Source organism: Callorhinchus milii, unplaced genomic scaffold (assembly GCF_018977255.1).
Source record: "Callorhinchus milii isolate IMCB2004 unplaced genomic scaffold, IMCB_Cmil_1.0 Scaffold17, whole genome shotgun sequence".
Classification (NCBI taxonomy): domain Eukaryota; kingdom Metazoa; phylum Chordata; class Chondrichthyes; order Chimaeriformes; family Callorhinchidae; genus Callorhinchus; species Callorhinchus milii.
In genome coordinates, this window is record NW_024704758.1 from 14576952 (window position 1) to 14780815 (window position 203864).

The 203864-nt window shown below is 40.8% G+C and overlaps 2 protein-coding genes across 2 annotated transcripts; both read left to right on the plus strand.

Moving 5' to 3' along the window:
- Positions 1-1172: 1172 nt before the first annotated feature.
- LOC103175106 (doublecortin domain-containing protein 1) lies at positions 1173-84351 on the plus strand. Its single transcript, XM_042341586.1, has 16 exons — positions 1173-1196; positions 13076-13267; positions 19155-19448; positions 20567-20696; positions 22503-22665; positions 29361-29566; positions 31451-31544; positions 35937-36103; positions 70289-70381; positions 72569-72739; positions 78080-78181; positions 79120-79286; positions 82316-82432; positions 83120-83231; positions 84287-84301; positions 84334-84351. The coding sequence occupies exons 2-16, from the start codon at positions 13083-13085 to the stop codon at positions 84349-84351; spliced, it is 2034 nt and encodes a 677-aa protein (XP_042197520.1). The 5' UTR covers positions 1173-1196; positions 13076-13082.
- A 46-nt stretch (positions 84352-84397) lies between these two features.
- LOC103175107 (doublecortin domain-containing protein 1) lies at positions 84398-141377 on the plus strand. Its single transcript, XM_007887870.2, has 26 exons — positions 84398-84427; positions 85329-85450; positions 85747-85810; positions 86243-86365; positions 90125-90282; positions 114531-114654; positions 117545-117723; positions 122029-122148; positions 123009-123225; positions 123574-123709; positions 124275-124455; positions 124771-124926; positions 125069-125269; positions 126145-126259; positions 126588-126758; positions 127086-127271; positions 129119-129328; positions 129514-129706; positions 129907-130068; positions 131598-131699; positions 131966-132102; positions 132403-132579; positions 132968-133118; positions 138246-138355; positions 139108-139169; positions 140370-141377. The coding sequence occupies exons 1-25, from the start codon at positions 84410-84412 to the stop codon at positions 139162-139164; spliced, it is 3570 nt and encodes a 1189-aa protein (XP_007886061.2). The 5' UTR covers positions 84398-84409; the 3' UTR covers positions 139165-139169; positions 140370-141377.
- The last annotated feature ends 62487 nt before the right edge of the window (positions 141378-203864 follow it).

Here is a 203864-nt window from a genome sequence, read left to right on the forward strand (position 1 = left end):
GCGCGCGACTCCCTCGCCCCGTCTCTCCCTCTCTCTCTCTCTCTCTGTCTGGGAGTGGAGCGGGCAGCCGTTGCCCTGGCAACGCTCCTCGGCTCCGGGAGCCGAAGCCCCCACAGCAGCCAAAGGCAGGATTCCGGTTCACAGTGACAACACCCACCCGCAGAGTCACGCTCAGCACCCCCGCCCCCTCCCCCTCCCCCCCCCCCCCCCCGCCCTCCCCGCTGGGGGACGGGTCTCCCAGGGCCCCCCCTCCGGGGCGGTCAAGGGTTGGCCCGAAAGGCGAGGTCGAGCAAACGGGGTCTTGAGACGGGGCCTTGAAAGGGGGCGGAGGGAGGGGCTGCGGGAGGGAGTTCCAGAGGGGTGGGGGTGCGGGGAGGCTGGGTCCCCAGCCCTCGAGAGTGGGGCGGCCAAGTTGGGGGGGACCGCGGAGCAGGCCGGAGCCCGCTGAGCGGAGGGAAGGCGGACGGGTTGATAGGGGGGGCGGTCAGCGGGTGGCCGAGGTAGGGAGGGGCGGGGGGGTGGCCGAGGCCGTGGAGGGGTCTGAAGGCGAGGATTTTGAACACTGTACCCCCTCCCCTCCCCCGGGGGGACGGGGAGCCAGCGGAGCCGGGCGGGCGGGCGAGGCTGGGGCTGATGGGGCCGCGGAGCCGGGCGCGGGAGAGGACGCGGAGCGGCAGAGTTCTGGATGATCTGCAGCTGCGGAGGGAGGGAGGGAGTGAGGAGTTGGGGAGAGGCCGACGAGGAAGGAGTTGGCGTAGTTGAGCCTCGAGGTGATGGAGGCGTGTAGGAGGGTTTTGGTGTGAGACAGCGGCGGAGCTGGGAGTTGTTACGGAGGTGGGGGAAGGCAGAGCGGGTCATGGCACGGATGTAATGATAATAATCCTTGCATTTGATATAGCGTTTTTCGTGTCTTCCGGGCGTCTCAAAGCGCTTCACAGACTATGCTCTAAAGTGAATTAACCGTATATTTGTGAGTGAATCGCGGCAGCCAATTGCGCACAGCAGTGTCCCACAAACAGTCGTGGATTGAAGTGACCAATTTATTATTGTTTTTTCTCTTGAGGGATTATTATTAGCCGTGTGGAGGAAACTTGGCCAAGGTTTCGCCCTGCCAGGAATTGAACCCAGGTCTCTTGCTTGAGAGGCGAGTGCTCTAACCACTGAGCTCAGGACTCCACGTGGGGTAGAAAGGACAGGTGAGGGTCAAACCAAGGTTCTGGACTGGCTCGGTGAGGTGGAATGTGCATCCTTGGATGGTGAGCCAAGCTGGTTTACAAGAACACATTATCCTGTTACAAGAACACAATGCACCCTGAATTAATCTTTGCCCACCTGCCCCATGTCACACGTGATAATAGTAATAATAACCCCCGGTTTTGATACAGTGCCTTATCACTCCTTCGAGACGTCTCAAAGTACTTCACAGGATATACTGTAAAGTGTAGTGACTGTATTTTGTGGATGAAACACGGCAGCCAATTGCGAATAACAGTGTTCCACAAACAGTCGTAGATTGAGGGACCAGTGACCATTGCAATAATATGCATCATTTTGTTTGGGGTATCTTGTTTTATAAGTGCACCTGGTTATGTATCTCAAGTCTTTCATGAGTATCTTCCCACTAGTAAGGGCTTTCTTACAAAAGAGGCAACAGGTTAAAAGTCCAGTCCCATGAGTTGCTCAACAAAGTTAGAGGAAAATGACATATAAATGACACAACTCTCACTCCCACTTGTTGCCTTGTTTTCTGTTATTTGTGATTTCCAGTGATGGCATGAGCAAACACAGTGGATTATAGGTGGTGCTCCTCATTCATTATGTCACCAGAGCTGAACCTTGTGATGTCACTTTAGCAAGAGGTTACTCAAAAAATATTTGTTATTGAGTTGCTACCAGCTGGCATAGTTCATCAATAAAACAGCTGTTAGTGAGGGGGACAAATACTCCGGTAAGTATATAAATATCTCCCTTTTGTCTCCCATTATGATATTGAGGATTATGGGAGTTCCATACAGTTTCCACTTAAAGATATGCTGAAATGTTTTAAAAGACCTTCCCATGAAAAACTGAAAGCCATCACAAGAACAACTGCCAAGGGGCAACCAGTTGTGAGAGGAGCAATCCATCTGTTCTAAGGGAGAGGGGGGGGGGGGATTCAAGAGGAATCAAAAAAAATAAAGGCCTATTGAAGGATAAAAAACAAATGGGGTATTAGAAAGAAACCTTATCATTGTCGATTCCCTGCTCTAACACCCCAGCAATGACTCCCCATTTCTGGTTCAGCCATCAGTAAGTGGTAAAGTGATAGTTTTCCATTGCCTGATGCCAGAGAGTAAACATTTGATGAGGAGAGAATTTTGCTGTGCTGTGCTAGATACTATGGTTGAATAGCCTGCCAACACTCACTGTTGGAGGCCCTCCATGAAGAATGCCTATTTGGGCAAGATAGAGATTACTGGGCAAACAAAGAGTGTAACCAAAAATGTGTTCCCGCCTTCAGATTAGTATGATCAGAAAATATATGTACGCTGTATGAATATCCAATGGTTACATCCATTTGAGTAAGCTATTGCTAATCCAAAGCTCTACATAATATTTGTTAAAAAATGCAGCAGGTTTTACAGAAATGCTGATTTTCCCAGTTTAATACATGCACTGTGTTCTTCTCTAACCAAAATAACCCAATTCTTATTCCTGGACAAGTTTCACTTGTTTTATAATGTCCTGCTTTTACTTGTGGTTCACAGTAAACTTCAATTCTCTTGTTATTATCTGACCACTGCAGAGAACTTTGCAGGAATGCAGTGGTAAAATATATATTCAAACCCACTAAGACCTTTGGTTTGCAGAGGGTTAAGCTTTTAAACAGAAGGATTGAGAAAAGTAATAGGAGACATCGCAAATAAAAGAAAACTGAGAGGTTTCACAATTGGTACATTTTGTAGAAATCAGGAGATAAATTTGCAGGAACTTTCACTAGCAATAGGCTCCTTAGGTAAGAGTAGGAGGGGACATGCTCCTGTTGCTGGGTTCAATGAGTTATTACAGCTCTCAAGAGTAATCAGTGGGTCCAAGTGCATTAGTCACATGTTTTTTGTGTCTAGCAACTGTTGCTAGAGATTCCATATTTGGGACAGACCAGAGTTAGTTCCTGCCACTTCTTCAGTGGAAAAGTTTATCATTGGAAATCCTTGGTTGACATTTGCAGTCCTTTGAAAGAAAACATCAGAGAAATGAAAGAACAACTCGAATGCAGGTAAATTGCTGTGTTTTCATGGTTGTGTTAATTACAAAAGCTTCTTCTTTGTATTGCTTTTTAAGTACTGTATTGCACAACAGAGTCATCCAAAAGATTAAAGTCAGGAGAAGAATCGCTTAAGAAATGAAACGTAAATTTATTTTCTACCATTCAGATTTAACTGGGGGAATATCCCTTGTAACAGAGCAAGATTGAAATGGATTTTTCTGCAAGGAAGTGAACTGTAGTTTCATAGGCCATGAATTGACTCTTGTTATCAGTCCCGCAGAAAACGTATTTTTGCAACTAACTGCTCCTGACTCCTTCAATTCAAATTAAATCCAACCCACCAGTGCTAATGTGTACAATACCAAATACAAGGAAAGGATTATTATATAACAAAATGTACCATTTGCCATTTGACCAATGATAGGGTTAGACTGCAGTATAGCAGCCTGATCCAATACAAGCAATTTGAATATACATTATGGGATGAGTTGTTCTAGTTGTACTATATTGTCCGCACTCAATAGGGCAGTTGTACCCCAGATATAGTGTATAAACCTTTGAATATGAACAAGCATATAATCAGTTTGACCAGAGATCTGTCACTGTTTTTTACACAGAGAGCTGTTATGGTCTGGAACTCTCTGACTGAAACGGTAGTGGAAACAGATTTGATAGTAGCTTTCCAAAAGGAATTGGATAGGTACTTAAAAAGGAAAAAATTGCAGGGCTATGGAGTAAGAAGGGGGAGTGGAACTTGTCGGTAGCTCTTTCAAAGAGCTGGCACAGGCATGATGGGCTGAATGGCCTCCTGTGTGGTAAGATTCTAGGATAATACTGGATTGAGATAAACAAGTATAAATTGGGGAGTTTAGCAGAAGAACTTAAGTGGTGAGTGACGTGGTTGATTTGGCCTGGACATTCCCATTAGATCAAGTCTACATCTCCCTAATATAACTAGTTTAACCAGCCTTAATGCAGGACTTGTTTACATCTGCACCAATTCATCTGCCACTCAGCTCATCACTGCATTTGTTAAGCTCAAAATACCAACAAATCAGTTTTTCAGCTGGGGAACTAACCATTTCTGTACCTTTCAGTGGGGATAAAAATAGGAGTTTAATCAGTAAAATGGTAATCCAATAATGTTTCAAAAAATACCATGCTCCTGCACATGTAGGATCAAGTTCCCAACATTTGCTGACATTTGAACCCACTAATCACTCGGTACAAGTGATTTTTTTCAGCTCTCAGGGGCCCCCTGGTTTGAACATTTCTAAAGACGTTTGTTAAGTGTAGATTCAGTGTACATATGTCACACGACCCCACTAAAAAATTGCCAAAGAATTTTGTAATCAGGACCCATCTGGTCACTTATTCAAATGGTTTATCAGGAGATTTATATTTCATCTGTATCACCCCAGGTAACCTGAGGCAGGTGAAAGGGTGTGTGTAGATAAATGGTTATGAAAGGAAGAACACAGAGTAAAGCAAGGTAGCTTAGTGCTAGTCAATTTCTATTAATCCCATTTGCACTGCTAGACTCTGTTTCTCTGTCTCTTGCTACCTCAAACTCATTATTTCTATATCCTTGTAATTCCGTAGGACTAGTTCTTTATTCTCATTTACTTTGCAATCTGACTTCAGTCGTGTCTTTTTCCTGTTGTGGAAGAAAATATCTGTCTCACAGACGACTAAAACAAATGCATTCAGGGTAACTCAATTCCTGCAATGCTTTTCTTAAATGAATTAAAAGTCAACTTTTCTGTTTTAAGGATATTGGAAACAATTGAGCACTGACAAAATGATTTGGTTTTAACTTGCACGACATACATGTTTTTGAATGAAAATCTTGACGATCAAAAAAAGTCTAACACTATAACAGATGAGTGAACAAGCACCATAGTTGTGCTTTCATTCAAACCTTTAGACTCAACAACAACAACTTGCATTTAAATAGCACCCTTGAAGTGGAGTAGCGTTCTGGAGTGCTTCAATTATTCTCAACGTCCTGCTTGCCAGACTCCTCAGCTCCTCCCTAACAAGAAGGCAAATTTAATTCTTATTATTATTACCTTGTATTCATAGTAATAACTGATGTTCAAAGATTTTTTTCTTTAAAACTCTGTTCTCTCCAAGAACAGTGATCCCATAATATCAGCCAACTTTGCTAACACAATACGTAACAAATTGTGGTTTGAGTTTAGAAAATACTGGACAAGAGAGTCAATTTGAGCATTCAAAAAACTTTGAATAAGCTGACGATTCCTCTGAATAAGATATTGAAACATTTACGGATCCACTGTGGTCAATATTTTCAATTATAAAAGGATATTGTCACTTTGTTTAATTTCTCCAAGATTCCAAATTTGTTTCAATAGCCTTCTGGGTTTTGTGTTTCCAAAGCTTCTTGTAGATAGCTGGCACAGTGGTAGCACTCTCGCCTCTGAGTCAGAAGGTTGTGGGTTCAGTGGAGCTAGCAGGTGAGGGCAACGGAGCCAGCAAGTGTCACTCTCCATTGACTATTTCATGTTACTCTATGGAGGTGATTTTTGATGAGACTCGAGTGTTGAAACAACATAAACTGTCATTAATAATTGCAGAGTAAATTCCTAAATGTCATTGGCTGGAAACCAGTCACACATTGTCTGTCTTCTAATTTGCTTCTGGAAGCAATAGTTTTCTGTCAGTGACATCCACAAGGAAGAGAACAAAAATCTATTGCCCCCAGACATAACCACAGCAGCGACCATTGTCAGCTCACATCACACAGTGGAGACGATATCCGATTAAGCACTCACCAAAATGAATGAAAGCTTCCCTCTGTTTTTATTTAATTTAGCCCAAAGATATAATAATATGTATTGACTCTGATTTCGGGGCTGTAATTCCTAAACGGTTATCCCTGAAGTTAGAGAAGTGACCTTGAGTATACAATAATGCCTCAAGCTTATGCTGTTTGGTCACTTCTGTGTTCCTTAAGGCTATCTTTCAACTTGATGTGTTTTATTTATACACAGTGTCCTGACTACATGATCTGCTTTGGAGATTATATGCGCATGTTGTTTACAGGGAAATGATTACAGCTGAGCATAGGCGAGGAAGATATTTAATGATGACATAAGTTGCAAGAAATTGAATCAAGAATAAAGCTCCTTACCCACTACGTTTAAGACAATACTTGACTTTTTTTATCTTTATTATATAAATGGCCAAGTGGATAATACACTGTTGTCTATAGAGAGTGTTCAGGTTTTTTTATTCAGAATAACAGGTATGCAAGAAAAGACTTACAACAAAAGCAGTTAATGCTGTGTGGATTAATTCCTCCAAAAAATAACTTAAGCATCTGCCCGAGAAGAGTATCAAAGAATATCAAGGTTGGTGCAGTGAGAATAACAAGTACTCCAGGGGGTTTGTGGAATATTACTTCTAAAGCAGGGTGGGAAAGCAGTGGATATGTCAAGACAGATGGATAATTTGGGGATTTTTCTTCTTGGTTGCCTTTCGGGTTCGGAGAGTATTTGCACAGCAGTGGGTGGAGTGAAGTCCATGATTAGGTAGATTTTGCACGGATGAGAGGATGGGCAGTTGACCACTGTCAACCTTGCACCTTCGCTGGCTGCTAAGGGGTGTGCAAAATCAATATGAGTGACTCGCATTGGATCTTCCTTCCCTGCGCACCTCGCTGCAGCCCCTGGATGTAGAGTTGCTGATGTCCGCAGGATGGAAAATTCCACGTTGGAGTCCAGGTCCTGACGTTCCATGGCGCTGTATATCAGAGCCCCTAGCGCCCCACACCAACAGGATCAGTTTGCGACTAACATCTGAGCCCAGACATTTAGCTACAGCTTTTATTTAACCCGTTCACGGGTCTGTTATTTCATAGGCTGTTACGGTTGTGTTTGTGATGCTATGCTATACTTGTTGTATGTACCGGCTGAGCTAAGAGTGCAGTGTTGAAAAGGGACAATGTAGATAGGACCCGGAGTTATGACTGCAGTGATGTTGACACAGAATCTAAAAATATACAGTATCATTTGCCAAATCCTATAATATTACAGTGAAACCTGTCAAGAGGAACCACGCTTGGTTCCCACCAAAAGTAGTATTTCTTCACAGTTTGGTCCCTCCGCACAGAAGTAATTCAAAATCACATCCAAGTTTTCCTCGTAGTATTCTTAAAGCTTTTTTTTTTATCGCCACCATATTATCAACATGGTAAGAAATGTATTTCCTCTATTTCCACCTCTATTTATTCTAGCTTCCATTATCAGCGATGGGTTTTGATCCTTATCTTATTTGAAGGCAACGTTATTGTGGGGCAGTGCAATACATGGTTACGTGTTCTCACGTGTCCCTTTGGTGTGGAGGTAACTAATAAATGACTCACTTATTCTGCCTCAGTCGCCTGCTGTCGGTATTTTGTCTTTTTTTCTTTTAAATAGAACCACAATAAGAAAACTCTATGGGGTCATATTCGAAATAAAGCAAATATTCTTTAGATGTTTGGGGAAAGGAGTAGGGGCAAGAAAACAGAATGCTGATCACACTGCACTGACTATTCTCCTCAGACAGGTTCTATAACATATTAAATTGGTAGATGGGGAAGCACATTGTGGACATTCACAGTTCACAGGTTTTGTTTTGGCCCAAATGTACGATCAATTCACTTTGCAGTCTATTCTGTGAAGCGCTTTGAGACGTCGAGAAGACGTGAAAAGTGCTGTATCAAATGCAAGGATTATTATTATTATTATTCATTGTTTCTCGCTCTGAAGTACCAGTTGTGCATCTTTCATGTGAGCGAGGGAACTGTCACCAGGGACCCAGCCTGAAAAATTTCCAGGTTCACCACTGCCTTGGAAATTGAAAAATTATTAGAAATGTGTGACTCGTGATTTGTTTCTGTTAATTGTCTGATTTTCAATCTGTTTTACTGGAGGTGTTTATCCATAAATGCTTGTGCTATCTGTTGATTTTAAGGGCCATTTTGAAACATTCGCTGCTGTTTGAGGGCCCTGCTTCACAGCAGTTTAGGTGAGCAGCAAATCACCTTCTGAAGTATTTTATCAACTTTGTTTTGTTTGAGACAGATGAGAAGCAATATGAAAACGCAGTGCATCATCCTCAACTGATGCTATTTGATCCCCGCACACTGACAATTTACTGAGAACAACACTTTATACAACACTTTTTTGCCCACAAAATATACAGCCAACTTACTTTGCAGTATATTCTGTGAAGCGCTTTGAGACGTCTTGAAGACGTGATAAGGTGCTATATCAAATGCAAGAATTATTATATTTATATTTCTTTAGCCATTACTTACTTCTACATTATTTTGAGCTTCAAAAGCTCGCAATCTGTTATCCAGAGTGATGTGTGGGTACCCTCAGAAGACTTAGGCCAAATAATCAAGAAGAAAATGTGTTGACTGAAAGCATATATTTAAAATGATAAGTGATTTGGTGATTTACGTTACTAGATGTAGGATGAATGTGCTAGAAACAATTCTGCAATGGCAAAATTAAGTATTATCTATAGGCAGTAATGGAATTGGATTAGCTGAGTTTTGGAGTCATTTTCTCACAAAAACTTTATTTTGCTTACAAGTATGGCTAGTATAATCGTTTCTAAAATGTCCCGTCAAGCTTTCCTCAAGATGTTCAATAAAAACCATAGAATTATGAACAATTAATCATATTTCTAAGATGCATTTTTTGTGACTTAACCTTTAATGTTAATTGGGATGGAAATTCTTTCAAAATGTTCTCACTGTTTTCAATACTATTTTAGAGTATGGAGGCACTTTCAGTGCTGTCTTTTGTAGCTCATTAGCAATTTTTTTAATGAGCTTTTTTCTCCCTATGATAGATAGTTAATGCAACAGACAAGTGACAGATTGTTTGCCATTAATTATTTCCATGTTTCAAACCCATTACAAAGCAATTAGAAAACTGACAGCAGATTCACTCTGCATTACTGATAATCTAAAGCGATGAGAAGTGAGAGATGATGAATTTTAATTATCTCTTTTCATACAATTATCATATATTATTATCTTGTTTCTCAAGCTGCAAAAAGTAAGTGTATGTAGGAAAACATTGCCACATGCAAATGGTGTTTGTAGTATTGTTATTGTCATGATAACACACTGTCCCAAAAAACCAGAATGTGCCACTGGAATGTTTTGACATAAAATTATTATCAGAGTAGGACTGTAACAATTGAAAATTGCAAAGTTTTCTGCAAGGAATAAATTTATTGCAATTATTTAAAGCCCTGTGCCTTCTTTCAAATCATTCTGCAACAAAAAACTCATATAGATCAGAACAGTTTCAGCATTGCACTTTATCCCAAGTTAAGTGAACTAACCGAGGCTGTAGATAAGTGTAGAAATTGGCCTTTGGATAGCTGGGGTGGGAGGAAGGGGAATCAGTTAGGAGTCTTGCTCCTGATTGTTATTGAGTGCCTCTTGGTGGAAAGTGGAGTCCTGTAGCTCAGTGGTTAGAGCACTCGCTCTGCAAGCGAGAGACCTGAGTTCAATTCCAGGCAGAGGGCGAAACCTTGGGCAAGTTTCCTTACTCCACACAGAGCCTAATAATAATCCCTCCAAAACCAAAAACAATAATAAATTGGTCATTTTCAATCCATCACTGTTTGTGGGGACATTGCTGTGCGCAATTGGCTGCCGCGTTTCGCCCACGGTCAATTCACTTTACAGTCTATGCTGTGAAGCACTTTGAGACGTCAAGAAGACATGAAATGCGCTGTAACAAATACAAGGATTATTATTTTTATAAGTGCACTGATGTGGACATCGGATGAGGACAGGATTGGGCTTGGCTGAGTTGGCGGACGTTTTCTAATAACATGTCAACATTCACAACAACATCAACAACAACTTGCATTTACGCGGGGTATCTTCCCAGAGCGCTTAACTATCTGGAATCAGGCATAAAGAATAGCCATTTGGGTACGGTAATGCTTGTTATGGATACACAATCCAATGAAATGATAAGAGACGGCAATGCACCGAAATTTCTCCAGACAAATTGAGCTCTCAGCTGTTGTCGGTATCGAGCAGTGTACACAGTGTCTATGTGTTGGCAGGTTTCAGCAGTTTTTGATTGGGTAGCAGGTTTACTCAGTACTGCAAATAATACTGACTGGAATAGAAAGATTCCATGGCCCGTAAATGGGGGAGAGGGGAGATTTGGGGTTAATGATGGATAAAATCTGAGATCCAAATAACAGGCTTGTTTTATGTCACTTCAATTACTTGTGTGGGGGGTAAAATGCTCTTAGTAAGGATTTCAAGACAAACAGAGCCATCAGAGAATTGAGTGCTCTATATTGCAAATTTGACTGATCCACAGTTTGCGTTGGCAACATGTGTATGCAAAATATAATTGTCTGGAGTTTAAGGCTTAATTTCATCGAGAGCCAGAAATATTTGTCTATTGTTATATTGGTTGTCAGCTCGAGTAATGTATTGCTCCTGGCTTGAGGCATACATAATTGCACAAAAACGAAGAATTATATCATATGAATTGTACAATTTCACATTGCAGTTACATTCCTCTAGGTGATCATATAAACAATGCTGGTTTCAACCTTTTTGCTTCATTTAACAATCAATAATCAAGGAAATATATTAACATGATTGTTATTGAACGTTTGCTGGACTTGGCTGGAGCAATTGATAATAACATAATAATAATCCTCGCAATTGCTTGAGCACCTTATCACACCTTGGAGACGTCTTAAAGCGCTTCAATAGATACTCTTAAAACTGGATCTATGTTGCATGTCTTGGCACGATAGCGAATAGACATATAAAGATATGTGACCAACATTGCACTGAATCAATTTCAGTGCAGTATAAATGGGAGCAAGGAATAAATATTCACATATTTCATAGTTGGAAAAGGGCCTCTACCTGGCACTTGAACCTAACCCCTAAACTGAAGATTACTGTACATTGGTGGGGAGAGAGGGGGTAATCTAATATTTTGTGAACAGTGAGATTTATCTGGAAAAAATGGGATAGATTTGCATACAATGATCTTATTGCTGTGGTCTGTTTGATATATTTCTACATATAATAAAAGGTGCCTTGTATTTTAAAGAGGCAGCATAGCCTGTTGTAAATACGCAAACAAGATGATATAAAAAGACATGTTGTGTGGGATATTATGCATCTGAAAGTTCCTTGAAAAGGATATATGCAAATTAATAATTAAATGACTGCTAATCACTAATTAACAGCTTAAAGGAGTAGAATTGTGTTAATTCTAATTAGGTAGGCACTGAAAGTTTAAAAATATCACTTGGAATATTTCGACATCTGAGTAATAGGGTCAGTATTACTTAAACCAGCGTGTCTGTCTGCAATCGTTTGGCTTTTTTTTTAAACATTAGATAATTGGTTGCATCGCTTTTTGCCTTTACCCTGTGTATAGAAACACCAAGAGTTCCAAATGTATAACTTCATACAAGTGCACATGGCACACAGGTAACATTCTTCAATAAATTGGTAGACCATCTCACTGTTCAATTTTTTATCAATATAGATTAGCAAGTTACGCATACAGTAGCTAAACTCACTGAAACATAAATTGAACTTCTTGTTTTGTGATCTTTAATACTTGTATGGTCTATAATGCTGTTATATATTACATTAATTGGAACATATATTGGTTAACTACTGTACCTGTGTCAAGCTAGTACCTATCAGTGACAGCCAGATGCTCTTATAACCCTGCTTTATTTAATGTATCCATAAACGGGTGCATAAACACAGCACAGCCTACAGATGACTAATGACAACAATATTCTAGGCAAGACATTTTAAATGCTTATTAATATGTTAGCAAATGCCCTGGTAATAGAACTGAGCCAAGTTCATCTTTCATTAACTCCAATTCTGACTTAAGGTTATGTAACCGTGATTGGTTTTGCACTTAATAGCCGTGTCTCTCTGTCTCGGTAATGGGATGAGAATATTGAAGTGATTTGATAAGGACTGAAAATGTTGAGTCAGTTGGGTGAGCTATTTTAAAGATATGAAATTACATTTTTGAGAATTGTGATCAAGTGAAAGTCTAATTATGTCGCCTTTGTCTACTGCGTGGTGTTGATTTCACCTGTGTGCGTATTAGCTTGCGGCTACGTTGATTTTGATATTAGTGGAGACATTGATATGAAAGGGTACCCTTTATAGATGCTTTCTTTCTGCTCAATCAGTTCACACCGTTTATAGAAGGTGTAACGCTAAAGAACATCATTCACGCTTCCATTTCAAGTTATAACATTATTCATTAACTGAATGAAACCTAGAATTTAGAAAAGTGTGCATCCGTGCATTTTGTAGTACATTTTGTGTTTTGTAATCTCAGCATTTCAGAGGTCTTAAGTGAACGATCTTTAGCAATTTATGTTTTGCAGGATTCAAGCTAAGTAAGTGATATTTGCTCTATTGAAATAATTCAGAACATTTGTGATTCACTATAAACAAATTATAAAACTATAGGAGTTGGCAGCTTGTGCTGCTGGTTTACATACATGAGATATGTTTCTTGAGATTTTTGTGATTTTCGTGATTGTTTTTTTTAAATCATTTTGGCTCAAAGTTAAATCATTCTTCATTATTAAGATTATTATTAATTATTATTTTGATTATTTTTAAGATTTCTTAACTCGTACTGGAATGCATAGAAACTTAGATTTGGATGGAAACAGTTGGTCAGTATTTTCATTGTTCGTTGCATGCATCTCATCACTGCCAGAAATGCCTTTAGAATAAAACTTTTTTTTTCCTTCTAGACAAAAGATGAATAATAAGAGGCCGTGCAGTTCAAGCACATCTAGCAGCAAGACATCTGGGACCACAGCCAGTAGCAATGCATCATTTTCTACTTCCAGCGGGTCAAAATACAATAGCCTAGAAGATATTTTAGTGCAAAAATATATTGACCAAATTGGTAAATCCTCTTCCCTCTCAGCCCGATTACAAAGGTAATGGTTTAGTGCACTCAACTAATGTTTACTGAATGAGAATATTGAAAGCCATATTAAAAGTGAAATATTACAACAGCAGGGAAAAGCAACAAGGCATGCATGTGTAGGTATAATGTGCTAACATTTAGGGTAGTTCAGCAAGTTGAGCACTGGATTAGGGGCCAGGAAATTCTGGGTTTGGATTCAAGGTGGACCATGCTGCCTTTGAGGTAGGAAAGAAGTACCGTGTCTAAAAATATCCTGGGAGAGAGAATAAATTTAAAATTTAAACGTATATTTCATATTAAAAGGATATTTAAACCACCGTTGCTGGTCAGACATCTGGTTTGGCACATCACTGAGACATGGACACAGGCGAAGAGGTGAAATTTGTGCCATATCATAACACATTTCTTGGGATAATTGTCTTTATAAAAGAATAATATAATTTCTGGGGAATCCTGACTTTATAATATTGCTCTGGGCATCACAGATTACCTAAATCTGCATTAATAATAATAATCCTTGCATTTGATATAGCGCCTAATCACGTCTTCGAGACGTCTCAAAGCCCTTCACAGAATACACTGTAAAGTGTAGTGACTATGTATTTTGTGAGCGAAACGCAACAGCCAATTGCACACAGCATTGCATATCAATTGGTGTGTATCCCTTTTTTGGCTGGTGTAAAAATTTTTTCATACAAACAAGAAGAGCAGAGTTTTGTATATGCGTGCAGTCTTTTTTAGACCGTAGAGTAGATCTGGCAACCTGGTACCTGGGCCAATACAACTGTGACCTGACTGATCCAATTGGACATCGCTGAGTGGCAGATGCCAGACAGGCCACCTGCAGGGAACCAAGCGAAGCACTAACACTGAGGGAAGGCTGCGGTCAGCTTCAGTGCTACTGGCAACGCTCTGCGCTTATTTCATGCATTCTGCAAACTCCACATGAAATTCGTGTCAAAGCTTAATCAATGTTTGATTCACTAGCCTATGGCACCTCTTTGTGGGTTATTAAGGACTCGGAAATTCAATTGTGGTTGAGAGATTCTTGCCCTTGCAACGGGACCTCTTGCTACCTGCTCCTCATTCTGCTCCGCTTATCCTTTTCCAGGGGAAGGGAAACAACCATTTTACCCGCTGCAACCAAACTTTAAGTAGAGGATCGTACTAACTTTAGACCTAGTTTCAGGCTAGGCTTAACTTTGTTTGCAATTTGTCCTTAATTAGGCGCTGGACGTACCTCAGGGGCATGCACTTCTGCGTCACATTATTTTGGAGTGCAAAGTCAAAGTGTTTGCTGTGCATTTGCCTTGGGCATGTTTTGACTCGAAACACTGTGCTTGCTCATTGCTCAGGGCCTGTGTACGTAGGCATGTCCGTGTTGAAAAGTATTTGTGCTTAGGGAGAGAGGGACTCTTAAATGTATGTACTGATGGTTACAATTTATCCTCTGTATCAGCTTTCCTGTTAATGGATATATATATAAATCAATACACCGATAAAATGTGATTTATTTTTGTTGACCAACACTCTGATCCTCTGCCACTTGGTAACGAACTCCAGAAGGTGTGTTTTTTCTATTGGACACCAGTCAAAGCTGGTCTGAATTGCATCATTTAGATCGAGCCTACATTGCCATATTTGTGCCGGAATGATTTGTAAAGTGTTTTGTTCAAAGTAAAAACCCTCATAGTAATACGAAAATTCCTCTGTCTGATTATGGGTTTGTGTGATACTGGTGTGTGGCAGTGTAAGTGCTGGCTTGCTCTGTCTCTGAAGGGAGCCTTTGCTGTCCCTCACATGTCTCCAGGCAAAACAAAGGATAGCAGCATGGTCACTTTAACTCATTAGACTCCCGTCCCTTGTCCTCAGCTAGTAATTGGATTTGGATTAAAAAGATTTTGAGGTTTAAAGCATTGCAAAAGCTATAACAACATTTTAAACTAGTATCTGGAAAGAGCATTCAAGACTAACGCCAGAAACTGTTTCATACGTTCAGATGTTGATCTTGTTTCTGTTCAGTTTCTTAATTTGGGGCTACTTCTTAAATTAAAATGCAGTTGATCAAAGAGAATGTTTTAAATGCCACAAAGTGGTCTGGGACGTTATCCCGCATGAAGGGTACTATACAAATGCAAGTTGTTGTTGCAGTGTGAAGTCAAGCAATAAACTCGGTTTTGATGCTTGTTTAAATTGAATTGATTTTATTTCCCCTCCCCCCCTCCTCTTGCTTTGTTCCATTAAACACATCTCCATAATCTAATCTTGTTGTTAACTGCGTGCCTGTACATTATACTTAATGTATCGGACGTGGTTATCTGAATGTGGACATACGAAACGTACACATCACACAATACAGGGTAAGTTAAGGGCATTGTGCAAATGTGACAATTCTACACTGCAGATTAAGAAAAGAAGTCAAGGTAAAACTAGAAGTTAAATGGGATTTAACTGAAGTACACAACAGCATTGTGTCAGTCAGAGAGGGAAGAATAGTAGCACATGGTAATGGATTAGAAGGTTTTTGTCCACATTTAGTGAATTGTATATATAAGTAATGCCTGCCCAGTCGAATTCTCACAAATAGCTGTAGTGCTGAAGAGAAAAAGGCTATTTGACATGCATGTAATACTTTGGCACCAAGCCTCAGCAAGTCCTAAACCCTGCCAACTGTCATTATCCTACTGGTAAATTCAGTTCTTATAAACTGTGTGATAGCACAGAACTGCATAGTTCTCATTGAAGCAGGGCCTGTCTGAGTAGCGACATTTTCCAGCGTTGAATGGGACTGTTGGCCTCATGGGGATTCATGTCTTACAATGTGGTAAGTGATTAGATTGGGCCAGGTTTGAAAATGCTCCACTGTTCTGCCACTGCTGAAAGACATTTCCTACTCTTCCTAGCCAGCTTTGTCAAAGCAGTGGATTATCTCTGTGGTTTTCTTTGTGATGTGTATGCTAACCTAATACCGGCATACTAAGGGTCTGTAATGTATAAGAAAAGTTTCCTCTCTCTTGTCTCTCTCACACACACACACACCCACACAAGAGAGGAATAAAAGTTATAACACCGCTTTGTTTGACATGCTAATATCATTTTAATAGTTTGTCCCTTTTCACCAATTCAGTTTTTAAAAAAAATCTAAATGTCATGTTTTATTTAGTCTGGTTTTTAGTCAGATTGTGATTGTGTGTTTAAAGATGTAGATATATAAGTATTAAATAATAGTCAGTTAACATTGTGAATTATAAGCCTCAGTTTATCCACACATGTTGAAGAATTGAATTTAACCCTGTGCTAGCTGAAATTTTTCATTTTTGCATCATTAGCAAATTGTGTTTTTTCACTGAAACTTGTCGGAACTCAATTTACAGATTAATCTCTAAATCACTGCTTATAATAATGATTGATCATATCTGGAGTATCCATTGTAATGCTAGATGTCAGGATGATGTCTAAGTTAAGAGTTCAAACATTGTTTACTATACTTTTTCTTCCCACTTCCTCCCACTTGCCATCAGGCACACTTGTCAATCAGGAAACATAATGGTCCAGACTAGGCTTTCTCCTTGATCAAACCAGATAAATCCTTTTTCTCTGCTGCCTACTCCCAGGGAATGAATGTTCTACTATCTACAGACTGTTCCTTTCAATGAAGAAGCAACAAACCTTCTTTACTGAAAGGAAGAGTGATTCCCCCAAGCAGAACTTTATTTTATATTCATAATCTGGCCCTTGACAGAATAACAAAACTATTTTTTGCATTGTTTTCTTAGGGATCTTGTTAGAACATAGCGTCTATATCATGTAATACTTTTTTTTGTTAAATGGGAACAGTTTTGAGAAACTGAATGAAGATTAAACTGTGCCTGACTGAATGGGTTGTGGTTAGGGGAGTTAGGCCAGAATCAGGGGAGTGAGGGGGCTGGAGATGGGGTGTAGGAGGTATGCCGTAGGATGCCGCAGGGATCTGTACTGGAACCCCTCCTGTTCCTTGAATACATTAATGACCTGGAATCGCAGACTTAGTGTCAAGTAGATGAGGAGGGGGTGGAGTGTGGAATTAGAGGAGGCAGCAAAGATCTTACCAAGGGAGCTTGTTAGGGTGTACAAATGGCTGATGTCTAGCAAATGAATTTCAATCAATGATAAATGCAAGGAACTGCACTAAGGAAGTAGGTCTAAGTAAGGGGCACATGTTAAAAGAAACATAGGGGAGGTGAGGAGAAATGTTCTCACACAGTGAGTTGTTGGGATCTGGAATGCGTTGCCTGAAAGGCTGGTGGAAGCCAATTGGATAACAACTTTTAAGAGAGAAGTAGATAATTATTTGGGGAGGACAAGTTTGCAGGACTACGGGGAGAGAGTGGGGGAGTGGGGTTGATTTGGAAAAGCTCCTTTCAAAGAGCCCACAAAGACACGATGGGCTGAATGACCTCCTTCCGTGCTGTATAATTCTGTGTACTCTATAGACTGGATAGAACTTGTCATGGGGGCAGCAATAACAACAACAAAATTACTTTTAGTGCGCGCCTTTCACATCGGAAGGATGTCCCAAGGCGCTGGACAGTCAGGGGTCAGGACCTGAGCATGGGAGAGGGGTGGGGTGGGCGGGGGAAGGCAGAGAAGTTGGAGGGCGACCAATGGCATGATCGAAGAGGAGGGTCTTGAAACCGGCCTTGAAGGTGGCAAGGGAGGAAGCGAGGCAAAGGGTTGGATTTCCAGAGTGGGGGCAGAGAGGCTGAAAGCCCGGCCACCGATAGTAGGACGGGTCGGGCGGGAGACATGGAGCAGACTGGAGCCTGCTGAATGGAGGGAGCGGGCAGGTTGGTAGGGAGTCAGTGGGTCAGAGAGGTAGGAGGGGGCGAGGCCATGGATGGCCTTGAAAGTGAGGATGAGGATCTTGAACTCGATCCTCTGGGGGATGGGGAGCCAGTGGATCGGGCGAGGGTGGGAGTGATGGGGTCATGGAGCCTGGTGTGTGAGAGTACACGAGCTGCAGAGTTTTGGATGATCTGCAGCTTGTGGAGGGAAGAGTGGGAAGGCCGATGAGGAGGGAGTTCCCATTATCGAGCCTTGATGTGATGAATGCGTGGGTGAGGGTTTGGGCAGCCTGAGGGGTGAGGCAGTGGCGGAGTCTGGCAATGTTGCGGAGGTGGTGGTAGGCAGTGCCGGTCATGGCGCGGATGTGGGGGAGAAAGGACAGTTCAGGGTCAAACAAGCCCCCCAGGTTCCTGATTGGCTTAGTGAGGTTGAGTGTGCAGCCGTGGAGGCTAATGCTGCCAGTGCCAGAGGTGTGGAGGCATTGGCGCGAGCCAATCAGGAGGGCCTCGTTCTTGCTGCAGTTGAGTTGGAGAAAGTTGTCCCTCGTCCAGGACTTGATGTCGGACAGGCAGTCGGTCAGGACACCAGTAGTCCTGGAGTTCAGGGTGGAGGTAGAGAGATAGAGTTGGGTGTCATCTGCATACATGTGGAAATAAACAAGGAAAATAGGATGTTGGACTACGTTGTTATGTCAGTGGAGTTCAGAGCCCCAGAAGTTGTACTGAAGCTGTATAATAATAAACCTAAGGTGGCTGCCCAGGACCTAGAATAAAAAGGCTTTGTAGTATTTAATATATCAAACCAATCAAATGTTATTTTTTATTATTATCAAATGGTGGTTGTCAATATATACGGATATTAAATGTTTTCAATTCCACTGTTGTGTATGAATAAAATGTGATTTTTTTTATATACAGGGTGACGAAAAGTCATATTATTATCTAAAAAAATCAGTTCTTTAAGAGTTACTAGACATCGGTAATGGTATCACGACTTTTCGGTCACCCTGTATATTCGTTCGCCTTTGTACAACAAGGACTTAAAAGAAAGCTTACGTGTCTTTTTATATTCAGAAAATATTCATCCCCTTATGCAAAGAAAATCAGTAAAGATCTATCACTGAAAAAACATCGCTTGGGGTCTGCTGCTGGCCGCCGTGCTCTCTCACATGGATTTCCTGCTCAATCACACACCTCAGCCACATCAAGATCATCACGATCCCTAGATCACACCTCACAACAAAAAGCACCGATTCCAGTCACGGTTTCGGACTGCAACATCAATGCTTCGAAATGTACAGTTCAACACGCTCTGCAGTCTCCGTTAAGGACTAAGAGGCCTTGCAGTGTTCCCAGTGGCCATTTCAGGTAATAGCATCTACAGTTAACTTCCACCAGTCTGCACGCAAAAGTGTGAGGTGAGCACTTTGGCCCCATTGAGCATTTACCACAGCATAAGGGGATTGGCCAGTCCCTGGAGACAGTGCAGCGAAGAGTACCCCAGTTGATTCCCAGTGTTAGAGGAATTGGCGATTAGTCAAGTTAGGATCCTTCAGTTTTGCAAGGAGAAGTCTCACAGGGAACCTTAGAGAAGCATGTGCAATTTTAAATGGGATTGAGAGAGTAAACTCAGCATAATACTGCACCAAGACAGCAGAACAAGAGGACATGGGTTTAGTGTTTCAAAGAATAATTTTGAGGACAGACACCGGGAAGAATTAACAACTGGAACAGGTTACCAGGAAGGGTGATTGAGCCAGAACGCTGGACACGTTTAAAAAAAAACAGCTTGACCCTGTAATAAAATGGTAGGGTGAGTATTCTGGAAGGAATAGATCAAGTGGGCCGAAGAGTTTTCTTCATCCAAAACTATCTTGTGATTTTTTTTTAACAATCATTAATATACTGTAATTTGGACCAAAATACGTAACAATATTGAATCTGCATTTGGAAGGTTCTCCATCATAATTAAAACATTATGTAAGAAAGTGTGGGATAGAAAAGTATTCTTAATATTTTATTGTCACGGTGAATATTTTTATACATGGGTTTTTACTGTTGCATTAGCAATATAATATAAAAGAATATGTTACAAAGTAAAAATTCAGGTGGATTCAGCCACATTGGGTGTGAGTTAGGTATGGAGACAGGTGGATGGCAAAGCTGAAGCAGAGTGGTCTTGGTCAGGGCTCTGATATAAGAAGGGAAAGGAAGCTGAGAGTCGAACACGTGCGAATGGCAAGGTTGTTCACAGAGTTCAGTGAGGTGGAGGGAGCAGTCAGGAAGGAAGATTGAGGTATTCGGTGCTGAAGATAAGGAGGTGATGGCAGGAACCTAGGAGGATAGCTTCAATCCACATGTTCATATTCAACTGAAGGAATGTGAGATATCTGAGAAGCAAGTGGTCAGTGCATCACCTGAGAGCCATTTCCTGTTTGCTCACTAATATCCACCTTCTCTCAGAGTTCCCCTTTTATCTTACACAGGCACTCAACTCCGAGAACTGACACGAAGCTAAAAGTTTTTCTTCGTCGACCACATCTCATAAAGGTGATGGCATTCAAGAATGGAACCAAACATGTCTTTGCCAAAGTGACAGTACCTAACATCGATATGGTAAATGGCTAAACTGATATCTCTTAAGGATTTCTTAGAATATTTATGTTAAAAATTGACGTTTCGGACTCAAATTGTGTCAATCGATAGCTGTTGTTTTAAAATGCATGCACGTGGAATCCTAGAACACTAAAAAAAAACATTTTTCCTAACATTTGAGCTTAAGAAACATGTTTTGGATGTTTGTGTTTTCTTCATTTTCTGTGTATTTGCCTTTTTTCCCACTTACATACTTTTATAATCCTACTTTATACCTTTACAATCTTATTGCTGTGTATCTTTTCATTTTTTATTACTTTTTATTTTATTTTCTGTCTTTTTTATTGCTTTGTTCTTTCTGACGTTTACTTAATTTCCCACTTTGATATTCTCTTTTGTTTGCTCACAAATTGTCTTCTCTGTCCTTGACTCTAGGTTACTGTTAAATTCTAAATAACAATTCGCTGAGTCTATCTCCGCAATCACCAGAAAAAAATCTTTTGGTCTTTAGGATAGGATTTTCTAATCTAAAATCATAAAATGATTGCTGTGGTTGTGCATAGTAATCCTCAAAGTCATTGGTTATTGATGACTAGCACAATAGGTATCAAACGAGAAGGTATCAAACATCCAGAGCAAAGTCATAATCAACATTTCTCTCCCCCACCCAACCCCGCGACTCACATTCCACTTCGGAAAAAAGCAAACTGGTTTCAAGGTATTTATAACGCACATTCAAGCAGTGAAGATTAATCTTTGAAATCAGTCAATTTGACAGATTATCTCCAATTAATAGACTTGTGTGCATGTCTGCAACTAAGCGACTCTGCTTGAAGGATCCGTTCCTTATGGTGCAATATCCCTTACATTGTAGGTAAGAGCAGGACTCACCTTTTCACACATGTTTAATAATAATCCTTGCATTTTACTGAGTAAAATACTCCAAACCACGGAATGGCATTGCGAATGGATTTTGACACAAATGCCAACCTTGAATTGGAAAGTTTTTATTGTTAAAAAATGATGCAAATTAACATTTAACTGTTCTCGATGGAATGCACACTGATTAAATACAAGGTCTTAGCCCATTCCTAATGTGAGAGGTTGATACATCCCAATACTAGCGTATTGCAGTTATAATTAGATGCAGTGAATTTCATTATTACAGGAATATTGTAGAAACTGTGTAGAAAGGTTGCATAATTTAATGATCCGGTTACTCTCTAAATTGAGATTTTTTTGGCAAATATTTGACAGCAGGTTTTCATCAACCTTATCGTATATCAAAAGCTAAATCTGCAAGGAAACAAATTAAGCATAATTACCATATTGTTATCACTCAGCCAGGAATATCTGAGAACATTTCTTTATTAGCAGAAAAGCTAAAAATACATAAACTATAATAATAATCCTCGCATATGATATAACGCCTTATCATGTCTTCCAGATGTCTCAAAGCGCTTCACTGAATATACTGTAAAGTGAATTCACTGTATATTTTGTGGGTGAAACTAATGGTAACATCAGATTTAAGGAAACTATGAAAATACAGAAATGGGAAGGGGAAACCAGCAACTAGCAGACAAAGCAATCAGACATTTAGACATAACTTTATGTAAGACAGAAAGTCAGGCTGTTCAAGTGGAGAAAGGGTTAAGTGCTACAATGAGAGCTGATTACTCTAAAAGGCCTTAAATTACAGATTTGGATAATGATTGCCCTTTTAAAAATGCTTAATTGTATTTGTAATGAAAAACATAAGGGTCATCTCTGATCCTTTTTTGCATTAAAAAGGCAAAGCTGAAACTCAACTCTGTCCATTTTCAGTTGTTAGAAGAAAGCACCATGAAGCTGAACCTGATTTCTGCTGCTCGCCGTGTGTTCCTCCCGTGTGGCAAAGAGGTTTTTCAGGCGCAAGACATCCCTCCTGATACCGACGTTTACATTTCATCCGGCGAGTCATTTGTGGACCCTTTAAAAACAATCAAAGGTACAAAAGGGTGGATTATTGCTCTAGAAAAAACATCTGGGATTGGAAGAGGGCATTTCTCATACGCTGACTTCTCATGGTTTCTCAAAGTCTAATGTTTCATCATTTCTACCACATGTTTTAAGCCGCCTTCAGTCGCCGCTAACATCTGTGGATAATTTATGATGGACCTTCACCAGAGGGAAGAAAAACTGGGATCAAACCTTGCATTTAATATTGAGTTTAATTAACGCTTAGGCTAACGTTGTCAAGCTCATCACTCAAGACAGAGCAATGATGTGAATCATTCACCCTAGCATCCCGTACAACATTAAAATGACCAAAGCAGTTGATATTAATATATTTTAGTCATTGCATCAACATCCTAATCACCAATAGGGAACAATGTTTTTGAATAACTTGGATTTTTCCAGTCTTTGTAAATTGCAAACAGTCGCCTCTATGGTAGCTGAGCAGCATAATATGTAAGTGCTTTGTCACTTGTGTTGTTTACTGATAAACAGTAATTGTGATTCTTAATAAGTTTTATTTACCAAAGCATTGCTCCATTCATTTAAAGGCTACTGATGCTTAGTTTGCTTTGAGCAAATTCAATCAAAATCCCACACTGAGCTTATTATGAGTTCTGTGAAAAACATAATGTTCCTCTTAAAAAAAATTGCCTACTTGCCTTTGTGGTAACTGAAATTGATTTGTGTAATCCTTTTATTTTCAGACAGCTTACACTGTTTGATAATACGTAAATCTACAAGCCCAAGAGTTTAAGCGTTGATTTGTAAACATATCACTCACCTTTGCAAATTCGCACTGCATTTTGTTTTGAATCATACATTATTTTCATTTCAATATTAACCACATTTAAAGGGAACCTTAATTACATCAACGGGCTCGGGGGGAAAACAAGAGTAGTGATATTCTGGCTGTGGTACAATTTGCTACCATAGAGTTTCGAAGATGAACGATGAAGAGGAAGTCGAGGTTGAACAGTCCCTTACAGCAGCAGCTAGTATTCCAGCTGCACTTTCTCTTTTAATAGGCTAAATTGGGAGGACACACTTATATGCTTTGTTTCTGTTTCTCTTGGCTGTATTTCATGGTGACATGCACTGCTGTTCTTTCAGCACCAAAATGTTGGCACGCAATGCTGAGATTTCATACCAGCTCTTGCTGGATCAGCAAGTTTAACCCACAGAAATCTGGTGCTCTGTTATTTCTTTTGACTGATAATCAATCTTAGTGCTGCTCGACAGTTGTCGCTGGGACATAGACTAGAGCAGGTGGCAGATGGGCCTTGTCACCAGAGAACAGGGAGAGTAGGTACACGAAGGGGGAACAACAATCTGTAGTGTCCCCATAACTTTAGGAGGGCCATGTTATGAAGAGTTATAAACGTGATAGAAAGGAGCAATAATATGTCTTGTGCAATTGTGATCATGCTATTGATATTGAGTCTAGATCATCAGGAGAAAAATAATTGAAAAGTGAAACTGCTTAAGTGATGTGTTTACCGGGGAAAGTGAGCATGTCAGAGAACTGGGATATTTACCTTGAGTAATGTAAAGAAAACCACAGATATTCTTTTCGCACCTTTTTTTTTTGGCATATTGAGAATAATTTCTTGACAGGCCTTACGGAACTAATATTCAAATTGTGTAACAAAGCATTTGAAACAGCGCTAGGCAGAATGGACAAATGTACCATTGTGCTAGTTTTAATTTGACTTATTTTTCTGGAAGATCACAGCTGTTGCAGTAACTGGGCCTAGAGCTGTTATGGGTTAAAATATTAACAAGCATCTTGGAGCGGTAAAGGGCAATTGACATTAAGGGCTGTAATACTTTTGAGGAGAACTATACTGCTGGAGATATTTAATAAGAATTTTCATTGAAGGTCAGTTCATTGGTTGATGTAACAACATGTGGTGTCACGGAAGAGCAGGGTAGGGTCACACCCATTATCCCCCATTTAGTGGGTGTTTGTTGGGAATTGGAAATTGTTGGGAAGGTAGCAAGCAATTCTGGACTCTTCCCCTTAAGTGAAAGGAGGAACGGAAATCAGAGGGACATAATCTGGATTGCATATTGGCAGAGATCTAAGAGCAGACACTTTACCCACTCACTCACCATCTTTTCCAGAAAATAATGTATGTATTGTCAGACCTAAATAAAAAAAATTGAAATAAATAATAATAATTTGTACACTCAATCCACGACTGTTTGTTGGACGCTGCTGTGCACAATTGGCTGCCGTGTTTTGCCCACAGAATAAACAATCAATTCACTACAGTATATTCTGTGAAGCGCTTTGAGACGTCTCGAAGACATGATAAGGTTCTATATCAAATGCAAGGATTATATTATTAAACAGAAGGAGAAATTAGGATGTTCCACAGCAAATAATAACAATAATAATAATCCTTGCATTTGATATAGCACTTTTCACGTCTTCTCGACGTCTCAAAGCGCTTCACAGAATAGACTGTAAAGTGAATTGACCGTATATTTTGGGTGAAACGCGGCACCCAATCGCGGACAGCAACGTCCCCACAAACAGTCGTGGATTGAAAATGACCAATTTATTATTGTTTTGTTTTGGAGGGATTATTATTAGGACCTATTATGAAAATAATGAATGTGCATTGCCTGTCAATCTGCCGAGCTTCTGTCTATTGTTGTCTCTTGAAAGACTTGTAAGTGGAAGAGAGAAAACTAACAACTTAGTTAGTTAGTCGATCTGAATCGGGTGGTGGTAAAGACTTTGAGTTGGCCTCAGTACCCAAGGACAGGGATGGGAGAATCAGCCAGGGTTCCTGCTTCTGATCACCATCCAGTGATTCCTGCTGAGTCAGGACAGAAATGAACTTGGCTGCAGTACTTCCGCAGAAGCGTAGCTTGCCCACAATGACAGCGAAGCCTCGCACATCAATAATGGACACTTGGGCAAGGCAGAGGAGAGGGAGTGAGGTGCTCAGGGAGCCAGATTACAGTACAGGATGAACAGGAAAAGGAGAAAGAGAATATTTTGTTCAAAAAATAAGTCCCCCTGGGTTTACAAAAAACTGTTGATTTATAACTATAAACACCACTGATCTCCAATGTGATTTGTTTTCCAAATAAGCAAATGGGGGAAAAATATTGTGTGCGTGTCCCCCACCTATATGTGTGGCCGAGGCCACTTCTTTATCATCAGTCACCTGATTCACACCAAGAAAATGTCTGTCCTTCAGTTGATGACAGCAAGCTCTTCATCTTTTGTTCTCTCTCTAACTGGCCTTAACTCTCTGATGACTTGTCATTTGCCATAACCTTTAAAAAGAGAAGCGGTTGAAGGAAACATTAACACTAAGAAACTTCTTAAACAGTCACTTCACATTGAGCTGATCGGGCATGACAAGCCTGATTGACAGAATATGTGTGAGCCATGTATAATGGAATGTGTATTTCCTGTAGGTGTACGTGTCAGTACAATGATAGCTTCAAATCACCTTAATTACAGTCTAATTTTGTAATACTCGACACCAGACACGATTTCAGGTAGTAAGTTAACACGTCCACCCTTTAGGCATCCAAGAACTTGTACATCCTGTCATATTCGGTATTTCAAAAAGTGCAGAAATCCATCAGTTTAATGAACCTTAACTTCTCAGTAATATCACAAATGTTCTCCAGAATGTTTGCTAATTTCCATGAAGCACGCCTGCCAATACAGGAAATTTCACTAGACAGTGGGATCTTCATTTATGCAATGGGCTGGGATGGCAAGGAACATATTGCATAAAAATGAAGCAACATTTTTTGTGCCACCCATCCCAGCCCTTTGCATCAATGAAGATCCCACTATCTACTGAACCCATTTAAAGTAACATTGACCACCAGTGACTGACTTTTAAGGAAGACAATTGGGAAGAAACGTTTAAGGAAGAAAATCAATGATTACGATTTACATATTTCAAGATGGATCTTGATGCATCAGAGATTTGCTTATATTCAACCCTCTTTACATATGTGAGATTTTCACTTAATTCTAATGGCAATAATCTTTGCATTTGATATAACACCTTATCATGTCGTCGAGACATCGTAAAGCATCTCACAGGATTTATTGTAAAGTGTAATGACTGTGTATCTGTAGGCAAACACGGCAGCCAATTTGTGGCCAGCAATATCCCACAAGCAGCCATGAAATGAATGACCAATTTTATCCAGGAGGATTGTTGGCCAGGACACCAAGAAAAACTCCCTTCTTTTTTAAGTAGCGTCATGCAATATTTAACGTTCAATTGAAAAGGCAGACGGAACCTGTGTTTAGCATCTCATCTGAAGGACAGCATGTCTAACATTACAGCGCTCCCCAACACTGCGTTAGCGTCTCGGCCAAGACTATATGGGGTTTGATGAAGCTAGTATTTAACTCTTCATCCACTCCTGTTTTTTTCCCTCCACGTTAAAAACATGAAAGCCCTGTATTCTTTTGACACAACAATCCTGAAAGAACATATTGAAATGGTAATGTATACAATGCAGCAAAACATTTTGTGAGCTCCAATAAAATTTAATTTTCTATAAGCTTCAAATGGTTTATGTAATTTCCTAATTTATGTAATGCTATGTTATATGGTTAGTCCAATTACTGGTTCATGTCTAGCTTTTTGTGACATTGAAATGACTCAGACAATGATTGGCATAAACAGGTTTCAATCCCAGATTCCTGTCGTTTTTCATTTGAGATTCAAGTCTCATTTTCTTTGTTCAGTGACCTGGGGCGGATCAGAAGTTGTTTTGGGAAATCCCTAGATTTAATGTGGACTTGCTTGCCTCATGTTATTTTTCCATTATTTTGGCCCTACAGTAGAACAATAATTATAATAATAATTCTTGCATTTGATAGAGTGCCTTATCACGTCGCTGAGACCCCTCAAAGCATTTCACAGTTTATATTTTAAAGTGCATTGACTGTGTATTTTGTGTATCCCTCTAGGAAGGTAGAGTTAAGTACAAGTGGAAATGTTTGTTGTTTAACAAGGCCATGAATTACATGTCGTGCAAAAAGGTGAAACATACACAATCACTACTTTCAACCTCAGTGACTCGCAGGTCAGGGACAGACGTGCTTGTTACAGTTTGGACTTTGCGAGGTTGCTGGACGGGTCATCCTCCATTGGACAAATTCTTTCAATTTGTCCCTCTTTTGTCCTGCGATAATTGCTAGCGTTTTGAACTGAGATTTAATGGCATCGACGATTTCAGAATAGTTTGCAACCTGTTTGCTTTGAGGAATAATCTGTCGAGACTTGAGATGAAGGTGACAGGGCAAAAACTCTATGGAAAATGTGTTTATGGGAAGGGTGTGTGTATGTTGGGGTGGAATAAATTATTTTGTAAAAAAAAATTAACAGAAGAGAATCTAAGGTGGAGTTAAAAGGGCGATGATGTGCCCACACCATTCATATATCAGGTTATTGATAATTGCAATTCACCCTCATATTTAAATCGCAAAATACATTAAATGTAGATTTCAAAACATTGAACAATATTATAGTTTTCTTCAAACAATGAAAAACTACAAATGTACAGAGTTTCACATTTCAGCTTGGGAACAAAGAGAGGATTTTGCCTTAAAATGTCAAAGTCAGTTTTGCTGGTGGACAATAGAAAACGTATGTGAACTTCAAAAGGCTGCTGAGGGCTTGAAGGGTTATGTCTGCTTTTCATACAGTACTTTGCTTTGTGCCAGTCAATTATCTTGACATTTGTGTTCGACTTCTGAATCTTTTACCGGCAAAGTTACCTGACTACAATCTTTGCCATGATTGAATTTTTAGTCCCATAGCACTTTGTGACATGATGAGCAGATAATTATACCCAGTGTCCCTGGTGTCGCAGCTAGTGACATGATCTCAGCACTGCACCGCATGAATGAAAAACAACCTTATTAATCTTGGAGGAATATACGCAGTTTATTACATTACACGGTGACCTGATCAGAGAAGGTAGATCACAAAGTAGAGCTCTATTATCTGGGCACACAAGGTCATTGCTATTCACACAGTAACGTGATATCAGTTATACCATTATTATTCTTATTAAACACATTTATAATTGGGGAATATAACTGTAAAAAGGTCATACTTGGCACAAAGTGAGACTATTTTCACTGCTTTGAGATATCGCTGCCTCCAATGAGCTCAATTTAACATGTTTTATGAATGAATACAGGTCTAGGGGACTTGAAATTAGATTAGAATGTACATTAGATTAATTAATTAAGCTTTTTAATATCACATTAGAATAACATTTGGAGGTAAAATACCTCTGTATTCTTGCAGAATATAATGCAATAAAAGTAGTGTAGATCTGCAGCAGAATGATCTGCAGATTAGGGGGATTAGTGGGAGAGGCATGCTAAGGTGAATTTTAATTATGACTAAATTGTGATATTACTCTTTCATACCCTGAACATCTGTTCCCTTCAGGAACAATGATTTATGCCCACTATCAGCATGGCCAGCTTGCTACAGCTTATGTCATGCTTAGTGGGGACTGATCGAGATTTTAAGGTATGTGCACTAGAGTGGAGCAAGGCCAATATGCATTAAAGTGATGGGGGGTGGGTGGGGGGAGTGTGGAGGATGGAGAGAGTAAGAGAGATAATTAACTGTATGGAGCCAAATTTTAACTTTACCTTTTTTTACACAGACCATTTGTCATTGACCAAGGCGGTGAGTTGGACAATGAATGGGATAGTGCTTCCCCTTGACAAGGAGCGCGGGAAGACAAAGCCCATTATCTCCAAGCGGATGAAGAACCTGACTGAGAAGACGACTGCCAGAATTCTGGTGTTTAAGAACGGTACAGGTCAGGACGGTTATGAGATCATTTCACCGCTGGAGGAAAAAGAACAGGTAAAATAAGTCATCTGTAGTTCTTGGTACATATCCTTTTTTGGTTCCCGTACAGAGAGCCAGTTTCCAAGTAAAAGTGTGGCTGAAACTTCTGGAGACTGAGAAAATGAACAGCAACTATTTTTAATGGCTTCATTTATCATTTTTTAAAAAAAGTTTTTATATATATATATAAGAAGCTTCCTTATGCCACATTGCACATGGCTGATCATTATTTTAAGCAGGTGAATTTAATTGGCACAAGAACTGGATTTGTACAATTGCAAATTACAAATATTTAGGTAGTGAGGATAATTTTGTTCTGTTAGATTGCTCTTAAAAAAATCTCCGTGGAACATGACTGGCATCTGGCTCACAATGTTGCTGCAAGATGGTAATGTGCAGATTGTTCTGTGGTGGAATATCTTACAATACAAATGTCAGCAAAGTATTTGTATTCCAAAAAACGATCTGTGTCAATCTGTTTTTGAATATACAGGAACAGACGTACAAAGCTTAACACCATGATACATTAAAAATAACAATAATAATAATCCTTGATTTGATTTAGCGCCTTATCATGATATAGCATCATTGAGCACTTCACAGAGTATAGTGAATGTATGTTTGTTTTGTGCTATTCTTGTGCTATTCTAAATATATGTCACGGTGGGGGGGGAATCAAAAGGAACGTCCAAGCAGGAAAACCGCAGTATAAATGACACCTCAGCCCTCGCTGGCATAAGTGATTTTTACAAATACTCCATCAATAATGAATTAACGTCTCAATTCTGCAGTTATTAATAAGGTTTTTTTAGCTAAATTACAGTGCCACAAATAATTATTTCAAGTGTAAAAGTGTAGGTCAAATTCCCAGGAGGAAAACTGGTAATACATTATCATGCAGTGTGAACGCTATTTTTGTGTTCTTAAGATTAGACGATATATTTGGACAATTCTGTAGAATACTATAAATGGAACACTTCGGTATTAAAGGACAAAGGTGAAAGGTTCAGAAATGGTTTCAGCAATGCTCCAAATCCTTTGCAACCCAATGTTTCTTTTGGGGGGTAAAAAAGCACAATAATGTAATGAAACGGATATAAAATTTAATCTTAGAGCAACATTGCATGTCAGCTCACAGGATCCAAGAGGGAAAGATAGAGACTAATAATAGGAGATAGAAAAATATTTATTGAAGCAAGCAAAGTGATAGAAGCTTCAATATATCAAAGCTAAATCACGCGATAGTTAAAACTCTTCAAATTAACGTAAATACATTTGATTTATTTATTTATTTTTTATAATGTAAATTTAGCAATCTAGATTTATCCTCAGAGTTAAAGTGCCTGAAATTCACAGATCTTTTGAAAACAAGTCATGAATGATTGCTGGATTCCTTAATTGCTTTGTCATTTGTCATGTGCATGTCATTTCAGTGGGCTGATTTGACAAAAAAGTTGATTTTCAACAAGAAAATTAAGTTAAAGCTCTGCCAAGGAAACTTCCACGACGCATCCAGATTGCCACCACCAATCCAGTGTTTCTCAGTCAATTTTCACCATTTACACTGCTTATACCTTAGAGGGAAGTTTTGAATCTTAGCACTGATTAATTAGTGTGTTAAATACATGTGCACCAAAATAAATACGGGGTGAAAAAAAAGTATGAAGTATTTTACATTACAGGTTTAAAACTGGAGCCATTGTTTCATCCACCTTCTGAACTTTGAAATCATTCATTCATTTGGTCTGTACTTCAGAATCTCTTGAGATTCCATTTACAGCTGCCAACTCTGTTGTCCTGTTATTGCAAACAATGCAGAAATTGACTCGGGTACTTTCTCTCCATTGCTTTTACAGTCGATTAACATTCTTTGTTCTTTTGTTTTCCTTGTATTTACAGTTTCTAGACATGTGCACTCAAAGGTTAGACCTTTTGACCCGAGGAAAGTGCCTGTATAATTGGATAGGAAAACGAGTGACTCACCTTAAAACAGGTATGTGGAATAGGAAAGTTGCCATATCTATTATTGTATTGAGTTAATAATAATAATAATAATCCTTGCATTTGATACAACACCTTATCACGTCTTCGAGACGTCTCAAAGCGCTTTACAGGATACGCCGCAAGTGAATTAACTGTATATTTTGTGACGAAACGAGTTATACTCCATTGTTTCATTGAAACTTGATGTGTGTTTGGGGGAGCTGTTTTAAGGCTGTTATTTAAATAGCAGCTGATTCTCTAGCTGATTATTACTCCTTGTTGCTTTCCTGTGTGCTGCGTTCCTTTGTTTAAATTTCATGACTTTGGTTTATGTCCCTCTCTTTTCCACGCGCAGTCTAGCTTGCTGCTGGCGAACCTTACTCTGAATTGACTCTTACTGTGTCCCATAGAGTTCTTTCACTAGCATCATGCTCCTTCCTCTCCTCCACCATCTGTGTTTTCGGGCGGGATTTGCACTCATCAGTCTCATGTCTGGCTGGTACATATCTTCCCCACCTACCCACCCCCCTCCCCACCCCCCCCCCCAATCCCCTTCCAAAACAAAATCTCCAGAGAAATCTCAGGTTCTGTTATCTTGCTTATCACACATATCGTCTTTTCTTTATGGGAGGAGAGAGGGAAGAGAGGAGGCATGGTGTGAAATGAAACCGATCTGAAATTGTCAATCTATCTTTAGAAGCCCGAAGCTAGCAGACTTGTACTGGTTTAACAGTAGTCGTAGCGGGGGAATTTGTCAAATGAGATACATTAGAATACATTAGAATAGACAGCATAGAAACAGGCCATTCGGTCCAACTGGTCTATGCTGATGTTTATGCTCCACATGAGCCTCCTCCTGCCCTTCCTCAACTAAGCCTTCAAGCATAACGTTCTATTCTTTTCTCCCTCACATACGTATCGAGCTTCCCCTTAAATACATCTATGCTATTTGCCTCAACAACTCCTTGTGGTAGCATGTTCCACATTCCCACTATGTGTGAAGACATTTCTTCTAACTTCCCTGTTTGATCTATTGGTGACTATTTTATATTGATGGCTCCTGGTTTTGTTCTCCCCCACAAATGGAAACATCTTCCCTATGTTGGCCCTATCAAAACCTTTCATCATTTTAAAGACCTCTATCAGGTCACCCCTTACCCTCCGCTTTTCAAGAGAAAAGAATCCAAGCATGTTCAGCCTTTCCTCAGGAAGGTCTGCCTCTCACTGAAAACGTACATCAGATAGAACATGGATGAAGCCACGGGAATTAGTAATTTAATAGAAATAAGATTTGGAAGGTGGAATGATGAAGATTTTAAACAGGGACAAGACTAGTTAATGTATTTTCATTGTGGGTCCAATGACTCTGTTCCCTAACTAAGAAATTGAGAATCATGAAGGGATTCCAAATTGGACAAGAAACCCGAAGTGTGACTCAATTGACAAACAACTGAAGGATTTATCATGTGATCCATTGATAGTCTTTCCTGGCATCTGGGGGGCAAGGTTAATTGTTTCTTGTGCAAATCATGATTGAGGAGCAGTGTCCTCTGACCTCTGAGATGAGGCATGTGATGTGCAATGAGTTAGCCACTGATGCAAGCTGGAGGAGACTTTTTTTTAAACAAGATGAAGCCTGAGAGAGAGAGAGAGCATCGTTCAGGAGAAACAGTGGTGGTTGATACGAAGTCTAGTGGGGTGTGAATGAACAAAAAGAAGTGTTTGCGAAGCACCTGACCTTACACTTGGCGCCCCGCGCTAAATGGTGAATTGTACACTCAGAACCAGACCCTGTCACTCTGGCGTGTGGATGTGTGATTTGATGAGCCATACCGCCACATCGATCAAACCATCCCTGTTTTATACCCATTATTCTCACTTCTTTCGTAGATAACTGAAGCGTTCTGAGGCTGAATAGCCTAAATGTCCACAAAATATATGGTCAATTCAGTTTACAGCATATCCTGTGAAGCGCTTTCAGACGCCTCAAAGATGTGATAAGCCGCTTTATCAAATGAAAGGATTATTATTGTGTTAAAATTAACCATGGAACAGTTATTTTGACTTTGAGCTACATCATAAAATAAATAAAATATGCTAGATATATGAGATGATTTCATGTTAGAATTTTAGCTAACTTGATAATACAATAATATATATGGGACTGACGAGGGTTCTGTTAAATCTAATACTGAATATTAGTTGAACTTGTCCGAGGGCCTCTATTCAGAAACTCACTGCAGCATTCAGCACAAGTGTAACATTAGCTCCAACTGCACAGTAATCAGATTCAGGAACAGATTAACCTGCATTTTCTGATTACATTTTGATACACTTCTCTGTGTACAACGACCTGATAAGTTAGGTCAGTTAAGACTGTAAACTGTTCTGCTACACCCCCCAACGGTATTTAAGGGATGCGGAAGCTGGGTGGTAGAAAAAGTAAGAGATATAAAGTGTTTTGGAATAGCCCCAAAGCAGCCCCTATGACTGGGTCCTATTCAGAAGCAGCAAGCGTATGATGAGTGTAGTGCTTTTGAATATCGTCCTTTAGATCTCATGCTGTTTCGAGGCAAGCCTGGAACATGGCAACTCTCTTTTACACACACACCGCACACACAACACACATACACATACACACACACACGCGCAGCCTCTCTTCACTCTCAGTTTAACCCTACATCTGATGAACCCATTACTCGAAACATGATTTCATGGAACATAGAATAACTATCGTTACAAATGATCAATCACAATCGTTGAACTGAAGCGGCAGGCATGAACAATTTACACATTTTGGTTCACTTGCTCAAGCAGAAGATGTGCCAGCATATTTAATGCATAACTGCTTCAACAATTTAAGAAGAAAAAAATGTGCACGGCTCATGCCACGTTCTTTTAAAGTGGAGAAGAATTACTTGATTGCGTGCCTACTGCCCATTTATCGCCAGATTGCACACACCCAGATACACACAGAGCAAAAAAGAACCCAGGTGTTTAACAGGGGTTGCAGTGAGAGGCGTTACGGATTTTCTTTATGGATGTATAAATAAATTAGCCTAAGTAATATATTTTTTCCCCCCCGATAAAGCCATGTTCCATTAGGTGCATTGAGAAAATCAACATCTTGTTCCACAACTGTAATGTTGTAAAGCCTGCAGGCATGGGCTGTCAATTTAATGGGATCACTGGAAAGTAAAACAGCTGTGAAAGATTGCTTTAAGTACGGCAGTCGTGTGCCTGTCATTCTGTTCAGTGGTAAAAAAAAATCCAAATTCAGATAGGCATCAATATTTAAGAAAATGACTGCTTAAGCATTTCTCGTGAGCACTAGGGGACAATAAAATGTGACGGCCAGCATGTAAACAATTTTTCACAGCAGCTGTTGGATTAATTTTGTCTGAACAAGAGTGAGGATATCTGTGTTATACAGCTATTTAAACACCTATTGCATTCGCAAAGCAGAACCGTTATAATTTGATTCTCAAATAACTTGGAAATAAAGGCCGGAGGCACTCAGTTGATTGAAAGTTAAATTAGTTCATTAATAATAATAATATTAACAAAATCAAAATGTCTAAGGAAAAATAAAAACAATTCAAGTTTGGTTATTATAGTCATAATTTAATTTTTTTTTGTATTGCAAGTTGTAAACTCAAGCAGTTTGTTTTCATCCAATTCAGTGTTTTAAAACTACGGTATTTCCTGTTTACAAACAATACCCCTTTTTATAAGTAAAATTGTTTATTTGGTTATTTTTGATGCAGTTCATTAAATAATCGGCAAAGATATTGACTGTGAATGTCAATGTGTATAATCAATTTGGGGATGTAAAAGATCATACAACTCAACACATTTTGCAGTTCATTTGTAGCTTTATAAAGGTCGGTGGCAAACATCAGACATTTTGTTGGATATTTCCACGACAATTGTAATCATTGTACACACATCTTCTCCACCCCCCACCCCAACCCCTGGTGGGAAATCACTTAAAAACACAAGGCTGTAGAAAGTTTCAGAACAACGCAAGTTACTTTTCAGCAAGGTTTGTTTCAACTCATCTGTGACAAATGAGAAGATAAGGCAATCAGTGCACACCATGACATTGTGTACAGTTAGTTAGCCACACTTCAAACCTATTCAGGTGTACTTGGAAAGCTTTGTGATTCCTACAGTTGGGGCTCACTATATATACATATACACTTGATGGTTGCCACTAGTCTGAGAATCTAGCAATTGCTCTTGTTAGAGCTTCCTTGGGTCACATATAAATAATAGATGTTGAGACTTAGGCCGGGTGTGTGAAACAAGTGCAGTTTCCGAGATCCAGTTCAAGCTGATGTCTGCGGCTGGGGGTCAGATTGGATGTAAGGTCCTGTTTCTAATGCTCTTCTTCCCGCAGTTCCTTTGCTCGACAAGTGCCTGCAGAATTCCATCACACCTCTGCGAGGACCTGTCTGGGTCTCCAAGGGGGAAGGGTTCATCCCTTCAGGAGCGAAGATATACCTCCAGGGACTTCTTTGGGCCCTGCACCAAAAGCTGAAACCTGCAAGGGATTACAGTAAGCAGGTGAGACGCAAACACTGTTTAGAAGCTACTGTGCTTTTGCAGTTGTATTTTTGTAGTTATAGACAGTGATTGGCACTATGTCATTAAATAAATGTGACATGTATTACATGTGTTCCAGTACCCAGTAGGGGCCAGAATACTTTCACTGTGATCTCTGAGCCAACAATAATGATGCTAATTGTATCTGTCTTTCAGTGTAAGATGTCATGTGCCTAATCTTTCTGCTACACACTGTGAAACGTTACAGCAATTCACACACTTGGGAATGCTGTGAATGCAAATATTTCATTCTGAAAAAAAATTGACAGATGCCACCCCCCCCCATCCTTTCCCTGTCTCCCTCCCCCGCCCCGCCTGTCTCATAAAAATGCTCTTTAAAACAACTGCAGCAAAAAAATGAAAGTTCACAAAAGATTTTCTATACATTTCTGCGAATCAGTAACTGGTTAATTACTGTTGCGAGTAAAACTGCTTTGAGCTACGTGGGCTAAGTAAGATAAATGGTTAATAGTTGTTGGCTGTGTTGCTGTGAAATGCTTTGAGAAGAAATGTTTTGAAACGGAATAATGAAGCCAGGTCATTTCAAAGGAATTTTGACGGGTGCTTTATGTAAGAATCTGTATGAAGTGGGATCTTTATGGATTTAAAAAGATAATGCTGGGAAACGACAAGGATGTGACATGGTCACCAGTTCCCAGGTAAAACAACAGCCCGGGTTACACTAGTAACTCGACTGAATGATCCACCTGTTTCGTTGTTCACTCGTTTACCTGTAATTAACCCATAAAACAAACTCACTCGTCCTCCTGCTCGTTGTGCGTAAAACAAAGTTTTTAAAAAGAATCGCGTTAACACTTTCAGTCATTTCGGGTTGTATCATCTAATTAGCATTCCCATTACATGGTTGTTTTGGTGGCAGGGGTGTTGCAGCTGGAATGTCATTGTGCTCCATTCCTCTGTTTGGGGACAAACACTGCTGTGGAAGGAACGTGTGAAAAGGCCAGAGCATTGCGACTGAATGAGGGAGGCAGTGTTTTCTGCAGGCCTCAAGCTGGGTAGCTGTCATTCACAGCCTCTGCACAGCCAAACAGCTCAAAAAGAGAAGACAGAACCACTTTTCAGTATCGAGTCTGTTCCTCTCTGGCCTTCGTTTCATTTTTTTTATTTTCCTTTGGCATTTTTTTGCACATTTTCGATTCAACCATCAAATAAAATCAGGCAGAAGTAAAACGCACAGAGTCACTTACAGTCAGACCCCTCGAATCACGTTTGAGTTGGTGTGATTTTAAATTACCAAGTACAGCTTGCAACCTACAAGTGTTACTAATTATTGAATGGACATGCTCTGCCCAGTGATGATGGTGGGAGAGAAATAAAATGACTTGTTCTCTGCAGGAACATAGTTCAACAGGTTTTGAATATTTCACGTTGCTTTCATTCGACAGAGCACAGCTCTAAGGGCTCGTTGTGCAGTTAAAAAGATTGTGGGACAGACCTATTCTCTTGGTAAAATGTTAGTCAGTTTGTGGGTTTGTAATCTTTGAGTATTTGCATTGTGGTTGTCTTGGGCTTCAGTAAATGTTTTTTTTAACTAGAAGGTTCATGTGATTTTTCTTCAAAATATTTAGCTTTTAGTGGTCATGTCCCACATCATATCCATCTTGCTTTTTCCTTCAAAACATGATGCTGTTGAGTTGAACTGATGGTATGTTTGAACTTGCCTTTAGTCCTGAAATACTGTAAATAATTCCAATATTTCTGCAGCATGGATTTTTTTGTTAGTGGTGGGAGGGTATGATTCAGTGCCTTAAATGCCTATGATATAAAACAACATTTTTAAAAAAAAATTCATTTTGCTCACTTGACACGTTTGCTACAACAGCATCTGCTGTTTGTATTCTTCGCTGTATGACTTCTGCTGAGCTCACTGCACCCCCAAATGAAAAATAGCAGCGGGTGCTTATATGTGAAGGAAATGCATTATAAATGGCCTAGATGAACGATAACCGTGTCCCTCAATAGAAAGTACAGCTGGAGTCTAGATTTTGAAGCAAAGGTGTACAGATTAAATCCAAACCTAATATGAAGTACTTTATTAATCTCCAACTTGATGAAGTTTCCGCTGATCAATTGTAAAGGGCAAGTGCAATTTCAGAAAAGAGCTGAATACAGTTCCTGCGTTAATGTTCTGTGGATGATTTTCATTTTGGTGCTGTTTTGAAATGTGACACAACTGATATACTGTACAATGTGATAAACCTTTATTGTGACAGTGAGTTTAGCAACACATTATAATTTAAACACCCTATCCATAAATAAAAGAGATATATATCAAGCACATTAAATACTGTATTTAAATATTTTCTACTCGTAAACCGAATGTGAATATCACACTGTGATGGATTTGAAGCACCAGAACATAATGTGCAGAACGTACTGCTGCTTGGATTATTATTGTTGTGTTTATTATTTAGATGGCTTCTCCCAGTATATTGAGTAAATGTACGTTTGTACAATTAATCCAAGTGCTGTATTTCCAATTTATTTACGAGTCAGAAGGAAGCTTTATTTTTATGCATTTACATCACTGCCATACATCTATGTTGAAAGTATTGCAAATCAGATAAGTATGCTGGACAGGATCTTACATATTTTCAATAATATTAGTCTATTTAGACGTAAAAGTGCACAATGTCATTTTGTACAATGATATTAGTAATTCAATCGGCGGTTGGGAAATTGTTAGAAGGAAGATGCTTAAAGGAATACTGCAGAGTATCATTCATTTAGTGCCACATAATAACACTGTCCAGCACTGCCCAACTAAATACAAATCTTTGCTTTTCATGCAGTGCTCTATCGTTTCAAAATATCTCAAAATCTCACAGAGTGTCCATCATATCTGCACAGTTGTGGCTCTGAAAATAGTAATAGTCTGAGAAACGAAGGAGTTCTGATATGTAACATAGCAGCCCCTGAATCATTAACTCATATATCTAGATAAGTACATTTTAAGTAGTTTTTTTCCTCTTTTAGAATTCTCCAAATACTCAGGCATGTTCCATACATATATCACTTTTCTTGAGACTTCTGTGAGTACTACTTTAATTGTACATTAACGTTTTACAATTGAGCCTAATAAAAACTTTTTAAAGTTAGTTTATTGCGAAAGACACTCTGAGTTAGGTAATGTTTCGGTTTTTTTTACCGCTGATTTATTGCTGCAATGCTCACCTTGAGAAATGGACAGGCAAAAGGTGTGGCAAGTACAGTGTTGTACAAATGCAACAATGTCCAATGTTTGTGAGTTGGAAAAATAATATTTTCGAACCTCAAAGAGGTTTATCTATTGCTCAAATAGAAAGAAAAAAAATGTTTTTTCTACACAATTCAGGAAGGTAATTGCTGCTTAACTGCAAATAACAAAGTAGAAAAGAAGGTCTGATAAGCAAGATTATTACTTTACAGGCCATAAAACATCCTTTGTGTTTCTCTTAGCAATATTTCTTTTGTTCCTAACTGTCATTTTCTTTGTAAGTTCTCCTTATTATTAAAGTGTGTTTACTGGAACATAGCTTCGGATGCAGCACTGGTATTTGGGTGGAACTTTTTAAATGTACTTCGACTCTACAATTCAGCTTTGCATTTCAGCTTCGGTGTCTGTACTATTCATTGAAAATGAAGGTGATTACTTCTGCATATTCCTCTAAGGAGTTCCTCTGAATTTAAATTTGTGCATTTATGGAAAATCGCAGGGTCACAACATTTTACAATATGCATTAATTCAACCCAAAAGAAAGCACTGCTCAAAACAAGCCGGTGGTCTTATTTTTGATGTGTGTGATCGTTGTATGTAAATGTATCAATAATAATAATAATAATAATAATGGAAGATGTTGATAGAATTGGCCAAACAAAAGATATATCTGTTGCAATGACTGCAACCTTAGAAAAACGAGAGAAACTGTCTACCTCAAACAGTTGTGGGTAAAGGAATAATAATTCTCTCAAAGACGTAGCTCAGTTTTTGGGGTGAAAGTGATGGGAACGGGAACAAGCTCTAAAAATGCCTCAATGTGCAAACCTAATAGAACCTGATAACTTTCTGGGTAGCTTGACTTTGGTCATTTTAATCGACGTTTTACTTCTATTTTGTGATTTATTCCCCTGCACTCCACCAGGTAGCTTTTTTTTCAAGGGCAGAACAACCTTTAAAAAATGCCCCTCACCACAACCGAGCGATTCCCTAGATGCGGAAAGAATACAATAAATTGATATAATTAGATTGACAAAGAGCTCGTAGCTCCATTAAGAGAATATCAATCCAATATTCTTGTGAACTTCAAAAATGTGAAATGATCAGTGTAAATAAATAAATGATCAGAGATAACAGAAGCAGAACCAGGAAATTTCATTGCCGAAGTATCATTAACCAGCTACCCCATGTAGACTCATTGATAAAGTTTTGCAAGCCACTTACCAACCAAAAGGCAGTAAAGAAACCATTGTCAGCTGCTAGATCTGAGAAACTGTGCTTAAAAAAAACCTAATCGAGGATACAAGAGCGTGAGAACAAAGATGATTATTCAGAACAGGTGTCTACCTTGTTGCAGTATATATAAAAAAAACAATGGTAAGGCATTGAAAGAATTCCGCCTCCAAATCTTTTTGGCCATAACATGCTTTGTACCAATTAGCATGATCAGCAGAATTCTTGTCAAATATTACGTCGAACCCGTCACGTATATTCAGAATTTTTTTTTGCTGTTTACGTAAAATACTGCATCTAGAATCACGCCACAATTTCACCATTTGTACCTTCAACCAAACACAACGTAACATGGACTTTTACTTATGAACACATCTACAGAATTAATTATGGTTGATTAAACTTTAGTAGCCTTGTATCTCAAGCTGTCGAATGCTTGACACTAAATCAGAAGGTCATGATTTCCAAGTCCTGGGGCTACCTGTCACTTAAACTCGCCTGCCTCAGTTGGTTGAGTTTTGTCAGTTGTGAGTCAGGTTGTGTGGGTGGAGTAGCACAAGGGAGTGAGGACATTCAGTGGGAGAGGCAGTGGGAGCTAGCAATATATCTTTGCTTGTTAAATCCTTCCTCCTGACAGCCAATTAATAGAGTAGCATTGATGAACGATTATGGATTTGTTCACGGGCAGATACCTCAACCGTCCTGCCTACAGAAGCGTCTCTGACACCAAAGAAAACGGTGAGAGAAAGTGATTTACCAAAGAGATTGTAATAATCCTCATGTACTGGAGAAAATCATACTGAAAAAGGCTTAAATAATTCCCATGCAGACATAAGACTAGTAGCAGTAAAAAAATATACAAGGACATGATTTCAATACTCCAGCACTCTACTGGTACTCTCTGTAGCCATTCTGGGCTGATGTATGTCTCAATCTTTTCTATAATTGCACTTCAATGTCCCAGTTATCTCGGTGGGCTGGTGGTATAAGGTAGCTCCAATATTCAGCTCAAAGAATTATTGGTACTTCCTCAGTACAAGGCGTCTGTGGCTCTGTGTGAATGACTGGAAAAAAGTTAACAAAATATTAGATAGTGCAGAAAAAAACATTCAGACAATATCTCTCTGCTGAATAGTGCAATTAATTGATCCAGTTTCTATAACAATTGCATTTTCATGACAAAAGATTGAGGGGCAATGCTTGAAATCACACTCGCACTGTTTTCTTCACGCAGCTGGATACACCCAGGTTACAAGTCTTGATTTCATATAAAATAATCTTCACGATGATATCAAGCTAAGAGCCAAGTTAAATTTTACTTGGGAATGAATAGTATTCAAGAAATTCAAGACCAATTAAGCAGATAATAATAATAATAATCCTTGCATTCGATATAGCGCCTTATCATGTCATTAGATGGACCAAATAGTAAAATGGGTCAAATAAATTTACCTAACAAATGCATTGCATTGACCAGTCCCATCTTTTGGAAGACCAGTTCACTGAAAAGCCACGTTCATTGTAAATCAGAGGAACAGCGTGGGTATTTCAAACACAATTCAATGCGACCTGAAATTTATCATCTGGTTACAGTTGGTTTTAAAGTCATGCAAAATATTCTGTTTGTCCTGTTTTCCTGGTTCTTGGTTGCATGGCCAACCTTTTCAGATTTCTAAGTGTTGCCTCTTTGTTTTCGATTCAGTGACATGAATAAATTTCATTTTGTTTTTTTTTGAAAAAAAACTTCCTATGCATTACCCTGAGGTACATTCCTCCATGCCATGCCACTTTGTCTCGTGCCCTGTTCACATGATAGAAATGCTCAGCCTATAATGCCTCATCGTTTCAGTACGTGGGAAAACAGCCCCTGGACTGAAGTAAGTACTTCTGACTGGCATTGTAATGGTATATATATCCTCCTAGCAATTTCATACACTTTCACAACCCAAGTGATTCTTCAGGCAGAGGGTACTCATTATACAAGTCTTTGACATTTATTTGGTCAAATGGTTTAGGCGTTTCATAGATAGGTGGGAATGCTGTCAGACCAAATATTTGTAGTCCCATATTACTGGGTGCCATCACCAAACTAATTGCTTTCTGTTCCCCCCCTAAGTCTGTTGCTATTTCGTTGTGCCACATGTCGTAGAAGGATTGACAGTAACCTGCATCCTAATTCCTGCTACAGACATTTTGCAACTGGACACTCAGTGCTATTACAGCAGCCAGAGCTAATATAGATATGGTTAATATAGAGAATAAACCTCTAATTCTCCTTATAGGAAAATATCCTGTATTTAGAGTATTTCGAATGCTTTTACCTGAGGGCAGTTATTTATAAGATTCGTACAAGAATCTTCCTGTCATTGTGGTCCTGCATCCTGCCAGCTGTAGCTGCAGGAGTGCGAGACAGAGACAAATATCAAAATGAACAAGGAAGCTTGAATAAACCATGTAGACTTTGAGTAGAAACACCAAGTGGGGAACATGACATCCTTTCCTTGATCCTTACGGGTAAATAACGGGGGGTGGGGGGGTTGTGGGGGCAGGATTTTGTAGATCCAAACACGATTTTGGGGATTGAAGAATGTAAAAGAAACACAGTTAATATGTAGAAGTAAATTAAGGAACCCATTCTCGGGTTTCCAATGGGTGTCATACGGGCAGCAAACATAACATCAGTTAAATGAAGTGAAAATTGTATTCTTGTCTTGATAGAGATGAAAATGGATTTCTGCTCGCGAAATAGATATACTTGTCACTTTTGAAAAGGTGTTAGCAATTTGTTGCACCAAGTAAAGTGCAGATTCCAAACGATAGCAAACTTGTGATCTGAGCAATCAATAAAGGCTTCAATAACTTCTGCTTCATTACTCTTATAATAAAAGGCTATAGATCCACGGAACGTAGACACTGTAAGTACCTGCTGAGATTTTTCCTGGGCAGATTTGGTTCGGTTCTGTCACCCAGTGCAACATTGCCACCTTCAGGTGCAATATATACAACAGTAAAGTCGATTGGGTGTAAAGTCACGGTTATTGTTAGCCGCGTTTAAACGGGCTTTCAAACAGAAGAGGCATTTTGTGATATTTCCCAATGTTCTTTCTTAAAAGGTCATGATGTTAAATGACATTTTCTAATTTGTTGCAGACCTGGTTTGGCACATGTCACTATTAAACAAGGAGCCCTCTGCCTCCACCACCAACCCACCCCCCACCCACCCACAGCCCCACCACCACCTTTAATTTCCACTGAAATGTCAACTCGCTTTCTGTAAAAGAGAAAAAAATACGGTTTCCTTAAAACGACAATAAACAATGACGAGTTTACATTTACATGTAGCATCTTTCACGTCGGAGGACATCTCAACAAAAACAATGCATTTGTTTCTGGAAATGTTTCTCCCCTTGCAACGTGCCAAAGGCAAAGATGCATTCTTGTCTAGTTAGGAGAGTGGGACGGCTTAGGCCTCATTCACCTCTATCTATGACTCCTGTCAATGCCACTCCTATCGGTCATGTCTGTCAGGAAGCGCAACCTGAAACCGATGAATTGGTCAACAAGTTGAGCACCACACTTCTGAGTGACACTCCATCCAGTGACGCAACTGAGAGCTGACACAATTCACCCAACTAAGACAGCCAAGTTTGAGTGGTAGATGGCCCAGAAAGTCAAATGCATGACCTTTACATTGGAATGACAAGCCCTCAACTGCCTGTTCTACCGGACCGCTTCGAACATTAACATCTTTAGCTTGTCAGCGGCGTCCCGTGATGACATCTGTCTCATGTCAATCCAGCTCTGTAACACATTTGCAGTTTGATTGTCCAGTATTTAGCCACATATGTTATGAGCCAAAAGCTGACAAAGGGTAAAGCTGGATGCAAATAGTACCTCAACGATTGTATGCGTGTGAGGCACGCAAATGTTTTATATTCAGAAATCTTTACTTGGACATTCTCTTTGCTTTCCACGCCCTCGATAGATAGCCGTCATTAATCCAGAAAACATGTTTTGTTTACTGGATTTATTGTAGACTCAGAACACTTGTGGACCTCAGATAGATTTTCTTGTAGGCATCCCTGCTATTGAAGTGTTTAAAACGTACCTAGCAATAAATACTTGGGAGTGTTTCATTTTGTGTGTGGGATGGTGGTGGGGAGTTGGGAGAAGAAGTTAATTTTGAGCAAGTAATATCTAGGCCAGTAGTGGACAACTTTTTTGGTCGTCCAACCCAATTTTTCTGGATTGACTATTTCTTGATTTACGGCCACACCATAAATAATGGAAAGTTACTGGAAATGGAATATTGAGTTAACACGGCCTCACGTAGACTAGTGCAAATATTCGGGCCACTTTTGGTCATGGGTTGGCAACCATAGGTTTAATGATATTCTTTGAAAGTTCATGGTATATATGCATTTCCAAGCAGTGGTTCATGTTACTGTTTTTAAAAAGTGATAAACCACTTCTTGAATCATGACTTTTAAGGTAGAAAAAGTAAAATACATTGACATATAATATAGATGCGAGATCGTAAGTGTACAACAACAACAAAATTAAGTTTATAGAGCGCCTTTCACGTCGGGAGGACGTCCCAGTATATAGCAGTTAAAGCAAATATACACTATAAATACGTTGCATGTTTAATTCAAGTTCAAAGCATCCCTTAGCTATTGATAGGACGCTGTTTAAAAGCTTTCTAAACAATGCTTAGAGAGAAAGCCTCACAAAACTGGTTTAAAATAACATCCACCATTATTAATGTTAACATCCTTTTGTTTTGGGTTTGACCATCCCAATCTTATTTTTTTGGGGGGGGTTAACAACAAATGTTGGCTTCAATAGGTTACCGACTTCAAAGGGTTACTGAGCCTGACTGTGTGAGGGAGCTGAATTAACATGACACTAAATGATTCCTGGCTTTTATCGTTGAATCTGTACTAATTATAATTCAGCTTCCTCCACCCCCCCTCACAGTCAGCCTTTGTAACTTGTTCAAACCAGTACTCCGGTGATGTCATCAAGTCTTTTCCCCCAGAACATCAGAAAGACAGGGAAATAGGGATGAATCAGAGGTCATTACCACATGGTTCATATTATTACTCCTTTCTGATCAAAATGAAACTTCAAAATGAATTGCCGCACATTAACACAGTGCATGGGGATAATTCAGCACGTATGTGTGTGTGTATGTATGTGTATGTGTGTGTATTACATACTGAGGATTTGGGAAGAAAGTTATTTTTCTTATGCCAATATATTCAGACATCAGTTCCGATTGGACTGAAATTGTCTACAATCAAACCTCCAAAATGTTGTATTTTCTGACTGATTAACATGCTGTGAGCTTGAGCAGGAGTAAACTCGACTGTTTTCAGCCAAGCAACAACTCAGATACATGCCAGAGAACCTTGGGGAGGACAATATCAAAATGTCCCCATTTATCTGCCAAATCATCTTATTCAACATGACACCCCCTCCCCCTTCCATACCAAGCACTCAAATTATGTATCTATCTGTTATCAGCTGTTACGCCTCCTTCAATTTAAATTAACAAAGAAAAGCAGAAATTACTTGACAATTCTAGGAACAAATAAGTTGACCATTGATTTGCAAAATTTCTTAATCGGATTGTTCAACAAGAAATCCATATCACACAAAATACACAGTGAATTCACTTTACAATAGATTCTGGGAAGTGCTTTGACGTTCAACGTTCAACGACGTGATAAGGCGTTATATCAAAAGCAAGGATAATTATGATTATGTATTAAATCAAGTAAGTGGAAGTACATCAATCTGACCCACGGGGGTCAGATTGATGAAAACCAGAAATTATTTGACAATTCTAGGAACAATTAAGTTGGCCACTAGTTTACGAAATTCCTTTATCAGATTATTTAACAAGAAATCCAAGTCGCACAAAATATACAATGAATTGTATATTTATTCAATGTATGCTTTGCGAAGATTTTCTATCGAGAACTTCCGTGTAACTGGGGCAAAATTTCCACTCTGCCCACTCTTTCCGATTTGATTCCGAACTTGGTTTACGGCAGCGCATCTCAATGTAACCGTGACCTTGTATTCCATTTACACACTCGGTGAGGTTCAGCTCATATTTTTAATGGAGACATTATCTTTCTACAAAAGACGTCACAGGCAGATGCAGAAAACCAGCACTGCACAGCAGTGAACAGTAATTTAAAGTCTTGCTTACATACGAACAGGTTAATGTGATGCTGTGCACGCACTTGTGCCCCAACAAAGAAAAAAATGTCCAAAAAGGCCCCGTTGGCCACAGTGCATTATGCAAGTGTCATTCAATTCAGAAGCACTGGACACTTTACATGACGCACATCAAATTACTTTGCTGCAGAGGTGGATTATTACATTGGGCAACTTTTTTTTTGCCATTTACGGGGCCTCTAATTTGGCACAGCTGCTAATGCGATACAGAAATAAATTAGCAGCTGTAGTGTAAATGGAGACTTAGTGAACCTTGCTGACCTCCAGTAAATAAATGTAAGCATGCGCTACACCAGTAACACTGAAAATTTCAATTTGTTTCCTTATACGCTGATAATATTTAGTGTAAGGAACAGTGCTGCAGTCAACATTCACCGTCCAACCCAAATGATTTGAGATGAGTATTTTATAATAACAGAAATTGCTTCCAGTGTAAGTGGTCTTATCTATGAGATCATGTCTGATCCATCTTAAGGATCAGATGGTTCGAGTAATTCCTGCGCAATCAGACTCGCATAGCAACAGGAAGACACACTCTTAATTAACAATTTCAATTCATAGTTTTTGAAGCAGAAAATCAGCCGGATAAAATGAGCAAAATCTGGTTTTGCTTGAGAGAAATTTATCACTCCGCAGAAATTGAATAATATTTCAGTAAACGGTTCTGGGTTTCCATAGGTATATGAGTGACTGTACGTTGTCAATTAGTGTGAAGGCTTCCTGCAGAGTTTTTCACACTAATGGAAGCGTGGGTTAACACCCACTCCCTGAACAGGTTCAACACCCACAGGTATTCTTTGTGTGATAACAATCGCAAAGAAGAATCCTCTTGTCGATTGGAGAGGCACTTTGGCCATAGTATTCCATCTTCACCTGACATCCTATTCTCTCTCACAGTCTTGTGCTCCCTAATCTTACATCCTAACACCTACAGTTTTTTTTCTCAAAAAAAGTCTTTTAAGAGGGTAATAATGAGCGGACAGGAATATGGATGATTTTTGTGGCTTTTGTAGGAGAATGTAGGTAGTATTGGCATGTTGTATTTCCTTTGCTTCATCAATGGTGTTGTCTTTGACTGAAATACGGATGTTTAAGTGAATCTTTTTTAATCAGCCTTAGCTCCTGTGTGTTTTTTTGTGGGTTGCGTGCTCTTTTTCTCTCATCCTGTCCGTAGCATGTTGGATATACCATAGTAAAATATTTGCCTTTCCCCTCCAAAAATATCACTAGATCTTTAAAACAGATTTCATTCTTTAGATCTCTTGTTTTTGTACCTCTGTCTGTCTATGTGTGCTCGCCCCTTTCTTTCTCTTGTTGAGTATATATTTTTGTAGTGTCTGATCCTGTAGTTTGCAAAATGTCTTTACGATTAGTCGAAATGTCACTGAACAAATAAGTCACAAAATATTTAATCCAACATTACAGATAGCGGTGGAACTTGATGTCAAAAGTAATAAAATTCAACAAAAAACATTCACCCTTAATTTTTTGGAGTATTTTTGTCTAACCTGCTTCAACTTCTGATGAACACAAAGAACAACAGATTTAATTTTACAGAGTACTTTAAACTACCAGCACTTATTTTATTATTTTTTTTCCTATTTCTACATTTTAATTTGATTTCTTTTAATCATTTTACCAGCCCTCGAAATGGAGGATGTTTCGAAGTCTTATTTAATTTTTCCAGGAAGCACTTCTTTAGCTTATGTGAAAAGTGTTCCAAAATCCAAAATATCACCAATTTTAAACAAAATTAATATATTTCCCATTGATGGCTTGACACAGCATATTAACCTTTTAAAGCTTGTGGGAAAATGTACATCTTTTCACCATAAAATAACACAATGTATGAAACAAAAAAACACAAAATAGTGAAACAATGCTCTTAAATATATCAGTTCTGTCCCTATTTTACTGAAGCATTTTGTAGCATAATTTTTATACTAACAATTGTTAATTTGCAGCTGCTCTTTCACACAACTTTCTACTCTTAAGAAGCTGTGGATCTTCAGTATTGACTGGTAAACACTCGTTGCAATTTTATAAACGAAAGTTATCTGTAACGTTTACATTTAAGATGAACGAGTTTTTAAAGGAATTTGGGTTAAAGGAGAAATGACGTGAAATTCGACCTAAACCTTTTGCAAGTGCTTCTGCTTCATGTCACTTCAGATCATTTTGAACTTGTTCATGAATCCTAGAGGGAATCAAAGCTTGTGTGGCTCCCTCCTGAATCTGCATAATTCTGTACGACGGCTCGGTCAAGAGGTGTCTCCCCTTGATATTTAAATCCTCACATAACCAAAACGTATTAACCCTTCGAAGGCATGTGACGAACTTGATGCACCTTGTTAGCGGAGCCTGTTTATCTCCCGCTGTTCAGAATGCTGAACCAGTGCAGGAAGCAGTCGATATTGCATTAAGGGTTTTTCAAAACAAGTCACTTCTCAAAGACGAGTTTAATGTAAACGTGGCAAACCCACGATATTTCTGCAAGCACTACGAGATAAAAGATAATCCGCGGCATCAAGTGCTCACTTTTCATGAGACATTAAAATATAAGCAAAATACTCGATGTGGAATTATCAACCTTTTTGGTGCTTTTAAAAAAAGTGAAGCATACAGTAACCAACTCTAATCGGTCTCGCCAGTTTTCGGTCTGTTTTATTCACGGATTGCATTTGAGTTAAATAAAGCTCCAGAAACATTTTGAGTAGTTTTCATGACAAAAGGCAGTGGAAACCCCCCCCCCCCCTATTGCTGAAAGAAATAGCTCAAGCGTTTTACTAGTTAAACCTTACATTCAACTCAGAACAAAATGTGTGATGAAAGATACAAGCCTGTCTCACAGCAATTGCTTTTATTACCCCAACAGCAAGTTGAACTCTGTGAGGCTTATTTGGTTCTAGTTAAAGAAGAGTATTGCCCATCAAGGAATTCCTTACGTTTCTAAAATAAATTGCATTTAAACTAATGACACCACACAATAAAAAGTAATATCTAACAAAGAACTAAACATTGTAAATTCAAATTCAGTGTGAAAAGTAAAGTAAATCCCAAAGATAGTTTTGACAGTTCCCAGTTTGTGCGTTTGTGTACAAATATTTTTTGAAGTTTACTTAGAGTTGTAATTAAAAGTTGGTGTAGTTACACGTATAATGAAAAACAAGTGTTTTAAAATGTAGATTGATATATATGTCCAGTTTTATTTTAAAAAAAGAAAATACTCAAATGGAAATCTTTTTATGGAACATTTTCTGTGATAGAATACTGAAAAATGAATGGCAATTGAAGATTTTTTTAGGAATAAAACGGGAGTGAAAGCACATGAATAAACAAATGAGATTTCTGAATGTTATCTAAAAATAAGTCACAAGAAAGTGGCATTTCAAATTGTGAAATATTTTATGATGTGAAATATTATGCGAATTATTTTTCATGAAATATGTTTGGTTCAAAATCTAAGGGTTTTATTTTGGTAAGAAATGCGTTTTGTGCAGATGTGTACTATTTCTTCACTACTTATTTGAAACAATAATTTAATTACTTTATTCTACCAAATATTAATATCATCCGTGGGCAGGGAAAGGCTGTTTTTGTTTAAAAAAAAGTGTGAAAAAGTTATAAAATGCAGTGAAATATTTGATGATTTGAAAAACGTGACTGAATTTGGTATATGGAACAGCCCTCCAATGCTCTCATTCACTATTAGTGGAGCTCAGTTAAAAGCAGAAACTGAGAATACGTTTTTGTTCGATATCTGAGCAGTCTTACTTTCAAACTTAGAAATATTGCATTGCTAAAATTTAGAATAAACTCTTCGATGAAGTTCAAGGTTTCCCAAACTTCTGAAAATGCTTTTATTTGATTACATTTTTTTTCTGATCAATGTGTAGCAGCGTTGCTTGTGACTAGGGTGCAATATGAACAAGATTCCCATGCAAATGCACGGTGCTTGTCAAATTTTCTTATCAACATAAAGCATTGTCCAGTCTAAAATCCAATAGCAGTTTCTTAATCAATTAATGGTCCCAAGTTACACCTCATCCACCAAGGAAGTCAGCGATTAAAATTCTGCACATCGAAAATATTTATATTGTAGCACATTATCAACATTATTTTTATCTTTATCCATAGCTCTTTCCTGAAATTGTAACTGCGTCCATTAAAACGTACAATTTGGCAGTTGAAGCAGAAAATTTATATCGGTCGGCCTGCCTTCATTTAACACAGAGTGAAGATGTCATACTTTTTAAGGCAGGTTTCCAAATCCAAGATGTCATGCAACAAATTTGTTTTGAGAGCGCAGTCATATACAGAATAACAAAATAACACGCATACGCCCGACCATGTTTTGTGCAAGTACCATATATACACTATCTCATTTATTGTATATATTGGAGACGAAAACAGAAGTATTTTAAGTATTTCACTTAAAATCCTCAGTTTTTTCAGTTTTTCTTCCCAACCCAACTCCCCCTCTCTCTCCCCACTCCCCCCCCACCACCCAGACACACACACACACTCTCCTCCCCATGCAAATGTGGTTCCCCACCCACCCATCCAGCAATTAGTGCACATACACAGCACACAGCCTTCTGGAGAGTGGCTTTAGCAATATTGTCACAGTTAAGTTTAATGAAGGGTGAACGCTAGTTGGGTACAAGGCTGTGGCAGGCTTTGAGGAAATGACAGGGCATTCAGTCTCCCAAACCATTAGCCTTTGTCGAAAATAAGAAGAGAAAGAGATCCCATCCTCAAAGTAGGGACAAACTGCTCGTACTTTTGAAAAGATTTCGAGATTTCCTTTACCGTTTGATGTGCTTGTTAAAAGGCTTTTGAGCCGTTGCACATCTTTTTTGATCTTTTTTTTAGAAAAAAGAACAAATATTTGGCTGTTTACTAAATATTTGCTTTTTTTTTGGAAGAAAAATCTCAGTCAGAACGAATACTTCTCACCTACCTCTTCGACCCTTGGGTGGTGGTACTTTTTAAGTCAGATCCCCCCCGAGAGACTGTCTCATAAATCTTCATTACAATTGCGTGCTGTGTACACATGCAGAGGGATATTGTAGCATACATACGTTTCCTAGTGGCATTTCCTTGCTTCTTCACTTTACTTCTTCAGTTTTCTTCTTCTTTTTTCTCTCTCTTGATTCCCATTCTCAAAATGATCTCCCTTTGAACATCTTTTCTTATTCCCAACTAGTGAACACTAGAACCTACTTCCTTCTGTTATTATCTCTTCCATCACATTGTATAAAGAGACTACCCACCACAATCTGTGTGAAAATTCTGTCTACTGGCATCCAGTAATTATGTGATAGCATTAAATACAAGGTAGATATTCTGTGATGTGGAAAAAAGCAATATGTTCATGTAGAACATCACTGGATGTGAATTTTTGCAGCTATTTTGTGGACACACTGGATGATGCAAACAAGTAAAACATTTATTTTGATTAAAAAAATTTAACAATATATCATTGAAAACATAAATTTTATCTGTGTGTAATTTATACTGATGATGTTATGTCATCAGGGGTTTAATACAGTTGAACTCTTTTAAAAAAAAGCTTGTCCAGAAATCAATGGTTTAGTTCAAGGTTTTTGTAAATCGCAATATACTAGATTTGCAGAGATTACATTTCAGTGTGACACTGTTGCAGAAGATTAAGGCTATTTAATACTTGTTTTGGGATACTGCACAGAGTATTATGTTTGGATCAGGATATTTTGTACAACAAAGGTGACTTGGAACTTGAAACATCGCTACCCTCTTCTTGGATCTAAGTTTTGCTTTTTGGGGGTAAATATCTAAAATACTTTGAAACTCATTGTCGTTCTTATGAATATCCAGTTCCAGTGACCGAGAATCCTGGAAGAGAGGAGTTTGTTAGCAAGGAGAATAAGGAGAGGCAGCCAGACTTATCTATGCCAGGGAACACAATTACACATCTCTCTCCCACCCAGTAACAAATATACATATTCCTTCAAGTTCCATTGATGAACCAAGCCAGCAGGACTATCATCAGCAAGACCTTACAATAGTGTGGACCTTCCTGGGTCACAACAACAAATGACATTTACACAGGGCTTTTCACGTCGGGAGGACGTCCCATGGTGTTGGACAGTCAGGAATTTGGACCCGAGCAGGGGGTTGGGATCAGGAGGGTGGAGGGCAGGGAGAGTAGGGGTAGGGCGGTGGCCGAAGGCGCTGTCGAAGAGGAGGCTCAGTTATTCAATGTCTGTTAATCCTGCAAGTCAAAGCACTTGTGGGTCGAGTGGTCCTAACCGGACAGATAATAGGAAGCTTGCTAATGTTCACATGGTTTTAGCTGGTTAGACTCCAGCTGCATCCCAATGTACAGTCTGGAGTCTCCAAGCCCTGCTAGGCTGCACCTAGATCATAAGAACATCTTGTCACTTTGCTTCATTTATAAGTTACAGAAAAAGGTGACAGTTTGATGATGCGTCAAGGTGCTATGTCCAAACTGCAAGGAATTTTATAAATCCTACACACTGAGAGTGAAAAGGCCAATTTTTATTTTGTTTATTGAAATGCTATGCTTAGCACAGGCATACTGTTAGAATTATTAACTGTAACTGTGTACATGACTAAAGGAAGGAGATAAATAATGCTGATGAATCTTTTATAGAATTAGCAGCTTTTTTAAAAAGGTGGCAATTGGAGCTGACTCTCAACAAATGAATTGGTGTCACTCTCCTTCCTCTTGTTTGTCGGGTGGTGAGAAATTCACATTTGCATCAGAAGGGAGTGTGGGCAAATTCCGCTACCTTTTTGTGTGCTTTTACAGTAAGATTTTTTTCAAACAATATCTCGCCAGGTTTTCACAACCCATTAATTCCTGGATCAACATCAGAAGGAATGTCAGACAGGACTGAAATTCCTGCAAGACACAGATGTCAGGATCAAAAGTCAGAGACATTCTCAAAGCAGCAGGGAAGCATTCTTGCCTGACCTTAATCGTAACAATTAGTATTTGCCATGTGACAATCCCCAAACCGTCTATATTTCTGTAAGCCCAAGCATGCTGAAAAGCCACAACGTGTGTTTTCTCCAATTGAATGTAAAATTGCATTTGCTGGTGGATTGATGATCACCCTTTGAGATAGACCCCGTGACTTCCACCTTCATGTTAAGACGATATCAAGACTTACATGGTAAAGTGCTTGATTGACTCATAAGCTGCTGCTTGTAGCGTTTGTTGCACTCAACATATATTGATTTCTGTTTCTCACGCTGATGCGCACTGCCAATCGCAGAAATATTTCCCATTGTTGATGCATCGCAGCAGCTTAGTCACATCCTTCAGGGCTTTCTGCCGGCTTTCTCTGCTTCGCCAGCTTTCCAAAGCGATTTCTGTGCCCTCTCTGCAGGACTGTTGTGCCGGAGAGTACCTTAAAAGGGACTAGTGTGATGTACGAAACGTTCAGCAGCTCCTTGTGAAATTATCTATTTTTAAAGTCATTTGTGTAGGCAGATTGTAACCGGTGGGAAATGAAAATGATATTTAGTTAATGGAGAAAGCTACACGTTCTCCGTCTATTTAGGAGGTGAAGGGTTAAAAGAACAGCAACAAAAACATGCTTTGGGGGAGTTTCTGTTCTGTCCATTTCAGTACAGTAATCTAGTAATTATACCTTTATGTCCTGCTGATGGAGAGAATTGTACCATTGATGATACATTACAGGAGTTAAGTCAAGAGTGCAAAAAGCCAACAAGTCACAAGCAGATTAAGCATAAATAATGCCAAGGCCTTTTTTGGAAGTGAAAGTTTCTCCATAATAATAATAATCCTCACAATTAATATGGCATCTTATCAAGTAATCAAACCATCTCAAAGCGCTTCACTGGATTTAAGTGGAATGACTATATTTGTAGGCGAACTCAGCAGTCAATTTGCACACTGGGAAAAACTGGCTTCTCTTATCGAATAGCGCCATGGGATGTTTAACATCCACCTGAACTGACAGCCATCAGTGTGTAACTGAGGTTTCATCCGAAGTTTTGTATTGGAGTGTCAGCCTAGACTATATGACTTCAGAGACCCGATGTGAGACTTGAACCCATGATTTTCTGGCTCGGAGCAGAGAATGCCACTAATACCTGGTACAGCAGTCGTGGTTATGTGGGTGTAGGTTGAAAAAAAACAGAACACAAGAAGGGTTGGTTGAAGAAGGTCCTTTGGGCCACTTGATCTCATCCTTCCAGAGGAAACAACCTCATGCTGCTTAGTGTGGCCAATCTTTGCTGACAGGAATATTCAGCCGGCGCTAGATACAGCACATCATCAAAGTGGCTGCACTTAGCAACCTGAGGAATTTCTTGCAACTGGTCCCAGAGTTAACGCGATACATTTCCAATTGCCCCAGTGTGTGACAACCGTGCTCTTATAACAACCTATTGTTTAATCTTCACAACTATTTTAAACTGCTGTAACTTCAAGCGTTAGCTACAGATATCTGTTGGGGTCTATATGGCATAGATTTAGCTCTCCACGCTCATTATTGTACGAGGGTTGTGTGGAAATTCTACAAGTTTGATGCAGCACTTACATAAAAAAATCTAAGAATTTGATTAAAAAAAGTACAAAGTTAAAATTCTAAACCTTTTCTGTGATTAAAACTGGTGTATGAATCCTACCTGAGTATTTACAGGATCGATCACAAAGCATTTTCTTATTTTGGACAAAAACTTTCAGCATTAAATTAAGAATTGGAAGTACACAACCTTGGCTATCCTCTTTAAGCAGAATATGCCGAGTTTTATCTTTGGAAATATTTTAATGGGAAATTTTGCAACGAAATAAAGCATTTCACATCAGTGAGAAAAGAGTTCCACTGATTGCCACTTTAGTGACTGAGTTGAGTTGAATTGCCTTAATAGCTCTCAAGACTCTTGAATGAAAGAACTTGTGGCACAACAGTTACAGCGACCCTTCAGTTAGGACTAAAGACCGCTTAGCATTTAATAGGTTGATTGATATACTTGAGGTACAATGCGCTTGCCAGAAAAAGCCAGGCAAGATAAATACCACTTTGTATTCTAATCCTTCTTGTGATCTACTCTTTTAATTTCTTCCAACACACAACACTTCACCCATCAAAATGTAGCATGTTGTTCTGCTTTTATATCGTCGCGAAATGAGTGCCTATTTCCCAAATATTTCCATTCAATTTTATTTTGCTTATTTATAATAGGCTCATAATAATCTTTGCATTTGACATAGTGCCTTATCACATTGTCGAGATGTCTCAAAGCGCTTCACAGGATTATACGGTGAAGTACTGATTGAATGTATTTATAGACAAAGCAGCCAATTTGTGCTCAGCAAAGTGCCCACAAGCAGTCATAAAGTGAATGATCGATTTTATTTTTATATGTTTATGTGCCATATAAATGCAAATTCTCCTATTGCCTGAGGAATGTTTCATGCCAACTAAATCATTTCAAAATGGACATCATCTGGATTACATTAAGGTATTTTGAAAGAGAATTTCAGTGAAATCTATCAAAACCTTCAGCCCAGTTAAAGAAAACTGATTGCACAATTAAAAGTTCATTTCAGTCACTGACAGCATCCACACTGGAGAGAGACCCAAATTGAATTGTGACATTATTCTTAAATCTCTTGTTATAACTATCAAACAGCACTTTTTTTTAACCTCACAAATAATTTGACCTTGTCTCTAGCTAGTCCAGTACTATTTATTTATAATATCCCACTCATAATTTATAGTCATACAAGAGGTACTAATTGTATTAATCAAATTACTCTTTTTATTGATACTTCTCTAAATGAGTGAAATGAATGTCGATATATCCACATGTACTGCATAGGTGATGTGTAACATTTCCTTTGTATGTCAATTAATAAAGTAAAGATGGGTGTACATTCCTTCCGTCTCTAGGTTGCAAACACCCGGAAGTGAGGCAGGCAGAATTTAGCTCACATTTAGTTCAAAGGAAAATAACTCTTTCACCAGAATTTAAATTAACCCTCATATTATTTTGAATTGCTATCTACTGGGTTCAACATTTGCCTCTTTTCACACTCAGCACCTGGGAACGGTGACTTTCGTTAATTGAAACGCTCATTTTTTAGGAAGGCTACTTCAGTTCTCAAAGGGTTAAAATGTTAGGCTTTTCTTGTGTGTGATTAATACGTGGTTTTGATGTATAATTATATGACGTATATGCTGTGGTGCAGTCTTGAGAATTAGACAAAAAACTATTCAGCAACATGATGCCTCAAAGAAGCAGGTGCAAGAATGCATTATGCCTTTTTCTTGTTAAACATGCTGATAAGGTGCAAACATTTAGCAGCGAGATTTCACTTAATTCGCACACAGTCCAAGTCAGAACATCAAATTTTTTCAAAATGCTCTCTGCTTTAAGCAAGATAAACAACCTGAGGAAAATGCATCACTTGGCATCTTAAAACTGTGATTTTATGAACGCTAAACAATATTTACTTCCCTGGTAGATTTTTGTATGCCTGAATTAATCTTGTGGCAGTGAGAATTTCTTCACTGAGACCATTTGAATTGCTTCAGTCGCATAAAACATAACAAACAATCTATTGATATAACATAGATCCAGCTTTGTAATTTATTTTGACATTTAATCTATGTCTTTGTAGGTGCGCTGGTAATCTAACAATAACCGTAAGGTTCTCCAGAGGTGTGAGGTTAACTAATGTTACACTTTCACGTGTGACCTACCCTTAGTTTCTCTGTACACAGGGAGATTTGTGATGTATAAACCACTCTGCAATAGTCAGGCTGCTACACATTTACTGCAGATTTTCTTTCATGTGGTACAGTATGCACAGCATGGAGTCAATGGATGTTTGATGTAAAATACAGTGAAGGATGTGGGGGCAAGTATGTTTTGGGGCCAGTATTTTACCTTAGTAACTATGCCACTTATGTATATAAAAGTCCCAATCAACAAGGGACCCCTATAAGCTCCGAGATGCTACCCTGCATGACGGGCGCCATATAATAATAATAATCCTGGCATTTGATACAGCGCCATATCACATCTTCGAGACGTCTCAAAGCGCTTCACTGAATATTCTGTAAATTGACTGTAGTTTGTGGGCGAAATCATATCATATATGAATACAAATCGTTGTTGTTATATCTGGCTGTAATTCTTCCCTTATTATCTGTTAGTTTATGTAACATAGATGAGGCTTACAGAATGAATGTTTTTCCTGGATTCTGTTTACAAAAAGAGGGGTGATAAGACTGACAAAAGTTAACGGTTCAAGTGAGAAGTTCATCAGTCAAAGAGATCAATGGGTCGTGCAATGCGTCCTAAGAAATAGCACAGTGGTATTCGACATCAGAGATGAAATATGATGAGAAATTAATAAATCTAAGAAAATATAATTGGATTTGGATGGTGCAGTGAATTTGCACAATGTACCTTCACCTGTTGGACCTGTAGGAGTTTGATGTGGCGGCTATTGGTGGGATTATCTGAACAAAAAGAGAAAGAGAAAACACATCACGGGCAGTAGCTTTACCACTGAACTACCTGGGAGTTAGAGAGAGGCAGTGTCTGAGATGACTCGGGCCAGGGGAGGCTCTGATTGATGTGTGCTACCTGGTTGACAAGACCTTCAGAGCATGTTGTAGTGACGGCAGTGAATGCCACCAGCGCCCTCGACTTTTATGTCTCTGGAACCATTTCCAGGCACCCGCTGGAGACGTCTCATTTTGCTGTGTACTGTTGCATTAAAGGAGGTCACTGAGGCGGTGTATTGCCAGGCACCCTGGCACGTTCACCCCAGCAGGAGCCAGCAGGAGCCGCAACCGAAAAGGCTGCAACAGTTCTACCAAATTACTGGCTTCCCAAAGGTACAGGACATAATTGAGTTACTCATGTATCCATTTGTGCACCTACCACAAACCTAATGACATACCTGAATCAGAAGGGATACCACCATCCCATCAATGCACAAAGAATATGCAACCAACCATGGAAAATCTTGCACATCAGTGCACAGTTCCCGGGATTCTTTTATTCCGGGGAAATCAGCTGTCACACAGCTCTCTGAAAGAGAAGATGGACTGCTGGTGCCTGGGAGATGTGGCCCTTATGCAGTGCAACCATGGCCCATGACACCACTACACAATCCCCACATCCCAGCAGAGTATCGCTGCAACCAGGCACACACACATACACACACACACACGTACGCACAACCCTCTCTCCTCAACGAGGAGACACTTGGCATATTAAAACAGGGCGTCTTTGGCTCAGACCATTCAGTGATGGCCGCTGACACAGTATGTCACAGATTAGGTGACCGAGTAATTGTTGTATAAATTGCGTCCTGCACATTATAGCCGCGGCCAGTGGAGCAATGACAAGCCACGGAGGATGAGGGAGAGAACAGGGCACAGCAGCACTAGAAGCAACTCAGCCACTGCAAGCAGGCAATCAAATGATAAGAGACTTATTACCTAGTTCTGCAACTGAGCACTATTGTCATAGAACGACTGTGTTGGACCTCTCTGTGGACCTCTTTGCTACATACTGCACAGCTTAGCATTGCATTTCCACGGCTGATCCTCTTTTTTTTAGGCGTGATTAAAAATGCAAGCTCTCTCAAACTAAAAAGTCGTCTTTTAATTTGCTCGGTGGTAGTGGTGCTTGTTTTTAATGAGGTCAGCCTGTGCGCTTGCCCATTTGCATTTTGGAAATATCTCCTTGGTATATTCCACTAAGTTTTCCTTGCTGTGTGCAGATAAAATAATTAACAGTGCAAAAGCATGTGTAGCTAAGTGGAGGTGTGCTCCGTCGCCTTGGCACAACTGGATTCTTGTCACTGAATCTTGTCATTATATCATAAGATCATTTCAGATCTGAAGTCAACTGATTTGCAAGGATTATTATTATTATTATTTTGGCAATATAGTCCAGCGTTGTGTTTGCCTTGGTTTCTTGCTCTCTATGGCAAATATTTATCCTGTCAGTTCGGTTTCCGGCACAGCCCGTTTACAACGTCTTCATTCCCTGAAACGCATTCCCTGTCCTGTGTGGTCTTCCGGTCTTAAGGTCTTTTAAAAAAGAAAACCTACAGATGTTGGAAATCAGAAGTTAAAAACAGAAACGCTGGGAATCTTTGAGAGAGGGGATAAAAAAAGGGGAACTTCTCAGGCGTGATCCTTCATCAGAACTGATTTGATCAGAGCAGTATTAATGCTTTTCCCTTGATGATTTTCTTTACATTCGGCACTCTCTTCCAGACTGTCTGTCTGTCTGTCGCTTAACTGCCCTTCTTCCCGTCTTGTTTGTATGCTGGAGGGCAGCCCTTCCTTGGTGAAAATGTGCTGCTGTCACTCCATAACGGTGTCAAGAAGGCCTAGCAGGGCCCCGTCTGAAAATGTTCCTGTGCCGTAGTTGTTGGCGTGACATTTTCACCTGTACTTTCACACTCCACAGCTGGATTAACAGAGGCTTTTTGCATTTACAAGCCTGAATTGGCACCATTAGTGCAAAATCCATCATCGAAGGTGCCTCATCATCCTCGGCTGTGTTTTGTTAACGCTATGTAGACACGACTACATCAGCATAACTTCTGGAGAGTTTTGTTGAACAGGATTTTTACACAATGTTTGTAATAAACAGTGAGCAAGGTGGAAAAGTTGACTATTTCCCCGCATCTCTCTCTCTCTCTCTCTCTCTTGTCTTTCAAAGCACATCAAAAATTCATTTAATTAGGATTTGGAGGTGAAATTGCTTCTAAAGAATGTTCTCAGTGAAATCACATTACTGTGTTGTCAAAGACACTGTTCTTAGCAGAAAGATGAATCTCTATTGTTTTTCTATGTAACCTATGTGCAAATGAATATCTCTGTGCTTCTAGTCCTGGACACTGTAAAGAGGAATGGGAGAAATAGGAAGATCCCCAGAGAAAGATACTTAATTCAGAGCATTCTTGGGCGATGGTTTTCTTAATGGTGTGATGATAATAATAATGACCATAATTATAATCCTTGCATTTGATATAGCGCCTTATCACGTCGTTGAGACATCTCACAGTCCTTCACAGAATATACTGTAAAGTGAAGTGACTGTGTATTTGGTGGGTGAAACATGGGAACTGCCAACTGAATGAACCAGGCTGACACCAAAAGCTCTATTGAAAGCTTGTTACATTCCTGATGTGGTACAGAAACCTTTGTGTAAATCCCGCAAATTACATTTATCAACTCTTTCAAACTTTATGCAGCCGGCTGGGGTATAAATCCGAATTACTACCCTAGAGTCATAAATTATTTTTTTGCTGTTGATGTGAATTTAATATATTTTTTAAAAAATTGTAATGAAGCCCACTGTCATTAATTGGAATGGAGATATTTCTAATTTGTGCTTTTTCATCCCCCTGGTTATTATTCTGATCATTATCCAAACAAGATCTCTGGAATGTTCCAGTGATGATGATGATGTCAGTGCCAATGATTCCTGCCTCAGTGAACCATTGTGTCTATTGTACTCCAGGATAGTTTAGATAACTATCTAACCTTTTCATTTCACCAGTACATCAGTCGGCATGTACAATCTTTATGATGATGGGAGCGAGAGATCACGTGCAGTAACTCAAGCAGCAGATGTGTGCAGTCTCTGAATTGATAACCCTTTGAACTACTGTGTATCAACAGAGATGGATTTGGGCGCATCTTATCTAGCATTTCTGCCAGTATAAAACTGATTTACTTGTATTTGTTTACCTTGTATTTGTTTACCAAGTGCTCCAGGACGCTACTCTGCATGAAGGGCGCTATTATAAATACAAGTTGTTGTAGTTATTCTTGTGTACTCTGATAGTTAAGTAACTGATAGTTAAGGAACCACACCTTTCGGCAAACTTGACAGTTTCAAATTAATCTAGCAATTTATGCTTTTAAATCCCCACATTGATTCCTGATTTGGAGCAAGGCTCTCTGTGTGGAGCAATCACTGCGAGCAATATTTACGATTCTCCACTTGTGCCTCAGATTATTTTATGAATCTTACCACACGCCATGTTAAATGTACCCTCTTCTGATACTAATGAGCAAAACAGACGAAGGAACGAGCGAGAACATGAGTGCCTGCCCAATGGCTCTCATTTTCTTCCACTTTCCTGCGATGGATATAATCTGTGTCTCTTTAATATTGCACTTGTATTAACATTGGGAGTTGTTTAAACCATGTGCAAACACACATGGAACAAGGGAATTACAGGTACCCTGAGTTATACAATTAACACCCAATGGAAATAATTATATTATCACCTCCAGTTTACAGCACTGGGGAAGCGAATAGATGGTTAATTCAGCAGCTTCACTAAAACTGGGCTGAGGTGATGCAGAGCAAACCTGGTTAATGCAGAATTGCGTATCGTTTGCAAAGATATTTTATGCTTGGGTCAGGAGTTCCTGAAGGGCAGCTTTTTTTAAAAGATGACCAATTTATGATATTGGTACCTCAGCCCATTTAACCATTCAAGCTGGAACAGGAATGTAAATACCGCTTTATTACACAAAACAGCACATCTTATAACAGTTATTAGCATACGAAAGATGACTGGCGCTGAACCAACTTAGTAAGCCAGTGAAAACATGAACAACCAATGCTTGAATTGGCAGAGGACTTTTAAATGCTTTGGTTAAGAATTGTATATTATAGTAGTGATTTTTGGTACAATGTAATTTTGCTTTGTCAGAGGTGCCATCCTTTGGAAAAGGCTTTAAACCGAGGTCTCATTTGTCTGTTCAGGTGGACGTTAAAGATCCCATTCGAAAAAAGAAGGGAGTTTCACCCAGTGTCCTGCCAATAATCCCCCAGATGAAATTAATTGCTTTGATAGTAACTGAAGCATTCTTTCCTGGTTTTATTTTACGCAGACCAAATGTGCACAGCAAAAGCCCAACAGTATAATAATAATTTGGTCACTCAATCCACGACTGCTTGTGGGACACTGCTGTGTGCAGTTGGCTGGCGTGGTTCGCCCACAAAATATACAGTCACTACAATTTACAGTATAATCTGTGAAGAGCTTTGAGACGTCTTGAGGATGTGATAAGGTACTATATGAAATGCAGTGATTATTATTATAACAGTATGTAGGGAGTCAGGAATTCAAATTTAACAAGAACTGCACTACAGTAAAAGAGACTGTTAAGGGGGAATTATGAATTATGTTGATTGATGGATTATGCCAACGCGGACCTTTCCTGTAGAAATTCCCGAGTGGAATTCTATCCGCGATTCTCTTCGTACAGATGTATCCCCGCAACTTGTGACTTTTCCAGCGTGATGTTCGCCGACTCCGCGAATGAAATAATTTTACGTTTCATTTTTTTAAAAAAATCAAAAAAAACGAAATCATTTTTGTTTGGAGACACGACCTCGGGTTCACGTCACACGCAGCAGAGAGGGAAAGTGAATCGCAGCTGTAGAAATATAAAAGAAAAACGGGAGAATGTCTTACGTCCAGGTGACATTGTTTCGGAACGTGAATGTGTTTCATGCTGATGAAAGGCTGGAAACTGACCGAATACACCCGGCAACGCATTCCTTCTTACATATTAGCCCTTTCAAGTTGCCAGAAATGGTTGATTAATTCCAATAGGTTTTCAGAGGTTTGATACGAATCGCCTGGAATACAGTAATACAAATCCAAGCACCTCTGACATGTGCCCAAGGACAAAACACTTGTTTGCCCACTCTATTGAGGCTCTCTCTCCCTCTCTCTCTCTCTCTCTTCCTTGTGTTGTATGGATTCTTATGAAATAAAGCACAAGCAGACAGCAGGGGGATTACACTTCAGTGCAGTCTGTATTCTGCTGGAGAGAAATAAAGTTGTTTAGTGAACACCTGCCATGGTGTCAATAGAGAGGCTGTGAACTGAAATCACACCAAGCATGAGAGGCTGATGAAGGGGTGCAGGTTTTCCTGCTGCTCGCATTCACGATTTAAAGGGAGAACTGCTATTATAAACCAGAGTTCATCGAAATATGCACTGGCAGACTGAAATTACACCTGGTGTTCGTTCTGCTGGAGTCTGGCTTTGTCCCTGACCATTAGTAATTGGTTTTATTCTTCCTCGTGTGCTCTGTGACTTGTTTCTTTTTTATACTTCAAGCTGCTTTGATGCTATATTTCGCCGGTTTGATTTTAAAATTCCCATCCAGAGAGAATCTTTAATGTACAGCCAGCTTTTTGATTTGGTGTGTGTGTGTGTGTTGTGTGGGTGTGTGTGTGTGTGTGTGAGAGAGAGAGAGAGAGTGAGAGAGTTCAGGCAGGTGAACTAACCGAGAAAGTTTCTGGAGGATTCAGATAAAGAAAAGGGGGAAAGGAAAAGGTGACAAGCTTGTCATCTGTAAACAACAGCGACTACTTGGAATGAGGAAATGTTTCACGGATCTGAACATCTCTGAGACTCGCTATAGGGTTCACAAACTCCTGCTACCACCCCCATGGTTTTTTTTTTACAGTGCACTGACCAACAACTGAAACACATGGAAGAAAGATAATTGTATTTAGAAATACTTAATTGTATTCAGTACAAGTGTTCACTGTGTTTAGACATCCAGAGGAAGGGTACGCACGTGTGCGCGCGCGCCTGTGTGTGTATGTGTGTGTGTGCGTGTATGTGTGCGCGTGCGTGTGTGTGTGTGTGTGTGTGCATGCCATCATTTTCATGGCAGATAATGATCCATCGCCATGTTCGGTGTGACATCTTTCGTAACGTGGATGGATGGATGGAATGAGGAGGAAGTTACTGGCGTCAGACATTGTTACACTTGACTCATACGCAACAGAAAATAAAAATTAATTGTAAGAAAAAAAACACACGGGGGAGTAACAGGACTTTGTGAACACCCTATACAATAATTTGGCCACTTAAACCACAACGCTTTGTGGGACATTGCGGCTGCCGCGTTTCGCCCACAAAATATACAGTCATTTTACTTTACAGTGTATTCTTTGAAGCGCTTTGAGAAGTCTTGAAGACGTGATAAGGCACTGTATCAAATGCAAGGATTATTAGATATCCTGGAGCCACTATCGCATGCTTAAAAGAAAGGGATAGAAGCTAAATTAATGCCTTACAAAGTCGCCAACTAAAGATGTGCAAATAGGAGCGGTATATGATCCGAAGTGAAATTACCTGGGGCAAGAGGCTCTTGTCTGTTCACAGAATGCATTCGAGCAGGATTTAAATCTATTTATAAACAAGCATGGGATGGGGGGAGGGGGGTGGTGGTGTATGTGTGGTTTGATTCAGGAGCATAATGGAGAGCAATTCACCCTGGGTGAAGTGTGTTTGTTCACAATTTATTTTGAAGTAATGATCTGAAGCAGCAGCGTTTTTGATGGTATTATTATATATTGATGCCCGAGATGTGGTGCTCGCAATTGGCGACATGGCAAAACAGTGACCTAAATGCAAAGTTAAAGTGTAAGGATCGTTCCTAATGCGTCATCACACATACACACACACACACCCACACACACCCACACACAAATATATAGAAACCCAGGCACAGCATAAGGATCAAGGCCTTTGATGTCTTAGGCCACTGATTGTCCCCATCATTTGAAGAAAGGTTTTAGTCAAAAGAATCAATCCAGTGCTGTCTATCGATTGAAACACATCACAGCTGATTCTAATGAGTGGAGGAGAAAGTCTGGTTTCTATGGGGCCGGAATTACCTTTCGATTGCCAATGCCTGGGTGTTGGGACTCTCATTTGCTGCGCTACCTTTTCTGATCAATACTGAATCAGCCAGTGTATAGTAATTAGCTTTTAGAGAGGCACTCAACAAAGATCTGTGGTGCCTCTGATAGACTTCACCAGAAAAGGTCAGGCAAAATCAGCAGTGAACTAGAAGGTGATGGGTAAAGAAAAAGACCCCTTGCCTGAGAAGTACTTAGCTCTTTTTTAATTACTGTAATTTTCAACAAAAGTAGGAGAGTGAGATGATGAAGTACAGCACTTTCCTCCCCGCTGTTTCTGATGAGGCTTGATAGTCCTCAAAATTACGCATTGACTCTCGTTGATTTCTCCCAGTGTTTAGTGCTAATAACCTGTAGGGTCTTTTTTCTCTTTACCTCTCAGTCCTAGTGTCACTGCAGTAATTACACTGTGTGAAATCTGCACTGCAATCACAGCTGCCAACTCTGAGCTCCGCAAGCTAGGTCAGACCGTGTGTAGTGCACATAAAACCAGCAGCTCAGCTCAGAAGGGATAAAACAGACCAAAAATGAACTGGGTTCATTCCAAAGTATTATTGCTGTGAACTAACTATAATTTGAAGCGAAGCAGGGTTTAATTCTGTTTATAAACCAACACTTTCATATTTTTTTCACAAATACTGCCCTACTAACTAAATATATGGTCAATTCACTTTACGGTGTGCCCTGTGAAGCGGTTTGAGACGTCTCGAAGACATGATAAGGAACTGTATCAATGCAAGAATTATTATTATTATTATTGACTAAAGTGGACAAATGGGTTTTAATTTAGATGACAAAACTATTTTTTTCCAAGGTTTCTTTCACAATGACTTTGTGCTTCACCGCCTCCCCCCCCCCCCCCCATCCCATTGCATTGCAGGACAAATCTGTGTCATAAATGTGGGACGGCCTGAACTACCTATTCATTCTCAATGCCATTTAATTTTTGGGGAGGTGTGAAACTTCACATTCGACTGCTGTGTGGGAATAAAGTGAGTGTGGGATGGATACAATTCAAACTTTTTTGGTAATAGAAGTTAAAAAGTGAGCAGAAAGCACAAGTTTTAACGGGGAGAGCAAATGGACTCCCCAAGCAATGGCAAGATGCAATTTAACCTATTTAGCACTCCCAGTAATAATAATAATAATCCTTGCATTTGATACAGTGCCTTATCACGTCTTCTGGACGTCTGAAAGCCCTTTACAGAATAGACTGTAAAGTGAGTATATTTTGTGGACGAAACGCGGCAGCCAATTGCGCACAGCAGCGTCCCACAAACAGTCGTGGATTGAGTGACTAAAATATATTTTTAAATTTTTTATTCTTTGAAGGGATTATTATCCCGGAAAAGCGATCATCCACTCGACTAACAACCAGGTTCCTACTTACTGACAGGTAAACAGAGGCGTGTGGCATAAGGTTTCACCCAGCCTAGGAATCGAACCCAGATCCTCTCACTTGCAAGGCGAGCACTCTCACCACTGAGCTACAAGACTCCACAGTACCATTGCAGGACCAGGAGGAAATAGTAATGGTACCAATTGTGGCACTTCCCCCTCCCTTCCTTCCTGCAAGTATTTCTTCAGTCAACCTATCACACCCCTCTGGCTGAAACAGTAGGCGTGGTAGCAGGAAGCAGAACAGATCTTACCTCCCCACACGCGCACACAAAAAGAGAAAAGGAATAATTATTCAAATCATTTCAATTAAATTCAGTTCATTAACGATGTAATAATAATCCTTGCATTTGATGTAGGGCCTTATCACGCTTCCGAGACGTCTCAACGCGCTTCACAGAATATACTGTAAAGTGAAATGCGGCAGCCAATTGCGCACAGCAGTGTCCCACAAACAGCCGTGGATTGAGTGACCAAATTATTATTATTATTTTTTTTAGAACTTAGTAAATTGCCTTTATCGCAAAACGATTTGTGGAGCGAGTGTACAGGTCTGTAAGATTGACCGTTGATCATCTCGGTGATGGAAATCGAGTAAAATATAAAGCTTTTTTGATATTGATATTAAAGCGCTTTTATATAACGCCCCTCTGTGCGTGAGGGGCGTTATATAAAAGCATGATGTTGTTGTTATTACAAGCCATCCGAGCCAAACCTCAGCCACTTAGAAACCGCTCTTATAATGTCGAGTTTCCTCTGGATCAATAGCAAGTGCTTTTTTTAAATTAAGTTCTAAGTTCCTTTGCAACGTGCAGGTAGATACATCAGCAAACCCTGAGATGAAAGGCAGAGGGTCTTGTCTGTTTAAGCATCACTGAAAATCACAACACAGAAAATCTGTGGTGATAAGCAAGCCTGCACGTTTCTCCAGTAGAGCCCACACTGTATACACAGAGAGGAGGGAGAGAGTCAGGGGTGGGGGCTAGGGGCTGGGCTGCCAACACTCTTAACAGTGTCATTGTCCATTTACATTTTAAAAGGTAATGAATTCAGTCAGTTAGTATTGAGAACATACTGTGGAACTCCCTCCTATTGCCCTTTCCTATTTTCCCCATTGTGTCCTCTGTAAAAAAAAAAAGTTTTTTTTAAACAAAAACTAGTTAGTGCTGTGTGGTGTGTGTACGAACCACTGTTATTCCAACAGGCAGCCCATAGTATGGTCACAAAAAGGAATCGTTTGAACTTACAAACCGGTCTTGGAGTGTTCTCTCTCTGGCTATTTTTTTTTGAATGCTACGCATTGGTCTGAAACTCAAAAGGCATCGGATCTCTCTGTTAAAAGGCTCCTCGCCAAGCCATGCTAGATTGTAAGTAGGTGGTAGTGACGCACCTAAAATCACTGGTTAACTTTTAAAGCGAAATAGGTTCAACGTAAATAAAGAAAGCTTCAAGTCGCTGGATGGTGGCATAGTTTTTTTTTAGGTGGTTGGGGGGGACTCTAATCAACCACTTCTCTTTCCCATACATAAACGCCAGCCAGCACCCGATAGAAACAAAAGGACCGATCCCAATGTCTGAATACAGTGACATTCATTCTAAGAGGAGTGGGGGCAGCTTTTTGTAAGCACACTGCTTCAGACCAACAATGGCACACAATGGGTTATTGACTTGTTTATATATGGGGCTCTTTTCAGTAACTAACTCTGACTCCCACAGTCTGGGCAAATGATTGATTTCGCTGGTGAAAGAGAAAAGGGCCCTACGCGCTTAACTCTATAGTGTAAACTGTTTCTTCCCCATTTGTACACCCTGAATAGAGCCTTATTAAAATGCACTTTCCAAAAATACCTGCAGCTGGCCATTATGAGCGAGTTCTGTATATATAAATAAGTAATTTGTCCCATTCTTTTGTATGGTAACAGGGCATTGGGAATCTCATGTCGGCAGATATGAATGCTGGTATAATCAGCCTTGCAAGTTAGACTGCGGCGGGTAATGTAAATCTACACATGATATGAAGTTATTTTTTTTCCTTCCCCCAACAACAATTACGTCTGTATTACAAAACAGAAAGAAATTGAATGTTCTCTGCCAAAACAGAGCAGTGCATCTTGAGGCAAATCTACTGAATTTGATGCTCAGAGTAAATGAATGAGTTCAAGCCATCTAAACTGTATCAGATCACCGTCCACTGAGCACAATGTACTATTATGGTTTGCTGTAGCATAAAGGCAGTTTGGCTTCTAACTGAATAAAATTGACTCTGGGTAATTTTCACAGCTGCACAGGCTTACATATTAATAAAAGATGCCCCATTATAGGAACATAAAGTTCACGGTAATAATCCAGCGTGCGAGAGAGAGAGTGAGTGAGTGTGCGTGTGTGATTTTTTTTTTGCTTTAGCCGAAAGCAAAGTTATTTTGCTATGGATTGGGACAATCAAGGAAGTGAGCAAGCTAATTTAAGGGAACTGTTCACATAATCCACATTTCTCATTAGTGTATGATATTAATGTTTCTTGGAATCTACAGGCACGGCTTTGAAGACAGAGACAGAGAGAGAGAGAGAGGGTGGGGATGATTTGATGCCTACAAAATTTCACAGTTGTAGCTTTGCTAACGTCTACCTAGCAATATCTAGTATGAAGATCTAATAAAGATAGTTTTTTTTAAAAAAAATTTAAGATGTGATTTTTGCATGTGTCTGCGTTGCTGTAATTTTTTGGGGGGGCCGGGGGGTTGTAAGTTAAAAAAAATAAAATGAACCTATTGGTTGTCACAGAAACCCTCAAGAAGCAGAACAACTGTTCAACAATTAAACTATTCATGTAGACTGGGCTCCGTACATATAATCGCTTGTGATCTTATTCAGATCAACCTCCATTGATTTTTATCTGAACGTAATTGCTATGAAAAGCAATACTTATTGAAAAGGTACTTTGGAAGTTTTAAAAATAAATGCTCATTGATGATTTTTCCCTCTTCAACCTGATGAGATGAAGCATTATATATATATATATTTATATTTATTATATACAGAGGGTGACCAAAAAGTCGTGATACCTTTTGATAATATTATCTCAAGAAAACAAAAATATCATAATTTCTTTAAGACTTATTAGACATTGTAATGGCATCATGACGTTTTGATCACCCTCTGTATATATATATTATATATATGTATATAAAATCAGAATAAAGGGTATGTATAACCTGCAGAGGAATTACCATGCATTCACCGCACATTTTTCAAACTTGTTTTGCTTTCTCTTTTAGGTGGATTATTCCTTCCATGGTCATCCTGAGAGAGTTACGTACAAAGACATAATGTCCATGACAACAAAAGAGCTGTATAAAAGGAAGGAAGCTGTAAGCGCATTTGTTTCTTATTTTACTTTAAATAGAGAGAGAGAGAGAGAGATAGAGAGAGGACCTCATTCTGAAAACAAAATGTTTGTTGTGAGGATAGTGTGCAACTGTTTGAAAGAGATTTTTTTTNCGAACCGCAGTTTTATCTGGTTCCCCTATTTGCAAGCTTTAGAAGGGAGATCGTAAAAAGTTATTGAGCTAGTTTTGTCTCTAATGAGGATAGTTGCTGGCGGTTAGAGGAAGGTGCTCTGACTGAGGTTAGGGTTTTCATTTGACTGGCCAGCATGTTTCCGCCTGGCTGCCTTTACACACAAACAGATTGAAATATGAACAGGCCTAGTTATGTGGGGTCACGAAAGGGCAAGTTTTGTCTTCTTTTACTCTATTCAGATCGCTTTTAGGTTTTAGGGGAGGGAAAGGAAAGGGGAAAAAAAAGCTTTGGGTAGAAAGAGAATTCTTCTTGATATTGTATTTTACGGCAGCATGTACCTAAAACTGGCAGCTGGCCTTATGGATGGAAATAACTTATTAAAACCACCAGGTGCAATACCCAACAATTATTTCAAGCAAATGTAAAATTTGACAGTTAATATTATGCTTTTATACTGGCGATTGATTATCGTGATCCTGTTCTTTCTTAAAATATATCTCAAATACTCGATTTAGTGGAATTTTTTGTCTTATTCCACGTTCCAGGCATTCTTTAAGAGACAAGGAATTTTTTTGTTTTCTTGTTGGGTTTTGCAAGCGATGTATTGAGCCCAGTGTAAAATAAACTGCACAGCACATGATGTTGAAACAGTTTGCATATATATTACACAATTTGTTTTACAAAATTCAGTATGAAATCCTTTAAATGATGCACTGTATATGAAACGATTAAAAAAATGTTGAAATAATGTCAAAAGGAAACGTAGACCATTGATTTCGGCAATGCTTGTTGCCATTTCTGGGACAAATTCACGGCCTGATACGTCACAAGCTAAAGCTAAAGTAGGAGAGTTTATATATTATATTTCATTTTATTATACATGGAACAATTTGTTTCCTTGGGACATCCTCCAGAGGTGAAAGGCGCTATACAAATGTCATTTGTTGTTGTTGTTGTTGTTGTGCCATTTTGACATAAAGCAGTATATAAATGTTATTTCTTTTCGTTTCTGATAGCTTTTAAATCCAGTGCAAATAAGTCAATAGAAACCAAAACACAAAAGCACGAAGGAGTGTGTTCCTCAGCGATGTACGTGTCAGCCTGGCTCAGTTGGTAGCACTGTCGCTGCTGAGTCTGAAGGTTGTGGGGACTTTGAACTCATATAGTCTTGTGTAGGCTGGGCTGCCATTCCAATGCGGTGCTGGGGGAAGCGCTGTATTGTTAGATGAGACGTTAACCCAAGGTCCCTTCCGCCTGTTCAGGTTGATGTTAAAGATCCCCTAGCAATATTCAAAAAGTAAAGCAAGTTTCCCCTGGTGTCTTGGCCAACAATAAAACTGGTCATCCTCTCCATGGCTGTTTGTTGGACATACATTGCCGTTGTTGTCTGTAAAGCTCTTTGAGACGTGCTCCCGACGTGAAAGATGCTATATCAAATTCTTAACAATAATCGTCCTAGTCTAAAACCGCAATTCCCTACTTTAAAATAAACCCGTTTATATTCAGCTTCATAGCACGCAAGCTTTTGGGCTATTCCTCACTTCAAAAGTATTTTATGTGGAATACTCTTTTATACAATCAAAATTCCACATAGAAACCGCTTGTCCTAGGCTAGGTTTTGCACAAGTCCCCTTGCCCCCTCCCAAACCCCTCCCCCCCAAAATTAAGTACTTCCATCGTTTCTTTCTACTATTTGAGTTATTTCACTAAAATCCAGTTGGACAACTCATTTTGCAGTGAAATATGAAGACTTAGATTGTTTTTGTGACTGATACAGACTCTTATCACTGAGCGATGCAAAGTCAAAAAGGAGTCAATGCAAGGACGACCGTTATGCAATGTACCCTCTAACACATATCGAACCCTTGAGAGGTATGTTTCGGTCAAAAAAGATTGTCCACAGATGAGCCTTGACACTCAGATTCTGGTTGTATCAAACTTTTGTGACAGAAATAGCATTTTTTTTAAAAAGTGTAATAGGTGTGACTTCAATAATTATCCCTGGTTAACAGCTTCTTGTAATTTAACCCCGTTAGGTGGAGAACTTGATTGATGACTTGCGAACTGCTATCACCAAGTACAAGGGTCAGCTCTCCAAACTTGCCCCACAATTACAGACTGAAGAGGAGCAGAGAACGAGCTTTGTTTGCCAGCACATTAAAGAGCTTAAAGCAAACAACACTCTTGCACAGGGCCTGCAGCTAAAAGTGAGTGTCACTTATCTGGTTGTCATGTCTCACTATATATATATTGAAAAGTAACGCTGGTGTTTCTCTTTTATGCCCCGCTAGAGAGATATCTGTCAGTAGCCATTTAATCCATGTTCTGATTGCCTTCACTGTGCACTGTGAGCCCATAAACCTCAGCTGGGTTCACGACTAATGGGGTCGAAAATAACTAACTTGTTTCACAAAAATCATAGGATCGATCAAGAGTGGCCCGTGAAAACCGTCACATTAAAATCTGTTCATCCCTTTATCGCAATTATCTGAATAACTCAAAGCACTAGTACACTACGCTGTGCTAATGGAAGCTCTCTTTGTATTTTATATGAATTGAATATGAATCATTAGCATTCTGGCAAATGTATATTTGTGCAGCAATCCAGACACCCCGGTGTAGCAACTTGCTAAGACTTTTGGAGTCAATCCTGGGGGCATGAACCATCATCTGGAGAAGCCTAGGACTCCAATGTGGAGAGTGAGAAACATCTCCTGGAGTCCTGTAGCTCAGTGGTTAGAACACTCGCCTCACAAGCGAGAGGACCCGGGTTCGATTCCTGGACAGGGCAAGATGTTGGGCAAATTTCCTTACTCCACACACACGCCTCTGTTTACCAAGCAGTAAATAGGAAACCAGTTGTTAGTCGATTGGCGGATTGCTTTTCCGGGGGTAATAATCCCTTAAAAAAAGGGAGAAACAAAAAAAGTAATAATTTGGTCACTCAATCCACGACTGTGTGGGACGCTGCTGTGTACAATTGGCTGCCGTGTTTCGCCCACAAAATATACAGTCAATTCACTTTACTATTCTATTAGTCTATTCTATGAAGCGCTTTGAGATGTCTCGAAGATGTGATAAGGCGCTAAAGGAAATGCAAAGATTATTATTACTATTTTTATTATTAAAAAGAGATAAGAAAGTAAGAAATCCTTTGAAAAGAAAGGAATTTGGTTCAATACAAATGGCTGTTTCAGACCCATTGCTTGGTTTGAAGTTGCTCTATTCAGAAGAAATCCCAGGTTAAAAGATCGACTGATTTTTGTGCTGGTGATATTGGTAGAGTTTGAAAATCTAGTTTCCTATTCAGGATAAACCCATAAAACTAAGGGGTTTGTAGTTTTTCTCTATCTTTTTACCCCACATTTGCTGGCACCCATCACTCACATGACTGCTGATGTGTAGGTGCATATGTACACATGACATAGCTACAGCAAGCCTCATGCATTGTGCACATGTCAGTCAGAGCAGCTCTCTAAGCCTCACGAAAGATGACAAGTCTGTTCGTATGATGAGAGTGAGTTGACTTTTAATGAAATTAGTCTGAACTGGAGACGAAACACGGAGCTATGAGGATAAGGTCCTGAGTTATCGTGGAAGAACACGTTTAACCCGTGAGAGGTTCCAGCAGTAGAACTTCCATTAACAATGCAAATACTACAATTTATATGCAAATAATACGAAAAAAAAATAATTTGGTCGCTCAATCCATGACCGTTTGTGGGGACGCTGCTGTGCGCAATTGGCTGCCACGTTTCGCCCACAACATATACAGTCAATTCACTTTACAGCATATTCTGTGAAGCGCTTTGAGACGTCTCGAAAATGTGAGAAGGCGCTGTATCAAATGCAAGGATTATTATTATTATTATATGGTGCCTTCACACAAGGCAGAGTCTTGGAGCATATAGGATTCCCTTGTTGATTGGGACATATATATATACACACTTATATACCTGGAATAGTTACTAAGGCAAAATACTGGCCACAAAACATACTTGCCCCCACATCCTTGACTGTATTTCACACCCTAAAATAATTAGTTTCCCTGCCTGCGCTACGCATACTATGCATTTTTGTAGAATCAGGTTATTCCTTTCACAATGGCTTTTTTTTAATAGACTGTAGGGTGTCTCCAAGTCCCATTTAGATATGATTTGAGTGACAAATTGCAGGAACGAAGACCAAAATCATGTTACGATTCATTCTGAATTTTAACATGATTGTGATGAGCAGGCTGTCAATTAATATACTGCTGTGTTTGCAGATGTCTGTTTATTTGCTAACTAATCTGTTGCTTCTCTAGTTAGAGCTATGCGTTGTTTATCATCCATTGCAACAGGGTACCGCTAGCTATTGTGTGGCCTCATTAGTGCTTACAAGGAAGAGCAAGTCAAGGCTTAAGTCAACAGTTTTTCCATGTGGTACATTATGAATCAATAAACAATTTCCTTTCAGCTAAGAAGTGCCAACTTTTCAGATAGTCGAGTGTTTTCCAGATAAACTCTGGTGGGCGGGTGGGCGGTGGGGGAAGGAAAGTTTGTTGTTGGTTGGTGCTTCCAAAGCAGATAGATTAAAAAAACACACACAAACAGTGATTAGTGACCGGCGCAGGGCTAAGGTGATGTTTCCCTTGTCTCTCTACATGCTTTCGGAGGGAAATATCACGTTGCTAATCTGATGCAGACAGTTCGGGCCTTGAATTTGTTTCAAATGTCAGCTCCCCCAGCGTGCGTGCTGAAACCAGGCAGGTCCCTTTCCTGTGTGTGACAACCCGAAGCTGCCCTGGGAATTGCCAGCTGAGCGGCCAGCAGGAAGGCAGGCCAAACCGAGCAGCAACACTCACCCAGTGGACAGACACATGGTTTAGATGTAAACCCGCTGCTCAACCTAAAAGACATGGACACATGCACAGGAGTGTGTGTGTGCACCGTACCACTTTATTTGTTTTTGCTCCTCAATTAGTAGCTTGTCATGGGGTGTTTGATTCACTTGTCTTCCTGCTTCACATATGGTGACAGCCTTTGGATGTCTTCAAGGTTTAAAAAAAGATTTCTTCCTTGTGGCTGTTTGGATTTTACAGGGCGATCACAGAATATACTAACTACAGCGCACTTCTTTTTTCTAAATGGCTATTTGTCGATGAACGCAGCACGTCCTGTGCTGCATATCATTTTAATTTTTTTAAAAATTGCCATTTTGCACTCGCACATCGAGAAATTGTTTGACCAGTTTTTAATCTATCAGTGGCTTTGGAGAGTAATAATAAGTGTCAAATTACAAATGGTACAGAAATCCCGAATGAACCAAAGGCTGGAGGGGTGGGTTGGAGGTGCAGGTAGTATAATGTCAGATACTGAATTAGTTTCAAACAGATGATCTCCTTCGCCTCGCCAACCCCAATATGTTGTTGGTTGCTTCTGAAGAATCGATATATTTTAGTGTCGGTTTTACCTGTTTGTTGCTGTAGCCTGAACTTAACACAAATTGTCTACAAAAAAACACATACAAACATCGTTAGCATCAGTTGTTTTAAGTGGTACCACACCCGAGCAACAACCAAAAAGTCAGAAAGTCGGCATCATGACATTTTCAGAAATTGCAAATAAACTTGTAATAATTGCCAGCAGCGAAGAGACAGCAGGAGTATTTTTTTTCCAATTGCGTAGGAAATATAATTGAAACTTTTTCCTCTTGTTGGCATGTGGACAATTGCTTAATTGTGTTTGGGCATAAATTACACACAGGCAGCGGTTTGCTCTCTAATTGGGACATGCAATGGGACTCTAATGCTTTGCAGTTTATTGTCATTTGCGTTCTTATTGGCAGTGCGGAGGCATTAATGCTTTTCATGTTCTTCTGGTCTCTCTCACTGAGATAAAAGCAGAAATACTCTTGGGTTCCCAAAATTGAGAACTAAGCTCTGGCCTTACCCTGGGAAAACCAGACTCGAGTTTCCTCCAAATCCTGGAATTGGAATTGACATCAGATTCAAAATGATCAATGAGCCCAGATTGAAGTGGCTCCGAATCCTCAGCCCAGGACTATCCCATGGATCACAAGCAACTGCATGGATCAGACAAGCCTAGGGAAGCATATATCAGACAAGTCCCCTTGAGAACGTTTTCTAATCAGTTTTCTTTCCTCGCGAGTGGCTGTGCTTCACAGCGCTGTAATATTCTAGCCGTCAAGCACGCCAACAACATCAGTGCAGTAGTGTTTAAAAAGAATTCCTTTGGATATTTCATTAAAGGGAAGCCAGTAGTCAGTCTTCTATTAAGAGCTTTCCAGTGAATCCGAAAAGTGTACCCGAAAGAGTAAAACCAATTTTTTTCCCCCTCACTTTCTGCTGTGTGAAAGCAGTAGAGGCTTTGTTGAGCATCATCACTGTGTCGGTGAGCAGGATAGAATTTGGTTTTGAGAATAATTCATGTAAAAGTTGAAATGTTACAGTCAGGAGCACACCTCTATAATGGCTAGCCAATTTTGATGGTCGGGTGAAGTACACAGCGATGATTCCCAGTGCGTGCTAGAGTTGCAGACCTTGGAGTCCTGTAGCTCAGCGGTTAGCGCACTGGCCTCGCAAGCGAGAGGCCTGGGTTCGATTCCCGGGCAGGGTGAAACCTTGGGCAAGTTTTCTTGCTCCACACACCTCTGTTTACCTAGCAGTAAGTAAGAACGCGGTTGTTAGTCAATTGGCGGATGGCTTTTCCGGGGGTGATAATCCCTCGAAAAATAATAATAATAACATAAATTTGGTCACTCAATCCATGGCTGTTTGTGGGACAGTGCGGTGTGCAAATGGCTGCTGCATTTTGAAGAAATTAAAGGAAATGTTTTTTTTTCTGGGGGTCAGGATCCTTCTATAAGGCGACTCTGTACTACTCAGCAGCAGAAATAGAAAAGTGCTGAGTTTCCTCTTGGGTATCTGTGGTATGACAGCAAGTCCAAACAAATAATGTCACAAGTGATGTCACCTTGTTCCCAGCCTTGGGGAAACAGGCTTCAAGAGTTGATCAGTAACATATCACCTTCATTAACTCAAGGGATGCAATTGCATAAGAGTAAAAGGAAACACTGGGTCTTAGAGAGCAGTGCTGAACTGAATTCAGAACTCACAGTGACATGAATTAGACAAGGGTGGTTGGTTTATTTGTAAATACTATAACTGGATACGGTTCTGAAACTTCACTGGATGCAAATACACTGCCTATTTACAATATCTTTCCAGTGGTATAACATGGGATGGTTGTGATTCTCTCACACTCTGATGGTGGCTCTGTGTTTATTATAACGCAGTTAATGTTGGCAGGATTCTCAAATTAGCATTCAGCCACAGAAACTGATCGATAAGAGGGTAAGTGAGGCAGTGATAAGCCATGTATTGAGTAACATTAGACTGGGCAACATCATGTCGTACCATTCGTGCAGTGTTGTTTCTTGCTAAGTCAACCATTGTTCTTAGATTGCCTTTTCCCTGCTTAAGAAACAGTTGGGTTTTTGTACCTGTGTACGCGGTAACCCCAACTATTTTGGTTGACTGTTAGGTGTATCAGAATGGCGAGGACACAGGGGAGGTGCGTTTCTACACCAACAAGAAGCACATTAAGAGAGGCTGTGGCAATGACGTTACGCTCATGATGAAAAACGTAAGTGTGTTTTATTATTTTAGATAAAAATTAAGCTGGAGATTTCAGGTTGGGGCGAGTGACATCCACCATGTCTCTTCTTAATCGCTGCGATGTAGCCATCAGTTAGGAGGCCCAGAAGAGCAATCGTTGATTGCTGATCAATCACTACGGTAAATAATTCAGGAGCAACATCGCTGTAATCTGACTCTCTTTTACACCGTCTTATATCACTTCGCAGAGTATTCTGTGAAGCGCTTTGAGACGTCTCAACGACGTGATAAGGCGCTACATCAAATGCAAGGATTATTATTATTATTATCTCCGATTAAATTAGAATCAATCTGATCTTGTGTTCAAGAACACAACCCGAGCTTTTGAGAGGAGCTCAATCTGAGTTTATCGGCAGCATTGCAGTTTTGGGGGTGGGTGGGGAGGTTTATAATAATAATAACAATCCTCGCATTTGATACCGTGCCTTATCACGTCGTTGAGACGTCTCAAAGCGCTTCACAGAATACACCGTAAAGTGTCTGCTTTGCGGGTGAATTCACTCGGGGTTACATCACCAGCGCGGCGTTTTCTGCCTGCTGTGGTGAGCGGAGGGGGAAACGAGGGAGATCGCGAACCCGGTCTTAAAAGAAGACTACCAAAGAGAAGTGCCGGCCGGTGATAACTATAGCGTCCGATTCCCCCCAGTCCGCAGCTCGTGTTGAAGCCGAGGTCAGCCAACGGTAATACCACTGCACCCCCTGCTGGTAACAAGGCTGCGTTCACTTTGGCTGCCCTTCAGAAACGAGACAAACAATTCAATCATTTCACACTCCCCGACCACTCTTTTGCATTTAATTAATACGTGTTAAGGGTTACGATTGAACCAGGCGAGAAGGCCCCCGACACACTTTTTTCTGAAGTCGTTCTCTCGTCTTTTTTTTTTAAAAACACACTTTTTCTTGCAGTTGCTTCAGATGATTTACCAAAGGCTGATGTGCTCTCCGCATTTCAAATGTTCAGCTCTCATCCGTATCCCTTCTCGGCTTTTTGATAAAAACGGACAGGAAATCAAGAATCCACTCTCTCTAGAAAATGAGCAGAAGGTCTGGGTGTCTTATAAAGAGGACTTCAGGTAAGAAAATTCATTAGTTTTTTCTCTGATCTCAAGTGACCTTTTTTTGTCCGGTGCCAGAATAGTAGAAAGAGGATGGGATGACCCCCAGGTAATAACTGCTTTTATTACATTCCTGGGATTTTTTTTTGAGGTTGTGTCGTGAGACGTACCAGGGAGGCATGACATCTCTGTCTCTTTAGCTTTATCTGTAATGCCTTGTCATAGTTCCTGATGTCTGCCTGTCAGCACTCCGAGAGGGATTTTTCATGTCTGAATAGTCACCCTAATGATGGCAGATGGAAACACCACAGGGGGTACATCCCATCATCCTGTCGTTGTCGTAGGTTGCCCTGACCCGTTCCGCAGCTTCGTGTTTTGTCCATTTTTAAGGCAAAATGGACAGTAATTGAAAAGTATCTTAAGTGAATTTTATCAAACCCCTGACAACACCATCTCCATTGTTTGCATTGTTACCAATAATGTCTTAACCTTTTATGCAACAGTGGCAGTAAATGGAATGGCAAATATAGGACTTGCATTTTCATTGCTGTATGTTGTAGCAAAGTAATCTACTCACCCAAGTGCACTCGTATAACAGATGCCCCCCCCCCCCCCCCCCCACCCATCCGTTACCATATTCATTTGAGTATTCGCTTAAAAGCAAATGACCACAGATCAACATTAAGAGGGACTAATATTAAAGCTGGAGTTTGATTTTATTTTTGCATAATCCTTGCATTTCATGTAGAGCAGTGTCACATCTTCGAGACGCCTCAAAGCGCTTCAGAGAATATACTGTAAAGTGAATTAACTGTATGTTTCTTTGTGGCAGCCAAATACACACAGCAGTGTCCCACCAGCAGTCTGGATTGAGTGACCAAATTTTTTTTTGAAGGGATATAAAATAAAAAGATATTTGAAAGAAATAAGGATTGGAAGCTTCGTACTGTGTAATCGTTGAAGTTTGTTTTATAGGCTCTATCGGCTTTAATGACTCGTTGCATCTTTTTACAAAAATGCAACCGTTCGACTTGTTAATGCTCAGAAAAATAACTCCAATCAGAAACACTGGGGAAATTATTATGAGGAGTTAATGAAAAGATGGGCCATTTTTAACTAATAATCTTTACATTTGATATAACACCTTTCAGTTCAGGAAGAAGTCTCAAAGTGCATCGCAAATCATGCTGTAAAGTGTAGTAACTGTGTATTTGTTGGCAAATGTGATTTCAGTGATTGGAGTATGACATACTGTAACATAATCCATTGTCCATTAGATCCACAGTTTTATTCACATGGACCATAGGACTAATTAATACCAGGACTAAACTCCTGTATTATGTTTCCAGCAGCAACACACTGATAGCTCAGTGGGTAAGTGCACCTAATGGTACAGCACTCAACCCTACATACAGGAAAACTCCATATTTGATCACTGGTCTACCGAGAAATAAACAATTTTACAGAAAGTGTGGGCAGAGAGCACTGCAATTGGCCTCACCATTACCAGATGCGAGAGAAGAAAATATTAGAAATTAGTGATTAAATATTTACTGAAGACATTTGCATGAAGACAATGGCTTATTAACACTGAACAAGTGTAAACTCATAGAACTGTTCCACACACCAGCCTCAGACACTGTGTGAATGAACAGTCTGTGGTCTGTGGCAATGTAGTGTGTCCGTCCTGTGAAAATGAAGGGTCCTGTGGTCAGGGTGTTTGCACCTGTGAAAGATTAGTGTTGTGGTCAGAGCGCAGGGTTGTGTAGTTTCACAGGAGGATAAGCTTTCTCCTGCCCAAATTGGATATCAAAATATTACAACACCCATATAGCCACAGTACCATTAGAGAGTCCTGTAGCTCAGTGGTTAGAGAGGACCTGGGTTTGATTCCCGGGCAGGGCGAAACCTTGGGCAAGTTTCCTTACTCCGCACACACGCCTCAGTTTACTCAGCAGTAGGTAGGAACTCGGTTGTTAGTCAATTGGCAATTGGCGCATCGTTTTTCCGGGGGTAATAATCCCTTCAAAAAAGAATGATAATAACGTTTTAGTCACTCAATCCACAACATTCAGCTGCCACTTTTCGCCCACAAAATATACAGTCACTTTACAGTATATTCTGTGAAGCGCTTTGAGACGCCTCAAAGGCGTGATAAGGCACTGTATCAAATGCAAGGATTATATTATTGTTATTATTAGAAGTTACTCCACTGTTTTGAATTAATTGTATCTCTCCTATGTGACATTTCCTTAAAACATTTATTGAAAAACATTAGGTTTTGTTATTTTTCTATAGCCTTTAGATGTTTATTACGATGACAATTTCAATTTTTCACCAAAGCAATCGGACAAATGAATACAAAGAAGCAACTGGTGCAGATGTAAAATTTGTGAAGCGTGCTGAACATTTAAAGAATATTTCTCGAGTAATGGTTTGTTGTGTACATGTTAGGATAGGAAGGAATTGGATTGGAATCCAAACTAATTTGTCAGGAGAAGAATGGCATTGTGTTTAATTTTGCAAATTAGAGTATGGTTTAATTTAAAGGCAATAATAGTTTTTTTACTTTTTCACTTATATGTTCTTTTTGTTCCAATTATCAAAGCACGTCAACTGTACTATGCAAAATACAACTGGGGGGGAGTGTAAAATAACCCAGGAAAAGGCAGATAGACAACAAAAATCATTCCCCGGGCAAAGTACTGTAGCAATGTGAAATGTTGAGGCGTCACCAGAATTCTTTTAAGTAATTATTTCAATTATTTTGTCATCTCGTGAATTTTTTCTTACTTTCATTGTTTCAGAGTGCTTAATTATATAGATTGTTTTAGCTGCATAGATAATTGGAAATGAAAGCTTTGGAAGATCACAGCTGAATTGTTTCATGAGATGGGAGTCCCACATGTACATCAGAGTTAATCTGTGAGGATATTTTGGTGTCTATTTTGGTGCCTTGCTGATGTTTTTTTCCTTCCTTTTAAATATTAAAAAAAATGTAAATGACGGTGGCAGGATTGATTTGTTGCTGTCTATTTGTTCCATAGGAGTATCAGCAAGCCATATCTCACTGTGACTTTTGAGAGGGCGATCAGGGTTGAAGAACTGGATAAAATGGTGGTCTACAGAACCCATCTGGACAATCTCCATCCTGGATTGGAAAAGTATGACCCAGTTAGTGTTCCACGCACTCTCAATGCATTCATACATGACATCGCCAGATTGAAATACTGTTCATTAGATGATCTCTCACTGGTGGTGGCAAGTCCTGGCAGAAGCAACACCTGTGAGAGCTGCTGGAGCTTATGATGGTCTTTGGCATGAGTTCTGGACGATCTAGAAAGGGTTTTGCACAACTTCCATGTGTGTGCGAGACCCTTAGCTCATGAATGGATGGTCTCTTCAAGAGCACATAAGGGCACCTGGATTTTATTGGGCAACAAAATAATTTAGGCCTAACAAGCCAGTCTGTTTTTCACTGTTGACCTCACTGCCTTCCTACTTCTCAAATATCCCTTAGGCTCTTCCTTCTCCAGTCAGTATATACAGACCATTGCAATGGACTTCGCAACACTGGAGAACTAGCCGGGGGGGAATGGGGAAAGGGGGCCAAGCAATGGGGAGATAGAGCCAGGAGATGGTGAGAGGATGCTGGTTGTTAGTTGATATACATAAGGTGGCTGCAAAGCTTGAAAAGGCCTGGCTGCAGTCAGGGAAGGTGAAGCTCCCCTCTCACACAGTGTTATAGGTGATTTTCAGGCATATGTAAGATTGCTTTTATTTTCATTGCCTGAACATGAACCTTCACTAGACTGTCATGTATAAATTCAACAGCTTAACCTTTGTTTCAGCTCTGAGGCCTGGAAAGTGTGCACGGAATTCCCAGAAAGTTGCATCCAGGCTGAAATAAATCCAAGCCAACTGGAAGCCCTGGATTCTCTGAGTCATTTCCTCCATTGGACGGTGAGTCATGTCGGAGGGAACCAGTAGTCAATAGCCATTAAAGTTTAAAGTTGTAATATTTTCTACATGATGAGCTCCCTATAATTAATCACAGAAAAAGATGCATTAATGCTGTCAGTCTAGCTTTAGGTCTGACCCAGACAGTCGTTCAAAAGTTGGTAAAGGTGATGACACTGTACTGCCGTTCGGGACAGAGTGTTCAAAGTCCAATGGGGCACTTCTTACATGTGTAAATGTTAGAGCTTTAAGGTATCCTGTGCCACATCTCGCTCTGTTGCATTCAGGTAGATAGAACCCTGTAGCGACTGATTTCCTACTCCAACCGCAATCTCAGGGGGAGTTGTTATCTCCCCGGCTGAGATCACGAGGCTCCTGTGCTGGGAACCTGAGCTTTGCTGTGGTGAACCACAGAATGAGATGATACTGTGGCTCATTTAAACATCATTGAGAATCAGCAAATACCTGTGGATACCTTTATGCTCAGCATTGCCTCATGTCAAGTGAGTTCCACTCTTTTATTTTTGTCCCTATTTAACAACTATTTCAGTGTGTTTTGCTGCAGGACAAACTTGTCCGTCCTGCAGTGCAGCTCCAAGCTACTTGGCCCCTGTGGTTTCCATGATTGTAAGACTATCTGAGCTGCATGGCTCGCCATTCCCACCCGCTGTTTCTTATCTTCTGTGGTGGAGGTAAAAGCTACTGGTTGATCGGCAGCGTAACTTAACAATGTCGCAATTCAAAACGCGAAGTTAGAAAATACTGTAAACCTCTCATGAGTCGTATCAGTTGGGACCATACATTTTACTCTGACTTATGCAAAGTATGAGTTATATCAAACTTGCATAGAATATAAACTCCTGAACAGGACTTGGGCAGATGTACCACTTGGGCGATTATACGATTCATACAGGCCAGGCTTGTGCAAGTTTTACTGTCAGACAAAGTACACGTGAAGACTGAAAATTCTATCAGCGCTCATTGAGATTCGGTGCACTTCAAAAGTAATTTGGTACAAATCATCGAGGCAGCGTCTCTTTCCCTGTTTTCACTAATAGAAAGAACCCGAGCTGGTCGTGAGCCCTTCACTGACTGTGCAAAATAGGAACACGACTTCCATTAACAAGAAGCACGAGGGGCAGAAGACAGAAGCAGCCACATCACCCTGGGCTTTAGCTCATATGTGGGTCATCACAAAGGTAGTGAACTAGTCAAGCACACAATGTTGGGTTAATCAGCGGCAAGTGTAACAGACTGGCATTCATCCCGGGACTAGTGTTCACAGACAAACCTTAGAGAAGAGGACGAGCGATAATCAACAAGTAAATTGTATGAATTTGCAATAAAAAATTGCTTCCACAACATTTCTGGGGGGAAAAAAAATCTTGTTGAAGTCTCATATCCCAGAACATTTTATTTTAGAAATGACTGACATAAAGTAGGATGGTTAGATGCAAATGATTGATATTAGGATTATTTTGGAAGGAGCATTGAGCGGTGAAAAGGTCAATTTTAAGGCAAACATCAGAAAATATTTCACGGCAATCAATTCCTGGAAAGTTTCTGAAACATTGCCAGTGTTTTGTTACATTTAAACATTCAGCTGAAACTGCTTATATGTAAAATACCTTTATTCCCTCCAGGACCATCCTAATATCTCCCCTTCCCGATTGAGAAAGGAACACACTTTTGAATCCACTTCACTGTGCGTAGGAAGTGAACTGGATTTGCCTGTGCAGCCAAAAGTACAGTAATGCCTGCAGTTTAAATGGACCAAATGATGCATAACAGATCTCAGATCAGTCCGAAACACATCAGAGAAAGGAAAAATAAGCGAGAGGGAGAAAAAAAAAGAGATGAATGAAGATAGTGAGGCCAGTTTCCTTTTTTGCACTGAACTGTAAAACACCACTGTGGACGTGTTAGAGATCACTGGTTAAGAACAGTGGCCATTGACTGCTTAGTTGGTTCTGGTATTCCACTTTACTAGGGATGTCCCGACTCGTTCAGACATAATGACCTCACAATTTCTTGATTCATTTTCTTCTTGTTTCTTTTTCCCCCTTGTTCATCCTTTTCCCTTGTGGAATGCCCTGGAAGGCTGGATTGATCCTGAATCGAGCTGTTCCGCAGCTCTGCCTTGCTGCCAGTGATCAGGAAGTCAGACTGCAGATTGAGGGAGAACCGCATTGGGAAGCTTATAAACTAATTTTGCAGAAAAGGTACGAATGTTTATTTTACTCCTGAAGTTATTACTGTCTGAGAGTCAAAACGCATGTGACAGGTGTACGATTCTTATAGGTTAGGCTTACACAAAGCACAGTCACTACACTTGACAGGAAATAACTGAGATGAAGTGAAATGAGGCATGAAACAAGTGTGAGACTGAGAACAAAACAATTCAATTAGCTTATTGACCACAGAGTCTCCTATTTCTCTCTTGTACGTAGTGACTGCAGGATGTTTCTGTAGCTTTTGTATAAGTTCTAACAATCATTTCTCATTCTTCTTTCTACAGAAAGACAGATAATATTCCAAATCAATTGTGGCGCTTTACCAAAGCTGGGCACATTTACTGCAAGGTTTGTATTTAAATCTGTAGAAGGCAGAGAAATAACTAGGTTGAAAAGGTTCATTGAACACTGATATTTGAAGATCTAAGTATTTCCAGTTATTGCATTCAATTGGCTGGCGCATTTCACCCACAAAATATACTTTACAGTATATTCTGTGAAGCGCTTTGTGACGTCTCGAAGATGTGATAAGGTGCTATATCCTTGGGACATCCTCCCAACTTGAAAGGTGCTATGTAAATGTAAATGTAAAAATATATAGTCAATTCACTTTACGGTCATAAAAATGAATTATTATTTGTATTAGTATTGTATCATTAATAAAACGCCTGGAAATGGCATTGAAAGTGTTTCTGGATCAGGTATTCCTGTATTCCCTGGATGACTCAGTTGCTGAGACCTTGCTCTTAACTTCACCTCACCTTCTGTCCTCTCCTCTAGGCGTATCCTGGATTTCCCCTGACGTACCTGAAGGAGCTGGATTTAAAGGAGGAGGTGACCCAGAAAGATTGCCAGGAAAGGGCCTTCAGTAATAGCCGTACAATTAAGAAATTCAAGGAAAAGGTCAGTGTTCACCAGAGAGTGGAGTTTTGAATAAAGCTTATTTTTTTAAAAAAATGACAGCCTAATTGTGCTAAAGAGCCGAAAATCAACATTTCGCACACAAAATACACAATCAATTAATCCACTTTTACAGTATATTCTGTATTGTGAAGCATTTTTGTGAAGCTTCTCGAAGACACGATAAGGCGCTCTATCAAATTCAAGGATTATTATTATTATTTATTATTATTATTTAATATTATTATTGTTTTGGGATGGAGGATGGATGGAGAAGACAGAAGAGGTTGAACAGAACTGGTTAGGCTCTGAGACGTCTTCCTGACATGAAAGGCGCAATGTAAAGATAAAGTTGTGGTGGTTCTTGACTAATTAAGGAACACCCCATGCCAAAAGCTCCAGTTGTATTGCTGACTGCAAGAAGTTTGTGTCGCTGCAACTGCTGAGTAGTTGCAATGTAGGTCTTGAAAACATTGAGAGATGATGCAGACATCATCAACCTATTTCATTTAGACTGCTAAGGAGGCACAAGAAGACATAGGTACCTTTTCCGTGGCTTTATTTCACTCCATGCATTCCTATGTTCTCCGTCTTATAATTCATTAAGACTGAAGGTAACCCCGTTTTTGGTATCTGAGGTGATGTGATGTTTCATCATTGCTACGCTCTCCTGTTCAGTAACCCATCCGGTGATTTTGCTGCTTAGTGTACAAGACGACAGCAGTGTGTGTGCATAAAATGGAATTGAAAGTTTATGAGCCGTTATTTGTGAAATCTGTAGCACAAATAATCATGAGGTTGGTGCCTATAGATGATTTGTGCTCATTAGCCCCTTGAAAAGTGTAATGGCAGGTCTGGCACAAATAATTTATTTTTATTGTTGATTCACGCCCTCGGTACGGTTACTCAAACATCTTTCTGTTACTTCAACCAGAGCGCAGAATCATTCGGCCTCTGTTTGCCTGTCCTGTGCTAGCCATTCCCTCCCACGGCAGCTATCTGCTCCTTTCTTTCTTGTCCACTTCACTTTTATAACTTACAAACTCTTCACGTCTTTATCCCATTCCCTTTTAAATATGTCGCAAGTAAATCGGTTCCAATAGTCACTCATGGCAATGCGTTCTAGGTCTTAATAACCCCCTTATATAATATAATTTCATCTAACCTTCCCCATTATGCCTCCAGTAACAAACTTGAGTTGACGCCTTTCTTGATGCAGTGGGACATATCCCTCTCAAAACCTTTCACCATTTGGAATGCTTCAATTAGATTTCACCTTGACTTTCCCTGCTCCAGTAAAGAATACGGCCCCATGAGTTTTGAGCCTTTCATTAAAACCTCATGCTCTCTTTCCTGGTGTCATCAGAATCAATCTGAGCTGCATCCTCTCAACGGCGAAGATAAAATTCCTGTAATGGGATGCTTCAAACTGCACAGAAATACTCCCAACTGCAGCGTAAGAAGATTCTTGTACAAATGCAATTCATCTCTTATTTCTCATTGCCCTCCTTATACAGTATTTCTCCCTTGAATAGCTTTTTTCATCTGCAATTCCACCGTTAGGCATCTGTGTATTAGCACCCTTCAGCCTCTCTACTTCTTTGAGGCTGCTACCATTATGGATGTATTCCCATTAAAATGTTAATTAAAATGTTCATCTCCAAATCAACCAATAGAAGTTTAACGCGCTTCTAAAATTATTTTTTTTAAAAAGAAAATGAAGATGAGATTATTTTTGATTCCATCTTTCTGCTCGTAACACTTTAAAGACTAGAGCAGTTTCACCGCATCAGAAATAAAACCAAGATTGGGGCCATATAATGTGTTATATTTTGTAACAGTGAAATTGTATTTCACATTTCCTTTTATTTGCAAAGCTGAACACAGAACTGTATTATATGTAGTAACAATAATAATAATCCTTGCATTTGATATAGCGTCTTATCACCCCATTGAGACATCGCAAAACCCTTCACAGAATATACTGCAAAGTGAATTTACTGTATATTTTGTGGGCGAAAATGAGAATTAGGGGAGTGATCAGGTAACTGGAATATTTTCTAATTTCGCAATTTGATGACTTAAAAGATTTTGTATTTTCACATTTTGACGAAAAACACTGTTTGAAAGACACTTGAGGGTTATTCGGTAAATGTTGCATCTTTGTTCACTTATGTTTTGACGAATGCGTCACTGCTCACTGATACAAAATGCGATGAAATTTCATCTTGTAAGCTTTTTAATAAGGGACGGCGTAAAACAAAAACCATTGAACCTAACAAAGGGCGCCAGCGTAACTCATTTTATCCCTTGTTAAAATAAGAGTTATTTTACTTCTCTGTTATTAATTTTTGTATGTTTACGCCAGAATTGATGCTCTGCTGCATGTATTTAGAGAAGGGTGGAAGGGTGACAGGATTAGATTGGTCACCCACTGTGGGAACTGTGTGTCACAGTGTAATGGGAACATACGCCAGCATCCAGATAAGTGCATAAAATTAAATAGCATGAAGTGGCCTTGGGACCTGTTCAGCAGCACCTGCTAAATACCACAGAGCCCAGGGAAAGTTGAAGTCGGACAATAATCCATGGAAACAGCTATTTTACTGGAAATGGCATCGGGTCCTATTCCCAAATCCTTCTCTTTTTTTCGGTGTATCCCCCTCTCCGCAGCCTGCCTTTCGTTTTAGAAGTAAACAGGTGTGTTTTGTTTTCTGGATTCATTCTGCAAATGCCCATTTGTAGAGCAGAGAGCAAAAAAATTACAGAAGACGGCATCTTGTGTATAAATAGATCACCTCGTGCCGGAGACTGGTTGCCATGAATATCCGAGGCCACGGAATTTGTAAAGCACTCAACTCCTGACTCGACCCTTCACGAACCAAAATGGCTTTTGGGTTATGTGGTCACTCATGTGTTAAAGTATTTCTCACAGTCCTTTTTTCCCCCCTCTCCAATTTGCATTTTATTGTAACTCACACCCTGAACGTGCAAATCTGCTGAAAAGGATCTGAAGCGGAACATCCATCCTCATGTGTGTCATTCTTTAGATTAGTTTTGTGTCTATGTGTAAAATATCTTCCGCTGAGAACCTTTATGTTGTAGATGCTATACCCCCCACCCCTCACGCCCATTATTTTAACATGTTGGTTTTTTTTAAAAAACTGAAAGCAAATTGGTTTGGGTTTTGTCGTGTTTATTGCTGGGACTCTCTATCTACCTCAGTTGAATGCACTGCACACCTCCACAGAACCTTTTTGGGTTAAAATGTGAACTATATAATTTTTCTTCAACGTGAAGATTTTAATGACAGTTGCCTGGAATCGTACCGTTGCATTCTGGAATAACACGAAAATCTCGAGCATTTGCGTGAGATACTGTACAAACAACTGCAATAGCAGTTGCCATAACAAGTTTTTTTCCCCCAAAACGCCAATTAGCTGGAAGTCACTTAACATTAGTGAAGTGTGATTTACATTGGGAAGTTTATTAGTGTCTTTTCATAAAATGTTTGAGATTGAAGATTCTTTTAATTACCTTAGAATTGCCCACTCTGCCGTCAGTTACTTTCATCAGCCGAGGGAAATATTGTGAGTAATTGTGCCATTTAGCTGTAAGGATTTTAGAAGCATGAGAGGTAATTACGCTCAGTCCCCTCTTGAGTGCTTTATGGAGACTTAAGTACTGTAATAATATGACAGTTTATTAAACAGAATCATGGATTTATTTAATGAAAAGTTCTAATGATTTGCTCAAACTCAGGCTGTCCAAAGCAGTGCGAGGAAAGGTGATCACAAACAAGAATGGAGTGACTCGAAAACCCAACCGATGCCCAAAGGGGACCCTGAGGGCAGTGCCAGGCTGACGGTGGCCCTGGCAAGAAAACTGAAGGAGAAACATCCTCAGGCAGCGGCTCAAAGGTAAGCCAATGCCAGTGCTGATAGTTATTGCTCAATGACATTAGATGCTTTCTTTCCTGCGGTTCCATGTGAGATTGATGCGCTGGGTATTTTTGAAATACCTCTCAAGCCCTCAGGCCAGGCATCGTTAGCCCACACACAGATGTCGGAACAAACGTGGAAGAAAACGATTGTTAGAAACTTTTGAAGGGGTTGTCTCCCTCTTCTTTTTTTAAAAAAACGCACACACAAAGTAATTTGTTGGTTAGATTTGCTGGTTTGCCCTTTGTTCCTCAGCTTGAATGGGGCCAATCGCCCTCCTCTGTAATGTGATGGCAATAAATATGCAACTGACCAGTGGATCCCAAGACGTTGACACCATGCGTCAAGATTTAATGGTATTGAGTGAGATTACGGTTAGATGTATTAATGTATTACTTTTCCAGCACGAAGAGAGAACTCAAGTCCTTGGGACGTCCTCCCAACGTGAAAGGTGCTCTATAAATGCAATCTTGTTGTTGTTGTTGTTTTTGTCCTCGTTTGCTCCACAGCTGCTCTTAAACTGCTCTCCTCCTGTCGTTCAACACTTTGGTTTGGGGAGTGAACGAAAACACGATGAAGTCACGAGTGGAAAATGGCAAACTTTTGTGACAGACAAAAGTTTCTTATCGAGATCGTAAATTACGTTTTGTTGAACAATGGCTTTTACTGTCGTTTAATCCCTGAAGAATTCTCGAGCTAAGGATTGTGCAGTGAGCTCTCCTGTTTGCCAATAGTAATTTTTTTTGTTTAACAAATCGTAGCAAACCACTATAACGTGGAGTGAATTTTTCATCACTTGTTGATAATGGGGATAATGAGTTAGGTTCAGTCAGTGTGGTGGGGGCAAGTTCCAGGGAAAAGTTCCAATTGTATTCCCAGAGCATGTTCCTGCTATTGCAGTGGAGCAAAAGATTTGGTGGTATATTAGAGAGGGACCAAGACTTGTAGAGATGTTAGAGAAAATCACAGACTGAATCTGTGCATGGCGTTTCAATCAAAATCTGATCGCAGTTGCTCTGATACATTGCTACATTCATGTGATTTGGCGATTTTCATCTCTGTATGCATCAACGGGCAAGTGTAGTTACTTTCATTTGAGCAGTTTACTGACGTTTTCTGAATCACTTTCCTACACCACAGAAGCATATTATATGAATTTTTTATACAAATGGTTCTGTTCTATTTTTGTGATTATCGTGCCCTTAATTGGATCCTAATTTGCCCGAAGCTTCCATGGTTCCTCAGTATATTTCCATCTTCTCCTCTTGTGCTTTTAGTGGTCACCCAATTAACATGAACCAGAGTTGCGGTAGTTCTGCGCTAGGAACCACTAGTTCCTAAGTTGTGCAAGTTAAATGCGCTATGAAGGCTTTGATTAAAGTAAAGTTGGTTTGCTGCCAATGTTCTGCTGCATAATTTGTAGTGAATTGTATTCACTAGGTTCACTCTGTCCATTGTAAATGTCCACCAATTACAACAAGGTGAATAATTACTGTCCATCGGACAGTACAAGATGTAATATAATAATAGTAATAATAATAATAATTAATCCTTGCTTTGATATAGAACCTTTCATCTCGGGAGGACATCTCAATGTGCTTCACAGAATTTACTCCTGTAAAGTGAAAGCGATTGAGGTGTATTTCGCAGGTGAACGCTGCAGCCAACTTGCACACAACGATGTCATCATCAATTTTATCTTCGGGACTGTTGGCCCTAGAGGGCACCAAGAGAAATTACCCTTCTCTTTTCAAATAGCGCCAAAGGATCTTTAAACATCTACTTGAACAAGCAGAGATGGGACCTTGGTTTGAAGTCTTCATCTCAAGGAAGGGGACATAGATTTAAGATAATTGACAAAAGAGCCAGAGGGAGATGAGGAGAACATTTTTTTGCACAAAGAATTGTTACGGTCTGGAACGCACTGCCTGAAAGGGTGGGAACAGATTCGATAACAACTTTCAAAAAGGAATTGGATAGGTACTTGAAAAGGAAAAGCTTGCAAGGATGTGGGGAAAGAGTGGGGGGCGTGGGACTGATTGGGCAGCTCTTCCAAAGAGCAGGCACAGGAACGATGGCCCAAAGGGCCTCCTTCTGCGCTGTAATATTCTAGGATTCTGTGATTCTAGGATCTACTGAGCCTGACTGATAGCTTGAGTTGCTCTCTAACAGAAAGGGGGCAACCTAAAGAGGAGATTCACCACTTAGAATGTGAGGGTAATGAACAAACTAAACCTGGCTAGATGTGAGTATGGACAACATAGTTGGCAGGATCTGTATTGCAAAGAAGTGAAGAATAAAGAGATGAGGAAGACTGGGTAGAATGCCATATTTGAAGCTTTTTGGAAGAACAAATTTGCATACACTTTAAACGTGCATTTACACTGGAGGAGAAAATTATACTTTGGTATTCTCCTGCAGTCAGACACCGTAACGTGAGTTAATGAAGGAGAAAATGAAGTAGCTCTAGTCATGAAGACATCTGTAAAAAGGACCACAGGGTCCTCACCATCCCATAGCTCTCTTAATAGTGGAGACTTTAGCATCGGTGCTGTTGCTGATATAATCTCAGCTGCAGCAAAACAAATAAATCCTTCTCTACGGATGCTGGCCCCCGTTTGGTTTCCCTGAATTGAAGGGAATTCAAGGAGAAGAAATGAAAAGAATTTGCTTCCGAAATTAAGCTGGGCACAGTTTGAGAAAATTCTGCATAATCTCCAATCATTGCCATTTAATTGACGCATTCCTAGTGGGTTATGCATTATTCCCACCTACAATTGAGGAAATATTGTGTTGTAGATGAGTTCAGTTATTGGGTATATAAAAGACACATCACTGCCACTAGGCATCAGCAAATATGATTTTAATTATGGTCACTGGGGATAATGATATAAAGTGTTGATAAAGGGCTAATTTCCTTATTATAACTGTGTTCTCGTTTAACGCTCTCTGGAACATGCAAAGTGTTTCAAAAGGGCGGGATAAACACTTTTACAATAGTGAAGGTAAAAAGAGATTTACGGCAACCTTATAATCATAAATAATATTAATCTTTGCATTTGCAATAGCGCCTTATCGTGTTGTTGAAACACCTCAAAGCACTTCACAGGATTTTTATGGTAAAGTGTAGTGACTGTGTATTTGTAGGCAAATGAGGCAGCCAATTTGCATGTGGCGGTATCCCACAAACAGTCAGGAAGCGAATGACCAAGCTTATCTGAGGGATTATTGGCCAGCACACGGGGAGAAACTGTGAAAAGTTCTTTTTAAACGTTCCCGTAGGTAATGGTGACCTGTACATTACATGAAGTCGCAACTCATTTAGTATTTATCTAATCATTCAGTCCGTAGATTCAGTAAAGTTGCTTAATGCCACTCTTAATAATTACACAGTGTTGTACTGGTTTAGATCATTTGTATGTCTGCTGCCAAAATGCATTTCAGTAGGCAAATAAGATTTGTAAATTGTAATAGAATAGTGATTTATAGTGTCTGGTTGCAGTTTGAATATTGCCAGGAATCTTTGCCATATTTAGACAACATTCTGATTAAGAAGTGCAAGGCTATTCACTTTTGTAAGGTGTTGAGTTTTGCAGATTAGAGGAAATGAGTTGAAATTCATCCGAGGATTTGACACTCAGCAACCTGTGACAAAGAAGGGAGAAGGGAATTGGACAATTGATATTTATAATCCGTTTAAAACAATTCAAAGAACTGTAAACGATCTAACAATTTCTCGATTTAAGAAAAAGTTCACTTTATGAAATCTGACAGATTCTCACCTTTTTGCGTTTTATGTTTTCAGCGACTGTGCTCGCGAGTGTCGGCGTTTAAACCATTTTGCTTTACTTGGGAAAAATAAACTTCAAATGGAATAAAACTTCTGAAACAGAGGAAAGCTGCAAAGCCTTCCAAGCCGGCTGGGTTTGAACAGCGAATCTTTAAGATTCCTCACAGCGGGTATCAGTGATGTACAAAAACATTGTTGTAATTGTTGGACGTGGAGGTGTGAAGAGTTGATTTGTTGATATTAGTTTTCTGAATCAAGTGGCACACCTTTATTTAAATTATCCGGCAAAACCCATACACTCGATGAAGCATGCTGACCCAGCTTGTCAACAAGTGACCTGTGATAAGGAAATAATGAACTGTGAGTTTCTGTCATCGTAACCATTTCTGACAGTTTGGCTACAGGCACATCTGTGTTACTTGCACAGAAAGGCCTTTGTTGTTCCCACTAGTGACTTTACAGAGACCGCTGTGGGGTTTTGCTAGCTATTGCACTCCGACAATGTCCTGCTTTAAGGAGGAGCAGCTGTCAATGACAAATCTGGCATTTGTCCTAATGATGCACTTGGCATTTATTTGTTTCTTAGAAATAAGAAACGCCATGCAATCTGGGCTGGGATATTCCTTCAGATGTACTCTCTCTCCATCCTTAGCGTTTTCTGTGTGTAGCTACCCTCAGCTGAAAATAGAACCAGCGTTACTTAATGCCAGTTCTAAAAGTGCACTCTGACTGATTAAGTATTTATAAGGTTGTCTGACACTTTACTTAAGGACCTCATTTTCGGTATAATGATGCTGACTGAATTATTTAAACAGAGCTGGTAATCTTTTGTGCGTTTTTAATAATTTATTGATGGCTTTTTGAACACTTACTTCCTTCTGAGTCTCTGCGTCACATTAAAAACTATAAGGGAATAAAATGGCCTTCATTCTAATTTGGATCTATAAATATAACACAACCTCATTAGCACAACCTCATTAGGGAAAGTGCTGAAGGTTGTGTTAAGTTTCGGAGAACTAAATGGTTTCCCATTATATCCCGCATCTGCTACATTTTATTTTAAAACACCAGGAACAACGGGATTTATGGGATGTCATAATAATCCTTGCATTCAATATAGCGCCTTGCACGTTGGGAGGATGTCTCAAAGCGTTTCCACGGGATTTACTGTAAAGTTTAGTCACTGCATATCTATAGGTGCAGCCAATTTGGGCACAGCATTGTCCCACCAACAGCCGTGAGGTGAAGTGAATGACCAATTTTACCCTGGGCAGCAAGGAAATTGGCTTTAAAAATGATAATAAGGTGATCAAATTCATATAGTACTAATAATAATAATCTTTACATTTGCCATAACTTGAAGGGAAGCGTGCTAAAGAAACTTGTTTTTTGCAATTTACCATAACTTTCTAATTGTCCTTTATGTGCGCTAACCAAGATTTTTTGCATTTTGCAGCAAACGTTTTTCGATATTTTTTCCACCAAAGTCTGTTTCATGTACAGTTCAGCTCTTCCCAAATAGTATTATATGTCAAATCACCACCATTTGTTGCAGTTAGCTACCAAACAAGCAGGTGATCAACGTAAAACCCTTTGGCCAGATGTACTGTAGTTTAAGTAAAAACCAGCATACAAGTCAGGTTTGTGCTTTTCATTTAATAGTTTTTATCTGGAGTTGAGGTAGTGGTGCAGAACTAATGTAATCCAATCCGAACAATCTTTTCTTTGTACAAACTGTGACCTAGTTTTTCTTTCCTATCAATTTTTTTCCTCTGAATTTTTCCCTGAAATTTTCAAAATTGCCGTCATATTCTCAGTTGTCTTTACCTAATATATTGGACAGAATGATTTAGTTACCAGCTCGCACATTCACGTCAATCCAGCTGATTGGTTGATTCCTTCCCCCAAAGGGACTACTGAATGCAACATTTTGAAGCCTTCACCAGCTAAGGCGTATTTTCACACCAACCCCCCCACCCCTCTCTACTCAGCAAAAAAAGCTGCCATTGTTTTGCTATGCATAATTTCTGCACGTGCCCAGAGCATCGTCTATACCGACATAGTGCATTCTTTTAGAAAATGCTCAACTTTTTCCGCAGAAAGCCTCTTCCCTGACTTACCTACAATGCAAAGCACCACTCCACATCAATTACTGAATCAAGTCAAACTTTCAGTCAAGTGCTCAATGGCTTTTCATGCTTTCAGGTTGGTAAATCTAGTGTCCAATATATTCCATCATCTGTGTGGATGCTGAACTAAATTAAACAGTTCACCAACTGATGCCATGTGAATCCATAATTGGCATTTTTTTGATTATAACCTTTGTATTCGTGCCCGATAGTGTAACGTGATTGCTCTGTCTATTGGATAGAACAGAGGCTGTGAAACAAGTCCCAAGATGCCAATGTCAAGAGAACATTAAGTATGGGAAGCCTTATTGCTGGTCAGTGTGGCTCACATTTGACCATTTTCATCTCCACTGACCCTTTCACAGGACTCCCAGGTCCTCAGGGCTTCTCCCGTTTTAATGGCCATGGAAGTCCTGGAAGCCATAAGCCATGGAACGGACATGAGAAAGAAGCAGAGAGAAACACAAGGAGGAATTCTGCTGGATGTGGAGTGTGCCAGGCAGTCCACATCTAGTGGGTATGGTTTATTTCAAATGGGCTAAATTTTACAGCTGATGATGGGAACTGAACCCACTGATCTGTTCCAGTGAGTTTGACTGACCTGTTTCACAATACAAGAGGAATTCACCAACAAATTATATGTGGGAGATGAGTTTTCTGTGAACTGTGCATGTTATTAAGGTGACTTAGTGAAAATTCACCGCATTCGGTCTTTTCTTTTTAGCTTTGCCCGACTGCACTGTTGCTGGGAAGGTTGTTGTAGTGACAGCAAAGCCATTGCCAGCCAGTTCCCTTGTTTACTTGGCCAGTGGGGAATGTATTGGCATCCTGCAGATGCAGAATTAATTATTGTGCGGCAAAAGTTCCAGTGCAAGGCTGGAAACAAAGCTGCTAAATGTGACGACATATCCAAATCCCAAATGGTGGGTACGTGCCCAAAATGTCTGCAGCTCCGGCAGTCATGGGATTTTCCAAAGTAACGCAGAGAGAGAGAGAGAGTGAGAGAGAGCATCAGTGTTACTGCGTTCTGTTTCAGTAACAGAGCACAGTGAGTTCTCGCCCTGCTCTGCCACCACAGGCAGAAAGTTGGCATCCACAGCAGAAACCGGGATGCGCAAAACCTGGCCGTGGACAGCGGAGGCAGGTAGGAGAATTATTGTTTCCACAGAAAGAGCAAAGCTCTTCTCACTAGATTTAGTCGTCTTAAACTTGGAAGAGAACAGTTGATCTTAGCTGGGCCAAACAGCAACATGACAGTGCCCAACCCAGTTTTGATCAATAGATAGATGGCATACTACTTTCAGCTGAACAATACAATCGTACTCTGACTCCTATCTCCCTTTTAAATAGCTATATCTATAGCTGTAATCTATTTTTGTAATCAGAAGATGACAAACAAAAGCAAAATTGGATACGACTAAGTTTGAGGTGTTGACTCTTGCTTGCGGTTCTGATTCCCATTGGCACTGCCTGCCTCTCCTCCTGTACTCACCCAAGTGGCCATCCTGCATCTGTGAGCCATAACAAGAGCAGGCCATTCAACTGGAGGAGGCCACACAACTAAGCCCATTGCTGTGTCTACAAGTGCGCTTCCCGCAAGAGCCATGGGGCAGTAAACAGGAGCAGAACCCCGTTGCTACTTGTTGACCTCCCAGCCTAGGGACGCTGGGTCCAATTTTATCCTCCGTGCCGTGTGAGCCCAGCTCAGCATAGACCAGCAGGTACCTCAATCTATTGGACCTGCTCACTTCATAAAGGCTCGGCAACAAACTGGCCAGTCAGTTCTTACACTGAGCTATCAGGAGAGTTTCAGCTTGACCACATTAACAAACTGAAACCGTTTAAACTTTCTCTTCTGAAAACTCCAGCCTTGTTCCTTCGCTTGTCGGCACGAGCCCTTGGGTGTTGGACCCCACAAAGAATGGTAATCAACACTCTATCTTGAGTTTATAGAACGGGCTTCAAAAATGACCATCTGGTTGCACTTTCTGAAAATGCCCAAGTTTATTATCTGCAACGACCTTTTTTATTTACAGATTATATTAAAAAAAACTTCCGGTCAGAGAAAAAAAACGATTGTACCGCAGGAATTTATTTCATCAAAAGGCACTTTACACGGTGAACCGTTGAGCGACTTTTCCTGTGGAGCAGCACACATTCTACACCCCAGAGAAAGAGCCCTGTGCTCCCCGACTAACACAGCAGGGAAACGGACTGAGTTGAGTTCTCATGTCAAATTTCAGTCCAGCTGCTCATTTTGTACAAATGCAAATTAGCAGCTGGGGTGCAAATGGGTAAATGTTCAGCAAATTTACATTGCAACACAAGCGAGACGAAGATTACACCAGAGAGACAGATTACAACACAAGAGAGACAGAGATTACAATACAAAAGAGAGAGAGAAATACAACACAAGAGAGACTGAGATTACAATACAAAAAAGAGAGAGGTACAACACAAGAGAGACCGAGATTACAAGGCGAGAGAGATGGAGATCACTCTTGTTACTGTTTGGACCATTTTTAGATCCTAGTGTAAATATCTTCTTGAATAAAGGATTAAAGAATACTCAGATTATGAGGAGATTTCTTGCAAAGCGGAATGTGTTCTCATTTAGTTTGTGTGGACAGGGGACTTGATCCAAGTCATTAAAACAATAAGACATCTGGTAGATATAAGCAGGCTACTTGACTTGGACAGTGAGAATAGAAATGGACACAGATGTGTAGATATGTTTAATAGCCTCCCAGGAAAGCAATCATGCCGAGGCTAATTAATTCCTTCAAAGAGAAAACACAATAAGTATCCATTAGAAATGACAATGTAGATTGTAGGGATAATTATCAATCAAATGCAAGGATTATTATTATATATTACTTATTGCATTGCTTGTGCAAATGATACAGTCTACTTCGCCAAGAAGTCGCAGTGCTTCTTTCAATGATTTGTATTAGGCTAAAGTAACATTGATTAAATCTTCAAAGGTGACGCTGTAAATTATGTTTTTCCCCAGTTAAACATGTGCAAGTGTGATAAGTCGGTTGGATAAATTACTCCATTTGAGCTACTCAGAAGTATTGATGGTGTATTGCCCTGCGAGTTTCTGCTTTATATATGTATCATACGGCAGTACTCAAATTACCTCAGCTTGGCGCATTGTGTACATGAAAGTTGAGGTATGTGACTTGTTATATACTATTCTGTTCTGTAGCTAAAGATGTCAATGCAATAACTAACCTTTATTCTGTTTATTTTTTTTCCCTCAATATTACGACGATTCGCACATTGGTAAAGTCAGTTGAACGATCTTAATGAATGATTTCATGCTAACAGTATAAAATAATGCATCTGCCTCACTATTAGCACCGAAAGAATACAGTACAGCTGAGCCTTGTATAACCAATTTGCAAAGCAATAATAGGAACACTCACATATGAAGCTCACATCAGGATGTTTTAAGCTAAAAATAAGTCAGTCTGTAAATCTCTGTACCATGGCTAATTAAATTATTTATTTGGCTTCTATTTGAAATGAAAACTCAAGCGTGTTTTGCCCACAAAATACACAGTCAATTCACTTTACAGCATATCCTGTGAAGCCCTTTGAGACGTCTCGAAGACGTGACAAGGTGCTATATCCAATGCAAGGATTATTATTATTATTACTAGACTACACTGTGCTTTTCCCCCTCTCTCTTTCTCTCTCTCTCTCTCTCTCTCTCTCTCACTGGATATAAATTGGCAGTTTATTGACTGCTTGTTGTGCTTTGAGAATTAAGACGCAGACAATTGAGAATGATCTTCCGCTTGAATCGGGGGATTCTGTACAAATGGAGTGAATGTGACATGCTTTTGGTGCTTTGGGAATTTGTTTTGCTGGGTTCAGCCCTGTGTCTATTTAGAATTAGCGGCATAAAAAACAATGCTATTTAATTTTGTTTCCAAAAAAATAACAATTTAATATTATTGTTATTATTACTTAATAGTTCGGTAACTGACTTTATTATTAGTTAACAATATCCAAGCTTAGAGCCAAATAAAAATCTGCGACAATAATGCACCTTTTCACACTATAATAAATAATAATCCTTGCATTTGATGTAGCGCCTTATTATGTCTTCGAGACGTCTCAAAGCGCTTTATAGAATATGCTGTAAAGTGAATTGACTGTATATTTTGTGGGCGAAATGCTGCAGCCAATTGCGCACAGCAGTGTCCCACATACAGTCGTGGATTAAGTGGCCAAATTATTATTATTAATTTTTTTTTGGAAGGTATTATTACACAGGGGAAAGCGAATCGTTAATTGACTATACTAAAAAAAAACATATTAGTGATTCGGGACAGGAAACACAGGGTAACCTTACTCACTCCAAATTACTTGTGGGGTAAAGGGGAAGGGGCCACCGAGGAGGGATTTGCATGTGCCGAGGAATTTTTCAGCTCTGTCACAATATTAAAAAGCTGAAAGTCAACCAGACATTGGACCTCCCAAGGATGTTTTCTTCTAAATTTTGAAAGTTAGTTTGATACCAGCTGAGTTGGTACCCGATTTACACTGCAGCCAATAACGCAGATTTCATTCCCAAATCGTCCCTGAAAGACACACACGTGCACTCGTGGCATTTCTTCGATTGTGGTAACGTGTTGAAATGGCACTAACTTTGACAATGAAAATAGTAAAACAAATGCCCTTTTTCAGTCGTATTACAAATGATATTTCCTACAGTATAGAAATGACATCTTAACCTGGTTTGATGATAATAATAATAATAATAATAATAATAATAATAATAATAATGCTTGCATTTGATATAGCGTCTTATCACATCATTGAGATGTCTCAAAGCATTTAACAGAATATACTGTAAAGTGGATTGTAATGTTGTAGGCGAAAAGCAACAGCCAATTGATTATAAATTGATTATAAAGGATTGAAAGTATATTTGTGATTATAAAGGATTATAAGTATATTCATTAGATCTTTATCCTTTAGCTGTTAAGCATGTTTTTCTGATTAACAATCAGGATCATTGCAAAAAAGCTTTTTGGAAAGCAAAATAGAGTTTCTACACAATTGGTTGTCAAACCCATGAAAAATTCATCTTCCACCTAATTTTTATGGCTCGTTTGATTATGAAATTCCCTGTGGCATTATGTGCCGTAATTTGTTTAGGGTCAATAAAGCTCAGGCACAAATTCAGACGTGTAATACGATACTGTTTACTTGCCAGTGTTTCTTGTCATTCAATAAGATTTGACTAATTCCCTTATTTATTACATTAAAAAAATCCACCAAGCCAGTTATAATATATAATAATAATAAATAATCTTTGCGTTTGATATAGATATAAAGCTCTTTTGAGACATCTAGAAGACGTTGAAATAGAATTCAGTTGAAGTAGAATTCTGCGTTGCTAAAGTTGAAGACTTGTCAGAAATACAAATTATTGTTTGTCATGGAGCTGAGTGGATTTCTACTTTACAAAGTCCCAAATGTAAAACTTATTACAGAGAAGAATGAGCTTACGGTTTTACAACTTAGGCGACCTCACTGAGGGTATGAAATAGGGTGGAAAATATAGGTTTTCAGCACCTTGTTGTAATCTAATCGTACTTCAATTAGATTTCAAATGTTTGGCATAAACAAACGAACGGCCAAATAAACTTGTTAAAGGGTTCTGAAGGAACATTATGTTCCTTTGCTCCAGAATTCCAGCATTCCCACTTTTTTTTTAACTCTTTTTCTTTCCACGTGAATGTGAACAATAAGCCTTGGTGCTATAAAGAGGCAGACCAGATGTCATCTGCAAATACATTGAAGTTTACAGGTTATTGCTCAAAAGGTAGCGCTGTAAGATATCCAACAAACACGCATGAATTTTTAAAAAAATATATCAAAATGCGTGCAATCCATTCGGCTTCCAGAAAGTCTCCGCAATACAGATGTATTCTTTAGTGACAGACAATTAAACATTATAAGGAGAAATGAAGTTCACTTCATTTACCACAGAATCCTTAGTGCGTCTTCTTATTTTAAATGATCACTTAGCATAGTTGGAACTCATTTTAAATTGGTGAAAAATACATGATAGATTTACTAATGAGGTGTGCGTAGCTGTATCAACAGCAGACAGACCTTGATAACTCTAATCATGACTAGTTTCTCTGCTTATAAACCATAGCAGGTTATTACAGGGCGTGGGGGTGGGGAGGAGGAGGATGGAAGGGAAGAGTTGAATTTAACTTAAACCTCTGTAATTCTTGGATTCTACCCTTGTTCACGCACGTTCGTCAGTTGTCCTCGCTGTATTGATGGAATTAATTTCTTGCGCCAGGAGTTAAATGTCCTGAAATCCGATGCATTGATCTGCTGGAGCTGGTTTCCGCGTGAGCGGTGGGCTCGCTCAAGCGGAAACGGGTGATTATTGGAGGTCAGGGGATTGGGGAGGGGTTGGGGGATACCGACACGCTCACTCTCACCCTCGCTTTTCCTGTTGGTGCCAAGCCCCAGTGAAGGGCAGTGAAGCAAGCGCAGCATGCTCAGTGGCATTTCAAAATGCAGCTCAGCTGGAAGTCTGCACTTATTGCATGAGTGGGACAAACAGAGGCCCATCGCAAGAGGAAATACAGTACCTAATTTTCATCAAAGCAATAATTGAGTTCCAGCGTTCGCACTCCCGCCCCCCCCCCCCCCCCCCCCCACCCACCCCATCTCCACCACTGCACACTAATAGCTCCTAATAGATTTTCTTTTCTGCATGTCTCAGACGCAGTAGTAAAGCTCTATTCCTGATGGTTAAATGACGGAAAGGTCCAACATCTATTTCTGCCAACTGCACAGTGCCCTTCTCTGCAATAATGTTATTCACGTAATGGTGTTTCCATTACCACGCAGGTAGTAAATGTTGCTTATTGTAGGAAAGTAGTCGATTTGCAGTGAGTGGAAAGTAAACAGCGTTGATAAGTTCCAAGTAAAGATAAAGAGGCTGTAGGATCTGGAGGCCGTCAAAGAGTTCAAAATTCAAAGCAGGGTGCCACTTTTGGGATGCACCGGGTATTATTTTTTTCAAAATTGCTGCCTCTAAAAAGGCAATAGTTGACAATGAAATTAGTAAAAACAATGTTTTCAGTCATATTAAAAATGATATTTCCTACAGGATAGATATGACAGTTGTTGAACCAGCCTCTCCCTCCCTCCCTCCCTCCCTCCCAAATACTACCGTTATTAATGTTTATTATTGTTATTATTATTATATTAGTGAAAAATGGCACCAGAGAATGGACCAGCTGTTCAGACATGGCTCAGAAATTCATAAATCAGAACGATGTTTAGTTTTTAAATGAAAACTAACGATCTTGTGGAACATAATTAATCAATCTGTTTCTTTTGGTTGTTAATTTCATAATTGAGGTAATCTGTGAAATTTTTTCTGTGCCTATGTGTCTACACTTGGTACTTCATACAAATGTGTCTACATGTGATCTACACATGACTCCAGTGTCAGGAGAGGTTAGGGATTATGCACGGCACATATACATGCATTAAAAGGCCTGGCTGTACCTACTCAAATGGTTATTGTACTTGAGGAGATCAGGATGGGTTACTGGCTACAGCAACGAGCTTCAGCACTTTTGTGTTGGGCAGCGGAGAATCATCTGGGTTCTGGTTCTTGATTTTTGTCCATTGATCCTCTGATTGGAAAGCTGCAGGTGTGAACATGAAGTACAGGAATTGGCTTGTCTGAGGTACCCTCTCCCCCATGCCCCATGGTACAGTGGCCGCTAACACTCACTGTGAAGGCTGATACATGAAGAATGGCAGTTTAAGGCAAGAGGCAGAAGTGTGACTAGTGGCCGTGGAACTGTACCAGAATGGAAGAGTAAAAGGAATTGAATGTAAAAGGAATTGAATAATCTCATCTACCAGCGCTTGCTGTCTGTCTATCCCCCCCCCCCCCCCCCCCCGAAACCAGGTTGCCTCCTCTTCATTTCGTTTCACTTCCTCACCACAAACACGAGCCGAGACCCGAATACGCCATTGCTTCACCCACCATTGGGTGTGCTTTACCAATTATCAGGCCATTGTCCATATCAGGCTTTCACACTCCGCTGCCCGGAATCCCGCTGGGCAGTGCATGACATATCATCATTACATTGTTCTAGTTATTTTCTTATCTTTTGTCACACTCTTGGGGAAACAGTACCTAGTCGGGGGTTTGCATTCCACTGAGTCCTGTCGAGATTAATATATCATTTTAAACTCTGCATTACACTCCTGAGCTTCAGTTATGAGACTTCCAATTTAATTGTAATGTAATTCACGTGGTGGGAGGGAGGGAGGGGGGATACATATTAATAACCCTGTGACTTGTAAGCATCTAATGACCCCGTTATGATTGGATATTACTGTTCAATTATTTTCTTTCCTCAAAAGCAGGCTTGTGTTATGTCAACCTGCGGGCTGCAGAATGGCTTGGCAGGCTAGCCTGTAAGTCTTAAAGAGCAGACCTTTTTGCCTGAACGTTAGAATATGTTCATCACTTGTCAAGCAAATCCAACATAATCATTAGGATGCGACCTGACAGAAAATAAAAAGTAAAAATATTCAATATGTCAACCGCAACCACAAATCTCAGGAACATTAGTTCAGAGATAAGAGTGTGGAAAATAATGAAAAATGACTTTGTCACTGACCCAGGGGAAAAACAAGTATTTACGCACTTTGAAATAAACATGCAAGTCACTGTCACTCCAGATGTTTGTTTTCCAGGATGACTTTCACTTTAAGGACGAGATAGGAAGCAGAAAGTGCATAGTTTCGTTCATGTAAATCCTGTCAGAAAGTGATGCCGTGATATGATTTCTGTCAGAAACAATCTGTTTGAAATTTCTGCATCTTACTTATGAACAGAGTCGCTTGTCTGTTTCCTAACCCTAGGTGATACGATCTGCTGCCTTGTCAGATAGCATTTGATTTCAGTGACTACCTGCTTGTTGACTAAATGTAGAATCACAGTGGTGGCAGAAGCCCTTAAGCATTGTGGGATCTGTCTCTTCCTGTAATTAGCAGAAGCCTTGGGTGTTGAAGAAAACACAAAATTTCACCGGGACAATGTAATTCATAGGGACAGACAGGAGCTTTTTTTTTAGTTGAAATGAAATCAGTGAGCCTTGCTGCTTAAATGATTTCAAATCCAGGAAGGCATTTACACTGACGTGGAAATGGCAACATCGGAAAAAAAATGCACCTGGACCTCTTTATAGATTCGCTATTAGAATTTAGCAGCAATCATAAATAAGATAGGGGCTACCTCTGTATCAAATATGGTGGTGAGCTCCACACTCATTAACTGCTGTTGGGTTTCCAAGTCTTAAATCATTGCAGTCGTCAAATAGAAGGTATCGTCTGTACATTACACTGGTTAAACTCTATAGGTCTGCTTCAAAACAAGGCATCATCATAGAGATACTGCTTGATAGCGTGTCTAGGTTATTTAAGTTATTCCCACCCTGTCACCTCTTTTGCTTCCAAGGCAAAAGTCACCCATCTGTGATGAGCGCAATGAATGCTTCCATGTTTACAGCTGTTACCCTGAAAAGTGACATGGTTCGTAACATAACGGTTATGGAGTGAGAAAAGGCTATCAATCCTTCCACAGAGTGTGCAAATCTACACGGACCTCACTCCATCCATGGAGCGGGGGTAGTGAGGGGGGGGATTTCAGTGTAGATTTTTCCCCGATCACCAAAGGTAATCGAGCGAAAACACTAGAAAATTCATCAATTCCTTAAATCAGAACGATTCAATCCTTTCTTCCAGAATTAACACAGCACCAACCTTCTCCCACCTCAACCCCCGACACACACACACACACACACACAACAATAGCACAGGCCCACTTCAGTCCCATGGGGTAATTAATCTTTTCGGTCTACAAAAATCCACAAGGATTGTATATAGACTGTAAAACTTTTATAGTCCAACATGCACAGGCATGCGCTTAATAGTGGAAATACAGTGTGGAGGTAAAGGCATATGCTCTATATTTAAAGCTTTCATACATTATCGCATACTAACATTTACAATTCTAAAATCTTCCTGGTGGATGCTTCAATATGGGAACATTCTTTGGGTTAGATCAATTTCCACCACATTTGATCCATTTTATTATCATTGAGAGTACTCATTTATACATATTATTAGGCATTTTGTGAGTCATTAAGTCCATAGCAGTAAAATATACATAATTCATGAGTAAGATTCTCCTGATAACAGCCTTAAGAGCTTTGGGATGTCAGTTTGTGATCGAAGAGGCTCAGTATCTCACACATTTGTGTTGATATGAGTGACCCCAATAGTTTAGTGCCTAAGATAACAAACCGTGGCTTACAATTCAATCTCCCACTGGATGTGACATTCATTAGTTCAGTTCTTTCCTTTCCCCTATAGTGATGGCAAAGTCTCCTGAAAGCACATCAGTCCCACTGACTGTACATTACAACCCGACAGAGGAACAGACTCTGAGCTTAAGTAAACACATTTTTTTCTGGACTCACAGCAAATATTCTCTTTGATTTCTAGACACATACATACTTCACCAGTGGATGAAGATGAGATACATCCCTCCTATCTCTCTCCCCGCTTCTCCCACACTGTCTCTGTAAAGCACTTTGGGTCATTTTCCTGCTTGAAAAGCGCTATACAATTGCAAGTTCTTGTTATGACATTGTTTGTCAAAGAACCAACATCAAACTCACAACAAATGTAAAGCTTTCCAGTGACATTATCGCTTCATTTGTACTGCCAGAAGTGAAGCACCTTTGCTGCCAGTGCAATAAATAATAATAAATTATCTTTATATTTGTTATAGGGCTTTTAACATCGGGAGGACATCACAAAGAATTTCACAGGTTTACTGTGAAGTATAGTGACCGTGTACATTGTAGGCGAATAAGGCAGCCAATTTGCTCACGGCAACGTCCCACCAATTGTATCTGGGGGCTTGTTGGCCAAGATACGGTTCTTTGAGTAATACCTGCAAAAGTTAAGATTTAGTTATAGTGATTACACCAACCGCTGTGTATGTTTGCCTTACATTTGGATACACACGTAGCACATATAAGTCAAAATATTTTTTTTAGCCCCAAAAACTCACATTGGACTCATTATTCACAATCCATAAAATTGCCTGGGACTCATTGATGAACATCAAAAAAAAATTCTTATCATTGAAAGTAGAGACCAATATTTTCTGTCATTAAAAGCGATAGATACAAGAAGAGAATGTCTTCCATTAGACCGGCTTCTTCCAATTGCTTGGACACTAACCTACTGTATAATGATCCTGTAAATAAGCTTTAAATTCCATTCTGCCCACAGCATTATTATACAGCTCCAATCAACCACTAAAGCCTCACTTGATTCTTGCTAATACATTGCTAAAACGCTGCAGGAAGGCAGGTCACAAACTACACACGTGAATTAACTGTCTGGGTTTCTAAACCCCACCTATGCCAAGACTCGTTCACCTGCCAAATTCCCTTCCCAGCGGAATAACTTGTCAAGTGACCCACCATTGATTTGGATATCTTCAAGCTTTACTTGAATTATTTAATAATAATAATAATTCTTGCATTTGATATAGCACTTTTCATACCTTTTAGACATCTCAAAGCGTTTCACAGAATATACTGTAAAGTGAATTGATTGTATTTTTTTTGTGGGCGAAACACAGCAGCCAATGCGCACAGCAGCGTCCCACAAACAGTCATGGATTGAAATGACCAATTTGGTTATTTTTTTTCTTGAGGGATTATTATCAAGTGTGTGGAGTAAGGAAACTTGCCCAAGGTTTCGTCTTGCTGGGAATCTAACCCAGGTCTCTCTCACTTGCTAGGCAAGTGCTCTAACCACTGAGCTACAGGATTCTAAAGCTTATTTACAGGATCATTACACAGTAGGTTAGTGTCCAAGCAATTGGCTTTTACTGCAGCAAGTCGTATAGTAGAAAACTGTGGCTTACCAATTTCTCCCGAGGCACCCATGACTCCATCTTAACTCAGTGGAACCGAATATCAAGCTCTCTGGTATCACGCTAAAAGCCCATCTGTTATTTGTCGTGCGTTGCAGAATCTTATTTCTTTAGTTAGGCCTATTGAGGTTTTTTGATATGCAGCATAGCCGACTGTGTCTGTCTCTGAGAGATCCCCTGAGTAACTTTTTTTCTCTTTGAAATTCCTTTTGATTTGATTTTGGTCAGCTGGGTGTCTGAACACATACAGAAACCCATCACCGTGCGTAAGAGTATCCAAACGAAACGGAGACTTCCACGCTTCCCACCTACACAGGGAAATTTCACAGATAGATTAATTGATTAATTTCCATTAACAAACATAAAACACACATAAGGGGGCCAACTGGAATTATCTTCTTGCAAGCACGGGGAAGCGAGTGGCAAAGTGATAGAATAATAAGGGATTCATTATTAACACCAACATCATAAAGAACAACTGAAAGATCTTGATCTATCATTCTGTGCTGTGTGTGCGTTATCGTGCTTATATTTCACCCACAAAATACATAGGAATATGCACAGATTATTATTATTATTATAATGTTACATAATGCGGCTCTTGTTACTTCTGATGCTGTTGACTTCCTATCCACCCCATTCCACAGGTATGCAGCAAACAGACCCATATGCTATCATATTTTTCCACCCATTGCCTTTGGAACCATTCACTCTTGAGATGCTGTGTCTCATCACTGTGAGAGCTATTATTGAACTGCTGGCAGTCTGGCACCTCACCAGCACCAGCGTTGTAAGAGAACCCAAATAGGAGGACTGTATGTCATCGTGTGGCATCCTTCTGCACTGTAAATTTCTATGAAACTTTTTTTTCATCACTAGTATTTTCGTAGCTTCCATTTAAGAGCATTAAATGTAAACCTCACAATTTTACATGTTGAGTTAACAGCAACTGGTGCATTTTAATGTATAGAATTTTTCCGCCCAGTATTACAATGACTTTGAAAACATAGATATATACACAGAGCATATATACAATACTTTTTATGTTTGTACGTTCAAAATGTTCCTGCAGAACAGCTGTAGAGTATTGAAGGGCTGACTTTTTCCATTACGTACTGCTCAATTAGTCTTTGTTGATCCGCATGATTCAGGTGAGATAGGAGCAAGATCGGATCCTCTTTTGCATAAAAATTAATCGGGAAAAAATGTAAATTGGTAAAATTTTACCTCTTTTTTTTTCCCCTCGGGATACCGTGACATGCTCGAGGCAGTAATCATCACAGCGTGGGGCCACATTGGATGCAGTACAAATGATCACATTTGTGTTGAATACTCACTCATTTAAATGTCATCCTTGATGGGACTGTACATCAGCAAAGGAAGAAAATAAACATCTAGCAGCTGAAGACAAGCAAATCAGTACACAATCTCTGAAGATGCTGTGATCTAATGCACAGAAATTGCCTTTTAATTACCCACATTTACTTTCACACTAGTAATTGTTTCAGTTTCGCGGAGAAAGTCCTGTAATTTGAAAGCTATTTGCAGATCAAACAAGAAACTGCAGCATTTCATACATCGGCACACTGAAAATATTTTATTGATTAGAGGGCTGGCACTGCTTTAAGACCAATGTTTTGGTCAAAGTAACTTTAATGACATAAAGCAGTGCAATTGATGAGTGCAATTGGATTTTAATAAAGCATTTTGCTTGGGATTCTTTCTATCAGGGTGGATCTTAACGCACAAGATTGCAAACCCAAATCTTTCCTGGCAGCACTGATACCTTTTACAATGTAATCTTCATCTGCCCCTGTTTACTTTAATTGAGGCTGGTACATTAGTTCTTGATAGCTGCCTTCACATTCAACACTTCCAGTGAGTGAGCGACAACGATTAGGACTCACGCGTGTCCTACAAAACGCTCACGTGGCCAATTCTGACAACTGGAGTGCAAGAGATTATATTGGAGGTCAATGGAGATATTTCAGAGGAGGGGGTCAATGTAGATTTGACCGTTTCTGAGGCGCTATTCTGTGTGAAGGGCGTTATGTAAATGCAAGTTGTTGTTGCTGTTGATTTCTTGCTGGGTTAAATTAAATCAGATGTGTGAGTACATGGAGCAAACTGAAAGGCTCTTTATTTACATCAGGCACATTAATTGGGAATGTGCATTGAAACACACATGTCTGTCATATTACTAACTCGGGGGAAAGGGGAAAAAACCACAAATGTATCAGATCGTTAGGCAGTCATATATCATTGCACTAAAAGTATTTTATTGATGGGACTGTACATCAGTCAGCATTGCGATTCTGTGTTTGTGTTTAGAGGATAACAAACTGACAGGGAATTACACCGGTTGCCACCAATGGCATCAGGCAAAATGTTTGTGCTGAACTTGAGGATTGTTAAGATTCACATGGACCAGACTTCAGTACCTGAGCTCCATTAGCACCAATGTGCCTGAAAACCAAGGCTTTGCAGTTCAGCTGCTGTATATGAGGTACAACCTTTCCACTTAACCTTTCCACCTTGGGACGTCCTCCCGATGTGAAAGATGCTATACAAATGTAATCTTGTTGTTGTAAATCCTAGGCGAGTGAAGTCTCTGCTTAAAGAGCAAAGGTCTTAAATATTGATGCAGGGGAAATCTCGCCGTTTCAGCAGCTACTTTTTAACTAAATTACATTTCGTGTTCTGTGAAGCGCTTTGAGACGTCTTGAAAGCGTGATAAGGCGCTATATCAAGTGCAAGGATTATTATTATTATTACTCAGCAGTCATGATGACTCCGAAAGGGAACAGGACAAGTAAGGTTGGAGATTGAAATAATTGTGAAAGAACTGGGGAGGGAACCTCTTCCAAATCGTTGATTGAACGGTGTATTGAAATTGCTTTGTTCCACTCCTGATCTAAGACTCGGTGAGGTGACTGGATGTGAAGTGAAACATCGTCCAATCCCAACCGCCACAATCTTCCTAGTTAAAATCAAAAGTTAAAATAAACTATAGCCCCTTTACAACGTGTAGAGAGAGGTACATCATGAAAACCCAAGGGTGAAGGATTTCTGTCCCATGAATGGTCTGATCTGATAACTCATTAGGGGAAGTGAATTATGGTCAGTATGAGTATGAGCGGGATCTAAATCATATCCCATGGGTTTTTCGCAATGTATTTCTGTTTGCGCCATGCATTAAAAATGAATTAGATAAAGTTAATTAGGTGCAGAGGTAAAGAGGACAAGTTTAATGGCTCGCTCTATTCCTCTGTGGTTTGCTTCCAGTCCAGCTGGAGGCAGTACAAGTGCTCACAGGGCTCTTGTAGGTTCAGAATGTGGGTTCAGAATGATTGTGCTTTGGGCTTTCTCTTTAAATGAGTTTTCAAAGCTAAAAAAAATAACTCCCAGTAAATAGAGCATGATGTGATGTTATCTCCGTGAAATGTGATTTTTTTTAATAGAAATGACATTATCACGTATGATCTTCCAGATATACTGCAGAAAATGCAAAGTGCCATTTCAGTGGATTCCTCACGAAAAGGGAATCAAGATAAACCACCGCCCTTTCTAAATTCATAGTCATGGAACGTGAATCATTACCAGTTAGCCACCCTCTTTATCCAGCCAATAACTAAAATCGATCTCACTGTTTTTACGCACAAGTTTGTGTAGTATTTATCCTTAATGATACCTTTCTAACAGGTGATTAAGCGTGACTGAAAAATATCTATATACATATATCTATATGTATCGCTACGCAGTAGTTATCTAAGGTGCGGACTTCAATGTTTGACTCATCCTCGTGTTCGGCTATTTAATTACATTAGTTGGCAAAAACATTCTAAACTTATTATTGTTATTTCCAGTGATACAGTAAGTCCCATACTAATTTGTGTTGATGGTGATGGTAAGGCTAATTACTAGCCAGCAGCTGCCTGCAAACATGTGTGATATTATCATATAAATTCTTTGACAAATAGAATTGTAACGGCAAGGTAAAGCATTTAGAAATTCAAAGTGAATTTGCTTCATACAATAGATTGCACAGAAGCACACCCTGCAGCTCCAAATATATTACCTAAGTCGTCAGGAGGAACTACAGTAGCATCCTATATCCTATTATAGACAGTCACAGTGCATGTTCAACTTGACACCAATTAGAATGGTTGACTAGATATTAAAGAGGAACTGATTCCTGTTTAAACCATTGGAGTGGGACTGGGTGGCTGTGCTAAAGAGTTAGCACAGTCTGACCTTTCACCTCTGGAATCTGAGTTTAAATAAATAATAATAAGATAATAATCCTTGCATTTGATACAGAGCCTCATCAAGTCTTCTAAATGTCTCAAAGCGCTTCACGGAAAATACTGTAACGTGAATCGACTATATATTTTGTGGGCGAAACAAAACTTGGCAGCCAATTGCGCACAGATCCAGCGTAAACTGATATTGTAAAACATTTTGGGTTTCCATTGTGAAGTGTCTCACTGATGTCAAGATCTCCCACTTCCCAAAGTGCATGTCAAAGCTCCTGCACTGCCACTACTGTGGGAGAAGGCATTTGAAATTGATGGAAAAAAATGAGGGGTCTTGTTTTCAATAGCCTGAACTGACCAACAATGTATATTTTGCAAACAGGAAAATGCTTCATGTGTGATTCGGGCTGACATCTCGGATATTAAAAATCAGTGATTGAAAATTTAGTGTTTGATTCAAGTTGCAAAAAGGCTGTATTTTTTGTGTTGTAAGTCAGAGTGTTTTTCACAGATTTTTAGTCCAATTACCACTGAGTCAGATTTGACCAGTTAAATGTCATCAGTCCATCAAGTCCATTAAAAATGATGCACATTAGCTTTCACATTAATGTAAGCTCGATTCCTTTGCGCACGACCGCACACTGATACTGTATAGTGCTGCAGCTCTTCTTCCCTCTCTGTCTCCTCTTTAGCCATCGTGGAATTCAAACGATAATTTTACAAAGCTTTTTGACGTACAGTAATTATAGCTGCTTTCACGTGTTCCAGCCTTGACTTCTTCACACTTGTTGAGCAACTGTTCATTCTGTTGATTTAAACAGCAATTAGAAAAATGGCATTCTAATGTCCAAAAAATGGGATATTTGGGTAATCTCTGGTTCAATATGTTTGAAGCGTGATGGTCAAAATAAAATAGCAAAGGAGGAGGGGTGTGCTGACAGACGAGCTATTTTTTAAAAGAGCAATACTGGCCCCTTGTGGTCACATATCTCCAGTCATTCATTATAAACTAAGTCTGCACAATTCTTTGGTGGTCAATAAATGTACTGATGAGCTTGTTGGGCACATCCAACATCAGGGTCGTTGGTAAATTTAGTGACCTGAGCTCTGAGCTTAGCGTGGTAAGTTCCCCGTCATAAGCTAAACGCCACCGAAGTTTTAGTAAGTTTCCCGATCTGTGAATAAAAATAGGGACTTCAGCCGCTATGGTTGGTTAAGATACGAATGCTCGGAGATCATTATACACTGAGGAAATAAAAATTGATTGAGATTTCATCATGGGGGGGTCTTGCAGCCATGCTCAAACCTGCCCTCTAGAAACTCTTGACAGTGATAAGTAGCACAAACCCCACTGATTTTTCCTGCCAGTAATTTTTGGCAATCTGTATGGTTTGGACGTTCACTGGCTAAACTCACTGAGCCTGAATTCCAGAGCCCAGAATTCTTCTTGGTTTAATTCAGAGCTCGACCCCATGAGCCACAGGCAGGGCAGTTGTCTAAAGGATAGAGAATTAAGGGATATGGGGATAAGGTGGGCAAATGGAATTAGGTTAGAAGATCAGCCATGATCTTATTAAATGGTGGGGCACAGGCTCAAGGGGCCGAATGGCCTACTCCTGCTCCGACGTCTTATGGTCTTTTGGTCTTATGGTCAATATCCAGGTTGAAGAGTGGTGGAGAAAGGAAGTAAGTTAAGTTAAGAAGAAGCGGTTGGCTAAGAACAAGCTTGGGATTCCACACTCCGAAGCTTGTAAGCTTTCTCAATAACAGATGATACCCTGTGCATTGTTGCCTAAACATCAGTGCTATTAAAAAAACGTTACTAGTTATTACTTGTTCTTTCCTGTCTGTTCCAATGAAGTTGTTTTTAAGATTCCGAGGGCAGGATGGTTCCACGTGACGGTCTTGAAATATAACGCTGATAGATATTTACAGTATTTTTTTCACATTCTCAGATGAAATTTGTTTTTTTGATTTTTTTTGCGCTTGGTTAAAAAAACACATTATTGTTTCATTAGATGGGCCATAAAACACGAAGGAATCACAAAACCTGGACAATGGAAACACTCAGTAGTGGAGAATCCGCTTTGGAACAAGTTAACTTACATGTGGCCTATGTTACCAGATGGCAATTTGAATGAGGTAAGGATATGGGGAAAGAGCGGGGGAGTGGGACTAGTTGGGTCGCTCTTCCAAAGAGCTGGCACAGGCACGATGGGCCGAATGGCCTCCTTCTGTTCTGTAATATTCTCTAATACTATAATAACACTCCTCTGATGAGCACTTAGCATACAGCTTTTCTTGGTGGATTTTTCATTATAATACATAGAAACCCAACAACTGTACTCCTCCAGGCAAGAATGTATTAGTTCAAGCGTCTCAAAAATGTAGGGTAAACAATATCATAAGCCAAAGACTTAGAATAATGCTCGGAATGTCTTTTCAGTACCTGAGCAATAGAGAACTTATGCACTGCACGGATTGCACTATCCTCTTGCACAGTTGTGTTGTTTGGGAGACAGTGCACACACAGACACAAAGCCAATGTTTCCTCGGGCTGGTCCCGCTGTTGCTCTGAATGGTATTTATCTTGATGGGTTGGTTCCCGGCTGGGTACTGGGGACATTCTGGTCCAAGTTGAGTTCCTGCAAGAAAAACCTGCATCGCAACCTCCAGAGCCACCACATTGGACGCTTTAGGAGATGTTTGCTTCAGGGCAACAGATACAACATTTATCTGTTGCAATGTGAATCTCTTTCTTCAATGCAGAGTTCATATGTTTATCAGCCTGGATATTGCTGGAGGTACAAATGCATTAAAGGTCCAGTTTTGGCTGAACAAACAGCAATATGCAGCATAACAATATCTCCAAATGCTGTAGCTTGGACACATTTCTTACATTAAGATGCACTGGCTCTGCACTAATGTTCTCCTTTACAACATAACCTAGAAAATACTGTGTCGACTTTTTATTGAATTAGACAGCTGGGATTCAGTCACCTGAGGGTGGTTGGGGGGAGGGGGGGTGGGGGAGAGAAATTCCACCTGGATCTAGATTTGCTCCGTTAACATAGCATTTCAGAGTGTTCGGCGTTAGGCAAATTATTGAATTTAGTCTTAACCTGGAAGTGGGTTTTCAGAATCAATTAATCTTTTTTTTACACACGCAGTGATCATTGGATTAAGCCGAGTGTCAAACCTGCACCAATGCATCACTGTTATCGCTGTTCTCACAGCATCCATTGAAAGTCACTAGTGCCCAAAGCTATCAGGGTTGAAGAGGAGGTTCTTTCACCGTTGTGAGCCTCGTAACCACAGCACAGAACTATTCAATAAGACTTTCAGGAAGAATGACATCCCCTCCACCCCACCCCCCCGTAGAGTATCAGTACCAGAATACTATCCAAAGACTTCTTGCTTCAACTATAATAAACAATAATAATCCTTCCATTTGATATAGCGCCTTATCACGTCTTCGAGACGTCTCAAAGCGCTACGCAGAATGTAAAGTGTGGTGACTGGGCATTTAGTGGGTGAAACCCGGCAGCCAATTGCGCCACACAACTATAATAACACTGAGCCACTGCATTGGTAAGAATCCTGAGCAGAGAGCTTGTTGTTTGTGGAAGGCTCGGTGTACACAGAGGCCGCTGAACGTGCCAAGATATAACACGACAAGCATTTGCCACTGTACATCACTGATGTTCATGATGCTGGCATCATGTAACACAACAGCAAAATGATTACATGGGTGCATGCTAACAGAATTTCTAGGCAGACAAAGTAGCTCATCATTTTAAAGGACTTGTTCAGAGCTACACGTGTACACTGTCACAAACATGAGCCCTGTGGCTTGAAGCTGCCGTGTAGTTTGGTAAACGAGGTGACAGATGCTAATGGAAGCAGGCAAGCAGAAAATGTGGGTAAAGAACAGTGACACGACTGTTGTGACAAATAGGAGATAATGTGACGAGGAGCGTCTGTGTTTGTGGTAAACATTTGTTATTCTTCTCAACACCGTTCTCATTATGGTGATGGAATCAAATCTCCCTGCTCCGTGATTGAGGCATGTTGTGGGCATCATTACTTCACGTTTGGTAGATAAAGGACTGATTCACGGTGTCAGGAAGGTGCATTGCAGTGAGCTACTGTTTTAGTGACACGTGTAGCCCTGTGTTACATCCTGCTCTGTATTGTAGTCACCCTTTTACTCTAATGCGACTCCTTAATGCATCGTTCCTTTTTACACTGAACTTTTATCACAAATTCCGTGTAACTCTTGCATTGAATTGACACCTAAAAAGTGTCACTGTTCCCCCTGTACCATCCTCCACCTCACAGGTTTAAAAATAACAATAGTAATAATAATAATAATAACAGACCTTTGATTTGCCCTTTTTGCCCACAAAAAATACAGTCAATTCACTCTACAGTCTAGATTGTGAAGCTCTTTGAGATGCCTCGAAGACATGATAAGGCGCTGTATCAAATACAAGGATTATTATTATTTTTATCATTAAGCACCTTGTCATTGAAACATCTCAAAGCCTCTCACAGGGTTTCACTGTATATAAAGTAGTGAAAATGTTTTGAATTTTTGGTGAAACAACAACAAAATCACCTTTGTAAAGTGCCTTTCACATCGGGAGGACATCCCAAGGCGCTGGACAGTCAGTGTTTTGGACCCGAGCTGGGGATCAAGATCGGGGAAGGTGAAGGGCAGGGGGAAAGGAGGGTGATCGTAGGCACGGTCGAAGAGGAGGGTCTTGAGACAGGTCTTGAAGGAGGCGAGGGAGTGGGTGAGGCGGAGGGACTGCAGGATGGAGTTCCAGAGGGTGGGGGCAGAGTGGCTGAAGGCCAGCCCGACAATGCTGGGGCAGGCAAGGCGGGGGACATGAAGCCCGCTGAACGGAGTTGAGTGGGCAGGTTGGTAGGGAGTTGGTAGGGAGAAGGTCTCAGAGGTGGGGTGGGGGGAGCAAGGCCATAAAAACAAAAGTCATGCTAAACTATGGCTCTCATCTTTATCTACTAGAACTTTGAGTGGCCGATTGAAGGCTCCCTCCTCCCCAATGTGCCCTCCCTGAAAATGCCAGCCATGAAGTGGCGGGAAATCGAGAACAAGCCTGTGAGGGTTCTGAGGAACGGACACCAGGACAAGTCCAAGGCAGTAACTGTTACAGGACCGGATATCATAAACATTCTCAAGAAAACGTAAGGCGGCACAATATCACTTTTACTCGTGTCTTGGGTACCGCATAACAGAGTGGAGGGAGCAAGTAGGAGCTTTAAATGACAAACCTTTCTACCTCACCAAGATTTCGCGCTCCCCAATTGTCGCTGTTTGATTCTATTTTCTTAATAAGAAATTTTCAACCGTTTAAGGCCAGATGTTCTAGCATACATAACCGATAAAACAAACTTCTACCCAACTGGGGCATGTCTGCCTTTGTGATGTGCCGTGAAAAAATAAAACGGATTAAAACTTTTTGTTTTTGAAAAGCAAGGCTTTGGCAATCCTTCAACTAACATGAACAGCAAGTCACAAGTAGATGTATCTCTTGTAATAATAACCGTACGATTGGGGACAGAGGTAATCTTTAAACAACTAAGTCTCCCTGTGTCAGATAATGTCTCACATTACTTTGCAAAGACAATGGGAGATGCCAGACAGAGTGGTCAGGAAGGTTTAGTTTGAGAATATTGACAAAAAGCCACAGGTCAGACATGGTTTCAAGAGGTTTTTAAGGCAGGGAAAGAAGAAAAGGTATAGGAGGAGGTTATTTTAGGAAAGATGATAATAATAACAATAATAATAATCATTGCAATTGATATAGCACCTTCTCAAAACGCCTTCACAGAATATAGTGTAAAGTGGAATGACTGTGTACTTTGTGTACGATTGCCAGAGAGTATTATTATTGTTGTTATTGTTAGAGTGGAAGCACATGTTTGACGGCTCAGCCACTGAAGGTGGGATAGAGGGGGTGAGGAACTCACGGTAGCCCAGTGTTGGAGAAGAGACGGAAAGTGAGGGCAGGGGAATGTGGCTGGAGGAAATGACAGAGGAAGGAAGGCTCAGGCAAGGTCATGGCATGACTGAGGATGGAGCTCCCTGCGTCTCGATTGCAGCTTCCGACAGCACTTTCGCTTACTCTCCGATCCTCAGACCATCCCCAGCTTGGCAGCGAACGTGTGCGTGAAAAGTGTCTGAAAGCTGGTGTGAACGTGCAGAGTAGCTGGATTAGGAGACTGTAAGAAACAAGCAGGAGTCGGTGCTGCCGTGCCTGTTGGAAACCCCGTTCAACCCTGACCTGAAAAGCCCACAGCCACATTTTGAGAGTTGTCTGATTTCAATCAATTAGTGTGTTAATTACTGGTTGAGCCCTACTTCTGTTTTTTTTAGTGGCAGCCACGTAACCGACTGTCACTTTCTGTTCCTCGGTCTCAAAAGGCACAAGGAAACGATGAGACAGGAGTTGCAAATTACAGCTGGTATACTGAGTCCATTCACTGTAGACAGTAAACACGACAGTGGCCAAAATTATCAAACACTGTCCCACTGTGACGACTGGCACAGCCCCTGGCAACAGTGGACTAAATCTCCATCCAGCAGGCTGGCTTTGCATGCTTGTTGTTGTTCACAGTTACCCTTATGCACGACATTCTCGTACCTCCGTGGACAGCCTGGGCTGAAATTCCTCCTGTTCCCCCATGGTTAGAGCATTCGCCTCGCAAACCAGAGGACCTGGTTTTGATTCCCGGGCAGGGCGAAACATTGGGCAGGTTTCCTTACTCCACACGCCTCTGTTTCCCTAGCAGTAAGTAGGAACCCGGTTGTTAGTTGATTGGAGGATCGCTTTTCTGGGGGTAATAATTGCTTCAAAAAAAAGTTAATGATAATAATAACTTGGTCACTCAATCCACCACTGTTTGTGGGGACGCTGTTGTGCGCAATTGGCTGCCGTGTTTCGTCCACAAAATATACAGTCAATTCACTTTACAGTATATTCTGTGAAGCGCTTTGAGACGTCTCGAAGATGTGATAAGGCGCTGTATCAAATGCAAGGATTATTATTCTTATATTATATCCACACTCAGACTCCTGCTCCACCAGACCACGAGTGGTTATTTCAGTCACGCAGGCAGATATTTTCATCTTCTTTCAGCCAAGCAGCTATTTCAGAAGTGTTTCCTTTCCAAGCACATCAAAACCAACTTAATTTTTATACAATGGCTTCAAATGTTCACAAGCATATCGCCCTTAATAACAGCTGAACTATGACTGTAAAATTGGCAGAGGATTGAGAGCCCACACTACTTACTAACTAGCAATTCAACTAAGAATTCTAGCAACGTACAACTCTGAAATTAAAAATATTAATACTTCATGTGACCTATGAATCATTTTCAGCTTGATCTCCCGAATGTGCTTTTTTTCTCGCTCCCTTTCCCCCATCTGAAAATTACCAAGCTGAACCAAAGTACATTGTGTTATAATGCAATGAGGTGTTAAAATACATAGATGCCATTCCCTCGAATAGCTGAACGAGCTGATTATTCAGTGAGCAGCTGAGCTATTCAGACCCACCCAAAGAATCACAGGTTTCAATCTCTGGACTTGCGTTGGCTCAGTTGATCTTAGAATGGACACCAGTAAACACTGCGATTGGGTCCAGCGCTGCTGGGTCGATGGTGATCCTTGGGGTGGGCTTTGCATTGCTCTCCGATAACTCGAGTTGAATATCCGTAGGTCAGTTGCTGTCTTGGCTCACAGCATGGATAATGGTCATTTGATCCCTGTTGCAGCCAAGCCCACTGATGTGCTCACCAAACATCCAAACAAGTGCAGTATTTAGGCACAGAATCGTGCATTAACGATTAAGAATTTGCTCATTGCCTCCTCCAAATGACCTGGCTGAGATTGAGAACTCACTGTGAATAAAGCAGGTTCCTATGAATGCAGAGTTCATCAGTTCTCTTTGTGAATGCGTTACATAGCGTAACATGTTACGTTAGTCCTAAATCCTAGTCCTAAGAGAATGTTAATAGCAATAGCAAGATTAAACTTTCAATTCGCACGGTTTAAAATTGAAAGTTTCTCAGCGTTAATGAAAGTGCCTGCATTCTCGGTGGCTGAACAATTGTTCTAAGGTGTCCACATTCTCAAATTAGATTCATCCAGCATCCAGAGGACAGGCTGTTTTGTAAGCAGACTGCAAAAATGCTAATGTCAAAATTACTCCATAAAGTAAAGCCAAGCCTGAAATTGAAATCTCCGATGCATGCATTTAATATATAATGCATTATTAATAGATCCTGGGATGGCTAAAACCTCCAACTATTTTCAATGCACTTTAACACACAACAGATCATTTACATGTCCAGTCAAGTAAACACAACTACTGCACATTTTTATTTTGCTGCCACTGCCTTGGCCAGGATTGATGCCTCAGATATCATGAAGCCATTCCATTATTTTCATTAATTCACACTGTGTCAATCCGATCTTCTAAATGGACTTCATCCTTCCTCTTCTGACTTCAAAGTCCTTTTTCATCACATCATGGTGTGCCAAGGAGGAAACAAAGGCTGCGTTACTATTTTGGTCTTGAGAAAACATCCGAGAGTGCGAACACATTGTTATTCCTTCTTTCTTTTTGTGCTCAGGGGGCGAAGGCTGAAGAAACTGCTGGAAAATAGATTTTGTAGTTAGGAGTTGTTCCAGCAGAGGGCATTTGTCAAGAGTTAGGAGCAAGAGACTGGGAGAGATAACCTTGGTGTATTTATTTCTTTGAACACGATTCGACCACTGTTAGCGCGTATAATAACAGGACATACTCAAGGCTAGAGGATTCAGGTTGCTTCAATGAACGTATATAATCCTTGCATTTGATACGGCGCTTTATCATGTTGTCGAGATGTCTCAAAACTCTTCACAGGATCTTCACTGTGAAGTGTAGAGACTGTATTTGTAGACAGCCGCAGCTTTTAACTTGCATACAGCAACATCCCAAAATAGCAATGAAGCAACTGACCAATTTGGACTGGGGATTGTTGGCCAGGACACTGGGAGAAATTCCCTGTTTTATACAGGTGATGCCCTTTTTACACAGTAATTTTGGAATATGTTGACCAGGAACACAGGCATGTGTACAAAAATGTTATGCAAAGCTTCATCTATGATCAATCTGTGATCCCTTTATTTACCCGGGTCAAGCACGTCTTGTGAAAATTCTCAATATATTTATAAGGTTTACAAGTCCCCATGTGGTTAGAACCCTTACGAAATGAGAGAGGAAATAGATGAAATTTCAGTCATATATTTTTAGGACTTCCCCAAAATGCTGAGCTATCCCTGATCACTGAAGAGAGGAAGAAAGTCCATAATGAAGTAGATTGAGTTTGGTTCCTGGAAAGAGCGGGTGCAACGGGCTGAGTGACTTTCCCCAAATGAATTTTCCCATTTTTTTTTCATGGTTCCACATTTTTGCTGCTGCTCTTTCCGCTTTCCAACAGGAGGATCCCAAGTGCTGGAAAACCACACCACAAACCCTCAGGGAGAGAGAAGAGGAAGGAAATGAGAGAGGACGGTGTAATTAAAGCCCACACCCTCGAGTTTAAGCAGTGTTTAGAGAGGTAATGCTCTTAAAGTGTTCTCCTCGGAGGATTGTGAAGTTAGATCTGATCCAAGCTTTTTTTTAAATTAACCCACAGCGAGCAAACATTTTCACCTGGGGGATAGTTTGTTTGAATGTGAGTTATTTCTGGTGTAGCAATTACAGTGATTGCTCTCCAGATGTTCCAGGCGACACAGCATTTTCTGAAAACGAAGCAACATAAGCAATGCTAACTCTATGTCTGGCTCTGTCTACCATTTATCCTGAGGACCAGGTACTCAAAACCTCGTTGCAATCACGACCTCGAGACAGTGGTGAAGCAGACAAGCCATCTGCTGCTCAGCGAATATCATTTAGAGTTTCAGTGTTCCTTAATATAAGTCCAGCTGCCCCTTTGCTTTAAGTCAAACAGTTTCTTCTGAATGTCCCACCAAAGCCTCCATTAATGTTGTGCGCCCCATCACATCCTCCTTCTCTGCCTTTAAATATTACTGCCCCTCATTACTGAGAGAATGGCACCAGCCCACTCCATTGCCACACACACCAGAATGTGCAGGGCTTGAATTTGCCATTTAGCCGTCTCCACAGTGAATTTATAACGATAATAATCTTGACATTTGGTATAACGCCTTTCACGTCACTCGGAGGAAGGTCTCAAAGCGCTTTGATTGCAAGTGGAGAGGACGCATTTCATGGTGTATTCTCTTCCGACTCACTTCTCTTAGGTTAGGGTTTGGGTTAGGGTTAAGGTTAGGGTTAGGGTTCTCCTATCAAAGTGTTGATTTCTTTCTCCCGGAAGGTTTCGTCCCTTTCTCTCTCAGGGTTTCTGACTGCCAATGTCCTGGTGGTGTACTGACTTGTGCTGACTTCTCGTTGCAGGTGTACCTGGGCGCTGGGACTGCCTTTCGCTGCTCGCAGACTGTTTGATGAGAAGGGAAAGGAAATCACTGTTCTGAAAGATCTACAAAGAGACCAGCTGGCAAGTTTAGGTCTCCCAAGTCACATTGTGTTTATGTGGATAGAGAGCAATACGCTATGTTACCCGTTGACTAGGTTAATTACAGGCAACAGTGCCTCAAGATTTTTAAATGCCGATGTTAAAGGACATAACTGGCTCATAAAGTCCAAAACAAGTCAATGTTTCAGTGTAATATTGGACGATTTCTCATGCAGTTCGTTCCTCACTAAGGAATCAGAGCAGGGGATTGACTGCCTTCGATAACTGGAAATAGGTCACGGCACAAACCATGGGAATTCAGCTTCTAAAGCAGATTCCATCACAGTCAAGTTACCTTCAGTCGGACTTGTTTCAAGTCTATTCGTTAAAATGTTGGCAATGAAACTCATTGGCCCTCTCACAATTTGAGCTGAACGGAAATCACTTTACTTTATCCCGGTGACTTCATCAAGAGTGATTTGACGAGGTTAGCCTGTGTTATTTCAGGTCTACGTGTCCTGCGGAGAGAGATGGACGGATCCTAAGCTGACCTTAGCTGAGCAGAAGAAACGACTTCACCTGAACAGCTTAGCTTCTGACATCGCCCTGATCCGCAGTTACTGCGCCATGCGTCATCCCGAAGGTGTATTAAACCTGTGTCCTCATCAAACAATTACTCCCAGTCACACACTTCAATAATTTCACTGAATCATAGCAATTATTTCAGCACAGTAGAAGGACAATTGGTCCACGGATGATAAAGATAATAATTATAATAATCCTTGCAATTTGATATAACGCTTCATCACATCGCCAAACTGCCTCAAAACGATCTGCAGGAGTTGATTGTTGAAGCCTGTTATTTGAGCCTGTTACTTGCTTGCTAGTTAGTTTGTTAGTTAGTTGGTCAATCATTCAGTCAGTCAGTCAGTCATCTACTGCATTTATGTAGAATTTCAAAATTTAGCAACTTCTTAAATACAGCCTTAAATTTGAAAACACTTTGAGGCCAGTTAAGAGTGAACTCAACAATTTGCCAACAAATTCTGGATGCCGTAAAAAATGCTCATATAAATAGAGTAAATCTGGATCCTGGTGAAATTTCTCCCTGTTGTCTTTGATATAAGAAGAACCGTTCTGACCTTGCAATTGTATTAAAGTATAAACAATGTCTTTGTTTGGTTTAACACATCCTTATTGTCGTGCAGGGTTGGTGCTGGAGGTTGTGGGTGGACTTGTAGCAGGAGCCAAGCTTACTTTGGCAGAATGCGCAGTGGCTATTGATCAAGGGGAAAGCCCTCCTGAAACAGATAAACCAGATCAACCTCACCAAGCGACCGGGGACAAGAAATGTAATGACGGGGATGGAAACATCTTCCACACCTTTCTGTAAGGAATCAAAACCCCTTCTTCCGGCCCTTGGATTGCCAAAAGCTTTTTTTTTAAATAGTTTTAGCTTTATCCATTTGCAAACATTGTCTTCATGGCCCAGTGAAAACATTGCACAAGCTGCTTCTTCTAAGACATAATAATAATAATCCTTTTGTTTGATATATCGTGTCTTTGAGACGTCTCAAAGCGCTTCATGTAAAGTAAATTGATTGGTTTTTTTTGTGGGCGAAACGCAGCAGCCAATCGCGCACAGCAGCGTCCCCACAAACAGTGATAGTGATGCTAAGGAAATGGTGTTTCTCCGTGTTGCAGTGACTCACATGCTCGAGCTCACCTGGCTCTTGAAGTTCAACCGAAAAATCACAGTTATCCCTGGGAGAGAAATTCCAAGCAAATAGACGAAGACGATATTGTGCAGGAGGAAGGTGGCGCTTATTTTACTAACGCTGAGCTCTACAATAAATACAGGTCACACCTCACTGTTTCTCTATAATTGGTTCTTAATGATTTGGTTGTACGTTTGCCTATGTTGCTGTTTTTTTATATATACCCAAAAACTACGAGTTTCACTCTAACTTGTGCAATTTATGTTTCTCCGCGGCCCTCACAGGCCCCAGCCCAAGGCCATCAAACACCAACAAATCCATCGGCAACAATTTGAGTTCAGAGACGGCTACATGGTAAACTGCAGCTGCCCTTGGCTTGTGGTGGGAGTCCCCGATCTGGAGATGCAGCCCAACACGGAGGTGGTGCTGGTGGAAAGGAAAGCTGATGAGGTCCATCATCGCTGGATACTGAGAGAGGAAGACAGGTAGCAACGTCAGAGAATACAAGTCAACATCCTTTGGGATCTGAAAGATGGTAACAAGGCAATCCCTTACATTTCAATTTAAATTCCCCCCAAAACCCCCCACTCAAAGGCTGCTGCGATGCATTGGAACAGACAGATTGTCCCCAGCACATGATTCAGACCGGTGGTATCCTCCTGAATCTCAACCACACCTGCACTCTGCATCTCGAAAGCATCAGAGGTATAAGTGGGATGGACCCGATGCATTCAGGTCAAATGGGGGCCACATTCACTGACTAGTGTTGCTGCTATCAGCTTTGGCACTTTTTACACTGATCCTTCTCTGTACAGAATGGGGTCAGACTGCGGTGAGTGTGACTGCGGGGAGGTGGCGGGAAAGAGGGGGTTATCTGTGGGACACTGTAGATCTTCAGCATCCCAGTCTTTCAAAGGAACGAGCGTTCTTTCATTGCTTTGTTTTCATTGCTTTAGAAAATTAATTATTAATATGAAATTTGTTTGGAGTTAATAAACCGGCGGCAAGATTCCTGCAGCGTCTATTTCCTGGTGCTATCAAAATAGAGCACAACTAACCACATGTTCCTGGTCAGGATTTCGGTTTGAGGGCTATGACTTTTTTTAAAAAAAAGACTTTTATAATAATCATAATTCTTGCATTTATATACATCGTCAAGAAATCTCATCGTGAAAGGTTCTGGGTCAAAATGTAGGGATTATTTTATTCTTACATATTCCCAGCAAGTCAGTCAATAAAATAGATGTTGTTTGTCATAAACTAGTCGTTTCGTCAAAGAGAATAGAAAGAATACATTTTTATCCTCTTTTTGTATGATAGTCAGGTTAATACTTAATGTTTGTGTCTTTTTTGTTAACAGGACCTTCCATTTGATGGGCAGCCCTGAGCTGGTGCTTGCAGTTTCAATGCCCCAAGTCAGAGCAGGTGATACTGAGAGCCCAATGGGAGGTCAACGTTGCTCAATAATTCTTCAGGTCAGCATTTCTCTGCATCAGGTCCACAACTGACTCATCTATGGACCACTATACCCTGAATCTCTGGAGCATTCTTCCTCTATCCCTCCGTCTTGACCCTTCCTTCCCTATCTTCAGGTTGCGCCTGAAGACCTTCCCCTTTGTCCCACAAACAATCGTGGATGGAGTGACCAAATTATTATTATTATTATTATTATTATTTTTCTGCAGGACTAAAAGATTTTACCGGTTCAATGTATTTGTAATGTTTGCGCAGCTGCCAATCATACCCAGTTCTGAGCTAACATTAACTCCGGGTGTAACATTATTGTTGTATACATCGCTGCAGAAGTATAAAGGATACAGCTATGGTGTCGCGAATCAGAAGTGGTGCTGGATTCCTGAGATGAATGTGCTGAATGCTTTCTATACCACCACGCTGGACCAAGAGATCACAGCCGCCAATCAGGCCTCTCTCTGCACCTTCTCCGTCTCCAGCACCGAGGAAATGGAACAGCCCGTGAGTGGCCATTCACTTTCACACACGCGCAGATATTCCCTGGTGTCGAGCAGGAGGACGTGTCCAAGCACTTCACGGGAATTACTGTAAAGCGCGGGGACTGTGTGTTCGGGGACTGTAGGTGAATACAGCTGATTTAGGTGTCCCACAGCCAAGCCCCACAAACAGCCATGACATGAACAAATTTTATTTGGACATGAACCCACAACCTTCTGACACAGATCAACAACACACCAAGGCATAATAGGCACAAAAGATTCACTGATTGAATGATTCGAAACGTGCCAACACAAGCACTTGTCTTACGCTGCTTTATTTCTGTTTTAGGGTTACTATTTCACAGAGTCTGGGAAGAAGCAGTGGATCACAGTCTGCTTGGCTTGTGCCAAGGTCCTGAGGGGAAAGATTGCGATGACAAAATTGCCTGCAGGGATCTCATTCATTTGTGCCACTGGCTGTAAAGCGAGTCCGCTGGAAGAAACAGGACCTTTTAAGTGCCTGAGTGTAGCAAAAGTAAGCTGTTCTTTACTTATGGGCTAATTTGTTTTTCAAACAAAAGCTAGGCCCATTCTTCCAGCTCTCAGCTGAAGGAAGGATGAATGGAGGGGACGGGCAATAGAAGGTGGATTACAGACAGGAAATGGTGGAGTCGCACTTAACTCAGCCATGTTGATCTGCAGTTAGCTCATTAAACCTATGGCTCCCTTTGCGGGAACGCTAAAGAAGGATCAGGTACGAGGGTAATTCACCACATTCCTTTGATAATCAAGCGCCTCACTGAAGAGCTTGTGAAATCGGTTTCACACCACTCCCGATCTTACGCACTGACTTTGTTTTTCGGGAAAGCTTGCGTCATTTGTTTGAGTCTATCCCCTGACATTCACAGCTTGGATGGAATATTCCTACCCTCATGTCACTAACGTTGGTTAGTGCAACCAGTTAAGGGGCATTATGTGCATTGGCATCAAGGGCATTACAACATATTATTGTAAATTCTGCTGTAAATGCAGAGGAGTGTAGTGTACAGTATTGCTCTGCAGACACGGGGTCAGACTGGCTTTTATGGCTAGATTGTAAGCATTGCACAAAGCAGGAAATTGTAACCTCATTGCAAAAGTTAATTTCCATTGCTAAAGGCAAGCTTGGTCATAACATCTGCAATACTATCTCGCCCTCGCCATTGCCTCTAGACAAACTCAGCAAAAATCTATAATGTGAGTATTTGGTTATCTAGGTTATCTAGTATTTGGTTATCTAGGCTTTTGATAGCAATCCTTGCATTTGATACAGCGTCTTATCACATCTTTGAGACGTCTCAAAGCGCTTCACAGGATACACTGTAAAGTGAATTGACTGTATATTTTGTGGGTGAAATATTCAGTCAATTATATAAATTATACAAATTAATCTCATCCTTCCAGAGTATGTGCCCCACTGTCCTCTTATTACAATGTGGTGCTCTTTCTTAAATTATTCCAGTACCCTCGTCAGTACATCAAACATGTCCGGCGCCTGACATATGTGATAACTTGACAGTGAATTAAATCATTTGTTGACAAGGTACAAGCGTAAGGTTTTTATATAACAACAACAACAAAATTACATTTGTATAGCGCCTTTCACATCGGGAGGGCAGGCCGCTGGAGTGCTCCGTGCTGACCTCCATCATGTCAAACTTCCACAATTGAGTTTTCCTTTGGTTGAAATGCTGTTCTTCAATTCTCCCTGGTAGCTTTTTGCCAACTAAATGGGCTGCTCTGAACTTGAACTCTCGCCTGTTAAGTGAAAGCAATAAATGATCTAAAACTGTACTTGGCTTCCAGCGCTGTCAGCTCCATAGGAACGTCACAGGTGAAGTGCCGATAGATAACAACATGAGATTCACACCCTACACTTCTTTGCTGGTTTCTGCCGAGTGCAAAATCTATTTTGAGATTGAGCTTGCATCTTTACTTAAATTGTTGACCAGTTTAATTCCCCCCACCACCCCCACCACCAGAGGCAGATTAGAATAGGGAGAGCCCTTAACTGTACTAACTGGACTTGATCTTTTTGGCTCTAATGAATGTCTTGTGTTGCTTTATGTGCTTAAATAGTGACCAGCGTCATCAATGAGCTCTTTTATTCTTACCAATGTATCATTCCTAATTAAGCGCTCCAAGATGCCATCCGGTGTGAAGGGCGTTGTATAAATGCAAGTTGTTGTTGTTTTTGCCGAGCAAGGAGGCTCCAGACTTCACCAAACTTTCATTCTAAAATTGGATGAAAATTTGATTCAAAAATGTGATGACGTGATCAGGCACTGTATCAAATGCAACGATTATTATTATTATTATCATTATTATTCTCTTGGTTTACAGCTGGACCTCTCCACCTCCGAAGCAGGAAACAGTCTGAGCTGCTGGGAGGAGAAGCTGATTTCTCTGAGGAAGGAGACCTCAGTGCAGACCCTGACACAGGAGATCTCAGCTGCCAGGGCTCAGCGGGCACTCAAACTCCTGGCTTACCGAAATGGGGCAGAATACAAATACAAAGATGGACAATTGATCATTGGGACGACCTTTTCATCGGTAATAGAGCCACAATAAGGAAATAAGATGTCCACAGGATAGTTTGAAGATATGGTGGTGGTGATTGGAGGGGGTGGGGAGGAGTTTGGCTGGTATTGCCGGTCTGTCACTATGGTTGATGGTCAGCGCTATCACATTACTGGTGTCACGTAGCTTAGTCTGATGTCTGATCGCTGTTTTCTCAGTTGCTGTCTACGTGCACCCGAAGGCTGGAGCTCACCCGGCCAGCGAGCAGACTGTACACGCTGGAGGGAACCCAAATCCTCACCATAAGTGAACTCATAGCGTGGGCTGTAAACGATTTGCTACGAGAGAGCGGGCGGGAAGCGAAGCGAGGTGAAAATGCCGGTGTGTCGCTGAATGGGCAGATCGAAGAAGGTAAAGAGCCTTTATAGGACGGGCAGGTGCAAAGTCTCCATAGGAGATGTGAGCGCAAGAACTGTGGGATAAGGCTGCACTGGAGTGAGAGCAAAAGTTAATCTCGGCTCATGAGCCTCAAGTAAACTTTTTCCTGTTATTTTGGTGGGATCTCAGTCCAGTCAATCTCCTGACCTGTGGGCACTTGTCCATCCTCCCAGAATCCGCCAGGTTGCAGAGGCCTGACAGCAGCCAGTTCGACAAGATCTCTGCCGTGATGCCGGAGGACTTGGAGAGCCTGGACCCAACACTCATAACCATTGTTCTCAGGAATCCCATCGAGGTCTGGGTGTCCTGCGGAGAGGCTCATGTGCCATTGAGTGGTAAGAGTTTTAATAATTGTTAAACACATCCTACCATGTCCCATCTGAACCAAAGCTCACACAGCAGTCAACACATAGGGCCCGCTTTTGTACAGGTATAATGTATGCTGCAGCTGTTGGCTCTTTGAAGTCTGAGCCCATCCCTCTCTCTCCCTTCTTGCTCCGTTTCTGTCTCTGTCTCTCTCTTGTGATGGCTAAGAATGCAACACTCAGCGTTCAAATCTTCCTATTCCGTCAAGGAATCTGATTACCTTCAAGCTGTACTGTCAAGGATCAGACTCTGGCTGGATATATTTGTTTTCCCCTCCCTCCCTCCCTCCCTTCTCCCCCCTACTCCAGCTCGAAGTGAGTCTCCGCCACTGTTAAGCGCTCTGAGATGCTACCCTGCATGGAGGGCGCTATATACATGCAAGTTCTTGTTGTTGTTAAAGGGGAAGTCACCACTGAACTGGGATCTCACATTCTGCTGCTGCAGTGCTATCCATTAAATGCCCGCCTACTAAAGGGTATTTATTGGGCAGGTTGCCACCATATACTCCATTTGTTTCAATGGCTGCGCAAATTTAGCTTTCAAAAATAAAAAAAACGTATTTCCATCTATGAAGAGATGGAACAGTCCACAAATGCCAGAGCTGTACTGCAGATAATGTGCTGCTCCACACAAGTCTCATTTATGAGTTGACTTTGTGTCATTGAGGATCGAGACAGGTTTCTCATACCCCCGTGTCGATGCTGTGGCTCATAACAGGAACTGAGTTATCTCGGCTCCACGTTAGGTACAACTTCACACTCCCACTACCATCTGCACCGGGTCCTTCTACAGCCACACGTCGAAATCCCACGTCAGTTCCTGACAGTAATTAAATTTCTCTGTTTAATGAATCCTTTTGATACACTACCGAGAGCACACTGAGAGAGGAGAGTAACCCTGCCGGTTATGGAGATTTACATTAGCCGAAGAGCATTAGGTTTCTGCAGAGAACACCCTGGATTAAATGGGGCTGATCTATACCGTATTATGTCCCACCACTTCAAAGCCTTTTGTGTCTCAGTGTGTTTGTCCGGGCTGACGGAGTATTATGAAATTTGTAGAATAATAACAGGAAGAAATTAAGTTTATAGCACCAAGGATATTAATAACCTGCAGCTCTCTCTTAACAATTAGCAATTTAACTGCTTCAGTGATCTGTGGTGTGAAGATCTCACCTTTACCCATTTGTCCTCAATGAAAGATTTTCCTCTACCACCCACTCCCCCCCCCCACCCCCCCAAGCTTCAGAATTAAGGTTGCATTTAAGAATTTGCCAAAATAATAACAATAATTCTTGGCATTTGAGATGTCTCAAAGCGCTTCACAGGATATGCTGTAAAGTGAATTGACTGTATATTTTGTGGGCTAAACCACAGCAGCCAGTTGCGCACAGTAAGCAAATGGAACCGCCGCTGTAATAAGCAATTCACACAGAGTTGCATCCGTATAAAAATAATGCCATGGTTGATGGACACACTGCTTCTCTGTTTAATTTCAGAACTGAACAGAAGGCAAAGGCTGCAGAGAAAATGCTGGTTGCAGAAAGAAAAGGTTCTTTGTGACCTCAATAAAATGAAACATATAATGCGTCACCTGCAAGGTACATTCCTGATACACAGGTGGCCTGTTTCTGGCCAAACCATATCAAGCGCTCTGGGACGCTACCCTGTGTGAGGTGCACCCTATAAATGCATACGAAGGGGGTCTTTGCACCTGCAGCCAGTATGAAGTTATTGACTAGTTTGACTGTAATTTTCAATGTTGTCAATGTCAATCTGCTGGTCTGAAAGGATTTGTTTGGAACCAGGGCAAACTAGAGTATGTGAGTGAGCAGCAAAGTGTGAAAGAAACTGTGGCTGTTTACAGGGAGGCGAGTGGGAACTATGGAACCAGCGACTATGGTGCCAACAAAAAGTCCAATTCAGCCCGTGGTGGTGGAAGGTGGATGGTCTGAGCCAACGCCAGCAGAGGTCAAGCTAATGGAAGAGGTACAGAACATGGAGGTAGGTATGCTTCACTGCTTCCTTCCATCTACAACTTCTTTTAATGCATAATGTAAATAATGTAAAAAAAACAACTTGTATTTATACAGTACCCCTCACGCAAGGGTAGCGTCTCAAAGCGCTTGAAAAAATAATAATCCTTGCATTTGATTACAGCACTGCTTCACGGAATATACTGTGAAGTGAATTGACTGTATATTTTGTGGGCGAAACGCGGCAGCCAACACAGCAGTGTCCAAAGCAATGGGAATTCACACCTTTTTGATCCTTTTACTAACTTGCTAAAATCATATCCCTCAGATGCACCTGTCCGAGGTCCAAGCGATGCAGGTGAAAAGACAGCCCCACGTTCTCAACAGGATGGTCTTCAGTCAAAGGCCGCTCTACAGCCAGCCAAACGTCAAAAGGGTTCTGGCTTATCTGAATGGTGGCAGTGCAGACCAAGGAGTCTATGCCTGGGGCAAAAGCATTCCAGAGGTAAATACTGCTAATAATAATCCTTGCAATTTGATACAGCGCCATATCATGTCTTCGAGACCTCTCAAAGCGCTTCACAGGATATAATGTAAAGTGAGTTGACTATATTTTGTGATGGGAGGATGGATGGGTGGGTGGTTGGGTGGGAAGGTGGAAGGGGGGAATAACCGGGAAGGATGAGATCAGATGGTTGTGGATTATGACTGCATCGATTCATATTTTCAAGACTGAGGAGGATACATGTTTGTTAGGTGAGGGTATCAAGGGATATCAGGCAAGTGGGAGGGTAATTGGCGTGGAGGTACAGATCAGCCATTATCTTACAGAAGGTGGAACAGGCTCGAGGGGCTGGATGGCCTACTCCTGTTTCTATGTTTCTACGTTTCAGCTGCTGGTGAACTGCACAGAGCGATTGCACGTGAGGCGAGCAGCTCAGCTCCTCTTTACCCCTGATGGAGAGCAGATCAACACGTGGGAAAAGATAGAGAGAGACATGTTAGTGTGCGTCTCAGCAGGGGAGCCTTTCCTGACCAGCGCAGGTTGGTGCTATCCTGTAATCCTGAGCGATTACCAGAAGTCTGATAAAAAATAAAGTGCTGACATACAGAGCGTTCTGCTATTGATGGTAACAGGGAATATTTGCCGCAAGCACAACACACAAAGGAGCTGTGCCTGTTCTATGTTGCTTGGCGCAGTCATTAATTTTCTAGGCGTAGGTTCGATTGTAAGATATTTAACAAAGCCGGTGAGTGACATGCGGAGGCAGAGAATTCCCAGATTATTCTCCTGTGCTACCTTGTCACTATGTGTTTAGAAAGATATCCATGAGGCTCTTTCGTAGCCTTTTGAGTGCAGGTTGGGAACTGAATTGTCGAATCTTCTAATAATTTAGTGGACAATGCAGCAAAGTCGTTCAGCCCATTTGATCTGATCCTTTCGCAGAACCAATCCATCCGTCTTTCCCATTTAATCAGCAATAATGATAATAATAATAATCTTGCATTTGATATAGCGCCTTATCACGTGTTCGAGACGTCTCACAGCGCTTCACAGGATTTACTGTATAGACTGTCAATAAGTCCAATGCATTGCCCTCCATCACCCTTCCTGGTAACCCATTGCAGCTACTGGTTTCTCTTGATGCATCAGCAAATCTTCCTGGTGTCCATCATAAAATGCCTTTCACAGCCTTGAACCCGTTGACCTTTTATCCTGCTCTCTTGGCATATTTGAGAGCATTATCCTGGGGTTTGCTTCCTTTATCCCATTTAGTATCTTACATACTTCTCTAAAGTCCTCGCTGAGACATTTCTTTTGATGGCTGAAGAGGCTTAGCCTATCTAATCAATCCTCAAAGCTCTACCCTGAAACATTGGGGATCAGCCGCACTGCTCTCCTCCTCTTCCTTTGAAAGAAAATAGGGGGGAAATTGCAGTATTCCTAAACGCATTCCATTCCACAATTAACGCTGAAAGATTTATTGACTGGGCGAAATTTGCGATTCAAACCTGTCTTCAACTCCTGGAGTGACATTCCCACCTCCCCCTTCCCCACACAACCCCCTCCCCACCTCCCACCTCCCCTTCCCCACACACCCACCTCCCACCTCTCCCTTCCCCACACACCCACCTCCCACCTCCCCCTTCCTCACACACCCTCCTCCCCACCTCCCACCTCCCCTCTTGCCTGCTTGGTACCTTCTATCTTGGATTCCTGCTTAGGTGGGGTGGTACATAGTGAGTCCTGAATACTGTTTCTATAGTCAAGAGTTTCGGTGCTGCTTCACATAGTTTCCTATTTCTCACTGCCCCCAAAACACTGCTTTCAGGACAATAAACATATCACGGATATATTTCTGTGATCCATTCAGTTATGGCAATTAATCTCGAATGGCTCCAGTTATACCATAACCACATGGTGCTGAATTTTTCTCTCTATAGGTGCCTCTTATGGGGCTGTAAACGCAGCATCAGGAAGGTTTGTACACACCTTAAACATGACACATTTCTTTCAGGGTATCTTTGGGAATTGCTTTAATATCACTCACTAATAGCTTGAAATGAAGCTCAATGGCCAACTAAATGCATTTAGCTTATTGACAGAAACACCATGTATTCCTGGATGGACGGTTGCGGTCAGCTAGTCCTGGGTGGACATGGAGAGGTTTGGCCTTTAGGCCGGTGTGTTGCTGAAAAGTAATCAGAATAAATGAACTGTGCAACTGCAACAGTGTGTTCCCAATATGAAGGAGGTTCTCTACCCTTGTAAAAGCATGTGCTGGACAAGCAAAGCAAAACTATGGGAACTTCGCACATTAAACACAAGACAGTTCTCCCATTCATCTTTCTTTTGTTTCATGTCCTGGCTCCCTGCCCTCTTTTTTTTTTCTGTTGAAAAAGAAATCACAAAGAGCGTAGTTGCAGAAACGTGTACTTATTAAAATCCTGGCACTGGGCTTCCAGCGTTTGATGAATATATTCATGGGGATAAATATTTAGAGAGTATCCCTCCTGCCACCACTCACTACTGTGTGTTAGTTACTTTAATAAATAAGGTTCAAGGAAAATATATGGGGACCTGGTGAAGTATGTGAACTCTGAAAAACTGAGGGATTCACCAAAGCTCCAAATAGGTTAGTTGCTTCTGTGTACAGCTATCTGGTCTGGTTGGTGAGTAGCTTCAACATTTTCCCCACATTGTCAGTACTTTTGGACACTTACAGGAATTATTCCCACGTCTTCGAGGCTCAAATCTGATATACGTTGTCAATGCTTGTTGAAAAGAAGGAGTCTCGCGGTGGGAAAACAGGCACCAGGAAGAGACATCTCGGGACGTGAAAACGGCAACAACAACTTGCATTTATATAACGCCCTTCACGCGGGGGCAACGTCCCGGGGCGCTTGACGGTGACCCCGAAATGAGTCTTCTGCAGATTGTCCGCGTATGTTCCGCCGAGCCCAACCCTCAACAACTCAGCTCCGAGACGATCTCGGGTCAGGTTCCAGTGGGTCCGGCTGCTCTCCTTTCCTTCAGCCCGCTGTGCTATCAACTCTCGGAGGCACTCTCCTGCCACCTCCCAGATCACTGACCCTGCTCGAACAGACGGCATCAGTGAGAGAGAGGCAGCCGGAGGCAAAAGACACTTGAAAAGAAAGAATCCAAAGCTTCCTCAAACTCAGACTCTGAAGTTGCCCGACAGAAACGTCTTTCACCGCCGGCAAAAAAAAAATGGTACCAGCACATCAACAAGCCAGAAAGATTCAAGTTTCCAGAAGAAAGACGTCTATTTTCTGTAACACTTGTTTCCAACTGATTTGTAGAATCTTACAGCACTGAAGGAGGTAATTCATCCCCGAGAGAGTCCCACTCCCCAACCCTTTCCTCACATGGCTTTTAACATGTTTCTTTTTTTAGAATATTTTTCTTAATTTCCATTTTTTTAAACTAACGATAAAGGAGAAGGTTGGGAATATTTATAGTGTTCATTTCGCGGTTCTGTACGTTCTGTGAAGTTACCCAGGAACTCTTGACGAGTCGGTAAGAATTAATAACAACCCTTGCACTTTTGATAGTGTCTGATCACATTGGTGAGATGTCTCAATACACTTCACAGGATTTCGCTGTAAAGTTGAGTGACTGTAATTTGCACAAAACGCGGCAGCCAATTTGCACAGAGCAGTGTCCACTTGAACAGGCAAACAACGACAACTTGCATTTATATAGTGTCCCTTGTGCAGGGTAGAGTCCCAGAGCACATAACAGACAGGACCTCGGTTTAAAAGACAGATGGACAACAACTTGCACTTATACAGGGCCCTTCACTCCGGACGGCGTCTCAGTCAGTACAGAGGAGTGTCAGCCTAGACTGTGAGTTCCAAGCCCGATGTGGAGCTTGAACCCACAACCTCCTGCTGAGTATTTCCACGGGGTCTGTGTATGTGACTGACCTCAAACAATTGCAAGGTCTTGCTCTGGAATTGCTTAAAGACTTGAGTCAATTGGACGCAATCCCAGTCTGGCCCAGATACAATCAGCTGCGTTATTTTAGTTTGGATCTGTAAATAAAAGGGCAAAAAAGTTTTTTAAAACAAGTTTTTGGATCAGGCTGCTTTCCGAAGCCGTTTTCTGTGAAAACCCATTAGTGATGGATAGTGCATAGTACAGAGAGAACGCCAGTCAGTACAGCCTCATTCAAGTTGCTCTTTGAAGAAAATTGAAACTGCCAGTCTTGCATTATTCGATTTGTTGCAAAAACATTACTGGGTTCCTCAAAGAGTTGGCAGTTCCTCGGTGGATTATGTGAATGATGGGTTTCATGTCCGAAAGTGAAGAAGGAAGGGGGGGGGAAAAAAACGCGTCTGGATTCGCAGCAGATTTGCGTGACCGGGTCAGGATATATGGGCTAACTTCATTATTAAAGACACCTTTCAGACACCGTTAACCCGAACTATCCGGGCAAAGTTCAATTCCACGTCGCTGATGGCCAGAAAAACTATCACAGAAAAACCTCTAACCTTCATCTCCAGGACATTACTGATGATTTGAAGAGAAAATGATCAAATCCGTTCACTTTCAAATCCATTTCCTTGTAGGCACTGCGCAACTCGAATGTGCAAAATCTTGTGGCTGTGGGGGGGGAAGTGGGAAAGGGGGGAAATTGACATGTTATAACAGAGAATTATCGCATTGAATCCATCTGGGGGAAGCTTGCACATTTCGCATGTATCTTTGCAGAGCTGTCACAGTAGACAAGTGGGCCTTACTTCAGATTTATTTTATTGAGTCTGTTCTCATCTCTTATACAACAACAAGATTGCATTTATAGAGCGCCTTTCACGTCGGGAGGACGTCCCAAGGCGCTGGACAGTTGGGTTGGGACCCGAGCATTGGGGGGAAATGGTCAGGGTGAGGGAAGGGAGGGAGCGAGGAGGGGAGGGTAGGGAGGGAATGAGGAGGGGGTAGAGAGTCGAGAGGGGAGCTGAAGGCACGGTTGAAGAGAAGATACTGTCTGCTCGGACTCAATTCCCGACCAGTTCCTGGGTTTCGCTATTATCAAAGGCATTTTTTGCTTATTGCTGTGATCTTGTCTCAGAGGGGTTTAGAGAGACAGCGTAAGATCATGAAATCTTCTGTTGGTTGTTACGTCGATTAAAATAACACAGCATCTGGATATTTTTTGTAACAGATCACAAAGAAACTGGCAATCTGGGGCAGATTTGCTGAAATATAAAACATGCCTTTTTAGTTCTTGTAAATATTAATTGTTTTTGTGGTGAACATGGGACCAGCAAAATGACCACTGGACAATCATGGCTAGATAATAATAATAATAATAATAATAATAATAATAATAATAATAATAATAATAATAATAATAGTAATAATCCTTGCATTTTGATACAGCATCTTATCACTTCTTGTCTCAAAGCGATTCACAGAATATACTGTACAGTGAATTGACTGTATATTTTGTTTGGAATTCCACCCCAAGGTGATCGCCTAAAAATACACGGTCACTACACTTTACGGTAAATCCTGTAAAGTGCTTTGAGGCGGCGTTCTGACATGAAAGGCGCCGTATCAAATGCGAGGGTTATTATTAGCAACGCAGCTGTAGGGTTTCCAATGCCCTTTGTCACTTACCCGTCTCTTTGTTTTCCTGACAGCGAGCCGGCAGAGGATAGAAGTCCGGGCCAATTATTCTCGAGTTCGGAAGGAGGGGGGCCCAGATGCCACTAACATCATCATTTTACCCAGAAAACACCCCGAAGCACAGGTATGGATGGGAGTCAGCGAAGCACAAACAGCGATGGGACTGAGAAAACCTTCCACCGTTTCTTGGATATATTTTTTTATTTTACAATTTTCTCCTACCTCATATCTCCTGAATGCAGCAACTGATTGACTGTTATGCACTGGCAGCGGCAGCCGTGCTAACATCACCAGGTGGCTCAGAGCTTGCTATCTGTAGACTATCAGATGACCCACCTCGTCTCCCTTCTCTCCCCCCCCGTCCACACACACGCACATTCCAGTACCCACAACTTGGATGGCGCCTTTCAAGTGAAGGAAACGTCTCGAGCACTTCTGCTCAATCATATTGAATCATAGAATATTAGAATATTACAGCACAGAAGGAGGCCATTCGGCTCATCGTGCCTGTGCCGGCTTGTTGGAAGAGCCACTCAATCAGTCCCACATCCCGCCCCGCTCTCTCCCCAAATCCTTGCAAATTTTTCCTTTTCAAGTACCTATCCAATTCCCTTTCGGAACTTGTTATTGAACCTGTTACTACCGACCCTTTCAGTCAATATATTTATTTTATATATGATTAATACGACTTTTTAAAATCAAAAGATCCTGTTCAAAGGGTGGAGGGGGGTGGGGGAAGGTGGGGGAGCAATAATTTCGAGACGAGGTTTAGCCGGTGTAAATAGGCAGTCGAATATCTCATCGAAACATTATTGACGGCTAGCTGCAGGGCTGTGTTGCTACGGGTTCCTAATCAGTATTGGTTTTCTTTCATAGGCTGAAGGTCCTAGTCCTTTGCTGGCTCTATTGCCAGCTGAAGCTGCGAGAGAATGAACTGGGTACGTAACTCGTGGCAAACTCTGAAGGTGGTTCCAACGGTAATTCATAGGATGCACTTCGACTGATTCCTGAACATCAAGTGACCCTCACAAAGGATAAAATCTCAACCTTTCTCCCCAAATCAAATTTACGTAAGCCCCTATTGGGCGAGGTTTCCCTCTTGACCTTCCTGAACGCACAGATTTTTCTGTAAATGAAAAATAAAGCAGGAGCAGCTGTTGAGGAACACACTATTGCTCCAGCTGCTGTCAGAGTAGTGAGGAGCGTGAAACACAGGAGCAGTGAGTTCCACACGCTCACTACCCTCTACGTGAAGAAGTCACTTCGAGGTACATCAGGTTGAAGAATACAATATTCCCATTACACGTCAGATTTTCACCCGCGTTGTATTTCTAATGCACAGTGACATTGTGGCAGCATCAAAGCGTCACTTCATTAGGTTTCCTCAGAAACAACCACTCAACCATAAAATCATTGCAAATTAAAATCCATTATTTTTTGCATTGGCTCGTTCGGCGACCTTACCCGCACAGAGGTTGAAAACATTCCCACTTGGATAGAAAAGACAAATTCTACACACAAAAGAAAACAATGGAAAAATAAAGCGAGTGTCAGACTGACTCAGCTGGTAGCACTCTCACTTCTAAGTCGTGGGTTCAAGCCCACATAAGGACCTTCAGTTCACAAGCGAGCTGACACTTGCTGGTGTGTGTGAGAGCGTTGGCTTGTCAGTAGTGCTGTCCTTCGGAATGATACATTAAACCAAGCTGCTGTCTGCCCATTCATGTGGACATTAAAAATCCTATGACACTATGCAAAAAGAGAAGGGAGTTTCTCCCGCTGTGTGGGTAACAGTCGCCAGCTAAGATTGGACATTCACTTCGTGGCTGTTTCTGGGCTATATCTGTGTGCAAAATTGGATGCCATGTTTGCTTCCAAACGTAGTAAAGACTCTGTACTGTAAAACCGTGCAAAGTGCTTTGAGACCTGACGTAAAGCCAAATGCAAAGATCATTATAGCTCTGAACTGATCACAATAAGTGCCACCATCAAAGAATAAATGAAGATCTTCTGGAACAAGCTCAGAAGGAAGGTTTAGAAGGAAGTCAGAGAGAATGCAGGAAATAAGATAAAATATGAGTCCAGATCGAGAAAAGGTCATCGACCTGAAACTTTGACTCACTTTCCTCTCTCCATAGATGCTGCCTGACCTGCTGAGCGTTCCCAGCGACTTCTGTTCTTATTTATGAATCCTTAGTGTTTGTTAAATCAAATCACAGGGTTAGGCTTGTAAGAATTAACTATTGAATCATCTTTCACAACATGTAAGTGCAGTTCATTTGTTTTTTAAAAAAGTTAATAATCCATTTTCTAACTAAAAATAGCCCCCAAAAAGCCCTCTACACAATTCCCTGAAGTTGCCCAGAACAGCTTGCAGCCCTGTATAGAATTACATCCACGTAATTGTTAAACCTAGTTGGCCTGCAGACTCAATTTCTACCTCTTCGTGTAGCACAGTTATACCGGAGGTAACAGAACAAAGATTGGGGGGAGTTTTTAACTGGCTTGATGCCGGCAGGAACAGCGTACATCTGGTCTGGTTCTCTGGGAACAAGGCAATGCCACAGCCAGGAAAGAGTTAACTAGCTGTCGGGTTTTAGGTAGTGAACTCTCAGCCCTGGAGTTATCAGTCTGGAAACTTCAAAGCTTAAATAAATATATATGTATATCTATATGCAAGCCTTGTTTATATTTCAATTTATGTTTTAAAAAAATGAGTCTGTCCACTGGATGGATGCAGTGGAAGCCTGTTTGATACTTTAATTAAATTAAACTTTCATACTGGCAAAAGAAATTAAATGCGCTGATTTTAAACAAAGCAATCTGTCCTGAGATGCAAACAGAAAGAACCTTTTTTTTGTGATTTTGTGTATTTTCTTTTTAAAAATCAGACGGGGCTAATCGAGCCAGGTGACGGCTTGTGCTGGCCGACAGAGCAGTGATCAGCTTCGAAAAGCCGTTTCACATTATATCGCCGATCTGTCTCTATATGTAACCCTGGATGTTCAGCGTTCCACACAGCTTCCAAAAATGCACACAGTTTTCTTTACATAGCATGATTTTCCATGTTGAAGTTGCAATGGAAGAAAACTGTCTTAAAGATCCTTGCATTTGATACAGCGCCTTGTCACATCTTCGAGACGTCTCAAGGCTCTTCGCAGGACGCACTGAAAAGTGAATTGACTGCTTTTTTTTGTCTCGCTGTAATTGAATGTGCAATGGCTATTTTGCTGCAGAAAATCTGCCTGTGTGCCCCCAGGGTTAACTGTTGTGCTGTGTGTTGTGATGCCACCTTGATTCAGCCTTACTGATTGAGTGGAATTGGATTATGCAGGATGGTTGCAATGCTGTGGTGTGCAGGACAATATGCCCCTTCCAATTGACTGCCACTGAATATTAAAAGGTATCGGGGTGAGAGGGGGGAAAGGTAAAGTAGATATGAAGGAGATGGGTGATCTGACGATAGGTTATAAATACAGTAGTAATTATTCCTATATTTAGCAGTAATCTCTTGCACCATCTCTACACCAAGTTGGGAGATCAATGAGTGCTTTTCTGTCACGCCTTCTGAACATTTTATTAGAGTACGCTGGCTCCCAATGTTTAAATATTTCCATTTGATTGTAGCTTCTTGCATTCAGCCAACAATCAACCTTGAACTTAAAAGATCTCATTGCAAATGGCCGCGGTGTTCGTCAACAAATACGGCCACTATACTTTACAGTAATTCCAGTGAGACATCTCAAGGATATGTTAAGGTTCTGTACCAAATGCAAGGGTTACTATTATTATTAGTAAAGTACTGTGTAGAGTATGTACAAGCAAATACTGTGCCAAAGGAATTCAATCAAGGAATATTACTGTATTGTAATCAGGGCACAGAATGTAAGGATTTTAATTGTTGTGCAGTGGGAATGTGTACTATTTAGATGCACTATGTAATGAAGTTACAAATCTCTCCTCCACCGAAAAAAATCTGTAATAAATGGATTTCTAGACTTTCTTTCTGGTGCACAGTCATTTGAAGCCCTGGCCTGGATCTGTCAAACACACACACCACACACACACCCACAGCGAGAGGGAGCAGGAAATGATCTGCAAAAAATTAATTATAATTATAAGAATGTGGTCACTCAATCCACGACTGTTTGTGGGACGCCGCTGTGCGCAATTGGTTGCCGCGTTTCTCCCACAAAATATACAGTCTATAACTCACTTTACAGTGTACCCTGTGAAGCACTTTGAGACGTCTCAAAGACGCGATAAGTCGTATCAAATGCAAGGATTGTTAATATTCTTCAGCATGGTTTCTACATATCCCAGACACACGACTGATCAAAAAAGTCCTAAGAAATGAAGTGCATGCAACACAGTACCTAGCAAGTTCATAATTATTAATAACTGTGCTCATTAGTGGCTCTTTATACCAGCTGCAAGATACAATAACCTTTATTTTCAGGCCAAACTAGGCAATATGATCAATGGCCATTTCTTGCTTTCATATTGTCTTAATTATCATTTCTCTCTGAAACGTCTCAAAGCGCTTTGCAGGATATACTGTAAAGGACTGTAATTGGTCAATTTACTGTAATGGGCTTGTCTGTCGCACAATTAGCGAAACAATACACTCAGACACCACAAGCTCAGGGGTGACCTTCCGCATCATTAGACTGCATCTGAGCAAACCATGGCTGACATGGGAAAGTGCAGCTCAGATACCACCTCTCCCGGACCACCCACCACAGCCAGACCCTCCTCTCGGCCCTCGCTGCAGGAGACAGCCAACTGCACTTGTGATTAATGCTGAACTCAACTTGTGTCTTTGAGGTTCCTGAGTGTTTGATTGTTTACACTGATGCCTCATTAGGTCCCTTAACGTCCTACAAAATCACACTGAGCTGCCTGGTCTGCTCCAGTCTGTTCCTCGAACCTTCTCCCTACACCTTCCCCCCCGGCCACCCTTGACATTGCTGTGAATTTTAGGTTGAATTCACTCCAGCTCTGGCCAGGAAGGACGCTTTTAAAAGGCTCACATTCACTGTGTAGAGTTAAATACGGGGCGGGGGGGAACTTCATACATACACCTCCTAATCAACCTTTGTGTCCCATTTAGAGGATCAATCATGAAATGGAACTTCCCTGCACAATCTGGTTTGCAAAGAGGAGGCCAACAGATTCTCCTTGTGACCTTTGGTGGTCCCGACAAGCTACTTCAGCTGTAACTTGGATAGGGGGGGATTCTGTAATCATTGCACAATGAAGCATGTTAATCAATGGTCTTTGCTCATCAATGGGAGGAGGTAACTGAGCTGCAACACTCAGGAAACTTTCACACTTGCAACAGACGCTTGAAGGATTTCTTCAGTTCGATAGAGGTTGCGACAAGCATCAAGGAACAGCATCAGATGCCTTGGATCCAAGCTTGGTAATAGGATTTGGGAGCATTTCATACAATATTACAGCATAGAAGGAGGTCATTCGGCCCATGGTGCCTGTGTGGCCTGGCTCCTTTCACAAGCTTGCGACGTAACCAGACGTAAGAAGCTAAACCAACTGGAATCAGTATTGTTCATTTTTCGACAAAAACAAAGGTGAGGGGACACTCCTGTGCAGGTATGAGTTCAAAGAGCATCAGTAACATGAAATAACTGATTCTTAAGTGTTACTATTTTTCTCCTCTTTCACATAAAAGCTCTTCCACTGTTCCTCTAACTACCCGAATGTCTGTCTATCTACAAACATCTCTATTGATTCCGCCCCTACAGCTTTCTGTGGCAGAGCAATCGCACATGCTTGTAATTCTGCCACAACTATTGAGATGTGAAGATGGGGGAGTAAATTCCACATCCTATGTGTCATCGCCTCGAGGTAAACATAAGCCAGGAAACCCGGGATCAATATTCATTTATTTCAAATCCTTTTTAAAAAAAATACCCTATTAAATAATCTATTAATCATCCCAGTGTGCATCACGGGATATGCTGTAAATGAGGGGAACGCTAAGATGTCCTCATAGTGTGGCACTACTTCAACACAGGGCGGGCCAAAGGCTAGACAGGTGCTAAATAACAGTGCAGCGGGGGATACAGATCACCACAAAGTTCTGGTTGAAGAAAACCACATGGCGAATGCAACAAGAAAGCATCTCTATAAAAATAGCACCTGGTAACATTTGATGCAATTTTCTTCCCATCAGGCGTGTAAAGACCAGACTTTTCTTTATGTGTCCAGTTTTACCCACGACTGTTTGTGGGGACGCTGCTGTGCGCAATTGGCTGCTGCATTTCGCCCACACAATATACAGTGTATTCTGTGAAGCGCTTGGAGACATCTTGAAGGATGCAAGGATCGTTATTATTACTACAAGCATCATAACAGGGGTGACTGGACACTAATCAGGAGAAGGTCAATGTTTCCCCTTTCCTAACCCAGGGCCATTGAAGCCAGTCATACACATGTACAGTTTTCTTAGCCTCAATTACCTAAGAAATCAGGGATCAAACCGAAACAATTATCCATCTCCTGTGCATGGCTCAGTATCGCACCAGGCAGTTTTTTTTATTAACGGAATCATTGGAGAGAGACTTTGGGTTTAATATGCAGTAACATATGTTGGCTATTTTTATTGAATTTCGTTTAAGGCTGCAAAGGCATCTGAGGAAAACTGTGCCGCTCAGTCCAATACGTATTTGGGATTAAATTAATAAAAGGGTTTGGGGAAATCCTAGAGTTCATTTGGAACATAATGTTTCTATTAGACTTTATATCTACCGGCTGTACTAGGAAAATGAATTATTGACTGTTCGTTGAAGGAATGGTTAATCCTTACAATGAAACGTAGCAGGGATTGATGGAAACCACAGCTAATTTATTACCTTGTCGGCAGACGAGTCTACAGCCAGACAAAATATGTGTACGCCAAACAGTCAGGTACAACAGAAAGCCAAATTATTATCTTATAGTTTTCTATTCGTAGGACTGAGCTACGGTGTGTTTGCACACTGTGCTTTAACCTCCTGTATAAGGTTGGTCTGTCTGAATCCACCTCTGTTCCCAGTGGGTTATGAGTGAACAGCAGAAAGCTGACCTCAGAACTCACCACTAATTGGCACTTGCTGATTCTGGCTCAGAGAGGTCATGGCAATGAGAGTTTGGGGAATGACTGGGTAGGAAGGTATTAAAGAGAAGAACACAGCTGCAGAGTTTTGATGACATGTATAAACAGCTCACACTTGTGTTGCCTTGGTTTATGACATCCACGGAGTCTTGTAACCATTTTCCCCGGCCTATACACTGTATTTTATTAGCATTAATTATATATAATACTAATTGTTGTGGAACTCTCAGGCTGGTTTGGATACTCTTAAGCAATGTGATAGGTTTCCACATGTGTCAGACACCCAGCCGTCCAAACAAAAATGATGATAATAATCATAATAGTAATAATCCTTGCTTTTGATAGAGCACCTTTCACATTAGGAGCACGTCTCAAAGTACTTCATGGAATATACTTTAAAGTGGATTGACTTTAGTTTGTGGGCGAAGCATAAATATTACACACATACACATAAACACCTGTGATTTCAGGTAGCAAATAACCTAGTACAGCCAACCGACAGCTTAATGTGAAATAAGAGATGGTTATAAAGGTTGATACAGCGCACCTGGTAATAATGGAAAGAATTTCCATCTAGGTCGTGATTTACTCCTTATTTCCTCCTTCCAGTGCGACTGGAATTTGCCAAACTGTTGAATTCATTATCAACTTTGAAGCCGGTTCCATGTAGTTCTTCTCGACTGTAAAATAATAAATACCTGATCCTCACATTTGATCGATCGCGTCATCGCAACATCTCAAAACGCTTCGGACCCTTACGTGAAAAGCGGAGTGACTGTGTGTTTGTTGGCGAGTTCGGCAGCAGATCATCTCATACACAGCAACGTCACACAAACAGCCACCGAGAGAACCACGTAGAATTGTGGAAAACTCTGGCACGAGTCTTTATTTGGAAGCCGGTTCCTTTCTTTTTTTTTTTAAGAGCTGCGCGGCTTCCACATTAAGTTGCGAAGAATCTTCCGCGATTCCATAAAGCTGCGTGAGCTCAAACGTAAAGACAACAACCATCCCAAAGGCTAAGGTCAGGTGAAATTTCAGGCCCCCAACGCTATTGTAGTATCTCACCCACAAAACACACAGTCACCACCCTTTACGGTGTCTCCTGTGAAGCGCTTTGAGACGGCTCGAAGACCCGATAAGGCGCTGTATCGAATGGAATTATTATTATTATTTAATTTCATTAAAAGCTTAACCCCCCACCCCACTCATTGTACCAGTCGCAGTTCTGTACTCGTACCACCAGGTGTCACAATAGTCACAATGTGCCCACAACTCCTTCGACGAATGTCTAGTTTCGGGGATTAATTATAGGGAACGGTTCTTTGGTAAACAAACGCAATTCCGTAACCTTCCCATTACCAGCCGAGGCCCGTTTGGAATCCCGAACGCTTCCAAAAAAGGTGTGCCGAAGCAGCCAAAGACAAAGCCAGCAGCCGATCTATTGGCAGAAGTAAATATTCTTTTATCAAACAATATCAGGAAAAAAAGTATAAACAGAAAATCTCGGAAATCTGATTTTAAAAAAAATAAAGCAATTTTCTTTCTTCGATGCTTTATGACCAGCGGAACACGCAGCTCTCGATTTGCACACTCGATAAAACACAATATGGTGACTGTCTTTTTTGCCAAGTGTAAAGTATTTTGTTGAGAATTGCTCATTATATTTTGGAGCCGACTCCAATTTTTTTGAAAAAAACTTTTAACAAGAAACTGGTGGTGGGCGGTGGGGAGGAGAGGTCTTACAGTGTGACATTCACCCACAAATACACAGGCGCTCCATTTCACAATAAATCCTGTGAAGCGCATTGAGACGTCTCGAAGATGTGATAAGGTGCTATATCAAATGCAAGGATGATGATGATTATATTATTTATAACCTAAGCTTGGGTGGCAGAACCATGGACAATATAATGGACAGATGGTAGTGTGGATGCTCAGGAAGACAGATCAAATGGGTTTCGTCCAAACCCCTTTTGTGGCAAGAAAGTATCAAATGGGAGGAAAAAATTATGTTTGGCCCATTATTCGTTCCTCACTTTACACAAGAGCCACAAAACCTTACCCCATTCACTGTATTTCTCAGAGGGAAAGAGGAGTGGAGATGCTCTTGCATCATTTGGGGGGTAAATCAAACAAACATTCCAGTATCCCACATCATTATTTAACTCCGTCCCTGCTTTCCCACTTGAACAGTTAGTCCTGTCTCAAACTGCTAGCCAGTCGATCTCAGTCTACAGTTACTCCTATACTCGTGACTCCACAGAGAGCCTAATAATAATCCCTCCAAAACAAAAAACAATAATAAATTGGTCATTTTCAATCTACGACTGTTTGTGGGACATTGCTGTGCGCAATTGGCTGCCGTGTTCGCCCACAAATATACAGTCAATTCACTTTACAGTATATTCTGTGAAGCACTTTGGGACGTCCAGAAGACGTGAAAAGCGCTATATCAAATGCAAGGATTATTATTATTCTCTCCAACATTATTCCCAACCAGATATTGTCCCCATTCTTTTTGCATTTGATGGAGCCAACAGCTTGAACTGCTCTTATTGGGGATCTGTTCCGCAAATCCTGTTCTGTGCTTGGAGGGAAGAAATAATTATAATCTGGTGCTGCGCTATTTAATGGTTTTAAACCCATTCCCTCTCGTTATACTCTTTATTAAAGGGTCTAGGTTAAACAGACTGCTTATATTATATGCTATTTAGCGTGGAGGGTTGCCTTTGGCAAGCCAGGCTTCACAGCAGCCCTGGGAGCTGAGGGAACTTGCACTGATCCTTGTAGAGATGATTATTATCAATGTCTGGACCTGGGTCATTATCCTATCTCTGTAGCCAACAGCATCCTGCACAGCCCGGCTGAATGCTGCCAGCCAGGGTAGCAGCTTCCCCGACAGGCCAGGCCGAGAGATCAGGCAAGGTTTACCACTAGAAATCAAAGGCAAAGGTATCATGATAATTAATGCAAAAAAGCCAAGCTTGCGCAAATTGGACTCCTGCAGCTTGCTGGTTACCGAGCTCGCCTCGCAAGCGAGAGACCTGGGTTTAATTCCCACAGGGCAAAACGTTGGGCAAGTTTCCTTACTCCACACACCACTGTTTACCCAGCAGTAAGGAGGAATCCAGTTGTTAGTTGATTGGTGGATCGCTCTTCAGGGGGTTAATAGTTCCTTCAAAAGAAAAAACAAAAGAATGTGATCACTCAATCCATGACTGTTTGTGGGACGCTGCTGTGCCCAATTGGCTGCCGCGTGTCACCGGCAAAACATACAGTCAATTCACTTTACAGTATATCCTGTGAAGCACTTTGAGACGTCTCAAAGACGTGGCAAGGTGCTGCAGCCAATGCAAGGATGATTGCAGCTAGAGCTGAATTGTGTCTGTGTCAGTGTTAACAGTGCTGGGAGGCCATGCTGGGAAATTCTAGTGCAAATGGGGAAAGGGACAGATGGACTGCGATGTGGATCACCCAAGGCATCTTCAGACTCACTAGGCAACATAAATGAAGATATAAGCTTTCCAGAACGCAAGCTTAATAAACAGAAATCTTATTTCAGGGCTCTTTAACTTCCACTCTATTTCCAAGGCAGCCTTCCAAACCGCAAGAGCTTTGTGCCTATTGATTTCCATGCTGTCGGTGAAGACAAATTGGTGGCCATACAATGGAGATTGCTGCCGTTCACTCCTAGAGCTAGAGAAGTAATCAGTCTGATGGATAAACAAAAGGACCAAGTTAAAACAGATCCATAAACATTTGCTGTTCTGCAGCCACCTGAAAAGCGTTTGTGTACGAAATGAATTATGCTGGTGCTTTCCTGAAGCACCATTTTAAGTATTAGTCGATTCTTTCCGAGCAAAAATGTAGCTGCTGTCTCTCATGTTATATATTTGCTGAAATGCTATACCCGAACATACTCCTTTATAGATCACGTCATGCTTTAGATCAATCGGTCTCGCACCTCGTTTGACTGTTTGCAGGAACTCGCTGGCCTAAAATTGCGGGCAAATTTTACGTACAGAACAGTCTGTGTGCTCGATACTCGTTCCTTTTGCAAAGTGCTTTGACGTGATGAGCTGCTGAAAGTGGGTGTGCTTTCTTGGATTTGTTTTGGAGATCCACCTGTCTGCATTGAATCTACCCATTCAACGGTTGATACACTCTCTTGTGAAGCACTGCCATTTGTTTCAGTGTTATCCCATCCCTCAAGGCCATTCATCATAATAATATAGTAATTATAATACAGTAATGTAACATAATAATTCACAGGACACATTGTAAAGTCCTCCTCTTCGACCGTGCCTTCGGTCACCTCCTTTCTCCCACCCTCCGCCCTCACCGATCTTGACCCCCAGCTTGGCTCCGAAACATTGGTTATCCAGCACCTTGGGACGTCCTCGTGACGTGAAAGGTGCTATACACGTGTAATTTTGTTGTTGTTGTAAAGTGGATTGACTGTATGTTTTATGGGCTCCAGTTCCCATTTACTCAGAAGCAAAATGTCCTGGAATCGTTAACACTTCAGAAAACTGAGTCCACTCCACAAAGTGGGCATAAATTTGCAATTAACCGACAATTTCCTCAGATGGTGTGTGGACCGGGTAAAATGTCAGTCGGTTAGGAAATGGGGATCTTATATTTTAAAAAAAACTGTAAGATCTGGTTTGCAAATTACTTTTCGGGGGACTTTGGGGCAACAAAACAGTTGAACCGCAGCAGCCAATACCAGAAAATGCAGTAACCAGCTCTTGTTCTTACAGCAAACAAGGTTAACAAGCACTTAGTGTCAGGTTAGTACGCATGTTTTGATGTCTTGTATAATGAGTCAATCCCAGACTGTGCACTAGCAACAGGTTCATGACTAGCCTCCCCAATGAGAACCTCACGTTGCTGGTCAGTTGTGATATTATTATTATAATAATAATAATTAATACTAATAATAATAATCCTTGCATTTGATATAACGTCTTTTCATGTCGTTGAGGCATCTCAAAGCGTTTCACAGAATATACTGTAAAGTGAATTGACCCTATATTTTGTGGGTGGAACCAATATAAGCTTTTTGATGCTTTAACACTGGGTGCCATGTGTCTTAGGTCTGTAGTTTACATGTGATTAGGGCTTGTTCGATGGCCTTCAGATGCACAATACACTGTGTGTGCATGTGCGAGTGTGCGTATGTCTGACCGTGCGTATGTGGGAGCGTGTGTGGGTGTGTGCGCACAAGTACATTTTTCACCCACAAAATATACAGTCAATTCACTTTACCGTATGTTCCGTGGAGCGCTTTGAGACGTCTCGAAGACGGGATAATGCAAGGATTGTATATTATTATAAACTTTAAATTTACACATAACAAAAAGCTCAGTGTAAGACAAGTAATGCACCAAAAGTGTTCGGTTATAAAAACAATTTTCAGAATTTGTCCAAAGAGTCAGTAAAATTATATTCTTCCTAACATGCATGGGTTATAATGTGTTGTGTTTTATTAAAAAAAATTCTGTATACAAAACTCAGCTTTGACACTTTCATCATCACGCAGCAAGAGATTCAGGACATTCTCGGCACAATACAAGATTATTCTTTCTTTTTTTTCACATACTATATTTATTATTGTGCAAACCAAACAGCCTCTCTGTAAAGTAACTAAACTAATCTGCAGTGCATTTAGTAAACACAGCTTGACACTTATATGCAAATTTCTTAGCCGTTGAACTTATTGTATACGGACAATATCCAGCATTGTTATCTACAATTCCGTACATATTTCGACGTCTGTTTCCCTTGAGTGTCTGTGATGTTCTGAAGAATTACCTGGGGCCCTGCACTAAGCAGTAGCTAACACACTGTCCAAAGCAATGTCTTCATGGTCACAGGCTGCTCTGGGTTGCCATGCAACCCCTCTGCAGTGCCAGCAATGTAGATAGCCTCATCGCCTGAAATTGTAAATGCTGAAGACATATTTAATGCCGGAGTCCTGAGACTCTCTGTGGTTTCTTGTATTGAACAATAGGAATTATGGATTAAACTGCTACTACCATCGCATCACAAGATGAAGGTCCATTTGATCTCATCTTTCCAGATTACCCTCTGTGAAAAGATAGGATTCCTGGTGTCTCTCCTGAAATCGTCCTTTGGAATCCTGCATCGGTGGCCTCTTGTTCTGCTGCCTTGACACATTGTCCTGGGGTTTTGTTTCATGATCCCATTTCTTGATCCCAAGAGCTCCGAGATGCTTCCCTGTATAAAGGGCACTATATAAATGCAAGTTGTTGTTGCTGCTGCTGTTGTAAAATCTCTCTTTCTAAGGTCCCTCTGATGCACCTCTTTTTCAAGACTGACGAGCCCTATGGCAGAGCACACCGCTGCTCTCCATAGCACTCAGGTAGCTAATTGTTGCTGTCAAGCTCTGAGTACTTTTGGAGGCTATGCTATTCTGTAAACACTTGCTGAAAGTAGTAAGATCGTGGCAGAGAAATGCTGTACACTGTCCAGTGCGTTGGGACGTCCTCCCGGCGTGAAAGATGCTATATAAATATAATCTTCTTGTTGTTGTTCACTTGGGTAGGATGTCCTTTGGCCAGACTTTCTCTCAGAAAGGCCCTCCCTCAGTCTGCGCAGTTTTCCAGGAGTGTCTGCTTGAACATATGGTCCATAGCTTGATAGTTGCCTCTGAACCTTTTAATGGAATTATGCGGAAATGGCTCTTCTGACATGTTTCTACTTTACCAAATGTGGATTCATTTTGATGACATTTCATAATTACGAGATCTGGAATTCGATGATGTTAACACACCGGAATGTCACTCTTAGACAATCTATAACAACAACAACTTGCATTTATATAGCGCCCTTCATGCGGGGTAGTGTCCCAGAGCACTTATCCTGGGAACAAGCTCCCTTGAGTCTGCATGAGATATGTGACATATCTTTAAAAATCATAATAATAATCCTTGCATTTGATATAGCGCCTCATCACATCTTTTGAGGCATCTCAAAGCGCTTCACAGATTATACTGTAAAGTGAATTGACTGTATTTTGTGGGCGAAATATTTTCTTTACCAAAGGAGCCCCCATTCTGATTTCTTAAGAAATCTTCTTACTGAGGAATTGACACCTCGAGATGTTTTTCTGACAGTAAAGATAATGATGCATAATAATCCCATATCTCAGTTTAGATGGACTGAATGTTTGCCTGATTAATGCAACGTATAAAAGGGTAGTGGTCTCTGATCTGTATCTCTGTAACTAACGAGCTGTGCAACAATTGTGGGGAGAAATTCCTCCCTGGATCGACATTTATTCTGTTTATGGAGCTTTTTACAGTGTGCAGAATTTGGCAAATTGTTGAATTCAATCGTGACTTTGAAGTTGGTTGACTGTAATTTCAAAAAAAGGAACTTGCAGGGGGGAAAAAAAAACGACGGCTTTGAAATTCAGGCTATGTTGAAGAATTTGCCAAATCTGAATGCTCTGAAGTGGCTACATAAATAACGTAAATCTATTCCCAGGTGGAATTTCTCACCACAGTCTCAATAACTAGCTCGCTGTTTGGAATCTCAGTAATGAGCTGCCTCTAACATTCGGAATTAACTGTTAGATTATTCAACACTTCACATTATGTTCCAAATACTAAAACATTGCTTCTTGAGTTGAAGGTTCATTTTCCAGTGCATTTTTTTTTTAAGCGAATGGAAGAAACACGCGCATCCGACATGTACGCCTGCATGTGCGCTCTGAAAGCATTTTTTGTTGCATGGTTTCACTATTATTGGAACATTGACACACCGGCTCTACTGTTTGTAGTGTGTAATCCCGGTGCCAAACTTTTTAATAATAATAATAATATTTGCATTTGATGTAGCGTCTTATCACATCTTCGAGCCGTTTCAAAAAGCTTCACAGAACACGCTGTAAACTGAAATCACTGTATATTTTGTAGGGGAGCAACGCGGCAGCCAATTGCGCACATAACACATTTGTACACTGGCTGATATTTCAATCCATCATTTTTATCAACGAAAAGCACAACATTATTCCAGACCCAGAATAATGGTCTGTGCTCTGGTGGCAATAACAATACAAAACAATTTACTCGGCGCCTTTCACGTCAGGAGGATGTCTCAAAGTACTTGACAATGCCGGATCGCCAATAGCAAGACAATGCTGGCAAGTTTTATTCCCTGCGGAAAACCTGTGACCTTTAAAAGCTAACAAATGTATAACATTGTGGACTGTTAAATGGTTCGTGCCCTATTTATATGATGTCCCTGGCTGCTGTGCTCTGCATGCCACAGGTGCTGCTTGGTTATATGTTAGACAAGGCTCCCCTGATCTGAGTCTGAAACCTCACGGCAGCTTTAGTTGCTCCTTATCTGTAATCACACATAACCTTGGCAACAGTTCCTCTTCCTCCTAATAATAATTGTTGAGTAGTACAACTGCTCGGTTGTACTGTATTTTGGATGGTTTCCAAGTGCCTTCTAGCTGTTGTGATGTAACAGTTGGTGAGTCTTTTGTTTAACCCTTAATCTAACTATCTACAGGACCCTCTGTCATGCTGAGTCTAAATTCAGTCCAGAATGATTTAACAAGTCCTAAGAACAACAACTTGTATTTACACAGCGCCCTTCACGAGGGACAATGTCTTGGAGCGCTTACCAGTGGCGGAGCCTGATGCTGAGGGGGAGGGAGGAGGTGACCGTCAGCACGGCCGAAGAGGACGGTCTTCAGTTGTGATCTGCAGGAGGGGGCGAAAAGGGAGGGATTGGGGGAGAGAGAGTTCCAAAGCTTCGGGGCGTACTGGCTGAAACGCTATTAACCTGCATTTGATCATTTCTTTTCACGCTGATTTTTACACCTTAAACTTGAAAAGTATTTTTTTGTGCAGCCTGCGAACAAGTAACTTACAATATGGCATTAATTAAATTCCTGGGTCTGGAGTGCAAGGCTGTATGTGGCAGAACAAAGAAAAGTTATAAGGAAATGTAAATCTCTCACTTTTAAGTGCCAACTGTAAGTAAGGCACTGCTAACAAAAGCATTTGACTGTCACTGGCACATGAGGGAGGAAAAAAGTACAATGTTAATTAACACTGGATGAGTCCTAGCACTCTGTTGCACCCCCCGAACTCTCTGACCTCCTCTCTCCTCAAAACAGAGCCCGTTGCCTCCGTTCCCCCGGGTCTGGCCTCCTCCTCGTCCCCCGAGTCCTCCGCTCCACCCTCGGTGGCCGTGCCTTCAGCCACTTTGCCTCGAGGCTCTGGAACTGCCTTCCTCACTCCCTTCGTCTCGCTCCCTCCCTTCCCATTTTCAGGTCTCTGCTAAAGACCTTTCTTTTTGACCGCACCTTTGGTCACCTTCCCCCCACTCCCCCCCCCCGCCTCGGCCCCGGGATCCATTGCTTTAAAGCGCTTTGAGACGTCATCCGGCATGGAGGGCGCTATATAAATCCAAGTTGTTGTTGTTGTGATGTTTCACAGTGATTGGGATCATTGAGCAGGCGAAGGAGGTTTGTGGCACCTCAGGAATTCCCAATCGCGGCTGTAAGTTTGGACCAAAATTCTGTAGTGTGTGGGTATGTGTGTGTATGTACATAACAGGGAGCTTCATACTGTCAGAGATCTGTGTGAACGACAAACAGAGCAAAACCTGAACCTTAGGATGTGTAAACAGCGAATGGAGAGAAACGCCAGCGTGCACAGAAGCCAAGTAAGTTTAGTTGGGAGCAGTTTACAAGTTAATTAAATTGATCTGAATCTGGATAGGGTTCAGTGGAAACTGTTGGCCCGACTCCAGGCGACATGAACAATGTGTGTTTCTAAAGTTTAGAAAGTAGCACAACTCAAGAATTCTGGTTTGAAGGAGATTCTTTTAATTTATGAGCAACAATAGCACCGCAATATTTTAGCTGGTATAGAACTAGATTCATCCTGTGATGTTTCTGGCAACCATAATGGTGATTGAACAATATTTTGGTTCTTGCATCGTGCTATTCAGGCAAAGTTGCATTCTGTAACAGATTCATTGATAACCATAGTCATACTGTTATTAATTATTGCAATTGCTGAGGGAATTAAAGGATCGGAGGGATTTCAGGTGAATGCCAGCGATATAACTAAAGATACGTATTTATGATTATGTTCTTTAGTTTAAAGATCACGGCTTAAATTAAGTAATCTGTTTATACCATCCATCTCATCAGTTTCAAGACCATGGAGAGGATCTCACGCCTCTGAATCAAGGAGGACAATCATTGCTGAATGTCTCTTTTGAAGCTAGGGCTCTCGAGATTGCATCCAGTGGCAACCAAATCTCGTTCTAGACACGGGTTGAACTCTACAAGCGCGATTTTCTTTACAAAAGAGCCAATACAGCATTGCTGTACTGTACTGTGTACAAGACATCGGTGGTGACTTTGGTAAGATTTACAATAACATGTGATTTTAACACCCACCAATTGCCCACGCTGTCAGGAAAGGCAGTCTCTTGGCTGAGCCTGCAGTTAGCTGGGAATGACTCACAAACTGGAGATACCCCAGTTGGATCCTGTCCAGGTCACAACATCTTATAGGAGCCATTTCCCAGGCTCTCCCACATTTGGGGTCTGTGCCAGTCTCACATTTTCTGGATACCCGTAGACAGCTGGCATCCTGCGCTCAGCCACTGACGTGAAAGGCAATGCTGGAATGCCACGGGTGATGACACAAGGCAGCAGTAAACTTTACCGTTCCTTAGGCCAAGAGAGCAGCCAATTTGCACACAGCAACTTCCCACCAACAGCCAATGGGATGAATGACTTGTAATAAGGATTACTCCACCAGATCAGATCAGCCAGTTTGCTCAGTTTATAAAATGGACATGGTTTAATATTGGAGTCGACCAATAATAATAATAATCCTCGCATTTGACACAGCGCCTTATCGCGTCTTCGAGACGTCTCAAAGCGCTTCTCAGAATATACTCTAAAGTGAATTGACCGTGTATTTTGTGGGTGAAACGCGGCAGTCAATTGTGCACAGCAGCGTCCCACAAGCAGTTGAGTGAAGTGCTTGGAGGAGGGATGAATTTTAAACCTAATTTTCAAGGCCGGCTTATTATCCGTTGCACAAAACAACAATATGCAATACATCTGTGGAATGTTCGAGGAACTCCTGGAAATTCGGTTAATTAACTACATCAGTTTCTTAATGTGATCAATTTTAATTAAACTGGATTTTAATTGCGATCCTACTGGTCTGCGGAGAGCAGTTGCTCATTCTGTAAAGCGTGTGCTATGAGCGCCACTGGTTTTCACTTCAGATTTGCTGGCACCTAATTAATATGGATAATGTCTGAAGCTTTTGTACTCAAGTGGGCTTCATTTCATGACTATTAATGATTTTAATGAACTGAACTAATTCAGCAGTTTCCAGCTCAGTGTGTTAAAGCACTGATCATCGCAACTTTTAGCCCTGTAATGAGTTTCATTTCCTAACGGTGCCAATTGATCAGCTTCAATGATTTGTCTTGCATCACAGCAAACACACTGTTAGGTCAGTGAATGAAAGATGACTTTTTACGACACCACCGAGATGCTGGGTTATTCATTTTACTCGCAGCTGAGATTTATCGTCGATAAAAGGCCAATTTATTACAGGTTTTCTCCGTGAATTTGATTCCTGTTTCGCACGTCACATGGTCCTTTCTCTCCTCCTCACCTTCACTGATGTATTGTTGTTGTTATGTGTTGCATGGGGGGGCACATTGGGCTCCAACCAACACTTGAGGTATGAGCGAAACTAAACGACAACGGCTCCAGACAGCAACACATAAATGGTACGTTTAAAGTGTATGAAGTTGTCCAAGTGCAATCTGATCCAAGCCAAACCAAGACGCTTTGGTCTGAAATTGCATTGCACTCGATGCCTTATAAGGGACATGCAACCTTGTGGGGAGGGGATTTCACGAGTTTGGGGAAGATTGCCTCTTATACCAAAGACTTTATTGCTTCGCCAACTTTCGGGGTTCGAGGAACGAAATCCACAATAAGACGTTGTGGAGGTGTGGTCTTAATGGGCCAAATGATGATAATAATAATGATCATTGCATTTGATATAATGCCTTATCACGACTTCGAGACGTCTCAAAGCCCTTCCCTTGGAGACGAAAATGGAAAGTGTCTTTTCCACTTTTCCGTGCTCTTTCCTTGTTTCAGTGAATCTTATTAAATTAATTGATCCACAAGATTGGAGTGCCTGGTGTCAGAAACCCTCTCGTCTACAAGGTTTGAAGTAACAGAGCTGCCCACGTGAACTTTAACGGAGTGGAGATTAAACCGTTAACAACTCACAGTGAAAGCCCTGCACTAATTACTGCAATTGCATTAACATATTTATAATAATAATAATAACATTTGTATTGCCCGCACCAATATATTACCGAATGCTGGCTTACTGACCAGCACTAGGAACATATTACGCAGAGCCCAGGAACAGATTTCACAGACGTTCTATTGTTTCATAGCGGAATAAGAAGCTTTGTGTTGGGACATTATCTCATAGTCTGACCCTCCAGTGCAGTACTGGGGTGCTGATGTTGTGTTGGCAGAGATGCTGTCAAATCATCCTGCTTCTGGAATAAAAACAAATTCAGCTTTCAGTTCTGTGGTAACAGTGAATTTATTATTCAGCCGCTGCACAAAATTCTGTAAAGGCCCGCGCTCTCTGGGACTCCATCCTGGAGCCCCTTCAACTCCCTCCTTCCCTCCCTCCCGCTCTGCATTGAAAGCCTGCCTCAAAACATAGCTCTTTGACTGTGATTTTGTTTATATTTCTCCCCCCCCGCCACCACCATCACCCTCTTTCGACTGCCCAGGCGGCAGTGTCAAGCTCTTTGAGACGTCCTCCCGACGTGAAAGGCGCTTTGTAAATGTAAAACCCGCATTGTAAATCGTATCATTGTATTAACTGCTGAAAAATAATTCCAACGCCGGGCTACCTAGCGAAACATCTACCCCTTAAAACACTACGAGATGAGTGTCGATGGTTTTAAAAAAAAAATCAATATTGTATCCTATATATAAAGTGGGCAAATGATTACTCTCTTGAAAGGGAACCATCTTAAATGCGATACAAAGGGAATTGCAGTGAAATGTTGTGGGATTATAAAATGCGCTTGGAAAAGTATTCCGTAAAGATCAAGATACAGAATTTTACTTTAATTTCCGCCCTCGGTCACTCTCTTCACTGGTCCCTCTGTACTACTGAAAGTGTCCAACAGAACTTGCATTGATTTCTTTTTCTCTCTAAGGTACTGCGAGACATTACGGCAAATCCTGAAACACAGACCCTTTCTGATCAATACTCTTCATTACGGCAATTTTTCCATTAACCACTATTTTTGCCGTCCCAAATTCACAAACGGTCACACAAAATTTCATTAGCCGACAAGATGTAGCGAATGGCAAACCTGGCTCTTAATAGCCGAGAGAAAGATCCAGCCTAGCATTTGGAGAGCAACAGAGAACAGCCTGGTGCTTGCAAGGATGTGGTTTTTAAGTCAGATCACAATGAGAAACAACCCAAACGATGTATATCTTATTCCTTGTCAAACGTGTTTGGTGATAACTATTCGCCTTTCCAATTTTGCTTAATTGTCCTCAGCAACACTGTACAATGTCTGCTTTGTCTCCTATTGAGATGAAATGTCTGCTGTTAATGCCCTACCCGTCCAGGGGGGGGGTCATTTTCGTTTTGTGTGCGATGCATAAAAGCTGTTCCCCTGGCATTTGCCTCCACACGGACAATGGAAACGCTCGTAGTCACGCACACGACAGCCTGCTTTCTGGCCTTTATCGTCTCCGCGCACATCGGCTCGTTTCACTGCACGATCAAAGTTACAAAGAAGGTGTACGCTCCCTTCACATTTCAGCCTCTCTGCCCCCACTCTTTGAAACTCCATCCCGCAGTCTCTCCGGTTCGCTCGCCTCCTCCTTTGCCTCCTTCAAAGCTCGTCTCAAGACCCTTCCGACCGTGAAAAACGCTGTGTAAATGTAATTTGTCGCTCTTGTTGTATTTAATGTACTTCTCCTTTCTGTGGTGTAGGTATGTGAGCACAAAAACCCTGTCCTTCCACCTGGAGTTATTTGTGTTCTTGAAGTCTGGTGTTTTCGATGAATACATCAGAATATTAAGCCTGCAAATAAAGCCTGTTATTTTCACACACCGGGGTCAATCATGCAATATTTCTTAACCATATTGCTTAATTTAGAAATAATAATATTCTTTGCATTTGATATACCGCCTGATCACATCTTCGAGACGTCTCAAAGGGCTTCACAGGACATACTGTAAAGTGAATTGACTGCATTTTGTGGGCGATACATGGCAGCCAATTGCGCACAGCAGCGTCCCCACAAACAGTCGTGGATTGAGTGACCAAATTATTATTATCATTATAATTATTTTTTGAAGGGATGTCAGAAGATTTCACTACTTATTGTATGTCATGAACAGAGTAACATACATGTGTGAACTGCTTTCACTCTCTCTCTTTCTCTCTAGCCAGCCTGGAGAGCAGATCAGATTTAAAGTAGATGTAAAGTGTCTAAATCATTTGTTTTTACCCCATGCGGTGAGAGAAAATGGTTTCAGAACGATCAACCCTGGATTGAAATTTCCACTTTGCACGGAGTAGAGCAATAGAAAACCGCAGCTCAATTTGCTTATCTCACCAGCAGCGACCAGGGGGGAATTTGAGCCGTAAAATATTCAGGAATAATTGGATGGTTTCTGTGGTAAATAATCTATATTTAAAAAAAACACAGTCGCGAAAAAAAAAGTCACGAGACTAGGCACCAAACAAATGTTTACCCAGGGACACTTGATATAAATTTTTAAAGAATTTATATTGGTACTTCTATAGAGACATAATTGCTCGTGCCTCTCTTTCCTCATTGCTTATGCAGTGAGGCAGCTAAATTGAGCGCAGTTTCTTATTGCAGTGTCAAACAAAGAAGCAAGGCAGCCTTTTGGCTAAATGCCTTGGGATGTTGAGCATTTCCTAAAAATAGCCTCCAGTTAATCCTCCAAATCATATAAAAAAAAATCAGTACAAGTCTTCCCTCTCTCCCCGCCCCCCCCCCCACCTCCCCCACCACCTTCCCTCCCCTTACTGGAAATGCCTTGTAAGTAAATAAAAATCCTAAAACGTGTGAGAGGTTATTGTGACCGAAATGGCACGTGTTCGTGTTACTGAGGACTTTCATCAACTCCAGTGCTGTCAGGCAATACCTTAATAATAATAATAATAATAAGTCTTGTATTTGCTATAGCCCCTTATCATGTCGTTGAGACGTCTCAAAGCGCTTCACAGGATATACGGCAAAGTGTATCGACCGAGTAGTTTGTGGGCGAAACCTTGTTTGCATTGAAAGCCGAGTCACTGAAAAAAGGGATACATAAAATTGTTTATTAATGCAGAATAATCCTTTTTGAAAATATAATTCCACAATCATTTTCAGTGATGCTATATGACTGCTCGCAGCCACCACGGGTTTATTCCCAGTCCTCTAGGATTATGTAGAATAAACATAAATCTTACAGCATGGCGCTGTGTAAACCCTAGAGCTATATTTTCATATACAAAGCATCTCACATCTTTAAGGGCACTCTGTACATACCTGAGAGATCAGGGCATAGTTATAAAGGTTATTTTCCAATCTGTTTCTTTGCACATGAATTACGTGAGCTGGTGGCTTTTTGTACGTTGTGTTGTTATGAGCACCGTCAAAAGCAGCCGTGTGGCTACAGTGCAAAGATATGTGCAAAAAAATAATGACACGGTACCATTCTAGTGAACTTGATTGTCTTCCAGGAATTTCCCTAGCAAATTCTTACGTGTTCTTAATAAAATCCTGACGGCACTCTATGTCTTTAGTCGGCGCACAGTTCTGTGCTGTTGGAGCAAGGACATTGTTCATTAAAACCCAATGCATCATCTGACAATTCAATTCAAAATCCCGGGCAGAATGTTCGCTCCCCTCTTTGAAGCACAATCTTACCGGCGCGAAAATACCGTGCGATTTACATTTTGTATGTAGCGCCTTTCGCGACGGGAGGACGTCTCAAAGCGCTCAGCTCGCTGGGCTTTGTATTTTCCCGAATTAGGAAGCACGGCTGCGTCCCTCGAGCAGAGAGGATGCTGATCCTTTGCAGACGTCGGAAAATTTCCGTGTGGGATAAAAAGATAGGAATACATTGCTTTTCACTTAATTTTCTTTCTCTGCCCAGGGTCGAAAATGTTATAAAAGAAGCATGAAGGGCATTGCTGGGAATTGCATTGATTGCCTGGTTAGAGCAAACCATTGTGATTACCACTGGTTAAATACTGTGTCAAGTTCTGGTGTACATTCAAGTGGAAAAAAACTGATTTGGAAAGCTGTTTCAGGATCTTGAAGACTATAATCCTGATAATAGTGTTTAATACAGCGCCTTATCATGTCTTTGAGACGTCTCAAAGTGCTTCACGGAATATACTGTACAGCGAATTGACTGTATATTTTGTTGGGGCAAAAATATCAATCCTCGAGATTGATCAAACGTTTCACCTCATGGCTATCTTGCTGTGCGGAAAACACCCCCCCCCCCCCCCCCACGTTTGCTTGCAAGGAAAGCCCGTGCGCACAGTTAGACAGTTACTGTGAAGCGCTTTGAGATGTTGCGACACGATCAGGTGCAAGCTCGTGCCTTTGTTCTTCCTTTCTAAACCCTGGGGCCACAGGCAGATTGTTGGCTGAAACTTTATCATTGCGTGTCGATCGTTAGCCAGACGGGGAATTGCATTCCCGCTGCTGGATATTGTTGTCTCCTGATGTGTACCAAAGACATTTGGTTTTAACATTGTACCTATATAATGTGGTGACTTCTTTGACAAATTTCTATGTCAGGTCTTGATACTGAAATATGGGCATATTTGCAAAGACACACATTTAAGAAAATTGATGAAAATATGTTCCCCAAAAATTGCTTTTTTTTGGTGGGGAGGGGAAAAATTATTTATTTGTGGATCATAATGTAGAGTTTGGCAAATGTGAACTAGAGAGAAAGAGAGAAAATCCAAATGATCATAAAGAGAAAAAGTCTGTAGCAATATTCATGTGAATAGTTTAGAAGTGAAATGTTTTGCCCGAAGGCAGATGCAACATATGGACAGTCTAACCCAACCGACTCGAATTAGTTAAAGCCCCATTTAATCTTGGCTTCAGTTTGGAATTACAATTTGGTTAATATATTAACCAAAAACATTGCAGGTCGCAACCAGAAGCAACAAAAACCATAAGGGTTTCTCCGCCACTGGATACGTCCTCCTGTTATTTCCCAGTCGGTGCTTGATCAATTGAAATTCCACAGTTGTCTAGATTTTGTGTGTGAACAACAACTTGCATTTATATAATGCCCTTCACACAGGAGGGCTTACAATGGTCACTTGTATAAAGTGCTGTGAGACCTTTAACAATAATAATCCTTGCATTTGCTATAGAGCCCTTTCATGTCGTTGAGACTTCTCAACGGGCTTAATAGGATTCACTGTAAAGCATAGTGACTGTGTGTTTTGTAGGCTCACGCAATATAAAGCAAATTGACCTGCAAAATAGCAGATGGATTTTTGAAGCGACTGAATGTAAAGCAATCCACAGGAGTGCAGGATAAGTCAATTAGAAAACTGTACGCAGTTTTGGTCACACATGGGGGGATGGGAGGGGGTGAAATCCACCTGGGTTTAGATTGACTCTATTTTTAGGAGCAATTTTAGAGCATCCCGCACCAGGCAAATCATTGATTTCAGCCGTAATTTGAATGTCTGTTTTCTGTGCAAGTTTCTTTTAAGAAACGACTGGAAAAAAGACTTCAAAGCTAAGAGAAAATTCGTCAATCTGTATGATGTTTAAAAAAAAGCCCCGTTAATATGCTACATATATATCGAGTGAATCAAGACCGGGTTGAATTTCACCCCCGCCCATCTTTAAAAGAACACTGATTCTTTGGCTAGGATTCGGAGCCTAGCAGCAATTGGGAGATTTATCATTGTGGACATTTTAACGGAAAGTTATTCAAGTCCCTCAAGACACTAATGAGTTGATAAGGCAAATAATTGTTCATGATCTATGGAAGACACAGCCTTAATGTTTGAAAAGATTAATATCAAAGGATATGGAGAGCAAGTAGGGGAGTTGGGGACAGACGAGATGTGGAGAAAAACACAACAGGGCAGAGTTGAAGTCCTGAATAGAGTGGTTTTGTTTTGTGATTGTAAAAGTCTGGTTCAGTGTTCAGTGGTCCTTTCTAGATCTGTATTTTTATTAAATCACTTCTGGCCTCTTAGTCGTGTAGAACAGAAACACATCTAGGATAGACTGCCCATAAATGTGTGGAGTTTATAAATCTACTCTAATGTACCATGTTCTGTGATGGAGATCATTCATTCGTGGCCATTTGTGAGACATTGCTGTTGAGTTCACCTACAAAAAAAAATACGCACTTATTACACACTTTACGGTATATCCTGTGAAGCGCTTTGAGATATCCTCCCGCCATGAAGGGCACTCCATCAAGTGTAAGCATCATCTAGAAACCCTTTGCCTTTGATGCTTCTATCTGTGCTGCGTGATTCAAAAGAGGCATTCATTCAATGTTTATTTTTCTTGAAAGTATTATTTGTGTAACCTTACTATTGCACTTGGTCACTATTGCTTTCACCGCATAACCTTTGTACCCACCCCCACCCCCAGAATTAAATTGCAGAAGCTGAGATATGACAATTAATGAAAAGTTGGAGCCTTTAAGTGTATATTTTTTGCAACAAAGTCTATCGCAGCGTGTGGATTGCCCCAAATTCAAAGTGTGTGAAAAGCACGTTGATCTTTTATTAATAAATAGGGAATAACAAATAAAATATTCATGAAAATCAATGCAAAATGTGCAAATGGGGAAAATGAAATATATCATAAGGAGAGACTGTATTATCACAGAGAGCCGGCATGCGATGAGTTAATCGGTTGAGAGCAAGATTGTGAAAGATTCCGGTTTGGTAACCCGACTTTATAAACTGTTATGTGATCTTTCTGCCCAGAGCATTCCTTTTAAGATGAAACTCAATGAACAAATGATAAATATTCAGAGCAAATGATGAATCTCTGCTCTTCACTCCCATATTGCCAAATCTGTTGAGTTCATATCCCCAGAAAATCATATTTCAGCTGAACAGTGATCTGAGCCGCCCCCAATGGGAATATTGTATACAGTTCCGCTCACCACAACACAAAGGAGCTACTCACGTTCTAGATGTGGTGAGGATGATCCCCCACGTGTCAGAGGAATGATCTAGGAGCAACGATTAGACAAGCTGAGGCTCTTCAGTCTCGAAAGGAGACATTTTGACAGGGATCTTATAGAGGTGTGTAACATTTCAAATGACATCGAGAAGGTTAACCCAGAACCATACTTCAGGATGCTCCCGAAGACAATAGAACAAGAGGACATAGGTTTTAAAAATACATTAATACATTAATGTAGCATGCAAGGAATTTCATGGCTTTAGTTTCAAAGCGCTTTGAGACGCCCTCCTGACATGAAAGGCACTCTATAAATGTAAATTGCTTTGTATTGTAATAATAATAATCCTTGCATTAGATATGGTGCCTTATCATGTCTTCTAGACATCTCATTCTTCACGGAATATACTGTAAAATGAATTGACTGTATTGTTTGTGGGCGAAACCCGGCAGCCAATTGCGCACAGTATATTCTGGAGTCCTGTAGCTCAGTGGTTAGGGCACTCGCCTCACAAGCCAGAGACCTGGGTTCATTCCCAGTAGGACAGGGCGAAACCTTGGACAAGTTTCCTTACTCCACACATGATAGTAATCTTTCAAGAAAAAAAACAATAATTTGGTCACTGAATCCACGACTGTTTGTGGGACACTGCTGTGCGCAATTGGCTGCCGCGGTTTGCCCACAAAAATCCAGTCGATTCACTTTACAGTCTATTCTGTGAAGCGCTTTGAGACGTCGAGAAGATGTGAAAAACGCTCTATCAAATGCAAGGACTATCATTATTGTTATTATATTGTGAAGTCTCTTGTAGTCGCACTGTGAAAAGATATTTCCCAGAATTCGTCTCAAGGCCGTGTCTACAAAAGAGGCATTTTTACTTTTTAACAATGGACCTTTTATACACCTCAAATCACAGGCTGGTCCCCGTGTAGCCCAGTGCCCACTGGCTTCATTTTCCTCTGTGAACTTGAGAGAGCTCCACAGCAGACCGAGGATGCAGCTCTGCTACAGGCCGACACAGTTCTGTGCCATTCAAAATATGATACACACACACCCCACAGGTTTTGCACAGCAGACATTTCAATCATCGCCACAGAAAAGGCAATGATATGAACCTCTCTGATAAATTGAGCATATTCGCTCTGCGAATATTTGCTGGGAGCCCCATGAATCCAGCCCAGTCAAGTATCTGAGCGCAGCTAAATCTCCAATTAATGTAATGGGGAACTTTAAAAGCTGATAAAATGAACAGTGCAATTTAGTAATGATAACTTGAGCTTGCGATAAGTCTCTGAATAACTTGTGACTGTGTGATTCAACTTAGTACAAGAAATGGATATTTTTTCAAGCTAATTCCAATCGTTATTTGCTAATCAACAGTTTAATAATAAAATGGAGAATATAAAGCTCTGTATTCAAGCAGTTAAGTCAGTTTTCCTTATACATTGCATGTAATTATGTGGTTCTCTCCCTAGACACACTGGTTCCAAAGATTAGTCATTCCAGACTTGCTATTTAAGCACTTCAACATGTTTCAAAAATTCCATCCCTGCTCTGCTCAGGACTCTGCTCAACATTCACTCCAATATCCTTATGTAACGCATGCTTCTGCCCTCAAAGCATCTGCCTTTATATTCTCTGATGACTAGAAAATACATGAAAGATTTGTTCATTATCCCTTACTCTCAAGAATATGCCACGAGTACTGCAGTCCAGTGTCCTCTTAAGCAGGTACGGTGATGAGCATTATTATTCTCTGAGAATCCTCATCCCGTTGCACTATTTACACCTGATTTATTATTTATTAGAAGAATCTGATTATAAAAGGGAGAGCGGAGTGACGGGGCGGGGAGGTGGGGAGGGGAAGGGGGGGGAGAATGCATTCCACTGAGGAGGCGGAAAGGAAGTACCTTAAGTCCATTGTATAGAACTTATACTGATGTTTCCTTTCTGCTGCTCTGGGTTGCTTGCTAAATTCACAAGCAATGGAACAAGGGGGCAGCAGAGCAGTGATCTTCACAGTTTAGCAACTCAGCAGTAGCAAATGAGCCTCTTGATCCCCTATAAGAAAGAAGTTGGTTCCCAGTATGGGTGTGATGCCCACAAAGGCAGCCCAGCGCCTTGGGACGTCCTCCCGACGCGAAAGGCGCTATACACATGTAATGTGTTGCTGTTGTCGTGTTCCTCTTAACCCGACAGAAATTTCTAATTGCGAACATTCCCAAGATTATTTTGTGGCTTTTGTATCTGCTTTGCGGGCGATTCAGATCCTCCGTATGGTACAAATGTTCGAAAGGGCAGCCGTGTACCGTATGTGCATGTCCTTCAAAGATCCTGGATCTTACGTAATCCACGCCGCACCTCTCAAGACGAACTGGAAATCAAGCAGTACGCTATTTGAACAAGCCGTGTGCTTGTCTCTGCACAGGAGAGTGAAAGACAATCGGAACCCAATCAGAAATGTAAACAAGAGTTTGGCTCTCAAAGGCACGATGGCCTCTGGCCGCTCACTCCCTTTGCTCAGAGGACACCAGCCTGGTCCGCTTCATGTCCCCCCCGTCCCATCCGGCTCCACCATCGGCGGGCGGACTTTCAGCCATTCTGCTCCTTGCGTTCTGGAACTCCATCCCGGAGTCCCTCTAGCTCGTTCCCTCCCTCCCCTCGTTTAAGGCAGGTCTTAAATTTAACATCTTTCCACAGCACTTTTGGTTATCCTTCCCATCCCCATCAGATGGGGAGCCATCCAGCTCCGCCAGACGTCCTCCCATTGCGAAAGGCGCTGTATACGTGGAAGTTTATATTGTAACGTGTTGCTGTGGTTCTCGAGCTGTTTGGACTGTTGACACCATTTCACGTGTAAAAGTCAATAGCGTTCGGTATATCTTATTGACAGCTTCCGCCCCACACAAACACCCACACACACGCGCGCGCACCCACACACACACATACACCCACACACATCTACACACACACACACACACACACACATACACATCCACACACACAAAAGAAAGGAGTTGGAGTCACATGAGTGAACTAAATGAGGTTTGGATATTAAATATAGTTGAGTCTCAACCATGCAAAGCTTATTAAATCTGTAGACAGATTTTACCAGTTATATTTCTTTTACCTATAAAATAGTCATTGAAATAAAGCACAAGATGATTGCTTCACTGGTGAGAGTAATTAAAGCAGCCATCTTACTAACTGGATCCTTTTTAAGAACCAAATAGTTACGAAGAATTATCATTAACATGAACATGCTCGATGGTTTGATCACTTCCATTTTTTGTCGAGTTTTAATTGTGGTCTCTTTTAAGGGTTCTCTGATGATGCCGTGGGGGTGGGGTTGGGGGAAGGGGTATCAGGGGTAAGTTTGAAAGGAGTCACCTTGACGATGGTGATAATAATAATTATTGCATTTGACATAGAGCCTTATCGCGTCTTCGAGACATTTCAAAGCACTTCACAGGATACACTGTAAAGTGGATTAAAGGGGATTTTGTGGGTGAAACATGGCAGCCGATTGCACCCAGCAACGTGATGGATGATGAGGGAGCTCAATTAGCATTCGTCATGCTGATAATCATGAACTGAAGGAAGATTCGGTATTAACTATAGATTTTAGATCAGGACTCATGCCCTGCTGGGCTCAGTAATGCTTCCAAGGCAACAACACTGATCAGGCTATTATCAGTTGCTTTGTGTACAAAAAAATACAATCAAAAAAAAGGGGAGAATAAGCCCAAAAAGCGGGAGGATTCATCATAATTCTTTACAATCATGTTATTCCTCAACCGTTTTATTGACTGCCGCTTGGCGATATAGTGAAATGTCACTTGTTAACGGCCTCCATAAAAGACCCTCGTGCATTTCGATATTATGCACTTATTGTACAAAATTAAATCAATTGACCACATGTCATGGAACAGTGCTAAACTTACACAGGGCAGCAACCCCACAGTGTAGTAAATGCTCATTGAAAATATGAGAGTTTGCGCAGGTTGTAAACATTTCAAGTTGTTAATAGACCGGTGACAGCAAGACCTCTTCTGGGCTATGTATAGGTCACGAGTTGGAGTTATGTTTGCGCACTGAGCTATTCTATTATCACAGGAGTTAACTCTATCCGGCTTCCGTGACCATTGTTTTATAAATGCTCTCACATTCATTAATCGGTAGGCATACTCGTGCAGACCAAATGAAATCTCATTACTCCACACGGCGCCTCCATTTACCCAGCAGCAAGTAGGAACCCGGTTGTTAGTCGATTGACAGATCGCTTTTCCAGGGTTAATAATTCCTGCAAAAAAGAATATACTATCAAGTGAATTAACTGTATATTTTGTGGGCGAAACGCGGCAGCCAATTGCGTACAGCAGCGTCCCCAATCCCTGCAAAGGCCCAACCCTTCGCCCTGCTCACTTTACAGTCTATTCTGTGAAGTGCTTTGAGACGTCTAGAAGATGTGAAAAGCGCTGTATCAAATGCAAGGATTATTATTGTTGTTATTATTATTATTATCATCAAACCCAGGTTCTCTCGCGTGCAAGGCAAGCGCTCTAACCATTAAGCTACAAGATTTCAAATTTCCCTAAGGGCTTTCTTCACCTGAAATGATCTTGTGATCAAGACACCAGAGTATGACTGTCCAAACACGCGGCTGATGAGGCTGCTCGGGCCCTATCAGAAAGTATAAAGGAATGTACAGACCGAGAGGGATTTGGAAGAATCTTTCCGTATTCTCCATGACTAAAAAGTATTGAAAAGGAAACAGATGTGGAGAGAGGAAGATGAAAGAGGGAATGGATGGAGAGATAATATCTGAGGCAGAGTCGCAATGCGCAAGCTGAAGGGGAGGATGGAATTTTGTCTCCACAAAAGAGAAGCCAAATTGTTTGGAGAGAAAAAAAATCTTACATTCACTCTTAATTTGGGAGCCGCTTTTTTTTCCACAATGCTTAAAAAAGCGCACCGGAAATCAGCCGCAGAATTGAGACCGACTTTAAGAATGTTCCCCCACTCACAGCCTTGAGACAATTGACTTAGAATTTCACGTTGTGTAAAGATCTCCGATCCCCGTAAAGACCTCCAATCCCTGCAAAGACCAGATACAGAAATCAGCAAATCTAATACTCTTTCTAAATCAATTTAACATCCGAATCTGCATTCTTTAAACCCTGAAGAAACCCATTGTGAGGAAGGCTCCCCCAATTCTCCCCCTAGAACGGAAACTATTGCTGTTTTATACAGCATTTGATTGTCCGCTCATCTCTCTCTACTTGTAGATACGGTGCTCATTTTATCAACCTCGTAAAGGTTGAAGGGCTTATTAAATCCATCAATGTTAACCCAAGATCAACCAACTGGGATTTTACAGCACTATAGTACAACCCACAGATTTACAAAGATTTACAAAGGTTTTCACTGCCTTTAGTTGAATAAACGTTAAGGTATGATGTTATATTCCTATTTTGTATGTCAGATATTTTCGTACCATTGCCACATCGTCACCAATTGTGATGTTAGGATCCTTCAATCCTATTGTTTGTGAGCGCAGTTTAGCTAGCGGAGTATATATATATATATATATATATCATGACACTTTCACTAGGAAAGCTTAATTGAATGTGACAGGAAAATAAATCTCTCTACTTAAAAACCCTTCGGGTTAAGCATTAGGTGGGTGCACCTCATTAAATATAATATTCTGTAGATTAAGGTAATGTAATATATATCTGCACTTTGGTATTACTTAATATTATTTTCAGATGTTAGTTTTACAAGAATACTTAAGGAGCCACAGCTCTTGTCCCACCTGTATCCACTTGCAGAACAGTAACTCCACTAATTAGAGGAGGTGAGCTGGGATTTGGGGTACAAATCTGCCTTGCGCACACCAGAGAGACGGATTGAAACTGGTTCAATGGAGCTGGATCTGAGTGATGCACTGTTTATTATTCCTCGCCAGGAGCTGCTTCCAGCAACTTAGTCACAGCCACATTTTGAAAGTGCTCTGAGCGACTTACCTCGGAAACAGATGCGAGCAATAATTCCATTTTAATTGCAATAGTTGTTTGGTTTAATGTTGAATCCATAGTGTGAAGCGTTACGTGTTGCAGGGCAGGTGGTGCAGTGTGAGGACAGGGAGTCAGCCTTCCCTCTGGTGAACGACCGTAGCCTTGAGGTGTCTTGTTGCCACGTTATCCGGGTGAGTTTGACGGTCACTTGCAAGAATGGTGAATGTCACCTGTAAGAGTCTCCGCAAATGACCGTTGTGCATTTCAATGCTGTGCTCTTGTAACACTAAATCAATTGTCCCCACACCTGGTGGGAAAGCACAAAACGTAGACAGAGAAGCACCTCCACAGCACTCGCTGTGCGCATGAGAACCTTCCGGCCGGGTTGTAAACATTTTACAATGTTAATAGACCAGTGTTTCCACTGGTCTGCCTTCGATTATCGGATTTCACCCGCAATATCACTGATCTACAATCACCATTGTGAGAGTCAGTACAACGATTTTAAATGATTTTACCCCAGGGTGCAGCTCAGGTAAGGCCTCTATGTGAAAACCCTCGGTGAAAATATGGCACAATATCACACTGCCCTGAGCAAAACCCATCCAATTCTCTTTAGAGCGGGTCTGGCCCATGATTACACAGGGTCAAGTCATTGTTTTTATTCTGGAAATCAATTTGAGTCTTTCAGATTCCATTGACTGAACTTCCCTCTGCCTTTAATGCTTTCACCCATTAATCCCCATGATTCAGACACCAACTTCCAGCATAGCAAATCCCCTGTTTACTGATATTTATATACCTTCAAGCCAGACGCCAAATCCTGCATAATCAGGATTTAAGAACACACTTAATTTATTTTATTTGACTGTTCTAATGTCTGCTTACTCGCCCCTCTTTCTCCCCCCTCTTTTGTATGTATTTTCAGTACATGTATGTGTGTGTGTACATATAATATAAAATATAATAATAATATAATAATAATCCTTGCATTTCATATAGTGCCTTACCATGCCTTCGAAACATCTCAAAGCGCTTCACAGAACATACTGTAAAGTGCAGTGACTGTAAATTTTGTGGGCAAAACTGTACATCCATCGTTCACTTGGTGCTCGAAATGCTTAGGCAGGATTGCGTTGTGTGTACTGTGTTTGTTCTGGCACTAACACTGCTTCCAGGTGCTGTAAGCACCAGTTTGCAGTTAGCACTGTGAGTTCACTCCAAGCATTAAGCGGCACCATCTAAGCGTGGATAATTAGCAATTAAACCCCAAATGAATGCACGGGACTGGCTCAGAACAAGCGCCGGTCTGTGTCTTTTTTTNCTCTCTGCTCAATAAACATGAGAATCACGGCATCGAGGCCCATACTTGAGCTGCAGTTGAATGCCCCCTCCTCTCATAAAAGAAATATTAAGAGATTTCTTGCTACAAGTGAAGCTTTGCCATTGTGCCAATTCACTGTAGTAGACATTTAATCTGCTGAAGCACGCTTTTCAATCTTGAATTATTATTTTTCTCTCCAGCATGCTTTTTGATATTGAATTTTTGTGCAGTTTGATTTATGCTATTAAAAAAACGCATCAGAGCAGCAGATATAAATGCATTATCGCTCCACCCATTTATAAGGCTCTTTTACCTTGATGACACTGTCCCTTCAACTCTAACTAAAATTAATGGGACGTCATTTCTCATTCCCGTCACATCACCTTTCATACTCCTTCCTGGTCCTGAGAGCCTCTGGGCTTCACTATGCTTGTTCTTGTAGCTTAGTCCTATGTTTTAGTGTTAGAGCACAAGTCTCACAAACGAGAGGACTTGGGTTCAATTCCCGGCTGGGCGAAATGTTGGGCAAGTTTCCTTACTCCACACGCCTCTGTTTATCTAGCAGTAAGTAGGAACCTGGTTGTTAGTCGATTGCCAGATCTCGTTTCCCGGGGTAATAATCCCTCAAAAAAATAATAATAATAATCTGGTCACTCAATCCACGACTGTTTGTGGGATGCCGCTGTGCACAAATGGCTGCCGCGTTTTCCCACAAAACACACAATCACTTTACAGTACATTCTGTGAAGCGCTTTGAATGACGTGAAAGGCGCTATCTAAATGTAACTTGTAATTTAGACGGATTGTGTGCTATTTTCCCAGTGATATAAATGCCTGCCGTTGACATCTACTGTGACAATGTTATAAGACTTCCCTCTTTCTGCAGTGTGGCAATGGACACACAGAAACCCAGTTGGTGAGAATGGTGTCTATGACAACATGGTATTGGAAACTAAAACTGAGATCAACATCATCTAAATTGTACATCTTATTAAAAGCAAACAACATTTCATAGAATACAAAGCGGCTGTTCAGCTCATTGACCTTACCTACCCCGGTGCTAGTTCCTGAGTTGGTATTAAATCACCATTCACAGCTCTTTCCACCTCATGCCCTTTTATATTTCTCTTCTAATGTTTCTCCAATTGCCTTTTAAATGTTCAAACCTCAAACCATAGCACCTCTGTATGAAAAACATTCTGTTGTCCTTCCCTTTAACTCTTCCAGTGGTAATTCTTGATTGATAATAATAATAATAAATCTTGTTTTTGATATAGCATCTTATCATGTCTCAAAGTGCATCACAGGATATACAGTAAAATGAATTAACTGTCTATTTTGTCGGCGAAATGCAGCAGCCATTTGCACACAGCAACGTCCCACAAACAGTCATGGATTGAGTCACTATTTTATTATTATTAATATTATTAGTAGTAACAGTATATACATAAGGCTGCAACATCGTGTAAGATATGTGAATAGATTGCTCACCCAGAATCTCCATTTACTGCCTTCAGTGTGTCGCTAGCGATATCTGCAAGTGTTCTACAGTGTTTACAAAGTGGCCTTCTGACATCTGAACAGGAGAAAACTGGCCAAAAGCAATCACCGTACTGTACATCCAGGAAAGAAAGTGAAAATGGTTCAATGGGAGCTTCGAGCTAATGAGGCTTGAAAACCAATTGATTTTAAAATTTCTGCTTTATAGTTGTTGGGCTCATTAAGGGACTAGGTACCCAGCTATAAACATTGTGTTTACATGCACAGGATATGTCAGTTTCACTTTGAAGTCAATTTATCTCCACTGTGCTTTCGGGGCTGCTTTCTGTCCTCATTAAGTCAGGTGGCAGCAACAGAACTTATGAATCTTTAAGCACATGAATGCATTGACTGTACATAGAGTAAGTAAGTATGCCACGAGCACTTCAAACCTTGCAGATTCTTACCTTGAACAAACCAGGCGCAGTAAATCACGCCGGCCAAAAGGTTGAAGCAGACACTTTAAATGCTGCAGATGCAATGTTAATGTTTTTGTGCGTGTAAACAATGAGCAATTATATAGGACTTCTACGGATTTTGTTGGAGTTAACCTTTGAATCACTTTGTTGACGAGCTACACTTAATGCAAAACCCTCGCAACACAGCCTTATGTTCAGGTTTGATGTGAAATTCAAATAATTCCCCAGAAGATGTTTAATCAAGGCAGCACAATAGCAATGTCTCATTCACACCAAAGGCTCAGTAGTGTTTTCTTTCAGGACACGATGTAAGGGACTAATTCCCATACATACACACCTCCTTTCCCACTAGATCTTTAGAAGCTTTAATATGTCCGTGTGAAAAATATTCTTCCGTTTCCCCCCCACCCCATCATTCCCCACCTTCTTTAACTCTTCCAGTGGTAATCCTTGAATGATGTACACAATGCTGCATATATAATAATAATCCTTGCATTTGATATAGCACCTAATCACGTCTCAAAGCGCTTCACAGGATATACCGTCAAGTGAATTGACTGTATATTTTGTGGGTCAAACGCGGCAGCCAATTGCGCACAGCAGTGTCCCCACAAAAAATAATAATCCCTCCAAAACCAAAAACAATAATAAAATTGGTCATTTTCAATCTACAATTGTTTGTGGGACATTGCTGTGCGCAATTGGCTGCCGCGTTCGCCCACAAATATACAGTCAATTCACTTTACAGTGTGTTCTGTGAAGCGCTTTGGGATGTCCTCCCGACTTGAAAAGCGCTATATCAAATGCAAGGATTATTATTATTATTATTAAACAGTCGTGGATTGAATGACCATTAAGGGATTATTACCTTTGGGGGAATACAATTACGTACCTGTGTCTGTGTGCACAGAGTCACACTTTGCTGTAGTCTTTAATGCCAACCTAAAGAACTGCCATGAACTGAAACCACAAGCGTGTTAGCATATTGAAACTTACTTCACAGTTCAATGTTCTAACCTTTAAAAGGCCCCCTGACATCTGCAGGGCTTCTGGCACTGAGGATTGTGATTTCTTTTTGCTACGATCTATTTATTGACTACACCATTTCTGGATCAGCCTGAGTACACGGATTAACTGTCTGATTTTGACTCGATGTACGTGGGAAGCAGATGATTATTAAAGCAGGTTCTCTGGGTTTTAACCCTTTGGGTGTCACAATCACACTTTGGCTTACTTGCTGCGTGTAGTTCAAAGAAACAAAGCATTCTGATCAGGTACCAAGGCATTGAGCAGCAATCACTGGCCGTTATTGGACCCTGCGATTAAAGGTCTACGTGGACAATTTGCAACAGTCAAAAGGGTTTCTCAATTTTACAAAATGACACCATGTAAAGTCAGCATGGATTTGCTCTCTGATCTGAAGGGGTCACGGGGTCTGGGTGTTGCTGGATACCATGTGCAATGAACGCTCAGCTTAACAATGAGAAGTAGATAGACTCACTATAATTCTGCAATTTAACAGCGACGCCAGGACTTTTGTGGAGTAAAAAAGGAATGAAAAGAATTGTGTTCACAGCAGTATTGATACTGAGGTTCAGGACGTTTTAGATCAGATCTCTTTGTTGACACACACCTCTCATGACTTACTTAGGTTGTTTAAGGTACAAACACATAGCAAAAAAGCAGTGCTGGACATTTGCTCCTCAAGGACACCATCCAGTTTAAAATCAATTGAATAGAAATCTTTAATAGCTGTACGGCCTTTCAGGAAGTGAAAAGATTCTGCCTCTCGTTGAAAGGTGGCTTGGTTTCTATACTATCACTGGCCCACCAGGACATCAGTGATGACCTTCAGTACAGAGCAGCATATGTCACTGATCAGACAACGAACGGTAGAAAACAGTTGCAACTAGTGAAGGATTCTTTCACAGCCGCACAATTCCCAAATCCATCACTGAAACAAACTACGCGTTCCCATAGAACAGACGGCAAAATACATCATGCCCCAACCCTCCATATTGTGAAATTTACAGTGCTGAACTGGTTGTTATTTTGGAGGTAACACGGTTCGCTCTTAATACTTTTGATAAACTTCCACTGACAACAACCGTGATTGATAATTGCTAAAAGAATTGAATCAAGGTGAGGAAAGACAAGTCCAGCAGTGCACTGCCAGGCCTGGTAAATAACGTCTTTAAAAGAAATATATGATGAGCCCTCCTTTTTCCTTGGCAAGTAATTACTGGCGCAAGCCTTCTGTAATAATTCCTATTACAGTCAAAACAGAAAAGTCAGTAACTCATAGCACTGGGACAAGGTGAAGGCAAGGCCATGCTAGTGCAGATCAATATTTCATTTACTCTGCAAAGTTCGTGTCTATCCCTGTATCAAATTCTTAACAGAACCATGAAAGAAATCAGGTTTGCTGAAAGCACCGTACAAGGCCCTAATTTCCTTTGGGTTCTTATGGATTACACACAACTGTGAAGCCTTTTTATAGAATAACACAGAATCAAGGTCATTCCATTACATGTCCTGTTGTGTATGTACACACACATATATACACACACACACATATATACACACACATGTATATACATACACACACATACATACACACACACACATAGATGCACATTCACACATACATATACACACACACGCACATATAATGTCAACTGAGCACAGGAGAAAAATGTATTTACAAATGGAGATGCTTTTTTTTTATAAGGGATTTTGATCAAGGAAGGATATTTTGATAGTTTTGATTCACTCTAGCATTACACACGCAAGGTGTGATGCTATAGAAAGGCTTGAAAAGGCTTCTGAAATTGTAGTTTCTAACTATTTTAAGGAGAATTGAGCTTCTTGGGGGGAAAAAAAACGCTCATGATAAGGATTGTTCTGAACTTCTGAGACAAGAAACATTGTCGACTCCCAACACCAGGCGGTGGGTAGATTTACCAGCCAGTGGTGGATAGACCTGCTCAACTCCTACCTGTCGATTCAGTTACTGCATTCAATACATATGTATAAATGCAAGTTTTTTTTCTTTCTTTAAATTTGCCAAGAATCGGAGACGCACAGACCCATTAATATCCATTCTCCAAGTCCTGCTGAATTTCTAAATGCTCGGCCACTCGCTTTGCTCTTTCACTCTTTTATTTTAAGCTTCATTGTCCACACCGGTGCCTCCGTGAATTAATCTTAATGCAACAATTTCACTGAAAAGTAGCAGTGGTCCTGTGTGTAAACATGACATCCTGATGCGCTCGGAGAGGCTACCCTACGTGAAAGCTGCTGTATTAAATGCAAGTTGTTGCTGCTGTTGATGCAGTTACTATCTCAGTTTTTTTTGGGGGGAAAGGGGTTCAACAGCTAAATCGGAAGCAATTTCTTTGCCTCTTTTAAATATACCTAATTCTACTTTTAAATTACTCTGCGTTTCGAATTCATGACAAAAAGAACTACAGCGTTCTCGCAGAATCTGTTATAACATACAAATGTCATACCCTGCAATCTGTAAAAGTAAACGTTGGGCAGACGACTGATTAATTTATTAATTCCCTGTGATTGTAAAAATATTTATCCAGTCCAAAAAAAAATTGTTTCATCGAATGAATTACTCAAAGGCACCGATATTAATCTTCCTTAGTAAAAGCCAGAACCTCCTCACCACAAATGCCGGCCACACTCATGTTGGTCTCAAATGGTTTTGCAAAGAATCAATACTGAACTTGTTTGCATTCACGAGAATGACTTTTACAATTGGTTTGGGTGCTTGAACGTGCATTGAGGTCAGTTTGCTTGGAAATGGCTTGTGAGAAATCAAATCCTGTCTACTTGTCCTGCCTACGACTGGGATGAATTTAATTCAGACCAAATTTATGGGTGACTGGAAAGGAATTTGGGATTTTTTGCTGCTCTCTCTCTCTCTCTCTTCATAATTTCCCCTGCCTTTTCACCTCCTGAAGGTATTTCTTCCTTGTTTTCCTTTAAAATTGAAATGATATACCAAGACAGTATCATGCTTGCCATAAAGGGACTAACAGTCTTTAATGTTTTTATATATTGTGCAGAAATCAGTAAAATTGGTGCTACTGATAATGAGTAATCCACAGATAAAACAATGGTTTATACCGGAGCAAGTTACACAGGAGTGCAATGCACCTCTACAATAATAATCCTTGCAATTGATATAGCCCCTTATCACGTCTTCGAGACGTCTCAAAGCGCTTCACAGGTTATACTGTAAAGTGAATTTACTGTGTATTTTGTGGACAAAATAATATCATCCTTACATTTGATATAGGACCTTTCATGTCAGGAGAAGAACTCAAAGAGCTTCATAGGAATATACTGTAATGTGGAGTATTTAGTGAGCAAACACAGAGGCCAATTTTGCTTACAGCAATTTCCCACAAAACAGCCATGAAGTGAATGACCAATTCATTCATGGAGGAGCAGCCTGAGGCATATGAGTGAAGTGAAGTGAAGCAGTTGACAGAACCTGCTGCTTGCCTGGTGGTGAGGTATTTATTTTGCTTGACTGTAAAACATGGCAGGGTGGAGGTGGAGGTGGACAGCTTGCAAATGATTGACACTTGCCTATGGAAAGACTGATGAGCTGCCTGTGGTGAGGTGCTGGAAGGATCTGGCAGCAACACCCACAAGAATAACACCTTGCATTTTTGTCGCGCCTTTCACACAGTGTACTGTCTCATCTCGTAGCTGTTCGGAGTGGTGAGCTTGGACAGGGGTAAAGTAACCAGCTTTGAGAAGCTGTTTTACTGCTGTGGTCAGCAGATCTATTGTGCCTCGGACACCCAGGTGTCTGAGACATTAGCGGAAACCCATCAACGTGCTTAAGAGTTTCCAAGCCAAGCTGAGAATTCCATGCATCCCACCTACACTTGGAAATCCCATAGATTGTTGGAATGGAATGCGCTCTCTCCCTCTCTCTCTCTCTCTCTGGAGGGAAGCATCCTGCTTACCTAATTCCGGAAAGTATTGGTTGGGTATTGGGGGGAGCCCAGAGTGTGGGTTGTGGTAACTGCTGGAGTTGAACCAGCTTAAACCACACACAGCTTGCCATCGACATCGCCGATCTATCTACAGTATTAAAGTGATAGTGACTTCAGGCCACTCTGTGGATTCAATGTAAATGAATACAAAGGGGAAAACTGCGTTACGAGACCAAATATATCTTTTTTCTTCCAATTGCATTTGGGAGATTGAGAAGCTTGCGGTTTTCTTAGCTGTTTGATCCGCAAAGATGTTGTAAAATATGCCACAAACGTACTGCACGCCGTCTATTATTTAAAGGCGACCACAGAAGGCAAGGTTTTAAGGTGTCTGACAAGCAACAGCGGGTGATTAAAAAAAGATGTTTCCTCAGGTGGTGTCTTGGAAGATCTCTTAACTCTGCTCGAGGCTTTCGTTACCTTTGCTTACTGCACAAGAATTTACTGAGCTCTTGTGCACAGACATGCTTACTTGAGGAAGATGGGAATAAAGGGGTATGGGAGAGGGGATGATGAGGAGAGGAAGAGGTTCTTCGATTAACTATTGGGCCAAATGGTCTGTTTCCGTCGGGCACAGTCTATGCAATTCTATGTAAGACATCTCACAGTAAGGAACTAGAACCTGGCTCTGAGCATGGTGAATGTGCTGGTTAACGGGCAAATCATTTCTTTCAAAATTGTAGGTTAAAATACAAATAATAATAATAATAATAAACCTTGCCTTTGATATAGGGCCTTATCACATCTTTGAAACGTCTCAAAGTGCTTCATAGAATATACTGTAAAGTGAATTGACTGTATATTTTGTGTCCCACAAGCAGTCGTGGATTGAGTGACCAAAATTATTATTTTTTTTAAAATTTGGGATTAATAGGGATTATTACCTCCGGAAAAGCGATCCGCCAATCAAAGAACAACCGGGTTCCTATTTAGTAGGTGAACAGAGGCGTGCGGAGTAAGGAAACTTACCCAATGTTTTTTCCTGCCTGGGAATCGAGTCCAGGTCCACTCGCTTGCGAGGAGAACCACTGAGCTACAGGACTCCACATACATAAATATTTAAAATTGGATTACAAAGAGAATATCCCAAACTTGATTTCCTTCTTGTTACCATTAAATGCAGTGATTCATTTAAAGACTGTCTGAATGTACCAGTGAAGCAGAACGATGGTGATTGAGATTGGCTATTCCCCTTCTCAGCAATTTACAATGCTATATATATATATATACACAATATGCAATAGAATGCATTTTAAAGTAACGGGTTGCTGTTGACCTTTGGGATCCATTGGTTGTGCAATTCAGGTCAGTCAGCAAATGTAGCTTATAAATTGCCTTGTTACTACTTTGTATGTCTGTGAATTTGAAACGCTCTCTTCGTGTTGTTCTGCACTTGTAGTAAAGCCGGGCTATTAGGTTGCTGGCACAATTCATTGCCGATGCCAGTACTGAGGGTAACTTTTGTGGCCATAATTCTCCACATTGTAATTCGCCAAATGTGCCGGGTGCAGATAAGGAGCTTCTATAAAGGGGAGCAGGCGGGGGGAGAGGGGTGTGTGGAATCAATCTCCCCAGTGCATACTTTCACACCACTCGGATTAAACAGATCACTTACTCTGGAGGGCGTGTGATACAAGGCAGCATAAAGAAATGATCAAATTGGAAAAAAATATAGAAGAAGAGTTTTAAATCCTGGAGAGGATGTGCTCTTACTTCTGATGTAGCTGCTGGTTGTTAGCCGAGATTCCTCATTATGATCATCATCATTCATCCGCATTTTTCTAATACCAGACACAGTCCCTGGCGAACCTCAGACTAGACTCAATCCTTTACACTGGGCTGTAGTTCATCTTCATTACAGGTCAACCAGCTTCCAATCAATGGCCCTTACACACATCTGTAATCAGTGAAAGGTGAGTAAGAATCCTAAGCGTTTAAAAGAAACAGCTGAAGAAAATCCTCTGTAAAATAGCCAATCGTGGAGTTTGCAGGCCTTTTATGTACGTCTAATCAATGGAGTCAGACAGTTTCAATAAATGTCAGCATTCATGCTCCTCTACGCAGTTCTGATGTGTGTCAGTCCTCACCATTGCCTCAGGACTCTATGGATATCAGTAAAGGCTACAGTACCACCTTGTTACAAGGCAAGAATTGAGGGGAGGGTGTGTGTGTACAAAACTTTGCTGCCCTATAACAGAGTGTCATTGAGAGCGGCTGGATTCCCTGTGTTCAATAAATGGTCAAGTAAATGGGGCTGAACAGATTACTCCTTCAACGAGCCAGCATAGACCTAAGAAGCCGAATGGCCTCCTTCTGCACTGTAAATTTCGATGGTTTCTATATTAAAAATCATGGCCATTTTCACCTCTGATCGGTATTTTGACACATCCTTAGCTCCTCTAGTCCACACCTGATCCCCAGGGTCTGACTTCATACAGGTTTTGAACGAGGAGTTTCCCTTCACTGAATCGTGTTCAATGTGGCTCACTCTTTGCCTTATAGAATTATACTCTGGTTAATAATAATAACAGAAATCCCTGCATTTCATTTAGCGCCTTTTAGGTAGGGAGGACGTCTCAAGGCACTTGATAGGATTTACTATAAAGCGAGGGGACTGGGTATTTTATAGGGGTAAGTGTATTTTACATTTCTTCTAGAGAGGAAATGATAAAATTCATTACAACACAAAGTTATAGAGAGCCTTTCACACCGGGAGGACGTCATAAGGTGCTTAACAATCCTGGCTTGATACTTGAGCTGCGGGGTGGGAGATGAGCGGGTGAGCAGGTGTAGGGGAAAGATGACCCATAGTGAATCGAAGAGGTATACAAGAAACTGGGAATATTTTGCCTCGGTGTGTCAGGCAAGTAATTCAGCTTTACATTAAAGGGTTAAGGGCACTGTGAATGTAGTGTATCATCCAGTCAAATAGATAGATGCAGCCTGTCTAATGGCTCATATCCACGGCAGCAAAAACTGCAATGCATTTTTTAATATTAAATTTAATATCGTGAACAAGTTACCCCTATAAAAACTCCCGCCACATTTGTAAACATCTCTCAAGTACGAGTGTTGTTGATTGAAGGAGGATGCGGGGAGGAAAGTCACACACTCAGGAAATATAATACTATCTGAGAACGTAGCAAAGCCAGGCCCGTAGATGGAATGACAGCTCTGTAATTTTTAAGCCGTAATATTGTGTATGCACAGATATCTGCCTTGACATTTAGCACTCCATTATTTATTGGTCCTGTCCGTGATGAAACCCCAGGGATGACAGATCTTTTCCATCTCTGAAGCTAAAATATGCCAATTTTCTTATATGGTTACAGATACCTTAGCAACCAGAACCTGCGAGGCACCAACCTAATCCTCTGTGTGCTGAAATAGTGATTGTGCATTCAACCACAACGTATGACAAGGCTATATTTTGTCTGAGTGACAGAAAGCTATAATTCATCCATTGGCTTTTTTGAATTTTTTTTTACGATTTCTATTTAACACGTCGTACATTTTGACGTTATTATCTGGAGTAAAGATCCTAGATTCAGATTCCGGATCACTTTGTGCCGTGAGCCTGCATTGTTTTTGAAACACAGCGGAGTTTTGACCTGAAAAAAAATGGAGTAGAACCTATACTTATTATTATAAATAGCAAAATATAAATTCCTGGCGCCTTGTGGATAAAATCTCATCTTCCTGTCACATGACCTTATTATCAAGATTGCTCTTATCATGGTGTCATAAAACACAAGCTGTGTTCTGGCACATGACATGAATAAAGTCTCCTCAAGTGAGTGTGTGTGGAATAGACTCCCGGTTAAAGCAGTTAACACTGCGCCAATTAATGTCAGCATTAACAGGGAGCCGAGGGAGGGAGAAAGTTGCTGGCGGGAATGGGATTGAGGGGTGTGAGGACAAGGAGCTGTGGTGAACTGCTGGATGCATCCATGATCGGTGCCTGATCCTAAAGGACCATAGAGATATAGAGATGTTACACCAAGGAAGATGATCATTAGTGTGGGATGGAGGGAAGGAGAGGGCGCGCTGGAGTCTTGCTCGAGCTGCTGCTTGGAGGCAGAGAAAAAGTCTGCCACAAGCTTTCCTTCTAGAATCTAGATACGCAGTGCAATGGGTTGAGTTCATCGTGCAGTTCAACTTGTAGTGTGATGTGGGCAAGGGACAGGCTCATCTTATTCCATTTATAAAGAGATTTACAAAGAATGTGCGGCACAGAAACAGACCAGTCGGCCCAACCCATCCATTCCTTTACTCCCTCCCATTTCCTCCTATTGCCTTCTCCCTCATGTGAAAATCTGGTTTACTCTTGCATGCATCTATCTATATGTGTGTGGGATACTGCTGTGCGCAATTGTAAAGTGAATTGACTGTATATTTTGTGGGGGAAACGCAATGATAATTTCCAAAATAGAAAATTCTCCCTGAGTACCCACCTTAATGTCTTCCTATTATAGCATCAAACTACGTCTTAAATAAGTCCAGGGTCCTGGCCTCTTGATGACCTGTTCTCTCTGCTGACTGCCTATGCTGAACTTTTCTCAATTAAACTTTAATTTTGCAGTTGTGTGATGGGCGGAACTTCTCGACCGTGTTCAATTGTCCTTTCTGCTAACACACAGCGAATTTAATATGCTTTGAATATTTCATTTGTTTCTTAATGGCAACATTTGTAAATTGTTCTGGCATAACATTCAAAGTGATTTATTGACAGAAAAGACACATACATAAAAGAAAATGGCCAGGAAGAAAAAAAATGCTGTAATCTCCTTAGAAGCATGTATTTTATGCTCCAAGATGTGGGAAGCTTGTGAACGTTCCCTGGCCATTTTTCAAACAAAAGCGTCTTTTTGTGGTTATGTCAACCGTCGCTTTGAACTTATAATTGTTTGGTTGTTCTTTCCTAATTGCACATTATCTCCTAAGCACTGATAGTTAATCCAAATATAATTTCATTACCAATATTCATAACGTTTATCCGAAGATTCCCGCCAGCATTTAAACAAAGGATTGCATTACTTATTTTCGATCTTTCCAACGCCGTGTTCTTGATCACAGATGCGTCCCCTGCATTTGTATTCATTTCAAATATTTTTCCAAAGCACTTTCCCCACAGTCCAGTTACTTCGCAAACCCAACTGCACGTCCGCACTCTCTTTAAAGGGCGCTGCGTTTAAAAACCGAAAATAGAATTACTCAATAGAACCCTTTAAAGGTCAAATGATAAGGTTTCCCATTTTCTCGCATAATGTGTTTCTTATAAATATATTCCTATCAGTGCTTTTTCGACATTACTGTGATGCCTTGTAACCAAAAATGATTTCTGTTTAAAAAAAATTCAATATCTTGGAGATAATTGCTTTCTATGTTACCCAATGTGATGATGTACTCCTTTCGGCTCTCTTGACAAGACATCCCTATCAATAGAACTTTACAGGGACTGCACTTGTCAGTGGGGAGAGAATAAAAAAAACCATACCATTTCTGTTCATGGTGCACTGCGAGTTAATGGGAGGAATTCGGAGAGATTAACTCGTTTGGTTTAAAGTCATGGATTCGCAATGAGAAGTTTCCCTCCGGGGTCTCGTCTTTGTTTCCCGCCGTTCACCCCAAGCAGAGTTTATTTTTACCCTGTGATATTCACCTGGCAAAGTGAAGGACACCATTCAACTGGTTTGATGGTGTCACAGATGGCAACTACAATAGTTGGAACGTGAATTTTAAGACCCTTTCAAATCTATTGTAACACACACACAACTAAACACAAGTAAATTATGTAACAGAGAGCGAGCAGTGGATTACATGTGGCTTAATAGATAGTAGGAAGTGAATTTGAGTAAATGGAGAAGAGAGGGTGAGTTTGAATAATAATATATAATAATAATATTCCTTGCATTTGGTAGAGCGCCCTTCACGTCAGAAGGATGTCTCAACTCAAAGCACTTCATGGTATTTATTGTAAAGTGCAGAAACTGTATTTTGGTGGCAAACACAACAGCTAATTTCTCCTATAATTTATCCTGTGCTCCACAATGTCCTATAAACAGCCATGAAATGAATGACCAATTTTATCTGGTTCATTTTAATTGATGGTGAATCACGTATAGATTAATGCATAGCACATCACATAATATATAGGTAGAATAATGGATTGTTACCCAGTGAATTACATGTAGAATAGTGGACAGCATTCAGTGAATTGCATTTAGAATGATAGCAGGCAGTAATAAATAACATGGAGTGAATTACTTAGAGCAGGATAGCAGACAGTGAACTACACACTATAGAATAATAATGGATAATTGGGGAATGAAAGCATGGTTGTAATCCATTCAAGGGCTTTGGATCAGTTGAGCTTTGCTCTCATTCTACAAATTCCATCCAAATTTAAGATTTTGCTAACTGCTTTGAAGTCACTCGTCAAAATTGTATTTTAATGATATTCAGTGGACATATTTCAGAGCCGTTAAAAGGTTTGTGGTGATGAGTTGGTCTGAGGTGCTGTTTCCACCCCCAATCCACTGTTGGGTTTGTGAAGTCCACAAAGAGCAATATGATGTTTGTGCGAAGGCGTTTAAGTCCTTTTGAGGTTATTACTGCCGACTTATTGAGAAATAATCAGCAGCAGATTCCACAAGGTAAGATTTCCACATCCAGCATGTACTATAAGCGGATGACAAGCACAGTCAATTTCACATCATAATATACGCTTTGCAAACCTCTCATTACATTAAACTTTCCCCTGATCCCTGAAGCTCCATTGCAGGGAGCTGGAGAGCTCAAAGCTCAGTCAGAAAAGCCAGCTGATAAGGAGGACTTCCTCCTTCTTCAGTCCCCGGCAGTTTACAGTGAAATGAGATTTGACTGTATCTGCAATTCCCATGTTTAAAGGAAGTGTCATGGCCGGGGGTTGAGATCTGATCGGTATCTTCACAAGAGGAGATGAGCAGCAAAGCTGCGGATGAGTTATAGTCAGTCCCGTGACTGGTGAGATTTATCACGTCACTGTTGCCCATGACATAGTCAATTTATAACACTTGTAGTATCCTTTCTGCTGACAAGCTGGTATTTCTAAGGAATATTTCTGTCTCTTCTTTAAGCCCCCGAAAAATCAAAGGGAGCTGGCTGGTGAGACTCACTGCACCAGTTGTTGCAACATCTTCTTTTTAATATCCATTGACATCTCCGCACAGCAGGGTGGCAAAACAAACACATTCTGGATTTAAGCTGTGACGTACCTAGTTGCAATGGAAAACTGAGAGTGCATTAAACACAGTAACAGCGAGTAAGCAGTGGATTACTTGTAGAATAATGAATAATAGGCAATGAAGTGCATACACAGTAGTAACATAATGTGAATTCTCTGTAGGATAATGGACAAGTTGCACATATATTTACTAACACTGTAGAATGCAATAAATAACATCTAGGACAGACAGAAGGGAGTGAATTCCATGTACAGTAATGGATAACACGCAGTGAATTTGTTATTTAAAAAAAAATGGTTTCCTTGGAAGGACAATTTGGACTTCAGCAGTTAATCTGCATAGTGAGTTTCCACTGTGGTTTGATTTTATATTCTATGTCTTTTTTTAAAAAAAATATCCATGCAATTAAGTCGCCAGCTGGGATATGAATGCTATATTCGCATATTTAACAAAAATATGATGGTTTTTGAATGGGAAGTTATGATAATGACGTTGAGATCAATAATTCCACAAAGAAAAACTTTGGATTGAAAGGCAAGATTTTGAATTAAATTGTGACTGAATGAAAGTTTCAATATTGTCAACTTTATGATCGATGCATTGTTCAGAAGCTTACGTTCTGACTCCTTAGGACACCATCAATCTCCTGCTATTTCCCTACCACTTCTCTTAGTCTGAATTGATTATTCAATTGATGATGCCATGTGTTAAATCTCAGCTGCTCCTTAAATTATTGATCCATTCCAGGCCATCACTCAGTTTAAGAGTTCAGAATAACAGACTCTTTACATGACAAGGCCTAGGCTGTGTTGGAAGAAGCACTGCAATGTCAGAGGTGCTGTCCTTCAGATGAGAGTCAAAATCAAGTTCCCTTCTGCCTGTTCGGGTAGACTTTAAAGATTCACTATTCATAAAGAGAAGGGAGTTTCTCCAAGTGTCATGGTCAATGATGCCCCAGATGAAATTGGCCGCTCACTTTGAGGATGTTTGCGGAACACATGGCTATGGGCAAATGTGTTGCTGCCTTCATCTACGAATACACAGTCACTATACTTCACAGTAAATCCTGCGATGCACTTCAAGGCAAATTAATGATGTGACAAGGCGCTATAAACAAATGCAAGGATTATTATTCTACAGTGATTCCATTTTATTTCAGTTAGAGTTGAATGCTGTGGGCCGTTTCAAGCTGGAGCTGAACAGGTTGTTGTTGATGGTGAAATGAGATGGTTTGGGAGAGGAGAAGTTGTGTGAGATTGGGATATGAAAACGACCAGCAAAATGGACTGTAATGTTTATTTCTGAGTCACGAACATTTTTCTTTCCTAAAAGAAGAAATCAGCATAATTAGTAAAATAATATTGAACCTGCAGTTTGAGCAGTTTAAATTTCTGAAGGTTGGGTTTTTATAAAAGACTCATTATCTGTCAAATTTAAAGAGACTTAGGGTTGAAATGGATTTCACCTCACCCAGCAGAACATGAATCTGAAGGGATAGTCTCAATTGTTAGTTGTTTAGTTATTTAATTAAGGAACATTATTATAAATGTAGGAAATCGGTTGGTCTGGCATATTTCTAAACTTAAGAAAAATGGTGCGGAGAAGGTCTTATTTTACATACCTGGCACTTTTATGGATGAATTCATGATTTATGTTCTTGGGCATTTGCCCAGATACATTACTGCAAGTCAGGACCAATGCATCTTTCAATCTTGCTCATTCTTTGTACAATTGATAAATCACTTCAGGAACATATTAAATGCACAAAACACAAGAAAATGCAAAGAAACACAAGTCTTGTAAGTGCCCAAGAATCAACGTCATTAACATACCTCATAAAGTAGACCTGGTTTCCATCAGCAGCTGTGAATACTGGCCGTTTAATCATCTGCAATAACCGCTTATTCGCTGCTTGTTTGAAACTCAGGGTTCATGGCCATAAATTCAATTATACCTCCTCGCTAACCGTGGTTTATGGGTCTTGGTGGCCAACGCTGCAAATATCTTCGTGTAGCTGTGTCTATATCTACTGCAATGCCTTGTTCATCATCACCCCTCCCATATCATTCCGACCAATTGTGTAGTATGAAAACGAGCCTCTTTGTAATAACTCACTTGTATTTTTGGTCCATGCCACTCCGAGGTTTATTTTCCAAATCACACAAAGTATTGTTACACTCAGCCTGAGATTCGGTCTGAATCTCAGTCTCAGTCTGGAGTCCTGTAGCTCAGTGGTTAGAGCACTCGCTTTGCAAGCGAGACACCTGGGTTCAATTCCAGGTGGAGGGCGAAACCTTGGGCAAGTTTTCTTACTCCACACAGAGCCTAATAATAATCCCTCCAAAACAAAACAATAATAAATTGGTCATTTTCAATCCACGACTGTTTGTGGGACATTGCTGTGCGCAATTGGCTGCCGCGTTTCGCCCACAAATATACGGTCAATTCACTTTACAGTCTGTTCTGTGAAGCGCTTTGAGACGTCGAGAAGACGTGAAAAGCACTATATCAATTGCAAGGATTATTATTATCATTACTAAATCTAAGACATACATTCTGGTAACAGTGTCAGTCAGGAATAGTCTATCCAGCCCGATAGACATCCAATTTTCCACAAGATTATCCTTCGATACTCCTGTCTCTATGTTTAATAATGTCTGGCTCCCTACTTACAACAAAAAAAAGGAATGATACTCCAGGTTCAGAATTAACATTCCATTGCCCCCTTGAGTGCTGAATAATTTTCCGTATGCATAATTGTCCATCAAGTAACATCTGTAAAAAGTGCTTCTTAGGATCTTGCTAATGCTAAATTGTGAACTGTCAAATGAATGAAGTCGCTGGAAACTGAATTAATAATAGGTTCTGAATAGAAGCCAGTAACCTCCTGCTCTCCGGAACTCTCTTCCCATAGCCATGATTAGCAGCGGGTTGGGGAGTGGAAAATCACCTCTGAGATCAGTAAAGATTTTTGACTACTTCATTGCTCTCTCCCTCAACCCCTCCATCTCATTCCCCGTCTATCTGTCTCTAAGTCCTGCCATAAAACCTACTTCTTCGACCTCACCTATCCCATACTTCAATGAATATATAATAATAATACTTGCATTGAATATAGCGCCATATCACGTTGTCGATATGTCTCAAGGATATACTGTAAAGTATTTGTATATACTGTGTACATTGTGGGTGAAACATAACCAGTTTGTGCACAGCAATGTCTCACAAACAGCGATGGATCGAGTGACAATCTTATTTGAGGAATTTGTTGGCCACGACATTAAGAGAAACTCCATTCCCTTTCTTTTTGAATAGTGCCATTAGTTGGGTCTTCACAGTTTCTGAGTCTTAGCCGGTGGCCGAACTGTTCAATTAAATGTTTGTGAGAGATTAGAACATTTTAAAATAAAGTACAAGCTCGCAGTTTTTCCATTGCCTTTCTTTGTCACTTTCCATCGGGCAGCTAGTCAAGCTTAAAAAGCCAAAGGCTGGAGAATCCTAACGCTATATAAATGATGATATTAATAATAATTGACACCAGGGTTCTCGTCTCAAGTAGCAAACTTCCTTTAGTGGAAATCACCTTGAGCTCACAAACAGTAGGAAGGACCTTGTGTTGTCAACTGGTGAGATACTTATGTTCAACCTGTCATGTTAATAGAGTTCTTAATCAATGCAAGGGCAAACTCATTGAATGGGATCACATGCGGAAATTCTTTTCACAAACTCTGATGAGCCGCTGGATGGAATCCTTGTGCTAAGTGATCTGAACAATGCTGTATCTGTGTTGGGCAAGCAAAGCCCCTTACACCACAAAGCACAGGCATTGTGGAATACTGAGCGGGTCCTTATGTTGACGTACTACAACTGAGTTGCTAAAAGTTCCTGCATGAGACAACTGCAATGATTGTTTTTTTTTTACATTGTGTTCTCTTTAGAGTTTAAGCTCACAGTCTAGGCTGACGTTCCAATGCAGCACTGGAGGTGTGCTGAATTGTTGGAGGTATCGTGCGTCAGACGAGACATAATGCTGAGGTTTTGGTGGTGTCAAAGATCCCAACGCCACTACTTGGAGAGAGACGGAGCTTCTCCCTGTGTCCTGGCCAACAATCTCCGACAATTGTCTACTCATTTCACGACTGTTTGTGAGACATGACTGTGCACAAGTTGGCTGCCTCATTTGCCTACAAAATGCATCACCTTTACACTTGGTAATTTATCTCAGGAAGCGCTTTGATTCCTTTTCGATGGGAAAGCTGTGGTCAACACGTTCAATAATAAGATTAACAGCATTACTAACTTGTTCCCTTGTTAATGAAGTTAGCATTTTCCCCAAAGAACTAAGAGTAGCATTGTATTGCCAGCACTTTGAGATGGATGGAATTTGAAAACCAGGTGGTGCCTAATATTTAACTGTACTGATACTTGCAGATAGGAAGATCACACCCAATTAATTCCATACACTGACTTCAACACACAGAGCATTAGCAGAAGATATGCACTGTAACAATATCACCCTCTGAAGCATTTCCACATGTTAATGAGGTGCTCGCTATAGTGAACATCTCATAACGTGGCAGATAATGCATCATAAAAAGGTCAGCAGCCAAGGTCCACCATCCTTATAGCAGAGATACAGCAAACACTGAGAGGTTTATAATCAGAAAGAGGTGTACTCGTGCCTCATTATTCCATCTACTCATCCCTGTTGCCACTGATTTCTTTACAAAGTGGGTTGACTGGAACATTTGCCCTCTATGCGTTATGTATGGAAGCTTCGGCTGGTTGTACTGTTCCTGCCATCGATGCAAGTTTGAAATGGCTGCTTTATATTCACCAGTAATGAGTTGTCATCAGCATTCGAAACCGGCCGCTTCAGATGTACAGCAAACCCAATGCGACAGCCACTGGGATTTCCTGAGATAAACATTTGAAAACAGAATTACTGTATTCAGATGCTGGGGACATCACTGGTGTTACACCAGCAAAACCAAAGAGGTTGTGTAAAGTGCCTTTCAACTGTTTACGAAAAACCTCATCAACTGACATTGGACAGGGTTGCAGTACCAACTGTATATCAGTCAAACACTTAACTTTTGCTGATGTTTCGCAGTGCTGTGCTGCACTTGCATGTGTTAATTCAACAAAACTCCAATAGATTCTACAGCTATAAAACAACCGCCTCGTCTAAATCATGCCACAAACCCTCAGTCTTTCCATGACAGTGTGTGGGGAATGAGTTCAGTGCCTGAGAAAACCTTCTGTTTCAATAAATACTGTAATTAACAGAGTGCCAGGATACTCATTAACTTGCAGGGTGTGTACAGTCGCAGGATCATACAAGGAAAAATTTACAAATCTAGAAACTAAGACAAAAGATGACCGGGTTATAAGGTTTATAAACACACACCAAATTCCTGAGAAACGGTAGTATTCATGAACATAATATATGTCTAGAAGTCCAGTAGGTTATGTGTTTTGTTTCCATTTGTGTTCAATTAGGATGCACAAGTTAATGACATTGAGACGTCTCAAAGCACTTCACAGAATATATTGTTGAGTGAATCGACTGTGTATTTTGTGGGCGAAACGTAATATCTTTATAGAAATAGAGGGGAAAAAAGAAAAATCAGGGAACCAGCTAACTGTTTTACATTTCCTAAACAACACACTATCAAGCTTCTCCTACGATAAAATAATAATAATAATAAAATGTGTTTTCCTCACTGCTACCATCACACGCACAGACACACACACCCTCCTCTAGTTTGGCTTTAATTGCTCTGGCACTATATTGCACAATTTAATCAACGCACATGTATATCTCAGGGATATGAATCTGAATGAGATGCAAATAACAGACAAGCCGGATTTGAATTCTTCAGGTCTTCTGCACCAGAGGAAGCTTTGCAAAGATCGGTGGCTTGTGGAACAGGACCATATGGCAGAGAGCAAAAAACACACCCAATGCTGTAAAAGTGGGTTTGTTGATGAAAACGGTGGCCTTTACCAGAGAGAGCAAAAAAAAAAAACACGATTTGCATGAATCTGACAATCTGTCTGGAGAGCTTGTAATCTCTCAGGTTGAATCGGAAAGGAACGGAAACACATTGATGAGGCAGGTCTGTGGGCCAGAGCGAAATGTGCCACCGTGAATTGCAACCTGGGTGAGCGAAAAGATAAATAAAATAATCCTTGCATTTGAGGCAGCACCTTATCAGGTCTTCTAGACGTCTCAAAGCGCTTCACAGAAAAGATGAGCAGCAAGTCAAAAAGGAGGGGAAGGGGAAGGGGGCGTGGGAAGAAGATGGGAGGAGGAATTTTATACATTTCATTCACATGATAAAGTGCTATGTCAAGTGTAAGCATTATGATTATTATTATTATGGTCAGCCAGGTACCTGAGATATACAGGAACCAATCACCATTTTAATATTCCGACCTTCCCCCATTCACTTTGTTCTCCCGATTCCTTGATCTAAACAGAACAATTGATCCATTCCATCCCGTTATTGTCGATCAGTTGCCGCCTTTCTGCAACTAAAATTCTAATCTTTTGGACATTAGCGAGTTCTTGCAACGTACATTTCGCCACCACTCGGTATTGTATTATAGCTTGATTAATTTTAATTCCAAACCAGTCCTACTATGAATGATTAAAAGGGCTGAGACCACAGAGAGCGCAAATTGATCAATTTCTTTCTAACCAGGGTAAAGAAAGTGTGGTCCCAGTATAATCCCTGTTTGTGAGATATCGCTGTATGCAAATTGGCTGCCGTGTTCACCGAGAAAATGCAGTCACTTTACACTTTACAGTGTATCCTGTGAAGCGCTTTGAGACGTCCTCCCAATTTGAAGGGCACAACATCAAATGTAAGGATTATAATTAAGCTCTATAGAAATTCTAAACAGTATTCCTATTTTACGTACATTCCTCTGGGAACTAATTTCTAATTGTAGAGTTAGAAGAGAGGCAATTGCAATACAAATCTTTAGCAGGGAGATGCATTTTGTTTTAAAAAAAAGTGGAATTTATTACATAGAGAATTTAATGGTGTTGGGGTTGCGCTTGGGATTCTAAATCGCTCCGCAATAAATCAGCAGATAATTTATAATATCGCAGCAGAACAAATACCATTTCAAATTTTGCGATATCATTGCCAAGAGTGATGTTGAAAAAATGTAAATCTCTCCAATACGTGAGAGTGTAAAAAAAAATTGTAAATGGGAATAGAACTCCAATAGCTAAGTTATTCATTTTATTACAATCCTCGTACTTCACTCTGCTTTTTTTTTTACTGCAGTGATTTTTGCCCTGGTTATTTCTTATTCATGTCGCCACGGCCTTCCCTGCGAGCTCACTTATTTCGATCGGAATTATGGGTGTAGAGGATGCTGGCAAATTTATGGCTTGGCGTTTCCTGTGTGAAGGCTGCTCTCTCCTGCATTAACATCACCTCGACAAACAAACAGATGTCAGGGCAGCGATTTCATGTGCAAATTCTCGATCGCATTATTTATCTGCCATTTAGAAGCAGGGGGAAAAAAAAGGGTGTCGCTGGCAGGCTTGTTTAAATAACTTACAACTGAGGTCTCTGAGAGAGGAACAAGAGAGCGCTGAGATATACAGGACAACGAGCGGAAATTACAAGGAGGTGTGAGTGAGAAATATAATTTTAAAAATTATATTAATAATAATCCTTGCATTTGATATAGCGCCTTATCACGTCTTTGAGGTGTCTCAGAGCGCTTCACAGGATACACTGTAAAGTGAATTGACTATCTATTTTTTTTGTGGGTGAAACGCGGCAGCCAATTGCGCACGGCAGCATCCCACAAACAGTCGTGGATTGAGTGACCCTACTTTTTTTATATATGGTTTACATGCAGGTTGAATATCCATGCTTTATGCGCAGTGGTTTATCAGTGATCCCAATTGTTTAACTCACGCTGCTTATCAAAACTAACTTAGGGATATTCAATCTTCCTGGTTCAACAAATCTACTGATGGAAACATGCAGCAGAAAACGAGCTGTCAGACTGGTTGAATTCCTTCCGCTGGAGCCTTGTCCCTCTGACTCGCACTGCTTCAGATGCTCGGTCGCTTTCTTGAGTGCCATAACTTTGACTTCTACTGCCCATGCACTTGAGTCACTCACATCATTTGCTGAAGACTGTTTTGCTCTGTTGTATTTTCTTTGGAGGGGCCAAGCGTAGACTAGAAGCGTGCATTCCCCGCTTCTGCTATGTCACGTGCAGCCCGATCTCACACCAATTCACTTGCTCTGATAGCTCCCTTCTCATTAGAAGAAGTCACCGTAATCATTATTATTAATGAGAGTAATAATCGTTGCATTTGATATAGCGCCTTTCACGTTGGGAGGATGTCTCATAGCACTTCACAGGAATTACTGTTAAGTGTGTATCATAGAATCATAGTATTATACAGCACAGAAGGAGGCCATTCGGCCCATCGTGTCTGTGCCGGTTCTTTGAAAAGAGCTTCCCAAATCAATCCCACTCTCCCCGGGCTCTCCCTATAGCCTGCAAACTTGTCCTCCCCAAATAATGATCTAAAATTGTACTTGGATTGAGACTCTGTTTATTCTGCAGTTTTGGATCACAATCTGGGGTTGGGGTCGATTGGCAAAATAGCCTTTCCAGTCTGGCGCACTGTGACAGCTTCCTTTACAGTAGCAACAAACTTGGGTTGCCACTGACTTCCTTTTGGGAACCTGCCACTTAAATGTCCCAGTGTAAGTGAGGCCTGTCACCTGCCGCATGTTAAGAAAGTGTGCTTCTGCACCTCAGTTTGTAAACATGTGACAAACATGATCGGTTGCAGATACTGAGACAGTCATTCAGCCAACGTTCGTCTTTCAGTGCCTCCCTTCCCCGCGTGGCCTCCTCGTTTAGAATTCCTTCCCCTTGAACAATCCATCAAAAGAGGTGTCGGTTTCAATGTCTCCTTCGGATCCTCCTTTCTAATGCTGTCTTCTCCTGCAGTTCATCTATTGACACACAGGGCACACAGCAGGAGTGTTCAGAACATATCTGTCTTCATCATCGGTTGTCCCCGATTTATATTGAAGAGCCTTGTCTTCCGGTGCCACCTCCGAGAGCCACAGTCCGCTTTGCTGTTTGACATTGAAAAATCCTCCAAGTATCAAAATTGCTGAGACTGAATGAATGCGTGGGATTTAGTTTCTGCTGAGCACCAGACAGTGCCACTGGCTATCTGTCCAGTTACGACCACTGTTGCCACCGACTGGTACTCGTTCAGGGCACAGTGTTCTTTGGCAAATGGAATTGGAGGATTTGAAATGACAGACAAGAGAAGCACTTAGAGAGAGTCGATTAAATATGATGGGCTTTGTCGTTCTATAATGTAAAAAAGAAGCTTTTACTGGCAATGTCTTAATTATACTTATTATTCTTAATTATTGTCTTCGTTGTACTCTAATCTTCACTTGTTCTGTGTAGCACCAATACATGCAGCGTGAGCTGTAAGATATCAATAATAGGTTATTGACTGTGGCAAAGATCCTCTGGGCTGACCTTGCATTCAATAACCAACACCTTTGAAATATTGTTTGTGTTTTTACAGCAGAGAAGAAGGCCATTCGGTTAATGGTTCCCAGTTCAAAAAAAATTTGTGGATGATATAAAGGTTCCATTTAATAATAATAATAATAATCCTTGCATTTGATATAGCGCTTTTCACGTCAGGAGGACGTCCCAAAGCGCTTCACAGAACACACTGTAAAGTGAATTGACTGTATATTTGTGAGCGAACGTTTCCCCCCACCTCACCCCCCCCTCCCCCACCCTGAGATAAAGTCAGCAGAAACAACAACAATTTATATTTATATCAGCGCCTTTTGCATTGGGAGAACGTCTCAATGTGCTTTGCACTTTGCAATAGAGGGCAGATCGAAAGCATGATTAAAAAATAGCTTAAAGTAGACATAAATCCTAATCTTAAAATTTCACACACTGCTTTACTTGCCCTGCACCCAGAACACCATCTCTATTTTACGCAAATAATTTCTGAAAATTAGCGCATCCGTGGTTTATTAAAATAATTTATGCGACAGGCAGTCAGTGTCAGAATATTTCTCATTTGATAATACGATTAATTTTTTCCAAACACCTTACTGAGGAGATTTTCTGAAATGCTCTCTCTCTCTCTCTCTCTCTCTCTCTCCTGCTCTGTCTCTTACCTGAAATTATGGCAATCAGTGTTGTTCTGTTAATAACTTATTAAAAATGTATTATACGGAGAACAAGAGGTAGCAGCGAGTGATTGCAAATCAGCAGTCGTGTGAAGGGTTGAAATGGTATTGAAGGATCTTAGAGGTGGGTGAGATTAGCCATTAGCTTTATAATGCACTGAAATAATTGCAACAAATAATAATAATAATCCTTGCATTTGATACAGCGCCTCATCACGTCTTCAAAACGTCTCAAAGCGCTTCACAAGATATAATGTAAAGTGAATTGACTGTATATTTTGTGGTCGGAATAAGGTGTCATTGTGGCTGAGTTGATAGCACTGTCTCCTCCGAGTCAGAAGGATGTGGGTTCAAGCCCCACATTCTGCCTGGACTTTGAGCTCATAGACACTCAAATATGAGGCTGGGGGTGCACTGCTCTGTCGGAGGTGCCGTCTTGGGTGAAATATTAAACCGAGGTCCTGTTTAGAAAGATCCTGTGGCATTAACCAAAAAGAGACAGGAGTTTTTCCTGGTGTCCTGGCCAACCAGATAAAATTGGTCTTTGACTTCATGGCTGTCTGGGAAAATCGCTCTGCTCAACTTGGCTGCCACTTTTGTCTATAAGATACACGGTGTTGTATAAAACACAGTCTAGTAAATCCTGTGAAACACTTCGATATACAGTATTTCAACGATGTGGTAAAACACTGTATCAAATGAAAGGATTATTATTCTGAGCAGCATTTCATTATCAGTAAAACAAAAAATCTTTTATGCAGCAAAACGGATTATGGCTGTGAGCTCAGTCAGTATATGTTATATAAAGGTAACTTGCTTTTAGGCAAGGTCACATCTTATAATTTGGTCACTCAATCCACGACGGTTTGTGGGACGCTGCTGTGCACAATTGGCTGCTGCGTTTCGCCCACAAAATAGACAGTCAATTCACTTTACACTATATTCTGTGAAGCGCTTTGAAACGTCTCAACGACATGATAAGGCGCTGTATCAAATGCGAGGATTATTATAATTGAACACCTTCAGGAACGCAAAGCAAATAACAACAGATAGGGTTACCTCTTTTGGCAAATCTTTGGCTCAATACCCTGTAACAATGACATGACCTCTTTACTTCCATTGTTTTAAAAAAAAACACTGTATGTGGCCAACACATCCTGATATGTTTCTTTGGAGTCTGGGTCATTAATGGGTGATTTATGGTGCAGGTGCAAGTAACAGAACACAAGGGCTTGCAAGGTTCCTTAGATCACTGAGGTGCCGTGAGGTTGAGGGAGGGTAGGGGCGGGGAATAAACATGTGGAAGTAAAATGCCTTGCTCCGCAAATAGATTTAATCCTATGAAACAGAGACAGAATTAGCTGTACGTGGCACAACTGTGCTGCGATCAGACACTGGGTACAGAATGCCATGATCTTACACCAGTAAAACATAACGCGCTATTGTAATTTAATTCAGCAGCAAAACAAAGAAGGTAACGAGGTGAAGTGCACATACAGTAATTGGCAATTGATTGTACTTTGTACGTAAGCTGTAAAAAATCAAAGCACGATAACATGTCGTGGGTAAACTATTGGTGGGGGATAGCTTTCTTCTGAAAGGTGATTTATTTTCAAGTGGAAACAAAGGGAAATTAGTGAGCGCATGAAACGCCACTCTAGGCAACGTGCTGGTTTGCTGATGTGTGTTACAGCATTGTGCGTCAGTTGAGTATTCAAACTGATCTTAACGAACTTCAATTGTAACTGTGGGAGAGGGAAGTGGAATCACGGTGTCCTGGTCAACGATGTTCCAAATAAAATTTGTCGTTTACTTTGTGGCTGTGTTGTGGGATATTGCTACGTGGAAAATCACAGTCACCACACATTGACTGAGGCGTAGTGATGTGTTTGAGATGCTTGATGTAATGTTAGATGCAAGGATTCATCCTATTATTATCACTGTTATAATTATCACAAGTGATTATCCCGTATTGCATTATTTTGCCTTTCTTTATTTCAAACAGATGAAATGTTCTGCCTGTTGAATGTCTGATTTTCCTCCTACATCACCATTCGGTTTGCAATGAATAATTCCCCGACACACCAAAATAATATTACTGATAATTTAATATATTACAAATAATAATAATACTAATAATTCGCTAAATCTTCCTTCTTCCTATTGACGAGAGGGAAATCCTGTGAATTCCCAAATCTCCCAAAAAGGGGAAGTAAAAAGATCTGACTATCTCCCTCATTACAGTCAGTATACATCGCAAAAAATATAGTCAGTTCACTTTACAGTGTATCCTGTGAAGAGCTTTGAGATGTCTTGAAGACGTGGTGTGGCGCTGTATCAAATGCAAGGATTATTAGGATTATTGCTTCCTGTTGCCAGAGACAGCCATGGTGAGTGAATCATATTTACTCTCCCAAACCTCAGAGTGTATCTTCCACCTGAACCGTGCGCGTACGACAGCCTGGCTGGTGAGCGATAGCAGCTGCCAGATTTCTGTCTCCCAGACTTGGTCATCATCACCGTAGCTCCTTGCTCTCATTACGCTTCCTTTCAATGAAGCTGTTGCTGTACCAAGTGGGAGTCTCAATTTATGCAACTCCAGCTGTTCCAGTGCACTGACGTCCTTTGGTTTTCCTATTTTTGCCAATTTTCTCCCAACCTCCTCCATCTCCTTAAAGACGCTAAATCTTGTTTGGGGAGGTGGTGGGGTGGGAGGCGGGGGTTATATATGGTCCCACAAATGTCTGCACTGCAGCACGTTTACTACTTCCCCACATGGTTAAGCTACTCGACTTTGAAGGGTAACGCTGACACTGACCCTGCCTTCTCCCGACGTACACGCTCACAAATTCTCCAGCGAGATTTGCCTCCTTCTCTTTTAGAATAGTGCCATGGGATGTTTAGCGTCCAGCTGAACTGGGGGTGGCGGGAACCCCGGTTTTACGTTTCGTCCACAGGACGGCACCTCTGACAAGACAACACCCCTCAGCACTTCATTGGAGAGTCAGCTTGGACTATGTGATTCCAAGTCCCGACATGGGGCTTCAACTCACAGCCTTCTGACTCCGAACGCTACAAACTGCGCCAGGCTGACTCACAAAATAACAATGTTTGGACAGTCCCTTCAAGCTGAACACCTTGGTGAGCTTCCCTTTATACGGCTGTACTAAATAGTTGCCCGATGGCCCCCATGTTAAATTTCTCCCCAAAGTAGTCTCGATTTCCCCGACTATAATTCTTCGGCGTTTCCATAAATAGTGGCATGCTGAGTGCGCATTCCTGGGATATTCATTCTGAGTGCTCGCATATTTCAACCCCATTCGTCACCTCACCTCCTGCAGCGAAGGTAAAGCTGACAGCCCCAGCCTCCAGCATTGAGCAGCCCCCACCCCCACCTGAAAGTGTCTTGCACTCGCAGTCTATCTCCCAGGCGTATTCGCTGGCTGGGAAAGTTATACGGGGGGAAAAAAAAGGGTTTGATTGCAGTCGGAGCTCCAGTTTCACTGGAACAAAGATGTAGAGAAGCCATGTGGTATTTCCTGAATATATTTATTTTCCAAATGTTATAACCTCAATTAGGAGAAGGGAGGGAAGGGGAAGAACAGGGGGAAGGGAAAGGAAGGGGGTAGGTTGACATTTATCTCTTCATCGCAGCATTCCTCTGCTCAGTAGAAATATAAACCACAGATGCTGCTGAAAATCTGTCATAGAAATGGAAAGGCTGGAAACCCACAGCAGGTCCATCAGAACCTGAGTGAGTAAATTAGGTTTCTTAAATTAGGTAAATTGTGAGTAAATTGGGTAAATTGTGGATTTATCCTTCATTTACCACTCTCCTAAGTACAGTAACTCACAAACTATAACAGGTGACAAATCAGAAATGCCTTTGACTCAGCCGCCTCCGGTTTCTTGTGAATGTTCCACACTTAACAGCGTGCTTTACTGTCAGAGATTAAACTGAGCCCCCACCCCCTCACCACCACCCCCACCCCCTCACCCCCACCCGTCTCTGTGCCTGTTCAGATACGATCCCATGGCACTATTCAAATAGAGAAGATGCTCTCCCAGTGCCCTGGCTAACCATCCCCCAGATAAAATTGATCATTCACTCCAGGCTGTTTGTGGGACATTGCTTGCTGCATGCAAATTGGCTGTCGCTGAGTTCACCTACAAAACACAGTCTATCCTGTGAAGCACTTTGAGACGTGAAACGTGCTGTAACAAATGCAAAGCTTATTCGCCCACAAATGTACAGTCAATTCACTTTGCAGTATATCCTGCAAAGCGCTTTGAAGGCGTGAAAAGCGCTATATCAAATGCAAGGATTATTATTATCATTTATTGCTATTAATTCCTCTAACTGCACACCCAAATGCACACGCTAACCATATTCTGGCCTGCTTGCTGCTGTACAAAATTATTTCTGCATCAACTTCCACTTGTGCTAACCCTTTGCTGAGTGATTTCAACCCACAAGTGACATATTCGGCTGAGTGTCGTTGCCTCTACTTTGATATGTGACCAGGCAGAGACAACCCATGTTAATATTCTGACACGGACTGTATATCATTGACTGGAGTGTCTGGATGGGCTTAGCCAGTTTATCTCAGGTAACCAGTTCATGGAGGGACTGCAGTCTAGTCACTGCGTGTGACAAAGTACTGTATTACCTGGTCAAGCAGGCAGATGGGGTGCACGTGGGTTGCACATACAAGTACACACTCACTGCACATTACAGTAAAGCCTGTGAAGCGCTTTAAAACCTTTCGATGGTGTGAATAAGACCCTATATCAAATGTAAGGTTGGTTTATTTATGTATGAACAATATTCCTCAACTCCTCACAATGTGCGACTACAACTCTATCAGCCTTTGCTACGAAAGATTTTCTCTCCGATATCAGTTTGTAGGGGACACCATATAAACTTACGTTATTGTTAAAATAGTTATCTTATTGCCACTTCTTCACAGTTAACTCATCCTTTGCTGGGTCCGTCTCTCCCTCCCTTTCCTTCAGTGAGAGTGTACATGAGATGAGTTTTATGAAACTTCACTTCCAAGGCTTCTTTATTCTCAAGTGAAGCAACTCTGAATTTGTACATGAAAATCCATAGGAATGTGCACCTCAATATCAACGCAGAATCTGCGATCAATGAAGGGACATCAATGTAAGATAGCATTAATTAAGATACCTTTCAAAAGGGGGTACAGTACTCCGGACTGAGAAAATTATCCATCAATCTTAACACCAAACACACTCAGGTTAGATTTGCGCAACCGTTTTTTGGAGTGTCTAAACTAACAGCTTCAAAGATTCGAACGTAATGTGGCATATAAAGAAGGGAGAGTCTGCAGCGAAAGATAATTCATTTACACATTTTCCCAACATCTGCAGAATCTCCTCAATTTTAGATCACAAGTAGCAATGCACCTCCTTTGATCTGTAGCTTTCTTTTAAAGCACACACACACACACGCACACACACACATACAGTTGTTCTGAAATCTTTTCTCGGTCCTGAGATTTAATTGCAGACTCGAGATCTGTGACCATGGAAGTAAACTCAATTGATGGGAGGAACTTGTTCTAAAGTGCAGGCCTTGATCTGGGAGTGGCGAATGTCTTTTGAGCGGTTAGTTCGTACTCGCTTCTGGTTCCCGTTCCAGAAGGTGCTCTTCGTAATCGTTCACTTTGTCAATTCAATAATAATAACAATAAATCATAATAATGCTTTCATTTGATACAGCGCCTTGTCACGTCTGTGAAGCGCTTCACAGGATATATTGTAAAGTGTAGTGACTTATGCAAGGATTAATAACAGGGCTCTGATCACACATTGTTAAGCAGAGACTGGAGAGAGCGAGAGAGCAGGAGCCACAGTAAATTTAGTGTAATTCATCAAAGCAGAGTCGTCTGTACATAAATTAATAGTGAAATGACTTTTCCTTTAACTCTCTCTTTCTGTTTTCCCGCCACTCTTCTTCAGTTATTTTTAAACCAGAACTTGGCTCATTTCCAACGCTTATGTGTTTTTACACACACACACACACACACACACATACGCACACTATTGTCTAATACAGTCTGCGTTATTTTTCTTTTCGTCTTGAATTCAACTAACAAAAACAAACAAAACAAAATTCGACTTTAAAGCAGAAACCAACAGCAAGAAGAAAAAAATCGTGGTGATCGATCACAGAGTCTGCAAACAGTATAAATAATAATAACCCTTGCATTTGATATAGCGTCTTATCCCGTCTTCGAGACGTCTCAAAGCGCTTCACAGAATATACTGTAAAATGATTTGACTGTATATTTTGTGAGCGAAACGCGGCAGCCAATTGCGCACAGCAGCGTCCCACAAACAGTCGTGGATTGAGTGACCAGATTATTATATTAATATATATTGTATTTACTGTATGTAGGTGTGTGTGTATATATATGTGTGTGCGTGTGTGTGTGCAGGGTGTTCAAAAAATCATATTACCATTACAATATCTAATAAGTTTTAAAGAAATTATGATTTTTTTTAGATAATAAGGTCATTGAAAAATAAGACTTTTTTGGTCACCCTGTATACTGCATATACTTTATGTGTGTATATGTGTGTATATGTGTGTGTGTGTGTTTGTGCACATAGAGTAGGTATAACTGGGAGCATTCCGTGTTTGGCCACAAATTAAAGAAAAATTAATCTCGGGAGAGAAGTTATTTCTGTGATAAAAGATGATGCTATTTATCTGGTTTTCTCTGGAGTTTCTCTGGTGTGTTGTCGGGTGAGCTCTCTCTCTCTCACTCTCTCTCTCTCACTCTCTCGCTCTCTCTCTCTCCCTTGCTTCTCTTCCCCCTGTTGCTCTGCTCCTGTGTGTCTCTGTGTGTCTGTCTGCGTCTCTGCTCTGTGTATCTGGATCTCTCCCCTCGTACCCGTCACCGCGTGTGTAGATGTGGTGTGTCTCGCTGTAACTCTGCTCTGTTTCTCTATCTCTCTGACCCCCTTCATCACACCCCCACGTCTCTGTATGACTTTTTCTGATTCTCTCTGTGTGTCTCTCTCTGTCACTCTCTTTATAATTCTCTGTCGCTCTGCTCTGCTCTGTGTGTGTGTGTGTGAGTGACTCTCTCTGATTTGTGTGTGAGATTCTGTGTGTGTGTGAGAGAGAGAGAGAGAGAGAGAGACTCTGTGGCTCTATGTCTGTGTGACTCACTGTGTGTGACTGTGTGTCTGTGAGACTCTGTGTGTCTCTCTCTGTGTGTCTGTCTGCGTGTGTGTCTCTCTCTCTCTGTGTGTCTGTCTCTTTCTCTGTGACTCTGTGTCTGTCTCTCCGTGACTCTGCGTGTGTCTCTCTCTGTGTCTGTGTGTGTTTCTCTCTGTGTATCCGTGTGTGTATGTGTCTCTGTGATTGGGTGTCTGTCT

Excerpts from the sequence above, each read along its gene's own strand:
- LOC103175106 (XM_042341586.1), top strand. The coding sequence starts at position 13,083 with ATGAATAATAAGAGGCCGTGCAGTTCAAGCACATCTAGCAGCAAGACA. Across the intron at positions 19,449-20,566 it reads GTTCCCAGTGGCCATTTCAG|GCACTCAACTCCGAGAACTG; the intron begins GTAATAGCATCT and ends TATCTTACACAG. Across the intron at positions 29,567-31,450 it reads CGCTGGAGGAAAAAGAACAG|TTTCTAGACATGTGCACTCA; the intron begins GTAAAATAAGTC and ends TTGTATTTACAG.
- LOC103175107 (XM_007887870.2), top strand. Across the intron at positions 126,260-126,587 it reads GTTGCTCAATAATTCTTCAG|AAGTATAAAGGATACAGCTA; the intron begins GTCAGCATTTCT and ends ACATCGCTGCAG. Across the intron at positions 126,759-127,085 it reads CCGAGGAAATGGAACAGCCC|GGTTACTATTTCACAGAGTC; the intron begins GTGAGTGGCCAT and ends TTTCTGTTTTAG.